Source organism: Tauraco erythrolophus, chromosome 10, assembly GCF_009769465.1.
Source record: "Tauraco erythrolophus isolate bTauEry1 chromosome 10, bTauEry1.pri, whole genome shotgun sequence".
Taxonomy (NCBI): domain Eukaryota; kingdom Metazoa; phylum Chordata; class Aves; order Musophagiformes; family Musophagidae; genus Tauraco; species Tauraco erythrolophus.
The window spans coordinates 13,505,834-13,794,191 of NC_141474.1; the positions used below are offsets into that span (position 1 = coordinate 13,505,834).

At 37.1% G+C, this 288,358-nt stretch overlaps 1 protein-coding gene across 1 annotated transcript; it reads left to right on the top strand.

Moving 5' to 3' along the window:
- The first annotated feature begins 53,378 nt into the window (after positions 1 to 53,378).
- Positions 53,379 to 213,736, top strand: COL11A1 (collagen type XI alpha 1 chain). Its single transcript, XM_086617862.1, is given in 69 exon segments — positions 53,379 to 53,493; positions 70,749 to 70,916; positions 75,354 to 75,567; positions 79,550 to 79,712; positions 91,223 to 91,351; positions 103,275 to 103,391; positions 103,657 to 103,803; positions 103,996 to 104,091; positions 106,308 to 106,553; positions 109,040 to 109,102; positions 112,165 to 112,206; positions 112,575 to 112,637; positions 115,405 to 115,479; positions 117,633 to 117,716; positions 117,964 to 118,020; positions 122,080 to 122,133; positions 123,519 to 123,572; positions 123,687 to 123,740; positions 124,331 to 124,384; positions 127,639 to 127,692; positions 127,806 to 127,850; positions 129,201 to 129,239; positions 129,241 to 129,255; positions 129,344 to 129,388; positions 129,828 to 129,881; positions 130,345 to 130,389; positions 131,767 to 131,820; positions 135,311 to 135,355; positions 136,899 to 136,952; positions 137,034 to 137,078; positions 140,443 to 140,496; positions 141,436 to 141,543; positions 142,482 to 142,535; positions 145,198 to 145,251; positions 147,328 to 147,372; positions 147,503 to 147,556; positions 147,652 to 147,696; positions 151,515 to 151,568; positions 152,565 to 152,618; positions 156,791 to 156,844; positions 157,768 to 157,875; positions 159,207 to 159,296; positions 159,570 to 159,623; positions 166,987 to 167,094; positions 167,585 to 167,692; positions 168,667 to 168,720; positions 174,285 to 174,338; positions 175,061 to 175,168; positions 178,094 to 178,147; positions 179,055 to 179,108; positions 179,194 to 179,247; positions 186,849 to 186,902; positions 187,395 to 187,502; positions 187,688 to 187,741; positions 188,036 to 188,089; positions 191,129 to 191,182; positions 198,381 to 198,434; positions 198,863 to 198,970; positions 199,056 to 199,109; positions 203,736 to 203,789; positions 204,648 to 204,755; positions 205,337 to 205,390; positions 205,480 to 205,515; positions 205,625 to 205,678; positions 206,480 to 206,729; positions 208,985 to 209,097; positions 209,908 to 209,976; positions 210,582 to 210,815; positions 213,590 to 213,736. Coding segments are annotated over 69 exon segments (5,571 nt in total).
- The last annotated feature ends 74,622 nt before the right edge of the window (positions 213,737 to 288,358 follow it).

The window sequence follows — 288,358 nt, forward strand, 5'->3', positions numbered from 1 at the left end:
ACTAATCAAAGCATAGGAATGTCAAGAAAAGTGTCTCAAACCAGTTAAAATTTCAGTATAATTTATATTTATTTTAGTCTTGACACTGTGTAATTTTGGGCTAGCAATATTATTGCCTTCTGTGAGTAAACTGTAAGGTGTCAACCTCCAGTGAGGCATAGTTGTTTGAACAAAAGCCAATGGGAAATCTGTTTCACACCCTGCTTTCACTTGAGATGAAATCCTGCCCTCTTCGGAAGTTAAGGGGAGCTTCACTCTTTACTTTAGTAGCAAGGATTAATCTCTGTTAATAAAGAAAACTTCTTTATTGAGCTCCTTTTATTTTGTATCCTGTTTGGCTAATACCTTTTTTAAAAGTAATAAGATCCGTTCAGTCACAGTCCTTAGTTTTGCAAAAGCTCAGGGGGTCCAATTAGAAGTAGAGAGAAATTTAAACAGCTGTATTTTGCCACTTAACCAGGGAAAACTATTTTGTACCAGACATATTAAAAAAAAGCACATTTAATTATTACAATGAATCTGCCAGCATGAAGGAAGTCAAAGTAGCATGCTTAAAAAGTAAAATTCTCTAAAACAGTACTGTTCAGTTTCACGGGCTTTTAAACTCCTATCTGAACTATTCACATTAGCTAACTGAACCATATAATAATTTATCATGATTTTCCCTTTCTTAGCAGGGAAAAAACACGATATTTATTTATACTTGTTCCACTCATTACCTGTGAGATTACTGCAATTGTGCAATCCAACAGAATTTCACTATTTAATGACTGACATCAAACAGCAAAAAGCATTTAACGATTCTTTCTGCTAGAGTCCTTCTAATTTACAAAAGGAACCAAGTTCAGTGCTGTTATTTAGTTACATCCTAAAATCTTTCTTGGACTCTCTACAATCACTTATTCTCATAGACTGGATGATGTCTCTAGCATGACTAGTCCAGACTCTGGATGCACGCTCTCCTGACTTTATAACAAACACTGATCATCTGCCAACTCAACTTGCTAGGGGTTCGTCTACACTGTAATTGGAATGGAAAAAAGCTAGGATCTCGGAGTGGAGAGTTTGCTACAGAAAACCAAACAGACCTCAGAAGTCAATAAAGACACTTAAAACACACCACAAGCTTTTAGGGGGAAAACTCAGCTGAGATGGAGTTTAGAATACCAGAAGTTAAAAATGAATCAAATATCTTGTTATCTCTTGTCAAGTGGCTCTACTTGTAACATGCTTGTACCTGAAAGATTGCTGTCCTCCCAGGATTAAAAAAGACAAGGCAACCAATGTTTGTATTTACATTAAACAGGAAAAAAATACAATGAACCACTTTGATGGACAGGAGAGAAAGACCAGAGACTGTGATGAGCAGAAGGACTAAGTGATGTAAGGTTTTGGAGATGATCACTAGCGTAGTTCACCTCTCTCAGATCATCCTGGTACTAGTGCTCTTTACTTCTAACCAGGTCAGTTTTGTGAAGTCAATTATCCAATGTGTGGAAATAATTGTGTGCAAAGTATCTTTCTGGCAGTTCACTTTTCCTCTCAATGATCCCTCCAGAGTTTTTGAACTCCATCACTCACCTCTTATCTACTTTTATTAGTTTCTTTCTCTCTGCTGTAAAAGCTTCTTCCACCATTTTGCCATAGTACCATTCAACAACGGTTATGGTGGTTCCTCCAGTATGTGACAATTTACATGAAATATTTCATGTTCATTAATTTGTGGTTGTGGGTTTTTTTTTTTATGAGAAAACTGGGGACTAGTGTGGGATGTTTGTTTACTGCCAAGAGGAGAATCTGACTCCTGGAGTAAATTTCATGAGAAAAATAGTGGCCAGCTCAGGCTCAGACATTTGATGAAAACAGATAACTTCTCAGGTAGAAAAATTTTGAAATCCTTCTATCACTTCCCTTATGAAACTTTAATTCAGACAAGTAAAAATATGTCAAAGCATGAGAGATGGAAATAAGCAGTGCTAAGTACAGCAGCCAAGTGTGTAATTTCAGTATAGGACTGTTGAACTGTTACTTTTGCACTTCTTTCAGCAGTCTGATCTGGGCAAAGCATAACAGCCAAGTGTGCAGTGTTGGGACAAAGCAGAAATAATGAAGTGTTATAGCCCAATAGGGAATGTAGGTTAAGGATTTAAACAGACAAAAAAGCAAAATGAGAAGGAGTGATGCAGAATAGTCTGTCTGCCAGAAAAGGAGTAGTCAAGAGGGAAAGGCACCTGCGGTAGTCATGTCAGAAGAGGCTAGCCAGGCCTCCAGTCAGGATGGTGGCCAATTGTTTATTAGTATTTTGAAATCTGATTTCAGTTTAAACTTCAGTAAAGCCAAGCTAACAAATCCTGTTCACTGGGTTGAACAGTGTATTAGGAAACTTCTGAAGCTATCTGGAAAAGAAAGGACAATGTGGAGCTGTGGATATCCCACAGGGAACTTTTAATGATGTCAGTACAATACTGAAAGAAGAATTAGCATACATGATTTATGCTCTATAAAACTGCAGAAGTTACTTATATCCTGAAAAAGCAATAATCTAAAATTATTCAAGCATCTATAATAATAATTACAAAGATTCAGTACATGATTGTTAAAAGAATTAAAACCTGTTACAATAACATCTATAAACATAGAACATGAGAGGTATGAAAATATTTTTCTTTGGATCATTTAATCTGTGGAATACTTCCTTTCTTCCTGTTAGAAATATAATACTGAACTGAATGAAGCCCTGATGTAGAACTGAAAGCAAAAGAAGCAGGAAGGAAATTAAGATCCCAAAGGTAAAAGAGTATAATATAGAGAGAAAAATATGAGATTTAGATCTACAATCTTACTCTTCAATCAACTAAAGAAAACGTAGCCATTTTTTTCTACCTTTGTTGCCTTTCCCCCAGCCCTAAGGTTTTGACTGGGTTCCTGATAAGCACAAAAACATTTGATGCATTTGAAGAATGCACTGAAGAATCTGAAGTTATTGAAACTAGGCATTAAAAAGACAGGGTGCTTCTGCCTGAGAGTCGCAGTTGTTAAGTATACTAAAAACCATCACACAGAAGTCTAGGAATAAACAGAGAGGATGGCATGGAGGACAGAGCAAGACTGCAAAATAAAGGAAGTGTGGAACTACAAAATTCTCTTTCTTCATTCATGAGTGTAACAATCCAAAGACAGAGACTAATGTCAGGTTTTGGGCACTAGAATGGCACTGGCTAAACACATCATAAAATGGCCATGGTCAGGCTTTAGACAGGTCAACTACTGTAAATGAGCATATTCTGCTGTGAAGTCCAGGAGGAAAAAAAATTATATCTGCTTCAGAGGTAGCAACAGGACAGCCTGCCAGATTAACTTACAGAAAAGCTGGGGAAAAATTAAACAAGGCAACAGAAAAGCTATATCTAATTGTATATGAAAGCTGGGATCTTATAATGATATAACTAAAGTGCTTGAGATCTGTGGCTCTAGCAGTGTGCTAGGAAAATACTCTCTCATGACACTAAAGCTAAGGATGGAGGTGGTTCAATTCACTACTGTAAGGGCATGTCAAAAGACAGTTTTTTGTTATGAGCATTATTTTCATTATTGTCTTACTGCATTTGTATCTCCCAAAATGAACAGGGTAGAATCATACAGGAGATAAATTACTCTAATTAGAAAGGCACCCTCTGATTAAAAGTTTAATAACAACAAAAACACAAATACCCAGCTGTTGAGAGCAGTCCAAGAGGTAGGTATTATTACAGGAGTAACTCAAAACATTTTGTTACTCTACTGAAACAGCAGAGGTGTGAGCCCTTTCTGTTCAACTTTCATCTTCCAAATAGCTCAGCATACAGAAATCGTCTGCTTTTAACATTGTTTCCAGATGTACTCTTGGCCAGCTTCTTCTATTTGGACTGATCTGAATGACCTGAACTTTGGGAACACAATTATACTCTGGGAAAAAAAATGTTATTCTCTGCTAATAAAGAACAAAAGGTTGCAAGGCAAAGATCATGGTGACTTAACATCTAAGCTGCATTCATCCCAGAATAAAGGCAGCAGGAATTTTGATCACTCCACCCATACTCAAATTTCTACACATGAACACGCTCCAAAATATTCAAGGAGTTATTTAGACAGCTTCGGATTCAGTCTTACAGCAAAGAGTGTCCACTGAATCACAGATTAGCAATTGTGTTATTATCATACTGTTTTGTTGTTTTGGTTTTTTTTTTTTTTTTTTAAATAGACTGATTGAAAAAAAAACAACTGTGGTAAATAATCAAATCAAAGCTATAGGCTCTGCATTTCAACAGTGGTAACCAATCTCTCTGGTAGGGCAGGCAGGACATGCTCATATTATTAGTATGTGGACTATAATCCTAGTATGACTAGTGCATGTGACACATGCTGTGGGGCAGCAGAATCACTATGCAGAAGATCTGTCCAGAATCTGCATTCAGGCCTACACCCAAAACTCTGGCCCAACAGTGACAGAGGCTGGAAATGGGCTGCAAGAGCCAGAGCAATTAGACATGGCCAGCTCCCAACAGCTGTCATTCCCCAGAGCCCCATGACTGCCTCCTGGCCAGACTGCCTCCTCCACAAAGCCAGACCTGCAGTCAGTACTTGACTGCTGGCTTCCCAGGAAAAAGCACCCCTATTAGTGTATCACAGATCCCAGGAATTATCCCACTGACCCACAAAGACTCCACAAGCTGTAGTTTAAGCAATTTTGCTTTTGACTTCAAATTTCAAGCAGCTGGATCTCATCTTCCAATGAACCACTAGGCTAAGAAATCTATTGTTATTTTGGTGGGAGAATAATTCTTTGGACAATGGACAAATGACTAGCCAGTTATAGTATGAGGAATTCTCTGCTGACCTCACATCGCATACTAGGTACATATCTTTCATCTAATAAAAAGGTATTTCATCACTATACAAGAAACCACATCAATAAAGAGAGCAGCACAATAGCAACTGCTAATCAGTTTTATGTCAGTGCAGTCCAATGAAGAAATGAAATCTAGACAAAACAACACTGCTCATTTAGCAGTGCTCCAAGCCTTACCAGTACCTACTTTCTTTATCGAGTTTGTACCATTCATATTTCAGCCACCACTGTACAACTACTTTACTTTACATCTTTTACTGTATTGATTATTTGGGCAATCTATTCCAAACAAAATTCATTCAAAATTCATTCAAGTTATCCTATCTATGAATTAACTTAATTTGAGCCACTTAGTGTATTAAGAGGAATAAAATGCTGAGAAAGAGCTTCAATCTTGCTGGGGGATACTAGGCTGTTTTTCAGAGTGAGCATTCACTGGGAAGAACCAGCACCTCTTTGCACTGGAACCAGCAATCTTGCAGCAAGGTGAGACAGTTTGACTTTCTTCTCTATAAGAATTGTTCTTATAAAACAAAATTTCTTCCTACTTTTGATTCTGGAGGTCTGTGGGTCTGTTCTTCACAGAGGAACCTTTCATGTGCAGCTCAGAAAATCATATCTATTTAGATCACTGACTGCAGTTTCCAGCTTCCCTTACATATGACTAAATATGAATTCAGTGTTACATAAACATTTAAAATGAATCCTCCTCAGCATTCAAAAGTGGCATATTAAAATCACTTGACATTTTAAATTTAAGGTGTGATACACTAGCTTTTTGCAAATTAACTTGAAATGCTACAGCATTTTTTACTGTAATATATTCAATTTGGTTATTGAAACAATTATCCTAGGTATCACCTGATTTTCATTTATGCAAACAAAAATGTTGTTCCTTACAGTAGAAGGCTACTATGAGGTCAAATGCATTTCATATCCCTTGTAACAATTGATGTGTTGTGTGTTTTTTTCCCTAAGGGCAAACATTAGCATTAGAACACAATAAAGTTAGTTTCCAAGCAGTGTTACTGTTTAGCTCATTAGGAAAACACACAGAATTTGTTTTTCCAAGCATTTGAAAAAAATAAATTCAGATGCTGAAAGTGAGCATCATTATTCAACTTTCTGTTACAAATACAGGTAGTGTTTCATTGCTCAGGTAGAATCTGAGAATAGCTTTTCCTCTTAATGTCTGATTTATGCATTGCAATTTTTTTGCTTCTTGAGAAGGTGAAGCTGAAAAAATATGAGCTCTCCTGCCAGTGGTAATTTCTGTCCCATCAAGAAAGAAGTCAGCAGTTTATAGATGTGGAATCAAGTATGGCTCTTTCAGAAATACTTCCTAAGTACCCTTTTTTTTTTTTGGTTGGTTGGCTGATTGATTGTTTTGCTTTTTTGGTTGTTTTGTTTGTGGTGTTTTTTTGGCATGACAACAATATTTTCAGAAGTCAAGAAAGAAACAGTTGCATCACCATAAGGAGTTGTACATACTAGGAACTATAGTCTTTGTCTCATTTTCTTGGTATCTACTAAAAAATCACACCCTGCCCCAAGAAAAGTTCAGAAACTGCTTGAGAGGGTATGAAGATCTGTGTTCTGGTTTAGCTGGCACAGAGTTAGCTCTTCTTTTAGCAGCTAGAAGAGCTCCATGTTTTGGTTTTACTCAGAGGCTCGCTCTGAGAGGAACGTTGATAGCAAGCTGATGTTTGTAGTTGGCACTGAGGTCTCAAGGACTTTTCAGCTTGCTGTGTTCTTGCCAGTGTGCAGGAGCACAACAGGATAGGGGGGAGCATATCCGGGGACAAGGGGGCCATGACTCCTCTTGTGATTTGTGGTGGAACTTAAGATTGAGGCCAAACTGGCCAATTAATATTCCATATCATGCAGTGTCATGCCCAGTATAAAAGTGAGGGTCAGCCGGAAAGAAGGCCTTTTGCCCTTCCGGGACTCTCACTTTCAGGACTCTCAGAGTGCTTTCTCTCTCTCTCACTCTCTATTTCAGGCCTCCCGTTCATCCAGGATTGCGGTATCAGGATTATCTATTTCGGGATTGCAGCTTTGGGGAAGAGATGGGCCTCGGTCAAGGGTTGGTGAGCAATTACACTGTACATCACTCGTTGTATATATTTATCCTTGTACATATCCGTACATACATATATATATTGGTAGCGGTAGTAGTAATTGTTCTTATCTCAACCCTCGGTCTCTTTCTTTTTTCTTCTTTGGATTCTCTCCCTCATCCCTGGGGGTGGGGGAGGGTGAGTGAGTGACTGTGTAGGGTTTGGTTGCCAGAGCAGCCTACCCATGACAATTGTCATAGCACTGCACTTCTGACCAAATACAGAGACTGATAACTGAGGTCATGCATCAGCCAGCTCCCATAGCATTTTACCTGGCTGTCTGAATTACTGTTGCCAAAAATAAAGCATAAAAGAGAAGCAGAGGGCAGCGCTTTAAGTTGATTATTTCCTGCCCATGCAGCTAGGGTGCCTTATTTTGGTTTGCCTTTAGAAATGAAATAGGCTGATATGTTTCAGTAGGCGGGGAATCAAACACACCAGACAAAAAGTCGAAGTGAGTTTTGGATAAGTAAACAAAATATGTCAAGGGAACTTAACTCCTTGGCAGTGGTACCACTGGATTCCAGTGGAGTTTGTGTCTGGAAAATTGGACCCCAGGGCCCAAAGGGATTAATTTTCATATTTATTTTACTTTCCTGTTGGCAGATTTGGAAGTTTGTGTTGGTTAGGTCTCTCACTCATTTTCTTTCTTGCCTCTAGTAACTGGATAGCACGTCAGCATAAAAAATTGAAAATACGTACTAACTACTAGTATCTTGGAAGACTTCCTGTCAACTTGCTACTATGAATAGGACAACAAACGGAGCTACTGACATTACTCAATATCAGAAAGGAAATTATTTTGTTGATTATTCCACATACACTGTTTTTCTAAAGTTGTATTTTAAATGCAGAAATTTACTACAATATATAATGAGTTAGTAATTCTGTCACATTACTGTTATGAAGTGTTATTTCACAGCATTGTAAGACTACTTACAAACACTCCTAAAAAGAGAATGTAAGGCTATTTACTAACAAGATCCTGATAACAACGTCCTTCTGGGACACAGCCCTTTGTTTTGGGAAACTAGTAATCTTAAATTCAAACTATAAATTACAATAACTGTTGGCATTCCATCAAAGTGAAGTCTTTGTTTGCAAACATAGCTATTTTAGTTTTGTCTATTGGATTATCAGAAAAAAACAAACTCTGGATCCTCTGTGCAAAAGCTAATCAGAAGAAACATGACAACAATCAGATTAACAACCTTTAGAGAAATATGAAATGCTTGCAGTACACTTTTTAATCATTTATTTGAAAGTCTGGGTTTCTTAGGGCTTATGCAAGTCTCATTTAAAGTGGAGTTTTACTGCTAAAAATCCTCTCTAGTCTTTTTATAAAATAATAGAATGGTTTGGGTTGGAAAGGACCTTAAACATCATCTAATTCCAACTCCCCTGCCATGGGCAGGGACATCTTCCACTAGATCAGGTTTCTAGTGGGTGCACAACCGGATAAAGGAGCTAGAACCCCCAAATGAATGTTTCTCTTTAAGGATTTCATTCAGCTCATCTAAAGCAAAGAGAAAAATCTTCATTTACTTCATGATATCCTGAATGCAGCTCTAAATTAATGTAAGCTAGCAGATAAAAGTCAAATACTACTACCTCACAGTAAAAGCAGTCCAAATAAAATCCTACAGATTCACATGCATATTTGTATTGGTTTAACTAAAGTATGATTTTTAAGCTCAGTGAAATTGGTCTTCTATTTGTAGACAGGTCTTTCATCATTAAGAGGTATTTTGAGGCAACACACATTATTACATTATGCCAATTCTCTGTAACAGACATGATTTGTTCTGATTTGACTGAAATTTTAATCAGCTACCAGGAGAGCAAGTCCTCCACTGATGGAATTCAAAACCAGCTTTAATACCCAGCCTGCCTTGGGAATTAAAACTGACATTATTGTTATAGCTCTGAGCACAAATGCAACGCATCTTAATCTTGCGCATCTGAAAATGCCAGTTTTCTATGCCTTGAAAATTAACATGGATTAATCTTAAGAAACAACTTCAAACTGTATTTACATTTAAATGTGTAAAGTGTTACATGTAGATACAGAGAAGCAACAACTTGAACTGAGCTGAGAGGCTTTCACAATTACGTTAAAATCACAGAACGAACCTAAATCAAAGGTTTTGAGAAAGTTTTATTTGAAGACAACATATCCTACCTGGAATAGACACATGGATGCTGAACATAACACAAAATGAAATCCTTCCATTCTACAGAACACAGGTAAAGACTTTGTCAGAAGGTCGTATCACACTCTAGGCATCCCATTTCATGTAAGATGTGTGGAGAAAATCCAGAAGGAAGAAAAAGTACAAGCTTTTCAGGCGTGCAGAAAACTTGAAAGAACTGGATTTATTTGCTAAAGAGAAGACTGAGGAAAAGGTGCAATAAAGCACTTACACTCTCTAAAACGTGCTGAAAAAGCAAGGAAGTAAGTTTCTCTTCATATCCACAATAAGACCAGAGAGCTCATTTTTAATCTGCAGCAAGGGAACTTTCTAGCTGTAAAGCCAATGACACCAACAAAAAGAAGATTGCATGGTACATTCAGAATTTGTAGATTTCCTTCCTTGGGACTAAGAAGCAAACTACAAACTTCTAGGTCCCTCAAGCCTTTCTCGTCCCAGACCTCGTAATAAAACAAGATTGGACTGAAACATTTGCAAGCCTTAGATAACATATATAAATACAGATGCATATATAGGTAGAGGAAGTATTGTCCTGAACAGAAATCAACAATCACAAAGCCAGTATATAGCTGCTTCTTCACAGAATGTGACTTGCAACTCACACCTAAATAGGGCTTCATCAATTTAAAACAAAGTAAAACGAGCTCGCAGTGCCTGAGCACACTACAACACTATAGTAGTAGTTGCTAATTTTCCTGCTGCTTGAAATGTTACTCATTAAGAGCGAATTATCCTGCTTCTAGGTCTGTACTCCCCTAAGTCTAGGATAATAGCATAATTTAGCTTGGAAGGCACCTCCAGAGATTATCTAGTCCAACTCCATGCTCAAAACAGTTCTAATTAGATGAGGTTGCTCAAGGCCTTGTACATTTGGGTCTTGACTATCTCAACCACCCTCCTAGATATTAAGCAAAAGGTATTTACTAACTGGAGCTCTCCATGTTCCCACTTGTGCTCATTGCCTCTCATTGTACCACTGTGCACCTCTGAAGAGAGTCTAGCTCCATCATTTCTATATGCAAACTTAACAACCACAAGCAAAACACATAAGCAGGAAAATAATGACCTCGAGTGCCAATCCAATCCACAGGGCATGGTAGCTTATTCCGGACTAAGAGACCACTAGAATTGCAGCATTTCGTTCTGGTAAGTGACAGAATATAACTAACTTTGCTGTTAAGTAAAGATATATCTCCTTTTATTCACACATTAACATTATACAGAGAGGGAATTTCACAGGACATAATTACTCTTATGAAAGCTTCTCCACTGACAGTCTTCTCCAATAGGTTCACTCTCTCTTATTATGACCAGTTTTTTTTCAAGTCTTCCTAACAGCTTGGGTCTAGACCTTTAACCTTTACACGGCTTTTTATGAATTTCACTTGCTTTCCCTACTCCGAGAGATGTTACAAAAAAAGTATATGTATATAGTCCCAAACTTATCTTCAGGGGAGTTAACGCTGTATATCAAGAGATGTGCAAAAAAAGCCATCACTATATTTAGCAACACTGCTAATGAGGTAGTTTTATTACCCATTATAACGTTATTACAATAAAAACTGCAGATGCTTGATAAATTATTCATAAATGGACGTTTCAATGAGTAACTATGACCAAGCTTGTTCTGCAATAAGAATCATATGTTAATCTTTCCTGGGTTTTGCAAGTTTAATTTCCTAAAAAATATTGCTTTTAATACATTTATTAGTCAATACTACTGAAGTGTTCTTAGAAGCAATTGGATATTCCCTCACATACTACATACATTTATTTTTTAAAGGATTTGTCAGGTCTATTTAGGTATGGTTGATTATGATTTATTAGATCATACAATTACCCCCAAACTGGATTATGGAATCCTTAAACACAATATGAAAGATGCAATCCAGCTTCCAGTCAGAGTCTGACATGAAATGGGTAAAGTCTGAGAATTGTAAATCTAAGATTTTTATACTGCACAACCAGAGAATTTGTGAAACAAAATTCAACTTCATTTCCAAATCTCACATCTGAAACTTCTGCTTGATTATTTAAGATGATGATAATAAGTTTCCTGTGTATGCATCTATGGATTATTATCAGAAGTAAGCAGGGCTGAGTTAGCACGACACAATACCCAATTTCTTTGCCTGCTTAACATACGTCACACCTCCTGCCCATGCATAGCCTGGATATTCCATAACTAGTGACATTCATGACTGCCACTTGCCTGTGTCCAGCCATACTCCTAACTATAGAAGTGTTTTCTGCTTTGTCTCTGAATTCTTATCTTTCTATAGTCTAAAAAAGTAGAATCCTGTAAAGGTAAAAATAAGCATTTTGTAGAATATACACTGTCTGCCAACTTTATGGACCATTATACTCATTAGTAAAGTAAAATAAAATCAGAAAAGTTAAGTCCTGATAAGATTTTGTCACTAACTTTATTCTGTACCAAACATGTTATAGTGCCTTTCTAAAAGGGAAAGTAGGAATTCTTCTGTGTTCTCACAGGTGGGAAATGACAGGGCATACATGAAGGAACTAAATAACCTTCAGTCCTTGAATTTTTAAATCTTTAATATGTTCTAAAGAGAAAAATGAACACCAATTAAGTCATAGGCTTTGTCTTCCTACAATGTCTAGCTCAGTGCTTGTTGCAATGCGGTACAACACACTCTTAGATGTACTTGAGATAGCCATGCGGCAAACTATGGAAATTGATTTTTAAGTACTAGATTTTGTTCATACATTTTCTTTCAGTGATTTATTTAAAGCAGTTGAAAGATACAGCAGTGGTTTTGCAGTAATGAAAATTCCACTTCTTGTAGCTCTTGTGTCTTGGCTCAATACTTGTTGATTTGCTCCAAAATATATTACATAATAAAATGGAATTTCCAGAGAGAAGTCAGTACTTTACAGCTAGATATATATCAGGGGAAACCTCTTCTACACTTTGGCTGCTAATTATGCACTATTGGTTCTTGACAGAAATACTTTCTGGGTTACATTTATTTTTTGTTCCTCCAAAGCCATTTAGAGAAGACGCTATAGCATACTTCCATTTTATTTTCCACACAATTGGCAATGCAAAAATCTATCCATCTTTTACTGGGACAAAGTAAGAATTTCTAATGAGCAAGTAAATTCAGACTCCAGATTTTATTTTATTTAATTTTTTTCCTAAAGTTGACAATTTGGGGTTTAAAGGGTGATTTCTGAGGAAGGCGTACATCAGAAATAGCAGAAGCAGCACATTTAGCAGCCAGAATAATGTGGAGCTAGGAAGAATCACCATTTCTGAGGAAAGGTGTTGCAGTGTTCAAACTTAAATATTGTGTCCATATGAAATTCAAGATTATAAACAAATGATCCGCAAAGAATTAGTGGAACTTAATTTAATCAAACTTTGTATATGGAATGCATCTAAGAAATTCAGGGGAGGACGCAGAAGGAAATCCTCATTTTAATTAACATGAAAAAAAAAGTTTTCAACAAACAGTTGTATTGATCATGGAAACTACTGCTCCATTTTCAAAATATATCCAGTGGATAATACAACAAGGAATATGGAAAAACTTGAGCAAACTAGAATAATGTCAGCATAAACTGTTATGTGATGATCTAATTAACAATATGAAGGTAAGAATTTAGTAGCATGAACATAGTCTAGTGAAATCACAGATGTTTCAAACCTAGAGGAAAACTTGGGTAATCAGACTGCCATAATATAAAATGCAAATAAATTCACTACAAAATGCTCAGGTTCAGTGCATGGCAAAATTTGTCCAAAAATGCAATCTATCGAATATCAAAGTCTATAGACCTAGAATATTACATAAAAGTAAATTAATCAGCAGCACTTGAATTTTCCACAGTAACCTTTAAACATTTTAAGTTACATCTTGCTTAAAGAAGTCTAAGCAAGCAGCAGATTTATTTGGAAGAAAACCCCTCTCAGACACCAAAGTTAGTAATAAAAATAAAGAAATTACTTTCAACTGAAATTGAAAATTTTCCACAGAAATTGTGACCCTATGTTTAAAAATCATAAACAAATATGAATCAGTTTTTGTCCAAAGTAGCATGATTTACTTTTCATTGAAAACCCTTCAAAAAATAAAAGTACTTTCTTCAATAGTAATATCACCAAAAGCTCTAATTTTTCCTTCCAAAGAAGAAAAATCCATGAAATGCAGATGTTTCTCAACAAATAGTTTGTGATTATTCACCAAAAAAGACAAAACAGCTGTTCCCCACAATGATCCTATCAGACAGCCAGTTAAATAAAAACTTAATAAAAGAATCAGAGCCAATTTTATTATATCATGAAATAAAAAAATAAAGGATATTTGTGAAAAGGTTTTAATAATAAATCGTTCACAAGTTTTCATCAAGTAGTTACCTCTGTACAAATATTAAATTAGTGAAAAATTTAAGTGATATGCACCTGGTAGAAAGGAAGCCAAGATAGCTACATCTCCAACAGAAACAAGGTAATGTTGAGTGGAAGAAAAACATGAATGCTGAAGTTTTAAGACATCTTGCTGTATGACAGAACTTCATAAATGCTTTTGCCTCATGAATATTTGTCAATTGTATGAAATTTAGTATTTCAACTTTTCTGGTATTCAAAAGCAATTACATTTTCATGAGTTCAGTATTTGTATCAGGGCTCTTTTTCTTTATTAGGTCTAAACTTAGAGGAAAAATAGAAAGGGAATTCTATCATCAGCAATTGATATCATTAAGATAATTGGTTTTCCTCACTTAAATTTTCTTCAAGAAAGGAATTTGTTCCTTCTCCTATGCTTTCAAGTTAAAAATAGATTGTCATAATCTTGCTTCTGTTTCTTCTCAGTAAATGCAGACAAATCAGACTATTTTAGTCAGGCCTTGTCTAACAGCTGAGTTAAAATACACTTTCAAAATCAATTTAGAAGGCAACTATGTATTGATCTATATGCATTCATCCATATTTTTGACCATTAGCTTAAATTGCATCTCCAGCTGTTCTAAATATAGAGAGATTGGATCAATTGCTATCTGTTGGACTGAAATATTTTATAAAGTGAAAGTAATCTCCCTCCTTTTACTTGCATTTGGCAAAGAAATAAGCTCCATCCTGTTTGTCTGAAATAATACCACTTGAAATGCCATATAAATCCAAGGCATAAGATGCAATATAAACACATTTAATGTAATAAATTTATCTCATCTTTAGGAGGAACTCTTAAATTACACTTAATTTTTGTGAAGAAAAAATAAAAATGCTTGTATTGCAATGCAGGGAGTAAAGTAATGGGGTAAAACTGGCAAAACATATTATTCAAGGGACCTCACACACTAACGATGCAGTTCTTGAATATTGCAGTGCTTTTTCTTCAGCCAGAACCATAGCATTTCCAGCACCACAGACAGCATGGGTGCTTTGTCACACCAGCAGGCAGGGTTGGGCTGTGGGAGACTTTGAGGACCAAAAGAGCACAGCCCTTCTGCAGCCCAGGGCCCTGCTCACACAGCTGCTGCCACAGCTGGCCCAGCCCCAAAGTGAGTCAGCCCAGGCTTATGCTGGTGCTCAGTCACAGCTCCAACGACACAGTTAATACCTCCAAAAGACTTGTGGTCTGCCAAGGAACTTTCACATTGGGCAGTTATTTCACTCTCTGTGAAAAGGTGAATCTTTTTGAAGAAATTTAAAAAGCTTGGAAAGGCTGTTTGTTTTGGTTTGTTTGTTTTTTTTTTTTTTCTGAAACAATCAAATTATTTCCTACAAATGCCAGAGAAGATCATTTGTCCTTCCCAGACTCCTTCAGTCTTCTCACTCTCTTCCACCTTTCAGTTAGTTCTTCAGATACTATCCCCACCACAGGCAAATCCTAGCTCTCCTGTCTTGCACTGTTATACTGATATCTACCATTTAATCAGGAGATCTAGCTACAGTTGGATGCTCATGGTGGCTTTGAAACAAATGAGGAGAATATTATTCTAACTATCATTTTTCACACACACTAAGTTTACTTTTGCAATCCTTTCTCTAGGATTTTCCATAAACACAGAGTACCTGGAGGTCTTTATGTATGAAACTAAGGCATGATACTCTGAAAAACTCAATTTTCACTAATAATTAAACTTAACAGATCTACTAGGACTCTGATTTTTTTTTGAAAAGCTTCCCTTTCTATAACCAGAATCCTGGATCCCCTTTCCCCAAAAGTGTAAAGCCAGCAGAAAGACTTTATTTTTAATCTATCCCAACTCCAATCCCTCCTCACATCTGAGAAAGCCATCAAGCAGTCCACATGGCATTCCCTGAAAAAAGTGAACTTTAAACGTCTTTATGGGACCCAAATGTTTCACTCAATGCAGTATTAAAAATGAAAAACACACAAACCTCAAGATTTTCCATACATGTTCCCAATCCCTCTTTTTCTTTCTTCCACCATAGAGCCCCAATGGAAGAGCAGTCATGCTAACAACAGTGCACAGAATAATAGAATTGCATATACTCAGTATTTGGTTACGAATTTAAAATCCTAATTGAGCAAGTGGCATCACATTTTCTGAAACCTCTGAACATCACAGAAGGAAGAAGAGCCACCACTCCCTCCTAGGCCTTTTCTATTTTTCTATCCTCTGGAGTCCACTTCTTAGACCTCCAATCTACAGCTGGCATAATGTTCCTTTTATGTCACAAGTACCTAAAGGCACTTCGCAGACTTAGTGAAAATCAAATTTTGCTCTGCAATTAAGGAAACAGAGGTGATCTTTCCAGTGAGTGAGGCAGAGGGAGCTGTTGCTGTAAGAAGAAACTTACTGCAACAGCTACTGCATTACACACCTTTACATTCTTTACCTGCAGCAGCCATGAGCATGGCTTTACAGGAATCTGGACTAGATGGGTGTTTTGTCTGAGGTAGGTATCTATTTAGACCTCACCTAAAGTCAATCCTCACCTCTGTTATTTCTGGCACTTAAATTAGCTGGACATTGCAAAGGGAGTCAACAGCCTGTATATGCTCTAATCACCAGGCAAAAATGCACAAACAAAAAGGAGAAAAAAATTAGTGCTTTAAGAATATTTTCAAGGCACTTACAAAATCATCACCAGGCAAACGTTTCCAACTGAAGTATTTCCTTGGGAAACAAGGAAATTTCCTTGGATCATACAAAACTTATAATAGTTTCTGATATTCCAGAGCCAGAAAGCCAAATGCAAAGCTCACCACAAAGCAAGCTACAAATATAAATGGGCAGACAAGGACAATTGATACATGGCAGAAAAGGAAGAAAATCTCCTGAATATTGAAGGAGAGGCAAAAATACAAACCCTTCTTCTTTTCTAATTTAAGAAACAATAAGATTGAGCATCCAAGAATGTGTAACAAGACATTTGCACATGACACCATAGTTTTTCCTCAACACTGGACAAAGCCCCCCTCTGAGTGAGTTGTAGGACATTTCTTGTACCTCAAGAGTAATTAACTTTTGATAGGTGTGATTTTAAAACAGAAGTAGAAATTCTTTATGATTCCAACAGTAAATATCTATTGATGTTTACACCTAAGCATTGTGGGCCTTGTCTAAATTCTGGGCAGAATCTGCTTCACTTGTTTCATTTTCTTGGTAGCACAGAATACTTTCTTATTTGCGGAGACATTTTTCTCTTTTCACTCAAGTAAGACGCTATATTTCTAGAGAACTTTCGGATTTCATAGATTGTAAATGACATGTCAGAGCCAAGGTTTTAGATAAACAGTTCACATTGGTATACATATGAGCAGTGCCCTACAAAAATTAAGAATGTTTTGTTTTCAAAGAATGATTCCTCATATGATATTAAAACTTATTTCTTTAAACTGCTGTGAATATAAAATCTCATTAACTTTCTGCTACTTCACAGCTTTTCTGCAGCAAAACAAGCTCAGTAGAAGGGTCCCATCCAGTCCACTCCTGCTTACCCATTAGGCAACGTTGGTGGCTGGGCTGGCGGGAATCAGGGAAGGACAAATGTCATGAGACTTGCCCTGATCATACCTAGAAGTTGGATGAGAGCCACTGTTACCTAGCTTGCAGGTCTCTGGCAACTCTGCTCATGTCTTATGCCTAACACTACCCATGGCTGTTTCCTATTAAGCCATTCCTATTTCCCATTCACCTTCTGAGGTCTCAGCTAAAGGAACAGAAACAGCTGTCAAACCACTTACTATTGTTCAAAAAAAATAATCAGCCAAAGCCTCCTGTGTAGGGTTTAGTTGCCAGAGCAGCCTAACCCACAACACCGTTCCAATAAATTAGCTAGATTTAGCATGGCCCATTGGGTTCATATCTCATTCTAAATTTCAAAATATGGACAAAGGTTTCTGAAGAAACAAAACCCCAAACTCAACACGCTAAATTCCCTGTTCACACTGCTTCTATAAGCAAGTGTCCCAAACTGCATCTCCTCACTTGGATTACATACATTTAATGGCAAGCTTTCAGCCTTCCAATGTAGACTGCTCTTTGCCCTATCAAGAAAGTGAGTAAATACTGCACTAGATGGCATTTCTAAGGTTAGAGTGTACATATCTGTAAGATCACCTCCACAAAAGGAACTAGTTTAAAAAATGATATGCCTCTGTGTTATTGTAATATTGAAATAGACAAAATCAATTTACCAGAAATACTAATCGAAATATTGAATTCTGGAATATTTCTGACTTGATTCTTTTCCCCATTTATCCCACCTACTTGAAAGGTCAACACTAATCCTAGGCAAGATGTTAAATATTTTTTAGATGGCCTGTAGTTTTTGCAAGCATATTTTATATTATACCTGCAACTTAAACATGCGCCTCACTTACATTTTGCAATATAGTCAAGTGGTTAAATATTTGCAGCACTGTGACTACTACAGTCATGAAGCACTTTGCTGCCAAAATTAAACGTCACTAGAAGATGAAAGAGTGGCTTTGGATTACCTTCAAAATCAGGGACTGAGAATTACGTGGCCCATACGCAACCCATTCAACATTTTTTCCTCTCAGCCAAGTAAGAAATAAGGCTAAGATCATTTCTTACTATAGTGTTACCTGCTTCTTTTTTAAGTACCAGTTGTTTAGTTTGTCTAAGTAGAGCAACAGATTCCACAGATTTTGTTTAGTCTACAGGTCATCTTCTGGACAACTATTTCAAGAACATATGCCAATAGTTAGCTGAATAACTACTGTATGCCAGAGGCTGTAAGAGGGCAAAAAAAAAATATCCTTCCATTTACTGTGATGAACAAAATAATAATATGAAACAGAAAAATACACAATAATATTCTCAATCAGGTATTTTATGGTTACAAATCAACATTTTTGGCATTCTGAATTCATCATGATCTCTGACAAATATTTCACAAATTGCCCCAGAGGCAAAAATATTCCAGGTGCCTAAGGAATGTAGGTGCCTTAATCAGGTTTGAAAATGTGACTCAAGTTAATTGGTTAGAATTCAGTTTTCAAAAGTTTTCAGCTATCCTATACATTTAAGGCACATCATGTTAGTGATTGTATTAACATCCTGTAATTCAAGTAAAAACACTTTCAGTAAGCAGCCAAATTCCCTCATGCTCTATAATGCCCAGAAGATATCTCAAATCTTTGTGCTTTCACGTGCTTCAAAGATGTGAGTGCATGCAAGAGAGTTCCACCAGTAGAAAATAAACTCTACAAAATGCAGAAACAATTTATTATGGGTACCCCTAAACTCCCGTTTGATATTAACGTCTGCTTAATGATCATATCCAAACTTCATGGGTCAGGTTTTGAGTCCTGTAAACGCTGTAACTTCTAGGAACTCAACTACAAAGCTCTCATTTCAGCTTTACTTAATACTCATGAATTATGTTATTCACAATAAGTCAAGCAAATGTGTGCATAAACTATATAATTTGCTGATTGTGCCTCCTATTTCCTGTTTTTCGCCCCCTTTTAGTTAACTCCAATGCAGCCTGTTCATCCTTTCGTCTTTTCGGAATTGCACTTACAAGCCACAATAAAAATCAACAATACCATCACCATCATCTTCCTCATGACATAATAGTAGCAATTATAACTTCAGTTCTTAGGTAGAAGTCCCTTTTCCAACATATGTAGTCTACTTAAGATATAAGTAGAAACATGAGGCAGTTTTTTCCCACATAATTTTGAAGCATCTGGCATTGACCACTATTTGCCTTCTGTATGTCAATGTATATGTTTGCAAAATTAAAACCAGACTAATATAATCTTCCACTAAGTAAAATGCCAAAAAATAATTCCAGAATCCGTAACAAATCTACATCCACGTAGCACCATAGGCATCCTCATCTCCTTACGAATCTTTGCCTCTATTGTAATACAAAGAAATGAAACCAAAGGCAACAGGCAATAAAAACAGTGGACAGATGCCCCTGCCCCAGCCCCACCACTGCTCGCCTCTGCTGCCAGCACCACACCACCGCCTCCCATCCTCCCCAGCAGCCTCATCTACTCTGCTGGGGCAACTCCAGTAGTTTTTCGGTTTCATTAAAGGAATTGAATCGCAAATACGCAAAAGGGCAGGAGAAATCACAGGCACTAGGTTTTGGGTTATATTTGGTTATAGGAGGAGTTTTGCTGAAATTTACTCCCAGACTTGGTTCTGTTCATCCTAATCATACAACAAAGAGAGAAACCAATTCTCATTGCCTGTCTCACTCGTTCCCTTCTCTGTTAATATCAACAAGCTCTGTTTAGCTCTCAGAAGGATTTTACTAGCAGGAATTAAAAACGTTCCTAAGCAAATTCCAAGTTCATGTTTGCACCCTGTGTCTGTGGTGGGGTGCCAGCTGCAGGGAGCTACAGCAGCCACATCTGAGAGGAGGGGCTGAGGCTGGACCCGGCCAGTTCCCATCGGTTCTGCCAGCCCCTTGGCCAAGCCTGGCTCAGCCCCTTGGGCGAGCTGGTAGCACCTCTGTGAAAGCATGTTTAAGAAAGGGCAAAACACCACAAAGGTGGTGAGGAGTGAGGAAAAAAAGTATGAATGAAACAGAGCCCTGTGACCCTCAAGGTCAGAGCAAGACAGGGAGGAGGAGCTGCTCAGCGGCCATAGTAGGACCCCGCACCAGTGCAGTTGAGTATTTGATTCTTTGCTTTTACCAGTGACTTTGCTAATATATTAGAAAGAAAACATCAGAGGGTCTTTGCAAGCATTCCTGCAAAGTGCTAAGGTGACAGTGTCAGAGAAAACCACCTGCCTCTTTACTACAGCACTGGCCTTTGGCAGGCTGCCCAGGAGCTCCGTTTCCACTTCCATCCATGGAAATCTCCGGCACAAAAGATTCCTGCACACCAGGCCCTGTCCCCTGCTTGCATTCCTCTCACAACCTGAACTTCAATCTCCCTCTCATGTGCCATCCATTTACTCATCACTTCTGTGGGTGGTGGTGTCAGCATTTTGAGATGTCTGGGAGAAATAATTTACAAGTTTAGTTTCAATTTTGCTTGCCTTGCAGATGTTACTGTATGCATGCATCTAAGTATGTGTGTGCTCACATGAACGCGTGAAGATTGGAGTTTGTGGTAGCTGATTATTCAGAAGAGGAACACATGAAAAAAAGAACCTGCAGCAAGCTTCCAGAAAAGAATCACACATAAACCTTTTCTCAGTATAAATTGTTAAATTCTTCATTAAAAAAAAAAACCACACCACAGAAAATTCATTTTCTCTCAGGAAGATCTATTATATCAAATATAGAGATTGAATTCAATCACTAAGAGTTAAAAAATAAAGCTGTAATATAAATAACATTATTGAACTGCAGATTAACTAATGATAGTTCCATAACCTGAACTATACATGCCATACAACTTCCCATTGCATAGAAACACTTAAGTTTTTCTAAATTAATGTTATCTTTTTTCCATGAGATAAAATGTTAACACCATCTTGATAAGCAAATTCTGTGATATAATGTTATGAGGTAAATCACTAGCCAGTCCAATTATGGTACATTTCTTAGCTCAACCACAAGTAAACTACAACCACCATTTTTTTCAGATCTTCCAAAGCGGATACCAAGTGTCCAAAATTATTAGTCTACTGTTGTGCAAACAGCAAAAATATCTGAACATCTGATGGGAACTAAAGGCCAATCTGCTGTAAAGAAGCTTGCTTGTGAGTACTTCAATATTTAGTTTCCATAGCTAATAATTAAATAATTATGTTAGTGGTTTATATGTTTATTTTTTAAAATATTAGGCACGCCTTCAGTTGAAGATTAGATTTTTAAAGAGTTTTCTTTTTCAGTACCATTTGAGAGTATAATTTACTGCGAAATACCAGCTTGCTACAAGTATATCCCAAATATATAATTTGATAACATTGTTTTTTGAACCCAAATTCTGACTGGCTGCACAGCTGTTTGTATACTAGCAAACTGTAACATTCACTGTTTAACAAGTTTATGTACCAAGCCATACAATTCACCACCTCACTAGGAATTATGCTGACAGGAGTTTTCACGTAGTATGCCTCTATCAGCTTTTTGCTGCTGTTCTCGTAGATAACTTTGACTGTACAATGACAGTGTCTTGATGCTAGTTATCTCACCTAGAACTGATGTTTAATTTTCATAGTACAGACTGGGATCAACTGCCATTTGTTTCTTTTTCCTACGTTCGACATCATATGGTGTTCAAAAAAAGATGTGACCTGTGTTTTGAAGGTTAAGAAACTCCCCATTATTTTTTTTTTTTAACAATAGCCAGCTAGGATTCCTGCTGAAACTGTTACATATAATTACATATAGCATTTTCAATTCATCCATTTTGAATGAAATTATTAGAAACTGTTTACTTCTAATGTTAATTCTTAATGAAGCAGAAAGTGGGCATGAAGTAGTTGGGTCCATATATAATACATCTTCTCTGCTGGAGACATAATCTTTCTATATGGTTCCATCATTCTATATGGTTCTAAATATAGGCTATTAATTTCAATGTAAAAGTAAAGAGTTTCATTAGGAATTAAACTGAGATCTCTGCCCTATGCTCTTTGCTTAAAAGTTATTACATTTTTATCTTCTGAATTCTATGTAATATGTGTTCACTGAAGAGTCAGCTTCATAGCAAGTAATAAAGAAATAGGCAAATGAGTATAGCATCCTTGTAGAAATGATTGGCATTAGTTCCCCTTCAACTTAAAGCTGGGTATCTTTATGTTTCTATGTTTGGCATTCTGTTTATCCATATGGGAGACATGGTATCTGCCATCTATGCCTGTCTGTCAAGTCCTCTCAGCTGCTACTTGTATGTGCTTGCCAGAGACATCTTATGGGCTGTGCCCTGGTGATGCTCACTCTTTTGCTCCAGGCAGGCTTCCAACTTTTGCCTCACTGTTCCAACTAGAGATCTGCCTATGCAGCCCTATTTTGTTACTCTCAGCGTTCATTAGTAATACCACTTCATGTCATCTCACTAATCCCAAAACCATCGTTACTTAAATAAAACACTATCAAAGCCTAATAGCATACCTAGATACCATACATACGCTGCTAGGCACAAAAAAAAAAAATAAATCAGGAAATGAAATCAAGAAAAGAAACAGCTACAAATAGAATCAACAAATGTTCTTATATAAGAAACATGAAAAAAACTTAGCAGGATAGGTATACAGTCCTTCGTAGTGAGGTTTCTAATGGCCAAATTTTAGTTTTATTCATGCAGACATGAATCTTCAGCAATTCTACTGTTTTCAAGGATAGCTGCTCTGGATTTGCCCTGCTGTAGCCAAGACCAGCATGTGGCCTTTGAACTCCATTCTCTTGCTTAAAAGCAGCTGATAGGAAGTATGTAGCTATTTTATTCTAAGCTTTCCAACCTTCTATTAACTGTTTTCTCTTTTAGGCCAATGTGTTCCTTGGATATCACTTAAGTTACTATTACCCCTTTCCTTGGCAATTAAGATTTATATCTAGCAAGGGAAATAAGCAGTATGCTGAAGCAACTCTGAACAATTCTGAAGGTATTTTCTTAAATATTTAATTTAAGGCTCAAGAGTACAAATGTTGCTCTTTCTAGTGTTTGCCTGACATTTCTATCGGGTGTAGCACAACACTACCCAGCCTTTTACCCTACAGAGAGATAGGTACTGAAGCTGACAGACAGCTCTACTACTGAAGAAGCCTCTATTAAAAAAAACCAAACCAACCTCCGCATGGGACACCTTTGCTATTTTCAGTTTTCCAGCTCTTCACTAGAATTAGAAAGACTCAGTTGCAAGAAAGAGTTTTCTTTCTCTTGTTGAAATTCAGAAATGTATAAGTCAGCACCACTGTGGTTCTAAACTCAGCTTTCTGCTTGAGGAGCTAAACTGTGGTCACTTGTTCTCTGTAACTACCAGAGAATTCAGGAAAACTGTTAAGATCAAATTATGCCTTTTCAAGGGCAGGCAACTCACATGGTAATGTGCTGAGCCACCACCAAGGAATGCTCTGGATTCTATTAATACAGGAGCAATTTTGTAGCATTTTCTCTAAATACATCGCCTTACAAAAAAAGCCTTATTTTCCTATAGCTAACACAGTGGAAAATGTGGCTAGAAACTTACTAGTTAAGCATAGTAACTTTGGCTTGAATAAAAAGAAAATTATTGTAAAGCTTATAATTTAAGAGTTAGCTGTTAGATCATAAAGTGGGCTACTGGTAAACACTAAGTATTAAGGATTACAGTAATACATATTTCTTTGTTACTGACACCAAGAGGGTAATTCTCTAACTGTAGTATGTATGTATAACATCATTAGACTAGGATTCAGTTTTGATGCATGTATTCATGAACTGGGTATTCAATTACATCTTCATTTTTTCTAAAAATTGGGTCTTTCTTACGTGAACGTGTGACAAATATGGAAAAAGGGATGTTATACAACTTTTAACATAGCAACACCTACCAAGTTCTTGAAAGCAAACTTTCTAAGCATATATCAGTTTGTATTAAATGTTTTGACAGAAAGCATCTGAACCGATTTCTCAACAGCTTTCTCTCACACAAAGGCATACAAAAATTGTTATATATACAGAAATATTTTAGATAACCTGGGAGGAGTATTAAATTTCTTAACTGCATGTTACACTAATACATATTTTCCATGGCTAATGGAAACTAGAAAGCAGTTGTAGTAAATCTGCAGTCAGTATGAGGGGTTTCAAACTGTTCATCTAGAAAAACGTAGTTCCTATTTGCAATCCAAATTCTGTAGTGCTCACAAGAACTGTGACCTGTGATATCTGCTCTGTGTGAAATACCAACCCTCCCCTGCTACACACAGATTTATGGTGTGATTTCACTGTGTAAAGGTGGCAGAACACTTAAGCCTTTATAAGAGACGTTTCTCAGACTAAATATACTGCTTTAAATATGCACATAGCATGTTGAGATCCCAACTATTACCAAACATTTAAGAGACCTTAGAATTAGTCTGGATAATTTTCTGAAAGCTCGAGTTCAGTACTCAGATGCTGACAAAAAGAAACCCTAAATTAAAAATTAACAGGAATGAGGTAACACAAACAAAAGAAAATCATTAAACACTGACTAGCGCCTGCATCTGAGCACTGCTACTAGTGATCACCTTTCACAAAAGGGTGTTTCAGTATCACACTAAGTAGATGCGAGGTAACCACTTTAAGCAGAATTATGGAATGGTTTCCAGACAAGGATAGATTTAAAAGATCAAGACTCTTCAGCTTGGACATGAGTTGCTCTAGATATAAAAAAAGAAACAATAATAGAGAAAGTGGTCAGGAATTAGTTCTTACTGTTTTTTATCATTCGAAAAACTGGCAGTCACCTGAAGAAGTTATCAGTCAGTAGACTTAAAGTTAAAAATAGGAAATACTTTTTCACAGGTTGCATCTCAAAATGACTGCATTCATAGCTACAATATTTTGAATATAAATGGATTCAAAAAACAATTAAGCAAATTGGAGTAAAATAGGGCTGTCAGTAGCTTTTGAACGTGGTGGTGAAGATGTTTCCGCTTTAGAAAATCTTTAACAGTAGAAGCCTAGAAGATGAGACAGTACAATGGGAGATGTTCTTACACCGCTGCAAGCTCCCACTCCTGGCCACTCTCTGGGACAGGATACTGGGTCAGATGGATCTTGGATCTGACACAATGTAGTTATGCTTATTTTTGTATAACTGCAGGTGAATGCCACAGAAGCATCCTAGTGCTTTCTAAAGATACTAGAAAAAGAATTTGCATGATCCAGTTGTTTTAATGATCATACAGTATTTAATTCTTTAGCTTAAGTTGTTCTGCCTCTGGCTACTGTATGCTTCCTCAATAGACAGAAAATCTTCTCTAGTTCCTGAGTAGACACAAGAAGGGTCCTGGGAGTAGATAGAGTTTCAGAATGGAAAAAACAGACAATTACCAATTCAAACAATCAGCTTCCTGTCTTTCAGGAGCCTCGTGCCTTGCTGTATAATACAACATAAACAAGAGCTCTGTTTTCTCTTCGCATTTGCATTTCAGTTCATAGCAAAATCAGTCTCGGTATTCATAAAAAATCCAATTAAAATGAAGCTAACACATTACTTTGGAAGTGACTTTTATGCCAGTGATATATATGGATCCAAACCACGTGCTATTCTTTTTTCATTCCATTACATTATTTAAAAGAGCTAGTAGCATGAATGGCGCATCATTTGTTTTAACCACAGAGTCCAGCACATAAAACTGACATTACAGAAACTGAGAGTAACTACAGTTATTTCTAAACTAGAGTTTCAGTCTATGGCCTGTTCTCTCCTATCTCACATGCTGTGCCTGCTGCTCCAGGAGACAACAAAATGCTGCAGGCACAGGAAGGAAGTGGTTCTTAGCAGCTCGCTGAAGGGATGACGTTTTCTATATTCTGAAATCTAAACTTATATTAAAAGAAAAAAAAAAGAAAGACTTGGACTTTCAGTAGTTGTAACTCCCATCAGTCCCCTCTGAGAAGCTTCTGTTAGTGAGGAGTTCAAACTCCTCCTTCTCATCTCTCTCCTATCCTGGGAGTGGGAGCTTCTCCTGCCTCATTCTTCATTCTTTCCTAACTTTGTCTGGAGAGACTATCCCGTCTCCACAGGGAGAATTCCAACTTAACAGCTTGCTCTCTGTCTATGAACTTCTTGTGTTTGTTTTAGTGACTTGTGGTCATCACTACCAGAGTCACATGAAGCATCTGTTTTCTCCAAAAAGTGAAAGTGGGACTGGAAAATGGGATAAGCCATCTCATGCTTTAAAATTTAAAAACTCTTTAGAGGAATTGTGTATTCAATGTATTTGCATTCCTTTGCAGATACAGTTAAATATCAGAAATAGATGACAGTTAGGAGACATCTATGCTTAGAGGTTCTTTTAGTAGGACTTACCCCTGCTAGTAAGCATTTCTCTTAAGTTGTACAGTTTACTTAGTATTCAGGGCTTTATATGCTTAAGATAGCATATTCTCTTTTCAATGTCTCTTTCACAATTTTTCCATTGTTTATCATGTGATATTTACACTGCAAATGCTGGTGTTGTGCCAAGGCAATTTCTTTTCTTTACAATGAATGCTTCTATCTTTGTTTTGGGGGGTGGGGGGTGGTTTGTTTGATTTTGTGTTTGTTTGGTTTTTTAAATCGAATTACTTCCACATATTCAGGTCATCACTTAGAGCTAAGCACCTCTAGGACTATAATGCTTGCCCAGACAAATGCACATTCCTGTCTGTAAAGACCTAGCTGGAATGTCTAGCGTCAGAATTTCACATTTTGTGCAGTCAATTCTATTTCACATACTAAGCCACAAACCCATTATAGTTGAAAACAGCAGAAAGTCTGTTTCAAATTAGGTGACGTAAATACAGTAGTAATAGAAACCACAGAAAAAGCACAGATGTATAGAATATGTACGTGCAAGGCAACCAAGTATGAAAGACAGGTATCAGTTAAAATGTTTTCTAAAGGATGAAGTCAGTTTTTAGCAAATAGTACTAATGAATACAGTAATTAAACAAAAAGGCAATGCAGTGTTTTACATTTGCCATTTACTGAAGTTCTATCAAATGACAGCAACAGTAACAGGTAACCCCAGAATGCCTTCTAAAAAGACATGCTATTTTAAAGCAAGGAGTGTCTTCCTTTGAATGTACAACTGGAAGAGACAATACAACAAAACCTACTAAGGACAACAAGCCTTGCAAAGTCATTTAGACTCACGAGAGACATGCTAATTTACCATTAATAAAGCAGGAAAAAAAATGAGGAACAAAATTAGACACTACTGAATTTTATACTGTAAATCTAACTCCTTAAGACAGTAAGATGACTGCCTGCATCAATATCATTTTTATGAACAGAAATACCCGAGATGGAGCTTTAATGTGCAAACAGAACCAAATGGCTGGTAATATTTTATTTTCTTTTTAATACGGAAGTGTTCTATTCTTTAAGTACAATTATGATTGATGTTGCGATTTGATGTAAAAAATAATTTTTATTTGCATGATGAGACTAAATCCATATCAGTAAATCAGTGGGTTAAAATAATTCAGTCACCTTTTAATACAGATGTGCATTAAATTATTAATAGAAATAATTAATTTATATAAAATCTATTATAAAATACTATAAAATAATGGAGTGATCTTATTGCAGCCTTCCAGCACTTAAAGGGGGCCTACAGGAAAGCTGGAGAGAGACTCTTTACAAGGGCATGTAGTGATAAGACAAGGGGTAATGGCTTTAAACTGAAACAGGGGAGATTAGATTAGATATAAGGAAAAAATTCTTCACTCTGAGGGTAGTGAGGCACTGCAACAGGTTGTCCAGAGAAGTTGTGGATGCCCCATCCCTGGAAGTGTTCAAGGCCAGGTTGGATGAGATGAGGCTTTGAGCAATCTGGTGTAGTGGAAGGTGTCCCTGCCCATGGCAAGGGGGTTGCAACTAGATGATCTTTGAGGTCCTTTCCAACCCAAACCATTCTATGATTCTATGATTTAATCTAATATTGGGAATATTTGAAGTGACTTGTTTGTCCAGCTTAGTGCTAGCCAGCTATGGTTCTAGCCATAGTACATTGTTCCAATTGTTCACAGACAAAGGAAGTAATTCATAATAGGTTAGTGTCTGCAGAATCTACATGCCTTCTGCGGTTTCAGATTTTTTTAGGCCAAGAAAATTGTGCTAATGAGGTGTTAAAGCCTTGATATATATTAAGGAAGTTCAGTAATTCAAGAGGAACTGGCACAAAGACTAAAGAAGCTGTAGCTATTCACAACAAAAAAATCTGAAGGAATATTGAAGAAAATAGTATTTGCAGTTATTAAACCAATTTTGAAAACCCTACAGAAATGCTCTACATTTAAGAATGAAATAAATTGAATCATGCACATTATGAAGTACTGAGTTAAATACTAATGATGCAGTAGTTATGCGAAATTACTATTGTACGATCACCAGTTGGCTCAGAAACAATTGAGAAACTAGAATCTTTTCTGTTGAAAAAGGTTGGTTACATGAAACAAGTCTCTCCTCCACTCCTTGAAAGGTGTCACAGGATATTTAACTTGCATTAGTACTGACACTACAGACAGATAGTACACTTCACTTTAATGTCTTTTTGCACCTCACTAAGGAACATAAGCAAAAGAATGTCCAAAACAGCTCATTTCTCGTTCTGTATCTATCTTCTAGCTATTTACTTTTTCCCTATGTCTATCTCGTCTAGAAATTTATTTTACTTGTATAAATTTATTTTCCCTTCCCTATCTTTCTATAGTATTTGCTTCTCCTTTATATAAAACACAACGTATATTTTAAAATCAATTCTTCTCATGAAAATCACTCTCGCAGATTCTTCAAATCCATGTGTCAATGTAGATGTATGCTTATTTTAAACTCATGTGACACTTTAAAGATAGCCTGTCTTACAATATTTGACTAGGATGAGGCAACATAGCAAAAGAGGCAATAACCTATTACTCTTAAAACTTACATACATTTTGAGAAGTCAAAAATATTTCCTCTTCAGATATCACTGTAGAATGTCCACTACATAGTTCATCCTTGCTCATTGTTCATTTTACCAAAATAAATATTAAAGAATAGAGTGGATGAAGGTAGAAGTTAAAAAGAACTAGTCTTCAATATTGAAAAGAACATTTCAGTAACAGATTTATCAGGCCTACCCTGACACAGTGAGCCCATGATGCAAAAAACGAGGTCTGTAGCATACAACAGGACTGACAGAAGAATTAAGAAAATTTTTACAGATAAATTTTTTTTACCTGTCTTTCCATTTGGTTTCTGTCAGTTGTCTCAAACTGTCAGCTGAGGTAGCTTGGGAATGACATGGATGAAGGGGTTTCCCCCTCCCCCCTTTAAAGTACCAACCATTCAGTGTTCTCATATTCAGACTTAATACATAGCTAGTAAATGTCCCCCTAGTTGCACCTGTAAATAATTCTTGAAAGTAGAACAGATCTGTATATTTTTTTTTCCTTAACACAGCAAAGCAAGTATTCTTATATCAGGAAATTTCCTAAAAACATCCTGAAGTTTTTAAGAACATACTTCCCAGTGAAAGGAATTAATAAGATTTAAGTCTAAAGCAAGGCCTTTAGCTCTAGTTTAGTATAAATTCCAGTGACATGTGGGTCTTTTGGAAGTTTGGTTCTATTTTTTGCAACTTTTTCTTCACATTATAATGAATTTCTGTATTTTAATGAAGCTGGAGTGTAAACCCAATGGGATTAAAGTTTTATCATCTACACATTTGTATAGTGCAAATTGAGAGAAAATCTTAGTAAATATGGACTAATACATACCTTGAGAACCTGTTGCATTGCTTCCTCCTTCACATCTGAAAGGTTCAGAAGAATAATATATCTGGGACTAATCTGTGGGCTCTGGTATACTTTGTCAACCCACAAAAAAAAAATCTGCTGAGGGCCACAAAAGTGTCCAAGAACTGCATTGCACCAGGAAATTTGGATCAAGACAATTCACTTCCTTTGAAACCAGATGCTACAGTAGGTTGTGAATTTTTTAATGCATTCTAAAGGATGTTTCATAACAAAAATAAGAAAAAACCCACAAGCAGTATATATTATCAAGCCATCTTTAAGGAACAAGCATTCCAGGTAAAGGCTTTCACCCAAAGATTCTAAGCATTTCTTTTATAAATGCATTCATAATAAAATGGATGCAAAGAAGAATCAGGGAAAATTAGAGCTCTTTTTACAAGAAGTGACTAAAAATACAATCTGTTTCAGTCTACCAACGCTGATGCTAACAGAGAATACAATAACTTTTTACCTATACACCAGGTGAATACATGGCTGGAGGCAAGAAGAGTAATAATGCATTCACATAAAAAAATAGGTATAAATTAGCCATGAATACATGCAGTCAGCAAGCTAGAAGACTTTTTTTACATCAGAGGAGGGACTTCTGGAACAATCTTTGAGTTACAGAAACAACTGAACCCATCTGAGATGAGTCTTGATAAATTGACAAAAGAGACTATAATTTAAGGATTGCCTGAAGTACCAGAGGAGTAGACTTCGGGAAGTCCCCTCTTGTAAACCTGTGGCTATATTTCCACATTATCCTGATCCGTATGCATTCAAAACATTCGGCTTGCTTTTTGATGCTGGCTGTACTTTGAGGAAAAGACTTGATGGTACTAGAGCTGGCTAATAACTGCGTGTACTTTTTAAAAAGAACAGAGAAAGAAGGCACTGTATAAGTTACTTTAACTCTACAAACCTAAATGCCAACACTTTCTCACATCTCAAACTACTAATGAGATGCCTATAGCAGCTGGAGGAAACAATTCTCTCCTGAAATGGAAGGACACTAAGGCCTATCCCGTAGTTGATTGTCCCAGATTTGTTGCAACCATGGCAATTAGATCCTTTCGTGGCACAGAGAGGGGAGATGAAAGAGTTTTTGCCCCCTCACGTTTCCACACACCAGTTTCCCTCATGCGAGACCAGCTCAAAACACAGTCTGAGTACAGCACCGCACCTCATTTGGTTCTTTTCACAAGAGAAAAGTTGCTATATTGAGTCTCTGTGGACAGTTGTCATACTCTTTCACTCACATTACACTTCTGTTTGACAAGGCTATATCAAAACACATAAAAGGAAGAAGGAATGGTAAATGGTCCTATTGTATGATTAAGAACACATGCCAGTCTGGGAGATTATCTAAGCCCTTCTCCTAGCACTGAGGTGTCATCTGCTCCGGCGTCCTCAGCTAGAATGAGAAATACAGGGAATCAGTAGTAACCAATCTTAGTTACGACTCTTGTGTAAAGTGGCTTTACTTTCATGCCAGGCATTATGTATATTTAAATTGGTATAGATTAATCTTGATTAATTCTTTATTTTTTCTTTCTTGCATTTTAAAGAAAAAAAATGTTAAAAATATCATGAGACTTAAAATTTTCTTAAGGTTTTAAAAATTTCTTAACCTCTCAAGCTTAGGAACACTCTCCTGATGTTTTAATGTTTTTCTTGGTTAATCTATGTTTTGTAGCATCTATTTTATGTTTCATGACAGTGTAAAGAAAATGCAGGAAGCAGTACATAATGACATGATTCTGGCACTATAATTTTGGTCTTGTGCATCTCAATGATCACATTCCTTTGATATGCCACAGTAAGTTTTGAAATGCTGCATTTAACGGTAAGTCTGGTAAGCCACAATTGTAGAGCTTGGTAATGCTTGTTTTGGCTTTGCAAAGTAAGATATCAAAGAGGTATAAGATCAACTTGCTATATTTGGCACCATCAAGTTTAAGTTAAACCTGTATCCTAGGTGAATGGATAGTCAAATAAAACCATCCCTCTGGAAATAGCAGGTACTGTATATAAACTAGAAGAATTATTGGTTGTAAAGCAGTCTGGACTGAATATAACAAACTCAGCTGGCTTGAGCTCAGGGAGCTGTTTCTTTTGCTTCATAACAGAGCTTTTGTTTCAGAAGCTGAAGAACCTATGTTTAGACCAGCAACAAATTCTTAAATGAATCAACTATATGTAGGTTTGGTAGTATGTTTACCAAGACTTCCGGATGTGTATTGTTTTGTTCACCTACCTTATACAGTATGGTGTAGCTGTCTATGTACTACTCTATAGTAAAAATTTAAAATAAACCTTCTCTTTAAAATCTCTAAAAGCTTTCCCTTTAAAATATCTAAAAAACAATTGTGACATAAAAACACATTTCTAGTCATCTAGAAAGCAGATCTACTATCATACTATCTCTCATAAAATGGCTGGTCTACCCCATTCTAAAGCAATTCATCACAAGTTTTCCTTCCTCCTTGTTGATAAATGGGTTGTATTCTCTATGACCAATTCTTAATTCCATACTTCAGTGACCAATGTTTTCCTTCTCCCATTGCCGTTTTAATCTTCTTTCGTGGTGTAAACTATCTTATACAATCCAAGCTTCCCATTTCAGGTCATTACTATCATTATAAGTCAATTTCCAATGTAAATACATATCCACCCTGGGCATAAATACAACTATTGAATGTGGAAGTACAAGTCAATGTTAAGAAAATTTATAGAACTAGTCCTTTGTACATTCAAATTTCAGCCAGTGTGTTCCACAAAAATAACATTTGTGAAATCATTACCCTGGAGATGAAATAGCACAATGCTTGAAGCATTCAGCTATTTCAGTCTTACAGCCTGAACTTATGATTTATAATAATTATTTAAGAACATTTCTCAGGAACAGAAGAAAGACACTAAGCAGCAAGCTGCATCTACTTTATTTAAAATGTTTTTAAATCAGCCATAACTTCAAGATCTTCGCAATACCAGGAAGGGCTGGGAAGCTTTACCTAGAGATACTGACAACTGTAACTGAGGTTTAAAAATACAGTTAGATGGATGCCTGCCTGACAACAAATAGAAGAAATTTTATTTGTACTGACAGACATGATTGTGACTTGTATTTGATACACTCCAATAGGAGATACGTGCTCTGCTTTCTAGAAAATCACATTGTGAGTCAGTCTTCAAATCTTGCCCAGGTGAATAGAAAGACTGGGCAAGAAGTCAAAAAGGGTTGCAGATCCTGACTTGATTTCCATGCAACGTGCTGGCTGAAATATGTTTCAGCCCTGAGCAGGAAATCAAGTTAAGATTTAGAAAAGGGAGTAAATAATTTGTTCAGTTTGTTAGGTAGGTTTTCCAACAATTCACAATGTTGATTTTATCCACTTATAAATTAGATTATTTGACTTTTTACTAACACACAAGTTTAGAATCCTTACTTTATTGCTTTGAATGAAAGCCTGGTGAGCTCCATTACCCAGTCTTACTTGCTTTCACCACTACTGAACAAGGCAAGAATCTACCACTTTACTCCTTATCATACTGCTGTAAATGCTTATAGGGAATAGCTCATCAAATACAGACTACTACCTCAGCTTAGAAAAATATTCAAAACCTCAGTCTATGTCTATATGGTTTGTTACAGTTTCACTTCATCTATATATTTCAAATCTCTTCTCAGCTTTCCCCATCCCTTTCTTTCCCACAAAGAACGACAGCAAAAACTTAAAGTTCTAAAATACTTGGAAAATGCCACTGGATTAGTTACTTTATGCATAATTATAACAGAGTACCACTGTTACAGCAAGCATTTGCTCATCTCTCTTCTGATATTATAACTTCACATAGATAAAGAACGTTGTGATAATGATGCCTTTGCTGATTGTTCATCAAACCCATACTACCAGCTAATATTATCAAACTGTACATTTGTTACTGTGAAATGATTTCCTAATGTTTCAAATTTTTATGATCTCATATTACATAGGATTAATAACACCACTGTCTTAGTTATTTTCAGACATGAAATTGAACCTTTTCTTTGCAGAATAAAAGAATCACAGATTCTACAATAGACAGTCCACAGAGAATGTCAACTTTCCATATTGCCCAAGTAATAGGAATAAACAAGTGATTAAGGACTACATCTAAGTCAATATTTACAGAGTCACAGGGAAAAAAAATTCAAGCTAAATTTCAAAATCACATTGCAAAAATCATATCAAAAGGCTAAGTAGACAATTTTATTCAGAATTAGTCTCCATAATGAGGTGTAATTTATCTCACTTTCCTTCTAAAACAAGTTATGCACACTGTTTAATTTTGAATGAGAGCATTTTCTAGGAATAAGGTTTTTGAAGTAATTTTTAACTTGTACCTTTAATAAACCTGAACTCATTTTTCCTCTGATTTTACAGATAAATTAAAAATACTCACGTAACATGCAATTCAGTGTTAGTAACTGAAGGGGGAAACTGATACTAGTAAACCTAAATGGATGTTCTACACTGAAAACATTTTGCAATAGAAATAGCATCTTTGCCTTAATATTATTATTTTTTTGTTTGTTTTCTTTTCCCTTCCTCCACCACAAACCATTTTTTGAGTGAGAAATAGGAAAAACAACACAACTGAAAATAGAAAAGAGCCCAGGAACAACTTCCATTTTCTCACCAAATCTTTTCTTTCTTCATAATTTTGGAAAAAAATGGTGATAAACTTAATATATCATTGGTATTTTTGTTTTCTCCTTATGAAAAAGTAGAATTGAAATGCTAGAAAATTATGAAGAGTTTTTCTGCCTCTTGCCACTACCCTAACCAATGTAAAATGGTAGTGTTTTATAGGAACTACAGAGCCAGTAAGTTTTAAGAAAATGCAACTGAAAACACAGAATATAAACATACAGAATTCGCTTACCTCACAATTGTGTTGTTGAATAATACAATACTGAAGCAGCAAGCAAGGATCCATTTTGTTCCTGTCAAAAAAAAAAAACAACAAATAGGCAAAGGACTCCTAGTAACACATTGGCAAGGAACACAAAATTTCGTAATACGGTTACAGTAATCCATCCTAATAAAGATATATGGAAAAAATTATACTTCTGATACATTGATTTTCTTAGATTTATGAGAAAATGAATAGCATAACCTCCATTAATGAATATCAAATCATGTGCTTCGGATACGACTTATTGATGATTTATACAGACCTAAGACTATTTAATCAACCATGTAAAACTGGTATAAGGATGAGATTATGCTCTGTATGGTCTGAATTAAAATTCTCTTAGAGATATTTGTGATCCAGAACTCAAGCTTGTCACTAGCTGTCGTTACCACCAACTTCTGAATACCTATTATACAGTATATATCTAGATACAAAGACTGGAAAGGAAATAAAACCTATGATTTATCACAGCAAGACTTACAGCCAAATTACACAAGTTATGGCCCACAGATGAGTGATGAAAGCTCATAGTAAATCCCACAGATACATATTCTTTTAGAGCAAGCATATAGCATTAAGTTATTTTCTTCAACTTAAAACATTTAAATTGAATAATATTTTAAGATTCCTGTGATTACGAAACAGACATTAATTTCACTGACTTTGGAACAGGAGAAAGAGTAAAACTGAGAAACTATTTATTTGTTGCTTTCAAAAGCAACCAAATCTGTTTTATTTTACATAGGAATATTAGGCTTTAAGTTCCAGCATCTCAGGACTCATTAACTCTAATTTCTGCTTTTTAATTATATCAGCCTCCTAGTTCTAGCTCTCACTACTTGTTTCTGGCTCTAACAAATCACCTCAAGGCCATTCAAGCATTGGTCAAAAGTAGAATATCGAGATACCACCAGCCACATGCTAACAAACAGGCAAAGAGACAATTCCAGCTTAGCTTCACCACAAGAATCTGCCTTAGAGGAGACTTTTTTTTACCATCTTGTGTGACAGGGCAGTAAGCAAGCCAGGACTTTAAGACAGAACTGTCTGCACCTTTTCCTTAGAATTAGCACTTCAAAAGTAATGAAAGGTTTTCCATTCCTACACTAGGTTTCAGTAGAACCCAAACTGGAACAAGGTAGCTTTTCAGATAGATGAAATGCAAATCTGCTGGAAGAGACAGGTTCAAATACAATATCTTGTAAGCAATCTTCTCCCTACCCTTGGTGCCTGTACATCCAAATCCTGCTCCCAGATCCAGCAGGTTTCAATTCTTGGACTGCTACAATCTCAGCATTCTTTTTCAAAGCTTCAGAAGACTTTCTTCATCCATCCATGTGTTGCCATACAGCTGTTCCCTGCCTCTTATAAGAATTTCCCAGGTCCTCTGTGAACTCCCCAGCTGCCTGCATTGAGCTGTGGAAGCTTTGCCAGGTGAGCACAGCCAATAACATTAAAAAAATAATTCCAGGGAAGCCCCACCATCACTTCCCTTTGGAAAAGTTCACCTGAACTGAATAAATCCCTCATCAGGCCTATTTTCACCTTTTTATAAAGTGTAGCACATAATAAGCTGTGATCAAACAGGTGACACAATACCCCTTCCCTCACACCATGGATGAAAGGCAGTGCTCAACTGTTAACTTTAAAATTGCGTGACTGCTGAATTTAGCTTGCTTACTTTCACAGTGCAGCAGGATGTTCTGCACTACTCAGCCCTCCCTGGTTGTGCTTCCTGGAAGTCCCACAACAGTAGGGAATCCTTAGAAGTTCTCATATGTGGAGCTCTACAAGGCTTTTCAACATGTGCTTAATAAGCAGAGCTCATTGATCTCTGTTCTTTTTCACTTAAAATGACACTTCTTAATTTCACGCTCAATTATTTGCTGGATGGGTATAAGAGCATATTTCTCTTGTGGGCAACAATGCTTTAACAGAGAAGGAACAGCAAGGCAGAGGGTTTTTTTTGAGATAGGGCATCCTTTCCCATGAAATGGCTTTTACTAGTATTAAGACAGTTTGCTGTTCTGTTGTGTGTTTTTTTTTTTCTAAACTCCCCAAACATAGGTTTGGTATAGACCTATGGAAGGCTGGTAACGGCTTTAATTTTTATTAACTCTTGACACTTAACAACTTTTCTCCAAACAAATTATTGGCCTTAGATCTGAGTTATCTACCAAATTATGACCCTCAGAATACACAGTTTTAATCGGATTAAATAAAAGCAGCATTTTTTTAATAAATGAGGACGAACATGTTTTTAAGCGAGAAACTAACAAATGAGAGGAAGTAAAGGACTCAATATTTATTTTTAAGGGGAATTTTTCAGAAACAAAGTAATGCATGCATTTCTTTCTGCTGTCTTCTGCATAGAAAGTCGCCACTGTTTTACAGGCTAGACCATTTTGCCTTTGGGGAGGGGAAGTCAGGAACAGGGAAACTCCCTGTTGAAGGGACAGCAGCAGCATTCCCATGCCTGCAGCCCATTCCTGTGGCTCTCACAGATGGAAATTAAACAGAAAAAGTGGGTAATGCAAACTTGTGGTCAGGTTTCAAAGTCAGTAGACTGTACTAGCTTGACACGTTTGAAATCAAGCTGTGCATTTTTTCATTCCATTTTTTATCGTCTGATCGATGTAGGTGTTTGAAATTTTACAAATATCTGCTGTGACAGTGTACTATTGCTCTCTCAGCCACCACAATTTTCAAAACATTATTTGTGTAACATTTCATCTTTCTCAATGTAGTATTATTAAATTTTACAATGTGACTATTATTGTAAGGGCAACTAATATTACATAAATTAGCAGCTTCATTTTGTAGGGTAATTTCATGAATCTCTCTAAATAATTTTTTTCTCAAAACCAGTAAGTTCAGTGAGTTACAGAAACATATCATAAAGATATGCTACCACAAATTACATTTCTAAACCAATATCAGGATGGCAAGCTACCATCTCTTTCCCATTACTTTTTACAACAAAGAAACAGCTTGAGTTTTCTTAGGAATTTAAGATATATTCAAAGTAGATAATGACACGTAAATTCCTTACAGGTTAAGGTAAGCTATCAGGAAATGACACCTTAGAGACAAAGTATTTCTGAAAAATCAGCCCTGACAGAGAGGAACAAAGTTGCAGACCCACAGGCAACTCCAAAGTCAGCAGCTCTACTGCTTGTGAAGTCTGCCAAGAAGCATAACACGCGCAGGTATTTCCAGCTGCCTGTTCATTATTCTCATTCCTGTCAAAATGAATCTTTCTTGCAACACTGTCATTCACACAACATTCACTTTAGGCTCCAAAGGCAAACAGGCCAAATTCGGAGCTCTAATAATCTGACATGAGTCCACTGAAGTCAATAGTTATACTTGTTTATATTAATGAAATTTGTCTCAGTATCTTAAAATGCGGGAAATTTTGATCCGATTCAGTTAGGTGCAATTTGCCATGGGTTTGCAGGAATTCAAGGGATTATTTCAAAAGTTAAAACCGCAAGACTGGAGCTTATATTAGACACTATCTGAGAGTGTTCTACTGGGTTTTAGCATCAATATTTCACCAATGTCTTTCCCTGGGCTTTAGCAGCACAGGTATGACTGAATAGTGGAGACAGAATGTCTATTTTCATTTAGTAGCTCTTCTCTCCCAAAGCAGAGCACTGCAAATAAGCCTTTCTCACCCCCTTCTTCCTATAGGTCTTTCCAGGTTTTTCACTACCACAATAATTTTGGGTCCAACAGAAAAGTATCTACAGTGAACTAATCATCCTTTTCTTTTTTTTTTTTTCTTTCTTTCATCCACCTCAAATTTCCTCCAACTGAAAAATCATATTAACATCATTCCAGTTTATGTCTTAGCCACCATTGAAGAAATATAGATTCTACTTTTCTTATATAAAAAACATGACTTACAATGATTTTAGAAATGTCTAGCTACCTTGTAAAAGTTAGAACTCATCCTGGGCAGAAAAAAAATAATATATATACACATATAGACATATACCCTAATGGGGTACACAAATATACTTATATACTTAAAAATTAAGCACCTGCCAAAATACTAGAAGGATCACAGTCATAACTGGCTTGCAGATGTGGGAACAAATAAAGAACAGAAACAGTATTTATGGCTAAGATAGGTTGGATGTTCTTACCTGGGGGAAAGTAAAAGACAAGATTGCTATATATCATCTGGATTGAATTTTGAGCTTTTTACACACCTAAAATTAAGAACAGATGTATAAAATCCTATTGGCATAGCAAAGCCTAATTTGCAAAAGGCTATTGTCCACAAATGTGATGATCCTTAATGCCTATCTTTAGGAGGACTGAAGAATTGTGAGCAATCTAGGGATGATGGCAAGGTAGCTAAATAATCAAGATTTGGAGTCAAATATTTTTTTCTTCTCTCCATTTCTCAGTCTTGCTCTCATATCTGATTATAATTTGGTAGAAAATTAGAAGGCCTAACCATATAATACATTCTGGAAAATTACTGCAGTCATCATCTGGAATCAGTATGGATACAATGAATTAAACCTTAGCATAAAACAGAGTAAACATTGCCTCCTGAACTTCAGAATCTGTAAACATAAACTGTAGATGCTATAAGTCTGTCTGAATCTTGATTTCTCCAGACATTGAGAATCTATACTAATACTGCACCTGGCACAGAGAATTGATCTCTGCTTTCAATGTCTGACAGCAGTACAAATAAACAGACATATTTCAACCTTCATTATTTTGCCCACTGTATTTCAGAAATTTTGCAACGTGTTTTTATAGTCTTTTGACAGTACTACATTTTGGAATGTTCAGATTTTACTCTGATTGATGTTTTGCTTTAGCAATCTAATCTCAAGGCATTATGTATAAATTCAGCATTGTTTTTTTTTATTATATCTATAGAACTTTCAGTATATAAATATATATATCTCATCAACTATGTGAAAATTACCAGAACAAATTTAATACTGAACTAATTGAATTCCGGACTCACTAGCACCTACTGAAGATTGCTATCTAGCATAAAATTTACTTACTGCTATGACAAATCATAATCTTGAGTACCAGGATCCCATAACTTATAAAATAATATAGTAGTGCAAGAAGCAACATAATGGAACTTGTATTTCTTTAACTAAGAATCTAAATGTGAAATTTCATATTCCAATCTTTTTATTATCTATTTTTTAGTATATCACGAAATTAATATTAATAAATCAAGCTGCATTTTCATCCAGAGTTTTACATTTTCTTTCTAAGAATCTATCATATCTTTTTCCAGTTTACTGTTCTCATCTTCCTCAACTATGACTACTCTAGCAGACATCATTACTTTTTGCATCAGTTCAGATTGGCTACAAATGAATCTAATTATTTTATAGTTTGGGCAACGTGCCTAGCAGACAGCAGGTCTTGGACACCCACTGTTGCTTTGAAGATACATGTTGAAAGGAAAACTTGACATTTCTCTGATATAATTTTTCATGGTATTGACTGAAAAATAATCACTTTCTGGGAAGAAATATCAAAATATGGGCAGTTGAGATTAATAAAGACTGCAGTAGAGTTATTGAAGCATTGTGAGCACCTGTTTGATACATTTTATCAAGTGTTAAGGGGAGATGAATATCACTAAGAGTGAATGAAGTAGCAATCAACATATTGGTCATTTAGTATAACACACATTATAGGCAAAAAAGGTGAATCATAATTTGAAGATATCATCAAACACAAATTGTAAGCAAAGATGTTCTGTTGATCCTCCATTTACTTATTCTTTTGTGATTCTCACAGAGCTGCTATATTCTCCTCTGTTTGTCCTAATACCAGGTGCAAATATTCACATATTATTACATTAAACAATGACTAAAATAGTATTTTCAAGAGACTTGCTTTTTCAATGTCCATACAAATGCACAAACAACATGTAAATACGCTGCCTTTGAGAGACGAATTACGCGCTCTGCAGAAATCTGTGCCCATGGACAGGAAGCTCAAGGCAATTTGGCAGTTTTAGTGCAATCCTTGTTTCATTATTCCCTGTCACATGAACTACTCAATGCCTTCTGGAAACTGCTATTAACACACACAGCCCACTGGCCTCCTGGGACTGGTCCCTAAGACTTTGATAGGGCTTATGTACTGAAGGCTGCCTCACATTTCAAAAGGACATGGTCAGCCCTAAACAGAGTTTTCAAATCTTAAACAATTAAAAGGCACCAAATTGAATTAAAAGCTTTGATATGACTTAATTTTAAAACTACTACACATAGCTCAACCACTTTCCTCAAAGGGTTTTCTTTTTTTTTCTTTGATAAATGTAGAATTATGTCTAACAAAGAATTATGACATGGCACGATAATACATGTGATTCAGTTTTCATCAGCTAGTATCATTAAAATGGCCATTGTTTTATGAACAGAGGTGGATAATGAGAAATATTTTAAACTTTCATATTCCAAGGCACTTGACATTTGACAACTCCTGTGACTCCGTTGACAGGATGTGTTATTTTGGAGGAATATGAGTTTAATGTAACAGGACTGAAATATTTATTGAATGATAAACTACTAATATATTTTTATTTGTATTTATTTATATGCACATTATGTTTTGGTCCTCCTTTTCTCAAATTTGGGCAAGTGAGAGGGCAGGCATGACACAGGGAGCTACCTGAGGCCAGCCTCCCCAAAACGTTACCTTTGTTTTCTCAGTGCTCTTTCTTACAGAACAGGATAAACACATTCTACTTCAAAGTACTTTTTCAAGTGATTCAGTTGCAAGGTGTCTATGCAAAGAAAGAGGAAGTACAGGACTGTCATAACTAGGCATAAACTAATTTGCTATTAGCTATTCACCTTCTTAGCGCTCTCCCTGTTTTAATTTCCCCCATTAAAAGGAAATGTGAAGGTGGTAGCATTATTGTTGCCAGAAACTAATAAACACGCTACAAGTGTGTAACACATGCAGACCATTAGTCTGTGCCTGCACTGCCTCCTTGTGTATTAGATAGGCCACCAGTACTCTCCCAATACAAAACAATGCCACAAAACAATGCATAACGGGGACTATAAGAGGCCTTTTATACTTAAACATCTCTGTTCTTAATTTGTCACAAGTCATAATTTAAAATGGACTGTGGTACGTAGACATTGGCCCAATGCTTCAAGAACAAAACTGATTAAAGTGGAACTGATCAGGGAGACTCTGTCTGATAATAAGATAAACAGTTGGCAATGAGAGTAACTGAGCCTGTCCAAACTGTCCCCTGTTAGTTCCTCCAGCCCACGTATCTGTTTCAACTGCACTGCAGCAAGAGGAAGTCTCAGATATATCGTAAAAACAAATGAATGAAGGAACCAGTTAGATAACAGCAATTAAAGGCAAATATTTGGAAGTGTTGGGTTGCAAAACGACAGACTTATAAAGGCAAGTTTTAGTTGGCCATTTAATAAATTCAGAAACAGCAATTAAAATGTAGATATTTGGCAGTTCTGATGTGTAATGGGAATATTTAGAAACTAGACAGAAATTGAAAAACTAATCCCTGCATCAAATATGTGTGTCTCATTTTCAGCTGTCTTAAACGAGGAAAATTCTGGTATCCTTAATATGTCATGTTTTAGAAGACGTATTACACATTACACTAAGTGCTCACATTTTTTTTCTCTTGAAGTAAGTATAATTATGATTACAACAGGTTATGATCCCAAGAAGAATCTATGCAAATGAATAAGGAATGGTGAGTTGCTGTATCAATTACACTGCACTGTGCTATAAGTATCAGGAGGTGAACGTTGAAAGATTAGGGAGTTTGGCTGAAATAAGCCCCAAAAACTTCAGCCGAATTACCAAGCTGAGCTGGAAATGCTGCATGATACTTGATACTTCCTGCTGCTTGCTGAACAGGATGGAAATGTGCTGTTTATATGCTGTAAAATGCTACTTCAGCAATATTTTTCTCTCTACCAAGGGAGGTGCAGGAAGATCAGACTATTCTACAAGACAGTCATGATTAAGATCCAACAAAGTCAATGAGACCAGGAAGGATAGTGATTGCTGCTTGTCTTCAATGAACTTCATAGGTTGAGAGAGTTAACATTCTCTTTTAACCCGAGGCCAAACACATATCACATTCCCAGAACAATCCTAGTCACAAAATCTCCCATTCACAAATGTGTGGTCCTATGGATCCACAATCCACAGAAAAACTAACATCCCTGTCATACCATATGCTGTAGCTCCTCAAATTGGTCATCTGTATTCAGCATCAGAACAGTGCCTATTTTTGTGTGTGTTAAGGCTACGTAAAACAAGAAAGGAGGAACTTCATAGAGAATTACAAATTTGTCAGACTACATCTATCAATGAAAAGAACAAAGTTAAGGAAAATATTGTGCTCTTTAATTGTGGCAAGATTTTATGTAAATGCAGTAAGTTACTTTTCCTCTCATATAACAATATAGAGGCATACTGATAAAAAAGAGGGTTGGGGAGTAGAAGACATGAAGGAAGATGACTGTGTGTCGTGGTTTTGGCCGCTCCAGCAGCTAAACTCCTCACAGCCGCTCACTCACCCTCCCCCACTCCCCAGGGATGAAGAAGAGAATTAAGGAAGAAAAAGAAAAGAGACCCGTGGGTTGAGATAAGAACAATTTAATACTACCGCTACCAATATATATATGTACGGATATGTACAAGGATAAATATATACGAATGAGTGATGTACGGTGTAATTGCTCACCAACCCTTGACCGAGGCCCATCTTGTCACGAACTAACAATCCCGAAACAGATAAATCCCAACCCCGCAATCCTGGATGAGCGAAAGGCCCGAAAATGGAGAGTGAGACAGAGAGAGCAGTCCAAAAGTGAGAGTCCCGGAAGAGCAAAGGCCCTTCTTTCCGGCTGACCCTCATTTTGTACTGGGCATGACGCTGCATGATATGGAATACTAATCGGCCAGTTTGGTCTCAGTCCTAAGTCTAAGTACAAATCATAAGGAGAGTCATGGCCCCCTTGTCCTGGCTATGCTCCCCCCTACCCTGTTGTGCTCCTGCACACTGGCAAGAACACAGCAAGCTGAAAAGTCCTTGAGACCTCAGTGCCAACTATAAACATCAGTGTGCTGTCAGCATTCCTCTCCGAGCAAGTCTCAGACTAAAACCAAAACACGGAGCTCTCCTGGCTGCTAAAAAGAAGAGCTAACTCTGTCCCAGCTGAAACCAGGACACTGTGTGACATGGAGGTGTGCATCAAAGTAGCAAGGGCGTAGGGAACTCAAGGAAAGAACACATGCCCTCATTCTTTTCTGCAGAGGCAGATCAGAATCAAGCAATAAACTATTTTTTTTTCCAGACAACCCTAATCTCCTTTACAACTAAGTAAACAAAACCAACAGAAAAACTGAAAATAATGCATTATCTTCTGATAACACCAGTTTCTTTTCTCTCTCTTTGATGCACAAAGAATACATATGGGGAGGATTCTTCATCCTCCTTTTCCAAAATCACAACCATAATCGAACCAATAACCACAGCAAACATGAAACTAAGAGACTGATCCCTATTATCTCTGTGACTCACACAAAATCAACTGATAATTCAGGGTCTCCAAGTGACTTCTTCTCAAGTCCAACCGTAATACATATGTAGGTAAGCAGCACTTGTAACAAAACAAAAGATGACACATTCTCATAACACAAGCAAGCCCTGCAGTGTCCAGGAAAAACAAGACTCTTGAATTTTTATTGCCTTAAGCACTAAATGTAACCACAGTCCTAAACATTACTTTCATTGCAGCAAGGTGATTGATCTGTACAAACTGTGCTAAGTTGCAAACCTAGGTGTAGGCTGTTCAGCAACACTTACACCATATCTGAACTAAGACCATGGACCATGAAAACATCAGAGCTGCTCTTATCAAAACAAGCTGTGCAGAATCCAACAATTACCCATCATGCTTAAGTTTTCATTCTCTAAATGGTACCTCCTAACTCCATTCCAACTCCTAATTTGATATGTATACACATGGTTATCAAAAATAATATAAACTCATGATGATTCCATACAATGTCCTATTACTGCAAGCTTTGCAGAATCTGGCTATATATGTGGGTCTTGAAAATGTTCTTTTTCTACCCTAATATTCAAGCCAATCTTATCCTTAACCTTCACTATACCCTGACCTGAAAACAAGGCATTGACCAGTGATAGCAATAAGCTGCTTTGTGTTCCCCAGTAATAACTCAGTCTCCTGAAGTCATCTTTTGTCACCTTAAGGACAACTGTCTATAGGCTTGGCAGATTAAAAAGATAGTAAACTGAAAATAAGATACTGGATCTTGATGATACCAGACCGCTTTGCATCTCTAGATCCAATCAACTGGGTTGTCTACGAATTATGTTGTTGAGTGCTCACTAAGACCTCTCCTACCTCTTCAGATCTGTAAAAATTGATGGTGAACTGGGTCTTGACACTTCCCTCATCTTAATCTGAAAGACAGTAAATCATTACTGAAAGAGAAGAAATGGCATCAGTTTGTAGCATCACCAGTCTCTTTCCTGCCCCTAAGAAGCTTCCAGAGACTAGCAATAAATTGGATTCTACACAGTAAATCTAATCTCAACCCTATCCAGAAGACCAGAAACCTCAGAACCACAGAACAGTCCCTGGTCCATTTTATTTACTAGATACAGTCTAAAGATTCCAAAACATTAATCCTAAATTCCTATACCTTCAGTTCTAATTCTTGCATTATTAATAACTACTTTATTACTAAATTAAATTACGTACTATTGATCCATACTATTACGGATCAATTACTAGAAGAAAAACCAATGGCTTCTATTCATATGAGCTGAGTCTTATTAATTCTTATTTCTGGGAACACTGTAGATTCTACCATAAGGTATGCTCTTTACACTTGTCATCCGTTTTCAAAACCCTACTCTTAACCTGTTTTAAACACTAACAACACTCTCCCAAGGCAATATCAGGTTTCTAGCAATATCTGCACAATTCTCACCTTGGTAGCCTTTGCAGCATCCAACACTAATTTGTAATTTATACATAGGAACCTACTGATGTAATATAAGACAATATCAGTCTCTGGTTTTCATTTGTACTGTTTCTATGCTTACTTGCAAAGGAACCTGTAGAATAGAACATTACTTAGAGATGCAGACACATTATATTAAAAAATCTAACCTCAAGTGTAACAAAGCCTTGCTCAATCTAGAGAACGAATTCCAACTGTACAACAAAACATAGACCCTTAGTTTATTTCTCCATCTGGTATAGAAACATTATTTTCTCTTGAGGAAGAAAACAACGAAAGACTTTGGCTGCGAACGTACATTAGCACAAAGCTTGCTGCCAAGATTTTTGAATTTATGAGAAAATGCATTTACCTGTTGATACTTTATTTTCCTAAGCATTAAACCCTCTGCTAACGCCAGATATTCTCAAACTACAGGAGTCTAAGGCATTGGTTTCTGTCAGTTGGTAAAAAGCAACTGGCTTCTGTCAATGCCTACCTCCTTCTCATCTCCTTGCTTCCCACAGGTTCAAAACGCAAGTGAAAATTATAACAATTTAGAATGCAAGTATCAGCATTAAATTAACTTCTAATAATAGTTTTATTTTTAGGAAAGGCATCAGTTTCCACAGGAAATCGCAAACACAGTACATCAGATGATTGTATTTATACCTCCTGCAAGTTGTCTTTGGCAGTCTTGCATAGTTGAGCATTACTCAGGGTTAGGACAGTTACAACTCTCAAACCCTAACACTATTTCTCAAACACTAATGTTGCTCACCAGCCTGGGCTGCGGCACCAAGGACGCTGTTGCATCTTCACAGCCAGGAGGAAATGGCCTGCCTCTTGTAGGCAGGGTCTGTACCTTGAGTTAATTAGTTCATTATCTTCAACTCAGTCCAGCTGGCTAATAATGATTGGATGCCATAATTCTCCCTTTTTGTTTTACAATTTTTGGTTTTTTTCAAGAAGGCTTTAAGGTGAGCAGAGACCCGGTCCATTCATCCAACTCCAGCACACTTCCCTCCCACGAATACCACGTCAGGGCTTGCGGCTTTACCTTCTTCACCGAAGGACTCTCGCTCGGTGCTCCCAGCTCCGGCTCTTTCGGCTCTGGCTCTCGGCTCCGGCAAGGGAGTCGGGGCTTCTCAGGGTCTCGCGGATGTATCGCATCAGGGTCACCAGTTGTTGCTCACCAGCCTGGGCTGCAGCACCAAGGACGCTGTTTCATCTTCCACAGCCAGGAGGAAATGGCCTGCCTCTAGTAGGCAGGGTCTGTACCTTGAGTTAATTAGTTCATTAGTTCATTATCTTCAACTCAGTCCAGCTGGCTAATAATGATTGGATGCCATACACTATCTATAACTTGAATTAACTAGCACATAAGGAGAAACCTCCATACTTAAAGACAATATTAGTCAATGGTTTCTACCAACACACTTTGGGTGAACTTGGAGAAAGGTGTCAAACCCTGAGCTCTTTGCTAAAACTTTCAGCCTAAACCTGTCATATCTACCTCCTAAGTAGATAGTCCACTAGTTCCTATAGGACTGACACGGCTCAAGGCACGGGTTTCTACCAACACAATTACTATCTCCAACAGTCAGCAGGGTCCAGAAAAGTCTGGTTTCTTAAAACTTCAAATCCTCAGCCCTAACTCTGTGCCAAATCTTTTCCTCTTTTCTTAACAGTGAATGTTAACATGAATTGTTACATGAATGTCTACAGCGAGAGACTTCAACAGGTATGGGTTTCTATCAACAGCAATCTCCACAGAGTCTGGCAAAATATGAATTCAAAACCAAATGCAAATTTCACAGACTGTGATCGAACTCTATACATAACATCTCATATATAAATCACGGAAAAACAAAGGCTAATCACTATAGTATGAAACTTTAGGGAGTAATGGGTTTTCTGACCCAGGCCCCTCCAAGCTTCTGGGGAGGACTGTCAGATCCGCTTAGAGTTCTTGACAATTTTATTTCCAAACCTTCTCCTATGTTAGCACCCTACAATAAACTAATATCTTATACTTCATATTCCAAAGCCCTGACTTAAGCCTATCCTAAGCCTAATTTTATGAAACCTGGCAGCTGAGTTCTAAAACTGAAGAAAAATGCCACACACCTTTATGTTCTCTCCCAGAGAACTCTAGATGGGAGCAGGAAGTGATGCCAAAGCAGAAAAGGAGGAGGACGTAGAGCAGACAGTGTGAAAAGGAAGGAATGGCTACTGGGAGCAGAGAGACAAACAGCTCCCAGAAAAGAAGCAGCTCCAAATGGGACCAGAATCTTGCATTCCAGAAAGAGTTTATAATCTTACATTGTAAATACATGTTACTGCAAAAGGAGGAAGCAATTAACTGGCCTAGGAATTTGCCTCAGTGGAGAAGACTTTGAAAAAGATTATAGTTAGAAATTTTCTATCACGTATTATTCTGTTTACCTTATTGTACCTATCCGCAATTCACTTTAAGAGCACAAAGAAATTTAATTCTCTTGGTTTTCTAGGTGAGGGCTTGAACCTTTGTTTTATTATCAAACTCCCTTAAACACAAAAATATCCTTTGTTTCTGTCAACCAAGTTTTGGCAGAAGGATTATAGTTATTTATTCATGAGGGATCATCCCTAAGGTAAAAAGACCACACAGGTTATTATCTTGCTTTTATCCAAATTTTTTTCTTATCTTCATGATCCTGAAGAACAGGATGCAATTTTGATGGTTTACATTTTTAACTCTCGACATTAACCGTATTAAGAAAAGGGGATAAACTCCTGTGGCAAAAGAGAGGTATAAGCTCCTACCAACTACAGCCCCCTTCCCAAATCAGCAGACCATCTGTTTCAAACAGCATACATGTCATTTAATCCTTTAAATCCCTAACTCTAACCTTAACATTATTCCTTACGCAGGCATAGAAGTTTTAATCTGTCACGTTGGTGTTTCTGGCAGTAACTCCAGCTAGTGCACATCTGGTTTTAAAATGTAATGAATTTTTCACCAGAAACTGTACAAATTCAACCTTCAATATACATACAGCAACAAATACACATCCAATTTGCAGCCACATCACAGCCCTGCTTTCAGAGCTATATAAGGTTGCACAGTGCAGCTGTATCCAGCCACTCCAGTTTGCCTGTGTCAACTGAAGAGCTTCTTTACTTTCTCAACAGAAAAAAAAATAGAAATGCTAATGTTTCTGTAGTCTTTTGGAACCTGAGCTAATGAGTATTGAACTATGCTGGTTTGTATCAAAATTATTTTATTATGTCTGTGCTCCCTAATTCTTGGGCATCTGAAAGAAAGAATTAATGAACACTGAGCCATTCCCTAGCCCAAAGAGTTTGGTGAGGCACAGAGAAAGCCTTGGCTTCATCCTTCAAAACCTAGATGAAGGAACCGGGGGAGCTCAGTGAAGCTGTATGCTATTACGGTTAGTAGCAAATGGTATATTACAATTCTTGAAGACAGAATCATGGAAAGAAATACTGTTGATTATTCTGTCTATATGCATGCATCAAGTATTTCTCTCCCTTTAAAACTAGCAAAAGAAGCCCATTAACATTCCACCTAGCAGAGATCATTCCACTAATATCCATTTGTAAGATATCTTTTTTACAAGGTTCACTTCCCTGAAGCAGTATAATTCACTGTTTCTTCCCAATATTAATCGTACAACAGAAAACTCTTAGAAAGCATCGATCTGCACCAGAAATGAGACAAGGATGAAATATCCACGTACATAAAATCAAAAGATTAAAGTCATAGAGAAGGCAGTGGGTGATGACTTTTAAGACAGCCATTTATTTTGCAACATTCATTTCTGAGCTGTAAATAGAATTTAAAAAGGAGTTCAAGTTTTAGAAGGCATCAACGTCTGTGTGAAGCAAGAACAAAGTGGGTTTAGCCAAGTCTATGTCCCTGAGAGACATGGAAAACAACAATGAAGCATACTCTTCCCTACAGAGCATTAGTTATTCCCAGTGAAATGACCTTTTATATACAGAGAGGTGTCTCTGCTTTTGATGATGTCAAGGAATATACTAGGAAAAACACAATATGATTGCAAGACAGCCAAAGAACATCACATTTACAGTTATATTTCATTATGGTGCCTACAGTCTGAAGAATATGAAAGCACTGCTGCTGTGAGTTTTGTGTAAGCTATAGTGGTCCAAGGAAACATATTCTCTTCTCCATAGTTCCTAACCCCTCCCCCTCTCTGCCCAAAATACAACAATGACCCGTCTGTGCACATACAAGAGAGCAATTCCTAATATTGAAACATGGACTAATCTGTTGATGTATCAGGGACAGAACATAATGAATGTCACAGTGCTTAGTCTTTCTTTTCACTAAACTGTCTTGAAGAGTAATGAGGAACAAGAAAGCTGACGGAAAGAACAAACCTCTGTGGATCACAGTTGATTTAAGAATCCATTATTCACTTCTTTCCTGTTTTTCTCTGAAAACCTTTCATGTTTTAACTCTCTTTCGGATTCAGAAAGAACATTTAAGTGCTGAAATTTTCTACCAAAAATATTTAAGAATATTTTATGGTTGCTCATAAATCTTACCTATGCTCTAAATCATTGTCTTATCTTTGACACATTTTCATGGCACCTAAGCTGCAACTACTTTCACCCTGGAACACCACATGGCAATTAAGAAGATTACAAACAATAACTAAGAAAAATCAGTTAAATAAAATAGTTGTTAAATACTGAATTTGAAGGGCTGCAAGATGTGGATTTCACCTAAATGGCATGTGACTTTTCTCTTGTAACCACAAAGTCTGACGTGGCTTGGTATGCCAGCACGCAAAATAACTGAGGATATCTAAAAAAATGTGGTTTCTGCTACTATAATTACTAAAGAATTATACAGAATTGTATGTTAATATAAGCATGCTACCTCACCTAGATTGATATCTTTCCTTCTAATGCCTTGTAGGATCTAAAATTCTGCTAAATACTCAGCATTTTGTCCTATTTGTTCTGCTTTGGATTGATGAAAGACCACAAAAATCAGTGGTATCTTTCCACTGACACTTTGGGCTGAATCCCATCTACTGGAATTTAAATAAACTGTTATGTGCACTGTGTAAATTATTATTCCCTACACTGTGAGAATACTTGTTCTTTTTCACCACCTATCTGAAATGCTTCCATTCCTTTCTTGACAGAGACAGAAATTTTCTTTTTACCAGGACACAGTTTAGCTGTATTCATCTAGGCTAACAGGAAGCCTCCTCCTCCCCAAAAAAAATCTTAAGAGAGGCAGCATGTGATAGAGACTGGAAGTAGCAAGAATGCTGGTGACAGAAAGATGGGTAAATTATAAGCATGAAGAAGAAACTTTAAACTTCATAGCATATGAGATTTCCCGATGACAAAGTATTAAGTAAAAGAATAAATTGCTATTGGTTAGTATCTACTGACATTGCAATGAAGGAAGTTGAACATCCAGGAATTAACTTGACTTGTTCTAAGCAGTATCTAGTAAACAGACTGAGAACGACACAGACCGGCCGGGCAACAGTAATAGTACTAATTATCGATTCCTGACTTTTGGGGATCTGTATGAGGTTAAGATTTGAGACAAACAATTGTAAAGGAGTAAGCTTTGATACAGAAAAGCAGATAGACATGGCATTTTGTTGCTCAGGAGCTATACTGTGGCTAACTACTTGAAGTGCCAGAACAGCCTTGTCATCTCTCCACAGAATGGCACCCCAATGCACAGCAGTTAAGGGAGCTTAGATGTACTGTGCTATGCACCTCAGTCCCCTCATTTGCAAATCTAATGACAATGACACCAATTATTTCAGAAAATCAAGGACAGAAAGAGCTATGTATATTAACACAGTGCAGTAAGATATTGTTGGAAAGGATGATATACTTTTGAAATTTAATTTGACATATAAAAGCAACGTGTATTTTGTGGACCAACGACGTTTATTCATTGTTGTAAAGCATTAAAGCAGAAAGATCCCAAGGAAAGTGAATTTTAAATATTTGATACACACTTCTGCTAAATTGTGACCATAGCTTTCTCTCATTTCCCAGGGAAGCCGGGGCAGAACCTGATCCCTCCAGAGGATCTCGACTCAGATCTGCTAGAGGTTTCCACTACCTACAGGTTGGTCCCCATCACTGCTTGCTGCACAACAGGGATGGCAGGACACGAGTGAGAACGGGAGCCTTCTCGGGGAGTTGTGAACGCTTGCTCCCCGATTTCCAGGGCGTGGTGAGGCGGGGAATGGGGACGGCTGTGGGGTGGCTGGCTTTCCCTTCATCGCCCTGCTCCCTCCTTTCTTACAACGTCCTTCAAGCGAAGCCCCCGGAGGCCCCGCAAGGGTGCGTGAGAACGAGTCGCGCCTGGGAGCGGGTGCGAGTGTGTGCGGGCCGCGAGGGTCGGCCCTGCCGCCGCACCGACGCCCGCGGGCAGAGTTTCGGGGTGCACGACGGGCCGCCCCGCAGCACGCCTTCCCCTCGGCGCCCCGGCTTCTCTCACGCACATTTCTCCCCTCAAACATCCACCACCCTCTCCCTCCTCTCCGTTTGTCCCCAGCGTCGCCCCCCTGCCCCACGCATCCCCCTTCCGCGCCGCCCGCCCCTCCGCTCCGAGGGGAGCCGCAGCCGGCGCGGCCGGCACCACGCATGCTCCGGGCGCGTCGGTGGGGCGGGCGGGGGGCGGCGGGACCGAGGGGGCAGCGGTGGCCCAGTGGCGGGACAGCCCAGCGGCATCCAGCGGCGTCCGCCGGCTCGCTCCCGGCCCGCCGTTCCGCGTCTCCCAAGCGCCTTCGGGAGGGCCGCTCCCTGCCGTCCGGCGGGCCGGCGGCTCAGCGGGCTGCTGGCGGGCGCGGAGCGGCCGGTGTGCCGCCGCCGAGGCGGAGGGCGGTGCTGTGGGCGGCCCGGGCAGCCGCGCGATTGGCCTCCGCCCGGCGGCTGGCTTGTCAGTTGAGCTCCAGGGGTGGCCCTGGGAGCCTCTCGCCCAGCCCTCTGACGGATGAAGCCTTTAGGGGGATGCGGCGCTCTCTGCGTTTTGATTAAAGCCCCTCATCTCCCGTCAGTCTGAAGGCAGGGCGCCGGGGAGAACGGGTCGGAGGGGCCTGCGCAAGGCCGGGCGGAGAGGGAGGGAGGGAGGGAGGGGGCTGAAGAGAGAGAAACCCCCTCTTGGTATGTCACGTATGGCTCTATAGGAGAAATCATCTCTGGGAATATAGTGGAAAGGACGGAGCTGGTATAAACTGAAGGTACCTGGGTTTAATTCAGACTTTTGTGGGTGTCCAGCATGGAGATGCAGAGATGGTCCACAAGGTGGAAAACGAAAAGGTGGCCCTGGGACTCGGCTGTAACCGTGCTCATCACCTTCGCTATCCTTGTCCGGGCTGCAGAGGTCAGAGGAGGTAAGAAAGCAAAGGGGAGCCGGGGAGTCCGTCCGCCTCTCTCCCCGCCTCGGGGAGAAGGAGCCAGGGCACGGCTGGAGCCGCGGTGCAGAGGAAACCTGTCAGAGCGCCTCCGGATGCTGGGGAGGCGAGAGGGCACGAAGGTGCCTGGGGCCGGCTCGGGGCGCGGGGACCCGCTGGGAGCCCCTGGCAGCGCGGGTAGGGACGGCCCTCCCAGACGCCGCGGAGGGATGGCTCCCGCTCAGCCCCAGGCTTTAACTTTGGATGTGGTTTTAATGCAGTAAAGGGGCACTGGCGGGGCGGGAAGATGAAAGAAATACTTGTTGAACAGTGATTTCTCCTCTTCCAGTACTAAACTCAGTTTTGTGAAGTTTGCATACGATTTTCAGTTTTGTTGAACTTACGGAGTTCAACTCTGCTGAAGTTCACCAAGTCGTGGCTGAAACGGAGAGACAAGTTATCTGCCTTCTCCTCGGAGGGGCGAGAAAGGGGAAAGTTGCGGGGTGGAGGCTCTCCGCTCTGATTTTCTCCATTCTCTGCTTTTTTTTATTATTATTATTATTTTTCCCTTTGCAAAGGGTTTCAGTGGGCAAAACGTTTTCCAGGTCGCGAGGGGAGGAGAAAATACATTCGAAGGGGCCCTTTGGCCGTCGCTGAGGAGAGCAGCTCCCGGCGGTAGCGGCGCCCCGCAGGTGGTGTGCGCAGCGCCGGGCCCGGAGATGCCCCGGCGGGGAGGGAGTGGCGGGGGGGCGACGGCTCGGGGGCTCAGCCTGACGGTCGCTGGGCTGCACACGGGCGGTGTCAGCGCCGAAGCGTCGTCCCCAGCCTCCTCCTCCCTTTGCAGCTTCCCCAGCGGGATCGAGTGGTCCCTTAGGTGTCCGTGGACCTGGTGGGCACGGTGCAGCCCGCGGGGGACTTGCAGTGGGAGCAAGAGCCAGGCAGCCACGCGGCGGTTTAGCAGAAAGGAATCGTGCTCCACCACGCCGGGCCACCCCTCTCGTGTCCTGCACTTCTCCCCTCCGCACTGCTCCCCGGCACGGCTCGGTCCTCGGCTGCCCGCCGCGCCCTCCCAGCTGGGCGCCGGCGAGGCGCTCCGGCTTCTGGAGGTGTGCTCGCACGTTCGCGGAGCTGCCGTGTATCATCTCCGGCGACGGGAGCGCTTTCCTCCTACCGGGGTGGAAATGCTGCCTCTTCCTCCCTCCCTTCATCCCACCCTCCCACTGGAGCCCGCAGGTGCATCTGGGGGCCGATCTGGCTGGAATTAAGGTTTTTATTTTTCTGTGGGTCTGATAATCATGAAGGGGCTTAACTCTCCCAAAAGAAAGGTTTAGTTTTTATGCATTTATTATTTTAACGAGGTGTTTCTCGATCCGAGTTCCCACTTTCTGAATCAACAGGCGTCCTAGAGGGAGCGCAGCCAGGGGATCAGTTTCCATTCAAGCCCTGTGTACCTGGGCACAACCTTGGCGGTGCCAGCTCGAGCGGGGCTTCTGCCCCCTGCTGGAGGGGCTCAGATTTCGTCCGCGTTGCAATTCCGCGGGCTCCGGTGGAGTTACACCCAGGGTAAATTAACGTCGCAGAGCTTGAAGGATTTGGCTCTTCATTACTATGTCGAAACTAAATTTCTTCAAGAAGCAATACTGTCTGCAAAGGCATGACAGATTTCTTATGCCACTTTCATGTGACTGTATACAGTAGAACTGACTTCATTAAGTAGGATTTATGTAGATTATCCTATAATGGGTTGGATGCAAATGAAAAATTAAAAGAAAATCTAAACCCAAGCAGCCTAGGAAAAATCAACAGAAGTTATCTGGTACTTACTGAAATATATTCTGCAACATTAGGCAGACTAATTTGATTTTGGTAACCTCTATTAAAAATTAAAAAGCTGTGTTAAAAATCTTTTCCTCCAGTCTTCTGTATAAAGGACGGTTTCAGAACCATCAAAACTACGTGCTTCGTGTGTTGTATAAACATTCTGAAAAGAACTTAGTTCTTGAGCTTTTCTGAAATACAGTATGCCATTTGCTTAGAAACTACAGGAGCTGTGTGTTTAGGGCTTGATCTGTTATGAAGTCAGCAAGAGTTTTTCCGTTAACTAAGAGGGAGTAGAATTTGACCTAATTTCCCTAACGGAGTACAAGTAAGATATTCTGAATCGTCTTTTATGTGTTCTAATCTTGTTTAAAGTAGTTAAAAGAGGACATAATGATTTGCATTTGAAAGTAGGAGAGGGAAAATACCGAGGAATAAAATAAAATCACATACTACAGCAGTTAACAAAATAACCAAATAAAAATGCTGGGTAGAATAAGAGCCACTGCCCTTATAAACTCTGTCAAATTAAATCCTATATTCCTTCAATTGTCTTTCATAAACTACCCCTATGTAATAAAATTACATGGTATATTCATATAAAGTGTTAATCATACTGCAGTGACTTCTTTTTAAGACAACAGAATCCATTCCATGTAGAGAAGAAACCTCAAAAGATTCCTAAAATTCCTGATTTTTTTCAAGTTTCTTTATTTAACACAAAAAAAAAGAGAAGTATGAGGTGTCTTTCATAGTACCAAGAAAGAAGGTGTGAAGATTGCGTTGGGCTCTTGAGTTGCTTCTTCTTTAGACAGAAAAAGTTACAGAAGCGAGAAGCAACTGAATGGGAAAACTAGTGACTCATACTTGGTCAGCTCAGTGCCCACCAGCTCTTAAGCAGCTCTTTTTAGAAAATATTTTTGCTTTACGACTTGGCTAAAGTAAACAAAATTCAGTATTTTAAAAGATATCCTTTGATTTCCTTTCCCCTTCCTCACCTTTAATACTAAATCTGTTGGTAATGTGTTTGGAATGAATAAACTCATTTAGTCGAAATGGCATGGCTTCAACACTATAAATTTTTTGTAAGGGCCTAGCATCAATGCACTATTGTGATGCTGATTTAAATTTAATGGGCGAGAAATGAAAAATCAGTCTTTTTATTATTTATAAGCTTTTTCAATCATATGAAAATCCAGCACTTAATCTGAGTGCAAAAAGATTTAAGAATCCTTACTGAAAACGAGGCTGTGAAGCTTTATATAGAAAATACACTTCAGACTTTCTGTGTAAGTGACACGCAGATTTGTTCCTAATATAGAATAGGTACTTTTACAGTCATCTTAGGAAATACAAAGGTTCCTTGTGCTTCCCCACACAGGCTGGAAACTAGTGGGAGTTCTAGGTGCAGAAGGAATGCAGAACTAGGCCCACTAGTGATAGCAAAAGGAGAGTTTCTTTGTGGATGTGCACTTAACACTGTTACTTAATTATAGTCCTTAGTAAGTTACATTGGGAAGATATGGATCTGTTTCTTCAATGAAAAGTGTTTTGTATATCTGTCTAGTCCAAACCTGTATAAAAGGTGTTTTAGGCTAGAAAAGTATGAATCTCTTCTCAGAACGGTTAGTGATGTAAAGCGCTTTTGATTTAACTGATCATTTCAGTTTTAAGGTTGAAAAATAATATAAATGTTTTCATTCTTTCTTTATTTTACAGTGAATAGTCTTGTGTGTGTGGTTTAACAAATGTCATTAACCTTTAGAAACAGAGGATGTACAAAGGTTTCTCAGATAAATATTTGCAAGTGAGCAAAAGTGATTAAATCAAAGGGTGATTTCACTAGATTCAGCTAGTGGTCCTAGCTGAAGTTTTTCTGAGTCCCAGGATCAGCAGGTGAAATGGTCCAGTCTTCCCAGTATAGTGCAAAGAGACCTGCATTTATATCTCTGTTTTGCTATAAAATTTAGGGTTTTTTTTAATGGTTTCTAAGGTAAAATAATTATTTCAACTTCTTCATCAGACATATGACACGGAAAAATGACTGGTATGTGTTTTAGATTCTCTAGAGCATGAATCTTTGCATTTAACTTAGAAGAAGACTTCACAGGGATCCCAGAGAGGACTCTTCAGGCTGCAGGAAACTATGTCTTTTTACTAGCTCTGCAGAAAAAAGCTTTTCACCTTCAGTTTTGTGTATATCTTAGCAAATGTAACTGTATGTAAGGACATATAGGATACCTACAAATATTCAGTGTTTTTGGCTTGAAATAATCTCTGTGCCTAGCACCTATTTTTGGAATGTCACTAGAAAAAATAATCTTTGCTATAAAACCTTTCCTGGTGCTACAGTGTTTTCTGATTGCTATGAAAAACATTGCTGGTAAATTTGGTGTCTGTAGCAGTTGTAAAATGTAGGAAAAGACTTGTCATACTCAGTTTTGAAATGTCTTGCCCAAACTTGTTTGGACTCCTCCAAATAGGACCCTTAATTCTAACAAGGTTGCAGCATAATAAAAGAGCCATGACATTACTACTGAAGTGAAGTTATACCTAAAACATGCTGGAGCAATTATGTCTCTCCTGGATTTGTTTTGTACAGTGGTGAACAGTAGGGTTTCCATCTGCCAGCAAGATTAAGAAGTTGCTTTTATTTTCTCTGTATAACACTCTGCTTCTTTTCAGAAGAAATCCTCCCAGCATTGGTTAATTTATTGTTGTTCTGAGTATTTGTTGATAATAGAGGGGAATAAATTAAGCAGAGCTTGGGAGAAATCTCTAATGTTCTAAGAATGTGAAGTCTCATGCAGTGATAAAGATTTGCCCTCTGGATGGACACAATAGAGAGCAGTGGCTTAAAAGGAATTAGGAGAACACACATGCCTGTTGCAAGGGCTTATAACTGTACCACTCAGTATTAAATACCAGGTTTACAGACTGTAAATGTAAGAATTAATTGTTTTCCCTGTTATTACAATAGTAGTAGAATCTGGCAGAACTTAAATTCTTTTTAGCACATTATCACACATAAGGGGTTGTAAAAACCTTTGTAAATTCTAGGTATGGGACTTCACTGTATGTCAAAGTGTTAATGCATACAGTATGTGAAATAGAAGCTATCTGGCAGAGCTGATATTATGGAAGCAAAGTGTTTGCTGCAAATTTGTCTTATAAAATGTGATTAAAACTCCAAAGTTCCTGATCCTGCTATGAATAATGTCACTGGCAGCTAAGCTTTGCCTATAATATGAATTAACTTAGTTATGAGTCAAATTATGGTCACATTGTTAAAGTATTACTGTAGTCTAAGCTGTACCTACTCCATCCCTCATCTGTGTATCTACTGATAGGTTATCAAACACTCAGAGTTTATAAAAAAATAAAATTCAAGAGTTTACAACCTTGCTGTCTGCTTAAGTAGAATTCCTGCTAATAACAATAGGATACAGAATTGAGTATGATTTCCTTGCATTGCTCTCAAAAGGGAGACAGTACCTTTGACATCAGCGAAAGTATGATAAAAGTTTTTAGTTGTATGATTTAAAAAAATTATTTCATTTTTTCTCTATCAAATTTGTCATAGGGTTACTTTAAATGACACCATTTGTAAATTTTTTCCTTAGCTGTGTTTTGCTTTTTTTTCTATGCTTATAGCTGAAAAATGTACAAATAGTCCACATTCGAAGACACATTTATTAGAAGATATTTTTGAAGTCTGTTAGGATTATTTCTGAAAAAATACCTTGATCGACAAAGCTTTTAAGTGGGGTCAATTTCTTTCATGTTTAGTTGCTGAGGGAACACCTTGTCCCTTCCTGTAGCAGTAACCATTTTTAGACTGTGTCTTTTTTTGATATGGTAATAGAAACAGGATACTCCAAGAATTTAACACTTGTTTTGCTGATTTTCGCTGTTGCAAGTACTATCTTCACTGTCTGTAGCTGAATCTTTAGCAGAGGCCTCAGTTAGACACTTGGATTGCAGTTCTGATATAATCTGCTGTGGTATAAAATAGGAATAACTCCAGTGAAGTATTGAGACAGATGTTAAAATATTGTAAACTGATGGATCAATACAGATCTGCACCAGATGATGAACTAGCGCTATCTCTTGTGGGTAACAAGTGAAACATTTTATGGAATCAGGATCAGGTCTTTAGTGCTTGATTGTAGTCAATGTTGCTGACCAAGTGATAAAAGTACAACCTCTCTAGTCTCAAAGAAGATTTTAAGTAATAAATAAGTCAGATTTTGTGGTGAAATATATAAAACAAACATGAAATGTCAGTCTCAATCTAGGTTATGCTCCAGAATTGTGCAAAATAACAAAAATCAGAAAGAGCTATTCTTATTTTTCACTGAATATTTCTGTTGAATAAATAAGCCTGCAAGATTATTAAAGATCTGCGTGTGTAGTTGTATATAGGCAAGTTTTCAATGTGAGATTTAAGTGGGGTTTTGGTGTTTGTTTTTCTTTTTTACTGTATTAGTGTTAGAGATTAGTCTTCAAAAGGACATATAGTTAGTAGTTGGTGAGTATCAAAAATGCGTCCCATATATGCATAGATGTCTTTATTATCTTTGAAGTACTGTTATGTATTTAGTAGATTTTGCAGCATAGGAAGTCAATGAAAAATTTCCAAATAACTGGTGTGGAAACAGAAGTAGCTAGTTCTGAGCAGTTTCACATAAGCCATCTCTTGGTGAAATAGTCAATCATAAGCCATTTAAAGCATTCCTGTACACATCTGGATAATCTCTAGTTCTTGTAATCATTAAATATAAAAGCACTACAATAACACCTTCTTCTAAAAATGTCTCCAGTCAAGATCCCAGTTACATAATTCAACTAAAAACTAATGTGTAGGAAAATTTTTAATAGGTAAAACAACCTTGAAGTATGTCTCTAGAGATATATACATGGGCAATAGATATTCAGTTAATCTCATAAATTTATATTTAAATACCTAGGAAAAAAAATTTCAGGAGCATTATGTAATTACTTTAGACAGCTTAATTGGTTTCATTTTTGTACCTGGAAGATGCTCTGCAACACAGTTTATTGCCCACCAAACAGAGAGCTCATAACCAGTTCTGTAAAGTCCTTTGGTTAATATCTATGAAAAGCATTGGAACCTTCATAAAGGACACTGCAGAACTGACTCTTTCGATGCTTGGTCCCGGAACAATATTCTGTTACATGTCCAGACTCTCAGTAGAGAGCTGGGAGGCAGGCAATTCTCAGACAGTCAATCCCAAAAGCCTCTGAAGAAGTGCAGATCTGCCCAGAGCTAACCAGTAGGAAATGCTAAGGACAGAAGAGTATCTGATCCTTTCCTGGTGCTTAGGCACCTATGGCAGAACTGCAGGGAGCCATGACTTGGGATGCAGAGACTAGAGCCTGCAGTGGGAAGGTAATAGAGTCCAGTGAAGCATTCTGGACATAACATGCTTTTGAATTCCTGCTCTTGGATGTTTACTCCTGTATTAATGCTTCACAGATGAAGAACACAGTACATTAGTAAGTATGGATAATAATAATAGTTACTTATGTGTATTTTTGTTTTTAAAAGATATCCGTCATACCTGCCCACAATAAGTAAAAGTGTATAAAGGTAAAAATAAGAACAAAAATACTCTGACCACGTTAGAAATAGCATAGATTTCTAGTAATAGATGGGTCTTGTACTGTATCCTAAGGGTCAACAAACTAACAGTTTAACAAATCCAGATTCTAACACTGCTAGTAGAACTTCCTTACTGATAATTTGGCAAAGTGGCAGCATTTATTAGTCTTTCTGCTCTAGCAAATTTTAGGTCTAGCTCATAAACTAAACTGCTTGCTAATTGTTGATAGAATCAGAACTGGACTAATAATCCAGGAGAAGGAATGCAAGGAGTTATCAGATTTCACAGTAGGAGCACTGCTGAAACAGCTTGACAAATGGTAGCTAAAATAAACTTATGTAGAACTTTGACAAAATCTGTATTTAAGAGTGTTTTTAAAATAAAAACATTTATTCCTTTTTCTGGCCTGACAGCACTGTTCTGAGAGGTCAACAGCAGAAACTGAAGACTAGCTATCCCTTCATATGAATTCCTCTAGTTCATGAAAATATTTTCACCTCTTACACTCGTAAAGCCTTGAACTGTCCTAATGAATGTCAGTTAGAAACCTTCATCATGGTAGTTTTTCTCTTTACTCACCTATAGAATACATGGAGAGTCCTTAGAATGAGCTCTTACAGTTACGAAGATTCAAGATTTTAAGAAAAGTAAACAAGTTAAATAACTGTAGGCTATTATGCCTTCAATAGGTAGCATAGTTTCATAAAACTGTGGAGCAGCCAGTACCTTCTATTTAAGTTCCTAAATATATACCTAGAAATCTAACCATGGGTCGCCTATTTTGAAAGTCTTGTCCACAAATATAAGGAGTCCTTCATCAGTACCCACCAAATATGCATATTTTAGCCTACCAGTCTATAATAGCTTCTACTCTTTAAATGGTCTGTCACAGTGAAATAAAACTGGACTGAACTTTAAAAAAACACTCCGTTTAGAATTTAAGATTAATGTTTCAACACTTAAGTTTTAGTTTTGTGGTGGTTCCATTGGAACAGATTACTGGCAGAATGAAACATATTTCCGTGGAAAAATATGAAGTAAAATAATAGTAATTTAGAAACATTAGTCTTCCTAAGTTTCTGAGATAATTCTTTTTACCGGGGAAAATTAAGCTCTTTTCTACTCCAAGGACGTATCTTACCAATTACGAGTTATTGACTGTAACCCTTACAGGCTATTTGTGGAGTCATCATTGATAAATTTTCTCTTTCACATTAATAAAAAGAAGAGAATTGCTGAAGAATTATGATAACTCAAGAAGTTATCTGTTTATTATGTCTGAAAAACATTTAAAACTGTTTTATTATAAAAGTAATTTTTATTATATCTGAAAAAGGAAAGGCCACAGTTAACAAACTTATTAATGAGTATAGCAAACTGTTGCACACTAAGTTTGTATGGTATATCTGTAAAGTAAAGAATATTGGCTCTTTTTTTTCCCCTTAGTTTTATTGTAATTTGCATTTAAAGTACGTCTCCCAGCATGCAATCTGGGAGCAACTTATAAATTACGTAGGTGAATATATCTTTTCAATAAGGAAGGATGATTGTGCCTGGGCTCTCTCATAAAATTAAGAGACTAAGAACTAGGAGCTCCCAGACCAAAATATAAATACAATAGGATTTCAACTTCTATGCTTTATTAGGCATTTGAACAGAAAGAAAAATATTTTAGTCTAAATGAGTCAATCCCTGAACAATTTCTTATGGGAATGAATTTGTATCCAGAAGTTGCCACATAGCCACTTTCCTGTCAGTCCTGGAAAGTTTCACTTTGAGGCCTGATAACAAAGTCCTCCTTCTGAAAATGCAGATGATTATTTCCTCTGTATACCTTATCTTCAATAAAAGTCTGTCTTGAACTCTTTAATTAGTTTAACTGCAGCTAAAAATGCTTTGCTGTACAGTTCATAGAAAGAGAACAGATGTCAAGTTTGGTGTAGCCTACCTAAAAAGGTCCAGGGCTATATGCATGTCTCACTGCAGCTTCTAAGTGGCTTGCAGCATGTTCTGTGCAGAACAGAAGAAAACTCAAGGTGTGGGACCTTCTAGATAAGAAGGACAGTTGTCCATTCTGAGCTTCCTTGGTTATCTCTTAAGGAATAATCAAATTCACTCAAAATAACTCTCAAGTCAATGAATAGTATCTTTTCAATCTGCATATATTCCAATCTGAGTACCACTGCATGCATCTGTGATACAATCACTTTAGATGTTTGACTTCTTAAGATCTGAGTAAGACATGAAATACTGAGCGAGATCTACAGTAGTTGGGAATTGTAGCCACTCATGGAATTGACTCATAAACTGCTTCTCAATACACCTTTATGTAGGGAAGGACGGTTAGAAATCTGTTTGATAATCAATTAGCCTATATAGATCAAAAAGAATTTCTGAGGAAGCATTCACAAGTATGCTGCATATTTTTTTCTCTGAAAATAAAAAAAATTCTAGTAATAACATGTCCAGTCCATTTTCTGTCAATGAAATGAATCTGACACAAAACTTGTCAATTTATTTGTGTCAGCAACAAACTTGAAATACTAGTAAGATACTGTGAGTGGAAGCTGATATGTATGCTAAGAAATAGGAGCTCAAGTGTTTTGTGTACTTAAGTGTAAACTTATTGATTGTACACATGAGCTGCTTAGAATGATACAGGACAGAGCATTTTACTTACGTGAAACAATATAGCTCTATTTTCAGTGTGTGTTACTGGCCTAATATTTACATACCTGGCATTTACATTAATGTCACTCACTAGATGGATTTGAGTAAACCCATGTGATTTGAGTAAGCCTATATGGAGAACTTCTTTTGGTTTTGGATCATCGCTGCAGTTGATCAGTAGCTAGAAAATTGTAAAAAAGAATCCGTTGTAAATCAAAACATTTGTAAATGCGAAGTCATTAAGATAAAAATAATTAACCTTACAATGTGATGGTAGCTTGAAAGATAGTATGTGTGAATTTTACCCTTTTATCCAAAATGGTTGCTGCTGGTGTAATTCCAAAGATGACATTGCTGCCATTAGATGCCCTGTTGATCCATCTTTTTTGTGTTCTGTACAGTTTGCCTTTGCAGGGTCAGATGGGTTTTATCACAACGCAGAATTTTAATGGTGGCTGCTGAAGCGCAAACAAGAAATTTTATTGCCTATTGCTAAAATATTAATTTTGCCGTGATCTCATTTACAGACAGGATACATATTTTACAAACTAAGAAGATATGATTAAACACTGTTCATTTAATTGCCATCTGCTCTTGCATTTAAATAAATCCAAATGTTATGAACCAGACCTGACCATTCCAACACAAATTTTCTTGCATCTGATACAACTTGTCCCTGTCTTGTGATGTATATCCTTATACCTAGGTCATCTACAATGTGGTCATCTACAAAGCTTTCCCATAGCGAGATGTAGAAATGCTAAGCATTCATACTGAAAACTGAGGTCATCCTCAAGACAAGGAGGCTTCATGTCACATATCAAGTAACTCATCAGCACAGACTGTGTGTCTAAAAGACTTCAGTCTCTGCATTGTTGTACAGTTTCTCAGTCCCTCGTTTCTCTGATGTCATAACTTGTATTGTTATGGTACCTGGGAACTTCCTCCGTGGACAGTTTCCACCAAGAGAAAAAGAGTGCCGTATTGCATAATAGATTCCAGCTCAAAAGTATCAGGAAGTCAAAGTGAAGGAAGCAAGTCCTCTGATCTTATATAATAAGTGCTGTTTATATTCATCGACATCACATATGGTCATTGAATTCGCTGTTTTCACCAGCTTCTACTTAACTCCAGAAGAAATGACATTGAACAATGGCACTAGTTCTTAGGTATAATGCAACACAAAGGCATCAGAATTTGATCCATATGTGTGATATCAATATCAGTATTAATAGAATCATATATCACAGATTTTTTTTTCAATTTAAGGATTGTGGGAATGAAATTAAACTATGATATTTTAACCATGAATATGATCAAAATGTAGTCTGAATTTTTAGGGTTTTTTCAATCTATAATTGCATTATATTTTTGAAAGGTGTGGTTATTAATTTATTGAATAGAATGCATTGTCCTAGCCTTAAAAAATTTATCTAGGCTTGAAAACTGGTAACCAGTATCGAAAGTCAGTTTTGATCTACATTTTCCTCCTCTTCAGACAAACAGAAAACACATGAAGTTTCCTTCACATAATTCACTTCTGATATTCTGTCCTGACCAGGCAGTGTAAACGCATGATCTAGCAGCCAGTTTACAACTACTTAACTCCACTGAATCCTTTTAATTTCCAGCAGAGATATGCTGACAGTACTTTTTTTTCTTCTTTTTAGTTAACATGTTTTACACATATTTTAGTACTATTTAAGGTAGCTTAGAAGATTTTACATTTCTGTCAATCTGTCTTTTTTTGCCTTAAGGGTCTTATTTAGTTCATGTGGAAGGAAGCTAAAGGAGAAGCAAAGAAATATTAAACATGGCTGAGGAGTTATATTTAATATGAAATGCTCTGGCCAAATGTCCTTATCCATACCGCTATAAATGTGGAAGCCCATTGAGTGAATGGATGTACTTCAGTAATACCACAGTAATGAAGACCAGAATTGGCCTATACAGTTTTAAGGTTTGCAAGTTACAAGTTGTTTCGGGTCTTGGGATGTTACACCACTAACTTGTTTGTTTGTTTTACCTTCTTTGGTTTTGAAAACCAGAAACTTAAGCTGGAGCTAAATGATAAACAGTTTGGTATCTTGAAAGATACTAGGACACTCAGGTTTCCATCTCACACACTTCTGTCTTCTAAAAATGGATTTTTGAAGAATTCTCCTTTGCCAGTCCAGAATTCCCATCACTTTTAAACACTTCTCCTCTGGCTACCAGCGTATAGTCTGTTAGTGGCAGTGAAAGTTGCACGTCACTCTGAACTTTTTTGAATCAAGGGCATATGCTGTTGAGCTTGCACTATAGTCTTTAGTAAGAAGAATGATCCCCTGCAGTTGGTTCTCTGTCAGTGGAAAAATAGCACAGTGGAAGCTTGCTTTTTGATTGCAGTCAGAAACTCAGGAGAGCTTCGTCCGAAAAACGCAGGCTTACCCTGATGAGCACAGGCTTCTCTTCAAAGGGTTATCTTGTGGCTTTGTCTGGCTTGCCTGCAGCAGATGCCCTTCCAGCAGCAGTGCAGTGTGGCCATAAACGTCTGCATGAAGGGACCCACCTTCAGGATCTGGATTTTGTCAAATTTTCCATGACAAAAAGAGTTGAGTTTTCAAAGCTGATGTCTAAATTTCATAAGGAGACTTAACTGCACTCCAAGAACTGGTGAACAGAGCCGTTTGCATGATGGTTATTTGTTGGTTATTTCCTTGGCATCTTAAATATTAGCACCAAATTGGAAGGATGCAAAAGCATTATATCATATATCATTTAACTGCAGTTTTCTTTCTCTTATAAGAAAACTATTCAAGGAAATTAGATTATAAGGTAAAATCATTTAGGTGAGCTGCTTTATGCACTGTAAGGAAGTGCTTGTGAGAGACTCTAGATCTGCCAATATGGATTACATTGATGTTGCTCTGTATTCATACAAGCTATAATCTTAATTTGTGGACCATGCAAACAGAAAGACTGCATAGCCTTAGCACTGGTGCTGTTTCTGGCTATTTGTTACCATTTCCAGAAATCACATGGGAGCAGAATGCTAAAAAAGAGGCAGTTTTCAGGAAAAGCTGAAGCTCCCAGAATGCCGTGACACTGGGCACTGCAAAACCTACAGAAGCTAGCAGAGGGAAGCCACAGTTTCAGCTGATAGTTTCCAGACTATGCTCTTCCCTGACTCTGTGAGTTGTCTTCCTACCTCTCTACCTTGGTCTTCTAAGCAGACCAGTGTTGGCTGTGCGAGGACTTCTCAACATCCTTTATACTTCAAACAGGTTATCTCTAACCAGTTAGAATCTAAGCGCTGCTGGTTTTTAAGAGCTATTTGGTTTTGGACTGGATTCCTACATGTTTGGTGCACTGGTGGCATACTGTGGCATATTGAGAGCAGCTGTGTGCAGTGCTTTTTGTAGTGTTACAGATGTAATATAGGCATTGAGCAGATAGATCATCTGAACATGCACAGTGAGCTCATCAAGAATGTTGGGATTACTGGCTTGGCAGCCTGGTCAGAGCTACTAAACACTTGCTCCACCTAGGTTGCCCTAGTTTCAAAAAATGTAAAAATTCCTGAAGTTCACCAAAACAAAATTTCCAGTAGCAAAAAGAGGATGTTTCGGCAGAAACCTCAAAATGTGGTAGTCCTATGCATGACACATAAGGAGTGTAGAGGAGAAATGCTTTACACATTGAGCCTTGTTTTCAGCTGGGAAGTGGCAATAACACCTGTGAGGAGACTTCCAGGCCCACTGCCTCCCAGCTGAAATACAGAATGGGTAGCATCATAATCTGAGCATTTGATGGAAGTCAACCCCAGGTTAAAAAATGACACCCACATGAATGTTGCAAAAACATTTATCAGGAAGAGACACAAACTCAGTCTGTTTATTTTGCAGACTGAATGATATGTAGGTTTCTATCAAAAGCAAATTTTTGTAAGGAAGCATGTTAATCTTATACATTCCGACTGGTTTGTCTAAAGAACTTCTTTATTTTTTAACTATTGGTTGAAGTGGCTATCTGAAATTTTTTATATAAATTAGGGAAGCAATTTCTGTTGCCTGTGATCTGTAAGTATTTAGTAAATCAGCCATGATATTTCTGGAAATAGACTAATTACTTTTTTTTTTTTGCATGAGTTACTTCATATAGCTTGCCATTTCTATGACAAGTTACATTTAAATCCTTGTTAACTGACTAGTGTTTTTGCTATTTATGTTTTGTGAATCACAATTTGAAAAAATAAATGTCATCTATGGACTATTAACAAAATGTTTTTTCTTATTATTTGGAATTTGTGGTTTGAAGATTGTTCTTTTCTATTATTACTCTGTTTCTTGTCTGGAAGGTTTTTAGCAGTGGAACTAGTGGGGAGTAATGAATAATCTTGTTTATGTGTGAATACCCTGCCAGTCAGGCAGGCAAAGAATAGCTATTATTCTAAAAAATAATGAAGAATCTGTTGCTCACCAGCCTAGGCTGCAGCTCCAAGGATATCATTGCATCTTCCACAGCCAGGAGGAAATGGCCCACCTTTTGTAGGCAGGGCCTAAACCTCAATTAGATAATTACAAGCCAGCTGGGTGATAGCCATAATTCCCTCTTTTTGTTTTACAGTTGTTTTTTTTGTTGTTGTTGTTGTTTTCAAGAAGGCTTTATAGTGAGCAGAGACCCAATTCATTCATTCCAACTCCAGCACACTTCCCTCTTTTGGGCTTGCAGCTTTACCTTCTTTATCAAAGGACTTCTCGCTCCGGCTCTGGCTCCGACTCTTGGCTCGGGCTCTGGCAAGGGAGTCAGGGTCAAGGTCTTCAGGGTCTCTCGTGAGGGTATCACATCAGGGTCACCAATTGTTGCTCACCAGCCTAAGCTGCAGCTCTAAGGATGTCATTGCACCTTCCACAGCCAGGAGGAAATGGCCTGCCTTTTGTAGGCAGGGCCTAAACCTCAATTAGATAATTACAAGCCAGCTGGATGATAGCCATAGAATCTGGTACAAATTGTAGAAAAGAACAAAGGAATGTTACAGTGGTTGACTTATACAGCGACTTGGATTTTTACTAATATTTTCAATGACTGGTTCTACATTACTTTACTGGTTCAAATTATTACAGGTGCTGCAAAAATAGCCATTAGTTATCAGAAAAAAAGTGCGGCAGTTCCTTCAATATGCTAGTAGCTTTAGAATTGTGTGAAATACCTATAGAAAATACATTATATCCATTCAAATTATTTAGTCAGTACTTAACAGAGAGGTAAGACTAATGTTTCAGATTTGTGCACTATTGAAACTTTTCTTTTGAGAATGTTTAAATGTATTTTCTTGAATCTGCAGCATATTTCACGTAAATTCAGGTGTATACTCAAGCATTCATTCAAAAAGTATTAGCTTGCAACAAACATTGGCTATTGGATTTACATTTGATAACATGATCTGATGGAAAAAAGAAATGACAAGTTGCATGATGTGAAAAAAAAGCTCGCAAGCATTTTCGTGTGAATGTATTTTAAGATGGAAGCTATGTGCTTTCTAGGCTGATTGAAAAAACCTCAGGTTTTGTTCTTAAAGAATATGTTTTTGGTGTTATTCAAAGATAGATTTAACCACAAAGTTAGTTACTTCCTATTTGGCAATGACAGGAGATGAATAGTATGAGCTGGTTAAACTCAACTTTTTTCACATCTGTTATTGATAATGAATATACTAAAATACTTCTGAGATACTACAGTAACAAAAAAAAAAAAAAAGGTAACACTGCCTGGAGCTGTACAAATAGTAAGAAAACAAGGTAGATATGTTTCCATTGGTGACTAATTAGAATGCCACTTCGCCTATGTTTAACATTCTTTTGCTTGTTGTTTGCAAACGGTTGTTAAAATAGTTGAATATTTGCACATGGTGAATTTTGGGCCTTAAGCTAATATTTGTTGACACATAAAATGAATAATAGCAGAGAATAAATAGCTATAGTTAATACCACAGTGCAGCTCAAAGACACGAAGAAGGGCCAGATTTACTGAACACGTTTCTCAGCTTTAACAGTGAAATTCATGTAAACTTTTTCTTTCCAGATAGTTATAAAAAGTAAATATATAAAAAGTAAGTTATAAATATATAAAAGTAAGTTATAAAGTAGTTATAAGCTTGCCAACATAAAAACTGCAGAATAGTCCCAGTGGAAAAATGATTTGCTGAAATTCTGTTTCCACTCAAAAAAATAAATTAGGGAAGCCATGATCTATAGGGAGTATGAGAATGAATACCTTATTTTTTTCTAAGAGAAAAGATATTCAGTAGGCAAACTACGTTCTCTCACTGCCTCTGTTGAAGTGCTTGTCCATTCACTACTTGGCCCTTTTGTCATGGTGAACTTTTACAGATTAAGGCTTTGTTGTTGGCTTTATATATATATATATGTACACACACACATATAGTTTTGTATGAATATCAGTGCAGTAGAAGCTCTGTATTTCAACTTTAAATTGTTAGACACTGAGCATAAATGCAACCTGATTTTACTGCGGCTCTAAAGTATGAAACAAGTCCATTTGAATTTTATCTTGGAAATAATGACAGACTGTGATTTCTTGCATTCACTCCTTGCAGGCAAAGCAGGTACATTTTTCTTTAACTGGATGAGAAATGAGGTTAGCTTCTTCCTTATCACTTTGTGTCTGAGAAAGCAGTCATCTGTAATCAGAATATATTTTAATGTTAGCAACAGAGTTTCTGATAGCAGATTATTAGTAACTGAATGCTTCTGAAACTTTTGTGCAAACTTTTAAAATCAGTTCCACTTATTAGAAATCGTTCATTAAAAGAATGTGTTGTAAGTTTCAATCACCAAGATTCTCTGCGTTTGTGAAACAGTGATTTTCAGTGTGTAGTCAAGTAGTTTGATAATCTGATCACAACAATTACATTGGATGGGATGAAATCTTACACATTTAAAAATGAATAATCCTTTTGGAGTAACACTCTGGTGGAGGAGTAATCTGCAATAAATCAAAATAGGATGCAGCTACTGCTATGATTACACATACGCTTCTGCAATGAAATTGATAGCTGTTTTGGAGGCTGCATACTGTAGAGATGCAAGATGAGTAATTATTTTTTGTTGTGTTTTGGTTTTTTTTTTTCTTTGTCAGCTGAAGCTGTTGATGTGCTAAAAGCATTAGAATTTCACAATTCACCAGAAGGAGTATCAAGAACAGCAGGATTTTGCACAAACAGAAGGGATTCAAAAGGATCAGATGTTGCCTACAGAGTTTCCAAAACTGCCCAGCTGAGTGCTCCAACAAAGCAGCTGTACCCAGGTGAGATTTTCAGAAAGCTATTACTTTGGTAAATTATCTTACTGCCTATGTTTTTCTGGTATCTAAGGCACAGCAGGTAGTCCATCATCAGTACCACAAACCACTTCTGTTATCCCTAGAGTTGAGCCTGCATATGAACGACAGGATGTGTTTATCCAGTGAATGAATCAGTTTTTATTGGCTTCAGTTTTAAAGGTCTTCATGAAATTCTGTGTCACTGGCAGAATTGGCCTGTAAGTCATATTACCTATTCTTTTATGATGCTATCTGATGGAAAGCTTATTTGGTGGCTTTGGCAAGTTTCTTCCAGTTTCAGTAGTCAATTTAAAAGCAATACTTTCTGGAATAATGCTGCCATGGTAGAAATGAGTTGTGGTTGGCCATTGGAAAGTCATTCCCAGAAGTACCATCTGTTAAGAATTACCTAAGAGTATCTGGGTATTTGAGGGATTAAACAAGGCTAGTTGTGGATAGCAGGTAATGTGATTCCGTCTTCTCTCAAATTGCTCTAAAATGAAATAATCACATTTTGGAAAAGATTCTTTGGATGTTGAGGATAGACTTTTATTCCATTATTTTTCTGTCACTTGTCACTTCACTTCCTCCTGTTGAGGAAAATGATAAAAACCAAAATTATGGAACATTTAATTTTTCTGTCTTGATACATCACACAGAGTTTGAACAAGTCTGTCTATAAACTTACAGATTAAATGTTGACAAAGAATAATAATTTCTTTTTTGTCTATTGAAGAGCAATCATATAGATATCATCCAAGATCTATAAAAGGGGGGAACATACATTATTTTGTAGTAATAATGTGTTCCCGAAGCAACATGGGAAACAGCTATACACAATTCAAGCATAACTTACATGTTCACTTAACTCATCAGTTTACTTTTTATTCATGGAAAAAGATCAAAGCAAAAGTCACTACAAATACTTACATTATTTTATAACAGTTCTTTAGTTGTTAATATATCCTCTCAACTAAGTTGTATGTAGTTTACACATCAATCCAGCTGAAAATATTAACTGAATGGCACATTACAGTCTACAATGTCTTGCTGATATTAGTGTGGCTGTGTATAATTAGTTATTACTTCACCTAAGTAAGGTTAACAGAATATGGACTGCTCTTTCTTTAAAAAATTCAAAAATGATCCATTTTATTTAAAAACTGCACAAATTGCACAGTGTAATAAATGGGCACCTTTATATTCTGAGTTTTACAGAGCATGTCATTTAAGCCAAGTAATAAAACAAAACACTTTATATAAGCATTCAAATACAACTGGACAGAAGATTAATCTGACTTGGAATCACTAATTTATTTTTTTTTTTTAAGACAGTACAAGCACCTTTTGCTAAATCAAAGCCTGAGAGTCCAGAGCTGGAAGCCTGACAGCTTGGCTTGACTTGCACTTATTAATTAATCAAATCATAACATAAAGAGGAGATCTGGCAGCTGCCATGATAACTGTTCATATGGTTCTTGAACGACAGAACAAATAAGTACCTCATGTTGTTGACTGACATCTAAATTTCTATAGCCTTTGACTGCCTTTAATTTAGGTACTCTTCTTAGTAATGCTTTCAGTTTCTGTCTTACAACTGGAATGAGTTTGCTTGATTTTACCAATCTGTTGCAAGACTTCTGTGTGCAGGAGACAAATAAAAAGCCTTGCTCACTCACAGTATAAAAAGAAGCCACCACAAAACTTTACTTAATACAGGAAAATGTCATGCTGTCCTCTACTTCAGAAAAGAACCTAGAAACAATTTTTTGGAGATGATTATGGTAATGACTTCCTTTTGAATCTTGCAGAACAGGCATCCTCTTCCCACCGCAAGAAATCCTCCTTTTTCAGAGATTATTATCAAAGACATTTGAGTGATCATTTTCTTAGTGCTCTATAGTAGTGGAAAGGCTACAGAAGATATAAGACAAAACTGAGTTATAAGACATCGTTTTAGCACAATGATACAAGTTGTAATGCATCTTATGCTTGCTTTCATCTGACTCCTATAACTCTCTAGGAAGTATAGGTATCTTTTAGCTACTGCAGCTCAAAGGGAGTTATGAAATGGCAAAAGCTGGGAGCATCAATATATTCATCTTTTGAAAACTGATATAATTATATTTATCAACGTCCCAGAATATAGTTTGCATTGATTTAACTGACTAAAAGGCATTATATAATTGTAAAGATAACTGCTTAGATTTTTGTTGTACTGTTTATATGCTTTTAGTTATCTTTTACAAAAGCATATAGGAATCACAGAAATGGCAAGCCAGATATATACAAAGATTTTTCTAGTGATTTTTCCTCCAATTATTATTATTTTTGGTTGGATTTGTGTCCAAGAATTATATATACATAGCAATATGTAAAATTTACATGTTAGATGACATTCATTTTTGAGGGTGGTAAGGTACAGGAACAGGTTTCCCAGGAAAGTGTTGATACCCCATCCCTGGAAGTGTTCAAGGCCAGGTTGGATGGGGCTTTGAGCAACCTGGTCTAGAGGAAGGTGTCCCTGCTCATGGCAGGGAGGTTGGAATGACATGGTCTTTAAGGTCCCTTCCAACCCTAACCATTCTGACTCTTTCAATCAAACTGAGTTTGGAGGAAATTTATTTATAATTACACCATGTAGGTGCAAGATAAAACATTTGGGAATATTTCGTCATAGCAGTGATAACAGAAACTACCAAACTGAGGCACATGAATAATTTTCAGTGACCTTTCTTAGAAAGCTCTCAGTTTTTTTTCATCGGATGTTATCTGCTTGAAGAGTACATGCCCAGACTAGCTGAATTTGTGTCACTTGCCTTAAGCATTTTCAATATATCTTTCAGATTAACAGTGCAGACAGGGTAAGGGTTCAGTGCTTTTCAACTAATTTCTTTGGCTTTTGTTGACAGTCATGTTTTCTCTTTCTTTTCTTATTTTGGTGATCTGTTTACTGTGACATTAAAAGATATAACATGCAGTTTAATATGTAAACTAGCAGTTTTGCTTTGCCTTTAAAAAGCTTGTTCTAAGGCTCATCAGGGTAAATGAAATGCTTCCTATTTATTGAGCTTTGATCCCTTCAAAATAAGATGTCAAAACAAGCCCTAAAGTGGTCTATATTGCTGCCATGTTTCAACAACCTTCTACAAAAAGGTTTAGAAATGGTAGAAAGCACATAAATCAACAGTGCAGCAGACAATTTACTAAGTGTAAGACTAGGGATTTTCTGTTTTAGGAGAGCAGTATGTCATTTAAAGAGCAATGAAGATTTTATGCATTTTGTTTTCAGACTGTAACTAAAGAGTTAATACCATCAATGGCTTGTCTTCATGGAACACTCTGTAGAATCCTGAAAGAGTTTTCCCACAAGATCTGTCTTGGAATAATCTTCTATATTCTCCATTAGAAGAAGCAATTCCTAAATCAGCTTTCCATGCTGAAGTCTTACGTGCTTTTATTCATTGAAAAAATGTAACATTTTTATTAAAACTTAGTGTATTATATTATTAGAATGTACACAAAGTTGCAGTTATATTCATTGCCAACATTATAATTAGATTCTAATCCCTCTATTTCTTGCATGTCAAATTGCGGGTGAAGCCACACATATCCAATACATATTTTGATTTCAGAATCTCAGTCTTACACTTAATTTATTATTAAGCTTAATAAACTTTCACATCAAGTGAAATGAGATTTATCACCAGGTTCAATAGGACTAGTACTGAGTACAAACCTCAGACCTTCCTTTATAAAAACGCTAATTAATTTTGTTTATTTTTAGTTGTAAAGGTTGAAACAGTGATTGATATGTAATCTCTACTTCAAAGAGAAAGCATCGGAGAATAAATGAAAATTAAATGTTCTTTAATTTTACCTAAAGCTCCTATTAAATAAAACTAATTATGTATTTTTTCAATGTTAAGCACAATATTATTCTAGAAAGACAAAAATATATGTTGTGAGACAGAAATTAAAACAAGTGGTTATCAAGGGAGTTGAAGTGCCTGGGAACATATTTGCTATAATAGGGATACTTATTTTGCTGAGTGAAATTGTAGTGCACGCTTTTAGATTAGAAGATTGCTAAAAAGGAGATAAATAGAAAAAAATAATGAATGTTAAACTATTATGGTTCTTGCATATATTGTATTATTACATAAACTCACAATAGATTTGCAAGTCATATTTTCAAGAACCATTGAAGTATATCTTTCAGGAATTAAAGTGAGACCAGAAAGAAAAAAAAGAGATAAAAAATTTTCTTAGTGTAATTTTTTATGCATTCATTTTGGAAAATTAAAAAAAAACTAGCAGTTTGTAGGCAGAATCCTCTGTCCTTATAGAAAAATGTAAACCTTTAAAAAAATGTTTCATCTTTTCTGAATTTCTAAACTGTATATATCACTTTGTTTACAGGTGGAGATTTTCCAGAGGATTTTTCAATATTAATGACAGTAAAACCTAAAAAGGGTATACAGTCCTTCCTTCTGTCTATCTACAATGAGCAAGGAATTCAGCAAGTAGGTGTTGAAGTTGGTAGATCCCCTGTCTTCCTCTTCGAAGACCAAAATGGAAAACCGGCCCCGGAAGACTACCCTCTTTTCAGAACAGTCAACATTGCTGATGGCAAGTAAGTATAAAATTTCATGATGAAAAATAATACCATGGACCACTGCATAGGTGATTATGGTCTTTAAAACAGTTATCTTAAATATTTAAATAAAGCAGTAGCACGATTTCCAGACAGTTGGACTGCTATGATACAAATCAGAGAACCTTTGCAGCAGAATACAGTTCCAGCTTCAAATGGTGTATACAGCTACAAATAAAGCCAAACCATCTTTCTTATTTGCCATTTCTATAAATCAAGAGTGAAAAAATAGTCATAGAAGTTAAAGTCACCGAAACTAAACCTATGAAGATTCTTCTTGTACAATAAAGAAACTGTTTTCAAAAAGACTCAAGGAATAGTCTTACCAGAAGGGCTGTCTTTTCTATTTGAAGGTTATAGACAGAGTGAAGACAAGTTGACAAGACAGGGTAGAATTTCTCCTATCCTGAACCAAAACAGCAGATAAATAACATGGTTTGAGATGTCTATATATAAGGAAATCAGGGAAGAATAAGCTGGACAATTAATCTGAAGTGCTGCAAGGACTTATACTGCACCCTCAGTAAAGGTGATTAATCTCAAACACCTATTGCATTATTAATGCACTTAATTTTTTGTACCCAACTTCCCTTTGTAGGCAAGCAATCATTCTCTGGGAATGTCATTCTGGTGCTTGCAAATGGACATTAATTCTTTCACAGGCTTTTATTTACTCTGTTGCTGTCCAAGAAGAGCAGCCACAGTCTTCAGAGATAAACAGAATGAAATTTTGTTAAAGCAAAGAAAAAAATCAGTAGAAAAGGAAGGGCAAAAATTCAACTATAATGAAATATATTTATAAAGCAATAAAGGATTAAAAAAAAAGAAAAAGTAGTTTTCTTCTAGACCTTATATTACCAAAGAAAGGAATTATACTGGGAAACCTAAACCTGATGCATTCCTCTAGCAGAATGAATGATTAAAAAAGCAGCGAACTTTTTGTTTGTTTGCTTATTTCCTCAAAATAATAAAGCTTTGACATGGATTTCAGAATTTCACTCAAATTGTTGAGAAACTGATAAAAATGAAGAAATCAAAGTGAATTGGTTTCGTACAGTTTCCTGCAGTGAGACTATACAACTTCTAAATCAACTGGAGTCAATCCTATCCACAGTGAGCTGTTTCATGCTTTCAGCTTCTACATGCTTTCAAAAGAGAGACCGACAATTTTCTTCTGACTCAGCTATTTTATGAAGGTTCTAGGACAACAATCTTCGTCTCAAAATGAGACATATTTAAAAAGTGTAAACAGTGTAATGTGCCTGAGGATGCATGGACAGTTTGCTTTTATAATGATAATGTTTAACCACATTCCAGAGAAAACATGGAATTAGAGTTCTGGCTCAGTGATACTGTTTAGCAGTCAGATTCCATTAGCTTCGGGGTGTTCTTTTTGATATACAGAAGCTCTTTGTAACAATGATCTAAGCTGTCTTTCTGATTTAGACAACCTTATTTCCACAAATGCCAACTAAAATAATTTGATTCCGTCCTTCCTCTTACCAGTCACTGGTATGACATACTTTGACACTTTTTGCCCTGGTCTATCAAAGATTCTTTGATGTTTTGCTCCATGTTAGATTGCAGAGTGGCCTGCTCTTGCTCTTAGATATTTAAGTTGTCATAGCAGAAAGGCTTACTAAATTAATGTGGTCTGTCATGATAATAAAGTCTCATGAAGAGCATAGTACAGTTGGGTAAATTGTACAAATCTTTATTCTCCAGTGTCTTTAAAATAAAGTCATTTATCAGTATTCTCAATCACTTAATTCACTTTCTGGTGAATATTTATGTAGGCAAAGCTATTGTTGCAGGAATATTGGCAAACATTTGTAAGTATATGTATCTGGAAAAGCATCTACGTTGGAACTGAAAAATCTCTATGGCTGTAGGATACATTCAAATAAGCAAAAGAACATTGTACAATTTTGGTGATTGATCACAGAACAAATAGGAAAATGTTAATTACAAAGAATAAATGCAAGTAATTCCTTAAGTAATTTGGAAAATCAAACAAATTTATAAAAATGAAATCTGCTGTCATAGATTCATAGATTCATAGATTTCTAGGTTGGAAAAGACCTTAGAGATCATCGAGTCCAACCATCCCTAATCCCCATTAAACCATATCCTCAAGTAGATCATCCACCCTATTCTTAAACACATCCAGGGATGGGGACTCAACCACCTCCCTGGGCAGCCTATTCCAGTGGCTGACAACCCTTTCAGAGAAGAAATACTTCCTAACATCCAACCTGAATCTCCCCTGACTAAGCTTATGCCCATTTCCTCTTGTTCTATCACCCATCACTAATGTAAAGAGTCCTTCCCCCTACCTCCCCACCATCTTTTCTCAAGTATTTGTAGGCTGTAATCAGGTCTCCCCTCAGCCTCCTCTTCTCCAGGCTAAACAGCCCCAACTCCCTCAGCCTCTCTTCATAAGTTTTATTTTCCAGCCCCTTGACCAGTTTAGTCGCCCTTCTTTGGACTCGCTCCAGGAGCTCAATATCTCTCTTAAAGCGAGGGGCCCAAAACTGGACACAATATTCCAGGTGCGGCCTCACCAGTGCCGAGTACAGGGGCAGGATCACTTCCCTGCTCCTGCTGGTCACACTATTCTTGATACACGCCAGTATCCCATTGGCCTTTTTGGCCACCTGGGCACACTGCTGGCTCATATCAAGCCGGTAGTCAACCAACACTCCCAGGTCCTTCTCCGCCAGGCAGCTCTCCAGCCACTCTTCCCCGAGCCTATAGCGATGCTTGGGGTTTTTATACCCCAAGTGAAGGACTCTGCACTTGGCCTTATTAAAGCTCATGCCATTGGCCTCAGCCCAACGATCCAGTCTGTTCAAATCCCTCTGAAGGGCCTCCCTACCCTCGAGCAGATCGACACAGCCTCCCAGCTTGGTGTCGTCCGCAAATTTACTGAGGGTACATTCAATCCCCTCATCCAGGTCATTGATAAAGATGTTAAACAGAACTGGACCCAGCACTGAGCCCTGGGGAACCCTACTGGTGACCGGCCTCCAGCCGGATTTAGCCCCATTTACCACCACTCTTTGGGCCCGGCCGTCCAGCCAGTTTTTAACCCAAAGGAGGGTGTGCCTATCCAGGCCAGCAGTTACCAGTTTCTCCACCAGAACACTATGAGAAACTGTATCGAAGGCTTTACTGAGGTCTAGGAAAACTACATCCACAGCTCTTCCCTCGTCACCTAGGCGGGTCACCCTGTCATAGAAGGTGATCAGGTTTGATTGGCAAGACCTGCCTTTCATAAACCCATGTTGACTGGGCCTGATCACCCGGTTAACCTGTATGTGCTCATTAATAGCACTCAAGATAACCTGTTCCATGACTTTGCCCGTCACCGAGGTCAGACTGACAGGCCTGTAGTTCCCCGGATCCTCCTTCTGCCCTTTTTTGTAAATGGGGGTAACATCCGCCAGCCTCCAGTCCAGCAGAACTTCCCCAGTGAGCCAAGACTGTCCAAAGATAATGGACAGGGGTTTGGCAATGACATCCGCCAGCTCTCTCAGGACTCTCGGGTGGATACCATCAGGCCCCATAGACTTGTGGGCATCCAGCCGGAGGATGGATGATCACATTGTCAGATCAATCAATCTAATAAAATGTAAACAGTGCACTCACTTCTAATTTGACTTTAATAATGTTTTCTGGGTAAAGCTTCAGAGAAGGTCAGCTTGAACTTCATCTTATATAAGACATTCACAATGAAGTATGGATCTGATTCCTTTGTACTAAGGGACAGGAGTTATATAATGAATAGATAAAATGTGTACATTTGTGTACGTATGAAAGAAGAAAATAAATGGAGACGTTTAAAATTTTATCTGTGACTTGATTGGTGCACAATCTGCAATGAACTGTCTTGATAAGAACACAATGACCTAGTTTTAAAAGCATAAATTAAGTAGAATTATGTGGGGTTTTTTAATAGGTGGCATCGAGTGGCTATCAGTGTGGAGAAAAAAAGTGTTACAATGATCGTCGACTGTAACAAAAAAACTACGAAACCACTTGAAAGAAGTGACAAAACAGTTGTGGACACCAATGGCATCACTGTCTTTGGAACTAGGATACTGGATGAAGAAGTTTTTGAGGTAAAAATCAATACTGAGTAAATGGAATTGACTGAGTTTGTATTTAATGAAGTGCTTAATGCAAATCAGAATAGATTTTTTAGGGCAAAAGCTGAATAATGTAGAAACTTCAATTTATAGAACCTGTTACGATAGGCTGAAATAAAAGAGAAGTGAAACAGGGAAGTGTCTCTATTGTTGGAAGATAGATGCATTTTTCTATCCTTTAGATTATATTGTATCTGGAAGGGACTTGCTTTTTTGGTGTTTCTGCCTGATATTGAGATATTTTTGACAATTAATATGGTAAAGTTGAGTAGTATGATACTGAATCATTTTATTTCTGTCTTGCAAATATTTATAGATATTTGTGTGTGCTAACAATATTTGAGAAAGGGAGAGAAGAGCCTGGAAAGTTTTCTGTATAATATGAATCCGTTATATTGTTTATCCCACTTATTACTCTTTCCAGTAACTGGAAGGACATATATGTTTCCATCATTTACTGGCCAAGAAGTACATATAGGAAGGGTAAAATGCCTCTAAGGAAGTATGCGAATGCCAATCATGGGGCCTTTCTAGGTAGAATCCTTACTTCAACAGTTATTTTTACAGGCTAATAATGAAGCTTCTCTAAATCTACATTATTGAGTTTCTGTTATAATATTGTTATAGAACAGTCAAAACTGTCTAAATTAAAACTGAAAAACAAGAAAATACAGATTGGTAGTTAACTTACTTCATATACAGAACATCTGTGCTGCATAAATGTCCACAGTTGTAATCCTAGGTTTAAGCAGAGCATATGCTTGAGAAGCTACATAGGTATCAAAAGAGGAAATATGAATTTTGAGTATAATACTGTGACATTTTTATCTTTCATTTCCATGGACGTGAGAATCATGAGCCTTTTGAATGGGTAAATTACTGGGATGATTTAATGGGTCAACTAATATGACATGTTTGCTATTCACAACCTAATTTGCCCGTAGTCCACAATACAGTTTGCACATCTGAGGGATATAATTTTTCATTTGAAGATGAATTTCAGAGATGCCTTATCTGGGGTGGGACAAGGAGTTTTGGTCTCCACATGGGACAATTACTTTCAATTTTCATTTGTGTTTCTTTCTTGGGTCAGAAACCAAGTCCCACAGTATGTGTATTTGGCAATAAGTTTTCAAAATATGTGCAATGTTAATATACATAAGTAAAAAGAATTCAGAAAAAAATGCAGTGAAAGTAGATAAACTGATATTTTATTAGTGTTTTACAAGGGATTTTAGATGCTAACAGAAACAAGGGCATCAGGCCGTGGCTTGTTCTTGCAAACTTTGTAACCACTTTAAAAGTTGTCGAGTGCACAATAACATTGGTGTTTGGTTTGTTTTCTTCAGTGCAATTGCTAAATAAAAAGACCTGTCTGAAGTTTCAGAGGTGCTGAAATGATTGTACGTAGCTGTTTGAAAATAAGTACAGTGCATAAAGGGAGATATTTGTTTTAATCATTGGCATTGCGTAACACGTTGAATGAAAGAGAAGCCTGCTAGGGGCCTTTCATCTCCAAAGGTGTTGACTATTATATCTGCACTCTATATTTTAAATAGCTATAAATACTGAATCCTCAAAAAAAAATGTTAAAGAGAGATTAAGACCATTCCCATGGGAATACAGAAGGAGCATAGGCTATCTAAGGGGTAAATCAAATGATAGTTCTGAAATTTTCCTGCTATGTTGTTCTTCTGTCACAAAGGTCTTTAGCCACTCTGAAAGGAAGATTGAACGTTGAATCATGACAAATACTATTTTAAGGCAAGATAATTCCTACTCTAGCATTTCCTCCTCAGTGATAGTTTCCTCCATGTGAACCTTTTGCAGTTGTATAATACAAATCCCTCCACTTTTTCAAGCCCTATAGAGGAGAAAGAGATGGGAAGGGTTGTTGTAGAATGCAATTATTTTTCGGTTAACAACTGTTGGAAGGGTCAGTAAGGTTGGATGAAGACATACTTAGCAAGTTGAAAATGGTACTTAAATATCAGAATTCAAGAATTAATTGAAGAAAACCATAAAATAACCCTACATTTCTCTTGAAGTCAAACTTATGTGAACACAGACATGAGGATATAACTTTAACAGAATTTGCTAGAATGACTTAAATAAAAATACTTTTCTCTGAGGGTTTTTGTCATGTGCTGAAGGATTAAAAGGGAAGCTAGTGATCCTGTCAAATTTTTTGCTGAAATCTCCTACATTGACGCGGAAAGTCAGTGCTTGAATTCCAGCTGAGACCCACTAAGAAGAAAGGTGGCTTTAGAATCACAGAAGAAATCCATGCAGCTGTCTGTAAAGTCAGTTTGCAGGCCAAATCTTAACATTCAGCACTGAGAACAGCAACATTTCTACCATTTGTAACATCACTGTGTATTTCTGTATTCCTTCAGTGATTGTTTCCTTACTTAACTGATTGCACCTCTTTTCTCTTGCTTTATTCAGAGAAATCAGTTACATTCTTGTAAGGCTTCTCTTGTAATCACTGGAGGTTTAAATTTAGTCTGAAGTCTCTTAACTTAGATTAGAAGCTTAGTCTTTTCTTTTGGGATGGGTTTCTGCTTTCGGGATAGGTTTCTGTATAGTGACCTGTTGGAAATCACAGTACAGGATTAATATTGTATCCATGCATCACAAAGGCTGTTTTATCTTGGGTAATAATCATGGTTTTAGTCTTAATAAGCCAATGGTTTGATCACAGGAATGGTAGAGCACTCTTCAGTCTCTTTAAACTGAATGGAAATTTAAAATGTAGAAATAATGAACCTGTAGATAAATACAATGAAATCTTAGGCTTCAGTGACCTACTAGTTGAAGATGCCAGGGTTTCTTCTGGTCCTGAACCCTTTCATACAGCATAACACAACTGCACAAGAACCAGTTGCATCATTAAGGTAATTCACTCCCATTGAAAACAGAGTTCAGCACTGTCAGAATCAGAGCTGTAAACAATTAGGTACATCAGCTGTTCCTGTTCACTTAGGGAGTACATCTAAATCTCAATCTCTATTACTTCTTGCATACACACGAGTCAGAAATAGATATTATTACATGTCATTATCCTGACCTCCTGACAACTTGATTGTATCTTTGGAGAAAATAATTACTTCTTCAGTCGTATTGCTGGAACATATTTGCATAAACTATTCATTTAGAATCCTCAGAATAAATATTGCTACTGTCATGATTATTTCACACTTGTAAAAAAACAGTGTTACATCACTTTGTTTCTAACTGTATTATTTTAAATTTGTAATGCAACAAAATTTAATGAAATTAAATTCTTGGCTATTTCCTTTTTTTTTTTTCTCTTCCTAATATTAACTTCAGTTTTCTAGGCAGTTCTTCCACCTTTATTCTGATTCTGGCAGTCTGACTATTACTAGCACAACAATATGATATAGTACACTGCGAAATATTAAATGCATACATTTTAATCTGTTTGACATGACTGTTTTAATGTGACTTCCCTATGCTGATGATCAATAATTTCTGAGTAAGCAAGCATACTGGGTGTCCAGAGATCAGGTAGATCACCACTGAAAGAAGGAAAGGGCTGATTAGTGTCCTAAGAGCATAGTAAATGATTGCTTAATTTTCTGCTTTTCTCTATTCAACAAACGTATTATTACTTGGTAAATTCACCTACTGGTGCTAAAGCTAAGAGATATTTTTTGGTAGTGCTCAGAAAGATCTTTTGGTTTAGCTTTAAAAGCAAGAAAAATTTATCTGAAGCATTTTCCAAATCTTGAGAAGTGTGTGGGGTGTGTGTTTTAAATGAGGAAATTCTAATTTGGAGTTGCCTGCTGCTCATTCCTGAATGTAACTGCTAATCTGAAATTTATGACATCATGCTCTATCAATATGGAAATCAATATGATGTGCATACAAATGCTTGAGAAGCAAATGATAAACTAGAAATGTGTCTTAAAATAATAAAATTATGCTGTCTAGAAACTGTTATTACTATCTGCCAAATTACACAACCTTCATTTACGCTTCTAAGCACTTGCTCACTGAAGTAGATCTATTGATGTCAGTGGGACTAATTTGTAAATGCTTGTATATGAAAGACTGACACAGTACACCTGAAACTTTTACATGTGTCATTTGAAATTAATCTCTTATGTGTTTTCAAATACATGGTGTATGAAGGGCTGGTTTGTAAGTGCTCGCTACTAAGAAGAGAATTCCTACAATAGCATACAAAAATTCAAAAAAAGAAGAAATTAGTCAAATGCTGGTACGTGGCACCTAGTAAAAGAATTTTGAATTGTATCCATTGAAATATGTTTGTAGCTTGAATGTTTGGTCAATAGCAGGGATCATTTTATTCTTTGCCAGCTTTAAGGATTTGTCACTCCTCATTTAGTACTGCTGGTGTGAACAATAGAACAGATTTTTATAATAAGTATTTTATATTAACTTAGTAGCTAACAGTCTTTATGCAGATATTTCCCTATAGAGTCTTTTTTCCCCTCAAAACTCCCCCATGTCAGACCAATACAACGATTTTTTAGGCACTGTGCTGTAAAAGAGTATAATAAGACAAAACGTAATGTATGTAAGACTTTCATTTAAACCCAATGAAAGCTTTAACTGCACAGAGTTTATGAGATTAAATCCTTGCAGTAATCATTGTTAATAAAGGGTTTAGATTTTGATACTAGGCATTAACCTGTTTTCATTTAAAAAGCATTTATACACTTACTTGCAACATAGGATCCTTTTAAACAGCCTGAGTGAGCAGTGGAAGATAGAGTGATAATATCTGGACAGCAATATGATTTAACCTACAGATCTCTTCAGATGAGTAGCCATCCTTCACATAAATGTAAGCATGGAAAGTCCAAGTGCGCAAGTGTAGAAAAACCATTTATCTGTGTGCATACTCTATGAAGATGTAGCAGTAGCAGAATGCATAGAGCTTTTACTGACTGACCAAAATTACTGTACAGCTAACGTAGAATAGGGAAGCTAGCCCGAAGTAAAATTCCCCCCAAAGACATGTAGTGTGAATGACGTGTCATCAGTGTCCTTCGTTTCATAGTCCTGTTGAGCTGCACTGCTAGCTCATGCAGACATAGCCAAAATGATTCCCATTATATGTCACCTTTAGTAGTTGCTAGTGACCTACTAAATGTTTACTATCAGTCAGACTAAAAAGTAATGTTTGACATAAGTGGGACAGAAAGCAAAAAATGCAATAGCTTCCAGGCAAAAATATTCAGAAGCTGGAGAAATGGCCAACTTCCAGCATTGGGAGGAAAAAAAAAACACAACAAAAAAAATACAAGCAAAGCAAAGAGTTTTTTCCATTTCATAGGCATCTGATAAACACCCAGCATTTTTTACAAAAGCTTCCTATTTGTCTTGTTTTGTTTTGCCTTTTTTTTTTCCCTGAAAGAATAGTGATTTGGTGTTTGTTATTTTTTATAATATTTCCAAACTTATGCTCGATGCGCAAAAGTAAATAATTCTGTTTTTCCTGTCGCCCTTCCTTACTTTTAAAAGCAGGAAGCAGGGAGAAAAGCAAAGCAAAGCTCTGGTAATTCATTGGAGTTCAAGTTCATTTTCAAGAAATTTTCCCAAGAAACAAAGGAATGGTCATTTAACTAAACTGTTTGCAATTACATTTAAAATTGACAACCTGGGCTCAAAATATGCTGCCTGTCACATCAACTCCAGCAAATTCTACAAATACGATTTATTATCATCTCATTTAATGTTTGTAATACACTTAAGTTTTAAAGAACAGCTGTAAATGAGGTTTCAAAGATAAATGGCAACGTATTCATCAAGAAAGTAGGATGTCCTTGGTCACACATGTATGTGCGTGCGTGTGTGTGTTATGCACACGTACTATATATACAGGCATTGTAATAAAATCTAATCTCTCAGCCAAGAATTGCAGCAGATTTTGGTCTGTAAACAGCTGTGTTTTGAAAGTTAAAAGTTAGAATTGGTATATCAACCGATATTTCTTAACTAAGCTGAATGTATGCTACTATAACCATGGAGTTTCAAAGAATCGAGAAGATATTGATTTCTATGGAAACTGCACAGAATTCTGCTTTCACAATTTATTGCTTTTACAGTGCTTCAGTCTGGCAGGCTCTAAATATCTTTCTCTAGCTATATTATGCAATGGGCCTGGGTTATGGAATATTATATTAAAGGCCCCTGGAATTCTTCAATCCCTCAAATCTTTGCAGGAAGATTAAATGAATTCTGCAGCAGGTTTTTCTAAATTCTATAGTAATAATATCCAGGCTGTCTAGACTTTTGTTCTTTGGCGTGTGTAGTTGTACTGTCACATAACTAATTAGAGAAGGTTGGCACATACACACAGGTTAGGGTTTCTGCTGATTTATTGAAGAGTCCTCTGTAATTTGATGGCCTTAGCCATCATATGAAAATGAAATATATTGATATTGTTCTCCTCAGTTGATATAGTGCCTAGCACTGCTTTTGTTATGCTTTTATCACCATTTAGGTAGTCATCTTCAAAATCTAATTATCCTTATAAGCACAAAACTCATTTTATCCAGAATATGAATTAAAAGAATGGTATTTTGCTAATACTAACCCTCCCAGTCTAGTTGTGGAAAGTATTTCTGAACCTCTAATATTTAAATTAGACATTTAAGTAATTGCTCCATTATTTTTCTTTTTTTTTTTTTAATCAAGCTGGAAAAAGAACAATAAGCTTTTTCCTCATGAAATCATTCTAGAAAATCTCACTATTTTACAATAAGAATCTACAACTTGATTTCTCAACTCTGATTTAGTCACATTGTTACATAGCATCCTAATTGTGCAACTATCAAGATCACTTTTTCTTAGAATTTTCTGGGGTTTTAAATGTTTTTTTTTAATAATTTGTGAAGGTTGCCTCTGTAGAGAGGGTCCTGTAGAACTTCTCAAGTAACGCTTACCTGCTATTCCCTGGACAAAAGTCACTTTCACCTGACAGAGTTATTATTAAGATTCTTGTGAAAGTGATATCCCCAAAATCTGTCTCTACAATTGAACTGTTTGAGGTTCTTATAGAATTGGGGAACTAGACCATAAAATTTTAAATACCAGTTCCTGCATATAGTGCCCTTACAGCCTTGTAAGAATTCATACTTTTGCCTTTTAAAAAATGCTGGCAGGTGATAGTAGAGATGATATCTATCAATGATAGAAACTTTTTGCTGAAAAATAGGCTATAAATGGACTACTTCGTGTCTGTACTTCTCTAATACACCATACTTAGAAAGCATTAGTAAGATTACATAGTTAAAAGGGAAGGAGAATATTTGAAGAAGAGAGATCATATCTAAGACTTTTTATGAAGTCACAATTAAGATAATAAGCAGCCATTAACATTTATTGCTTATAATGATAAAATAATTAATTCTGTACTTCTCAGGCCCCCAGTGATTTACATCATTGACAAAATCTGACACCATATCTAATTGGAGATTGTCTAATTTTAATTTCTGCTGTGGATTCTAAGAACGGCTCTAAAAAGGTGGAATCAAATATAGCGATTACTGCCATGAGGCTAACTAAAGCAATAATCACATCAAGAGAAAATGAGTGAAATTGGAAAGAGAATTTGGTAGTCTACTCCTTTCCTACGAATTTGGTCTCCATTTCCTTTTTTTTTGTTAGTCAACACTTTATTTTTTCAGTGTTGCAAACTGTTTTCATGTAAGAGGTTATGTTTTTAGTGCAGATACCCCACCTCGTGCATTATTGCTTAGTGAGGTGTGGTTTTCAACAAATCCTGGAAGCATAAATACACATAAACTTTCTTATTCTAGAATGTCACTGTGGAATGTCTGTGAGATTCACAGAGGAATTTTCAGTGACTGAATTCACCACACACTTCTCATTCCTAGCTGGGGTGTTCCTTGTCGTAGAACAGTTAATTTGAGGGAATGTCTGTGCAGCTGTTCCAGTAGACAGGCATTCAACTGATTTGAACATATTCTCCTTGTAGTTCTGTAGCCTGGTTCTCCACGTTTGCTGTGGCATGCCACAAAGAAGTGAATGTTTCCTCAGATCTCATTAACTCCTTTTAACAGTCTTCCATGATTCTGCAAAGAACAGCTTATTTGGTAGAGTACTTTTTAGGAGAGTGCTATGGAAGTAATCCTTCTGTACCATGTTTTCATGCTAGCCATAACTCATGAGCAAGATATTTTATTATTCTCTACAGCTTTTTTCATGCAACCACTAGGCTGATTCAAAAGCCTCTGATTTTAATTATGATCACATTCCCAAAATAGAGAGGAATTAAAATGTTCATAGACTTTAACTATTTTTATTCCATATTGAGATGAATTACTCAACTATGCATTGACTCTGTGAATTATATGTTGGCTTTGACAACAACTTAGTATGTATTTCAATAAAGTATTTATAACCCAAACTAAATATTAAGACTCCAAATTGATCTGTTTTACTTTTATCCTTAATGTTAGGTATACTTGAATACCTTGCTAGATGTTCCCCTTCACTTCTGGGCAACTAAGGCAGAGACCTATCTCTCAGCTTTCTCATCCCTAATATGCAAGTAATGTTAAATATCTGATAAACACTGTTTAAAATACATTGTATTAAGTGTTATCAAGGAAAAAAATATTATAAGGCAGGAGATTGCTTTTAGCAATTTTTGGGGTAAATTAAGCATGTGCATTGTTAACAAGTAATAAGATGAAAAAATGACTGTGTATATCTGTCTGATGCCTCACCACAAGTTCTCTGCCTCTGCCTTCTACCCTCTTCTCACTTACCTCTAACATCAAATCATGATGAAAGACTGGCTCAGCAGAGACAACAAACATTTGACTTGTATAACACACTATATATCGTCTATCAGCTTTGTGAAATTGCCTGAGCAGTCTTTTCCAACAAAGAAATTTCATAGGGAAGGAAATAGAACTAGTGTATATAGACAGCTGCCTTTCGTACTCTTTTTTTTTCTTTTTTTGTCTTTTAGAGTACTCCAAGGATGCTCAGGTGTATTTGTAAATTTTACTCTGTTCTCCTGTCTCCTTCTCCATCTTTATTCTCCCTCTCTTGCTCTCATCATTCTATCCTGTGAAACTTCCTTTTTCCTGCAGTTTTCATATGAGAATAACTTTATGCACATATGCATGTATGTTTAGATACCTCAGCATTGTTTTAGAGACCATTAGAATTTAGAGACTATTAGAATTGTTAATAACCCATGACTCCATGTATCCATATTTTCATTTAAAGTTCTTGAGACTTGTGAAGGTAGATCATTAAGTGCGTAATTTATGACTCCAGGTCGTGAAGTATGGTCAGATTAAGTATTTGTATTTTATTTGCAAAGAACTTTATAAAATTCTATTTTAGTCTCACAAAGTCGAGCAGCTAAAGAATGTATTTGTTAAGGCTGAAGTTGTTCTATGAAAACTTCTCAAAAGAGTGCAGATTTGTTCAACAAATACCTTGGAATGATAACTAATTAACTATAATGAAACCTGCAATAATGTATGTGGAATTTTATGTTCTTAGATGACTGACCTGATCTGAAATGAAAGCTCTTCACTGACTAGTGAAACAGCACTGCCAATACATCACATACAAATACTCAAAGAAGCCATTTAATTAGCAAAGACAGAAAAATAAAAACAAAAAATGGAAAAAGAAAAACAATAACGTACTGGCAATATTTTTATAGCAGATGTTGAAGGAAAACGAGGAGAATTAACATTTGAAATGTCAAATGTAAAATCAATCATTTCCTCAGCAAACTTCTCGCACATGAATAGCCAGTAGCAATTTATGTATACTGTGCAAAACATCTGAGGGCTTCTCTCTATGTGGACCCATGACATGCAGACAGACAAGGCTGGGAAGTACAGTCAATGGATCAGGAACAGCTGTAACCAATTTAGGGACATCTAAGCCGAGTGGTAACAGCATGCTGAGTGCTTCTTGCAAACACACAATCTGACAAAACCCAGTGCCAAAATTCCATGGCATTCAAGATCAGCACAAAGCAAGCTCCAGAATACTGGCTGTATTCCCCGATCTGGGTTCTCTTAGCATATGATACTCAAGAGCAGTAGTTTCGGGAGCAGTTCCGGCATTGCTCACACTAGCTGGCACACTGTACATGTGGGGATCTGTATGGGCAGCTCAGAAAGGCATGCATGTTCAGGGACATATAGCAAGACAATGACCTGAGCTCAACAGGGTGAGGACTTTTTTTTCAGTTTGAGTGATTTTTGCTTCCTTCTGTGATTTTTCTTTTTGAAAGGAAGGAGCGTTACAAATGATTCTTTACTATTTTAAAATACTCTCCAATTTTATTAATTTGTTAAAGGCCACTGTTCTGATAGATGTAAAGTGATTTTGGAAATACTGAGATAATTGTGAATTTTCACAGCTGTACTTTTCCATTAGTTATGATATTTTCTCTTTAAAGACAGAACATAATACTAACAAAGTTATTCCTTTGCCCCCGTTTTTGGTAAAAACAAAATACATTAGAAGTATATAAAAGCTTAAAAATCTCCCCTTCTGGGGAAATAGTGAGAGATTGAAATTTATGGGGTTTGGCCAAGAACGTACGCCAATTTTCAACAACCTTATATTTATGACAGCATAAGAAGCTCCTGAATGAGGAAATTTATAGTGGAAATGTTGGCAACAATTTGCCTAACGCTGTTTAAATGGTACCACTATGCTAAGAAATATACTGCATACCAGACAGCTTTCTGTGGAAAATGATAAACATACAAGGTCTCTGTAAGGGATCTCTGCAGAGCCATTATTTTATTATTTTTATTATCCAGAATAGTGGATCTCTTTACTGTGATGTTGTTTTTACACGATATATTGGAACAGAGATGAAAATAACATTTGTTAGCTGTTAAAATTTTCATTTCAACATATTCTACAGTGTGTATTTACATGGTGCTTACTTAATTGTTTTTTATTCCAATAACTATGTCTCTGGTACAGCCTTTTTAATTTTATTTTCTCCCTTCTTTGAGAGTACAGATGCGATGCAAACTCTCACAATCATACTGTTGATCACTTGCATGTTGAGTTGCATACTGTTAATAGGAAATGCCCTGAATTTAGTCTTAGGAATTCAGACTGATTCCCACTAAAGAAGTAAACAAACATAAAGAAAATGAGCAGGAGTTACACCTTCCCACCATCTCCTTTCCAAACCAGACAGCATTTTAAGCCAGAATTTTGCACCTAGTCTGTTCAGTATTAATTTGCATTGTTTTGTCCTGTGAACAATAGTTGTTTTCCAGAATAGCAGCAGAAATTAAGTAGATATATTATTTATAGCCACAAATGTTAATATAATATCTAATATATTATGTGCCTAGTTTTTTTTTCTGAATGAAAACTCTGTACTTCTGCTGAACTGTAGATAATCTTTGTTTTTTTTATTTAATCTGCATATGATTCTATGATATGCTTTCCTGCAGGGTGAGATCCAGCAGCTGTTGATTATAGCTGACCCCAGAGCTGCATATGACTATTGTGAGCATTATAGCCCAGACTGTGATTCCCCAGTGCCCAATGCTGCTCAGGCTCAAGATCCTCAAATTGATGAGGTGAGTAATCAGTCATGTATTACCAGATTTATTGCACATTAGTGGTTGTGCTGGATACAAGTTACCCAAGGAGCATTTACAGGTAAATGGCACGCATTGTTCTAGATATGAGGGAGGCAGGTTGCAGTTGGTTTTGCTATCCACTCATTTATGTCAAGCATTTGAAGGAATATATCGCACTCATGTTTGAATAACCAACATGATCAACAAAGTTAAACTGTGATTCCTTAAAATAATAGCAATATGAGTTTGTTCAGTTGTACCTGTTTGTTCTTCCTGTGTATGTTTATGATTTCACTGATGCTGAGTGCCATAAAATGCCACATTCGAAAGATATGGGAGCTATGAGTGTTCTGCAATTAGAAACAGCTTCCGCTAGAAATGTGATGTATTCTAATGAGCTGCGTGCAGGGTACAGTTATATGTACACACAAAATTATTTCAGCCAGCTCCACTTGTAGCAGGTAGATATCAACAGGGTCAAAACAGAGTTGGAATTTTTCCTGGAAACACACAAAATATTTACAGAGACCATTTGTCACTGTAGACAGTTCTCACAGCCATAAACTGAGTAATTCACTGAGGGCAAGACAGTTCCTCAGATTAGAACTCTGAGAGTCTTAATTGAACTTGGCTCTGGACAGTTAGTATGCACTCAACTGTCTATGATCTGATTGGTTATTGTTACTGGTTGCTCAAGATCTTGCTGAATTGTTCTCAGATGCCTGCTTTGAGCCAATTTTGAGACAGAGCTTTTCCTAAATACATGATAATTTCTTTTTGTTGTTTTGATAATTTCTTTTTGTTATATCTAAATAGAGTATTCTGTGGAGTCCAGAACTTAGTTCAAAGGGACTCCCACATATGTTGCATCAGAGGTACAGTTCAAGATGTGTCAAGTCAATTACACATAGGCAGAGGCCTTTACAGGCTGAAAGTATAGTGTTGATATTTTATGGGAAGAAAAAAAAAAAGCAAAATCAATTTAATTTTTTCCTCATTATTAAAATTCAAAGAAATTTGAAATTTTGCTTGAGAACTTTCCTGATTTGCGCTATGTGACTTAGCATTCTGATTCTTTTTCTGTGTGAAGATCTAGAAGGTTTGAATAGGCTAGTGCTTTTCTACTTTGAAATAAGACTGAAGAGTAGTCAAACTGATCTTTGTGGGAAAAGCTTGTTAAAAATCATCCCATGGTCTCTTTCTTGAAGAGAAATATATCTAAATACTTAAAATGCTTTGACTAAGTTGGGAGTACTGTCAACTCCAAAGCATGAGTTAATATGGCTTAGAGAGATTGCAAATTCTTGCTTGCTCTGGCCACTACTGATGGCAATGATGGCTCCTGTCTTTTAGTGCAATGCATGTGGACAAGGCTTGGTGTCCTCAGAAATTAGTTGGGATTAGACTGTAGATTCAAAATCTAATCAAGATGAAGAAGAATAAATACTTGTGCTTGACTATTAGCAATGACTACTGGTGAATTATAAGAATGAAATTCAATGTTTCTAGAGAATATAGAATATGAATAAAATAGCCCAGGGATTACATTCCCCCCATAAGGAAAGACCATATAAATTGTCAGCTGTTAAATATTATGTTTATAGTACATCAAAGCTATTTATCACTATAATCAATTGAGAGCACTCATTTATAGATCAAAAGAAAAATAAACCTCATCACATTTATAAAAACTATGTGCACATGTATTGTTATATACTCTTCATGTAGAATTCCCAGTTATATACTGCACATCTATTGAAAACAGTCTATGAGCACCAAACAAAGAAAGGAAACCATAAAATCAAAAAATTGGCACTGTTCTCTCACTGTTTTTCAATGTGTTTTTCTAAGTCCTATTTTATTTTTGCCTGCAATAATGCAGATGGTTTGTGGGAGCACCTACAGAAAAAAGTAAAATCAAAGATCTTTATTTGTAATGTAACATTTCCAAATAAATGTGAAAAAATTTTGAAAAGAGCTAGAAGTTTAAAAAAATGGAGAACTGCCATTTCTGGTTGTTTCCATGTGTTGCTCTGAGCAGTGGTCGAATTATTGTAGTTTCTGAACTAAGACACAATTTCTTTGCTGCTATCCATGAGGTTATATGTATAACTTTGTATGAATATTCCCAGTGAAGTCAATGGATCTCTAACATGTTGGGTAGTAGTAATCCAAAATAATCACATCAGCAATACTACCAATGTGAATATGCAACAGAATAAATGACTGACTGAACTGCCCAGAATTATAGAATTATCTGCTTAATGATAAAAAAACAGCTTGTTAAAGCAAGCTATTTTGTTATCTTTTAAGATGCAGCCTATCAAATCACATAGATAATTCATTTTAAGGAAATAAATAAAACAAGTCTTATTTAGGTACTGGAAGAAATTATAGAATGCTGACTTTTTTTTTAAACTGTTGATTGCGTTAAAAGTGTTAAAAGATGTGATTATAGCCAGTCTATATGGAAAACAATGATTTCGAAGTGCCTGATTGTATGTTTCAAGGAGATTACAAGTTTGATAGTGATGCCTGATAGAACTTATAGATTTAGACCTTTGTAAAGCTTCTGATTTGCCAACATGTATTTGAAAGAAAAAAAGGCATCGTATTGTAAAGTACCTGACAAAATCTGGCTGCCTTATTTCAGAAATTACTGTAAACAGAAGAGCTATCATTGAATTAACTTTTTAGTAGAGTTTCTTAGGAATTGTGCTAGCAACATAGAAATGAGTGTAAAATGGATGCTATTAAAATTTGTCAGAGTCATGATATTGCAGAGCAGTAAACAATTATGATAATATGACTAAAGGCAATGTTACAAATGAAGAAGAAAAAGAAAGAAATGCAGGGCAAACACAAAGAACTAGGAAATATACACTGCAATAACACATGCAAGCAGGCTGTAACAAAAGAACCTTTCACGTGCAACAGATTGTCCCTATCTGTGGGCTTCATCTCCTGCTATATCAGTGAAAGCAATTTTGGAGGTACATGATTTGGAAGACTGGGATACTAATCAAACTGAAAGCCAACATGAAAAGATTGCTGTTTAGATAGATTGATTTCCTGGTTTGATCTCCCATGTTTCCATACAAACTCTTGCAATCATAGAATGGTATAGGCTGGAAGGGACCTTGGAGATAATCTAATCCAACCTCCCTGTCATGGGCAGAGACGCCTCTCAACTAGATCAGGCTACTCAAGGCTCCGTCCAACCTGGCCTTGAACACCTCCAGGGAGGAGGCATCCACAACTTCTCTGGGCAATCTATTCCAAAGTCTCACCACCCTCGTACTGAAGAATTTCTTCCTAAAATCTAATCTAAATCTGTTCTCCTTCAACTTAAACCCATTTCTCCTTGTCCTATCAGTGGACAATCTTGTAAAGAGTCCCTCCCCAGCCTTCGTGTAGGTTCCTTTCAGGTATTAGAAGGCAGCTATTAGGTCCCCCCGAAGTCTTTTCTTTTCAAGGCTGAACAATCCCAGCTCCCACAACCTGTCCTCATAGCAGAGGTGCTCCAGCCCCTGGATCATCTTTGTGGCCCTCCTCTGAACACACTCCAACAGATCTATGTCTGTCTTATGATGGGGACGCCAGAACTGGACACAGTATTCAAGGTGGGGTCTCACAAGAGCATAGTAAAGGGGAGAATCACCTCTCTTGACCTGCTGACCACACTTCTCTTGATACATCCCAGGATGCAGCTGGCCTTCTGGGCTGCATGAGTGCACTGCCGGCTCATGTTGAGCTTCTCATCTATAAACACCCCCAAATCCTTCTCTTCAGGGCTACTCTCAACCCACTCTGTGCCCAGTTTGTGGGCAATAGGAAGAGGGAAGAGAGAACAATGGGCTAAAGGTTAGGCAGGATTGTGTCTTTCGGTGTCAGCTTTGGCTTAAACCAGCAGAAGCTGAAAATATTTGTTGGTTAGTAGCCTCAAAAGATTCTGGTTATTAAAGTAGAGAAACCATTTGTACATGACTACTCAAAGCAAAACTGACAAAAAATACAGTGCATGTCTGTTGCTCACCAGTCTAGACTGCAGCTCCAAGGATCCCATTGCATCTTCCACAGCCAGGAGAAAATGGCCCACCTTTTGTAGGCAGGGTCTAAACCTTAATTAGGAATCAATCAATTCAACCCAGCTGGGCAATCTGGGCAATAGCCACAGTTGCAATAGCCATATTTCCCTCTTTTTGTTTTACCAGTTTGTTTTTAAAGGAAGGTGAAGGCTTTACAGTGAGCAGAGACCCAGTCCATTCATTCCAAGTCCAGCACACTTCCCTCCTTTGGGCTTGCAGCTTTACCTTCTTTACCAAAGGACTCTCACACCAGCCCTGGCTACTCTGGCTTGGGCAAGGGAGTTGCAGTCCTCAGGGTCTCTCAGACATATCACATCAGAGTCACCAGTTGTTGCTCACCAACCTAGACTACACCTCCAAGGATGTTATTGCATCTTCCACAGCCAGGAGGAAATGGCCCACCTTTTGTAGGCAGGGTCTAAACCTTAATTAGGAAATCAATCAATTCAATCCAGCTGGGCAATCTGGGCAACAGCCACAGTTGCAATAGCCATACTGGGTAACCTTTAACTACCTTTCGTGTACAGGTGCTGCAAAATCTGTTGAATATTTGGCTGTTTGCCAGAACTGTGAGGCTTTCTGTGGGCAGTTCAGGCTAAGCCATTAGAATAAAGATGCATGAGTGACATTCCTGTACTCAATAATAGAGTCTTTAATTTCTCTGTGTTCTGTTTCAACTTCATCAGACCTAAGTGTCATTCAGTCTGAAATTTGAAAGCGGAAATGCAGTAGATTAATAGTAATATCCACACACTTTACGCTGTTGGTTATTATCATTTATTTCCACCTTCAAGACATGCTTTAAGGGAAATATGCATCAGTTGTCCTTGTTCTTGCTTGTGAATAGCTAGGTATGATTCTTCATAACTTGCCAAGTACAGAATGATGACTTCAGCAGTTGTCACTTCACCAAAAAGGTGTTGCCTAGAAGTTGCTTTAAAAATTGTGCTGAATCTGTAGTTCCTTCTGGAGGAAGAAGAAAGGGTATATGATTATAGAAAATGTTCAAATTTGAACACAGCAAGGGAGACAAAGTTCTTGCTGAATAGAAAAAACTAAATTATTACTTGATGAGCACAACTCAGTTCTCAGAAATTCCAAGTAAATTAAAATCACTGATTTTCATTTACAACAGGGAGGAGATGATTGCCAAATCTTTTAAGGAACATATTGTATCCTGAAATATATTCATTGTGTTGCATGTTACTGTGTTATGTCAGAAGGCTGCTAAAGAGTTCAGAAAGTTCGGTGCAATTAAATTTTGTATAAAGAGAATTAAGCAGAGAGCAAACTGGCCAAGAAGCTTAGAAAGTGATTAGTATAGTATAATAGCATGATTTCAGTCTAGTGTCTCAGTCATTTGACCATACAAAATCTTCATATGGCCTTTTGCTCTATTCTGCTGTTTTTTTCTGAGTTTTTTTTTATACTGAGCTTTAAGATTAATTCAGTAATTAAATTTCATTCATGATGAATGTATAATTAAGTTTTAGGGATCAAATGTGGGGCTGAAATTATATTTTTAAATTATCAGTATTACTTTTCCTAAGGAAGTTATGCACCTATGCTTTTCTTATAAATACCTTGTGAATAGTCTGGCCTCTTTTTCAAACCCCTTTCTACAATAAATGGAAAAGTATTAAATTCAATTCCAGTTCAATCAGATATGCTTGGCCAGCTCACAGAAACAGGAGAAGGGAATGACCTAGGCAGTCTTCATCTTCCTTGATGCTGGGAGTGTCATCAGGTCTGGTTTTCAATGGGCCCAGCTATCACGCTTTCAAATTCTTCTGCAGCCCAATAAATCACACTGTCTGATTTCTGCTGAAAAAATTCTCCCCAAAGGAACTCTGCTTCATTTATTTTGGATCTATCCCAAACTAATGGATTGCCTTTAGTGAAATGAACTTGGTAAAGGCGCAAATAGCCCCAAATATGTCAGTTTGGAAGCTTCAGGCATTCTTACAGACCGTGTTAATTTAGTGTCCTTTCAGGTGTTTGACTGATCAGAAAGACTAATTTTCTGAATAATACAGAAAGATAATTATTTTCATGTTTAACTTCATGTTTAATGTCATGTTTAGAACTGCAGTTAGCTAACTTAGCAGGTGTTAAAAATTGTGATCTTGCTAGCTCTCTTTTTCTTTGCATAGATGTATAGGCTTTTTTTAAAGCAATTTACGTAATAAAGAACCTTAAGTGTCTTGTTCTTCTTTTGACAGAGGATGTCTTTGGAAGTTGAAGATTTTGTTCTTATCTCCTTTTATCTCCTTGCTTTTATCACTTTTATAACAATAGAAAGACTATCTGGTAGAAGAGACCGTCTTTTAAATCTTTTAACTTTCCTTCTGCCCTAAGATTGCCATCTGCTACCATTTATTTATTTATGTTATCGCATCCAATTTTTAAAACTCTCATGTTGTTTGGCATCCTTTATTTTATCATGTTTTGTAAAGTGTTGCCTAGAATGTTTCAAAGTTATCTTTGCCTCTTCAGCTAGCTAAATGATTTAGCATAATCTTTTGGCAACAAAAAATTGAGTTTATGACAGTTCTCTGTTTTAGGATTTAGAGCGTTAATTACTTGTAATTTGCAAAGGTAAAGCAAAAATTACTAATATCGACATCTTGGAATGGGGGGTAGGTTTTTAGAGTATGGGTAGCAGAAGAATCCGTTTTTAAAGTAAGACTGTCTTCAAATATTTAAGTCATTCCACAGTTGAAATAGGCCTTGCACGCTGCTGGTCTTCTGCTTCTAAAATTCATCTGATGAAGAAAACAGTTCATCTCTTTAATTGGAATTGCATGATGATCTGGTACTGTAATATAATCACTCTGGTAAAGAAAGCATGAGGTCATAGTGGAAAGATTTTGTCCCATCAAGAAACAGCAGGTTTTATTCTTCCTTTTGATTTGTAAGAAAACAGTCATATGCAATATTCATTACAAGAAGGGCTGTTCTGTAACTATTGTTGGTCTTACAAGAGAAGAAAGAAAAACAACAGAAAATTGCATCACATTTGAAGTATGTGTTACCTGATGTCTCTTAGCTGAAATCCCTCACCAAGTTCCAGCTATTGTCCAAGTTGAAGATATAATTTTGAGTCAATCTTTTTGATTCCTGTGAAATCACTGGGAAAGTTAATATAGTTGTATATACCTTGCTATTACTTTCAGCACCTGATGAATCTCATCTCTGTTGTCTCGGATCTGTAACCATCTCATTATCTAGCAGTGTTAGGGTTTAGGTGAACTTTCAGAGACAGGTCCCTTGAGCAGGATTGAAGTAATGCTGCACAGCTGTGACAGGTATATTTTGCACTTGGCTAAGTCTGTATCCACGGAAGGAACAGAATGATTGACAAGCTGAATGCCCCTTTAAATACAATTCCAGCTTCTTGATTGTCTGGCTACATTCCTGGCCAGTGATATCTTCCTTTGGTATATAGATAACAAACCAAATGCTGTTCTCTTCAACTACACTCTTCCTCAATGTCATACTCACTTTCATTCCCAGCTTTGATTTCTTGCTAGAGTTAGTAGTCTTGACTAAATTTAGAAAGTGGCAGAAGGTACTTTTCCATTTGCATTAATTAATTTTGAAATTCTAGATGCTTTCTCCTGTATTTCGTCTACTTATTCTCTTTCCTTTGATTAGCAGTGCAACCATGACAGATTTCTGTGAGCTCCCCAACTTCTGTGAACTAATATCAAGGCCTGAGGTAGCATGGGTTTTGCACTCAGAAAGGTTAGCATCCAAAATGTGAAGGCAGTTTTCTCAAGGTTTGTTGAGGCCTCAAACTGAGTGAGTCATACTTGTGTCTCAGGTCATCTGATAAAGGTGACCTTGTAGTTTTGTAGCTCCAGAAGAAGAAGGGATATGTGCCACATATCCAATCTTGACTGTTAATGGCAGGGTAAGTATGAGTTGCCAGCTTCACAGCAGGTGCCTAAAGTCCCGTTATTCGCTCCATTAAATCTGTTCCTGGTGTTTGTAAATTTAGTCCTCATTTAACTGGCCAGTCCTTCACTAGTCCTGTTCTTTCATCTTAAAAATGAGGAATAGTCTTTGTCAGGTTGAGTTGATAAAATCATGCTCTGGAGTAAATCATATTTCTAAAGTACATCTTTATACCAGTTAGGGGTGTAGACCTGCGTTCCTCCATCTGGACAGATCATTCCTCAGGAAATGCACGTGGAAGATTTTGCATCTATCTTTCAATAGTTGCCACGGGACCTGTGCAGTACAGTACAAAACATGTTCTCTCCATTTATTGGCTGGTATAAAAGACTAGGGTTGCCGTTTTTCAGAAAGAAATGTCTGGAAAGGAAGAATAGATAAGAATAAGGTCTTTCTGTGTAGGAAGTTTAGAGCTACAGCATATTCCCACTTGTCCTGCTTGTACCAAGGGGATTACAAAGTGCTGCCAATTAGAAACTACTTGAATATACTTTCAGTGTGGTGGCCGCATATCCTAGCTTGTAGGTTCAAGAATTTCCATAATACCCATCTGATACTGTGCTCTTAAAAAGGAAGAAAAATAGTCCACAGAGAAGATCGTCACTTGCTTGGCAGTAATATGATTCCAGCATGGAAAGTGGCGTTCCCTACTTTTCATCCATTCCTGTTCTTTTTGTCGATGTGTCTGCGTATTGTTGCAACCTGAATGCACCACTGTATTTGTGATAACATTTTGCATACATCAAGACAGTTTCATTTTCTTTAATTGAAATGAGTGAAACACAATACCCAAAAGTAAAGTATTTTCTGTGTGATTGTGCATGATGCAATAGATTTCTCCATATACTCACGCTTTTTTGTATGAGTGTTTTCTAGTTCTCATTCATAAATGTCTGACTTTCCAAATTATGCCTCTGGCAGATCTTAGCATAAATATCAATTTATCCACCACTTTCTTTTTTAATATTAACATACTTGGCACGGATATTTTTCCTTTCTTTTTTTTTCCAGTTAACATTTCTGTTTAGTTTATGGCCTCTGGATAACTTTTTGTAACCCACTGTTGTAACTTTATTAGTTGCATAGTTGGCACAATTCAGCACAGTCATTCAGCTTACCTTGAGGGAAGCCATACTATTGAGATTTGAAAAACAATTATAATACTGAGCGACACAGAGTTATATTTTAATTGTTAACTGGTCAAAATCAATGCTGAAATGAATGCTTCCAGTTTCAGAATCAGTCTACAATGCTTACTAGAAAGGAATCTATGTGTCTGGAAGTTGTTAAAACAAACTCCTAACAGCATATTTAAATTTAAACTGAGCTAATGAAACAGTAATTCTCTCCAAAATACTTCTCCACTTATCCCTTAAGATATTGGATAATATTTAACATGGGTAATATCTATTGTTTTGGTACCAATAAAAATTACATAGCAGAGTGTTGATTCATGTTGTGTGGCTGAGGAAGCACTTGAAAGTATGTCATGGGTTGTCACTTGCAGGGCACAATGACTGAATTTGAAGCGGTATGTTCCACTAAAGACTTCTTTTTTTTCTTGTAGATCAACCGAATTGGATTTTACTCGTTTGCACACATTTTTATAATTTCCAAAGAAATACAACAATTTCAATGCTATTCTGTAACTATTTCAAAAGGGCTGGTTTTATCCATGTGGTTATTTCTCTTCTTTACTGCCTTTATGTGGCTGCTAATAATAAATAATAAATAATAAATAATAAATAATAAATAATAAATAATAAATAATAAATAATAAATAATAATAATGCTTTCTAATAAAGTAGAAACAAGTTGTATTGAGTTGCATTTCTAGTACTGCACAAGCCAGAAAACATGGTTTTATACATTTACATCTGTAAAAATCTATCATCACTGCCCATGAGGCCCTTGGACAATACCATTTGCAAGTCAAAGAGATTTCATCGACTTCACTGGGATTAGGAATGAATCTTAATCTACTGCGAGAGAATAATTACGTATTACTTACTAGATTTAAGTCTAAAATGTTGCTGGTTTTGAAAAGTATAAATAGAATGAACTTATTTCTGTAATGCAAATGATACCAGTGATGAAATCAAAGCATTGCTTGCATTATATAACAGGCAGATATAAAGCATCAATAGACTTCACAGAGAGGATGTTCTCCACCAAAAATGATTAAGTGTTTTGTTATTTAAATGCAGTTTGAAGTTCTCTTATTAATGTGCAATATAGTTTGGAACAATTTTCAAAAGTATGTTACATTCTTTCTATAGGTTTATCAAATCTCATGACTAAGTTATATGTGCATGGGTGTAGAAATAATCAGAAGGACAATCAAACAAAAGCATCTGACTGCTGAAAAAAGTCTGCATCTTCTTTTTAAGAAAAGCTGTTATTCATAGTAGGACTCTGAGGAGTCACAGGAGTCAAGTAACAGAAACCCATGTAAAGGGATTTTTAAATGATTACAGCCTTTCACTATTAGTCTCATACTTCCTGAGGAAATCAACTTCTCCATGTTTTCTGCACACTAAAATCATAAGTATATGAATTGTACCAAAAGCCTTTGTCAGAGAAAACAGTTAAACCAATAACTTGGTCACATGGTATAATATATTTTGGAATATGGAGATCTAGTTTAATCTTATTTATAGTTTCTTCTAAAATGTCAATCTCTTTCTGATGCTAATAGTATTTATGACTTCTATGAATCCTCAGAGTCATTTGGAAGTGTAATGTACTAATCCTCTCAGCAATCTGATGAAACAAACAGATATTGTCTTCATTTTACAGTCAATGATGCTGACTTGTAACAGGAGAGAGGAGATTTCAGAAGTGGCTAGCTCACTTGAGGCACATTAGAATATTTCTTCCTAAACGAAGGAAAGCAGACACTTGGCCAGATTCTGGCCACAATTCCACCTTCCTTTGGCTCCCTGGTGAGATAAAGAGAATTGGTAGCAGCTATGAGACTGCTTTAATTTACAGGACCAGCCAGTTCCTGTAGCTTCAAGCATGACAGGTGCGGTAAGATAGTTTAAAGCTGCCCTTTCTCCTCAGCTGTGATGCATAGTACTTGGTGCATATAGTATCTAGATCAGTATCTTCACGGCACAGCCAAGATTACAGCTCAGGAGTTCCTGGCTCCCTAGATTGTGTTCACAACGTTACACAAGCCAATCCTAAAGCCATTTTCTCTTGTAAAAGTTTTGCATGCCAAATCTTCATTTGATACTAGTTATTGTAGATACAGAGCTATGGAGCAATTTACAGCAGCTGAGGATCTGACCTTTAAATGAAATTATACCAATGAAGCATTTGCTGAGGCAATGTGTACCATGGAGCTGCCCTGGTTTTGGGAACTGTCCAGCAAACAAGAGGATAGCCACGGTTATTTGTGAGTTGTAGCCTCCTTCCTATATCTGAAATTATTTATCCTACTCATGTCAGATATTGGCATCTCTTCACTCTTCTGGTCACCTGAAAAAAACACAAGTAAAAAAGTATAGGTAAAAAGAGTCATTACTTGCAATTTAAAGAATAAATAAATATACGATTTCACAAAGATCAGTTAGTGCTTCTCAGTAATCCAAATTATAGTTGATTCTTCTGTGTAATCCAATAAAACAGTTTGGTTTTTTTTCCTGGCACTACTAGTTGTTTTTTTGTTAGTTTTGTATTGTGCTTTGAAAGAAATAAGAAATTGTATTTTTCCCCAAAATGCAAAACTATATTGAACTATTTGTACTACCTTAATTTTCTTAAGCTTTACTCCTAAGTAAAGGTTAAGATGCTTTCCAGTATTGCTAATCTAGTTTGCTACCACTAACATGGAAATGCCTGATATTTTTCCATTTGCAATGTAGTACACACCAGAAGATTTTATCGAATATGACTATGAGTATGGGGATGCAGATTATAAAGAAACTGATTCTGTAACAGAGGGACCCCCACTGTTCGAAGAGACAGTAGCACAAACAGAGGTAACGGAATCTGATCTGTTTGTTGTGTGGTGTCCAGCTGTCCCCTACCACATGGTTTGTCAATTTGTGTCTTCTGTGTATAAACTTAATGTTTTCCTTTCACTCATTTCTTTGTAGCTGTAACACTTGCTTTCAGTTAGAGATGGAAGGTCTCACGGTTGACAGCATTCATCTCACATTTGATTACCCTTCTTTCCTTCATGCTTTCTCAATTTCTTTTCATTTTATTTATGTTTTCCCATTCCATCTTTCATAACGTTTGCAGAAAAAGAAAGCCATGGGCAAAAAGAAGAAGAGGACAGTGGCCACTAGCTCAAAGGACAAACCTCAAAAGGCCACAACAAAAAAAAATGAAAAATATGCATCCAAGAAGAAGAAAAGTTATCAAGCAGCAACAAAAGGCAAACTAGGGGTAAAGGTAGCCAAGAAATAATCAAGATCTTTCCCAGGCCAATACTGGAAGATCTCTGATAATAAGAAAAAATATACCTAACCCCACTAGATGAATATGTCTGGTTAATACCATAACCTGAAAAAAAAGTGATACCTCTTGATTTTTTCCTACAGGATTTTTTTTAATAATGTACTTTTTCTTTAATACTAGGCAAACACTGTTGATGGATTTCAAGAGTATAGCATAGCTGAAAATTACTATGGGCCCCAGACAGAAGCTCCCTCCAGAACTACTGAAGCAAATGAGGTAAAAAGGACTTTTGAGAAAATGATAGGCAAAAATATTTGCCTACCAGGTGTCAATGATTAAAAAAGCACAAACCCATTTTAAACCATGAATGTCTGTGTAAATATACATATCTGTAACAGCAATTCACGTGATTTTATGCTTTCTCAGCCAATATCAGAACCTACTATTTTCCTGGGCAGATCTCTCATTAAATCTGTAGAGATCTGCTGAATCTTTAGACTGCAGAGTTCGTGATTCTGGAAATCATTCAGTGATATATGCTGTGGGAATGTGGGGTTGTTGCATTCAGTGTGGATGTGAATGGGGGTATGTTTAGTATAAACTAGGTTAATATTAAACATAGTCCTCCTAATCTAAGAGGAAGTGCAGTCTTCAATTTTTCCTGTAACTCTTAAGATCCAGCATAAAATGAGCCTAACAGAAAACAAAGAATGCCTGCAACCATAGCAGCATATAGAAGTTGAGTCAGAAGCCATCATTTCCTTTTACAGTTCTTCAGCTAACAAAATCAAATTACTTGCTTTTCACTGAAGTTCTATTCAAATGAAACGTATTTTGAACTGTCAAAAATAGATGGAATTATTATTTTTATTAATGTTAAAAACTACCTTTTTAGAAGGCACAATGACAAGCCTAAGCATTATTTGTTAAGATTACCACATCTACAACCAGTATTGATTAATATGTCCTCATATTAATTAATGCTAGTTTTAGAAAAATGATGACTGATTATAAGAAATATTGCTTTCATTTTTCTTTTACATTTTCCTTTCAAAATGAAGATATGTTGCTTAAAAGATGTACAAAACTGCTCCCCTCTCCCTGAACATTTGAAAAAAGTCCCCATTTTTCTTTTTGTTTTCCTCTTATGTATGTTGGAAGGTAAAGGTGAATTAAGATATATTTTACTCATTCTACTGTAAACAGTTCTTGTGTTAAATCTCATGTTTACTGCTAACAAGCTGATTGATAGAGGCATATTTAAATTATTCTATTTCTTGGGCAATTATAGGCAAATTGTACAGTAGTACGATTGTAATGAGATACACCCAAAGTGTTAAATGCTCTCCTTAGTGAGAGCAGTTCTGCATAAAGGCAAAGTTTGGCTTAAAATTGGTTCAGATCTGTGTTTACTCTAGCTTTAAGGCAAAAGTCATAGTCTTGTAGCTAATGGAATTCGGCAACTGTTAAATCTAAATCTAAATCTGGCCTTCTATTTTAATTGCAATATATTTCAATATTATGATTAGATCAAGATATTTTAAATTACTCCGGATGTTGATTAGCTTCTTAGTGTATTTTTTAAGATCATAACTAGTTCATCTTGTCTGACTATCTAGAATATCCATCTCATGTTAGCAATATCTGAACTTTGGTTTCTTTCAAAATTATGCTTTCAAGAGACCTCTGTTACAGAATTAAGCAATCCTCTTTTTTTTTTTTTTCACGAATGGTTTTGTACATCTCAAATATAGCGTTCTTTTACACTGCTTTGGTGCTTGTAAGTTGGTTGCTTGGTTTGGCAGTTTACATACTTGAAGATGAACACTTAGATTTCAGAAATTTAAATTAATCTGTTTTGCAGGTGGAATTTGTCTCAGCCAAAAATATATAAATTGCCATGACAGACATGGCCTTTGAATGAAAATGACTTTTTGAATGAAAAATAAACTGCAAAATCATTAACAAGAGAAAAGAAGTTGAAATATTTAGCTCAACATTGGTATTTATAGACACAAAATAATGAAGAAGACTGGGCTTAACTAAAGTGATGCTTGCAGTTCCTCTACATTGTTATTGTAAAAAGGTTTGAATTTATTCACTGCTCATTGCGGTGCATATGGTCATTCATGAATGCCTGTAAGCGTGAAACCAAGCAGGGAAATTCAGCTCTATTTGGCATTAAAGTAACATTAAGCAAGCAGTACACATAGCGTACTGGATATATTGAATTCAATGTTTTTGCAAATAAAAAGAAAAGTGTATGAAAGCGTTACTTCTTTGTACTACTTATACAAAGATCTTTTAATTACTCTGAAAGGCTGGACTTCCATTCCTTCAGACTCTAATTAAAAGACAATATGCTGTAGTTCTACTGTTCTTTTCTTCTTTTGACAAGTCATCATGGTGGATCAGCTTATGCTTATATTGCTTTACTAACAATAACCCACATATTCCTCCTGTTCCCAAATCTTTGCTACTGATACGAATAGCAAAATCCTGTTGAAGAAGTATTTGCTGAAGAATACATAACTGGAGAGGATTATGATAAAAAAACTGATGAAACTGAATATGGAAGCAGAGGAGTAGACCTCAGTGAATCTGATCTGCTGGTAGATGGAGATTTAGGCGAATATGATTTTTATGAATATAAAGAATATGAAGAGAAACCAACTGATTCCGCTAATGAGGAGTTTGGTCCAGGTGTTCCTGCCGAGACTGATATCACAGAAACAAGCGTAAGTTGATTGAAAGCATAATGAAGATTAATGTAATTTAGCAATTCTTTTATAGTTGTACAATCTCAGAACTGAACAGAGCCTGATCCACAGCTCCCGGTACATATTAGATATATTCTCACTTTTGATAGGTTTTGGATCAATCCCATCCTCTTGTTTTAGTAATCTTGAATTTTTTATTTTTATTAAATGCACAGTTTTTGTCTCTTTCGCTGAAGGGAGTAAGGGAGGGTTGAAGATGGGAGGGAAAGGAAAGAAGAGGTGGAATTCCAAAAATAAATGATAAAATGAACAGTTTTAAAAATCTTTCTAAACTAGAGCTGAAGCTGGAAAGAATGTAAGTTCTAGTGCAGGTGCAAGTACTGTAATTAATATTTCATATGATTACCCTAAGAAGTTGAAATGCATATAGGTATCTAGAATCCTATGGCTTCTGCTACTTTCCAAGGAGAAAATTCGTAAGTGGGAAGGTGAAGGCTTGAATCCCTTCATGAAAATAAGCTTAGTCAATGGTGACAGGTTTATGACCTTGCAGGAGTGATTTAACAGCTCAGTATATGTAAAGGAAGATAGGATGACATGGTGGATCCTGTGAATCATGCTCTTTTTTGTGTTTTATAGCACTCTCTTTCCCTCTGACTTAATCACAGGCTTTGCAGCAAGGCTTTAATTTTCCTTTACTTGTGCCAAGATCCTCGTTTACTAGTTTACTGGACTGTGGGAGCTGCAAAGAAAACTAATATGACTGAGACTGGAAGCAAAATTAATTCCCACTTAGATTTTTAATTGGGAAGGCCCTGAATACAGTAGGAAAGGAGAATTTTGTTTGCAGTATTTGCTCAGTCTTATCTTTATTTTCTCTTCACAAACTCAAAACTTCAGTTTGCAAAGGATCCAAGAAATAACAGCAAATGCTGTGAGGTTGCTTTTCTCTGCCAACCTTGAAACCCATACTTCTGTATTTCATTTATCGCTCCTTTCTAAACCCTGTTGGGGTCATTGTATTTTTTAATGATCCTTATCTATGCAATGTGATACAAGCTTGCTTTTTTCCTTCTAGCACAGATGGGGACACTGTGGCAGAATGACACAGAAAAGGTCAGATTATCTGCAAAGCAAAGAGCCCATAAGGCACCATTTGTGCCTGCATTAAGCAAATGACTGTGTAGACTCCATCCCCTGGTGTAAATTTCAACTTAAAATGCCGTGTTACAAAACCGAAGGAGTCAGGAAGCTTGAAGTAGAACCCAGGCTCTGACCTGTGCCAGTTTTATTACAAGTCTCATCTGCTGAACCAGAGATATTATATCATTTTCCTTTGACATATGGATATGTTTAGAAGTGAAGTTCTAACTTTGATAAGGACAAGATGAAAAGTACTCAGTATCTGGAAACTTTTAAAAAATGGAGACCTGATGTCATTTCTTAAAACCAACTCTAATTAATATAATAAACCATGATAATCTATACCTCTTGCTACTTGATTTTTATGAACTATTGCATCATTACTAGTAAGATCTGTGCCTTTATAAATCAATACAAAATGCACAAGCCATGAATCTGTATCTGTTTTTCTTTTCATATTGAAATACTGTAACATTATCCTTAACATTTTCAAATTCTCAGCTATTTCAGTGTAAATGTGGAATCACTCTACTGAAATTAAAAAACACATTTAAGATTTTCATCTGATCAGAGCTGAATTTAATTTCTAGATTGCAGTGGATTTGTTAGCCATCAAAATCTTTTCTTTGTTTGAAACTTGAATCTATGTTCTGCCATTAGCATGTGTTATTGACCTGTTGGTTTAGGTAGTTCTGTTATCTTAATCCTTAACCCAAAACTCCCTATAGAGATGATCCTAAAAGAATTTTGCAGTTTATGCTAATTCATGTAGTCAAGAGGCATAACTAGTTATCCATGAAATATTATTTAATGTTTACAATGCCGCTTAACTCCTTTCCCATTTATACCATGAAGTCACAGACTCTTATGACTAATTTACATGTTGCGAATGTCTAATGAATGAAATTAGGAACTTGAAAGGTACTGTCCATATGGGACTAAGATCTTTCTTTCCAGCTTTAGGCTTGTTGAACTCAGAAAGCCATGAAGCATCATTATTAATTGCCAAGAACATGTTCATTTAAATAAAAAAGAAACAACTTTGTGACCTGCACATAGAAGTTACAGATTCTTAATCCAAATCCTAATGCAAACCATGGGATGCAAACTATTGCATTTCATTGGAAAACTACAACTGGGCAATATCCAATAATTTGAAAAATATACATGCAGGTTTTGCAGTTTTCATTTCTCACATGTTAAATATTTTTGATTGATATGGTATATGCCTGTGACGTATTTGTCATAGCACAGATCAATTCCAGCTTTAGCTTTCAGTTACAGGTTGCTGCAGTTCTTATTGTACCAGGTCCTTAAACCTTCTACTTATTTTCATTTCTGGGGCTGTTTTTACTGGCCAGGTGACTGGACATGGGACTTATGGAGAAAAAGGCCAAAAGGGAGAACCAGCTGTGATTGAACCTGTAAGTACAGATGTGGATAAGTTTTTCTTTAGCACTATGTAACATATGCACACTGTTAATACATTGTTGCTCACTAACATAGGCTGCAGCTCCACAACAGGTTGTTGCATCTCCCACAGCCAGAAGGAAATGGTCCACCTTTTGTAGGAAGGGCCTAAACCTTAATTAATTACATAATTACAAATTCATACCAGCTGGATGCATATCCATAATCCCCCCTTTTTTGTTTACTAGTTTTTAGAACTTCATGGTGAGCAGAGACCCAGTTAAATAGTTTCAAAGATTTTATTCATTCTGTCTATAACATTCTGACTCCATAAATTGTCTCTTCCCTCTTTCTGCCAGGGTAGCAGCTTTACCTTCTTTGGCAAAGGAATTCTCGCTCTGGCTCCGGCAAGGAAGTCAGGGTCTCTTTATTCTATAAAAGATTCTTCAATCACATCAGGGTCACCAGATTTCACTCAGCAACAATGGCTGCAGCCCCACAGCAGGTTATTGCATCTCCCCACAACCAGGAGGAAATGGCCTGCCTTTTGTAGGAGGGGCCTAAACCTTAATAATTACATAATTACGTGGTTTGTCAGATGGTCAAGGCTATTGGTCACTTGACCATCCACCTCCCAGAGCGATTGGCCAAATGCTACAGCACCTGTTTCAAAACAACCTTCCCAGTGTAACAAGCTACAGGTGTTTCTCAGCCAGCCTGCATGGGGAAAGAACTTTCACAGGATGCTGCAGCAGCTGGAAAATTTCTCCACGATACATTATAGCTTCCAGCTCACACATAGGTAGCACTGTCACCACAGGTTTCAGCAAGAGCAAGGAGGTTCCTCTGAGAGGTTAAATAAATGCTTGTATGTTTAACCTGTGCTGGTGCAATCAAACTGCTAAAAGTTTAATTTAATACTTCTTTGGAGGTTACAACTTGGTTATAAGTACAGTAATGGATCAGTAGCTGAATTTTTCTGCCTTTAAATACTAGTATAGTAACTAAGTAGTTTTTACATTAGGACAAAGTTATACTGTAGCATCATGTTCGATGGGTAGAAATTAAAATGTAACTGAATTTAAAAAAATATATATATTATACAAAAATAATAATATCTAGCAGAAGTTGAATGCCAGTGTGGTTTGCTCATCTAGAATTTCCAAGGTCTGCTTCCAAATATGTATTTGACCCAAACAGAAAGTAAAGTTTAAACTGGCTTTTGTTTCATAGAAAATTAGGTACAGAAATATCAGGAAAAAATTAGCTTAAGTTGAAACCTGATAAAATACTGTGATCATAGAATCATAGAATGGTTAGGGTTGGAAGGGACTTCAAAGATAATCTAGTTCCAACCCCCCTGCCATGGGCAAGGAAACCCTCCACTACACCAGGTTGCCCAAAGCCTCATCCAACCTGGCCTTGAACACTTCCAGGGACCGGACATCCACAACCTCCCTGGGCAACCTGTTCCAATACCTCACCACGCTCAATGTAAAGAATTTCTTTCTTATATCTAACCTAAATCTGCCCTCTTTCAGTTTAAATCCATTGTCCCTTGTCCTATCACTACACGCCCTTGTAAAAAGTCCCTCTCCAGCTTTCCTGTAGGCCCCCTTTAGGTACTGGAAAGCTGCTATAAGATCACCCCAGAGCCTTCTCTTCTCCAGGCTGAACAGCCCCAACTCTCTCAGCCTGTCTTCATAGCAGAGGTGCTCCAGCCCTCTGATCATCTTCATGGCTCTCCTCTGGACTCGTTCCAGTAGCTCCATGTCCTTCTTGTATTGGGGACTCCAGAGCTGAACACAGTATTCCAGGTGGGGTCTCACGAGAGCAGAGTAGAGGGGCAGAATCACTTCCCTCGACCTGCTGGCCATGCTCCTTTTGATACAGCCATGTATCAATGATGTGTCATTGTTACTTGAATGTCAAAGATCTGGATTCTGTGATCCAAAAACTCCCTTTTAATTCTATATTCCTGTTCCAGGGTTAGCATTTCATTAAGCTACTGATCACCAAAGTTTAAGGACTACGATAACGAACAAGTTACAAGTCAAGATTGTGACTTCTCAGTCATGATCTGTGAAGAATCTCAGAGTGAGTTAGCTCAATAAATGCTTGGCTTTTTTAAACTGTTGCCAGATAAATTTAGTTTACATCTCTAAAACTGAAGAAGCATCCAGTGCCAAGCCCCATCATTGTTGGTGTTCACTACAGCTAGCCTCAAGCTTGCTTGTCCCATTGTTGCAGGATCCCTTCTGAGGACGGCCCAGAGTCATGAACATACACCAATATGGTTAGAAGATCATGCTCCGTTTATTACAAACAACACACAGGTTATATAGTGGAATGTGGTGTGACACGACTACATACTACAATTGGCTTGCTTAGCGTAAACACACTCTCGTGGGCTATAGTGATAGGGCAGCGCTAGCAGACCACAGGTAATAAGCTCATCCCTTTAGTCTCCTCATTGCGGTCATCAGAGAGGCATCCAGGAGGCGTGCATCTTGGCAGGCTCTCAGTCTACATTTCCTTTTAAGGCCATTGAGATAACTTGAAGGACAAAAGTAATCTAGTTGGTAACCTTGCGCTCTGGGGCCCAAACAGGGATTGTCCATACCCGAGAGAATATTATGGCCAGTCTCGGAAAGGAATTCCTCCACATCCCATCTTCCTTCCTGTGGAAAGCCAAGTACAAGTGGGAATAATATATTCATAGGTCTTACCATGACCTGGAATTTCGACCAGCATCTGCACTCAAAAAAAGTAACTGGGAGGTGCTGTATGACCCACAACACAGAAATAGCCAGTTATTCACATCAAATTCTTTAACAGCATTTAAAACAATATGTTACTTTGAATCAAGTACTGTGAGATCCTTCCAGCCTACAAGTCTTTCTTACTTTGAAGCCACATAACATTCAGGTTCCAATTCTAGTAACTATGGAGAGAAGATCTCCAGAAAAGTTATCAAAAGACTCACAACTGTTAACTTTACTACTTCAGCTAAAAGATGTTTTATATTTTTCTCCATGACATGACCAATCTAGTATCTTTTTTCATCCCCCTGTAGGGTATGCTCATTGAAGGACCACCAGGACCAAGAGGACCTGCTGTAAGTAGATTCATCACTATTTCCTTTTACTGCATTTGATTTGTCCACTGTGCTTTGGTATTCCTGAGTTAACACAATTAATAATGGTCTTATCATAGTTCCCAAATGGTATATTGGATTTAGCATTTTTAGAAGTGAGCAAAAAAAGGGTAATCTCCAGCATTTTCAGTAACAGCATGATACAAGCTGAGTGCATATGAAAACCAAACTTTTTGAAATTTGAGTATAAATCTTTGTAAGAAAAAAAAGTATGCCACCTTATAAATTAATTTAACCAAATACGTGTTCAACATAACTTTCCAGAGAAAAATAGTTCAAAAATGCTGCAAGTCATCATTCAGCATAATAATGTCATTAATTTTCCCTAGGGTCTTACAGGTCCCCCAGGTCTACAAGGTCCTGTTGGTCCTCCAGGTGACCCTGGTGAAAGGGTAAGTCAACATATAGATTATCCTGAGTATTCATGGTATGTCTTCCACTAATTGCTACAAGAGTAAGTGGGCTAGATCCTGATCTTAAATATATACACAGAGGTTAAGAAACTTCAGTGGAACTGAGGCTGATTTACTCAGCTGACCAAATCAGCTGAGAATCTGGACAAACATTTCCTTAGTGGTAGAAATACATACTGTAAACACAGGAAAAAGGTTAAGTTCATATTCATCTACATTTCTCTGTTTTGATGTGAATTATTTTAAAATATAATAAAGCAATAGGTACAAACATTTCATATGGATTTGAATGAGTTTTTAAAAAATTAATGTGACCACAGCTATGACATGTAGAGATACAAACAAGCTCTGCAGAATCAAAATATACATGGAATATTGAAAGCTATGGATAATATTTAGATGATCTAAGCAAAATTTATTTGCCATATTAAATAACATACTGCATGAGAACCCTATCCAGTCATGAATATAATTGAAATTTAAGCTATTATTTTAGTCTTACATGTTCTCACAAGCCTTTTCTTTCTGCCACAAGTAACACAATTTTAGAACAGACCGAATATATTTATTTGAGGTGCAAAGAAATCTTTCCTGAGTTTTATGAGTGATAGTTTACTGACAAGTCTAGCATGTTCATGCCATATTTGTGTATATGAGATGTTGCAAAGATGCTATTACTTCACTGAATAATGAGATACAATGCTTCACCTTGATAGTAAGTCAGCATCCACACTTCTTACATATTTCTTTCCTGTAGATTAACTAAACAACATATTTTGGAATTTAAACTTATAAAATTGGAATTGTAACACATTGTAGTGGAAGAACTACTGATAATACTCAGGTTTTTAACTAACTCTTACTGAATTCATCATAAGGAAATTTCTTGACTAAACACTGCATGTGCCTGTCATGGAACAGCCTTCATGTTTTGTTAAAAAAAGGACACAGTACATAAATAAATAATTGTAGAAATGAACTGTCAAACTCATGAGAACAATACAGATTTCTGCAAGAGGTTCTGCTGACAGATTCCATCGTAATGAAATAACATATCTTATGTTAAATTTTAAGCATATGTGGACAGGTTTGGTTTTTTACTTAAACAAAAATCAGTGTATATGAATAGAGGCTCTAGATCTTGCTATAACTATTCTGACTGCTTTTCACCTTAGGCAAAAAATTTAGAAAAGTAACATTCTGAGAAAATTACCACTCAAGAAAAGCACATTGCTTACTTTTAAAAAGCCTGCCTTAATACCTAGAATAATTGAGAGTGTTGTTTAAGCACAAAATTATAGAAAAATTAGTTAAGAAGTCCACCACTTTTTGTAGTTGCTATGGTGCTTCAGCTTTTGTACTAAATTATTATATCATTCTAATCCTAATAGTGGGTATGAGACAATTCAAAAGTGAATGAACATACCCTCCCGGAGAGGACCATAAGTGGTCCTACTTTTACTTACTGTAGGGATGAATTTCACTTATATAGAATGGTACAATGCAAGAAGAAAGGGAAAAACTAATCTAATCTTCTGTGTCATCTTCAGTAGTCGAATCTTCATCTTTTGATATAATCTTTCAGTTTTAATCTTCATAAAGACTCATAATCATATGGCATAAAGTCACTGCAGGCCAGAGTGAAGGTTCTTTCGGTGCCTTGCAAGTGCGTTTAATTATTTTTCTATTTTTTAAACTTAACTCAAAATTGCCTGGTTCTTTTTAACAACTACAACATTTTACTCAATGTTTTACATCTGAATTAGTAGTAAGTTTCAATTTAAGATTTATCTGTAGTGTGTTATTAGTAGGGAATTATTTTTTCATGCTTCAGGCTTTTTTTTAAAAAAAAAGAGTTCAAACAAACTACTGATCTTAGTTCTTGAAGAGGCAAAAAAAATCAAAATTTTTGGATCGGCTTTCCCGTTGTTTTATTCAACCCCCTGAGTAGCAGAAGGAACCAGTGAAGACAGTATGATGTTTGTTGGTCTGTCATTGCAACCCTGCAGAGAGTACTTTATTTGGCAGACATGCAGCAGGCAAATGAGCACATCCTGATGCAGGTCCTTCCTGCCCTGGAATGTTTCAGCTAGTAAAAATGCAGTATGCAAATTGCTGGGAGGAATGGTGCAATTATAAATCTAGATTGTCACAACAGCAATATTCATCTGGCAGCATATTGGATCAATAATCATGGGCATCATGTACGCACTTGGTACATTTCTTCAACTCCAGCTTGCACAGAAACGTTTAGGCTCTTTTTAAACTGTCAGGGAGAATTAGATTTCAGAAACAAATAGATGTCAACTCATAGCTGCAGGACTTATGTAGCTTTTGAAAATTAAGCCTTCTCAAAGAGTTTAAAGAGAATCAGCAGTGTTCGTTCTCTATATCAAATAAAGCATACACTGGAACACAATGCAAATCTCAGCTCAGCCCAACCTGTGAATTCATGATCAGAGCCTCCAAGATCAGGTAGTCCGTACTCATCGTTTAATACAATTTGTAAGTAAATTAATTGAAGATGACAGCTTTCTTCCCTGTTGCTGATGTCTTCCCCAAACTCTGTTGTTTAATTACCTCATTAATAATGAATAACATTCCCAAATCATTTGCAAAGAGATATTAAACCTCCAAGTGCGTCATTGTGAATACAAGTGTAAGTGTGTGGGAGTGACTCAAAAGGTTTGTCTTATATAACTATCTTTTTGTTTTCATCCCTTTTCTCGTCCCTTTGTTCTCTTAGGGTCCACCTGGTCGCCCTGGTCTCCCTGGTGCTGATGGTTTAGCAGGTCCCCCAGGTACCATGTTAATGTTGCCGGTAAGTTGGATTATGATTACAGGGTAGCCAGCCCTCAAAAAGAGGAAGTGTGTTTCAAGAAATGTGTAGGTGGTTTCTTTTTTCATCTGATTTGTCTTTGGAATGAGAGATGATAGAGTTTCTTGTATGGTGTAAGCATTTCAAGATCATACAGTATCTTTTCTCCTCAAACAAAATGTATGCTTGAGCTCCTGCATGGCTGCCAGATTGGAACCTGTGTGAATGTATTACACTCATTGATATCGTCCTTATATTTTCAACAGTAACTATTATTTGCTACTATATGTCCTAAACAAGGAGTTTGCTGTTGCACAAAGGGCATGTACTCCCAGCAGGCATGTGTGCTTTCAAGTTTCCTTCACGTGGAGAATGTTAAGCATTCTGTGCTTAAAACTGGACTTCAATGTCCTCTTGAAGAGTCAGTGCATCCTTTGAATAGAAACACATGCACATAGCCAGCTCTGCTCCCACTGGAGTCAAGCAAAACACCATCTGTTTTAAGCAGGGTGGAGGAACAAGCCCAAAGCTGTTAAAGTATCTCGCAGCTTTGTGATATGAAAAGTAGTATGTGCGTGGAATTCATTATTCCTAAGTGTATGTGTGAAATGTGAAAGATCTGATGAGTACTGCCATCCCACCAGAGAATTGGTAAACCAACTGCAAATGAAAGGGCAGAATTTTTGGTAGGTAAACCAAAGTAAGTAAAAAGTCTCGGAGCTCTAGTTGCTGCAGTTCTTATACAGGAGGCAAGACTCCATCCAGTATCAATGAGGAAAGGATGATTTTATAAAGTTTATTTTCTATTTTTGAAACAATCAGTGGAAATATGTTAAAATAAGCTAATGGTTTTGGCCTCATGCTTGCACCAAGTTCTGTTATCACAGCTAGCTGCGTAATAGAAATATTGTTTACCAATATTAGTTTATGGAAAAATGCCGCTACTCCTCAGGGGAATTATTCCCAAATCATTCTTCCATCTGCAATTGCTGTGCCAGCAGAGGAAATGTATCAGTTTGTTCCATTAAAGGTAGTAAGTGTGGACTAAGCTTATCAGTCACTTTGGAACATCTAACTAGCTTTATTTTTAGGTGTTAATGAGTGTCACCATAAGTGATTTACCAAGTCAAACCAGCATCTTCTCAGGAAGGAAGAAATTGGCTTCAGGTGTCCTGAATTCCAGCCTAGCAGTTCAACAACCATCCAGACTTCTTTTCCACATTTATAAACTCCATTGAGAAGCCACTATCTTTTTATAATAGATGACCTGCTCACTAGCTTGAGAGCATCCTGGTATAAAGAAGTCAACAGATGGAATTGAGTCTAGCAGTGGCAGACTCTCTTGTCACAGAGATACATTCAAACACCTAGTACACGTGGAAGACGCTTTTTGTTGGATGTGTGGCTCTTCATCATCATGTGCGGGGCTTGAATTCATCAAAACAGGTTCACCTTTTCAGTGGATGCAAGACAAGGAATTTAGGTATTTTTGCCAGGAAAAATATTTTGAAAAATGTGGTTGGTTCCACATTATGTGGATCCCTACTAACCACCTGGCTTCCTTTCAAGGAAGAAGAGAATAGAAGGCTTGGTAGTTCTATTCTCGTTTTAGAACAAGACAGGTGTTCATTGTGGAGGCTTAATGCAGTAAGTTTTCCATCGCTTTCCAAAATAATCTTTCCATTTTGATAAAAATATGACTGCAGGAGAAAGACCTCAGTTACTATGCCAGCTCTGGGCATAGGCAAACTGGGCAAACTGTTGTGGGCAGTGAAAGATTAAATTGAATTGTGGTTTTCTGTGGGTAGCTACCAATGTACAGAGAATTGATTAATTTTTATACATATTTTTAATGAAGTTATACAGACAATTAGAGTCTATCTTGGCCTCTTTTTGAAACAAAAAAAACCCCAAGCAAACAAAATCAAAGCCAAAATCCTATGAAATCAAGAGAATGTTTGCTCATAAGGGATTAGATCAGTTCTGAACTATACGAACGACTTAATATTCATGCAGAATCCAGTGGCCTCAACGCATGAATGAACTAAAAACTGAGGCTCTGTGTCTCTGAAGTGGTTTACACAGTTGCAATAAAATAACAAGTATGGTTTTAATTTCATAAATTCTGAATCCTTTTCTTGTTTTGATACTTGCAGTTCCGCTTTGGTGGAGATGGAGAGAAGGGCCCAACAATCTCAGCTCAGGAAGCTCAAGCACAAGCTATTCTTCAGCAAGCTAGGGTGAGCACAAGAAGCCTGCAAACAAAACTGCAACAAGGGTACAGCTCCAAAAAAAATTTCATTTTATATCATTCGGGACGTGAAGTAAAGAGCTCTAAGCATCATCTCATCACAGTAGTTATTGACAACTAAGTCAATAACGGGAGCTATTTTCTAATGCATTATAAAATTGTATTAATATAGAGTTTGTATGCTCGCTGGCAGCTTTTTCTTGATATCTGTTGTTTTCTTCTGTTTGTTTTCTCAGATTGCTATGAGAGGTCCGCCTGGTCCCATGGGACTCACTGGAAGACCAGGTCCTGTGGTATGTAAACAAAACAGGGGCACAGGTTTAAGAACACAGTAACACAAATCCGTGGATCTCATTCTGGCCTTGCTTACACCTCTGTATTTGTACTTATTTTATTTGAAAAGAAACTAAAATTATTAAAACCATAGTTTGTATTCTTCTTAAAGGTCTGCAATGCAACCTGAATATTTTATTTATAGTTTTTATTATAGATTTTGGGGTGTTTGGTTAGAGCATACTGTAGACTTACAAAGCTAGCGAATACTTTTACAGAAATAATTAAATATGCCTCTACAGTCAGTCATCTCTGTAATAATATTTACAAATTCTCTTGTGGTAAATACAAAACTCTACAGGAGAAGATACTAAAGCAAGAGTGTGCAGAATGACCTTGACTCACTGTTTAAGCTGAATCTGGAAAGTTTTGAAGAGCCATTCCTATAAGCAATTAAAAGCCATACAGATCTCTAAAAGAATTGTACTTCTTCACTTCGGTCCCAAATTTGGCTTGACTGCTAATACTGAATGATCTGGAAAGTGGCCCTGTGGATGTTAAAAGCTTAATATTTGTAAAAAGTCTATACATGGAACACAACAGTTTTTCTGATGACATGCAAAACAACTTTTGGATCACAAATAGGTTTGCCTCTGTAATCCCTACAAACACTTTAAAAGGACAGTACTCACAATGAAAGAATAAAAACAGGCAGGAGGCTCAGCAAGCCAAACCCACCTGATCAATCTTGTAATTGCAATTTCCTCGTTTAGGAAATGCGTACTTTTCAGACTCAATAGTCTATTAAATAGTGTAAATTAGTATTTACCATCTTTCAAAAAGCTAATATACAGCATCTGTACCATGTAAAATAACAAGTTCTGCAGCCAAGATCATAAGCTTTGTAGAAGACTAGTCTTTTCTAATTTTCTGACAGGTGATTGTATTTATTCTCTGATGTAGAGAGAAATTCTTTTCTACAGTTAGAACAGCATCCATATTTGAAAGATCCACTTAATTTTGAACTATTATTTTGGCTACTGTGATGGCATAGCCAGGTTGGCAAATATTTGGCCTCTTGAATCTTGATCTATGCTGTAATTTTTATTTATATTGTCATTATGGCGTTGGACGCAAGGAGTAATGTTAGTATTTTTCATTAGACCAGACAAGCATCTAGTTATAAAACACGGACAAGAATACAATTGTGCTATTGAGAAATGAAGCCGAGTGATCACTGGGTAGCCAAGAGAAAAGGATGAAGCAAGTTCCTATTGGTTTATTGTGTGAAGAATATGTGACTGCTGAGATATGCCAGTTACAACTATTGCAGCATACCTAGCAGACAGCAATAGAAGTTGCTGGAGGCCACCTGTTTTTTCTTTGCCTCAGAATGCAATAGCATTTTCCTCCAAAGTAGTTTCTTTCACTCATCCTAATTGTGGAGATTTGGTCATAACTTAGAAGTGGTAAGACTGTAGTATAAGAAATGTGACTCCTTTCCCTTCTTTTGCACTTCTTTCCTCTTAATGTGATGCTTCAGCAACAGCCCATAGCTGAACAGTAACAATCAAGTCCTCCCCTTCAAACCTCCTCTTTCCCCTCTCATCCTCACTGTTGTTAATGTACAGTGTCTGTTAGTTTGAAAGCAGGAGAAGCAGATGGACAAGCATGAGTATATCATCCTACTATTACCGCAGAAAATAGTGACCGTGTTATTGTCCATCTCATTGTGTGTAGTTATAGCAGCACAATGCAACCAAAAAGTTACTTCAGTGGCTCTTGCTGCTATTCCCTCCAGAGACCACTTATATTAACAAAGGAGACCCAAGGGATATAAGATAATTACCTACTGTTGAAGAAACACGTAGAGAGCCGAAGAAATTATCTGGATCATGTTCTTTCCCTGATCCTACCAGCTTAACATTCTCTTCAGTGACTCTTGAAAGATCCATAACACTAAAACTGTTTAAGTTGTATTCTCGGTTGGCTTGGTAGTGCTTTGCCTCATCTTCATATAGCATCAAAAAATCCATTCCAGATTATGCTGTGCTCCAAATTGGCCAGTCTCACGAACCTGGTCTGTTTATCTACCTGAAATTACTCTTTTCAGTTAAATTGTAGCTAAATATCCCACCAGAATCTCACCTGGTCCCCAGAAACTGAAATCACTGGACTTTACTTGCATTTTTAAGCAGACCTATTAAAGAGCAATTCTTTTCCAGAGTAATTTTTTCCAAAGTAAATATTTGCTACCAAGCAGAGAATTTGGCTCACAGACTCCTGATTGATCATGATTAGATATGGAATACTTACAAATAGTCAAACATGTTGGGTCTATTTAACAAACTAATACACTGTTTCCACCAGTTTATTAAATCAAGAGACCTGCAGGATAACATTCAGTCTATACAGACAAATAACTGTAGAACTACTGTAAGCAAGGAATTCTTTTGTAAAGATTGGTATGGTATTGACAGTAGGTTGTATACTTTTAGCTGAGGTATAACCTGGCCTCATAGTCATGCTTTCATGTTTTAAAAGCCTTCATGAATTTCTGTATGCAAAGTTCAACAAATGAGTAACAGTAATAGTTGTTTCTCTTCTAAGCCACTAGGAGTCTCTAGAAATCCAGCTCTTTGATCTGGCAATGTTTTTGGCCTACAGTTCCAAAGCAACTACGGATTCTTGGTCTGCCCATTGCTTCTGTGCCCAGCTTATTTTAAGAATGAAATAGTCAAAGCTTTTACTCTTAATATGAATTGTATTTTGTTAAATTAATTAGTAGCCAATAAGATATATTTAGAAACATATCAGTTATTAAAGTCTTTAACGTAGCAGTGTCAAAGACCCAGTCTAGCTTCAAGTAAGTCTAGAGTTCACATGCTTAATTAACAGAGAACACAAAATATATTTCTGCCTACAGATATTAAATGTAATCAATTATATTAATTAAAAACATAGCTTACATCAGGGAAACCCAACAGATGGTCACCACCTACCAAAGTCACTGTTCTCTCCGCTGCCAGTGCCAGCTCGGGATCTGATTTTTGGTTTGCTTAGGACTTGATTCAATACCTGCAAGGTCAGTTGGAATCTTTCCACTCCAGGATGCTAGACTCAGCACTAAGCCAAGCCATGAGACCACTTCTTTCTTCAAATGATCACTATGGTGAAGGATTATCAATTTTCCAAGGTCTGCAATATTCATTTCATATTAAATACATACATTTGATCATGATCTGTTTCAGAGGTCAGAAATGCAAAATTCTTTTACCCATAATAGTAAACTCCAGTATGTTTCCTTCCCTGAGCCTGTATTCTATGTGAGCATGTTGAGGTTTTTTGTTTCGTTTTGTCCATTTTTGCGAGACCGCTATTAAGAAAACACAAACTTTGACTAGTTCTGGCCCAGATTCCACGTACAGTATCTTACCCTGGATGAAGATCTGTTTTAGATCTGTTTGTGAGTAAACTTACTCTGAAAATCTGTATCATCATGTAACAATAGTAAAGAGATGCAGTTATATAGGTTTTCCACTTCTTCAGGGCCAGATGCACAAAGACCTTGATTAATACATCACTGAAGCTCATGACAAGATTAAATGGTATTTTTCATTGACTATAGTGATTTTTGGATTGAACTCCAAGACTGTTATTTTCTGTAGAACACAGAAATAGATAAACGTAAAAAGAACTGGCTTTCATTTTTTTCTGTTGCCTTCCCTATGGTGGATAGACTTCTGTTTGCATAATTTACATTCTTACTGTGCTCATATTTAGCTCTCAATATTAATATAGAGCAAAGGGTTACATTTGATCCATTGATTCAATTACATTGATTCAAATCAATGTGAGTTTTCTTTGGTAATAGATTTTTGGCCTGGTTAGGCCCAGTGTCCAGGCAATGATATATCAGGGTATATCTGCAGATTCAAACGGTGAATTCACATCTCCTAATGAATAAGGGATCATTTGTTTTTTTCTGCCCGTAATTAACGTATAGAAATAGAAAGTAACTTATTCATTTAAATAGTTTTTTGTATATTCAAACAATATATTTTGCTTTTTTCATCAAGGGTGGACCTGGAGCATCAGGTGCTAAGGGTGAAAGTGGTGAACCAGGTCCTCAGGTACAGTAATATTGCCTGTTATGTTTGAGCTTGTTTATCTTTAAGAAAGTGCATTCATATCACTTAGAAGAAATCAATGATATGCTTTCCACGTGCAATTGAATAAAAATGCTTTTACAATACTATCCTAATTAAATTCAATAGCTTGATTGTTCATTTTGAAATATGAAAGTTAACAACCTTTATTTAACAAAGATCAATTGTCACACGTACAGTTGAAAACCTGTTTTAATATTGTCACTTCAGGCTCTTTTCTCTTTTAAATAATCATATGTCAGTCTGCTATTGTATGACCTTGGACTCTGATTCTATCAGATCTCATAAGGCGAGAAAGGTTGAATTTAGTTGGTAATTAAACAGGGTATTTTCAAGAAAGATGTGACATAGCAAGAATAAGTCTTTAGGAATCAGTGCATGCTTTTCTTCTCAGCTTCCTGTTATATCCGCTCCTGTGCAGTGATGTTAAAGAGCAATGAAACACATTGAAACCTTTCAGTTTAAACCTAAAAGTAATAGAGAGTTCTTAAAGAAATCATGATAGGAGTTTCTGGAACAATGATTTTGACAGATTTCAAGTGGTAGCACGAACTTGCTACATTATTTAGTGCATGTCTTAAAACTTCACATGGATATTTGCAGAAGAAAAACAAAGCAGTTGAATGAGAAAGCACTCTGAACAGCTGGTTAGTCTTCTAGTTTACTTACTTACATTTTCAGTATTTTTTTCTCTTCCTACTCAGTATTTTTGGATGGCTAGTCCTTACCATTGCTATTTTCACCCGAAGAAGATGCATTTGAATGAGGGATAAGAAAGCTTCCACTGACACATATGGCTACACAGCCATCAGTGAAAGTTACATGTGTTTGCAAGGTAGAATTAGGTTTTTCAGTCTGGAGTAATTTGGCCTTCCTATAGTTGAAACTGTGCCGTGTAAAGCTAAGACAGCATGTGAGCTGTTTACCAGCACAACTCATGTTTGTGTATAAGTTAGGAATCTGAAATAAGCACTCTAGTTTTCATGAAATAATGATTATGTGACTGAAATAATTTTGGCAGGAGAGGAAGAAAGGTTAGAAAGGTTTTCAAACCACAGGACTGAGATCTTCAAAGCCATGAAAAGAATGTAAGAAGCTTGGATGTTAAAAGGACCAATTATGCCGTGTATAGTGCCATCTCATGAAAACTAGTGTTAAAATTGGTAGTGCTAAGGCCAGTTTGGATGCCAATGTTCTGTTAAAACTAATGGGAATTTAGAAACCAGAATCCTGGGAAAAAATGAAGATTTGTGTATTAAAAAAAATCTTATCTTTTTATTCAGGTTAGATGTTTAACTAGATTTTGCTGACATGAATGTGATTCTAAGAATTACACTTTTTAAATTCAGGGTCCTCGTGGTGTCCAAGGTGCCCCTGGTCCAAGTGGAAAAGCTGGCAAACGGGTAGGTAGCGTATGGATCAATCCTACTCTGGGTAAATAGTTTCTATTTAAAAATATTCAAATATTAACTGATTCCACTGCATTTTCAAATGTTTGCCCCTTTGGGTTTTTGCAGGGACGTCCTGGAGCTGATGGTGCCAGAGGAATGCCAGGAGAACCTGGTGCAAAGGTAAATAATAATGACTTGAGGCTTTATTTCAGTCTTGGAATGGGCTAGGCAAATTCTATGTAGGTACCACAGTTTTTTATACCAACCCAAAATTCTTCTCTCAAGTGAAAATACTGAGGTTTCAGATAGCTGGGTCAGATGCAAGAGCTGAGAATGAATCATCCATTTAAAATATGGTAATTAATGGTAATGGATAGTAGTCTGACCTTGAAGTAACTTGATTCTTGGGGCATGATTCCTATCCCTCTGAGTCAGTTTCTAGTTACAGAGTATCAGTAATAGTAAAGTGAGTTTTCCAACTGCAAATTGCAGCTAGAATCAAGCTTTTCATTTCAACGTGGACTTCTTTTTATAAGTAGTGTAATTACAGCACAGTTAAAAAGTTGGTGTGGCATCTTCTCTTGCTTTAATGCATAGAAGCAAATTTTGTGAGTTTGATCTATGTGCTCCCCTTCATGTGTTTGATTCAATAACAAAAGTGTACATGTAACCAATGGTAGAAATTAACTTTTAGAGGGAAGGCACAATTTATTCAGAATAATACAGAATGGAATAGTCATTCACTGAACCTGTGATTTCTTCTTTCCTAGGGTGACAGAGGATTTGATGGTCTTCCTGGCCTCCCTGGTGACAAAGGTAACAGGGTAAGAAAAACGTGTATATATTTATACAACAACAAATTTATACTGTCACAGAAATAATGCACTATTCATTAAGAATAACACTAAGGACTATGGGGAAAGTTAAAACAGAATGTCAGCTTTTCACACTATAGAATAATATTTATCTTGTCAAGTAATGTATTCCTTATGAAACATTTTAGTAATATTAATCAATAGACAACAATTCATATATATATAAATTATTTAAATATATGTTCAGAATTCACATCACATCTTCAGCTACGTTCTGCTCTAATTTCTTTTAGTTAAGGAATTTGCCTGTTGATTTAAAGTGATTGTTAAAGGAAATAGTAATAGGAAAAGGAAATGAGCATGAAGTTTCTGGATCAGGAGCATGACAGATTTTAGTCTGCTGAGAAGCTTACTCAAAAAATGCATTTGAATATTTGAATTACAAGCCAAATTGTTTAGCATGGCTTATTCCCACAACTATAACTTAAAGAAAGATCAGAGTCAGGTCAGATAAGTTAGGAAAACTTGAAATAATATTTAAAACAACTAATGTACTTGCTCCTTATTTCATACCAATCTGCAGGATGAGACTGTATCTTTCCCTGCAAAGTGTAGAAATAATCACAGCAGAGGATTTCTGCTTTAAATTATACACCTAATGTAAATGCTAGTAACAACATACTTACTGAATATACCTCCCTTCCTGTCTTCCTGGTAAGTGCATTGCACCATAAAAAGAAACAGTGAGTGAGAATGTCAACAGAACCATTTCCATATGCGTAAAGGTTGATGACCAAGGAATGATTATAGCTCTCAGCCTTTGATGGGTTAGTGCAGTTGCTGCACTGCTCAGAAAATCTCAACTGTGTTGGCCACTGGCCAGTAATGTAGTTCTTTGTAATACCATCTAAGGATACTCTTTTGAGTTCTGTTTGCAATGACAAAAGAACTTCTAGTGTCATACAGAAGTGTCTTGATCCTTTTTCATCATTCCCTTTTACTTTAAGAGTGTAAAGTAATTAGCGCATCACAAATTGAAATCCAACTTCGTCAGAGGTGACCAGCAGAGGGAGCAAGGCATTAAGCTCTTGCCACCACTGCACTCTGAAGGCTGAGCAGAAATTTGTTCAGAGTCAGTATGCGTCTGCTTTCCAACCTGGAATACTAGAATTGTCTGTCTGTGGGACCTTCCAAGTCATAAGGAAATGTGGTTTGTTTTTTTTTTCTAATATTCTATTTGTTTCATATTTCCTGAACAAATAAAAAAACTAAAATAGAAGAATAAGTTTGAGTTGAAATTAGCAAAATAGTAATGAAAATAATTACTTCTTTTCATCATTTCTTTCATCCTGCTATTTAAAAATCACTGCATTCTTGTGTTTGTGTGGAAATCTTCTGTAAAAGTACAAACTATGATCTTTCTGAAAGCAGCTCAGTTCAAAGCCAGATCAGATAGCTGTAGCTCTTTGGATTCATGTTTACTGACAGCATATAATGCAAATATTCAGTTCTCTTTGGCTTGCAATGAAAAGCACAGAAAGAAAAGAGCAACACTTTTTCTGTTGTAGTTATGTTTCAGCAGTAAGAGAATCGATGTTGAAAACCCTTAACTTTAGAGTGCAAGTTTTGAAACTACTTTTAAAATTAGTCACGTTTGAACTATGAGTTGCAAATTGGATGTCTCTCTGAGGTTATGCCTTTGTCAAACACAAATTGTCAGACAGAAGTTACTGGATGAGATTCTCTGACTTCCAATATAGGGGAGCTCAGACCGCATGGTTTAATGTTCTTTTTAGCATCAATATCTATGACTTTGAACTTTTCTTATTTCGATTACTAGATGAATAACCTTTCTCCAGCATAAAAGCAATACACTATATATTAGAAGAAAATGTCTAAGGAAAAAGAAAGTCAGACTTTAACAGAACATTTGAAGGAAAGAATTAGAGAATTGAAGAACTGAAAACGCTGATAATGATAGGAAGTTTTGTTCTTACTGCATGACAATACCAGGACACTGAATGCGAGCTCCTAAACTAACTCTAAGTGCCATGTGATTGCAAGACAAGAAAGGTAGCCCTTGAGAGGATGAACTATTTCAATATTTGAAAGTTTAATGCAGTCTTCACCCAGATATTGCTTGGAAGCCAGAGCACAGATCACGTGTCTTATGTGCCATCTTTCAGGAGTGTCATTTAGCATATAGAAAAACACATGCTCTACCAGCAGGTCATGTTGAGTAGTTCCAAAACTTAGCAAAATATAGAAGCTACTGTATTAATTCATCTTAAAGTATGAAAGTGCAGTTCATAAAATTTCATTCTCTCCCATGCTGACTCCAACTTACAGAGCACAGAAAGGCAGTAGAAGAAAATCTTGACATCCCTAATATTAGATAGCTCTAGGGTAAGAGAGCAAGTTACCTAAAATTCTCTAGGAAAGTTTAAAAGAGTAAAGAATGAAGCCACTGAAGAATGACTCCATATATCTCTGCTAGGATCCACAGTAGTGGTCAGGCTCCTTGGAGACACTGATAAAATTAAGGAAAACAGCATGAATACTTGGTTGTTGTTCAATGCCAAAAGGCAGTCACAGTTTAAAACCCCAGTGCTCAGAAAGGTCAGTCAGTGGTGTTTGAGCTACGCAGCACACTAGTTCTCTTTAGAAATGAAGAAAGAAAAATAAATCCTAAAAGTATGGTCCAGAATCCACTGAGTTTCTGCATGTATAGACGTGAAAAGCCCCAGCCTCTGAGGGGATGTGTGGAAGTCTGGCTGCCTTCCAAAGCCTCAGACAAATCGGTCCTAAGGCTCTCAGTGACTAGTGTCAGGGTGCATGGTTCTGAAAGGTGATCAGTGCACTTCACTATGTGTATTCCAGGGCCCAGCAATTGGTTTATTAACTTCTGACCCATGTACACATGCCTTATTTTACTGGCAGTAATACATTGTGTAGGGGAAGGGGGAAGGTGCTGATAAGACAAATTAAAATGTGGGTAACACTCACTTCTGGGGCCAAGATTAGTTACAGAGTGAAATTCTACAAACACAAATAGTTCATTGTTTCAATAATGTTCAGTTGTTTTTACACTAGTGTAATAAAAGACTTTACTGAGTACTATAACCTACAGATTTGTAACATTGTGTCAAGACATGTTTTGACACATCAGACTTCAGCTAGCACATTTGTTTTCATTTCCCTTCCCATCTATTATTGTTTCCAGCAACAGATGTATTATTTTAATGGCTTTCCTTGTTCTACAGGGAGACCGTGGCCCACAGGGACCTCCTGGCTTACCTGGTGAAGATGGATCAAGAGTAAGTTGCTATTTACACAGTAAAATTTAGAGTGAATCCTCATGTAGCAGGAATATGGCCATGATACATGTTCTTTTTTTCTAAAACTTCTATTCCCTTTGTACAAAAAACAGGGAGAAGACGGGGAAGTTGGACCAAGAGGTCTCCCAGGTGAAGCTGTAAGCAATGCTTTCTTATTCTTCTGTTTCTGTTATAAACAAAAGTCATTCTGAGGTTTTTTTTTCCTTCTATTGAACTGTTCTGAAATCCACGTATAAAAATTACTCTGTACGTGTGTATATAGAGAATATTTTTTCTGGCTGAGAAGCAAACAAATGAACAGTTTTGTTAGGAGTAAAATGCTGCTTACAGGATTAGAATTAAGTCAGGGATATATCCAGTCAAGTATACCCAACTTGCAGAATCGCAAAGGCTATTTTGTATTGTGTAAAATCAGTAACTGCAGTCTTTGATACATGAGAATATAACCAAGCCTCTGTTGCTTTCAAAATGTTTTCCAAACATCTATTTCTTAGAAAATAAGGCCTGACTTCTCTTTTTTCACACTACCGTGCTTCACTGTGTATTTTTACACTTGTTTCACGCATAGAATTTCCACTGCTATCAGTTGGAATTCTGCAGGTGCTGTCACTGCAGAGGAGAGCTCTGCATTGCAGGCAAGAAATCAAGCCTCAGAAAGGGGAATTTTACCCTAAATGTATGATATACTGCTACCTACTCACAAAGTAGGAAGAGGTCACTGCAGACTCAGAGTGTTAGTGATTTGTGACTATAACATACATGAGAAGACTAGAGACTCAGTCCTGCCTACTTGAGCAGCGTGACATGAATGATGACACAAATGATGAAAACTAATATTCATTTACATAATATAAAGCTAAAAGATTGTGTTATAGACAAAATCTTACTTACCTTATTTAGGAGAAAAGCTCCTGGCCTTTTGTGGAATTTTTTTGAGGTAAGGGGAACAAATCTGATTTTGGTTTCCAAATTGCCTTGCATTTATTATAATAAAATTGTTAGTAGTTTTTCATTATTTATTGGATCTTTACTACAGATAAAAGCACTGTTACACACTTAGAATAGTAGTATAGAGTATGACATATGATCATGTTTTCTAAAGACAGGAATACACACATGTATGCTACTATTCAGGTCAGACCTTCAGGCCAAGACACAGCTGAAACTTTAGTGGGAAATGCTGTGCCAATGTTCTGCACCAGGAAATATAAATGGCTATTTCCTACTGTTCTCTGAAATGACCATACAGCAGCTAAATCAAAGCTTGCCCCTCCAATGGCATCATGATCAGACATATGGTGGCCCTCAGGAGAATCTGTTATAAGTGGATTTTTTCCTTTATTCCTTTCTTTCTCCCTCAACCCCCATGCTGCCTTCCTCTCGTCCTTCCTACTCCTTATGACATTTCTTGCCCAGTCTTGCTCCTGGACCTCTCTTTGTTCAGAGAAAAATTGTAAAGGTGTTAGTAAGTGTTTCTTCTTTTATAGGGTCCGCGGGGATTACTGGGCCCCAGAGGTACACCTGGTCCCCCCCGGACAACCTGTACGTATGAACTGCTTTGCATTTGCAATTTCCAGAAGAAAAATAAAAGTTCACTGAAAGTTGCTCATGGTTATATTGTTTGTTGTAGGGCATTGCAGGTATTGATGGACCTTCCGGCCCAAAAGGAAACATGGTGAGTAAGCAACATGGGAATTTAAAAGGGAGCGAATTCTAAGAAACCATTCCACATTCTCTTGCCCTGTCATTATACCATCCCTTCCATTTAATTAAACTTTTCTGTCAAAATATTCAAACTCATTATGATCTTCCATAGAAAGAGAAGCATTTTATTACTTGGCCTTCATCCAAAAGGCCTAACCATGCTTTCTCTCAAGCTCCTTTAGCACCATGGACTCCAGTGCTGAGGTCGTATGTGTGGGCTGTTATTCTCTGTTAAAGAAAAGGCCATGATATTCTTAGCAAGAAAAAATATCAGACTGGATAGAAAGTTGGTGGTAGACCACGTAAAGAGCGAGGAACAAAGATGAATTTGTATTCCTTTTAGTCCTGACAATGAAGATCTGTAGTGCAGAAATGCAAACCTAATGCCCTGGTATTTTTTTGCATGGTAGGGTCCTCAAGGGGAACCAGGACCTCCTGGTCAGCAAGGAATTCCGGGCCCACAAGTAAGTGTAAAATAACTCTCAAGAAATACGATGTAATGTGCAGCAAATGTTTAATAAATGGAAATTACTAAAAGGTTAGCTTTTCATGTGCAAAACTGATAAAGCTTCAAGGATTTTATAAATAATGCTGCAAATGTGCCGAGGGCAGTGGGAGCAGAGTTTTCAAGTAAGCTTTCAGAGGGATTTTTCATTCAGGAGAAAAATGACTCATTCAGTGTTCCTGGAATGCAGCAGGAACGGCCACACCTGGAGGAGGGTTCTGAATAGGATCTTGTTACAGACCTACTGCCAGAATAGTGGCTTGTGCAAAAAGCTCACACAAAACTCTTGATCTAACTCGTAAGGGGGAAAAAAGCCACTTATATTTGCCAGTGTGTTTAAACAGATTAATGAGGGACCTTTAGTAGGGTGAATGTATGTATATTGTTCTCCCTGGTTTCTCACACTGGTTTCTTTTTAACAGGGCCTTCCTGGTCCGCAAGGTCCTATTGGACCTCCTGGTGAAAAAGTAAGTTACAGCATTACTCTGGTATTTCACAGTCAGTTCTGTGCAACAACCTTCCTTATGTGCATAAGGACTTTCTATGTTTTACAGAGGAGTATCTAAAATCTAAAAATTAGCAGATCTTCCTGAAATCATCAAGTAAATGAACAACCAATGGAGCCCTGGCTTTCCTCTCAAATACACTTTTCACAAGCATAATTTCCTCTCTTTATTTTGAATAAATTATCTGTTATTAGCTTCAGAATTCCGTCTACAATATTAAACAGTATGTACAGCAAGCTGTGAAAATTATTTTTATTAATCTCTTTTTTGTAACAAAGTTTTACATACTCAAGTCTGATTCTGTTCTCTTTTTTCAAGGCTTATATTTTGACATAACTCTGCAATGTAATTGGCATACAGTAGTGTTACTTGGTGGTTTTTTTCTTCATCTATCTGTTTGTACATGTTATGTGGTTTGAAACATGTCTTCTCTTAATTTCAAAATGTCACTTGAATTTTACGCTGATTTTACTTTTCTCTCCTTTTTGCTGAATTCCCTGTCTTTTGATTTATCTTTTATTTTTGCTCCTCTTCACTGTTAGGATATACTTTAGGATAAATTGAAGGAGATTTTAGGAAACAATATACATGCTTTTTACCTGCCTGTATGCCTGAGAAGTATTATTCTAGCAAAATGGGCTAGGTCTGCAACATACGCATTCCAGAGGCTTTCACAAAGACATACCATGCCTTTCAGCGATGAGCACTGGAGTTCTGTAGCTTATACTTTTTGTCTCTCGATCTCATTGGTATCTTTCATATGGTGAATCCTTTTATTCCTGAAATTCCAAATAAAGAGTTAATTTTGGGCACTGGAGAATTCTTCCTTACCTTGTGTTGTGTGTGTGCATGTTCATAGGATAATCCCTGAAGCCTGTTCTCAGGCAAGCATCTCGTTGAAAAATATGGATGATTTATATTGGCTAAAGATTGTAAGAACTGGCCTTGTGCTTATATATTGTATGATAGCATCTTTCTGGGTTTAGTCGTGTTATGTTTTTTGGTTATCCCTGATACCGATATCAAGGCATTTAGGTATAACTACGTTTTATGTCCTTAACTCTTAGAGTTAAGTGTATTGGATATGGGTGGGGGTTCTTTTCCTTTTTCTTTCCTGTTTTTTTTTTTTTAATTATTATTATTTTTCTGATATTATTCTTACTCTATACCTGCGGTAGTTTCAACAGTTGTTTTTAGAGATTAAGACACTAAAGATATATAAGGTAGTTTGCTGGTTTAGGGCATACCAGTCCTCAGCAAGGATGATCTTTCATCATCCTAGCAAATGATAGAATGTCTTCTATTGTTCTTAAGATGTGTCTCTGTTACTGCATTTAGGGACCTCAAGGCAAGCCTGGCCTTCCTGGCCTTCCTGGTTCTGATGGGCCTCCTGTAAGTAACCAAATATTTCATCTCTTGAATGTTTAAGTACTTTTACCAAGTAATAAATATTTCTGGATACCTGTGCTGCAAAGAGAAAATGAAGAGTAAAAGCACTGGTAGTCCTAGCTGGCGACAGCTTTATAAAATCCTTCTAAAACCCCTGTATCATTTGAACTGTTAAAACTAAAAGAATTACATTCTTGAAGCAGCTGCTAAAAATGGCTGTGGGCTTTTAAAATGTGGTCCCAGATGATGAAATGCGCATTTAAAACATCTGCGGGAATGTGTAAATAACCTAACTGACACACAAAGGGCAAGTTACTGTTTCACTGTAGTCTTACTATGTCAGTATGGCAAAGCAAATCATCTGTAAAAATGCTCAACACTTATTTTCTGAGGAAAGATAGAATAGACTAGATCTTTCTCTGCTTCCTGACCTAAGGCATGTATTACATGTTTGGGCTTCTTCTTTCATTGTCTACAGTGGAACAGACCTATGCCAAACTTCAGACTCTTGTGTCGCTAAGGAGTTCAGCTTAGCTCTGAGGATGCATTCACTCACGTGAACAGAGAGTGTAACCACCTGAGTAGCAATGCTTACAGTTGAGGCACTAAACTGAAATGGAATCATTGTTCATAGTGACATGCATATGCACTAGTTTTCTTGCATCACAAACATCATCTTTTTATACCACCAAGAGCCAGCTTTCCCCCTTATCCTTTTCTGCATGCTGAGAATAATATTAATTTCCAAACATAAGTGTTTTTTAAAATCTGCATCTTGTTAAACCTTAAAAGCAGGGGAGGGGGGAAACGGTGTAAGAGATAATCAGGTGTTAGCACAGGTCTGTACCTGATATATATACCTACTGTGGTGGGTTGCGCACAGTCAGCAGCTAAGCACCAACCCAGTCATTAAACTCACTCATTCTACAGCAGGATGGGGAAAAGAATCAGAATCTCAAAAGCAAGAAAAATGATGGGTTGAGGTAACAACAGCTTAATAAGTGGAGCAAAGCTATGCACACAAGCAAAGCAAAATAAGAAATCCCTTCACTACTTCCAGTCTGCAGGCAGATGGCTAGCCACTTGCTGGAAAGTTGGGCTTCAGTACACACAAGTGTTACTTGGGAAGACAAACATCGTAACTATGAATGTTCCCTCCTTCCTTCTCCTTTCGCTGAGCTTTTATTGCTGAGTATGACACCGTATGATATGAAATATCCCTCTGGTTAATGTGGGACAGTTGTGTCCCCTCCCAGTTTCTTGCCCACCCCAGCCTACTCACTGAGGGTGGGGACAAAGAGAATACCTCCACACTGTACAAACACTGCTCAGCAATAGCCAAAACACTGTTGTGTTATCAACACAGTTTTATTCACACATCCAAAATACAACACCATACGGCCTATGAAGACAATTAGCTCCATCCCAGCGAGGCCCAGTACACCTATCCAAAATTATCTTCCTCATGCACTAGCAGGGTTGTTCAGAGAAAGGGCAGGAGAGGCAGGTTAAACTAAGTCCATTCTAATTGACATGACCTATTTACAATCATAGAATTACACTAGTGATTGAAGGTAACAAGCAATACCTTCTGATTGTAATGAGCTTTTTAACTGCTCCCATGATATCTGTGTTAAGATCAGGTGGAAGCTCAAGAGCATTTTTTCGGGAGATCAGGAAAATTCTTGCTGGCAATTTCATTTCACTTCTATTTGAGGAAATATTCTTCTATCTAGAAAGCGACATATTGTTAAAAGTGGCATATTGTACTGGAATTAATAGAAATCTAAAGGGATGCAAATATGCTCATTAATAGCAGGAGTTTTAAAATCATTTAATCATAGAATCACAGAATGGTTAGGGTTGGAAGGGACCTTAAAGATCATCTAGTTCCAACTCTCTTGCCGTGGGCAGGGACACCTTCCACTAGATAGGTTGCCCAAAGCCCCATCCAACCTGGCCTTGAACACTTCCAGGGATGGGACATCCACAACTTCTTTGGGCAACTTGTTCCAGTGCCTCACCACTCTCAGAGAGAATTTCCTCCTTAGATCTAATCAAATCTGCCCTCTTTCAGTTTAAAGCCATTACCCCTTTTCCTATTACTACATGCCCTTGTAAAAAATCCCTCTCCAGCTTTCTTGTAGGCCCCCTTTAGGTACTGGAAGGCTGCTAGAAGGTCTCTCTGGAGCCTTCTCTTCTCCAGGCTGAACAACCCCAACTCCCTCAGCCTGTCTTCATAGCAGAGGTGCTCCAGCCCTCGGATCATCTTCGTGGCCCTCCTCTGGACCTGCTCCAACAGCTCCATGTCCTTTTTATGTTGGAGGCACCAGAGCTGAACGCCATACTCCAAGTGGTGTCTCACAAGAGCAGCGAAGAGGAGGAGAATGTTATAGAGACGTCTGATACTGGATGGAGATTTAAAATTTTGTGCACAAGAAAGTATATTCTGGGAGATTAGGATTAAACAACTGACGTAAATATATTTTAAAAAATAAATAACAAATATTCAACGTTACTAAGACAAACTCTTTAAAGGAAAACTGACAATCAGTGTAAGCAAGTATCAAATACTTCTCATTTTAATCATTCTTTTAATAAAAATCATATTCTAAACTGTTTCCCAAGGCCAGAAAAGTTAATATAAGCACTAAGGGTATGTCATATAAGATTAACAGCCACATCAAAGTCATATCAGCTTTGACACACTGAAAATATTTTGGCATGTCAATGACACCAAAACATGAATGGTTTTAGTAACTGGCTACATGTTATGTGGGAAAACATGCTTGGCAAAACTATACATTTACTATGCTCCTCCAATAAGACTGATGAAGATAAATAGAAAAATAATTCCTGATTGATTCTTATAAACAATAATCTTTTATCAAGCTTTAGTTTCATTAAATTGCCTTTAAATTTTGCAGCATTTTAGTGTAAATTTTGTAAGAAAGAAAAACAAGGGTTCGGTTATGTTTTGAGTGCTGCAATATTAATGTCATTGGTATAGAACAAAGACTAAGACATAAACATATTTTGTTTTAAAAGCAAGTCACAATTTAAAAAAAAACCCATAGAACATTAAAACTAGATCATCTTTCGATTGTCTTCTGCAATAAATTCCATAATCTTGTAAATAATTTTAGGAATGTCTTCATGCTGTAATATTAATCACCCTGCTTGTTTCAAAATGAAATTTTAGAGTTTCTTGCATTAACAACCTCTTACTGTGCAAATGTTAACTAAACAGGAGTGATTGGGATATTCCTGAAAAAAATCACATAACTATTGTCCAGTTTTTCCTTTGTTATGTAAATTAAATAAATATTGAAAGGAAAATCTTTCCTTAAAATTCTGTGCGTGTGTGTGTTCTAATGCAGAAGGGTGATTAGTGATCTGAAATTCAAATATTTAAATAATTGTGTTTTTATAATAAAATGTCACTACTAAAGAATGAGTATTTTCCAAATCAGATACATTTCTCTTAAATCAGGGTCATCCTGGCAAAGAGGGTCAGTCTGGAGATAAAGGTGCATTGGTGAGTTTTAAAACTTTTCCATTTATTTACATAGCTTTCAAGAAAACCTTTGGCAGCTTTTCAGCTTTATGGCACATTTTTTGCTCCAAGAACTATTTAGGAGCTTAATAGAAAATCCATGACACAATATAGAGATTACTCTTTTAAAGTAAAACTGATTGGGGAGATGACAGAATGGCAATCAATAAAAGTTGCATACATTTCATGTAGATAACTTGCAAATAGTTTCAGTTTACAATTCCATTGTTTAGAGTACCCACTAGGGTTCTTCAGAGCCTTGTTTTTTGAAGATTTACAAATGCATTCATATATATTGTAATTTTTAGGTCATCTTCAAGTCAGTGGCAGCGAAAAGTAATTTCTTTATTTCTTTATGAAGCACTGAAGAGTCTTGGGGCTCTTTAAAGAGTTCTGCTTGCACAATATTGACCCTTATTTATCCAGAGTAGCACCCTTCATAGCACCTGGAATCAATTTCAGTTGCAGTACTGATTCCAGTGGCAATACTAAGAGGTTGTATTCTGGATAAATAGGGTGAATGAATGAAAAGGACATTTCAGAAAGTACAATTCCACTGACACCAACATATTACTATTTGTCCCAGATGTTATCTGCTAGAGGATTGTAGTTTTTATCCTGATTTCTTAAGAAAATAAAGCTTACACTGAGCATTTGTGTTTTGGAAGTACAGGTGTGTGACCATCTGTCAGTTGTTTTGTAAGCCTTTTGAATTTACTGATCAATTCAGCCAAATTTGATAGAAAATTTTATTTCTTAGAGATGTTACCAGTCTAAAGGTTTTGTAAAAAGACACAGTTGGAAAGGGGAAAAAGACCTTATCAATGGCCTCATTAGGGGAAGATTTTGTTGTCTATCCATCTCAGACATCAGAGAATCAACAAAGCAGCTCAGCCTCAGAGAGAGATATGTATGTTTCCAGGCTTCCTTGTTTCCACCGTTTACAGAATTCTCTTTAGACACTGCTATTGGATTGCATATTATCAAAGTTAAGCATCTTTAAAATGCTCAGCAAACAGTAAATAACAGAATCTAGACACCATTCAATATTGATATCACCATGAGCCTTTCAGCTTTCAGGTTTGGAATCCCTTTTTTAAAGACCATGACTTTTATTATTATCATTATTTTGATCTCTATTTTTGACTTGTGTCATCATCATGATTAACGTACAAATTTTCTCCATTAAGACACCTCTGGTTTCTAATTGGTGGCTTTGGTTTTGTTTGCTTGTTTGTGACATTTTCCAATTACCATTGTTTCAGATAATTTATATTATGGATACATGTTTCTCAAATATACCAGCAGAACCAAGTTCATAATTCTATTAATAGTTTTATAGTGACATTGAAGGGTGCTTTTTTGATGCCATGACTTTTCTTAGTGGCAAGCAGCCCGGTGTTATTTTGATGTCTCACACAAGACTGCTGCATTATAGTGAAAGTACAAGGATTAGACTCTGAAGAGGACTGCTTGCTAACCAAGTACTGTACAAACAAAGGTTCTTTACTCCAATATATTCTAGGGGCCTCCAGGTCCTCAGGGTCCAATCGGCTATCCAGGTCCTCGTGGTGTAAAGGTAAGATTTAATTACTGGATTCCTCCCCCCACCCTTTTTTGAATACATGCATGTGGGTGATTCTTTATATTCTTTCTTTAGGGAGCTGATGGTGTCCGTGGTCTCAAGGGATCCAAAGGTGAAAAGGTAAATCTGACTGCATTAAATTCCTTTGCCTTTTCTTATGTTCCTTATTTCACTGCAATGTCTTCAGTCTCCTTCACTGCAGTGTTTTCTCTTGCAGCAGTGTGTTTATTTTTGCCTTACCCTAAGGACATACCAAGCCATACCAATTCATAAATCAGTGATCTCCATGGTTATTTACGCTGGTACAAAGTGAATATAAAACCTTTAATTAATAGATGGTTTTGGATCCTCTTTGCACCAGTTTAAATAACTTCTCTCTAAGGTGCTCTGAAGTAGAGAGTTAGACATTCCCTCTCTTGTTAGTAGATACTATAGTGGATACTGAGAAGCTTGTGCATCAGAGAGATTTGTGGTGACAATAGTGTTATTTTATCTGTTTTGATAGAGCTGTAGGCTAGATTTTGTATTTTGTATGTATTTTCCAATGGCTTTCTAGGTTCCAGGTATTTTTGTCCCAAATCTTTGACTTTGCCAATGTGCTGGACAGGCCCAGTCAGATGCATATATATAAACATGAAGAAAGCCTTTACATCCCCTGATACCAATAATTCTGTACATAGAGCTCTTACTAGAGCAAACACCAACTACTGCAATCACTATTGACTTCTGATGGTCTGCAGTGGCTGAAAGTACAACCAGTATTGGTTTAAATTCCCATTTTCCTCAGCACTCAGAATGAGAGACAGATAACAAACACCATTAGTCATACCTCCTGACCACACAGGCAAATTCAGCCTTGTGGCTCTGGTGGCTACTGTGTGTATATTTATAGCTGTTTCTAAAGCAGAAAGCACACTTCTGCCAAAAAGCCTTGATTTCAGCACTAGAGATCTGTTTTTCAGGCTCAGATGCCAAGAACTGCTGTACATTTTCAGGCTTCCCTAAACCACAGTTTGTGTAGTCTGCATACTCATTTTAGACTTGCTTGTTACATCTGAGCTGAAAAAGAGTGTGTTTAATACCGATGGAGACTGGAAAGTTCAAGAAAACAGCTTTCTCTTGTGTCTTATTGAGTGATTAATATCCAGCTAGGACAAAATACAGGACTTATATATAAATAGGCTTAATATGTGTGTGTATATATGTGTGTCTCAATGAATACTGATTAGTATAATATCCACAACATTTCTGTGTTCCTAAAAATTGATCTCTCAGTTGCAGTAAGACACTGAACTCTACTGAACACTTCAAAAGATCACACAAAGATATTTCATAGATTGTCCTCACAGTGTTTTAAAAGTATCTTACAGAGGCCTTTTTTACTGAAATTGTTTAGATGCTATTGCATTGGGGAAAGCACTGTAAGAGACAGAAATAAATAAACTGAGCATTCAGGAAAGCCTCTGTAGATCTGGAATGGTCCCAGGGATATCAGAGGAAGTCCATTTCTGTACTGACCAGTAAATGTGACTAGAACTCTTTAGCTATTTTAATTTTTGTTAACAGCAGAAGAGGAAATAGAGCATTCAGCTCTCTCCTCCCGCATGGAATAAAATCAACCTCTTGTAGATCTCAATAGCTGGAACCTCATTGTGAAAGCTAAAGAAGAGTTTTGGTTCATTTGGCAGCCATTTGGTCAGTCCTTGGCACAGGGTCAATCCTTGCTGATATGTTGCAAAGTGTTCTCATATAATTATTACTGTCCATGGCCATAACTGAGCAACTTTTACAACTAAAGTTTTTTTTCATATATTCTTCACTCTACCTTTTTCATCTCTCTCTAAATTTAAAGAAAGACCACCCTGAAATTTTAATTTGTGCAATATAAGATGACCATATAAAGCTTAGTTCCCCCATCTAGAAAGCATGGGAAACCTGCTTTTAGAATGGTTTTTAGTATATTTTTTTCAATGAATCGCAATGGGTTACCTCATCTTTTTCACATGAACACATACTATTGAGAAACTGTATTTCCTTGTTTATTTTTTTTTAATTTTAATTTTAATTTTAATATATCCTCACCTATTGATTTGAGCTGTTTAGCACTAGCACATCTGTTTCTATTACCCCTTCTAGGGTTATTTGTGCATGCAACATGACTACTTCTGAGCAGAGTTAAAATGGCTTTCACCTTGGGATCAGTCTCAATTGCTGATCAAGAAGATAAAGCTTTTGTGGGCCCAGGAATGCAAAATGCTAACTTCTTTTTCAAAGTGAGGATGACATAGAAAGCTTTTTCTTTTTTTTTTTCTTTCAGTAATGTGAAAGACAGTATCACTCTTTCCTGTCTATATTGACACTCCAATATTACTCAGGTTCTAAGTCAGCAATATTACTTCAGCATATAAAAAAACTAACACCATTATAGTAAAACATTGTACTATGTGCTCATCCATCACAAAGACCTTTGCTCCCAGGATATAACTAAGCATCAGATAAAAATGCAGTCAATAATCTTTGTTTTCTGGATATTAGAACAGTATTTGTATGATGAGTTAGATTAAGACAGAGGGAACCAAAAGCTGATCTGTTATGCTAGAACAAGTTGTGAACAAGCCCACTGAACAGCTCTGGAGATTTCTCTTTGTATCTGAACTAACTCATACAGGTATAAATGAAATTTGTCTGAGTACTGTATGCTTGTACTTCAGCATGGAGACTATTAAAATGCTTGGAGTAAATTCTCTGCCAGAATTTTCTAGGAGGTAAATCAGAAATTCTCACTAGGAATGACAATGACATGCACCTGTTTTGCCACTGTATATGGATTCAATCTTAACATCTATTGGTTTTCCTACTTTCTTTCAATCATGTCATCCAATGAGAGCAGGCAGGACTGAGTACTGCCAGACATTGAACTACTACATAGAGATGAATACTTCTTTTAGATGATGAACATTAATATGTCTTTTTTTTTAATTAAGATGTCACAACCAACAAATTTTTTTTTTCCTTTTATGATACTATTAAGACACTAGTTTAAAAGAAAAATAATCAAAAGGGAGGTTCTACTATCAAATAGAATAGCACTTAATAATTTGCCACCAATTTTTTAGTTAATTGAATGGATGACCTTATTAAAAAGAATGATAATCAAAAAAAGCTTAGGAGTTAAGAAAGGACTTTACAAGATCATTCATAACAAAACAGAAGAATTATATTGTCTCTATCATGAAATAGATTTTGAATAGCTTTAAACAGCTGTTATTAGGAACTTTTAAACTAAAAAGTCTTTTGTATAGTGCACTGATACACTTTCTCTAAAATAGCAATAGCCATATTAGATTTTCTGGTGTCTGAAGTTCACACTTTATCTACACAAATTATTTTAATCTGTAGTGAATGTATTTTCTTATTCTATTTGCAGAAAAAAAAATTCCTTTCTATTACTGAAAGTCATTACATGCATTTCTGCCTTTTTCAGGGTGAAGATGGTTTTCCAGGATTTAAAGGTGACATGGGCCTTAAAGGTGACCGGGTAAGCATTTATTCATAGCCTATATGCTCTTAAAAAGTCTAAGTGTTACTATTTTGAAAGGATCACTGAAGTGAGCAAATAAATTTAAACTAAAAATAAAGTGAAAGCCAGTAGCTTAAATTATTTCTGTCCCCTCTGCATGCACAAATTTGAACTAGAGATTTGGTTCTTGTGAGTCAACAATGGCACAGTTATAAAGAAGAAAAGAATGACAGTCTTGGATATCCTTTCACTAAGCTTCTTCCTAGAGAATCTCCTTTTCCAGATTCCAAGATCTCCAGTATTTGCCTGAGGAAAATTAATTTATCCATGATAAAGATGTTTCCATCCAACCTAGCATCTTGCAAATCTCAGCCAAAATGTTGTTTATTTAGCCTAATGGGCATTTTCTTCTTTTCATAGGAAGTGTTGTGGAAGTTCTAAAAACACTTCTCACAAGAGGCTCCTGGCCTGTATCTGTTGCCTGTATACATCAATAACTATGAATATGGTATCCACATAAGTACTCAGATACAGACGTTTTTCTTTCTATGGACTGTCAGAGGGCCTTAACAAGAATTTAGGGAAGGAAAAATAAGAATACGCCATTTCCGAATGCAGTTCTCTTCAGGCAAGGCATCTAGGCTCTTAACTTGCAAAAGGAATATTCCTTGCATAATTTATATGTATTTGTATTTGTATAATGAATATAAGCAGTGGTATTTTCCTAATTGGAAATTGGATGAGTCTTTCAGCAGCTTGATCTAGTTGAAGATGTCCCTGCACATTGCAGAAGCACTGGACCAGATGACCTCCCTTCCAACCCAAACCATTCTGTGATTCTATGATTCTAATCTCTATTTACATTTACTGACAACTTATTTTAATGTAAATGTAGGTGGTCTCTCTAATACATACATAAAGGAAATTGTTCCATATTTATAAGGTGGTGTATTTTAGGGAGAAATTGGACAGCCAGGTCCACGAGGAGAAGATGGTCCAGAAGGTCCAAAAGGTCGAGCAGGTCCATCTGGGGACCCGGGTGCTGCTGGTCCAGCTGGCGAAAAGGTCAGTAGCCAGATATCAACCTAAACATGTCATTGCCTCATAACATAGATGGAGCCCATGTTCTTCTTCCTTAAAAAAAGCCTCCAGATCTGCAAAGTCTTTACCTACCTAACAGTAGCTTTTATGAGACATACTACAGCAGACCACTGGAGTTCACATTTGAACTATTGGAAATCATTATTCTGTAAGTATACAAAAAGGCATTATATACTTCATCAGCACATAAGACAACATAATTCACATCCCAAATTACATACAGTGCGTGCCAGCTGAGGAAAACATGATGCAAAGAAAATAGCTGGGCACAAAGGAAAATAAAGGTGCTGCTGGGGAGTGAATTAATATTCACAGTCATATTATGCCAAATTGTGACATGAAGATTGTTTTAAACAGAAAATATATCCTGAATAAAAATCCAAAATAGAGCTGGCAAAAGTGAAAATGACTTAAAAAGGAGGACTGAAAAAAAGGATAGTGACATGAAATACAAGAGAGAACAAGCACAAAGAGAAGTACAAATCTTTGTAGAATCCTGACCTCAACAAAAAACACTTGATATAGAGGAGGAAAGGAGGCTGAACAATGTGTGTGCAGGTACCATATTTCACTGGGTGATAGCATCACAAAAGAAAGGTGATTTCAGCAGCAGCATTTTGGATAAATGGGAAAGAATGATAAAACAAAATAAAACAAAAATGATGGTTCAGAAATGTGTATACTATATTTCACTGAAGTGAGAAGATGCTGATGAACATGTTTATTGATGAACATGTTTATGCCCACTGGTGATTAATAGTAAAAATTATAAATTGATTTAATTGAATATTATATACCATGAAGTATCATCACTCTAAGTTGTGGAAAAAATATTTCCTATAGAAGTTTGCTGAACCACTAAGGAGGATAAAGTAAAATTTAACAATGCCTTCTTATTGCAGGGTAAACTTGGTGTACCCGGATTGCCAGGATATCCAGGAAGACAAGGTCCAAAGGTGAGCTGTAAATGAGCTGTGTAACTTCTGCTTTGGCATTAGTCACAATGGCAGTTACTTTATTTGCGTGTTTGGGGAAGCAGGGTGTGGGCATCAAAGCAAGGGCCATTTTTCACATTTTCTGTCTTGACAATCATGTTTTGAAGTAAAATCTTTTAAAATGTTGGATTCCTAAGGCAATCTTTTTAAGAAGCACTGTCTTTCCTCTTCTTAATTATACTGCCTTCAAACCTTTGCCATCCTCTCGTGAGTCGTTTTTTTGTGCAAGAAACATACTGGCATGCATTAAACATTTTGAAAATGAAGGAACTGATCATATGCTTGAAAGAGAATGAGCACTATATTGACCACTAAGTAAATGCTGATAGTGATGGGATTTTTTTTTTTTTGTGGTACAAGGATTCCATTTGTGTCATTACTGCTTCTTCCATAGAATAAGCCATATTTCTTCGACACATACAATCTCCAATTTTCATCATGTTTTCTTTTTGCTTCTGTTAAAGAAGCAGCATGTTAAAAGAGAACATGACACAAAACATGACAAAATTCAGCTCTTGGTTGATTTATGTGTCCCCAAGTAGCCTAGCTGATTTTAATGTTTTTAATGTTTTGATTGCAATAGAGAACCATATAGGTGGCTTCTGGTTTAAGTGAAGGCTTTTATTTTTAAAACATTTTTATGAAACAGATTTTTAGAAAGATCATCCTAAGACAGCTTTAGGAAATGGGCATGCTAAACTAATTGCAAGATCTCTGAGATCTGAGATTAGCAAGAAAGAAAACATGAAATAAAACCACAATTCTACAGGCATTTCCCAGTTTAGAGGAGGCCATTAGGGACACATTGCATCTCCAGACTGTCTCAGAGATAACTCATCTGGAGAAATATCACAAGTAAAAGAATCCCTTACCCCTTTTCCACAACTGAACATTCAACCTGCAGTAAAATCCTCAACTTTGCTCTACTTTGGGCTATTTTTTTTTTCAAATTTGAAATTACGATTTTTTTTTTGAGAAATACAGTTTCCTGGCTGGCTAAGCAAAGTGTTTTCCTGACTCTTGCCTATGCTTTGGCCCTTTTCAGTCAAGTGAATGAACTATCTGAAGAATGCTTATTCATTGAACACTCCGTGTTAGTGAAAAATACCAAAACAGTCTATGGAAAGTATTTGTGAAATCTATTCACCTTGAGAGACATGGCTTTTTGGTTCTGTTTCTTAACTCAAATGTCTGAGATTTCAATCTCTTTGTTCTCCTTTAGAACTGTTTTTTGAAAAGTCTAAGATCAAAGAGGTTTTCTGTTTTTTCAGTTCTAACGAAAATGATACAACACTTCAAATAGAAGTTGATTGATTCTTTTTTTCAGCAGACTTGATCAAGAATTGCATTACATTAAATTCTTATCACATTAGAATTGAAAATAGTTCTCAAGCTGTGTTCACTGTTTGCACTTCTGTCACTTAAACTTCCAGGAAAAGATAATGACAGCTACAATACATCAACTCACTAGAGACTTGATTTGAAACTTATTCACAGTCCAGTTCAAATTAACATAAGGTACAGAGAAAAAAAGAAGCAGGAAAATGTATTAGCTCTGTAAATCTAATAAGAAATCTTGTCCCAGTATTGTCAAGAAGGTTAATACCATTCTTTTTGTTGTTACTTACTTGCTTTTCATTCTTTTTCTTCTAAGAATTGTTCTTAGAGTACTGCCATTATCTAATAATTTTCACATTTTTTTCCGCCTGTCCAGTCCCTCTTGATCAACACTATTGCAAAAAATGCTGTATATATAAGATATTGTATGTATTGTCACATCAGAGAGTCTGGCCAGTAGTTTAGTGGCTGACCAAACAAACGCTGCTTTGATTTTCATCTCCAGTCACTTAAAAGTATATTTTATCAAGTCTATCACTTCTTTGACCCAAGGTCTTTATGGCAGATTAACATCTTGGCAGGTAACAAGTCTGCTGTCCCTCTGGACCTGTATACCAGAAATAAAGAAGAAAACAATACTGTTCAGATTAGACTGGGCAGTTAGCAGAAGGAAAGAGGAGAAAAAAGGAGAAGCAGGAGTAATGCCTGGAACCAGTTTCAAGTCAGATAATCTCCCCTTAAATTCTGCTTATGAGCTGAGCATGTATAAATTGCATGTATCAGTTAAATGAAACTGAATACTAGTCAGCTTACAGTGAATAAAGCACCTCAAGTAATTTACAGCTCAGTAAAGTGAACAGAGGACCACTGTTCAGATGTAGTGACACCTTACAATTATTTTGAATGAAGTTATTTGTAAAAGAATTATTATACTGTGAGGCAACAATGCCTTGTTTGTTCTTTTTTTTTTGAGATCCAGTTATTTCTAGTGGGCTCTTACTGATAATTTCTTTTCTATTTTTAAAAATTGTGCAGATTTAATGAACGTTTTATTGTCTGATAAAATGACAAATAATATCCATTCTATACTTGATTTTTTTAATGCATTCTGGACTTGAGGCATTATGGTAAGTTAATTTACAGACATCAGAGCTGTCACACTTGCAAGTTTAACACGTACAATGTACATGACTTTGCAGATATACTTTAAATATAAATTAAATGTTGGCTATGCTACTATTTTGCTATTGATATCCTCTGATATTTGTATTGATTTCTTACACAGGGCTCAACTGGTTTCCCAGGGTTTCCAGGTGCCAATGGAGAGAAAGGTGCAAGGGTATGATAATTTATGCTTGCATGACACTTAATTAACTTTTTGAATCAGTGCTATGGGAAGTCACTGAAACCTAAGGATATGAGCTACTGTCTAAAGAATTATAAAAGCAGGCTTTTCACACTTCAGATGAACCTCTACAGTTATGTAAAACAGGACATACTGAGGCGCTATTTCTCATTCTTTAAGGTATTAATCTAAATATACAGAAACTCAGACACTTTCTCACTGTGTATGGTACCATAGTTACATATTTGAAAAAGAGAAAAAAAATCACCTTCACTCAAGCATCTCTTTTGACAATATAGCTGAGTGAATTGGCGAGGACTATTTTCCTGTATCCCATGAATTATCCTGCTACCATGCAATTTGCCCTCAAGGAAATTCGACTTGTATTTCATAAGTATTCTGATTTGTCACAAGCTTTTTTTATAGCCTGAGCATCGAAAATGCTAAATATACCAGAAAGATGAGGAACATGTACTATTACATATATTAAAAAATAGATGTAAAATGACAGCTTTTGCTGCCTTGTTTACCTGAAGCAGGTGAGGGAAAATCTGTTATGCGTATTCTTCAGAGTGTAAAAATGAAATCTAGGTTAGAAAGAAGGTCACTGTGCTGTTGTCTCTATACTCAATTGAACATAGCAGAACATCTTGTTAAAAAGATGATGAAATTAAGAGGATGAGTCAGAATTCATAGATGATAGCAACTTAACGGCAAACTGAAGTCATGTATATCATTGTTCTTAAGAATCCATTTTAATTTGTAGCATGAAAACAAGCAGAAATTTATGATTTTAAGATGAAATATATGGAATCCCATTGCATTTGCATTGCTTATGTATGATTTAAATTGTTCTATTGTTTTAGCTAAGATAAAGATATGTTATTATGGACAGAAACAAGCAATAAACCCATGTTCAGTTCATCCTTGTTGGGGAAAATGAGACATGGCTGCTAATAGAGATATCAGATTTAAAAACAAGCAAAATGATAACATCAAAAAGCAGACTTAAAAATATGAAAATCTAATTATATTGATCTGTTATCAGATCTGCATAAAGCTTTCAATTCAGCTAGGGTACTAACCATGTAATTTATGCCATCGAACTTCATGTATACTGAAGTGTTATGCTGATCATCAATGAGACAATAACTGCAGGTTTTGCAATGTAAATCGGGTATTATTATTAATCTTGCCTAAAGGGAAGTTCACAAGCTGTGTAGCATTTTAAGAACAGCACATAATTTTTATTTTGATAAGTGAATTAAAAACTATATATAAAAAAGAAAACCCTCAAGAAAACAGATGTGTACATTTAATTAGTTTCCAATAAAAGCAAGTTTTCTGCTAAAATACCTCTGCTGATTTTCTGTTTCTGTTGTGTTTACCTCAGACATTAGAAAGTACCAGTCATCAGGTTCCTTTTTCTACCTGAATAATACTCTCTTGAATTTTAAGCTGCTTTGCATTAGAATGCACAGCAATACTCATGCCAAGCCTAAGGAAAGAAATCTTTTGAGCATGATTAGGAGATATATGGAAGCAAAAGGTTAAGGGCTAGTTTTCTGGCAAGTTCTGTATCTCTGTGCAAGTGTGCAGAATCCTGGTAGGTATTACAGTCCCTATTTCTGTTATTAAAAAAGAGAGACTTGTCCTTTCTTTTCTCTATTAGCCTGTGAAGCTGTCCATGGGAGCCTGGAAACTTTGTCTTCAAGGCTATTATTGCATTGGAAATGATGCCAAGTCCTTTAGACTACTGCAGAGAGACTCTGCTTGTTGTGTACCATCTTCACTACTGTTTTAATGTAGTTTAAAATGTTCTAATGCCTATGACAGAATCTGACTGTGAGGTAAATTTAGCACATTTAGCTACAAGTCCCAGTGAACTCAGAAAGATAATCAATTTTATCAAGGACCATGATTCTGTAAATTGAAATGCAAAATAGATACTTAAAGATAAAATAACATTTAAACCTAACAGAGTTACACTCTGCCCCTACGTCAGTAAAAAAACTTTATCTCACAAATGTAGTGTCTGCTAAAATGATTTCTGTGAACTTTTCTCTACAGGGATTACATGGCAAACCAGGCCCCAGAGGACAGCGAGGACCAACAGTATGTACTTTTGCTTTGCAGTTTAGAGAGTTTCCTATATTAATTGCCACCACTATACTGTGAAGAGTTATTTTGATTTGATTATAGTATCCAATAATTGTCATCAAGTGCATCTGTGTTAAATTGACAGGGTCCAAGAGGCTCAAGAGGTCCCAGAGGTCCCACTGGCAAACCAGGTGCAAAGGTAATTGTCAAGCACACGATATAGATATGCTACTGGCTGTTTCTTTAAAATGAAATAGAGCTCCAATCTTTGAACATATTGTCTTTCCTTTCTAGGGAACTGCAGGCAATGATGGTCCTCCTGGCCCACCCGGCGAGAGGGTATGTGAAAGCTGTTTATGTACATGTTGTTTTTCCCACTATGTAGGAGTGTGATTTCAGGGTGTGAGGGTTGTTTTATTTTTAGTTCTCCCTCTCATGTCTTTGCCCTTCTTTGACCAGAACAAAACCTCGATTCCAGTGATGCTTTTCACAAAGTTATGAATGAGGCAGCTCAGTTTTGTATATATAGGACGCAGAGAATACATACACACTGTGTATTATACCCATGCACTTCGTATATATCCATGCAAATTGTTGTACTTATCAGTCTATGCTTTTAAGAGTGTCCCATTTAGTGCAACATGCTTCTTGTTTATGGGATTTATAAATCACTCAAGCCACCTCCAGAAACTTCTTTGTTGAAATAGCTGATTTTTTTTGTTCTGATGAGCTAAAAATTCCCTTCAACCTACTTTCTGCATGCTTGAGAAATCCTATTGTGCTTGCTAAAATACAATTTTTCTCCTTGCTATTATATTACCAATCAATACAGAAATCCAATATACAGTCAGCCCATTACACAGCAGTATATAGAAAAACAATATTAATAGATCAGATTTGTAATAGCAGCACTTGAAAACCAACTCACATTAAGTGGACATGCTCTCTGCCAAAGTATTTTTGCAAAGCTTAAGAACAAACTTTTCTTTCGTAGTCATATTTCATTAAACTGCTAATCTTCTTCATCTAAAGAATCTGTAAATCCTTCCCGGTACCCACTCCCGGTACATGCACATTTGGTGTAACAATACTGGCACAACAACAGCAAACTGTTTTTGCTGTGACTAAGCAAACTGAAAAAGGAAAAAGGCCATAAGATCAGATCACATGATTTGATTGAGTCGATTACTGGAGATAAGGGTATCCATAAAACTAATGATAACAAGAGCATGGCATGAGTGTCTTCTAGATATCTCAAATTTTCAGTTTGGGTGTCTGCAGAAAGCAATTAAGGTTCCTTTGTTTGGTTTATCCTTAGCAGTTGCAAGTAGAATATTAATAAATATCTGTTTGCTATACACATGTAAGGGAATGCACATGCCTGTATATCTAATGTTGCATTTTTCCACTAAGGAAAAGGATTCCTTTCCTTTTGACTGAAAGGCTGTAAAGCATCTACCAAAAAAATTAATACTAAGTACACTGGAAACAAAAATTTTACTTTACTGAAAGCCTTTCATACTCATAATTTTAGCTTTTTAATTCCTGAAGCAGAATATTTCTTAACTGTCCCAGAGACTGGTTAGTGGAGCAGGACAGTGGTTCTTGCAATAAGGAGAAGTAGGATAGAACAGCAGAGAAGTTGAGAGCTGGAGGACTAGACTGTAGCCAGTACATATGGAAAGCAACACTCTAAGGCAGGCTGCAGTAAGAAGTTCAAAGTACCTCTATATCAAGCAAAAGACAATGTACCAATTGGAACATGGACAGAGGAAATAAGTGGAAATTTTGGGTAAAACAGGAATGATGTGGCAAGTAAGAGAGAGACACGGGGGCAGGAAGCTGGGATTCAAGAGAAGAATGAGTTAACCATGATGTTGGATGTAGAGAACTAGGCATAGTCCAAAAAATGAACTGTAGGTGGTTTTGCACTGAGGAGGAACATCAGAGGCAGACTACCAGAAGAGGAATCGCAGAGCCTCATGAAGGAGGAGTTTGCTGACAACTCCAAGAGGTTATGAGAAAGAGAACCTGTGGGTGAACTGGAAACAATGAGCAGATCAATCCAAGATGAAGGCATCCCTGGAGAGAAATTGATTAGAGCAAAGAGATGAAGAATCACAGAGCACTACATCTCACATCACTTGTGTAATATAAGTGTGAGGTATCTATTTGCTTCCCAATAGGGGGGAACGTCAGCCAAAAAATAAAACTGTCATTTCTACTCTGGTGAGACTGTTTCAGGTGCCAGACATGTAAACATTAAATAATCTGTCCTGTGTAGCTACTGTTAAAATGAAATTTAATGACAAAAATGAAAATGTAATTTTGATAACATGCTGTTAGTATTCTAGTGCTTTTTCTCACACATTCCTTCAGTCCAGTGACTTGAAATCTGCAAGCCATATTGTGAATAAAAAAAATGCAAATCTTCTTTCCTTAAAAAGCCTCAAGATGTGAGGATCAAAGTACAACAGGAATTTATGAGAAAGAAGGTGCAACTAACAGTAAAACTTTGAGTTGTGCTCTTATAACCCAGTTCCTAAGAAGGATCACTTTGTTTCATGTATTTTGTACAGTGGCTGAGTCAATTTTAATAGTTTTCTGCTATAAAACTCCTCCATGTTTTTGGAAACTTTATGTTTTACCCACATGCAAATAAGGAAAAGTCATTTGTTCAGAGACAGCAGAATGAAAAAAAAACCCAAAACCCTCATACGAAACATATTTGTGTGTTACGGAGGTTTCAGAAACACCTGTTTTGGAAGAGAAAACGACAGATAGTGAAGTAAGATGACAAAGATTTCTTCCTTTGCCTAGGATTTTTGTTCACTCAGATTTAGTATTACAGTATAATCAGGGTCTACCCTGGAATAAGATTCATTTAAGGGCAAATTCTCCCAGGTTGGGCAGAAAGAATCCTCTCCCACAGCTACATTCACACAGTGCTTCACCTACTGCGGGAGGCAGCCGTGCTCTGGACGTGAGCCTGGGCTCTAATGAATGAGGCTCATGGAACTCAGAAACAGTTGGTGCTTTATCAGAGGAGCAAAAAGGTAGCATAATTTGAAAGACATGGCCTCCTGCTTTAAGTCTTTCACATCAAACTAACATTTCTAACATGTTTTGACAGCTGATGTTTTAGCAAAACCAGACATCATATACCAAGTAGAACAGGATAAAGTCTTGCACTATATGGCTAAGGTACAAGGCTCTGCTATGGGACCATGTAGAATAAATAAGGTTCTTCAGGCTGCTACTCTTTGACTTAGCACACTAAAAATTAAACAGGAAAAAATATTTTAATAAGCTGATGCAGTCCCTTTGAGCATATCAGCAATAAATTTTGAAAACTGGCCTCTGTTTTGTTTGACGACAACTTTAGAAACAGTCAAGTATGCCAGTACTTTATGTAAATAGCTATATGTATAGATGTATGTGGACATAGAGGTATGTACACATGTATATGTATGTACTTGTACATATAGATACACAATGCACTAACTCACACAATCATCTTTAACAAGATTTGTAAAAGCATGCTCCATGAAAATTTTGTCCATATATATGTGTATATACAAAACTATATAAATAAAATGTTCATGCATCATGGGTTTTTTTCAGCTCTCAACTATTTTTCATGATAGCGAGAATGTTTTATTTAGTCTCTGATAACTACGGAAAGTCTATTCTATTTGGAAGTTTGTACTGCTGTACTGGCTTGAAATATTGTCTGAGTGTAAGAACTGCTAAAGATGAATGTTGGATTGAAAGTTAAAAAGACCACCAGACTATTAATTAATCTCATGTTTTATGCAACACAGAAAACAGTGTTTCTTACTCACAGTTGATTCCTGCTTTATTATGCACAGTTTCAGGGATCACAGACAGACATACTCTATATAAGTAGCTTTTCTTTTTTCTTACTGCATTCTTACACAGGCTTTTTTGCTTTCAGGACATCTCCTCCAATGTCTATGCATGTGAACTGTTGCTATCAGTGGGGCTGAGGCTTTATACTTATAACCAGACATTAACTACAGAGTTCATGTATTTTATAATTGAAGTTCATATATTTTATAATTGATGCAAACTTTTTAATTCAGTGTCATGGCAGCTAAAGTAAAACTTAATGTGTTTGCTTGCCTTTATGCTAGGGACCGCAAGGGCCTCAGGGACCTGTTGGATTCCCCGGACCAAAGGGACCTCCAGTAAGTATCTTTTTAATTAAGTATATGCAACAACAGTAAAGTTATTTTTCATGCAATGTTTCTGAAGCTAGTATTTGAAGATTTATTTAAGGCATGGTTTATGCATAGATTACAAATATGCTTACTGAGCTTTAAGGCTGAGACAAGAACTCACACATTCAAAATGATCATTGGTGCAGCTCATATGACATTCAGCATTATATACTAAACTGCAAATCTTCTAGTGTGTTGTTGCCAATGTCCAGATGACAGACTGAGTTTAGGCAAAATATTACTTTGTTGGTGTATATTCTCTTTTAACAACTGATGCATTGAGGAAAAGATGAAGAGGAAGGAGACATTCATTAGTAGCAGAAATGTATAGAAGTAATAGCACATTTGAGCTGCAGCCTGAACTAGTTATACTGCTCTTCCAATATGTTTGTGCTCGTATAGAGTAAGTAGAAAAGCATCAAAACCGCCTGTGATTTTATTCACACATGCATTTGTTGGTTTTATTTCCAATGCTAAAAATTGAAATTTCATCAAATACTCCTGTAATGCTTAGTTTTATATTAACTGAGTCATTTAGCAAAGAAAAATGGAAGGGAAGCATAAGGACTTCCCATGATTTCTGAATTTACAGAAATCCATTTTGAACATGCATTCATTTGACAACCTAGCAGTCACTCTCCAACTAATTGCTAACACCTATCAGGGAGGACACAAGGATTGTAATTATTAAAAGAATTTAATTTTATTATTATATGTATTAATATGTATTTATTGTTGTTAATCCTATTAATTGTTATATATAAATGTGTATTAATTAATAATATTTATTATTTCAATCATAACTGATAAAGGAGCAGTTAAGCTGTACCGAAGACTAGTCTAGAAAAAACAAAGACATCAGAGGTTCTTACTGCAATTTTGAAGAACTTTTTTTTGCGCGCTTTTTTTTCAGAATTAAGGATGGCTAAGAAAGGCTTTGATTTATGTATTTTACAATTTCAGGGGCCACCTGGAAAAGACGGCTTGCCTGGACACCCAGGACAGCGGGGTGAGACTGTAAGTAAATTTACTGTACTGTGTCAGCGTTGTAAACCTCCAAAGGCCATGATTGTGTTCAAAACTAAAGAAATAGAGACAACAGAGAAAAGGAGAAGAGGCTGAGACTAAGAGGTTATATAACTGTAGCTTTCTTACAGTAGGTAGGTTAGGTGTGAGAAAAGTTTATTTTGTTTCCATGCTACAAGAGTGAGGTTATTCTTTGATATGCCTAGTTAGTAATATCACAATGAGCTTAAATAGTTAATAGAAATAAAAGAAATTAATACTCAGATCTCAATTTTAATAAAGGTTTGTCAAGCAATTACTGTATGGTTCTTTTCTCACTGAATGTCGTGTAACAAATAATAACATAATAAAAAATCTTATTAATGGTATGCAACTAGGAACCTCGAAAGCTAACACCTTTGGAAAATAGGGTCAGAATGATTAAACCTATGGAAAAAATCTTAAATTTTGAAAACTATATCCTATGTAATCCCCCTAAGAATCACAATGAGTAAATTCTGGCAGCAAAGTGAAAATAGTGGAATTATTTTTAAAAACTCTCTACTTCTGTAGTGTCAAAACGTTACTGACATCCCATGGAATAAAATAAAATTCTTACTCGAGTTTTTCAGAGCTAGAGAAAGCCACAAATGAATTTAGAGAGAAATTTTCTCAGCATGTAGAATGTGTTTTGGGTTCCAACTTCCCTGGAAATCCATTAGTGACAGGTGAGTCACTTCCACTGCTGGAAGGGGAGCACAGATCTTGGAGTGAGGCATCATTCTGAAAAACTGTATTTTCTTCTGTTAATACTGTAGCACTGTAATGCTTTGCAAAAATAGCAGCTTTTTTGTGTGTAAGAGAAACATTATTGACTACTTCTTTGTTCTTTTTCTTTGCAATGATGTAAAGATTTATCTTGTGTACCATAAAAATTAATTTAAATCGTTGTTTAGAATGCAGGAAGCTCAAAATTGTTCTTTAGTCTGATAAGGAAAAGCAGAGTTACTATTTTCCTTTATTCTTATTTATTTCAACATAAGCCACTAACATTCCATTACAGCAAAGAATGCTAATAGTATCCTGGGCTGCAGTAGAGTGATATCTCCCATCTGTTCAGCCCTGGTGAGGCCAGGAGTATTATGTCCAGTTCTGGGCTCCTCAGTACAAGAGAGCTACTGGAGAAAGACCAATAAGGCCCACTAAGATGATTAAGGGACTAGAGCATCTCTTCTGTGAGTAAAGACTGAGAGTGCTGAGACTGTTTAGCCTAGGGAAGAGAAGGCCCAGGTTGAATCTTATCAAAGCATATAAATACCTGAACGGAGGGTGTAAAGGAGATGGAGCCAGGCTCTTTTCAGTGTTGCACAGTGACAGGACACAAGGCAATGGGCATAAACTGAAACTCAGGAGCTCCCATGTGAACATCAGCAAACACTTTTTCACTGTGAAGGTGACCAAGAACTGGAACAGATTACCCAGAAAGTTTGCAGAGTCTCCATCATTGAAGCTGTCTGGACATATTCCTGGGCAACTAGCTCCCAGTGGCCCTGCTTGAGCGGGGCAGTTGGAACAAATGACTTCCAGAGGTCCCTTCCAACCTCAACCACTCTCTGATTCTATGATTTCTTGATCTCAGTCATGACTAGAAATGAGATGCAAAATACAATGAAACTGTGGACTCTGCTACTGTGTGATGTTTGGACCAGGTCCCTCTGAGTTAAATCAATACTATGGTTCTCTAATTTTTTAATCTCCTTTGGGTTTAGTAGGGTTGGAGTAATATAAAACTTGAGTAACTTAGGAGCAAATGCAGCTTTTCATTAGCATTATTTTCTGCCCTGTATATATCGTATACTAGGGACAGAATTATTTTTAAATATTTTCCCTCATGGGTTCTCATGTATATGTTTTTGTAGAGAAAGATATTTTTAAAAACAAAAAGTAGGCTTGTTGACTTTTTTTTTTTTTAATGAATATTTTCATTTCAGATTTCTTAAAAATTTATAAATCAGAAAACTTTCATTGCACTCACTGGTAAATCTGGGTCTTAAGAATTCTGTTTCTTATTAAGGTGTATATCTCATTAAAGTTCAGTGGTGCGTGTGGGCATTACAGCAATTAGGGAATTAGGCTGAGACATACTCATGCTTAACAAATTAGAGAGCCGTATTCCCAGATTGCACTCTGCAGCTTACGTATGGAATAATAAGCATATGCTGACAGCAACTGAGATAAGTACTAGTAGAGAAAAGGCTACAGCTTTTTCTCAGTCAGTCATAAGCACTTTGAAGAACTGTCATTGTTTGCTGAAATTCTAGACTTAGGAACAGTAATATCATGAGAAATAATTTAGAATATAAATGTAGGAATAAACTAGATACTGAAAACCAGTATTAAGCTAGTTCCTCCTTAGAAGTGATTGTCAATTTCAGTGATAGCAATCTCAGATTGTCAGGAAGCATCAGCTGCAGAGATTTAGATTGTTTGGTGTTATGCAAGAATTTATTGTTTCACGCCTGTGAAAAGATAAAGTAGAAATATACTAGCTGTTTCATCTATTAGAATTAATCAAGGATCTTCTTACTATGATAAACTTGGTTTTATTAAACTGTCTTTCACAGAAAATTAAAAAAAAATGGAGGCTAATTAGGCATTTGCAAATATATGCATGAGACATTAGTGTAAATTTTTTAATACTGAATATATTAGATGAGCCCATGGGATGTTCAGGTCAGCTTGACTATTTGCTGCTGAAATCTCTGCTTATTACTTTTTTTACAAATTTGAATCTGTAGGAATAGATAAGCTGATGACATAAGAGAGAAAGCAGAGTAGTAAAACCATCATTAGCATCAAGAATCATTGAATACGTTGCAAAGTATCAATATATTCTGCAAAATAGCAAGTCTTCTCAAGGTACTTTCAGGAAATGGATAATATTCAACATTCCTTTGTCTTTCCTACGATAGGCTTCAGAAGAAGCTTTGACTGTGTAAAGGAAGGGACACATGAATGCTTTCATCTGTGCCAGTTCTGATTTTCAGTTGTTAGAGCTAAAGGGTACTTTTGTATTTGTTTTTAATCTGGATCATTTCAGAGATCTTAGAGAGAATGCCTAAACAGTTATGGGCCAAACTGAACCATGGTAACATCTGGTTGGTAGCAAGAAGAGAATCAGATTGCGGAAGGTAAAAAAAGCTTAAACCAGATCTAATAGAATGGGGCAACTGTCAGTGAGACTATGCCTAGAGGAATGCTGAGCAGGGCCTGACATTTGTAAGAAATATGGCCCAGGTGACACCTTTGTTTTTACACAGGTGAGCGGAGTAGAAGGCAGATATAGGCAGTTATGCAGGGGATACTACGTGAAACCTTAGGATACAACAGTGAATGCACTCCCCTAACTTAATGCATCAACACAATTCCAATATTTGAAGAAATAGTTAGCACATTTCAAGGATACATTAAACAATGCTACTATTCAGTGAGGTTGTCATTCAGCTTATTGGCTAATTTTGCACGGAATTCTGGGGCCACTGATTAGAAAATGAAAATTCTGTAAAGTTTTTCAGTGTTCTGAAAAACTGTCCCAAATCCGTTTATTTTCTATTCTCTGCTTCCCAGTTTTTGCCATCTTATCAATTTCTCATTAACTTAATTCTTTTTGTGGCAGTCATGCTGCCTTTTTTATCTTATTTATCTTATCTTATTTTAACCTTCATCTTCCCTGAATCTCTATTTCTTTTCATTCTATTTGTGTCTAACCTCTCCTTTATCTTTAATGCCCCTCCAACTTAATCCACCATCTGTCTCTTTCTTTAAAAAGCATTTGTATGTCTGGATTTATGATTCATAATGTATATATGTAAAAAATGTAGTTTCATCTGTCTTTTAGCTGCATCACTTATGCATTGAGACTCACTTAATCAAGTTCACCTAGAAAGATCTGTAAAATTGACTGGTGCTGTACCACCTCAGAGAGATTGGAACTGACAGAGATAAGAAAGAAGAATCAGTATTTCACTTTTAAGTATACACAGGAAAAAAGAATTTCTCATTTTTATTTCCTGAAGAGAAGGAATGTGTGACAAGGAATTTCTCTTCAATCTTCAACAGAGATACAAATTTTACTCTTCTATATCTTGTCCTGTGTAACATAGTATTTTATAATTACTTCACAGGGTTTTCAAGGAAAAACTGGTCCTCCTGGTCCTGGTGGTGTTGTTGGCCCTCAGGTACATCATTTCGTTTCATAGTTAACTTCTTAAGACTAATGTTTAATGATTATATTATGGCTAAGGTAGTTGCTTTTGTTTTATTAAAAGGACTCTATTGATGGTTGTATTAACTTTTTTAACAAATTATGTGTAACAATTTTAGAAAGGTGTACTTAGTAATTATCAGAGATTTCACAACATATGCAAATGTTTGGGTTACTTTTCCATTTCCTTTTTGTGTATTATCTTCATGTGATTATAAAGTTGATGGTTTACAGAATTCAAGAAGGCAGAGTTCTCTACCCTGAACTAGTTTAAGAAGAACAATGTAACATGTGAGTTCCTTGTGAGAGGCCAAATTTCAGTCACTTTTAGATTGCGGAGAGATTCACTATCAAAATTTCATTTCATCTAATCTTACATATTTGCAACAAAATCAAACATCTGGATTGCATGAGCTTTTTTAGGTAATTCCCCAAGTGAGAGTTTTCTGCTAGTGAATCTGAAGAGATATCTTTTAACACTCCTACCTTCCAATTCATATTATTCAAAAAAAACAACTGTACAGACAGTGTTTCAAAACAAGCATAGTACATGGATTTCCCTCCCATGTCCTTTTTGTAACCTCCTCCCATATATGGATACACAAACTGTTTTAAAGCTTCATTACTTAAGGAGCAAGGTCGGGATTTCACTCTCTGGAAGCTGTACATACGTGTCTGCAGGCAGAATGCAATGCAAGATTTCTTTTATAGGACAAAGATATTTCGTAAGTCAGCTTTGCCTGGGGGGAAGGTGAGGAATGTATGCTAACCAATGGTAATGTTTTGTAACAGATACTCGTAACAGCTGGATATTAAGAATCTGCTCCTCCCCACCTCCCTCACCCCTCCAAGACATTAAATACCTTGAGGTGACTGAAGTTTTACTTTTGTGCTTAGGGTCCTACTGGTGAGACTGGCCCAATTGGTGAAAGAGGTCATCCAGGTCCTCCTGGCCCACCAGGTGAACAAGGCCTCCCAGGTGCTGCAGGAAAAGAAGGTGCTAAGGTATGATGTGGCTTTGCAGAACAAATTGGAAGGGACAGATAAATTGCTGACAGTCTCACGTTTCAAATCATCATGCAGAACATGCAGAATAAAAGCAGAACATACAATATAAAATCATGATTGGCACATTCACCCAGAAGGTTTTTGAGGATTGGAAGATTCCAATTTTAGATCTGTGTCTGCTTCCATTGAAATAATGAGAATTCTCTTGAGCCAACAATTAGTACTTTTGTAATAAAAAATAAAAAAACAGTTTACATATACCATACATTCACTGTGGAAATAAGTAGCAATGGCATGTTTTTCTGGTTTAACCCTAGCCAGCAACTAAGCACCACGCAGCTGCTCGCTCACTCCTCCCTGCCCCAGTGGGATGGGGAGGAGAAACAAAAAAAAATCCCACCGAACTTGTGGGTTGAGATAAAGACAGTTTAATAGGACAGCAATGGAAGAGGAAAAAAAAATAAATAGAATATACAAAATGAGTGATGCACAGTGCAATTGCTCACCACCCACCAACCGATGCCCAGCCAGTCCCCAACTGGTGATCCCAACCCCCTGGCAAACTCCCCCCAGTTTATATACTGAGCATGACATCATATGCTATGGAATATCCCTTTGGCCAGTTTGGGTCAGCTGTTCTCGCTATGCTCCCTCCCAGCTTCTTGTGCACCTCTTGGCTAGCAGAGCATGGGAAGTAGAAAAGTCTTTGACTTAGTGCAAGCACTACTTACCAACAACTAAAACATCAGTGTGTTATCAACATTATTCTCATACTAAATCGAAACACAGCACTATACCAGCTACTAGGAAGCAAATTAACTCTATCTCAGCCAAAACCAGGACGCATGTTCATACCAAGGTATAGGATTGTGCATTGGCATTTAAAGTAGGATGTGTAGTACTGCCTACCAGGCAGAATTTCACTGACCAAATTTAACTCTTTGCTTACTTTTTGTCCAGCACTGGGGCAAAAGAAAAATATAGCTTATCTAATTACTATGTAATACTATTCAATCTTCCATTCTAAATGAACGTTGTAAATTTTTAATGAATGTATCTTTAAACATATTTTTATGGCTTGCTGTGTTTTTCACTATTTATATTCTGTAACTGATACTATAATTTGTCAAAGTTTTTTATAAATTTAACCATATTGCTAGACTGTTGTGCTGAAAATCTTAAAATAATTAGGGGGTGAATAGGTGAGGACAAAATCTTTTTTGTCATTACTATAACTAGGATCTGGTATTTCATTTTCATCATTCATTTAGTGACTAACATAAGCACTTTAAACATTTTTTTTAATCAAAATGTAATGTGTTTCCAAGGGTGACCCAGGCCCTCAAGGCATTCCTGGGAAAGATGGACCAGCAGGTCTTCGCGGTTTCCCTGGAGAGAGAGGCCTTCCAGGCGCTCAGGTATGATATAAGCACTAGAACTGACATGATGTTTTTAAATACTAGAAACAATGGATTAACTCTATTATTTCACAGAAGCTTCTACTGTGCTTAAAAATGAATGCGATAGGAGAACAGACATCGAGCATCCAACATTGTTAAATAGCATTGGCTGTATAAGCAATAAAGGAATTTATTCAGTTTTTTGTCTTTGGATTTTTACATTCTTCCTATTATCTGTGTCTTGATCTTTCTGCTGTAAGAGTTAAGTTGTTTCTTTTTTTTATTTTTTAGGGTCCATCTGGTCTGAAAGGAGGGGAAGGCCCACAAGGCCCACCTGGCCCAGTTGTAAGTAAACATAGTAATTTTATGGAAATATAAACAGTATTATATAGTAACCTTTTTTCTTTTTTACAGTCTGTGATGTTTTCATCAACACAGTCTGTAAAACAGCAAAGAGATGTATGTCATTCAAAGTGATAAACAATTATTTTCTACTAATTATCCACAGTAATAAACATTCAAGGAATGTGAAGGTTGTGGATGTCTGAAGCCTTCTGCTATCAGTACAAGATTTACTTGTGGCTCAATACTTGCCACTTATACAAGTCATTGCTGAGATAAAGAGGTTTTCCTTAGCGGAAAATCTATGGATAGTCGATAGTGGGCTGAGGCTGTTGTGGTGGGTTGACCTTGGCTGGATGCCAGGCGCGCAGCAAACTGCTCTATGACTCCCCGTCCTCGACTGGACAGAGGGAGGAAAAAATACAATGAAAGGCTCATGGGTTGAGATCAGGACAGGGAAGTTACTCATCAGTTACCATCATAGACAAAACAGAGTTGACCTGGGGAAATTAACTCATTACTAATTGGATCCGAGTTGTATAATGAAAAATAAAAATAAATCTTAAAAAGCCTTCACTTCACCCCTCCCTTCCTCCTGGGCACAACTTCATGCCCGAATTCTCTACCTCCTCCCCCCGAGCTGCACAGGGGTACAAGGAATGGGAGTTACAGTCTGTTCATCACATGTTGCTGCTCCTTCCTCCTCCCAATGTTCCCCTGCTTCAGAATGGGGTACCACCCACAGGAGCCAGTCCTCCACAAACTTTTTCAACATAAGTCCTTCCCACAGGATGCAGTTCTTCATGAACTGCTCCAGCATAGGTCCTTTCCACAGGGTTCGGTCCTTCAGGAATGGACTGCACCAGCGTGTGCTCCTCTCCAGGGAGTCACAGGTCCTGCCAGGAACTGCTCCAGCCTGATTCATTTTAACTCACTGTGAAACAGGTTCTTGTTTAGATTGGGATAGCAGAATGTTTCATACATAAAGAATAAAACTGATAAATATTCTACTCATCTTCAGTAATTTCTGTATAGTTAGGAAATGTCACATAGCCTATTTCTTTCCACTACCATTTTACAATTTTTTTATTTTTTTTACTATCTTAAAAAAAGTTTGAAGACAGTCTTCTCAGAATCTATTGAGATTTTTCACTCAGAGTTTGGAGATGTATAGAAATGATGCATTATAAAATTACTTCTGAATTTTAGAATATAAGATGACCAAAAATGATCTATTGCTTTGAAGAATTTATCTTTACTGTACTTCTTGTGTGGAACATGCCTATAGACAGGATCAGTAAAACTGTTACAAACTATGTTTGCTTTGCTAATAACAGCTATGTAAAATCATGTCATACAGTAATATTCCTTCTCAACATTTTAAGCTCAACATAGGCTTAAAAAGGTATTTGCCAACTTTTTCTGTTGTAGTTGGTTGTTTCTTTTATGATTATGATAGAGAGAAAAGCATTGATATGTACTCATTCCTCAAAAACAGTAAATTATTCTCCCTTGAGTAGTGTGATTAGACTTTTTCTAGATGGTCCCGTGCTCAACAGTTGTTTACATTTAGATTTTTGTTTCATGTTTGACTTCTACTATTTATACCTCTACTACCTCTTTCACTTTAGTTTCTGGTAGCTATCCACTGAAAGGTATTTGAAGTAGGATATGCTTAAAGTTACTTATTCTCTGTTGTAATTTTTTTTCAAGGAAGTTCTACAAGGGCGCACTGGTGTTCAAAACATGGTACAGTTATTCCCAAATGTGAATTGTGTAGGTTTTGACAGTCACCTTGTCAACTTATTTTTTTTATTCTGTGCAACTGAAGTAAAAAATAAATCAGCACAGTTATTCCTGTTAGACAAAAAAAGTAATGGAGAAGGTGAAATTCTGTATGTTTCAACAATAAAGCTTTCTTATGACCTTGCAATTCGTATTGAGATTAGAATGCATTAAACAAGGAAGAAAAAAAACAACCAAAACAAAACGTAGTATAAGGATTCTTGCTTTTGGATTATTTTTACATTGCTGGAAAAGATCTGCTGTAGCACACTTTTAAGCTTTACTTCTTGATTTCTTAATATTGGTACTTGAATTCTCAACATTAATTATTTAATTCTTACTGCTTTTAAGGTTCTGCTCTATAAATCGAGAACTTGCGTTACTGATTTACAGTTCTTAACACCGTGCAGTACATGTACATTCCCCAAAAGCACCAAAACAAGATAGCTGGAAATAGAATGGAATGAAAAGAATTAAAATGAAGAAAGCAGAGACCAGAATAGTCTCTTCAATCTAAAGGTCATGTCTTCATTTTTTGTTAAAGGAGGCCCTAAGGCTGGACTAACCTCTCAAGTAGATAGTTCAGGTGCAATGAACCAGAACTCTTCTTAGCATGCACAAACCAAACAGCACAAGCATACCTGACATTTAACACCCCCCACTTTCCCAGTCAGGATGCCCACATAGTAACTGTGCCACTACTATCATAGTTTCTCATAAATATGTATCGTGTAAGGTTGCGAGACAAAAGCAAATATCTTGTTTAGTGATGGTTGTCCATATTCTGAAATACACGTTTGTGAATATAAGTTCAGATAACCTATGTTTCTCTAATTCTTACAGGTTGTGTATACGTTAGTGTTTTAGTTCAAAACTTCAGAGCCTTTTTAGGTGAATGTCTCAGTTGTCCCCATTTACCATCCTTTGGTTCAAATCATGGATCTTTTTTGCAGCTCATGAATGGTATTCCTTTCACGTGAAACTAAATTGGACGAGAAATTCCAGGAGTGCCTCTAAGACATGCCAGCTAATGGGAGTTCACTGACAGACTAGAATTATCAGGAAGTGTGGTCCAGAAACACAGAGTATGGGTGTCAGGAGCACAGAACCAACTGCTTCTTCATTTTATAACTCCATTCTTGGGAGTTGGTGCCACACTTCCTAAGAAGGTGAACATAATTGTAGAAAGAATCACTTAGGAAGCTCAGAATTTTTTGCATATTGTTTTTCTGATCTTTGAGAAATAGATCTCGTAGTAGCAGGAATTGTGGGCAGAGTGGAAACAGAGTTTGAAGGGTAAGTATTTTTTGGTTTTCAAATATACGTTGAGTTCACCCTGGTCCAAGCAGGCCACCTGAGGCACAAACAGCACAAAGCTGCCTTGAGAGCATTCCAGAAGTCTTCAGTGGGATTTTCTTTCTATTTCATCTTTAATTACCGATTCGTTATCTTAAAAGTGTTTTTCAGTGAAAAAAAGATGCATAGGTGCCTTTAATACTGGATTCTGTGCATCTGCAAGGACCACAAGTATACCACAATAGCTTGCTTTTTTTCATAGTAGCTCATTGCAGACCATGAGCGCCAAATAGTCCTAAAATATTTTCCCGTCTATTTTTAGCCAACAGAGGGTACACACAGAAGTGTAATTATAATGGAGTCTTCATTTGCCATTTATAATAGGAAGAGAATTTATGCCACTGGATGATTTTCCTCTAGTTCCCTGCCAATACCAAGTGCTTCTAACTAGCATATATAGTCAATTATAAGCTTTATTTGGCTAGCGCACACATCCGCAAACATACCAAACAAATGACTGCTCCAAATACTGTGCATGCCAATTACTGTGCTTAGAAGGATTTGGACAAAAGAAAGAGATGCATGAATGCACTCCAGAGCAAGGTTTCTTCCTGTTGTGGTTTTTTTTTTTCTGTTGTGGGTTTTTTGTTTGGTTTTGTGGGTTTTTTTTAAACAGTTCTCTTTTATCTGCTATCTTTGTCTTCTGTTTGTTTTCTTCCCTTCTCGTACTACTGTGTGGAATGCTGAATGCTGATGAGAGAAAGCTCTTTAGAATGTCAATCAGTCATTTTTCATTAGCTTATTTAGGAATAGGATGCCCAAATTGGACTCAGAATAAGCCAGCTGTAGGCTACCCAATTGTCAGTACTGAGCTATCTAGAGGTATCTTCCTCTATCTTCTAAAATTTTTCAGTCATGACGATATTCACTTGTTGAGTATTTTAACCATCACTACAAAGTATTGCTACTACTATATAGTGTATACGGTAGCTATAATTACATCTCTCTTCACAGAAAGTGAGATAAAAACAAGGATACTAATGTCTTTATAGTCTGTGTAAGAGAAATACAAGACAAAACATGACACTTCAATTCTACAAAAAAGTTTAAAAAAAACCCCACAAATCAATAAAAATATTAAAGGATGTGAGTATCACTGCAAGGCCACAGGTTAACAAGGAGTTTAGTAATATATGGGGATTGTTTCATAGTGAGACAGAGTACTGAAAAAATAATAAACATAGAAAGAAAGGACAAGCTTAAGAAGCTGCCTAAATTGCTTTTCTGAGTTGTGACTATAATTTATCGTGTTCTGTTTTGATCAGAGGCCATTCTGACAGTGAAATGAGAGAATTCTTGAAAAGAGAAGGCATACTTCCTGTTCAAAGCTCATGTGAAATTTAAGTATAAGAAATAAAAATGATAAATGGGTAAAGTAAAGATAAACGGGAAAAGTTGGCTGAGTAAAAAGACCTACTACAAATTATGGCCCCTGTTAGTGTCTGCTGTCTGAATTAGGAAAGATCTATGATTTATTTGGGTTTTTTTCCTCGCTATTCTTGGATCCTACTGATGAGACGACCTAAAGTTGTTTAGCTTATGAGAGCTGACAAGATCAGAGACCATGGTAGTATGGCTGCAGGGTAGTGAATTTTTCTCTTTGAATTCATGGAAGTCTTAGGAAGTAAAACAACAGAAATAGGACTGAAACTTAGGCATCCACTGAGACTTAAAAAAAGACCCAGCACCTAGAAGGATAAAGTCATCTATGATTCCTGCACAAATACTTTTTTTGAACATTCATGCAAAATTAGATCTCATGGAGATAATTTGCAAAAATATTTGGAACAACCATTCAGCATTCTCTTCTGCCACAGTTAGCTGGAGAGAAAAACAACTTATTATGGAATTAGTACCAGTTATGCTAACGGGGTCAGTCCAAGAAAAGTATGTCATGAATAAAAGCAAAAAATTGGTCCCTCACAGGTGAAAGCATCTTAAAATTTCAGTGTTCCAGGAGCCAGCAAATTTGATCTTGTTTAAACATGGAAAAAAAACTGGCTATTCAGAGCCTTAGGCTACAACACCTATTACTTATCCATTCCATGATGTATCACCCCACTTCCAGTATATCAGTTGGAAAAATGAAATTATCAATAACTTTAAAGTGTTACAAACTATCTCGTAGATGTTGAGCTGAAAAGCTGCAGAAATATTACTATACAGCAAACAAACCTTTAACAGTGCTCTATTGATGCAAAAATTATAAATTATTTAAAACAGGAAACAAAGATGCTACTGAAGTGTGAAAATGTAGAAATTTAGAGGGAAAGGACAGCTCTCTGCTTCTCAGTTTCCAGTAAGTCCACAGATTTCAAGGTTAACTGTGTTACTGCTAGTGAAGTTCTTCCCATTGGACTCATAAGCATAAGACTAGTTCATATGTAGAATATAATGGAAGAGAATATTCTGTTGTCTTTGTTCCCATGATGCCGTATCTGCAAGACACACTAGGGATGTACAGCATCTCGAATCCTCAGGAAATATCAAGCAAAGCTGGATTTCCTATCAGTGTTCTCAGTCAGTGATGGTGCAAAAAAGCACAATGCAGCTCCGTCACTCTCCACACTCTGCCTGTACCCAGGAGAGCATCATGCTTCTGTCTCCCTGCACATGATGACTCTTGCAGAGAGACAGGAAGAAGCAGGTTAGATAGCAGTTACCCTCTGTATCAAGACACAGGAAGTTTTTCCCCTGTGCTACCATGAATCGATTTCGAAAATACAGACTACTTGGTCAGAATCTGCCTGTGTGATCAAGGAGATACTAGGAATTCTAGTGTAAATGTCTTTTGCTGCCTGTCATTTTCTTGCTGTGATGTGTCTCCAAACAGGTGTCTGTTTCTCTGGTTATGAATTACAGAGAACTTTGGTTATGGATCACTGTTTGGAAATTAACCCAGCTTGCAAAAAGGATTTAAAATCAGTACTATACATTATGGCTTTTGACTAGATGATAAATAAGTACAGATAGACCAAAATTTAACATTTTGATTCTGAAATTCTATTTATTTGAGCAGAAATTCTAATCTATACTGTTATCTGTTCCCTTGTATCCTTTTAGGAAGGTTTTTTAGTACTAGAACACTTTGTTTCCTTTCCTTTTTCCCCTTCAACACTACCTACAAGTATATTCCATCTGTATTCTTAGAAAACGCAATAAATAAATACAAGAAAAAATTAGTCCACCCTAGGTACCTCTTTGTTTTTAGAGCACTGCAGATTTTTACATACCTAGTCATTCTCTCCATTTTGTCTAGTTAGCTCAATCCAGCGGGAACTATAAAGGCACAGCTCAAATTATGAAAGGTTATGGAGCTTGGGTCTGTGGCAGATTGACATATTTAAAAGATTTACTCTTTATGAAACAGCCATAAGCCCTACACTGCTTCAAAAGAAAGAACTGACAGGGAAGGTAGAAATTAAATTTTCACTTGTGGATGCTTTGGTAGTTTTAGATAGAAGAAAAACCAAACACTTATTTAGACAATTAAAGGAATACAGTAATGACAATTATATGACTCGTTTAAAAGTGAGGCTTATTGATATTAGAGTAAAAATTATTCCTCTCTGCTATTGTTCTCTGGAAAAATATATTCTAGAATACAGAATTCTGGTGTTGTTTCCACCTACAGCACCTGCCTTTTCCCCTTTAATATGCACTAATAGATTTTCAACTTTTTCTGTGCTTATCTAAAGATACCTGCACATCCAAGCCTCCTCTGTATGACACATCAAATTAGTCATTATACTTCAATAGATTTTTACACAGGTGAATTGAAATGCAGAAACATATTGATCAACATAACAATATACAGCACAAAACTTGACCCAAAAATTTGGGTTGTGGTGTGAGTTACTTCTGTATTTTAATATGCTGAATATTCTTTCATCAAAAAGTACGTTAATGTATTTTGGAAACACAAAGGGAAAAAAGTTCTTGAAAATAGGCTGAGGCACACTCATATTACAATGAACAAATACAGGAAAGAGTATTTATGAAAAAAAGTTCAAATTAGTATGGAATATGAACTATTGAGTGTGAACTTCAGGTTAGTTCTTTCAGCCTTTTTCTTTACTTGTACATATGCTGAGTGTGTACCCTTCTACTAGCTGGAATCTCACTGAGCAACAGGTATCTTCTCTGTTGACCTGGGTCATGAAAACCACCAACAATTATCAGGGCTATATCAGAATTCTCTTATAATTTTTTTATTTCTTTCCAGGGTTCACCAGGGGAACGTGGAGCAGCAGGCACTGCTGGCCCAATTGGTCTACCAGGTCGTCCTGGACCTCAGGGTCCTCCAGGCCCTGCAGGGGAGAAGGGTGCTCCTGTGAGTAATCAGAGTCATATAAAACTATCACAGCACAGACTTTTCATTCCAGAATTCAATTTTTCTCACTCTAGTATTTGCCTATTAAATGTGTCCTCAGAATACCTAAGCTACTCCTTTTATATTTACAATTAAGTAAATATAAACAGTAAAACATTTATGTCATACCCTCTAACACCCAAGAAGGGTTAAACCTGTTATTATCACAGCAGGGAGTGAATATAATAAAAATAAAAAAGTTTGTGAAATCAGTCTTTCATTAAAACTTTGTACCCAGCCACTGTGCATTAGAGTACAACTGTATTTGTTATTGGCTTCCATTAGTACTTAGTATAATTTTCTGATACATTCTCTTCCCTCTATAGTTTCCTTTCTGTTGCTTTGGGTTGTTTTTTTTTTTAAATTTTCTATTGGCAATGTGACTCCTTGTACTGAAATCGTCATTAGTCTCCTGTGATAATGCAGATCGCTTCTTTTTCTTCAAAACCAGGGTGAAAAAGGTCCTCAAGGTCCAGCTGGACGTGATGGAGTACAGGGTCCTGTAGGACTTCCTGGTCCTGCTGGTCCTAGTGGTTCTCCTGGAGAAGATGGTGACAAGGTGAGTCATTATAATTGGTATAGTGCATCTGCGAGAAGGTCTGTCAGTACAGTTCTCCGGTTGTAGCTTTCCTCACAATAAATATGGTGACGAAGCAGCTCTTATCCCTGCACCCCCCAAAGTCCCTCCACCCACTGCAAAAAAAAAAAAAAAAACCCTTCTGTAATCAGATATCTGAGGGACAGATGTCATGGGACATTGGGATTTGTGTTCAAGAACTAGTTGACTAACATTTATCCTGGTGGAGAAACAAGGACGAAAGTATGGCAAAATAAATCAAGGCAGATGATGTCAAAATTGATTTTTGCCTATTTTAGAAACTTGGTTTGCTGAATAAGATAAAATTTTCTCAGTAGTGTCTAGTGATTTGAAACCACTGTTGATAGGTTGAGGGTGTCAAAATAATATGTTCACAGCAGAGATGTTCTGTTGACTTCCTACAGAATTTTGGACGCAGTACCTTTCAGAATCATCTTGTATGTTTGCTTGAGTCAGCACTGTTCTGTTAGTTAGCATAATTTCTTCTATTATTGTATAAAGAAAACAATTTTTTTCTGACATAGTTTCCTGTTGATTTGAATAATTTTAAATTTTTGAAATACTGTACACTACAGTAAGAAGCAGTTGTTCAGTCACATACAGTTAGGTGAGTCTGTAAATCAGGATGCTTTCATTATAAGTTCATATTGAAGGTCACATGAGGAACACAATTGCCTCTATTTAGAGCTCAGTTGCACTATACTTCAAAGCCAGGTCTTGTTCTTTGCAGTATAGCAATCAATATCTGGATTAATGATACGCTATTGATCGATGCAGAATTGCCCCCTGTAGGCCGTCACACTTGAAGCAGCAGCATAAAATACTGAATAATCACATCAAAGGGAACATTTAAAGACACTGTGATACTGACTTCAGCTAAGTGTGAAGGAGACCACTTTAAACAAGAAGTTTAACTTTTCAACTTTCAATTACAGGGTGAAATTGGTGAACCGGGTCAGAAAGGTAGTAAAGGTGACAAGGGAGAAAACGTAAGTAGCAAAATCCTTTGTCTATTACATTCTTCATAAATAAAAAGTATTCATGCATGAAGTATGCAGGTAGTGTTGCTACCTCAATGAACAGAAACAAAGACACACTTTAAAAATGTTTCTTCAAAATAATGTTGAGTTTTAATGAAACACTAGAGGTTTGTACTTGTAGAGCCATGCCTATGTTTTGTATTTCACATATTTCTTGAGCTTTTGGAATCATTAAAAAATAGATAGCTAAATTACATTCTTAAGCACCCTTCCTATATAATTTTAATTCATCCATTCTACATTTGAACTGAGAGAGATCAAGAATATACATACATTCTCTTACTGTGTTTAAGTTACTTCACTGACTGGATCCCAGGTTTAGCTTCTTAGCCATAACGAGGAAGAATATGAAGACTCAGCAGAAAAATCTACTAATATATTTTTAAAATTTTTAAAGAATATCTAATTTTTGGAGAGAACACTTAACTGATTGCAACATTTCAGAACAGTGAAAACCTCAAATGAAATGCCTTATATGAGTTTTCAAATATTATCACTAGACCTATTAGTGATCTTAGGACTAATCAGCATTCTACTGATTTAATTTGAAATGTTTTTGTCTTAAAAATTATTTCTAAAGTTCAAACATGTCCTCTTTTGATTGAGGCCAGAAATATAAAAATAATCTTTTTCCACTGTAAAATTTGAAGATAGAAAGACTAAAACTAGCTTTTTTTTTTCTGTTTGATTTTGGTTTCTTTCTCAAAAATTCAGAAAAGTTTTGGTTTTCCTTTTTGTTCAATTTCAAGATAAACTGGCATTTTATTTGAATAATTTTCCTTAAGAGAAAATGGAGAAGTAATTGTAGAAATATTTTTTTATTATTATATTTCATCAATATTCACAGTTAGCAAAGTTCAGAACTCACCATAGGAGTATTCATAACTAAGCATATTTACTATCTTGAAAACATCGTGTGCTTATTATGATTAACAACTTATAGAGCATCATAAAAGTAGATTGCTTCTAAAAATTGGACCAAATTTACGGCTTACACATAATCAGATGATGTTTTATAGGCAGATACATACAATTCAAGTAAATCACAGTTTTATGATAATTTCATATTAAAAATATGTGGAGACAAAATGTGCAAAAAAACGACAAGGGTTTTTTTTTTGGTTTTAAGGATAATCTTGTCCTTTTCAATTAGTTATGTGAGAAAGATTTCTGCAGTTTCCAGTGCAGAAAACATATACTTTTCACAATTTTACTAGATCAAATCATGAGTGCTGTAATAAACTATTTTTAATGCCTCGTTAACATAAGGAATGTAATGTTATACATATGGATGAGAGAGCACTTCTATTATAAACCCTAGTTTTCCAAGAAACATACATATAACCAAGTTGTAAACAAATCCTCTCAGACTAAAATTACTTTTGCATAATCTGAGCTGAATGCTTTAGTTAACTTAGTAAAATTAATTTATCAAATTAAAACTTGTTTAAAAGTCAGTTTTAAAACTTGTTCCCAGTTAACTGAAAAATCAATCTTAATCTATTTGCTGTTGTAGTTGTACACCAGCTGTGGGATACACAGAGATATATGCAGCTCCTCTTTGTCCACCTAAAGAGGTTCATTACAGTACAGGCCCTGTGTACACAGGAAAACCAGGCATTTAAAGGAAAGGGCAGAGTAAGCCTACTTCGGGCTTTGCATGTGATCACATGCATATCCTTCTGTTTTCCCCTTAGACATGCGTCTTCATTAGAGATGATTCTGCATCCGAGAAATTCAGAGAAAAACACATGCTACACTTTCCTGCTTCAGACCATTTTAGCATAGCTAGTTATGCTGAGCATTAGACTGTGACCACAGTTCGCATAGTGACTACTAATGTATTTGGGCATGTTCCCCCAGAACTGCTGTACAAATAAAGTGCCTTCAACATAATCATTTGAGAACGTATCCTGTACTCTCAGTCTCAAGGTTTAAGGCTTTTGGAGGTTTAAGGTTTGGGAATGTAATATGCTTTCCTTGAAATACAGGAATCAGTGTTCAGGCCTGCTCATTTGAAATGAATGTTACTCCATTTGAAGTCATGTGTATTGAATTCTGTTTGCCCTCAGTTACAGTCATTCATCCCTGACAATTTAAGAATGTATTTATTTCAAATCTGCTTTCCTTTCAACATGCTGACCGTTGTGTATTGGGGCAGGGAGGAAAGGCCTTGGTTGCTTTTGAAAGATTCTGAAGAGGAAGTAAGTACCTATTTCTGAAATCACAGGACATAAAGAATAGATACTCACAATACCTAGACATCCATAAGAGCCTTGGTGGGCATTTAAAGTCTAATCACAGCAAGGACCCCGAGCAAAGAAGAATTGGTCCATCTTTCTTGTTTAAGAAGAGCTGGAAACATCTTCAATTCCCAGTTGAAACTAACAAGGATTTGTGTTTGGGGGTTTAACTCTACAATGGGTAACACAAAATACTACGTTGCCATATCCTAGCTAGGGACAGCATAATTTTATTGCTGATGTACATCGTCCTGAGTTTCAAAACCTCCACCGTTATCACAGCTGCTTTTATTAACTGAAGATTCTCTCCTGATGATTCTAACCAGTCTCTCTCCATTTACCCTCCAGAGCAATGGGAAAAAGAGTCTGGCCATGTGCCCAAATAACTTCTCATTAATCAATCGCAAAGTACCTTCCAACAATAATTTATATTGAAATGAGTATTTAAATGAGATTAAAAATGTATAGATATCATTCTGGACCCTATAAAATGAAGGAGCAGGTAGCAGCATCCTGCAGAGTGTAGAAGTAATCTGTTCCAATATGATTTTTTTTTAAATTTCTCCATACTAATTCCATTTCTCATGGTAACCCTTCCAGTTAATAGGAGCATTCCTAGCAGTCCTTTAATTTAGATATGTCATCATAGAGGCTAAAAAGCTTTGCTTTACCTATTGCCATCAGGTATGCGATGAAAAGAAAACTATAAAAGAGAAGAAATACATAGCTTGACACTTCAAACACTCTAGAAAATAAGATACTCTAAAATATACATAAAACCCAAAGAAAGAAATAGACTACTAAGATTTAAGAAGTCCCTTTTCCTAATCTCCCTATAAAGGGCAGAATAATCTAATTTTAGCCCTAGCAAGGTCTTTAAATCCAAGCATTGTTCTGCACTAAATTAGAATTCCCAGCCTAGAAACTGCAGACAACTTCTTTGACATCTGAAATAGCAGATTAGAGTTCAGCCATTGTCAGGTGGAAGGTGTTACAGTTTCTTAGCTTCACTCTTTATCAGTCTAATCTCTCTAGCTGGTGCAAAAAATAGATTCAACCTAGCACATAATTTTAACTGCGTGATAAATTAATGTCTTGCATTCCCATACTCTCAGTGTTAGGTATCTTCGTTACATCACATCTGCATAACTGACTTCTAAATTAGGCGTTATATAACTGTGAAAATTGTTATTCTGTAAGGAGACTGAGAAAATTAAGCTTTCAGAGAAATATTTTTTGCTATTCTGTTGAAAAGAGACTTAATATCAAAGAGACTGTGACTCCCAGTGCTCAACAAGAATTTAGATTTTTTTCATGTCTCCTGGAGGTCAAAATAAGCTTTGTGCTATTGCAAAAACGATTTGCAATTTCATAAACACTAATCCAAATAATAAGCATTTCATTTAAAGATACATTGTTAGATGATGCTTTAAAGGTTGACTTTTTCAGCATAAATCTCATTGAAAGGTCTGATATTTTTAATTGTGAAAAAAATATTTTTCATTTTGATTCATGTTTGCATGGAAACCTATGTTAAATATTCTGAAACATTACAACTATGCTTTGAATCAATGCCAGTATTAAGTCTATTATAGATGTGCAAATCTCAGTTTTTGAGAGATAAACAAATAATGATTGTTTGTACTGACTGGAAAGGTCCTGAGGGAACTGGCAGATGAAGTTGCTAAGCCACTATCCATCATATTTGAGAAGTTGTGGCAGTCCAGCAAAGTTCCCACCAAATGGAAAATGGGAAACATATCCCCCATCTTTAAAAAGGAAAAAAAGAAGACCCAGGGAAATACAGGCCAGTCAGTCTTACCTCTGTGCCCACAAGATCATGAAGCAGATCCTCCTGGAAACTATGCCAAGGCACATGGAAAACAAGGAGTTGATTGGTAACAGTCAACATGGCTTCACTAGGGGCAAATTACACCTGAAAAATTTAGTTGCCTTCTACGACAGGGTTACAGCGTTGATGGATAAGTGAAGAGCAACTGTCATCATCTACCTGGACTTGTGCAAAGAATTTGACACTGTCCCACATGACATCCTCGTCTCTAAGTTGGAGAGACATGGATTTGACAGATGGACCACTCGGTGGATAAGGAATTGGCTGGATGGTTGCACTCAAGGTATTGCGGTCAACAGCTCGATATCCAAGTGGAAACCAGTGATGAGTGGTGTTCCTCAGGGGTCAGTATTGGATCTGGTGCTGTTTAACATCTTTGTCAGTGACATGGACAGTGTGATTGTGTGCACCCTCAGCAAGTTTGCAGATGACACCAAGCTGTGTGGTGTGGTGTGGTCAACGCACTGGAGGGTAGGGATGCCATCAAGAGGTACCTTGACAGGCTGGAGAGGTGGGCCTGTGAGAACCTAATGAAGTTCAGCAAGGCCAAGTGCAAGGTCCTGCATGTGAGTCGGGGCAATCCCAAGCACAAGTACAGCCTGAGTGGAGAACGGATTGAGAACAGCCCTGAGGAGAAGGACTTGGGATCGTTGGTTGATGAAAAGCTCAACATGAACCGGCAATGCGCGCTTGCAGTCCAGAAAGCCAGCTGTATCCTGGGCTGCACCAAAAGAAGCATGGCCCAGCAGGTCCAGGGAGATGCTTCTGCCCCTCTACTCTGCTCTCGTGAGACCCAACCTGGAATACTGCATTCAGCTCTGAGTCCCCCAACACAAGAAGGACATGGAACTGATGGAGTGGGTTCAGAGGAGGGCCACAAAGATGATCCGAGGGGGGCTGTTGGGGTTGTTCAGCCTGGAAAAGAGAAGGCTCCAGGGAGACTTTCTACCAGCCTTCCGGTACCTAAAGGAGACCTACAAGAAAGCTAGACAGGGACTTTTTACAAGAGCATGAAGTGGCAGGTCAAGGGGTAATGGCTTTAAATTGAAAGAGGGTAGATTTAGGGCAGATCTAAGGAAGAAATTCTTCACTGTGAGGGTGGTGAGGCACTGAAACAGGTTGCCTGGATAAGCCTGAAGTGTTCAAGGCCAGGTAGGATGAGGCTTTGAGCAACCTGATCTAGTGGAAGGTGTCCCTGCCCATGGCAGGGGGGTTGGAACTAGATGATCTTTAAGGTCCTTTCCAACCCAAACCATTCTATGATTCTATGACTTGTGAATAATGCTGCATTCTCTATGGAGAAATGTAGAAATGCTTAATAGACCTCGATTGTGCAAATAGCATTGTCTCTATATTTGTTTTTAATCTCATTCCAGATGCCAAAATCAATAACTTTTCCTTTTGGATGTTTGTTGCAGGGTCCACCTGGTCCACCAGGTCTTCAGGGTCCTGTTGGTGCCCCTGGTATAGCTGTAAGTAGTTTATTCAGAGCAAACCCCAATCTTGCCATAACTCATCTGATACTCACAAGTTCTTTGAACTGCATGCTCATTACTCAGCGTATGTTTCAAATCACTATTAACAGTTCTATCATTGTCCCCTCACAGCAGCTATTTATTGTAGACAAGCCTGCATGTGTGTTATTTCATTTCAGATTTACAGCAGGGCAATTATTTGAAAGAATTATTAAGAATGAAATAGAGTGAATAGTGAATGGGGCCCATCCTTTCAGTGAACTTGTTTGATGGTTTGTGTGACAGTCAGTAGTAAAATCGGCTGGGTACCAGATGCATTTAAGAGAGAGTATCTCTTTTTAAAATTCACCTGACACTAGGTGGATTGATTTTTATTTTTGATCTTGAATTCTTCTACCATGAAGACTGGCAGAACTATATGCTACTCATATTTATTAATATGTAGGTATTCAACATCTAGAATGTTTATGCAGATGTGAAACAGAAGAGGTATTCAGGGAAATTTTTGTGAGACATGCAGCGTCATTTCACTTACATTAAACCAGGGCGTATGCTGGTATTCTATTTGTATAACATTTCCTTCCATCAAGGTGGTAAATGCATTTATGAAGACATTGTGATTCTGAGCCCTCTTCTAGTTGTTTTCCAGTGATTTCAGTGGAGCTTTATCTATTATTATCAAACCTGTAATAGGTTTACTTTTTACTGTTTCCAAATAGGGAGGTGACGGGGAGCCAGGCCCAAGAGGTCAGCAAGGGATGTTTGGGCAAAAAGGTGATGAAGGTCCTCGAGGCTTCCCTGGCCCTCCAGGCCCTATTGGCTTACAGGTAAATTTCTTTATTATTTTACCCTCCACCCGTAAGAACCCTGATTTCTGTGTCATAAACCGAATGAGTGTTGTCTTCTATTAAATAAACGATAGCATCATTAATAACTGAAAGATCCCATATTCACAGAGTTCATGCATAAATAGCAGATCTAGTGCTGAAGGAGATTGGTAAAATGCTCTGGAACTGAACTCCTGGCTACCATAGGCTTCAGAATTTCATACAGTAACTCATTCATTTCTAGAGTCCAAAAATTTCTGTTTTAACGAGAGCATTTCTTTTTACTGGAGATACACATTTTAAAGAAAAGATTCAACATGGAGGAGTATTTAACATGTCGATCATTTACTGTATTTTCATAATAGGTTTTGGCAACATGGTGTGTTCCTCAGTGGTACCATCATCACAGACACTACTTGTATTCTGAAAGATTAGCAGAACTCCATGATGCTTATACACTGCTGCCATCACTGGCAGGTTCCTATAGTTTCATGTTTCTTCCTCTTAAAATTGTTATTTTATAAGTCAAAAAAAACACAAAGCAAGCCTACAGTAAAATGTAGGCTTTTCGCTGCTGCATCCCGAGAATTACAGCTGAAAAATCCTGCTTTTTCAAAAATTTAATTTACTTAAGTATAGCAAAATAAAGAAGACAACATTTAGGACTTTTAATTTATTTTAATGTAATTAAAACACTGCACAGAGCACTTCCATTTCTAATTCATGCATTAAGCATGAATCATATATATGATATATACTCTCTTTTAAAAACAGAAAATTATAGCAATAGTATTTGAATATATTAAGCAGTATGTCTCCTTTCTATGCACCATGCGTGACCTGACTCATTTCTTTCACTAAGCCAAATCTTAACCTATACCTATCGGTTTTTAAATTCTATTACACAGTAGTTCACAAAATTTACAATGAAGTTCATAAAATATTCCAAACCTCTGTGGAAGATAAACAGTTCATTAGTGCACCAACATATATGTCTTATGTAGATTCATATTGCATTTGAAATTGAAAACATCTTTATTTTCAGAAATAATAACTCAGAAAAAAGTATTCCTAACTTTTATTATGAATTGTTACGTTTTTTACTGTTTTAAAGAGAGTGAAGTAAAATTATCCCTGTTATTTTTCTCAGACCTAGGATACAGTTTCAATTGAGATTTTTAAATAAAGTCCACCTTCACATTTTAAATTGAATGAGCACTGAGCTACCTAAATATAAAAATCAATTAGGTTGAGACTTACGGAAATGAAATATTTCAAATGAGGAATTTTATTTCTCTGATTAAGATTTTAATTTGAATATGTTGTTCTATGGACCAAAATTCCACATATGCTAATGGTATTGAAGTACCATTGAGAAATCGGGAGTTTCTTTTACTCGGTAATGCAATTCTCATGGTAATTATGAACTGCTGGGGAGTAACAACTTTCTCTGTCTTATATATAATATTCCATGGGAACTATATAACACTTACTTCAGTTAAATTCTACTTATATTACTTACATTGGACATTAAGTAAAAAGTATTTTTGTTCATAAAAGTGAACATTAGTAATTTTGAGTATTTATTACCTTAATTGTGAGCTCCCTTGCTATTTAATTTTGATATTATTTTTAAAAATAATGATGTTTCTAACAAAAGAAGTTGAATTAAAGAAAATCAGAAAAACTCTATGGGCTTATCTGGATTACCTTGTATTCAATTTATGGCAATTTTACTTTAATTTTGAAATATTAAATGACAAACATCTCAATTACTTCTTGCAGAAAGGAACAGAAAGGACTCCCAAAATACCATGTCCAATAATGCATGAAATACTGATTCAGTGAAATCAGTTGGAGTTTTTCACTGTTGAAATAGGAGTTCACCAAATAGCTTTGGAAAGTCTTTTTGAAGACAGAAATATCAAGTAAATATTTAATTGCCTTCAAAGTTTCACAAATACCTCCTCTGCAAGCAGTTGAATGAGCTGTTTAGATTTATCATGACCATGAATCATAATGGATAAGGCATTCAATTTTTTAAGCTAAATGTCTTTTTATGTTGACGGGATAGAACTTAGTAGACTGTTGGCAACTGGAAGATCTAGTTTATTTGAGATGGGATTCATCTCTCTAAAGACTATAGTTTGAACATACTTTAAAAGTAGCAGAACCCAGGAGGTGACACTTAGAACCAGATCTTAATGTAATGTAAATCAGTATAATGCTATTAACTCCAGATCCAGGGGATCTGCTTTTATAGAAGCCATGCTTTGATCCTACATTTAGGAATACCCAGCTTAGTGGTGACAGAGCTTCTAACAGGGGTAACATTATACCAGGTATCAGTATTAACATCAGCTGCAGTATCCTTCTCATGGTGTTTGTTACTAATCAAACTTGGACGCTGCTTCTAAGGAAATGTTTGCATAATCCAATGCAGTGCCTCTCAGCAAGATTTATTACCTCCACTGGACACCTTATTAAAGCAGTTAGGCAGCTTCCACTACTTAGGTAGCCTAGACATCTTTGCATGCCACTTCACTGTGCTGCATTGATCATGTTTTCTTCACATATATATGTATCATAGCACAAATCAAACCCCCACCTGGGGTCTGGATAATGATGGCAGTGTTTTTAAAGTCAGCCACCCTAGCATTTGTGTGTCCTTTTTTTTTCAAAAATTTTCTTCCTCACCTACTTTAAATACCCTATGATTATAATTACATTACCAAAATTATACATTTGCTGTAATATAAAACACTTTTTTTTTTGAATGTAAACAGGTTTTGTTTTCTTGTCGTCCCCCACACTCTGTTTCCAAGTTTCACGTGTAGATCTGTTTTATATTGTTTCATATTGATTTAGAACTCATCATTCCAGGTACCCTACTAATAGTTTTCTTTTCTCTTCCATGTATTTTAGGGTCTGCCTGGCCCACCAGGTGAAAAGGGTGAAAATGGTGATGTGGGCCCAATGGTAAGACTTCTTCCCCATTGGTCACTCTGGGGGCCATAATTATCATCTGTGTACTGTTGTCTTTTCTCTGTAGCTCAAAATTTGATAAGCTACTCTTGAATTTGTTGCCTGGTTATGAAACATCTCATGTAACATAAACTCTCCCTGGGATTTACTTTGCTTTCCCTCATCTATCTCATCTTTAATATAAAGATTTATGTAACTTAAGAAAATACTCTGAAGAGTAGGTAGCAAAGCAAATGCTATACATGTCTGAGACAGGACAGTGGCAAGCAAGTTCAGGAAAGAAAGAGAAAAAGGAGAGACCACTACACCAGAGAGCTTGGAGCTGCTTTTCTGAAATTCTGGGCATTGTGCCTTAGCTTCAGGTAATGGCAGGCCAGAAGATGGCAAACATGACTTGGCCACGTTTACTCTGTTTCTCTGAGTGATCTTGAGACTGTTTATACTGCTGACAGAATGCCCTCTGGCCTGGTCCTGACTGAAATGCAAGCTATTTGCAGTATACATTTGCCTCTAACACCCTATGCCAAGCCTGGATGCTTTATTATTGCCCATCTGTAGGCACCATGGTGCAATACTGTCCAATGGCTGTTACTACACAGGGTCTTTGCACAGTGGAAGAGGTATGCAGGTAACCTGCAGGGAAAATTCAGTGCAGGAAACTAATCCTCAGGAGTCCTAAGCATCAGATCATTTCCAGCTCAGGTACCGTATAAAATAGCCCAGATCCCTCACCACCTTGTGAACCCATGCAATGGGCAGCAATCTGGCCCTGCTGTTTCTATAGCACTGCGAAGGTGAAAAGTCCTCTACAGATTGAGTATATTATTTCTCATGGCCAAAAAAGCCCCACTGGACTTATTCTTTATGATTATAACTGTATCGAATTGTTTCTTTGATACAGGGTCCACCTGGCCCTCCAGGTCCAAGAGGTCCCCAGGGTCCTAATGGAGCTGATGTAAGAATTAACTTTTTTTTTTTTCTCTCAGTAAGTCAGTAATAAGCACTATATTTGGGATAACTAACATCTTTTATCATTGTAGGGTCCTCAAGGTCCCCCAGGTTCAATTGGCTCTGTTGGAGGTGTTGGTGAAAAGGTGAGTGTTGACAATCTCCTCTTAGAAAGAGAAAACATTGAAACAGGAATATGAATATATATTTTGATTTTCCTTCGGAGCTATATAGATATATTACAGTTCCCAAATATGCTTCAATGACCTAGTAATTGTTAATAGTGATCTAGCTATACTCCTAATGGCTGACTTACCCTGGTTGATCTTTTTATTTCATGTTTTACATCACAAATATATTTAACAATCAGAGGAAAGAGCTTTGGAGCGGAAGACAGTTTTCAGGTGAAGGATTAAAGTAAGGTTATGGTGATTTCCTTAACTACATGGTTTGATGCCTACAGTAACATTATTGGCTTCGAGTATTTTTCATTTTATGCTGGTGTAGCTTAGAATATTGTATAGCCCCGTATCTGGAAGCTATTATCTAATGCATCAGTGGTAAAAATATCTGTGAGGTGAAGCAGACCTGAAGCATCAATACGAATCTGTTTCTCATACAGATAGATACAGTTCCAATAAAGTCAGAAGTTTGAGAATGAATTGCGCTAGTTGAAAACCTGACTTAAGAGTGATGCTATATGACATTCATTCAGCAAAATTATTTTCATTGCCATTTTCAGTTCTCTATTCAGAAAACTTCCTAATAATATATGGGGTGGTTTGAGTGGGTTTTTTTTAATTTCCTATCTTACCCAAAGAATATGTCAGATAGTATCTTGTTTTTCTTAAAGGAAAAATATTGTATGCAATGGCCTTTTTTGTATGATTTATTTGAATAATCAGTGTAATCTATTATAAAATGCAGAGCAAACACAAAATTCAAGAGAGATTCTCTTGAAATTCCTATTTTTGTTTATTTTAACAAGTTAGGTGACCTCAGCCATATCATGCCCGTAAGCCTAAAAGCATTTTGTTGTAATGTTACAGATGTAATATGAATTTTTTCTTTAACTTTGGGTTTGGAAAGAAGATACTGAAAGGAGTATATGGTGAAGGAAACAAAATAGACATGTATTCCAGGCCACTGTATAAATAACTTATTGAGAAACTATGTAGATTGCTCTTAAGTATTTAAATATTTGCCACAGAGCATCACATGTATTCAGTGAAACACTGATGTCAATGAATCCTAGAGAAGACATCGTCAGGAATGTCAGAAAGCTCACAGTATTGATAACTTTTCAGAATATGAAGCAAGTTTTCTTTTTTTCTTGCGGTCCCATCAGATAATAATTCCCTCATCTTTCTCATACACCATTACTAAACTTCAGCACTTCAGAAGTCTTAATTTCTGCTCCCTTTCCTTTATGCACATGACAGAGTGTACCAGTATTGTACCTTTAGGTACAAATCCATCAGATCTATGAATTTACAAATAATGACTCAAGTACTAGGTCAATCAAAATCACTTACATTTGTCATGATCCTCTTCTTGATCACTGTCCAAAAGCATGTCACTCTGCTTCATGGAGCTTTTAGATATTCTTTCTTTTCACAAGATAAGGAAGTTGCCATTATTTTCCCAGGATTGTTTGTATGACTAAAAATAATGAAAAATAAAAAGAAATAAATCTGCAGTTCATCCTGCAGTACCTCACAAGCTTGTTGTTCCTCTGTAATACCAAAAGATCTTTCTTATGATGCTCTTCAATATTTTTGACGTCTACTATAAAATTTTGGTTATGTGTCTGTTTTTTTCACTAAAAGCTCTTTTATTTAAAAAACCCTTCAGTTATATTAGGACACTATGTCAAAAGGAATCACCAACTTCTTATCAGTATGACCAAAATTTTGTTTTAATAGCATCTTCAGATGTTTCATGAATTATTCGACATGCCCATCAAATAAATCATTTCCTAGCGCTATGGAATGTGATTAAGAGAGTACTAGAATAATGAAGTATAATATATGGCTTGATGGAAAAATATCCTACTTTGTCTCCCTTTGTCTTTTGAGATCAAAGGGTACTAAGCCCAAGCAGATGAAAATATTAACTTTATCGTGTAGTTTTTTCATGGTAGCACTGTCATGTCTTAGGCTGACAGTACTTCATTGCATTCCCTGTTTCTTACGATGTGGCTCTGAGCATCAACCCACCTCTTGGTAGCAGTGGCATTCTTGTATCTTCAATTTTCTTTACTCATAATTGCTTCAGACATACAAAACATGATGCTTTCCTGCTTGACTGCATTATTAACAAGGCATTTCCCTCTAATCTCCCAGTTTTGTGACGTTGTTCCTCCAGCTTAGCTTAAAGAGCTTGGCCTTGTGACGAGCTGCAGGATTTCTCTCTTCTCTGTGGGAAGAGTACCAAAACCATGTCTGAGTATAAAAGCTAGTAGAGATGGCAAAAAAGGTTACTGGGAAAAGAGAGTCTGTACATCAGTGGAATACAGAAAAAAAATGGGCACTGTGACCACTAGAGTACTGAGAAATATCTTTATTATAAGAACGCTACATCCAGGGTGGCACCCATTATATTCGCTGCTTTAAAAAAAATACACCTTATACAATATTGTGGCCAATCGAAATCAATAGGAATTTTGCCAGTGGTTTCAATCACCTCTTTAATTGTTACTGTTTCATGATCAAATTATATTCCAGTCATTTTGTAGAAATATTAACTTATATTGAATTCCTTAATCCTTTGTTTCTCCTCATGACTTTTCTGTGATTTAGAATCACTATTTGTGATAATCAGCCCACCAAATTTAATTTCAGAACGTGAAATTCAGACTGTTCGTCACTGGTTGTCTTTTTTATCTGCTCCTGCTTATTTCCCATATTCTCTGCATTCACACAGAGACTCTTCCAAGTATATTATTTTGAAATTGTTATTTCTTCTAATTACTTTCCTCCTCCTTCTCAAGTATTAGTACATGCCAGGTTAATTCCTAGTTAGGACATCTTCCATCTTCATTTCAGTTCCATTTAATCGGTTCTGCAAGCTTAGAAATTGTGAAGAGTTGTTTTGTCACGAGGAGTTCCCACAATGGGAGGACAGTTCAGGCTTTTAAACAAAACATGCATTTTGTCTTTTTCTTTTCTTCCCACATTTTTCCTCAATGTTTTTCTTATTACATCAGCATGCTTTGGCCTCTGCATCCCTTTCCTGAAAGACATATCATACTACAGATGATGCAATGCAAAGCTGATTGCAGAGTGTGGAAAATATTTTGGTGTTGTCACTGTTGGTCAGTGAAATAGAATTGCTCCCTTTCATATTTGAATGGTTAAACTGGGAGATATTTTGTCATTGATACTGGGGTTTCAAAGCCCCCTTGTCTTCTGGCAAATTATAAACAACTTTTGTCACAGTGCCATGTATTTTTAACTAGCTTGTTTCATCTGCTGTACACACAAAGGTTTAAATGTTCAAAGACATCTGCAGTACAAATGTGCATGTAGCCTTGCATTATTAATGCCATAGCCTCCACGGAGCAGTCTAGAAGTCTTGAGACTTGCACTCAAGTAGATGCACTTAAATCCATCTTCAACACAGAGATTATTCTCTTTGTTGTGCTTATAATTAAGGAAAAGCAGAAAACCAAAATGTACCAACACATGCTTATCTCTAATTTGATATCAAAAGCCTAACATGCAGATACTCTACACACCTAGTAAGTTGCTCATGACTTCTCAAAACTGGGCCTTAGATGTTTTACAACATCTAAGAATTTATAACAGAGAGAGGAAACAGAACAAGTAACATTAACCTCACACTCCTCTTCCACAAATCCTGATAAAATAAATTTGCCTTTCTAATTTTTGCCAATCTGTGATAACTGCACTGAGTACTGTGCCATTCTTCCACCCTTTCTCCCTTCCACAGCATGTGTTAAACCAGCAGAGTCAATGAGTAATGCAAGATGAACGTCTGCAGAACCTAAGCACTCTTTCTGTAGCCTCTCAGAGTTTAAATTTGTTTTACTATATGAAAAAGTCTGATGTTAGAAAACCACTACACTCATCTGGTTTTATACTCCTTCCTACTATATAATTCTAAATTAATTTTTTTAATAGTACACTAATAAGGAGTCCAACACAGTAAACAAGTGAAATCAATAGTTTACATGCTTAATCAGTCATTGATTTATACGGCAGATGGAAGTGAGAGGACAAAATCAATTGAGTATTCTCGTCCTAAGTTTAAAAACATGTCTGATAAGTTTGCACAGACATCTTTATGTGTGCATATAATTCTTCCACGCACCTGTGTGCAGACAATTGCTAAGGTTCTTAATCGAGATGTGTCTATGGCAGTTTATACTACCTGAATATCTGTCATAACAAATTACTTTTAATAACTTTACATGACTCACTGACTGTGATCTCATATCCTTCTCCATTTCTCCAACATGCTTGTAAATAAGCCCTTCCAGAAAATACAGCACAGCTTTAGAATTTCTCTCTTGATTAAATTTACCTTCCCGCAGAGCCATAATATACATAACACAGTCACGTATGCGTAGCTGTATGAAAAGGGATTGTCTTCTAGGTAACATTTTTTCTCTTTTTTTCTATTTTATAAGAATGGCAAAAAAGGAGCAAAAGTGTAACTGAACCCTTTCACAACCCAGTCAATTGCAAAGTTGCCTCTCATTCTCATAAAATAAATCGCCATGTCCCAGAATTTAACCAAAAGCTGGCAGCCTTCCATCCACTCTCTCTCTGTCTCTGTGCTTTGTATGGACAGTTCTCTAGAACTGGTCATAATAAGGAAAACAAAGGACTTGTAAACTACTATCCTTAGCCTGATACAAATCATTCTGCTTGCTTAATCCAAGGAGGATTTCAGAATTAAACATGTCCGTGAAATGACATTAATCTTTGTGGTTTAGAATTTCTATTTTTGCTTGTTGAAATTCTGTCAGAGGAAGGCTTTGCCTAAGAAAGACCACACTAACTTTTAAAAGATCTGACTTGATAACAGAAGAGGCAAATATTCCAGAGGTGAAATAAATACATTATTAGATCATAAAATCTATTTTCCAAAAGAACATGAGGTGTTTCCCATGGAGAAGGTGCATCGGATTCTGAATTAATACCATCCTTACCAAAAATGCAAAAAAGGACAAGGGCAAACAATAACCTACAGATTGCACAGTTTTTAGTAGCTATAAATATGTGCTCTGTAAATACATATCAGCTACAGTCTTCTATATCAAAACATTGTTTAACTCCGTTAGCAACTGTCTAAAACAAGTAGTACCTTTCATAGTACCTAATACTTGGAAGATTAAAATCAGTGTCAGAAAAAACAAAGACTGCATACAGAGAAGAGTCACACTTGTTTTAGTAGAGCAATGATTTAAAAGTATCAATGTAAGACAAAACTTTAACTGGTCTCATCTTTCACAGATGCTCTTTAAGAGAACATCTTGGCATTTTCTAGCCCTTCCAATTTTTCTGTCTTCCACACTGTTGCTTATTGGGGAGTTACTATGCACAGAGCTCATATAGGCTGCCTACATCTGCCAATTTCAACATGCATGGACCCCTGAGATCCCAGGAGCACAGTGTTCCCCTGCTGTCCCCAAGTATAGGTCACTAGGTCAAAGAAAGCCCATCTTTTCTCTTCTTGCATGATATCATAAAATAAAGATGTGTTTATCAATGGGAAGGGTAAAGAGTGGATTACAAATCAAATGTGAATCATCATAAATCAGGTTTGGCAGAAAGGCAGAAAAAGAACTTACTCTCTGAGAAGCTTAGAAGGGGATTATACTGGCACAGGTGCTTGTCAGGCAAGACTTGGCACAATTAGCACTCTTACATCACTCAGTTAGTTAGTCCTGCAATGGGGACAGCTGTTGAAGGAGTCTTATTGTGGACTCTATTAAATATAACATATCTACTAACTTCAATAACATGAATGTGTTTGCTAATTCCAGACTTCATTCTCTGTTGCTACATAAATCTAATTTGATTGATGGTAGGCATGGGGAAAAAAGAAACAAACCACCCAGTACTAATGATGCTGCAGATTCAGTAAACTTTGTGCAGAGGATAAGGAAATGAAGATGATGAATTTTCCTTGAAAACTTACTTAATGCTTATTGACCTGAAGTATCCACTAGACTTGACTTTTTTTTTTAAATAATGAATGCTATATCACAGAAGCAAATGCATATTAAGTACTGAGAGGGATCATTAATTTTTAAGATTACTGCAAATTTAAGTATGTCTAATAAAACATACCACAGTTTCTAAAGGCAAATTCACCCTTTAAAAGTGCCCTTTCTAAAGGACATTTTAATATTGCTTCTAAATTGTGGTAATCTGTTAAATATCCTATTCTGGAAATCAGTTGGGTACTCAAATCTTCTTCCCTTCATCTATTGTAATATTTACTTCAGGCCAAATTCTGGTCCCAGTGAGGTCATCGTGCTGCTATTAGCTTCTACGAAAAAAAGTTCAGTATCTACACCATAAGATTTGGTTAAAATTAAAATTTTATAATTTATACTTGTATACTGTCTGTGTGGAAATGACAGACATGCATGTTGTATTAATTAAATTGTCACAGAATGATGAGGGGTGTACAGGTCATAGAGGATATGAAGGATACACAAATTTATTCCAAATCTGTGTTTTGGGAATTGGGTGAAATACATTTTCAACACTGAAGTACTCTTGTTTATAGGCATTAATTACTGACAAGGTTCATTGGGTTTGGAAAAAGAATATATATGGAGGCAAAAAATCCCCCTAGCAGCAGTTACATTGAGAAATCCTGTGGAATAAAAATACATAGTTCTTGTCTCAGCACTCCATAACAATCACAAAGCAGATTCTGTTATCCTTTCACAGATTTGTGTGTCTGTGATGCTTATAGCTAAATATTCTACTAACAGAGTAGTTTCCTATAAAGGTTTATTTATCAGACCACTGAGCTGGAAAATAATCAGTCATAATAAACTTTAAAATGAACAACTGCAAAGACAGTCTTTGAACTAATACTGTATACAAGCTCAAAAAGAGACTGAATTAACTTAAGCATTCACTTAATAGTGTATAATCTTTGACTGGCACAGATTTTCGTCATATGGTGGCATCCTTAAAGCCATCTGCTTTACTAAACAATTTCCATCACCAGGAAATATGTAGTGTACATCTTTGTGGCCTGTGCTGAAAATTTTACTAACTGTTAAGCTATTATTTTATCCTTATGTTTTTCTTTATGTAATTTTTTATTCTAACAGTAGCTATAGCAATAACATCCTTGCTCCATTGACATTCATTTCCAATTAGCATTATCTTATTTGCAGAAACTTCCTTCCAGGCAAAATGTATTTTCTAGAGAAAAAATAATATACAAGAAAGATGACAAACAGGAAATTTGCAATATATGTAATAATAAAGGGGAAGATCTTCCAAAGCCCAAAGGGAAAGTTACTCTCCCCAGCTCACTAAAAGCTTAGTTTGATATATTCTCTCTAAAATTTCAGATTCCAGTTCTGCAAAACCATATGTAACTCAACCGCCTTTAGGCAGACCCAATAAAAGACAGTTCCTGTAAGCTGTTCGCATGAATAAGCATGAGAACAACATGTAATAACAGAAGTAAATTCACAGAAATATTCTTCCTAATGACTCATCAATTTATCCTCACACATTTACAGGGTGAACCTGGAGAAGCTGGTAATCCTGGACCTCCTGGAGAATCTGGAACATCTGTGAGTATTTTGGTTTTGTCTTATTACTAACCGTTATTATGTAAACTAAGGTATTTGGTAGTGCTTACTTTAGAAAACATTTAATCAGATTGAGTACTTGTGTACATTTTCTTTAAATTTTTAATTAAGAACTCATGCCTTTAAAATGCAATTTGTTTCCTTATAATTATAGCCACATCTTGTACTAACAGCTAGAGGACAAAGCTGAAGACTTTCTAAAGTACCTATTTTTAGTTCAAAAAGTATTAACTTTGACATGCATGTTTTTTCTCTGAAGATAATTCCTTGATGCAAACTGGGTGCAGATGTTGGCACTCGACATGAGATTCACAGTTTTTCCAATCTGATACTGAGGTCTTAAATTCCCATTCGCAGGCCAACATTTATTGATGAGTAACATTGCCCAGGTCCGAGAAACAGTTTTGCCATTCTAATCTTTTTTTAGCCATTCAATTTCCAGATGACATTTTTGTGTTCATGTGTTTTCTACAGGGTCCAAAAGGTGAAAGGGGAGAAAAAGGTGAGGCTGGTCCGCCTGGAGCAGCTGGACCACCAGGTGCTAAAGGACCTCCAGGTGATGATGGGCCTAAGGGTAACCCAGTAAGTGACTTTAATAATTTTAACACAAAGCACGATGAAGCACTGATGAAGTTGTCCTACATATAGAACTGTATATAATCTTCTACATTTGAACTGAATTCATTATATGCTTCACAAAATATTTGCACTTGCTACCTGCTTGTCAATGGATGACCAATTCCTTGATATTCTCCTGGTTTATCTAGGGCCCAGTTGGTTTTCCTGGAGATCCTGGTCCCCCTGGGGAACCTGGTCCAGCTGTAAGTATGCTTAAAATAATTGTTTTAGGTCCTAGTCTGGGTTTGCACTAAATTCTAGTTAACTCTGCCTCTTCCTTGTCTGAGCATGAGGTCTTGCCTGTAAGATCTGTTTTTCTGTTCATCTATTTCTTAAGGCTTAAAAAAGGTATAGGAATCTTTATATTAAAGTTTTGAAGCTAGTATCCCAAGGAAAATGTTCTGTAGAAAAATAGTGCTCTTACATTCATAAATGAAACGAAATTACTTAATTTAGCTGAATTTTGTATTTTGTTTATTTTTTTATGAATTCTGTAGGGTCAAGATGGTGTTGGTGGAGAGAAGGGTGAAGATGGTGATCCTGGTCAACCTGTGAGTTGTTTCTGTTCTTTTATTTCAGCTGCATGTTCTTTCCTATGCTAAGAAAGTATATTTTGTTGAATCAGTGGTTTCCATATATTCATAACTCTATATTTTCTAAATGGATGCTTTTTCTATTTCACTGTAAAACATATATTTCTTTCCTTGCAGTGATAGAACTGCCCATATTATAGTCAAAATCAGAAGCAAGAGCTCAATTTCTTTTAGAAGTAGAAACAAATTATGTGTTAAAGATCTGTGCTGAAGTTGCTGAGAAGCACTAAAAATAGAGCAACTCTGAGCATAAGAAAGGAATGCTGCAGCCAAATAATTTTCGTTAGCTTCCCTGATGAAATGAAGCAATACCTTGATGTTTCTACTTCATGAAAGTTAAAAAGTATCTGAGCAATACCCATATTAAGCATCAAAGTTCTTATATTTCTGTAATTCCCATATTAAAACATAATTATTTTTTTTTTTTTTTGCAAAAAGATAGTGTTTTCATTTTGGAAAGTTTCCTTCTAGTTCTGGAAGTTCTAATTATCAGAGAATTATGCTATACAATACAGTTTGAAAATAAAAAAATGCTAGTACATTGAATGCATCGTGTCATAGAACTGTTTAAATTGGAAAATACCTTTAAGATCAAGTCCAACCATTAACCTAGCACTGCCAAGTCCATCACTAAACCATGTCTCTATGCACCACATCTACAGTTCTCTTCAGTATCTCCAGGGATGGTGACTCAACCACTTCCCTCAGCAGCCTGTTCCAATGCTTGACAACCCTTTCGGTGAAGAAATTTTTCTTAATATCCAGTCTAAACCTCCCCTCTTGCAACTTGAGGCCATCTCCTCATGTCCTATCACTTGTTACTTGAGAGAAGAGATGACACCCACCTTGCTACAACCTCCTTTCAGGTAGTTGTAGAAAGTGATATGGTCTCCCCTCAGCCTCCTCTTCTCCAGGCTAAATAACCTCAGTTCCCTCAGCTGCTCCTCATAAGACTTGTGGTCTAGACCCTTCATCAGCTTCATTGCCCTTTGGACACACTCCAGCACCTCAATGTCTCTCTTGCAGTGAGGGACCCAAAACAGAACACAGTAGTTGAGGTTCAGCCTCACCAGTGCTGAGTACAGGCAGACAGTCCCTTCCCTAGTGCTGCTGGCCACACTACTTCTGACACAAGCCAGGATGCTATTGGGCGTGTTGGCCACCTGGGTGCACTGCTGGCTCATATTCAGCCAGCTGTCAACTAACTCCCCCAGGTCCTTTTCCATCAGGCAGCTTTCCAGCCACTCTTCCCCAAGCCTGTAGCATTGCATGGGGGTTGTTGTGACCCCAGTGCAGGACCCAGCAATTGGCCTTGTTGAACCTCACACAATTGGCCTTGGCCCATTGAGCCAGCCTGTGCAGATCCCTCTGTAGAGCCTTCCCACCCTCAAGCTGATCAACACTCCTGCCCAACTTGGTGTCGTCTGCAAACTTACTGAGGGTGCACTCGATCCCCTCGTACAAATCATTGATAAAGATATTAAACAGAACTGGCCTCAATACTGCACCCTGGGGAACGCCACTTGTGACTGGCTGCCAATGAGATTTAACTCCATTCACCACAACTCTTCGGGCTCGACCATCCAGCCAGTTTTTCACTCAGTGAAGAGTACACCTGTTCAAGCCATGAGCAGCCAGTTTCTCCAAGAGAACGCTGTGAGAAATGGTGTCAGAGGCTTTACTAAAGTCTAGGTAGACAACATCCACTGCCTTTCTCTCATCCACTAAGGAGTCACCTTGTCATAGAAGGAGATCAGGTTAATCAAGCAGGACTCGCCTTTCACAAACCTATGCTGATTGGGCCTGATCACCTGGTTGTCCTGTATGTGCCACATGATGGCATTCATCATGATCTGCTCCCTAACCTTCCCCACCACCGAGGTCAGACTGACAGGCCTGTAGTTCCCTGGATCCTCCTTCCAGCCCTTTTTGTAGATGGGCGTCACATTTGCTAAGCTCCAGTCAACTGAGACATCCCCAGTTAGTCAGGACTGCTGATAAATGATGGAAAGTGTCTTGGTGAGCACTTCCACCAGCTCCCTCAGTACCCTTGGGTGGATCCCATCTGGCTTCATAGACTTGTGTGTGTCTAAGCGGTGTTGCAGGTTGCTAACAATTTCCCCTTGGATTACGGGAGCTTCATTCTGCTCTCCTTCCCTCCAGCTCAGGGGGCTACATACTCCAAGAAAACTGGTCTTACTATTAAAGACTGAGGCAAAGGCGGCATTAAGGACTTCAGCCTTTTCCTCATCCTTTGTCACTATGTTTCCCCCCACATTCAATAAAAGATACAGATTCTCCTTAATCCTCCTTTTGTTACTAACTTATTTATAGAAACAATTTTTGTTGTCTTTTACAGCAGTAGCCAGATTAGGTGGTTGGAAGTAAGTTATAAACTGGGATTTACCTGCAAACTTCAGGGAATTAGTATCTGTGTGTTTTACTTAACAGTAAGTACTTTTAGAATGTTTTTTTCCTGAAGAAAAGCTTATGAAACCATTCAGCAGCTCTGAAATATTTAAGAGTATCACATCTTACCAAGATGGAGTAGCCAAATGGCTATCAGTGCACAAAAGCTTTTTTCAAAAGAAAGCCACCCATGGGGTAGCTACCTCACAGATGTAAGAGAAAAATTTTAGCAGAAGTAACAACTTCAGCACCTGAGAAGGCAAGAAACTTCTTAATGGAGTTAGGCAGTAGGCTAAGACTGTGTAATACTTCTGGGCAGCCACTTTCTGGTCTGAAACGTTTTGTTGTGAACAGGAAGAGAAAAAAAGAATGGTTGCATTTTGTACAGTCCCAAAAGCTGTTAAAATTTTCAAAAGACCACCCTAAGAAAGGATTAGTTGGATAAGCAGGTATACTGCTCTGTGTGTATTTATGATACTTACTTTCTGTCCATTGAAAGGGGCCAACATCTTGCAGATGTTTGTTGCATTTAATAAAGATAATAACTTTATCCTTTTTTACCGCTGAGCTTATCATTTTCCATTGCAGGGTCCACCAGGTCCTTCAGGTGAAGCTGGTCCACCCGGTCCACCTGGAAAAAGAGTAATTTATTTCTCATTTTCTCTTATCTCTTTTTGAGACACTGTGTTCTAGAGAATTTCAGCTACTTGTTTTCCAATGTTGTGACACTCATATGTGATGTCTGAAGATTCTTTTAATTAATGGGAGAAATGAAAAAATAGAAACAGCAGAGAAAACCGTTTAACAGGAGTTACATGGAACATGAGAATGAAAATACACAGAGAAGAATATATTCCTTATCTATAAATGCGCCTTTTCTTTTCACCCAAGCGACTTCAGTCTCCACTAGGGTAAGAATTCAGTGTCTGCTGAATTAGCCCACTAATAGGAGTGAGTGATTATGAGAGTAAAACAAGACATCATCCTTAGACACATGACTGCTGACAGGGAGCTGGAAGAATGTATCAGTTTGGTGTCTTTAGCCTCTGAAATAAAATAATTTCAGTGCAGCTTTTGTGCAAACCTATGTCATCCCCTCTGCATACAAAATTAACAAGCAGACATTTCTGTAACTTATAAAGCCATTCCATTATTTCTGAAGTCTTTGAAGCTTCAAAGGCTTTACAAATGTAGCTAATCAAAAACACTAAATAATGTTACATTTACAGAGCTGTAGTAGATGCATCAACCTTTAGGTCTGCTTCAAAGAGCAATCAGATGCAGTTTTTACACTTTGAAAAACAAGGGAGGGGGCATCATTAAATGTAAGCTGAGACCTATTTAACAAAATGTGTTAAATTGCTCTATTTAATAGGCTTGAGTGAACCGACATGCCTAATTAGTTTTATCTGTTTTACACAATAATCTATTTGCTCCACCAACTTGCAAAACATTTATAATACTGTAAATGATTAGGGTAGCATTAGCAACCTTATCACCAGAACTGAAATACAGCTCGATTGAATATTAGCAATTAGTATGTTTTTTTGACATCAAATTAGAACTTCCTACTACATTATACAAAAAGGCAGTAGCTCATTCCCAACAGATTGGATATATTGCATTTGATTGTACCTAGACAAAAAACACTTTGGAAACACAAACCACGTCGCCTGTGGTTTGACGCATTTCCAGTGTAGGGAAAATGTACGGCTAAATATTGCCAGGTAATCACATTCCTGAATTCGGAAGAAAACATATTGTAGAACTCAGATTCTACATTACCTGAGTACCTGAATGTTTCCAGCTTGTAGACAGTCTGTATTGTATTGATATTATACCACAGAGAAACAGTGAAGGATTGAAAGCTTCATACTTTGCTGGCAGAATGAACACAAAAATGCTCTTCATTAGTTTTTGTCAGTTGTATGGTAGAAACGATTTCAACAAAAAGCCCTAACAATTGTCCTTTCCTTTGGATTAAGAAGGACATACCATTTCAACAGTAATACCACTGTCTATGGAGGTACAGCTCTTGCTATACTACTAGAAAGCAAAATTCCACCCCATTTTTTGTTTTTCTGTCTCTGAAGTGACAAGCTGGCAGAGCTCCGGATTCATATTAAAAAAATATTTCCACCACTGCCTTTCAGAAGTCCTAATACCACAGATACTTTCAATTTTATAAGGGAAAGACCAGTGTATCTTCAGAACAAAGCCCTCTATTCAAATGAATACTAGATTAAAAATATATATATATCTATAGGCCAAAAACATAATCTACAAAGAGTAAACCTTGTGACATAGTCATTGATAGAGTTTCTCAAAGTGATTACATATATTCTTGATTTTTAAAAAAATTTTCAGTAAATCATAATTGATATTTTACAGATCTTGACTTCTGAAATGATCCATGCTTGTACCAGATCAGATAAATACATGCTTAGGCAGCTTTATACATCTAGGTAGTTATGGTGCAAGTAATGATAGTAATTGTGCATGCAATTCTAGCACGGCTTTGTGCACATATTGTTGAGAGGATTAGAGCTATGAAATCTATCACAGGAAACATAGCTGAAGTAATTTTATCATTAACAAACGGAAGGAAAGATTCTCTAGTTCAGTGCAAGAGAGGATCAATGCCCAAAACTCCAACTGATTTAAAAATACATATTCACTGGATCAGATTTTCAGGGACTAGTTTAATATTGACTAAACTCTATTTTTTAATTCAATTATAAAATGCCTTGTAATGAATTCAAAAAGTAGTAATTCTTTTAAAGTGTATCTCATCAATTAAGTAAAAGATTATGCTCAGTATTTCCAATATACAAGAATATACATATAATTGTATATTTGTTTACTTGCATAGTCAAGACAGGTTTTCTATCTTGGTTTATAACTTTCAATAAGAGAAGATAATAACAATAAAAATACAGGAGTAAATGTTGGAAGTATTTGGGGAAAACATATTTCCCTTGGTTTAAAAATGTTTTCTTATAATTGATAACCCCTAAAAAGGATGTAGTTCTAAAATAAAAGTAATGTACTCAGAAGCATTTGCTACTCTTTCTTAAGCAGAAATAGTCAGCTAATGCAATACTGATTGCAGAATGTGAATGAGAGTAGTGTAGAAGTAAAAGCATGTCGTATTCGTTACTGAAGTTAAACAGAAAAGAAAGTTATCAGTTGCATAATATACATATTATATATATCTATGCTCTTTCATAACTATAGATGGGAAAACTTGAGCAATTAAAGTACAATATTTTAGTGCTAAATTCAGCATTCTAGCCAGTGAATACAGTTTTGTATCGTCTTTCGGAAGAATGCTCAGCAGCAGTTCAACATAGTGTTTTTGAAAAATTATATTTTTATATTAAGTTATCAAAGCCTTATGACTCAAATGAAGTTACTTTTAAAATATACTGTTTAAAGAAACCTGTTATAGCTACTTGAAAAATTGATCAACATTCCTAGTATTCCTGATTCCACATAGCATACAAGCTTGCTAGGACATACGCATTTGTTTCAGTATGCAGATTTCAGTGCCCTTTTAAGCCTCTTGCCAAATCAAGACCTCAGCGGCTAGACACAATAGCTACCACTTCATCGGCTGTCATATTTACTTTATATTTATAAAAATATCCAGCACAATAGGCTTTTTGGTAGAGGTAACCCACAGCAGATCACTGACTTAACTTCTCAGCTATCCAGGACCCAACTCTAGCCTTACCAGTTCTATCTGATTTGAGAATGGCTGCTCTTCATCAGCACATCTTCCTCTCCCTGTGGGCTTTCTGTCATCAAATCCCTTGACAAGTTCTCCACTGAGAACTCCGCCTAGATTCTCTAGAAAACTCAATGTGTTACATGTATGTATATTCCAAGCTGAAGAGACAAATAGTCTAGTACAGCTTTGGGACTAGGAACCCCTTTTCTAATCCTTTTCCCAATGTATGCGTGTCAAACATTTTTAATATTGCCATCTGAATTTCTCTATCTGCAAAAAGAGAAGAAAGAAACTTGCCAATCTCACAGAATTATGTGGCTTCCAAAGTGTTCTTAAATGTTCTGAAGACAAAAACTGTGTTATAAACTTAACTTTATTGCTGGAGCAATCTAAGACAACCAAGGAGTTCACAAATTGCTATGGGCTCGTCAGTGAAAGTTCTCAGCTGCACAGCTTTCCTGTTGCTCATAATAGCATCAGCCTTGACCAACAGCATACTGTGTGATGACTGTGTTTCTGAACAGGTATAATGTTTTCCAGCTTCTCCTTCCAGTGTAGGAAATAAGTGAGTTGTGATCAAATAGAAGTGGAACATCTCAAAAGGCCTTCTGAACCAATGCCTGCTTATCTAGAAGTGTACATACAAAGACTGAATCACACTCAATTATGTTGTTAGTATTTTTTTCCGAAACTTAATTCTTTACACATATATTTTGGACTTTTTTTTTTTGTTTCCATAGAGTAGTTTTAACTCACTAATTTCTATCTGCAAATGTTTAAAATAGCATGAGGAAAAGACATCAAACAACATTCATTCTTAAAACAGAAAACATATACAATCAATAAAAATCAACACAGATCATGTTCTTGGTTATGTTCCTCTCAACCTTTCAGAGTGCTAGGCACTTTAACTGTGTTTTCTGCTGTTTGGCTGTTTTCTTTATTAGAGTCAATTAGATATCTGGATCACATACACATAAGGCTCCATTTATCAATCTAAAAATGCTGGAATTTAAAGTGCAAGACTAAGGTGCATTTTTATTCTAAACTGGAGGGCATACTGCCTGCTTTCAATAAAAGAACAGATGTCAATACTGCAGCAAAGCCAGCTTCTAAATTTTGAGAAGCAGAAGTTCATTTGGTTAGTTGCCCTTATATACAATGTTGAATAACTTAGAAAGAAAGGAAGTGTTTCTATGAAGTGGAGTGCTTCAATTTTGGATACAGCATCATGCTGCCTCAGCAGGGTGCACACACCACTTAAAAATTAAGCTGATCTTCTGTCTTGATTGAAAATGCACAGAACACCTAACAATACAGCAAGTTACTATCTTAAGAGACTGATAAAATGTAGTAATGGTTTTCTGCATTAGAAATCCTGTTTTTAGTCAGATGACAGAGCTATAAACAGTTTAAATTATTTTAATTAAATTATGAAATATGGAAGAGCAGACAAAAATGTCCAAACTTGAGGACAAGTTTGCTTCTGTATAATTAATTTTGTCTTCTCAGTTCTGCAAAAAATGTATCAGGCTATATGTCCAAACTTGAAGTGCAATATCGTAAAATTCACCATGATAGCTGGGGTGGTGAGGGTGGGGAGCCATGCATTAATTTAAGATTATTGTTATTGAGATCTTTTCTGTCAGTTAAAATTTACCAGACACTCCAACAACTCAAGTGCAGGAAGGTAAGATAAATAATAATTAGCAGTCTTTCTCTGTGGAAGCACTATCTGTGCCACGCCAGCAATCACAGCCTGCTAGAAAGAGCAGTTCATTTAGCTGCTTCGTGCTTGATGCAGCACTAGCACTGTTTGATAACGAATGCACCCCCTTTGTTTAGCAATCATGGTTAATTGTATTTGTAGTTTAGCGATCACAATGTTTTTAGCCTTGCTAATTCATGTTGCAGCTGCATTTCTAGATTATGTAGAGACCATGTTTCTCAAATACAAACTACCATACTCAACCCTTTTCAGATTCTTAGGTTGCCTAGACCATAATCCATAAGGGAACTTGAGTGAAAGGAATTTTCAAGCAGTAAAGACAATGGGCATGTAAATTAAATCAAGTAAGAAAAAAAATCGTGTTTCTAAAATGATCTTGAGTTTATTTATGTACCTGCTAATCATTTTTCTTGTTATCGCTGCGAACTACAATCCACCCAACTGAATACAACCTACACAAAGGGATATATGCATTGGAGATTAATATTGGAACAGTAGTGATTTAAATTATTCTTCCTATTTTAGAGTCAGCAATTGGACCACACTGCCAGGGCTTTTTAGCTTCTCTGTATTTTGAAGAGGTAAAACTAAGTCCTTTACCACTTACAACTCTTAAAAAATACCAAAGAGAACAGCCTATTCATAGCCACAACAAATGACCAAAGTCCACTGTAGGTAACTTAATTCATTTTGCATTACTTTTGATGGAAAGCCTGAACTATCTCTGTTGGCCAGAAGGTTCATACAGTACTGCAGATGTTTATTTCCACCCTGGAAAAAGTTTAATTTCAGAAGCAAATGAATGATCTTAATATACTTCTATGTAAATAGTTATAAAATGAATGTGAATTTCCAGGAATTAAATTAAAACTGGTTTAGTTGCTCAAGGTATGTGCCAATAGTAGTGGATGGTGAAATATATAAGGCTATAAAAAGTTGGGCTAAATTCGGCTCTAGTATAAAAAATTGCTATTAGGTCAAACTCTGGTGTAAAGCCCTGAGCTCACAAAGCATACAGGTAGATGCTTGACTGGAGCAACAGTTCTCATCTGTAAAATTAAGAATGCGGTTTAGTGCTTTACTTTTAGGGGCCTGCATTTTTCTGTCTATTGTTATGAAGTAAAAAGCAGTAAATAAATTGAAGTGATTGAATTTTTCTTGTTGCTGATCCTTAGAACATTTTTTTTTTTTTTGATTTCTACATAACAAACTGCTTGTTGCATTAATGAACAGATGAGTCTTAGGGAGTACTTCTATAGATTCAGAAAATCACCTTCTATTTGATCGTGGTCACCTTTCTTTCCTTTTGCTTTAAGCTGCTCATTGGTTGGCAAGAAACAGCGACTTGTAATAAAGACATTTCCCAAGCTAAAAATTAACCTTGTAGGAAAACAATTGGTCCGTTATCTTGAGTGCATCTTTTCTAAGCTAAGTATATATGAGAAGCATTTTCAGAAGAGTACATTAGATCTACATAGTGCTTCTGTTCATAACTGAAGCTATGAATATTAATTCCTTGACCTGAAAATCAGCCCTTGATATTTTGGAGGAGAAAAATGTCTTTTCATTTTTCACTGAAACCTTAAGAAAAGGAAAGATGGGTGACATCAGCAATAGGTAGTCAGTGCAGCCAGGCAACTGCAACTCCTGTTTTGTGGCCTTCAGCTGAACCTTATGCCATCTTTACATCCTCCTGCAGTACCGAGTTCTATCTTCTTAGTCAAACAGAGCTTTTGTAAAGCAATAGCAGGAAAGCTGATACCAGGAGCTATTTGTAGGCAGTGTCTTTATTTCATTCCTTACAACCTTTAGTCATGTGATTTTTTTTTCGTTTCATATTTAGTGGATAATATTAAGGCACGTATCAATTTTTGGCTGTCCAAATGTAATCAAAAGGCTTACTGAGCCCATCCCTGACTTAGAGAATAAAGAAGTATATGCTATTCTGTGCTCTGCAGAATGACAGGCCCTTTTGGAATCAGTAGATAAACTACAGTGAATAGATAGAAGCCAATGCAAAGCAAGTTTAAAACTGTTATTGTATATGTAAATTAGTATTGTTCTTTTCCTTTTATATCCTGTTTCTTTTTTTTTTTTCCCCAAGCTATTTCTTTGCTTTTAACCTCATCATATCAGAGCTGTTAGGTGATACATATTTTTTAGATATTCTAAAACACCAGAAAATTTTATGAAGGGAAAAAGAGCTGATGTGACAGACTGGGATTTTTATCCCATGAATAATACATCAAGAAAAGAATTTAATGTTCTTTTGTTAGCATTTACTACATATTAATACAGTGGAAATTGCACCCTCAGAATTTTTCACTGGTAATATTTTAGAAAACTGAGATTATGAGCTCAGTCTTCATCTTTTACAGGGACCTCCTGGAGCAACTGGTGCTGAAGGCAGACAAGGTGAAAAAGGTGCAAAGGTAATACACGCTAGATATCTTTTTGGAGCATGGCAATGTAAATTATATATCAATGAAAAGTAAATTGCTTGTTATGCACTGAATGTGAAACTTATCAAAGTAATAATAGATAAACCATAAAATCCACATTAAGACCCAGAATTAGTAGCAATACATAATGGAGTACATGTAGACTCTTACCAGTGCTGGCCCAACTTAGCTCACCCCTGTGGAAAAGCAAGACAGGCATGCTTTGCTGGCACCGCATCTATATATGAAGCTATCAAAATTTTGTTCAGAAAACCATCCTGTGCAGAACACTGTTTCAGAATAGCTTTTAAAAAAAACAGAGTAAGGAAACTTGGCTCTAATTTTGCAGCTTGTATATCCCTACAGTGCCAAGCTTGGTCAGCTCTTCCTCTCTGACCTGTTCCTAATGTTCTTTCTAGGGTGAACCTGGTGCAGAAGGGGCTCCTGGAAAAACAGGTCCAGTTGGTCCACAGGGACCCGCAGGAAAACCTGGCCCAGAGGGTCTCCGGGGCATTCCTGGCCCTGTGGTAAGCAAGCAGAGTGTATAATAATATTTTAAATATTGCATTTCTTGTATATCCTCTGGTAAAGCAAACTTTATGTTTTTTCTAGGGAGAACAAGGTCTACCTGGAGCCCCAGGTCAGGATGGTCCTCCTGGGCCTCTGGTGAGTACCCTCCTTAAAATATACCCTTAATGTGCCTGTTCATTTACAGAAAATGAATGTACAAGTCCGTTTTTAGCACAAAGACACTATTCTTCTGTGCTGGTAAAATCTGATACATGACTGCCTCCGTTTTACTGCTCTACTTTAGCAGGCAGCTGTGCTGAATGCTGCTGAGTTACATCAGGTAAAAAGTGGAATAAGGCAATGTAAAACCAAATTCTTGAAATCCCCTGAATAGAATTAAAAATAAAAATAAAATGAATGACACTTACAATTGAAAAATCTACATCTGTCCCCACATCAGCAAAGCTTAATACCTTAAATCATTTTGTTTCCTTAGCACTGGTAAATTTTGTACATCCACTGGTTTTAATGACTGCTAGTTTAGGAAAACATTATTCATAGGGTAAAATTTTAGATCATACTTATTCCTTAGAGAGAGAAAAAATTAAATCAGAAGTAGGGCCAAAAAGGGACTTCTACCAAAGAAGAAAACGTGCTTGTTTTATAAAAATGAACAGCAGCATCATGTCTGTTGTTCAATGTGGGAGTCACAGGAATTATAATCCATGACCAAAGTGCCTAAAAGAGTCCGAATGAACCAAGCTCCCAGTTTCTACAGCATCTAGGGTATACCACAGTTCTGCTACACGTTAATAATATGGTTAAAGCAAGGGAAGCTTATAGATGACATATTGTAAAATAATGTCATTGCTTCTATTTACACTTGCTATTTTAGTGCATTTTTTATAACAAGTTGAAAAAACAACACCATGAGCACAAATTACACAATATCGGTGTTCTTATTGAGCATTATATACAGAAATTCAAATCTAAACTATATGGCTAGCAGGTTAATTCTTCACATGTGAAGCAAAGGTGATCCAATGTAGTGGAAAGATCTCATACCCACCTCTATTATCACAGCTGAGTGACACATTGGGAACAAAAAGCTTCAAAACAAAACATGGACTGTTATAGTTTGGCAGAAAAAATATAAACAAGTGTTACACTCTCAAGGCATTTTACAGTGTGCAAGCAGTGTTATCACACACCAAGTAAAATCCACTCGTTATTTTGGCCAGAAGATTAACTATGCCAACATATACAATCAGATTACTGAATGAGATTAGGCAGTAAAGGGCTATCCTCTACTTCAGAAATGACATGGTTCTTAAAGGGGAAGAGGAAGGCTGTGAGCAGGAAGTGTGAAGGAAATCCTCTGTTACTTTTCCTGTATGCACTTAGAGAGTAAAAAAGATATAGGTCCTTGAGTAGCCTTAATACTGGAAGGTTTTGCGCTTAAGCAATATACTTGAACTCAAAATCTTTCCAAAGAGCATTCCTGTCTCCCCAGTGAGAACTCAGGATGTGAACATCTGCTATAAAATTTCCATATCAGACTTTTCCAGTATATAAAAATGAAAGTGGAAAAAATGGGGAATTTAAACTGAAATGCTGCATAAATTAAGACTTTTAGCCTAAACCAGATTCTCACTTTCATGTGCATATATGAACATTGAGGAATTGCCTTTTCTTTCATTGACTGAAACACTTTTGTGGGTGAAAGTATTTGGGTAAATATTTATATTTCCAAAAATGTTCTAAACATGCAAATTCTTAATCTATAAGCAAAGAGTTTCAGGACATTTATTTTTATGCCCCACACACTAGAAAGATTTTTTTTCCAATGAACAGTGATTTGGTATATAGGTGTATCTATCAATCACTTCTGTGTATATAATTATAGATGGTATTACAATGGCAGCTACATGTAATTTCATTTTTCTCTATCCCTTAGAAAACAATAATGAAGCAAATAGTGTGCTGAGGAAACCTTGCACTATAGCTCTTTGTTGCCCTTCCTTTTAACATTCCAATTTTGTCTGAAGTCTCATGGATAACATACTGCTTGTAAGTCAGAGGTTGGGAAGAATGAATGAGATGCTGCAAGGAAAAGGACTCTCCTGTGCTAAGCCCATAATAAAACCCTCTTCTCTCCCTGGTCTCTCCAGGACCACCACTGTAGTTTTTAAATGATGTGCCCAATTAACAAACAAAATGCATGGGGGACAAATCAGAGAACTGAAAACTGATCTTCTCAGTTACAACTCTGTGCTGAAATCCAAAAGCCAATGAACAATTATTCAGGAATAATAACCATCCCTTTCCCACATGTCAGTCACCAGAAGCCTCCAAATACCATCATCAAAAGATCTCTCTTCCAACAGTTGAGAGCTTGAATATTCAATTCAAATCTGAAGCTGAGTGTATTAATGAGCTATATACTCCCAAATGCACAGGCTTCCTGTCAGCTCAACAAGAATGTTTTTTAGATGCATTGCTGCAACCTGAACTTTATTTTGGATTTTAAGGAAGTAAAGTTTATATGTAAAAGTTGCTGAGGTTAGGTCTCCCTCCTTCCCTCCCTCCCTCCACAGTAGACTGCTATCAGGATAAGAATATGAAAGCAGATTTGCAGTAGAGCACAACACACTGCAGGTGAAAACATCTGATTCCGTATTCCAAAAGCTTAAAAATTTCACTTTTCCTTCATGAATTATGTATTTTTCTAGGCTTTTGCATCTAATGATATCCTGAAGTAAAGATGGAAAGGACATGCACTGAATAATATTCATACACGAAGTGTTATGGCACTTTTGAATCTGTGCCAGGTTGAAAAGATCACTTATTACTGCTATCCATATCATAACTTCACAGATGCCCACTGCCAGCAGGAGACTAGTAGCGATGAGATACTGACTTAGTCTAGCTGTTCTGCACCTAATGCATATATGTTCAATGTGAGATTAATAGCCTGAGAGATGAATGCCTTTTCTGTGCTTGCATATGCACTGCATGGCCTGAGTTTTTCACCTCATTCTGTACAAATCACACAAAAAACATCATTGTCATTCTTATGAACCTCAAAAGATTTCTCAAATCCCTCAAAATTTTTCTAAAACTATAAACAAGGATTAAAATAATTTTTTTAAAAGGCTAGAGGGAAAAAAAAAAAAACATGAGATTTTTACAAGCTTAATGTATAATCTTTTTCTGCATCATCTATCCAGCTATATTTTCGACTACTGATGAAATAGTATCTTTAATGGATTGCTCTTTTGACCCCAATAAAGGTGAAAAAAGCACCGTCAGGGAAAAGAAGCTTGTGTCAAGTTATAACAAGATTATTCAGTGGTATTTGCAAGGGTTGTGCAGAAAGTAAGACCCGTCTACATGAATGGGTTTATCCTTTGCAGTACTTTCCCAGGTAGCAAGACTGCAGTAAAGTTTTCCAATAGATTTTCTAAGCATCAGCTTACACTGGAACGACCTTAAAAAAAAAAAAAATCAGTGTTTTGGGTTGTCCCCTCCCCATATCTACCCCCAAAATATGGAAGAGCTTGTAGAATGGTTCTCTTGACCCTATATTGGCTTTTCACAGCTCTGTCTCCTGCCCCAGCGTATTTCTTTTTACAGAAATCTAGCTGCATGGAGTAACGTTTAGGGACAACTGCAGATAAAACTTTGAATAAAGAGGATTTCTTATGCAGTTTCATAAAGTCACATATGTCTTTACCATACTGCAGAAAGGATAGCTTGTAAATATAAATTAAAGATTGTTAAGCTGCTTATGTGATGTGAACCATGTAAGTAGCTAAAAAAGTATCAGTTTAACACCTCTGTAAGGTAAGGGTATTATCCTTATCCAACTAATCAGGAGTGGAACCCAAAGAGACTAAGGTGGTTCCTAAAAGCATTTAGGATTGCCTAGACTAGTATTGCAAAACCTAAGTAATTTGTGTACCCAATCACATTTACAAAAGTGACAAAAGACCATAAGCTTGTACATGTCAGTGGAGCTACCACACCTAGATAACATTAAGTGAGCTTGCAAAGTTGAGTAGAAAGGACTTGAATAGTTAGAAAATACAGATTTAAATGCATTATTCATGGTCATACAAGAATTTCAAGTGGCAAGTCAAGGAAACCATAATTCCAAGACAACACCCTGAGCACTGAAAAAAAAAAAAAAAAAATGAGGTAGTTCTCCAACAAAACAATACTGAAGAGCCATTATTATAAGCAGCCTGATTTATATTCTGAAAAAATTTTACTGAGCTGTAGTAAAATGGGAGAAAACAAATTAAGAGGATACTTTCTACGGTCTTGTGAAAGAAAAGGCTAAAATAAGCAACTAAAATAAGGTACAGCAATTAAGGTGGAAGTAATAATTGAAAGCATGTAATGTAACCACAAGCATAATTAGGCCGACCAACAAAACATTATTTGAATACTTTTTTTTTAATATTACTTGCTTCAATAGATGCTTTCAGTGCTCTTTAAAAACTTCAGTGACCCTCTGCTTCAGATTTCTAATCATGCAACCCTTTATAGACTTCTAACTATAAAATAAATTAAATGCTACAGTATCATCTTTATGCCTTTTTAAAGATACATTTCAACTTTATCTTGGACCCTAAATCACATGCCATCAATCACAACCATCAACCACTGAACGACTCTGTACTTTGACTTACACTGCCTTCAATAATATTTCAAGAAAACATGATCTGTGCAGTATGTTAAAACTTATTTTAACATTACTTCCTTTGATTTATTTAGGGTCCACCTGGCTTGCCTGGCCTCAAAGGAGATCCAGGTTCCAAAGGAGAGAAGGTATACTTTATTCATTGTTTGTGCCTTTGTAATTTTGACCCAATCTAAAAGTCTGTACAAAATTAGCAGAAAGAAACACTAAGGGTTTCGTACGAAAAAAGCACGACAACTTACCAAGCCTGTCAATCAGCTTCCCATAGCCTTAATAGTAATCGTGAAGTTTTAATCCACATCTGATATCCTGGAGTTATACAGAAAGAAGATTACTGCCTGTGTGGTAATCTATTGACCATGTAAGTCTTCCTTGCAATGAAAATCTCAAAGACGTTGATGTAAAGAGACCTGTTGGTTTTACAAAAACAAAGTAGAAATAAAAAGCATTTGAGATTTGTATTTAGAACAACAAAATGTAAATAGTTAACAGCTATAATACTTTCTTTTGAAATAATGAATTGAGACATCCAGGATAGCATTTTCTAATGGAGTCCCAACAATTTATTGATTGGTTGTGTATCAGAGAAAAAGTGTATAAAGAAAGGGATATGAATATGATTATATCTTGTGAATTTCAGGTTTTGTTTATGGCTTGGATAAGCTGTTCATACAGGTATATCACACATGGGAAAAAATGTGCAACTCTAATATTTTATAGCATCTAAATGTGAAAGTTAATATGAAATTTGTAGCCACATGTCTTGCTATTTCTGTATCAGTTTCAGTTAGGGCTCTTGCATGGAAAAAGTGGTCACAGGCTGCAAATAATCTCCAAGTCACTAACTAGGATGGAATAATTTATTTTCAGGTTAATTGTTGACTACCAAAAGTGGTGACATTTGAAAGCTCTACTTTGTGTGTTTGCAAAGCACATTTACTTTATATATATTGAGTTTTAACTATATTTTCTTCTATCTTGTTTAGGGACATCCTGGTTTGATTGGCCTTATTGGACCTCCAGGAGAACAGGGTGAAAAGGGTGATAGAGGTCTTCCTGGCCCACAGGGATCTCCCGGAGCCAAGGGTGATGCAGTAAGTAAAACATACTTATGTTCTCATTCAACTTCCATACAAGCAGAAAGTACATATTCCAGTCTTTCTTTTGAGACACAAAGTTGCTTTTAACATTGAACATCCAGAGCCTCGTGCTAGAGGTTAAAACTGTCCAAGGCATTGTACAAACACAGTGAAGTTAAACAGCTTAAAATGAGATCATAGTTTCAGAGGATGAAGGAAACACATACACCTAAGTTAGGGAAGAGATAAAACCAGCAGCACCAATCTCATCATGTTTGTTAACTGCACTACCCAAAGTAGCTTCCTTTCTCCTTGTTAGTAAGCCATGCTTTAAGACATTTTGTGAAAAGTGAGATTTCCAAGCCCATCTGAGGCAGAAACACAGTCATGACTAAGTATTGCAGTGTACATCTACAAACAACTCAAACTGTCAGATAATATTTTAAATTTACAAATTATTTTGGACCCTAGCAAATGGCCTAAATCAAAACTCATCAGGGCTGGACACTTAGTAGGACTACCTTTTTCATAGATACACATTTTTTAATCCAGTCCAGTATGTAGAATACTTCAGTTCTGTATTTATTCTTTCCTAGGGAATTTCTGGTCCTGCTGGTCCACTCGGACCCCCTGGTCCTCCTGGTTTACCTGTAAGTAAACTCATTCAGTCCTCCTGTTCAAAACACTCCCATGTCGTGTGGAATATACTCTAACTATGCTTTTATATTCTTGCTCATAGGGTCCCCAAGGTCCAAAAGGTTCCAAAGGATCCAGCGTGAGTAATTCTCCTCCATACTTTTTGGTTTTTTACTTAACCTTTGCGTGTGTTATTTTTTAACATTTTGTGGCATAGTCAGCACTGCATTTCTTTCATTGCTTTATAGGGTCCTGCTGGTCAAAAGGGTGACAGTGGGTTACCTGGTCCACCTGGTCCTCCAGTAAGTAAGAACTCTTATTTGACATGCATGCACATTACACTGACATGTTGGCCCTATTTTGACAAGGGTAGAAAACAGCATTTGTGAATTTGCAGATAAAGAAAATATTAATGATTGCTTGAAAATTCATTTTTCAGGAAACACAGATCCACCAGGCACAGAAATTGTCTGCCGTGAAAACCCATTTGAAACTTAAAAAAAAACAAAACAAAACAACAAAAAAACTCCTACAAACTAACAAACTCCTAACAGTAATCATTGAATGTGTTTTACTGAAGCACAGGAAATTGAAAGATTTTAGTTTCCCCTGTTAACTTTTCTGTTTCTACTACTTTTCATATCATAACAATCTAAAGTGAAAACAGTCCAAATCTCAATGAAGTGTTTCAATTTCTTGAAATGAAACACTGCTTTATAGACCCCAAGTGGAATTTTAAAGTTTTATCATAGGAAACATCCACCATTTTCATGTTGTAGACTATGCCTGTGGCTTGAGAGAATTGCCAGGGATAAGAGGCAATTGCAAGTCACTTCTGCACCCTTAACTTATGTGAGGGCAGCACACTCTTCCCCAAACACCAATGTTCAGAGCACAACAATGGTTTGGCCTTCTACAATCATCTTTTTCTGGAAGTAAATCAAAGCACATAGGCATATATCTGAAGGACATAAATGAAATAAAGAATTTGAGGAAAGCCTATTCAAAGCATCTCAAAGCCACATTCTGTGGTCTTCCTCTGAGTATTTATGCAGTTGAAAAACAAACCAAAAAGGTAACCAGACATGCTGTTTTCCACTCAGGGTCCTCCGGGTGAGGTAATTCAGCCACTGCCAATCCAGTCACCCAAAAAGACAAGAAGATCTCCTGACTACATGTTATCTGATGCTGGTGATAATATCCTGGATTATTCTGATGGCATGGAAGAGATCTTTGGTTCATTGAATTCACTGAAGCAAGACATTGAGCATATGAAGTATCCAATGGGCACTCAGAACAACCCAGCCCGAACTTGCAAAGACTTGCAACTCTGCCACCCAGACTTCCCAGATGGTACGTTAACATTGCATGACAAAGGCAAACAAGGCCGAAGTTATGATCTGCTAAGATACTTTGGCAGAATAGTTAATTATTGGTAGACGGTTAGTATAGTTGCTCAATAAATACAGTCTCATTAAATCCATTTTTGCAGGTATAAAAGTTTATTAAATATAAGTAAGAGATGTTCACTTGGTAAAAGCCAAAATTCTTTGAATACATGACTTGATGTCGTTTTAGATTTTCAAGTGCTTAATAAAAACAGTTATTGTTTTGAAAGATGGGCCAGCCTTGCCTTTCCACAACTATCCAAACAGGAGAGGAATGAAAGATTGATGCTATTTAGATCAATGGAAAGTAAAATCACAAATGTCAGAATGCTGAGATAGCTAATAGCTTCTTTTAAAAGAAACAAGAATTATTTTAGTAGTGGTATACTTTGGCTTAGCATAATAATATAAAATAGCACTGGAGATATATTTAAATATGAGATTTACTATTGATTATGACTCTCAAAAAATTTACTGTTATTTTACCCTTGGAAACAATAATTTGTTCTACTGCATGACCACTGTTTGTTCTATATCACTCAGCAAACAGACATGCAAGTTTCTTTGATACTGTTTAATGCTAAGTACTAGCTTAATAAAATGCAGAGTAGTATGAACAAGACACTGAGTTCTGAAGAACTATCTTGATTTAATTATTCTTTGTTGTTTTCTTCTTTTTTTTCTGAGTTTACCCCTCTAGAAAAGTTTAAATGAAAGCCAACCTTCACAGAGTTTTCATCCTTTCATTTTTTTTTTGATTGCAATGGATATTTTTCCCAGTTCAAAGCAATATTTTTCTGTTTTTAAATTGGAGGAAAAATAGATTTTGACAGTTTAATAATATTTTATTGCTTTCACTCTAGATAGATAAAAACAGATGGTTGCCTTGAGGAGTAGTTAAGCAGTGTATGTGCTATATGAAAGGTACATATTTTACAATTCAGTACCTCCATAATAATGAATGCTTTTTATAGAACAGATTCACCTTCTTTATTTACCAATATTTGCTTATTATTTGGAGCTTTCTTCATATAAAAGTAATCTTATTTTGGTTAAAATAGAAGTAAATGCATTTGTTAAAATACAAAATTCTCCACGGACAAGACTTACAGATAGGAAAGACTGTTTTCAATAAATACAGCCTGAATCGATAGGATTTTAAAATACCATAAAGGCTTTGTCCATGTCATGTACTTAGAAGACAGAACTGGTGAAAGGATTTGTCATGCCTCTTTGAAACCGCCACTATTTGCTTGAAACTGGATTAGAACAGTAGTGTCAGAAAATCCTTTGCTGTCTTGCTGTGAAAGTAGCTGGAGATAAGGACTCACATCACAGAAATCATCGTTATAATTACAATGGTACATTTTTAAAAGCACTGATTTTTAATGGACCTGGATTGACTGTGGCTCTCTTTCATGCACAACCTTCATTCACCCTGTCATTGTAGGGCCTGAATTCTCAATCATGCCAGCCTGGTAGGACTGCTGAAACTATGGGAAGCCTCATGCAAGTTTTAACTGTCTTTCCCACTGTGTCACCTAACCATTAGTTAAGGTGTTTTTATTAATTCAAGCAGCCTGAAGTTTCACTAGTGTTGCAGCTTCATAACCCAGTAGTAAAAAACATCTTTGCTTGAGGTCTATCTGTCTCAATGGAAACTTTAGGTACTCATGCCAGCTATAACCTCACAAAGTCCTGTGTGGCCACCTTTTTATGTAGGCAGGTATGCAAATGACTCCAGATTTTGCTCTCTGACCTAAGCCATGGCTTATTTCTGCCTAATGCTGCCTCTGCTTTTGTTTTGAAAGTGCTGTCACCACCAGTACAAATTATCCTTGTAGCTGAAATACTGAAATGGCCAAATTGTTAAGACCTGCAATGTATGTTTCACACAATGTCCTTCGTCCTCTTGACTGAGGTCTCTGTAGTTCCTCCAAAACCTCAGCAGTATCCTGTAACAGAGTCATCTTTGGAAGTAAAATTAGACAAAAACAAAAGGACGCAGATAAAAATAGTCTTTGATCCTGGTGTTATCTGCCATAAACAACAACAAAAGCAACAAATCACAAGGCAGAAAAGAACAGGTTGCTTTCTCGTAATTCAGATAAAATAACTTTGCTACAAACTTTGGAGGATCATTAGGTAGCAGTAGAAGCTGGATCTTCCAAATACCACTTTCACTATATAAAGCAAATATTTCCTCTTTTTTTTTTTCAGGGGAATATTGGATTGATCCTAACCAGGGCTGCTCTGGAGACTCCTTCAAAGTATACTGCAATTTCACAGCAGGTGGAGAAACTTGCATCTACCCAGATAAGAAATCTGAAGGAGTAAGTACCAATCTGTGTTTTCAGTTGGCTGTTGACAAATCCTACTATGCTGTTGCAATGCTGAACTAAACAGGATAATTACATTGTCACATTTTCATATATCTGCCTTTCTGAGTACATTGAAATTTGCATAAATCTGAATGAAGTGATAAAAGGTACATAGGGTTAACAAACAGCACTTTCACTCTTTTGCTTAGATAGGGCATCTATGCATCTGCTTGCTAACCTTTCATTGCATTTCAGAATGCAACGTAGCCAGTTAAAGTGCATTATCTAGCATTTGACACCTAAAAGCTAAACCCTTACTGTGTTTCTCTTGTGGGTTCATTTACATCTGTTCATTTATGCTTATGCAAAGTAGGTGTAAAACACTATATATTAAGTGTCCTCACTCATTGTTGCAAATTACCTCTGATGGGACATATGGCACAGAGGAAGGCTTTCTAAAAGCTTGCTTAAATGAGAGAGATCTGCCAGCATCAACACCAGTGAAAACTCTAATTTAGACACTCTTCACGGGAACAATGTATACCAGCAGTTTACCTGAAACTTAACAGATGACAACAGTCTCTCTTAAATAGAACTAGCTCTCTATATAAGCTATCACCTTGGATTCCATTTAAAGTCACTAATTTGAAGGCATTCTATACAAGAAAAATATCCTATTTTAGAGCTTTAAAGAGGCTGAGATCTCAGAAGGAAGAACCATTCTTTACTGTCTGATGCGACATTTGTCCCAGTTAATGTGAAACCTTCATATCTATTAATATATGTTTTAAATACTTCTATCTCTTTTGTTTTACCACACAGGTAAGAATTTCATCATGGCCAAAAGAGAATCCAGGATCTTGGTTTAGTGAATTTAAGCGAGGCAAACTTGTAAGTTGTCACTGCAACATAACAGTTACTCACAAATCAAGTACATGTTATCAGTGATCAGATCCCAAGGAATTTTATAAACATTTAGATAACGAAAAGACTTTTCAGCCTCAGCCTTTTTGCCCTAAATATTAGGGCAGCTATATGGTCTCTTGCACAGCTGATGGTGAGGATCTGGCTTCTGGCAGACCACACATCACCACTGAACCTTAGTAAAGCAGCTGGAGCACACAACCCCTGCCCCGTTCCAGGTAACTGGAAATATACTGAGTATTGAAAGATGAGACTGCAGGCTGACATAACTTTATAATTAATTAAAAACAGATTCCCAAAGAGCTTCTGCTGTCTTACACTATATGGTAGGAGTAATTCTCTGTCTTTCCCATTAGAATAAAGCTAAACTATGGAGTTCTTCATCCTAAATATATTGCTACAACGTTTACTGAGTCATAGCTTTATTGAACTTTAAAACTCCATAAAATGTTATGTGTTAGCTGATTATTTTATTAGGGGCAGTTATATGGTTCTTTTGTCAACAGCAATTTTAGTCTGCATTTTAACAAACTAAATAGATAAATATTAATGTAACTTCTTATATTTTCCAGCTTTCCTATTTGGATGTTGAAGGCAATTCCATTAATATGGTTCAAATGACATTCCTTAAACTACTGAGTGCCTCTGCCAGACAAAATTTTACTTACAACTGTCATCAATCCGTAGCTTGGCATGATGCATCATCTGACAGCTATGACAAAGCACTAAGGTTCTTAGGATCCAATGATGAAGAAATGTCTTATGACAACAATCCTTACATCAAAGCTCTTCATGATGGCTGTGCAGTAAGTAGAGGTTCAGAAGAGTCTTTACAAAAACAACCTGCCAATTAAAATAGAAATCAAATTCATTTTTTCACAGCTTTCTTCTGAGAAAAGCTTTCTAAACGCTATTTTTAATAGACTGCCTTGTAGTATATTTTTAACTACAATACACTAGTCTCTTATTTACTTTTCAGATATGTACCAAAAAAATGCAAGCCATAAGCCAAGCAACAAAAATGAAACAAACCTGGCATGGATACAGCCTGTCAGCACCAATGTGCTGAAACTAGACTATCTGCTAGTATAAGCACAGTAGAAGAGAAGAACAGAAGGAAAAAAAAAAAAATCATTATCAGAGGAAGCAGCCTACTAGCAGAATATATTTATACTCAAAACCAAGGCATATGCAGACAACTTAGTGAATACAGTAAAAACATGTATAAACTAGACCATATGTATGTACCCAAAAACAGTGAATTAATTGCATAGTTTGATATAAAACATTGTATGCCTTTTTCTCATTTTTCGGTAGTCAAAGCCAGGCAAAGGTAGTCAATTGTTCCTTTCGGAGTCCTCTCAGCTCAGCTAAAATCCCTGGAGCTGTCCAAACACGCATCAGCTCTCTGACCACCTCTCCAGCAGGGTCTTCGTTGGCATAGCAACAGTTACCTCTTCTCAGAAACAGAATGGTTTGTACTGAATACTTTGAAACACAGACATCAAAGGAGCAAGTGACAGTTGAAGCCTCATTTATTATTTTGGGATTTGATATGGAAGCATTTTGAAGGCAGTTCCTGAGGACTCAGTAATAGAGAATCAGAGATCTTTAAGTGCCAGGATACACACCTGGCTCTGATAGAGATGCAGCTCAGGTAGATGCAGAGTCTCCTCCCCTCAGTAATGAGATTCTAATACACAATTCCTTCCTGTCAGCCTTTCTCTATGTCCTGTATATTTATTTTGCTTTTGTTATCCACAATGGGTGAGTGTAGAGCTCCAGGGAGAGCTGGAAGTGATTTAGGGTATAACTCCATCACAAAGCTGAGAACACTCAGATCTACCAACTTGGATGCTCATCTAAACTCCAAGACCCTGGCACAGCTGAAAGGGGTCTCAGCAAGATATGAGAGACCATCTGAACTTTCCAGTACCTAAAGGGGGCCTACAGGAAAGCTGGAAAGGGACTTTTTACAAGGGCGTGTAGCGATAGGACAAGGGGTAATGGATTTAAACTGAAACAGGGGAGATTTCAATTAGATATAAAGAAAAAGTTTTTTACATTGAGGGTGGAGAGGCACTGGAACAGGTTGCCCAGAGAAGTTGTGGATGCCCCATCCCTGGAAGTGTTCAAGACCACATTAGATGAGACTTTGGGCAACCTGGTGTAGTGGAGGATTTCTCTGCCCATGGCAGGGGGATTGGAACTAGATGATCTTTAAGGTCCCTTCCAACCCTAACCATTCTATGATTCTATAACTAAGTGCAGTCCTGATAACTAACATGATGACTTGGCTGGATGACATTTAGAAGAGGGAGAGAGCCTGTGTTAGGAAGTAAGGATGTGCATTCAAACCTGGTTGCTAAGTGCATCAGTTGGAAGCTCTGTCAGACTACTTTCTTTCATGTCCAAACACCTGCTGTAATATTTTTGTGAGACGGTTACAGTCATTCTTAGAAGTGGGTATTTCTTCTGTGTCATGGTTTAGCCTGGCTGGCAACTAAACACTATGCAGCCGCTCACTTACCCTCCCCCACCCTGGGGAATGGGGAAGAGGATTAAAGAGGAAAAGGGAAGGAGACTCGTGTGTTGAGACAAGAACAATTTAATAATAAGAATATAAAATTGAAAGTAACAGTGATTAAACAATTATATATATAAAATATGATAATAATATGTAAAAACAAATGATGAGCAATGTAATTGCTCACCACCTGGTGACCAACGCCTGTCCCATCCTGGCAAGTGATCCCAAAACTCCTAAGTCCCGACACCACAATCCCAGACGAGTGAGAGGCCCAAAAAGAGAGAGAGAGAACTCAGAGAGACCAAGAGAGTCCAGAGTCTCACAGAAGAGAATCCCACACTTCCCAGCCAAGCCTTATCTCTGTACTGGGCATGATGTTGCATGATATGGAATACTCTATTGGCCAATTTGGCCCTCAATCCTAAATCTAAGTTCAAATCCTAAGGGGAGTTCTGGGCCCTTTGTCCCGGCTGTGCTCCCCGCCAGCCTGTTGTGCTGCTGCACACCGGCAAAAACATGAGAAGCTGAAAGGTCCTTGCTCTCTCAGTACCAACAATAAACATCAGTGAGCTATCAACATTCTTCTCATAACGAATCCCAGACGAAATCCAAAATACAGAGCTCTTGTAGCTGCTAAAAAGAATAACTCTGTCTCAGTCAAAACCAGGACATTCTGTCTTTCAGAACTAATTAGTGATTTCTGCACCAGGAAGATATGCCCACTGCTATGAGAATATTATTATTATTCATTAAATAGTATAGATGCGGATTCAGAATTCTCTAAGAAACATTAAATGGCTTAGATAATTTTCATTTGTAGGCCTATTTAGTAAGTCAAAAAGCTATGGGCCAATCTATTTCTAAAATCAAAAACATTCCATATAACATTTTTAAAATAAAATCCTAAGAAAACATAAGCTTCAGAATTTTAATATCTGGTGCATGAAGAGGCAATAATTTATAAATTCCACAGTTCAGAGATAACCTATGGAGATCTACAGCACTGTTCTGATATATAACCATGTTTGCTTTTTTGCTTCTTTTTAACAGTCAAGAAAGGGCTATGCCAAGACGGTGATCGAAATCAACACACCCAAAATAGACCAAGTGCCTATAGTTGATGTGATGATCAATGACTTTGGTGATCAGAACCAGAAGTTTGGATTTGAGGTCGGTCCTGTTTGCTTCCTTGGTTAAGCTTAAGAAAAAGTCAGATCAAAAAAATGTTGCACTTTGGTGCTACCAACCCACTTCATGCCACATGCAAGTTTTGAACAAGGATGGCATAGAAAATATGTCTTGCTGCGTATGTATGTCTTCTCTAGAAAGTAATTGTTGCCCTTGTAGGGCCAGAATCACATGACTTAAACTTATTTTGCAAAGATGCTGTGGCACAGACAACATAGGGCTCACTTTAGGAACACCCCCCTTTGGATTCCTTTGGTGCTGTAAAAAAAAAAAATAAATAAATAAACGACTTGGTGCTCCTTCCATTACAACAAAGAGGTGTTAAGAAAGTGTTTGATAAACTGTAATTATTCTATGTACAGTACTATACTGTTATTTCTCTGTCCACTTCCAAAACTTGCATGTGTCTCTGAATTACATCTGGCTCTTATTTTATACCTGCAAAACTACATTGTCAATACTGTGTGTGTATTCTGAAAAAATAAAGCTGTAATTGCGAGTGAAGGCAATTCCATTTCTAATTAATAATAAAATCCCTTTGTATATATTGTTGTTGAAGAGCTTTGTTATTTGAAGTCGCCAACAAAATTTAAAGTGGCAAAACTGGAAGATCTTGAGCAGCACACTCAAACAACTCTTTACTGCTGATATCACTCTGTGATGATGAATTTCAATAATGAAACCACCTTCCAAGGTGCTGTGTTCCATGGTGCTATACCTCAGACTTTTTACTTTCTTTTCTAATTCCAGAGTTTCATAAGATACCTGTATATACCTAAAATAAACACGTTTATATTTTTGGGTGGGGAAAATATGTAAGAAAAAAAACAAACTTCTGTGTTAAAAATCTGTGTGAAATAAATTAGTCATATAGCTTTACTTTTTTTTTTATTCTCATCTGAATTTGCTTCCATTGTGCTTATTTGGTCTGCATAAATATTAAAACTGGATTCTAAACAGTTATTTATGGATTTTTGCAGTGTTTACTTAGATTTTTATGTAAGCAATGATGGATGTTTGCTTCCTGAACTGGATACTAAAAGTTTCACAGAATAGTCCTATACAATATTCGCCCATCCCATTAATATGAATTATTTTTTCTTGTTATTTCAACTGAAGGCCAGGGATGCAATATGTCTAGGTCATGTGATTCTACATAGTTGCTAAGCAACATACAAGGGGACTGCTTCCTACAGAGCCGTCTTTGACCCAAACTGTTACAACTTGCTATTCAAATCTCATGAAAAAAAGTTGGTTTGGCCTTCCCTCGGAACATTTTATTCAGGTAGTTGGAAGTAGAAATTACATTTTAGCTTTACGACACAAATTCTTTTGTAATTATTTTTCATAATATATGTAAGACTTGAAAAGAAATGTTTGTTTCTATTTCTTATAAATTGTTAAATTAAATAGTACTAGCTTCTGCTGGCTCATTTCCAACTGGTATTTTCTTATGCACATTTATACATGTAAAAGTGAGATTTCAAAAGTCAACTTCTTGCTGTTCATATTTTCTTTTATTTTTGAACCAAAGTTTGTAACTGTCACCTCAAAGAGGAAAATACAAATTTTATTAATAAAATCAAGTCTTGTCTACCTGGATTGGTCATTCTCTTTTTTCAATGTCTGAAACTCAGCCACTGTCATTACGGTAACTTTACTCTGCTTCCTGACCATCCAGACTCAAAAAAAAAAGTAATGTTACTACATGTCCTGGCAAGCACTGGGCAACAACACTGGGAAGAGAATTGTTAATAGAAACAATGCTGATGTGGCCATTGGCAGTATGCAGCAAGGCTGATAATTTCACCTTTAGTTTGTATGGATTTGTAGCTGCAGCAGTCCACATACTATCGAACACAAAATAGGAACCCAATATTCTTTCCCCAGCCACTCTCTTACAACCTACAAGGTCTAAGTGCTTCACAGTCTAGTGCTTATCCTTGTAGGACCCATAAGGTAGGCAAAAGATGCTATTTATTGATGGGAAATGGAAGACAAGAACTAGACCAAGACCTAGAAACTACTGGAAAACAAAATTTTCAGTACCTTCTTTTAGATAGTGGAACCAGAACTGATGATGTCCAAGCTAGAGACATGCCATATGTTATGCAGAACAAGTAATACCAAGATTCCGGGGCCTCCTCCAAAACACTTTGTATTTTTTTAATCTGCTAACTGTTCTTTATGAACTCTGGTTATGTCCATGATAGCTGTGAAACCAGCTCAAATAAATTTGACAGAGGAGCAGTTACTTTCTGTTGCTCAAGTGTGCTAGGTTAAGTTAGTGATAAGCTAACTAAAAAACACCACTTCTGGGTCAGGTGCTTCAGGGTAATTTGGGTAAAAAGATATAGATGGTTGTGATTTGGTGGAGTCAGGATTAGGCTGCAGCAAAATGGTGTTTAAGAGTGCAATGGTGTATGCAAGAAGCTAAACAAACCCAGATCTTTTCCAGAATTAGTCTTGTATCAGAATTAGTCACATATCTTGTCACAGTTCATGCTGACAACATCTCAAAGAAGAAAACGAACTTGAGTCTTTTACATCTCTCAGGCAAGGACTTGTCAGGTTTATTCTTTCGCCTTTAAGGCCTTACTATTATTTAATCCTTGTCATGAAAGCAACTCACCACTGCTAGTTATCCTAACTCTTCTTTGTCCATTCTGTTTCAGTGCACTGTTCTTGTCCTCTCAAAGTTTCTGATTAAAGGGGAAAAATTGCCATTATATATTTTTGGCCTCCACGCAAAAAATTATGCTATTTATTTTTCCCTTCACAGAAGTGTCATATTAGCAGTGCTTAAAAAAAAAAAGGCAGTGCAAAAAGAGCACTCTTCACAACAGAAAGAAATGTCACATCAAAACTCACACATTAGTCTTTCTATGAAATAAAATTCAGATTCTGTAGTCAAATGCTACTGGCCATAAAAAACATAAAACCTCAGATTCATCATATGCTATTATGAAAAAGAAACACTCCAAGACTATGCAAACTAAATTCCTTACTCAGTCAAGCCCACAAAAAAAAACAAGGATCAATATTTTTCACACCACAAATTAAAAATGTGTGTAAGCACAAAAAGATTGAAATTGCTGTATGACATCTGGATTTTACCTCTAGAAACTGACAAAAAGAACTTGAATGTTCTGTGATCTTGAGGTTTCACCCTACTTCAGAGCAGGCTGGATAGCTTCTCTTGAAAGTTTGCTTTGAGCCTCTCTCTCAATAGAGAAAAGCCATACTGGAGACGTACATGGTTTCTTCACTGCAAACACAAACGCTGCTGTAACGTTGCATGGAAACGGAGTAAGTAAGCGCGCAGCAAACACTAGCCACACAAATGTTACAGACTGAGGCAATGTTCTATTCAGAACAACATGGACCTACAACAGACTTAAATGACAAGATACAACTATAAAGGTATAAACTGCCCTGTATGTGTAAGTGCAGAGCTTCCTCTCTCTCTCCTTTCCTCTTTCTAACCCAGGACAGGGCAACAGCGATTCATCACGATGGGCACACCTCTTGGAAAACTTCATAAAATGTAATGAAGGTATTTTTTTCAGTCTAAGTGGGCAGTCATTATGGCTAACATCAACAGTCACCTTGTGACACAAAAAGCTACCACCTGTTTCAAAAAATAAGCACAGTTATTTGCTTAAGATTCTTCCCCTTGGGAACAGCTTTGTTAATTTCAAAATGAAGCTTCACAGGCTAATGGCTATTAGGAGATGCCTTAATAGCAATTGATTTTCTAATACAAGCACACTCATTTTTCTATGAATTAACATCTTCTATTTATTGTACAAGCACCAAAAATATCTTGAAAAAGACAAAGACAGGATATTAAGGGTCACGTCTACTATATTTACCTGGAAAGGCGTCTTATTTATGTTCCTTTTCTAGGCACATAAATTATCAAAGAGGCTCACTGTTAATTCAGTAAAAAGTAATGCCAAGATTCTTGCAAAGGAGTAGACTGCTCTACAGCTATTTATTTGTTTTGTTTTCAACAAGGACATCAAAGATTATTACGGTGAAGGCGGCTAAATGCATATAGATATTGAGATACGTTGCTCTAGCCAAAACTGGGCTTGTTTTTTTCTCAGCTATGTGAATGAAGGCTCTGTTCTACTGACAGAGGATGGAGCCAAAGCCTACAATGCTACCATGGACATGTTTTGTCTAGGTTCTCTCAAGAGCTTTGCCAGACCTTAACTTTGATTCCAGTTTCTCAAGGGTGGAGAAGTGATCTCCGTCAAAACACATCTAACTTCAGTAAGACAGACAGGAGTTGTTACGAATTCAGCAGCGGGACTGGGATCTAAGAGTCTTCTCTGTTCCCTGGTATGATCTAAGAAATTAATTTTTTTAACATCAAAAAGACATTGTAGCTAAATCTTGCTGAAGCATAGAAGAACTCCAGCTCGCACAGTGATTAAAATGCAGATGAAAATTAAAATTCAGTCCATGCAATGTGCTGCCATTACATTATACACTACTAAAACATAATTTGTAAAAATAGGAGATGACCAAGGGCCCAGTCAGTGGGTTGTGCTAAAAATCACAAATAATGAGTCAATGCATCTGTTTTCTCTTCCTTTTCTTGATGGTGCCAGTTGTTCTGTTCGAGTCCAGAGTTTACTCTCCAAGAAAAATCTTCAGTCTGTTACTTGATTTCCTTTCATCATCATTTGGTAATTTGCATTTTGGTGGATGATCCTGCCTACTTGATCACCTTTCAATGTCTAGTATACATTTCATGAACTATTACAATCTAACAGTAGCAGTAGTTTTCAATTTCCTGATTGCCAGCCATTCTACACCCAAGTGACTAACATTATTGGTTTTACTCATACTCAGCTGGTATTTTCAATGCAACATAAGGCTCGGAAAGGATAATCGCTCAACCTCCTTCATAATTTTAAACCAAAAACATCTGCCACAGTGTCAATAAGCCCTCAACAGATAACAAGTGAAATTAATCAATTTCCAAACAATACAGTAAGCAGAATAGCTGATGGAGCATTTATCATAATTTCTTCTTCTATGTACATTAAAGAAGATTGGATGTAAGTACACGTCAGAGTTCAACAGCTTGCAAAGCCATTTTCTAATTTTGTGCTCTGGCCTTCACTTTATGTCTGAAATCATGGTGAGTAAAATTATTTGCAAGAAGAAAACCAAATTAATTCTTCTCTAGCCCCCAAAGTTCTCTAAACTGGATCTTCTGCTGTGTTTTTACTATAGGAAGGACGTAATGGGTAATTAAAGGAACCTTTCCGAGTCCACACGGCTAGGACGACAATGCTGCCCAGTATCCCAAGGTCATCCTAATGATCAGGAATGAATGCACAAGCCTCTCACTCAGTTCCCATCTCACTCTGAAATGTCTCTTACCAGAGATCTTGAAAATAGCCACAGCACACCACATGCTTGCAGCAATGCAAGGCCATAGTGTTCTGTGGCCTGCAAGCTCTGTAGTTCCCTAACATGAGTAAAAAGTAAAAAAAAAAAAAGCTAGAGCAGAGCTATAAACGTGAGTTTTTAAATGGAAAGTATTACCTAAATGTTGAAATTGTGAACTGAACTCAGGATGCAACTAACAAATAACAGTAACATTCCAATACAATTAGTGTTTCTGAAATGGAGATACTAATTTGTTATTTGTTAGTTTACCCAGAATCTACACAGAAAGCCCAGTGAAGTCAGCTAGGATATCACCAACCTGAACTACTTCTAGAGCAGGTGATGTTCATTACAGTGTGCAAAGTATGTTAAGTGAAAGAGAAGTGAAGAGATTTAGAACAAGATTATTTTTATTTACATAAAAGCCTCTTTCTGTCAAATATTAACAAAAAAATAAGTAAGGTTTTATATTCTATTTATAGAGTCTCTCAAGCCTATGCTATTTTTATTAGAATATCATCCCCATGGCAGTTTAGGTGAGAAAGTAGCTCTGCTTTGTGGTCCTGCTGCCCAAATTGGCTCACAAGATAACATAATGCAAAGGCAAAGGCTCTGGAGAATGCATAAATACATAATCTTCATAACATTTACTATTGAGTGACTTTCTGACTTGGATGTATAGGGATCACTTATCTCTTTGTTATTCCTCAGAAGGATTTTAGAAGTAACCACTTTGTTCTAGGCCTGCAGACTTGCTCAATGCACAGATATTAAGATCAAAGCTGTTTACTGTCAGAGAGTGCCAAAAATGGAATTTTAGTTTGTAAAAAAATCTCCACAGCACTCCCATTTCCGAACAGAACAAAGTATGTTTCACCTCCCTGCCACTCTCCTTTTCGAAACGGTGATGTTTCCATTTGAAATTGTAAGATATTTTTCTTCAAACTGGCTGAAAATATTTGACTGGTAGGAGGAAGTCCACTGGTATGGACACTGACATCATTTCCCTGTGTGCTGGGGGACAGGAATTGAGGACCATAAGGACAGCTGAATAAAGGCATCTCTATAAAAGAAAGGCACAATAAAACCAAGCAGAAATAGTTCTCAGCACACAACAGAAAGGACAAAACGTAAGGGGAAAAAGGAAATAAGGAAGCAGTGGGGAAATACATGGGAAAAGGTTGATGGGTGCAGAACTTGCCTCCCTGCTGTACTCAACCCAGGGCAGGAGGCTGAGAAACCTGCATGGCCCAGCCTAGCAGCACCCCGTGTGATTGCTGGTATCACAGCAGTCAAGGTTTGTTTCTCAGTGACTGTGAAGTGGGGGGTGTGCACCAGCACCCTAGTTAGGGGGCAGCAGCAAAACTGGTTTACAAAAAACAAACCTAAAAAGAGTAGCAAAGTGTAGGCTTCTGCAAGAAATACGGTGCCACTAGTACCTGGCACGGGCTGCAGCCACTTGCTAGTTCCTTGCTCTCCCTCCCCTCCTTTCCCAAGCACACCTCTGCCTTAAACAAACATTCCTGAAGTTGCTTCCTCTGCAGGAGCTCTATTCTCATGGAGCAGCCACATTTTACTGTGGCACTGAAAAGTACAGGACATCTGAAAAGGAGAATGAAAGGCTTAACTTTTAAGGTCAGGAACTTAAAGGAGGGAGAAAGGACAATGGGGGAGAGTGAGCAGGCTGGGAATCCAATATAGAGCCACACTAACACGCTGCCAGACTAACAAAACATAAAGCCTCTCTGGACCATCCAGGCATCCAGATTAGGAAAAGCCAATGAAAAGGGCTGCGTTTCTGTGTCCTTTTCCTACCACAGAGATGCATTGGGTCAGGTAGCACTATAGTCCTCCTGAGGACTGCCTGTGCAGTGAAAGTCAGCTGAAAAGGGAGATCAGTTCACTTTGATGACCCTGTGAAACATCCCTCAGCACATTAAAGTTGGTCTATTTCATTTTCTACACATATTAACCGCAAAAAAAAGACCATAATATCTTGAGGAACCATTTGAATTAGTGTTGTGTCTCTCCATAACAATTTTCCTGGAGAAAGCAGTAAAAAAAAAAAACAAATAAGGACAGTACATATGAACTGATGATACCTGAAAAGTTTCCTGATTAAATGATTCTTGACTATTTCGAGGCATTATGCAGTTTTGCATGTGTGCATTCATTTCTCATGTTTTGCATAATCTTCCTGATGAGTGTATGCACAAGTGTACCACGTAGAAACAGCAGCTAGCCAGTGTGATTGCTCATTAAATTTAATGAGCAGGTTAGAATTAACTACTATAAAACTAAAATGAAAGCAGAACCACAAATTTGAAAGCCAACTAAGGCCTGAAACATATGCAAGCACAGTTAGTTAATACCCTCTTAATATGCACAACGATAAATATTCCATATAGATATACAGCAAATTTGGATGCACGTTACCCAAGTGGAACTCAGCTGTGATGGGGTATGAAACGATACATTTAACTCTAATGAGACGCATAGCTCAGAGGAAGCAAAACCACCAGAGTTTGTTAGGGGTCTCTTGCAACACTGGAATATTTTCACGCGAGAGCGTATAGCCAGAGAGCACTCAGCCCTGTCCTGTTTAAACCCGGCGAAGGAACACAGAACTTGATGCACGCGTTTGAATCTGCAAATAAAGACGGGCTAACTCCCGCGCACGGCGGACGGGGCTGCACCAAGGCAAAAAGCGGAAAAGGGTAAAGCCCCGGGTGTGCAAGCACTACGTACCGGACGAGAGGATTACGAAGGAGGAGGAAGATGCTCGAGCACAGCTGAAGGGGTGTTTATACCAAAGCCCTGCTAACAGGTGGTCGTACTGGTACTCACTGGGATGGTTTTCTGTGCAAAACTCCCGGCTCTAGCAAGGAGCGAGTTTGGGCTGAGTTGGCTCGTCGCGGCTCCGGCGGGAGCGGGGGCACCGCCGAGGCGGGCGGCCCCGGCCATGGCTCGCGGCCGCCTGCAACGGGCTGTGCGCGGGACGGGGCGCGCGGCGCCCCCGGCACGGGACGCTCCCCGCGCGCACCGCCGGGCCGGAGCGCGGCACCGCGGAGCGGCCCGACGAGCCCGCAGCTGAGAAAATGGCCAGCCCGGAACGCCGGGCGGGAAACGGCTGCAGAGTTCTGTGCGCACAGAGAAAAAAAACCCCGAGCCCCGCCACTGGCGGTTTCCAGCCAGCAGGCAGGCGCCCGCGGGCAGCCGAGCGGAGCGCGGCGCCAGAGCGACCCTTTGTCCCTCAGCGACGGCCCAGCCGCGCGGGGCCGCCTCGCGACGGTTATCGGCGACCGCTAGGGCCGTTAGCCGCAGCTCCTGACTGAGCAGAGCCTGAGAGCCCGTCGCGTTTCCCGACGCTTCATGGATGGAAGCTTGTAAGGTAACTTTTGAGTCCACGCGTGCGTGTGTAAAGCGGAGGTGCAGCCCTCTCTCTCTAGCCAAAAAATCCTGCTATTTTCGGTCAGTTTTGTTCTCAATTCTCATCTCTCCTAAAAAGACGCATTAAGAACGTACCAGTCGCAGAGCCCCAGATATTTATATCTTTGCATGTAGAAGAGGTGGATTCGAGTTGTTATTACCTCTGCAGGGGCATAAGTAAGGTAAAAAAAAAAAAAAAAAACCAAAACAACCTAACAAACAAATAACAAACCTTGCCTTCCTGTGCTTCAGGAACATGAACCTTTTTGCACGTGCTCTGACTCCCTGTCCATGGTGTACAGAGTTCTGTGCTACCTCCCACTCACTTGTGTTTTCTCCTGTCATGCTACACAAATGCTCCCAGTAAGTTAGCACTGATAGGAGGATTATTCTCTGAAGAGCTGGATGTACACAACTTAAGGCAAGAAGCTTTTTTAAAGAGCAAAGGGAATAACAGAGGTCATTTGTTTTCTTTACCTAGGTGTTTCTGTGGTAGAAAGGGCTGCACAGTCTGCAAAACCTGAGTAGCTGTGGGACTTCTGACAGCAGGTATGCAAACACTAACAACATTTAAACAACTCTATAAACTAACTAGGGATTTGTGCAATTAACAGTTTTGAAAACTGCTTTGAAACACCATTTAAAGAGTTTTTACACTGCAGGAGAATCTGAGCTCCAGCACACCTCCTCCCACTCCATCTCCACTGACCTTGGTGTCCGCGTAGCCATTTCTCTCAGATCTCAGTCCTCTCTCTGCTGCAGCCACACCGGCCCAACGGGTCAAACGAACCTCAGCAGTCCTGGCAGGATGAACTCCACCCAGCAGGCATTCCGGGAGCAGGGTGCTTCTGAGCACTCCAAGCCGTGCCATAGCAGCCATCTCCAGTCAAATGGTGGTAGCCCAGCATAGGCTACAGCCTACCCAGGAGGCCAGGGATAGGAAGGAGGCCAGCTCCTCCCTGCCTCCTCTTCTCTTCGCTGCAGGTCCTGCCTGGCTTAGGTTCCTTTGTCCCCTTCTTAAATAGGGCATTCACGGAGGCACTGATTGGCTCAGCTCTGGCCGGAGAGGAAGGGGAGTCCTACCTGGCCAGAGACAGGTCTGATGGGTTATGAAGGGTTATGAAGCCTGAGAACCTTCTCCCATCTCCTTACAGGAGCTATCTCTGAAGCCCCTTCCCTGCTACCAAAACCCCACCACATTAACCCAGCACATCCTCAGTTCTCCTTACCTATGAATTGTGTTCTAGGCAAAGAAATTGAATGATAATTCTTGCTGAAAGTATTCAGCTGCCAGACAGGCAGGTGGAGATTCTAAGTTAAAACATTCCTCAGCAGCAAAGAACTCCAGACCATGGTAATGCTTAAATTAACACAGCTGTAAACCATGCATTCTCCTTGTTACCATTATTCCTATCTGGATTGCAAAAAAAAAAAAAGTCTTACCCTTAGCGAACTAGGATTCAGTTATGCACGAAATACAAGGACACATTTGAAACACCTAGGGATGAAAGGAGAGAAAGGTTAAGATAGTTTTGAGCTGTATCACTCCTGAAAATAAATGCGAATTCTCCATCAGTTAGATGCTTTCCGAACATCTGAAAAAAAAATACACAAAAAGGAAAAAAAACCCTTAATTTTCTGCATATGCTTTCATGAAAACACTATTGAATTGAAAAACATTCCTTGTGCAGTAAATATAAAGCTTGATGTATCTTACAGGTCTCCAAAAGTTTTAAAGTAAATCCAAAGACACTGTTTCAGTAGGCTTAGGTTTCCTGCACACAGGCGCAATACATTTCATTTTTCAGCTTATTAAACACTTTTAGCTGATGCTTGGAAAAAATATCCCTTCAGTCAATAACTCATCATAAACATATGCCAGTATAAAACGTATAAAAGACACTGTTATAGAAGTGACTCACATTAATATAAGTTCATATGAAGATAAAAATACATTCACTCTTCACTGCGGTGATATGAACTACTTGCAAAGACTTTTGGTCTAACTTCACATCATTTCCATGTTTTGTGATGGCATCAATCCAAGACTGCAGAGAGGTACTGAAGGCTGATACCAGGGTAAGTGAAAGGGGAATCGGAGCCATTCCGCTCATTCTCACTGTTGTTACGATAATGCAATCAGTACCTTGACAGATGTAAGAATCATCATTTTGCTGTTTGACTTTTCTTCAAACCTAAGGCTGTGGGCAATCAAAGAGATGTGAACATCTGGCTGAGCTTTTGATTGCCATGCTCACTGATATAGTGCACCTAAATAAGCAACAATTAGTCAGTATAGCTTGTATCAAAAGATCCATCACGTTAATTCAGATTAACTCAGGATAAATTGAATCCACTTGGCATGCATGCTTATTTGTATGTATAGTCTAAATAAGCTTCTTTTGCACCACACTATCCTTTATTTACAAGCAAAACATATGCAAAGTTTTGTGTTTTAAGTAAATATTTTCACAAATGTTTTGACTTCCTAAAATGAAACTTCTGGGGAAAAATCTGTATTCTTCGGAATGGCATTTCTGGACTCACAAAGATAAAAATCTGTTGGCTTTCTCAAGTTCATATTTCTCACTTGCTAATAAATTTCATGACTTTGGAAGCTATTCATAAACATTTTGTCAGTTACAATTAAAATACTTGACTGGCATTAGGGTGAACTTGAAAGCTAAGAAGGTGGTCAAGATAGTTACTAGATTGTAGCAAGAAAGGAAAGTCCTAAAACTGAAGACAAATTTCCTCATGTTTTCACTTGATTCTGAGTGTAGAACCCTGGGAATATGTATTTTCTTTTCAACATTCCTGTTTAGATTCTATTTATTGCAACAGTAGGTTAGATTGCATGAGGACCTGAGATTAAAACTAATCAAAGACAAAAGAAAAAGCTGAACGTGTGTACATGTTTTTTTAAAAAGAGAAATTTGGAAAAAAAAATAATTTTTTAAATTCCAGCTCCTTGCAGTAAATAAATTTTAGTCTTTGCTTGGCAGATACAGATACCATTGTTTCCAAGTTAACCTTTTAAAATTTTATTTGTAACGTGGAGGTGGAAATCTGTTCTTGCTAGCAAAATAGTGATAGACTGTCTGGCTGAGGTGCTATCAGTGCTCAACTAACTAGACATGAAATTTACTGTAATCTCACCTAAAGCTCAGTTAGCTCAATCTGACCTGATTCTAAAATCCTATTACAAAATCCCAGGAATTTTTCACCTAAAGCCTAATGCAAAACAGTGTTTCTCACACTACCTGATGGGAAAGGGCCACACCCAGAGCCTCAGCTGCAGCAATGCTTGTGGAGTGGGTACCTCACTCTGCCTGTGGCCCTGAGCTCCCAGTGTCACCAGAGCCAGGGTGCTTCAGAGCTGTGCTGGAAATATTTAAAATGCAGACACAACAGAGGAGGGACCATGTCAGAGGAGAAGGTTGGGTGAGTCAGTCCGTGAGCATGGGACTCAACATTCTGCATTACCGGCTGCCACAGGTGCAAGGAGTGTGGCCAAGCTGTTACATTCTTTTTTCTGAGAGTCCATTTTGGTTTGGAGCCAAGAAATAGGTTTTTGCTATTCATTGACTCTTGTGAATATCATGAATCCAACACCCTTGAGAACAATCAGGTCAATTAATTAGAAAACTGTTACTGTGCTGCCTTCATAAATCAGAGGATTAGCTTGTGATCCATAACTTCAAACAGCCTTTTAGCAGCTGTTTTCTTGAATTTCATGCGTTTAAAATACTAACTCCTCTTATATATCCAACTTCTGATTCAGAGGTTAAAGGTTCATCTATTAGCATTACCTTTAGAAATATATTTGATGAAAAATCCCTTAGATACTCTAATGACGTGGTCCAGTTGCTGTCAAGTGCACAGGCCCTTTACAAATGCTACTGAAAAATCAATACCATGCCTTCAAAGGATGTGGAGTCAGGGCCATAATAATAGTGATTGTCTCCAGTAAATGACTGTTCAGTGATTGTTCTGCAGTGGCCTGGAAGTCCATATCCCCCTCAATAACTTTCAGAATTGATGCACACTGGGAAACGTAAAATCAACCCTGCAAACAGGGTTTGATCCAGTAGCTGCACTTTCTGGCTAGTCAAGTATCTACCTATTTACTTCATTGCTTGGGCATTATTGGCCTAAGATCTTGGAGAAGAAAATCTGCTAAAAAAGGAAGTTCCAAAACAGTAGGTCAGCATTTCAGATGTGTTCAGCACACAAAGGAATACTGTGCACCACAGGAGAATCAGCTGTCAGCTCCTCACCTTGCCTGTTTTATTTAGAGATCTGAAAACAGACTAAGAAGAATACATTTTCAAAGACTGTGGTCATAGGGAAAAAAATATAATTCCAAATCATAAACAACGAAGCAGCATTCGTAGTTATGGTTTGTGGTATTTATTCTCTGGATAAAGCAGCCTGCTTGCTTGGCATCAGTAGCAGCAACAGGGGAATATTTTGCAAAGCTTCAAGTAGTGTGGCAATCGCTTTATCGATAAGACTCTGACCATAATATGTTACCTGGATCATTTTTTTAATGCATTTGCAGCAGCATGTTATGAATAAACACAATAAAAATATCAAAATCTATTTGAAAATTCTTTTTTTCAAAGTTCACTCTTATTTTTACTGTGACACAAACCAGTAATGCTTGTGCAAATGAGATTTTCAACTCTCAAATCTACATCAGTGAGAAAATAAACTGAATGTCTTCCATTTATTGACATATATGCAAACCCTTCATTAAATTTTATGTCCCTATCTATCTACTATTGATTTTCTTTTGCATCAGTTTACCAATAATTTGCAGTATATAAAGTGTTAGCCATGAAATATACCAGGTGATTACTTCTGATTAAAAGCAACAAGAATTTCATATGAAAATTTCCTCATTGGTGGCTTAAACTTTTCTAATACACTTTTATAAATAAGGGTCAATTAAAATTAGAACACAACTCTACAGAAATGGTGAACGTATTTTTCAAAAATTGTTGCTACAATAAATTAGTTTATGATCTGAGTTATCATCTGTCAGAGAATCAAACTTGTAAAGGTTTCCAGAGATTCTGATTTTCTGATTAGCGTTGTGATTAATTTTACAGCCAAAAAATGCACGGTTTATTATTCTTTCTCAAGAAATTTCATCTATGCAAGCTTACTTCTCTCATTTTTATGGAGAGCTTGGAAAAGAAAGTAGGCTATACATCAAAATACATGGAAAAATATCTGAAGAAATTTAACTACAGAGAAGGTCAGAAATAAAGATGGATGAAGTCTAAAATCTCAGGTCTCAAGAGGCAGATGGGACTCCACTTTGGGGCATAGCAACGCTGGTTTTATAGCGATTTCTGTCTCCTTTAGCAGGTCCATTTTGGCATGCAGGGGCCTTTCTCCTCTTTTCTCTCTGTCCATTTAGTTTGTTCTCTTGCCTGGTAGCGAAGGGGACATATGAGGGTGTGAGCAAAGGGTGTTAATGGGGATATAGTTGAGAGGGAAGACAGAGGTTCTCTAAATACCTTCTTAATAGCAATTTGCAGGGTAGGAATTTATGTCATTGTATTGCAGGCCTATGCTGAGAGAATGGACAGAGAATGGCCTGCTTGCCTGCATCTCTGTGTTTAACCAGAGATTTTCCTTCTCCTCCTAGGGCGGGGGCTGACACACTGCCAGCGTGAGCGCTGCCACAGCCTGTGCTACAGCAGTGAAAACCTTGTAGGTGTGGGGACATGAGCTCTTTTCCTATTGCCTCTGTGAAGTTTGTTGTCCATGTTGTGCAGCCCAGTGACAATTACTGTGAAGTCCTCAGTGGCCTAAAGCTTATCATGCTCATTTGTTCTTCACAGTCTGACCAGAGCGTTCACTCATTAGAACAGGCTGTATCTGTGGTCGCTGTTCTGTCAACATGTCAGATCCAGCTGCTTTCTACTAGGATTAGACTGCATATATATTTTTTGTCTCTCTACAGTGGAAGCTAATGTAATAATTTCATTTATTAAGTCTTTTTTTTAAAGTTTTGCTTGGACCATGTTTGTCCTTTGTAGATGCAGAATGTTGCTGTCTAATCTTTGACAGTAAGAACAGAACAATTAAAAGGCATTCTTGGGGCTAGAATGTTTAATCTGTGTGCGTGTTGTACATGCATGGGCAGATTTTCTCTGTAATACTGATTGCATATAAGCATTATTGTAACTTTCAGCAAGTTCCCAATTTTCAAAAATACTTGTGTCTATTACCTAGTGATGCTTTCTTTCCTCTGAGGTTTGAACATCTACTAATGTCAAAGAGGATATTTCTTTCAGTCTCAGTGGATGCTATCTAACCACAGCAAGTACGGCTTAAACTTGGTGTTATCTTAAGCAATATCTAGAAATGTCATTTCCCTGAAACAATTTAAAGCCTTGAAATCACTTCAGCGTTTCCTCACAGGAAGTGTTCCTAATCTTGTTACAGGTCTCATTGTTCTCTTCTGAATTCTCTTTAGTTAGTCCACATCTCTTTTTTAAAAATAATGTGGTGCCAGAATTAGCTAGCTGAGACCTCACCTGTACTGAACAGAGAGGAAAAATTACTTCCTAGACTTCATATGTGACAGTCACTTTCTTGCAAGAGCCTCACATTCTAACCCTCTATTCAGTCTGTGACTCATTACAAGCTCCAATCCTTTTCTACCTTGCTGATGCATGGATGGTGAGACAACCTCTATTGCACATTTAATTTCTTTTTCCACAAGTAGGATTTTTCCACTTATTGCTGTTTCTGTCTTACAGCCTTCAGACCAAATCCACCCCTCTGTCTACATGATTTTGTACCTCCAGATGCTTTCTGTCTTCCTTCTTACTTCTCCCAACTCAGTGCCACACACAGAGTAAGTCTAGCTCTAAGCAGTATTTTCTTTTAACAATGTAGGAGATGGCACTAGGAATTTGCCTAGAAATTCTAAGGCCTGGCTAGCCTTCACCTCAGCGTCTTGCCCCTTGGAGAAAGAACCACTGAAAGCTGTTTCATATAGGACCTTTCAGCTACTGTACACCCGCTTACAGCATTTTCCTGGAGTTCAAGGTTCCATGGTTTGCATATGAGAAAGTCGTAGTGGACAGTACCAAAAGCCTCCACACAGTCAAGAAGTAACAGCCATTGCTTTGACCATCCAGTAAGGTAGCTGCACTGCTGAAGTAAAAGATCGGCTAGTCCTGTCAAGAGCAAGTCATGTAAAGCCAATGTTGCCTGTTCCTTAGTATCTTATTTTCTTCTGCACGCTGATAAGTATCAAAACCAAACAAACTGGTTCTTTCCACTTCTGGTGTGCTTTTCTCGTGTTAAATAAAATGAATAACCAATCTCTTATAATTAACCTTTATGAAGAATGATATTAAAATGGATTGAGTGCATGAGCCTACTCCCTGTTATCTGCTATTCCTCTCTTTATCCATTCAGCATCAGATTTATATTTTCTGTTTTCATTTTTCCTTTTGAATGGAGTTATTAAAAAAAATCTCATTGTCCTTAAGTTCTAAATTAACCAGTTGCAATTAACTTTGTGACTTAATATTTACAGGGTCTGTTGCCACATATGCATGCTATTCCTCTCTGCTCCTTCTCAAGTGTGCTTCTACTTTTTATACAGTATCTTTATTTTCAGAACAGGCAAGAGTTCCTTGTTCTGTACTATTGATCCGTTACTGCCCTTCTCTCTTAATAATGTGCTGTATCTTTGCATAAAACATAGCGCACACAAGCTGCTTTGGATCAACAGGGCCTTAAGACTGCCCTTTACTGATCACATGAATTCTAGGAGTGTGTATCCACTTCCCTGGGCTTCACTACCATAGCAATCCTAGAAGGTAACATTTGTGACTGGATGAAAGGGAGTTCGTGTTACATCTTCAATGACATTTGTTTTAAATGATTGACACTCTCAGGATTTCAATAATGTTCCATTTTCACTGCCAAACTGACAGAAAGTTCCAGTCATGGTTACAAGTCTTATCACTTCTAATATTTGCACTTTATACACAATACAAGAAGCCATTTAAAACGAATAGCAAGTACAGAAAATGAATATGTGCCACAGAAAGAACCTGTTCTAGAACACTGGAACAGGTTGCCCAGAGAGGTGGTGGATGCTCCATCCCTGGAGACGTTCAAGGCCAGGTTGGACGAGGCCCTGAGCAACCTGATCTAGTTGGAGATATCCCTGTTCCTTGCAGGGGGGTTGGACTAGATGACCTTTGAAGGTCCCTTCCAGCCCTAACCATTCTATAATTCTATGATTCTATGAAAGTGGTCCAATCTATTTCCTATAGACTTGTTGCCTTGAGTTATTTGCCTGTCTTCAAACATACACAAAGGAGTGGTTTTCAGTATCTCTTCTGTTTGCAAAAAGATCAGGCTTTTCTTAAAGCCAGCTACTTGCTTGAGTCAATGTTTGGCCAACACATACAATTCACTGTCAAAATGAAAGTCACCACAAAGTCCTGTCTCTCCACAGAAGTCTTGGAAAACAAGTGTCCCAACTTTCATAACATAGAAAGTTCTTACGATACGGAATAGACATCCTTGCTACATTTATGCTTCACCTTTATCAAGACTTTTGAGTAAAAATATTGGAAAAAATTGTCCATATACATATATAGATTTACTCCCAGTGATGTCACTTGCAAGAAGACACAACAAATTAATATAATACGAAAAATGTCTTTGGAAATATAAAGTCAGTGATGGTTTTGTATGATAGTAGTAGAAGTACAAAATAAAGATCAGAGAACTCCCAACTGTTTTTTTAATGCTGCCTTGGATTTAAAGTGGCTTTGCTTCAACCATCTCTCAAGCATTAAAGTTTATTTCCTACTAGTATTCCTTCCAAATTAACTCTCTTAGCAAGTTTAAAAAAACAAAAACCTTTGCGCAGACATGCTGTACCACCATGTAGAACTCTGTTGCTCTATTAACTGTAAAATCATTATCATGATTTTTTTCTTTATGCATAATATAGTGTTTGTATGAATGCTTGTTGCAACTGGAAATCTATTGTGCCATCTAGCAGCTGACAGTTTAAGTTATGCAATGCATAAATATTAGACTAGAGAAAAATCTTACTGTGATTTCACAGCTAGTTTGATTGAAAACAATTCTCTGAACTGGTGACTCTTTGTGACATCTGTTCTCATAGGACATCCTGGTAGCTTTGTGGTTTTTTTATTTCGAAGTACTTAATGAACAAATGTTATGCCCAAATATATTCTCTGCAATAAGCATATGTTAGTGAAATAAATTAGACTAAGTACCTACCCAGGAGTAAAATTAGGTTTTACAGACATGAGTGCTACCAGAGTTGTTAGACTCAGGGAACTCTTTACCATGTAGGTCTTCATGATATGGTAATAATATTATACCTTAAGCAAGCTGTTGGCTGAATCAGTCAAGTCCATCTCAACTGTATGTCAGTGAAGTCGTTTTATCCTCATAAGCTGATTTCAGGCCCTTAAGGCAGCCTTTTTACTTCACAGTATGTATAGCCATTACATTTCCCTGCATTCATTTGTCTTCATCCAAAGCAGCACTCAGCCACCTTGGTGTTTATTACTGTTAACAAGAATGTGGTCTACCTTAATACAGTGTCAAATGAAATCAGAAAGAATCATGTGAATGAGAGCAAGAGAAACTGCGTCAGCGTGTGCAACGTTATCATGTAGATGGGAAATATAAATGAGGGATGAAATGTAATTTCGGCAAACACTCGGAAAACAAATGTGCCATTGTAGACAAACAATTCTGAAGCAGCTGCGTAGGAATCATGACAGAAAAAAAAAATCTATGTTTTCATAAGAAAAACCTCCTTCACTTGTAATTCTTGTTATGGGATTGAAAATCAGAAGAAATCAGGAAATAGATATTTTCACTAAAAGTGGTTCTCTTATAATGAAATCCTTATCTTTCACTGACAAGACAAGCATTATAAAACATGCTGGGTTAACTGCATGAGCATCCTAAAAGCTTGAATATTAAAGCTGTTCATTTGGCAGAGAGACTAATAGGCCTAAAAGCTTTCTAGCTTATTTTGACACCTTCTGTTTTTTCTCGTTAATGCTGGCACTGATGTTCAGGGAGCTGATCATATTTACAAAACCTTTCTATTTTTCCTCTTTAGAGACCACATCTGAATCACCTTTGAATATAGAATCATAGAATCATAGAATCGTTAGGGCTGGAAGGGACCTTCAAAGGTCATCTAGTCCAACCCCCCTGCAAGGAACAGGGATATCTCCAACTAGATCAGGTTGCTCAGGGCCTCATCCAACCGGGCCTTGAACGTCTCCAGGGATGGAGCATCCACCACCTCTCTGGGCAACCTGTTCCAGTGTTCTACAACTCTCATGGTAAAAAATTTTTTCCTAATATCCAACCTGAATCTACCTCCCTCTATTTTAAAACCATTACCCCTTGTCCTATCACAACTGGCCCTCCTGAACAGCCTCTCCCCATCTTTCTTGTAGATGTTCAAGATACTCAGTTCTTGGAAAGATTCAACAGAGCCTTTAAACACAAGGCCATTTGAAACACCTCTACAATCTCTAGATACTGTGCCTAAAAAGGAAAGCTTTTCTTGAAGATGCTGTCTCATATAAGTAGCAGCTGCTGGCTTTATCGTCTGAATCAGCTTGTGCTGATCATTGAGGAGTCAGGATCCTAGACTAGAGTAATCCTATACAGTGTTACAAAGTCTATATGTTAAATTTGTCCCCAGTACTTATCATGTTCCACATTTCCAGTGCTGCTTTTGATGTTACTGTCTTCTTTTACTACCAGTTCTTGCCCTCCAACCTTTGGTAATAGAAGAAATGTAACTACTGAGGCCTAAGAGTATGAATGAGAGAGGATAGTTTTGCCTTTTACAGCACTGAGCTTAATAAGTTTAAGAACGCACACTCAAGCAAATATGTTAATTTGACTGAATAATCCTTACTTCAGTAAAAATCAACATTTATCAGCATCTCAGGTTTGCTCCTCAGCTCTCGTATACAGTGAATTCATGGGGTCTGTGCATAGCTAACAAGGTTAATGCTCTTTTGTAAGCTAAGTGGTTTGTCACCATGCAGCAGCTGAGGAATTGCTGAGATCAGGTCAGATGCAGGTGTGTTTTAGAAACACCTGTCATTTTCATTTTCTGTGAAATTCATTTAAGAGTAAAAATGTCTGCAGGATAAGAAACATGTTCATTAAGGATGCATGCCTATATGCACTCCTTTCCTTTCTGTATGCCTTACTCTCCTGCATTAGCCACAGGGGAGCTAAAAAGGTGCTGGAAGTGAACTCCATAAGAACACACGTAAGCAGCCAGTAGGCTAGAAGAAATTTCTCATCTCTCACTGGCGTAGCAGTCACATGTCTGTACATGGAGATGATTGCAGATACAGAGCAGAGAGTAACAAGAGTGATGCTACCCAAACTCAGAATGCCTCAATCCGTCATCTGGGTCAAATCACAACTAGTTCCTAACCAGTAAGAGAGACTAGTTCTGGCTACAACAACCACAAATTGTGATTTTGTGAGTAAGCAACATCGTCCAGTAGATGATGTCCCTGGGTCCTTGTATGGTAACTTAGCTCTTATAGTCTATGTTTCTGATGCTAACAGACCTCTTTCCTAACTTTTTTAATATGGCCAGCCTTGGAACCAGCTCTCTCTTTGGAGAGCTTCTCAACTCTCTTCCCTGCCTGCCCCTCCACACCTCTTTTGCAGAAATATATTCCCAAGTATTCATATTTGGTGTTTTGAGCCCAAACTGGGACTACATAAATCAAATCTACTCTGCTAAACTGCTAACTGGTAAATTAATCTGGTTTTTTTTCCTATGTGTATTTATATATAGCTGCTGGTTTAGATTCCCTGACCAATGAACATTGCTGATGGCTTACCCCAGTACTGGCACTGGAGCTACATCTCTTGCGTATCTTGGCCTGTTTTGCTCTTTGAGGAAAGAGGAAAAGCATCAACCTGACATCCCACTACCCTTGTAATCTCACCAAATCAGGAACAAGTTCATGCAGGACAGCATGTTCTGATTCTGTCAGCATTTACACTTAAGGCAAAAATAGAGCTGGCTCTGATGACTAATGGTACAAGGACACTAATGTATAAAACTTTGTTTCAATTAAAAAAACCAAACCACATTTATTTTAAAACTTCAAACAGAATTATCATCAGAAATCTGACACCCCTTTTTGTTCTTCCCAAATTAAATTACACACATATTTTTACAGTCATCATTTTATAGATACATGGAAAAAGGACATATGACTGACCTTCAAATCAGCCCTCAGCTTGACAGACTGGATCAATGTATTATCCAGGCCTGTATTGCTCATTCTGTTCAACAGTCAAATAGAATTATTTGTTATGATAAATAAGATCTCTGATAACAACAGAAAATAAGATACATGCAGGCAGCTTACAATGTACCTGTTCTCAAAATGCTCTTTGTTTTTTTAAGAACTGCAAGTTTCCAAGCTGTTGCATGAATAATATCTTCATTTTTCAAAGACAGACTAAAGTATTCACAATTAAGGAAAATCATAGAATCATTTAGGTTGGAAAGGACCTTTAAGGTCATTGAGTTCAACTATTAACCTAGCACTGCCAAGTCCACCACTAAACTATGTCCCTGAGCGCCACATCTACACATCTTTTAAATACATCAGAGATAGATAACATCTCAACCACTTCCCTCAGCAGCCTGTTCCAATGCTTGACAACCTTTTCGGTGAAGAAACTCTTCCTAATATCCAACCCAAACTTCCCCCAGTGCAACTTGGGGCCATTTCCTCTTGTCCTATTGCTTGTTACTTGGTAGAAGAGACTGACATCCACCTTGCTACAACCTTCTTTCAGGTAGTTGTAGAGAGCAATAAGGTCTCCCCTCAGCCCCCTCTTCTCCAGGCTAAATAACCTCAGTTCCCTCAGCTGCTCCTCATAAGACTTGTGGTCTAGACCCTTCATCAGCTTCATTGCCCTTTGGACACACTCCAGCACCTCAATGTCTCTCTTGCAGTGAGGGACCCAAAACAGAACACAGTAGTTGAAGTGCAGCCCCACCAGTGCCGAGTACAGAGGAACGGTCCCTTCCCCAATGCTGCTGGCGACACTATTTCTGACACAAGCCAGGATGCTATTGGGCGTGTTGGCCACCTGGGCACACTGCTGGCTCATATTCAGCCAGCTGTCAACCAACTCCCCCAGGTCCTTTTCTGCCAGGCAGCTTTCCAGCCTGTAGCATTGCACGGGTTTGTTGTGACCCCAGTGCAGGACCCAACACTTGGCCTTGTTGAACCTCATCCAGATCCCTCTGTAGAGCCTTCCAACCTCAAGCTGATCAACACTCCTGCCCAACTTGGTGTCATCTGCAAACTTACTGAGGGTGCACTCAATCCCCTCATACAAATCATTGATAAAGATATTAAACAGAACTAGAAGTAAGACTGCTTATTAGATGGGGACCCAATTTGTTTTAATATACGTCATTCAATTATGTAAATAGCTACTAGGATTTTACAGCCTTCACATACCAAAATCAACTGGTTACAGTGTTTCCTGGAGGACAAAGAGTTTACATTAGTTACAGATTAATGACCATTCGGTTCTCTGTGTTGCAAGATCATACAAGATCTCAGATCATAGGGGTCTCAACTTCAACTAAAGACAGAAACTTCTGGACGCAGATTCTATTACTGAACTGCAAAAGAAGCACTCAAATGGTTTGCCACCACTTGGTGAACCCCATTTTGGTTCTAATGATCTGTTAAAAAAAAGAGTCTTGACTGGAAGTTTCCACTAATTTGTATTATGGATATAGCATGATTGAGAAACTGTAAAAAAAAATATCTCAAACTACATGTTCAGGTGGTCAGGATTCTAACAAATGAAATTGTTTTAAATCCACAGTACCTTTCAAAGCCATAAATGTCATTGAGATTACCTTGTTTTGAAGACAAGTGAGGAGTGGGTTTCTGAAGTAATTTGTATACCTTAATAGACTTGCATTCATCATCATGAAATAAGTCAGCCAGATACACTCCTTTGTTGAAGTACTTAAGTAAGTTTTGGGAAAGAACACATGCTGTCAGGAGTTGTCCTCAGGCCACCGATAATTATTTCCCATAAGAACAGTCTACCCATGAGATACAGTTAGGATTAGTTAATGTACTGGGCTTTGAAGATGTAAAAAGATTTCAAAGAGCTAATTGGTACTAGATTATCCACTACACTGGGATTTCTGTATTGCTGTTTTCAACTACCTTACTTTAAATATGAAGTCATAATTAGATACTCAGAGCAATTTGTAAGTTATTTTGGCAACTATTTAGTTATTTCATCTATTACTTGAAAATACAAAATATAAATTTTCTCTATGAATGTCCTTTGCATGTAAGGAAAGAAAAGCTTGTGGGTTTGTGTTTTTTTTCTTTTTTCAGAAAAGAGCCTGAAAATCTATTCGTTTTCCTTTTTCTGCTTGTTTACTCCCTAAAAAAGTTTATGGTCTGCATAGAACCACAGAATTCTTAGAAGTAATTAATTTTTTCTTTCCTGATTATACTGCGTGATTCACTGGAAAAAAAAAAAACACCACCAAAAAAACCCCACAACAGGATTTTGCCAGCTTTTTGGTTACAAAGCAACAGAAGTGAAATGTAAGCAGCAAGAGGCATTTTTTCTCTCCAAAAGCTCAAGATTAATATGAAAGTAATAATAGAAAAACAAGTTGAAGGAGAGTCACATAGACATCAGCAAAAGTCTTTTTCTAAAGGAAAGTAATGCCGCACAGGGACAGGTTGCTCAGAGAGAACACCTTGGAGGTGTTCAAGACAGCAAAACAGGGCCAGGGCTGCCTGGACCAAGTCCCAGTACTAGTACCACCTCAAGCAGGGGCCTGGAGTTGATGACTGCCAGAAGTCCTTCCTAAGCAATAGCTCTGTGATTGGTGACCTCCTACTGCAATTACTGAAATTACCCAAGAATCATCCTAGAAAAAAGATTATGGTCTTAGGAAGTAAGTTAAAAGTGGTAAAACTCCCAAAAATAGAAATAAACCCAAATACTGAAATGCTAATGAAAAAAAAAAAAAAGATAAAAACAAGATAAAACCAAAACAAAACCCAGAAGATTCAAATAAGGAAACATGCAATTCTCAAAGGTACATTATAATTTCAGTATTTCCATTGAATTGTACATACTTAATGGAACCAAAGAAGGGACCCACACCCTTTCTTCCTTACAAGTCATCTTAACAGAAATCAGATACATTTACTTTATCATAGCAAAAGTCTGTGCAAACATTAAGTATTTAATAAAAGGTACCCACGTCAACTGTCATCTGCATTTTGAAAATAATCATGTAATTTTATATAAAAGATACTTTAAAGATAAGTATTATCACTTTAACATACTTTTCTCCGTTTAGGATTTTCCTGTCCAAAATTTCACCCTCAAGTCTTTAAGCTATGAGAAGAAATTTTCTTTTATTTCCTCTATTCCAGCACCCTTTATATTAAGACATTCAACTCAGCTCTTTAAGCTGACAGGGTTTGTAACTGGTTGGATAGGCTGGCTGTTCTGTAGGTAAAATTTTAAAATATATTAAATTCTTCTCTAATACTTCAGACAGTGTACTCCCAAGAGACCTAGAAACTGATCTTTTACTCTGTTAGTCTGAGAGGACACCTTAATGTAGACAAGCTAAAGAGAGAACCCAACATGAAACCCAGGTTTCCTCCCTCATAAACACACGTACAACCAGCTTATAAGCATGTTCTACTTCTTTAATGAATGAATAGATCATGAGGCCCCTACAGTTTTAGCTACAGCCATTGCAAGTGACTTAGTTTTGGTGTAGGAGGAAGAATTGGCTCAGGCTGCAACTGTTCATATTTTTAAATCTGGAGATCTGTGGTTCAACTTGTGTACTGGCCAATATTGAAGGCATTGCATAGGTAGCAATAATTTTGTTCTTGCACAGGGATTTTCCCATGTTTTGGACTGGAGCCTCAAAGAAAGTCATGTTGGAACCATGGTGATTTCACTATGAAACAAGAAAATGGGAGCTATATTAACCAGACTCAGAATTATCAATTCCCTACATGAAACAAGTGACCATCTGCTCCACTTGTCCATAAGCAATACTAACATCTTCTTTTGCTCCTCTCTACTTCCTCCCCTTTAGCTTTAAATCCTTCTCCTTCATATACCACTATCCAAATATTTTTAATTTGTGTCTTCTAAATTACTGCTTGGCTACTCATCGCATCAACATATGGTAGCTCTGCTGGCTTGTGGCACAGACCTCATATCTGGGGACCGATTATGTACCACCTTGTAGCTGGCATGGTTATTTACATGTATTAAAGGCAATTACAAAATATTGCCGCCTCAGAATATCCTCATCAATGAAAAAGGTTTATCTAGATCTACTTAAAGCACTTGATCTTAAATTTGTTCACTCTGTAGTGGGTCATAATTTCAAAAGTTAAAGCTCAATGCTAAGTCTGGCATTATCATTCTAATCCTCCCAATCTGATCTTGAAGCTTCCATCTGATCTGGAAATTTCTTTTATATTCAAAAGTAGGGATTTGTGAGATAAAAACTATTAAATACTTATTTTTTTTTCTCCATAAAGAAGAGGAAAGATACATTTCTACTCTTACTTTGTTTGGAATACTAGTTTGCTTATTTCAGATGCTCAGTGAGAAAAGTGCACAGAATGAGTATTCTCTTGAGAAAATCTAAGGATGTTTCAGAACTTGGAGGATCTTTCTTGCTGAAGTTTGAGTCTCTAGTGATCATCTCACAGCTGTTCAATAATGATGCTGGGTTTTGTATAAATGTGTAAAGTCCTTTATGTACATAAGCCAAGACAAAATGCAGAGCTGCTCATCAGAGCTTTTCTAATTGTTCTTATATCAGCAGCTTAGGAATACTTGCAGATGGGTTTGTCATAATACTTTGTTGGCATTTTTTATAACAATTACCTCTTCAAGCTAAGCAAACCCTGGAGGAAAATAACGCTGTGGTGAATACAGATGCAATGTTAATTAACATGCACTCTAAATGTGAATGTTTTAGTAAATATTTTTTTTAAAAAAATAGTGTATTGACATGTCAAGCAACCAGGAAATATTTTGAAAATCAGGTTTTATTTCCCTGAAAAATTGACTATCTGCATTGGAATATATTGAGCTGAAATGTTAGGCAGCAAATTAAAGGCAAGGGCTTTGTGTGTGCACCTAAGCGTTATTTCTCTGGTGATGACGTTTACCTCAGCTGCCCTTTGGGTAGACTGCAGAATTTGGACAACTTTATAATCTTACTGGTGATTTCCAGGCTCTAAAGTACTAAAAGGCAAAGTATTAGCAGTAGTCTGGGAGAGATTTCCTAATTAGGCAGCCCAAGTTAATTATTAAAGATATAGTAGTTTTTATGCTGCCGCCTGTCTCATGTCTGTAAGCAAAACAAAGGAAACAGCATCAGCAATGGATATACTTTGCTATGTTCTACTATGAAGAATGCTGTACCATCTGTATATAAGAACTGGTTAGAGAAACTCATGTGACTTCCTCTGCAGAAAAAAAAAAACAACAGTTAATCAAATCAAAAGATAAATGAAAACGACTGGTTCCAATACGTATTTGTCTCTGGAGACATCTGATATTGTTGTCCTCAAGTAACTAGCAGTGCTAATATGTAACGTTTAAACTAATCCTGTCTCAGAGGTGAGCTCTGAGGTAGATACAGAGTAGATACAGTAGATATCTGAGGTAGATACAGGTATTTTACTAATCCTGCACTAGAATCTATTTTACTATGCTAATATTAGTTCTTTTCTCCATCTTGTGCTATCCTTAGGGTAAGGCTGTACCTAAACCAAATACCACCTAAAAAGGAAGCAATAATATAGATGATTGGTTTGGTTTGTCTTCATCTAGTTAATTACTTCAGCCTACACATGCTTTCCCCTTTCCTTTTTCAATTTCCTGAACCAAGAGAATGAATTGTTATTGCCAAAGGAAAAGGAGAAAGAGAAAGGGAGAGGTGGAGACAGTCTTAACTTTGCTTTGCATTCATATCGTTTCAATGCTAAAAATTCCTAATTAATAAATAAAAGCAATCTCTATATTGCCTTTGGTCCCAAAGAAAATCAAAAGATCATGCAAAGCTAAAATAAAATGCCATTATTTATCAAGCTCTGGGGATCATTTCACCAAAGCAATTGATTCCATTTCACCACTGCAGCCACCTCGCATTGGAAACATATTAGCTGTTAAACAGCACACTCATAAAACAAGATAATAAATTACCTCAACATTTCCTAGGGAATAACGGTTCAGTCTTTCACTAGAAGATGAAAGGTCAAAAATAATCTTTTTCCTCTTTTTTTAACTTCAGTTCATATAATCTCTAGTATACCTACAAGAAATGTATTCTAAAAAGAAGGGAATCTAGCTGAAGATTTCATAGACTAGAATGCATGGTCTAAGTTTCAGTAAATATATAATGAGATCTTCAATGACTGCAGACAACAAGGATTTGGAGTTGTCACATCAAATTGCATTTCTACTTACCAGCATGCTAGGAAGTACATTTCAGTAAGATACAGGACTTGATCTCTAGTCTTGCCATACATTTTTTGTTCTCTCTTTAACAAAGCTTTGAGTTTCTCTTTGCTCCATTTCTCCATGTGTTGAACAGGAAAGTGATTCCTTTTCTTCGTCCCTCCCCTTCTCTTGGTCTAAGGCCACACCTTAGTTTCACTATGTGCCTAAAGAGACAAATTTCTGTTGATGTCCTTCAGACACTTCCCATATTAGTAATTAGCAAATCATTTTAGCTTTTTTCCAAAAATCCTGAAAAATCTGGAATTGGCCATTACCACTCAGCGAGCAACTTGGTGATGTTTTCCCATTGTGTCACTGGTTTTGGAAAGTTATGTAACATCATACAGAAATGGAATAATTAATTTTTCATTTTAACCACTTATTCCTTCTTTTTAGCATGATTCAGTATGTGGATCATCTGCCTTGTATTCCCATGATCAGATATTCAGACTTAGCTTTAAAACTTAACTTCTCTGAGAAACCACAATACCTGGGACTAGAACCTTTGTCATGGCACATGAGTTCTGGCAGGGAAGTCCAGCAAGGTGAATTCATTCAAGCAAACATAATAGATAGAGGAGCATAAAAAAAGCATAATATACCCAGCTGGACAATACAGGAGCTCCAACTGCTGAGTAGCAGCTGCCATTCTGATTGGAGTGCTCATTCAATGCTGCCAGCTTTCATGTAATAAGCCAGAAATGCCTGACTCTTGGAACATAATAGGCCAGAAATTGCCAAGTGTTAAGGACACAAAACGCGGACCACTGCCAATGCTTTAAAGCTCCTATAATTCACAAAGATCTGTTTTGAACGGTACTCCACTTGAAGTCTTCTAGCCCATGGGCCCCCCGACCTCCCTTGCTGCATGCGTGGAGACAGTTCTAATAGCACACAGGTGTGAAACATAGAATATCCCTTGCTTGTAACCAATCAGTCAGAATTAAAAAAAGGGTTATAAATATTGAAATAGAATCCCACATCCCAGTGTCTCAGGACAGGTAGGTACATGACAGCGCACACGTCTGTCTAAAAGCGCACAAGGACTGTACAGGTGACAGCACTTTTCTGAACATCAATTGTCACTGGCCTTGGGGCAACAATGACCCACTGAGGGGCCATTTTATCCCTCTCAAATCAGGGCTAATCTCAAATCAGCACTGTTCTAAAGAGTACAATTTAAAATTTAAAATGTAATTAAATCTTTATCTGATATGTATTAGCACATGCAAACAAAGAAATATCTTTGATAAGAAAAAGGTACCTCGCACAGACAGTGTAATCTGAAATAACATTTGAAAGTGTGAGCATCTTTAAGAAAGTCCACCTTTTTTTCAGTTATTGTGATGCAGTTGTGTTTCAAAGACAGGAAAATTTTTGAAGGATAGTTTATTGCCTTTTTCAGCCAACCCTGTAATACACTACCGGTATTTAATCATCTTCAGAGATGAAAAATTTTTCATCCTCGTTCTTGAAAAATCAAAAAATGATACTGATGTCATGGCTAGATACCTCATGCTTTAAAGAAGGAATTTAGCATTCATGACTGATATTTTTTACTTTTCTGGTGATATCATGTTTTCATATAGCGGCTGATGCCTTGTAAATATGTAGGACACACGCAAGCACTTAAAAATCAAAAATAAGATAGTCTATATTGTAAGTAGAAATCATGATTTATTAAAAAGTGGGACAAACTAGTGACAGAGTCACTGAAGGACATTTGGCAGCATTGGTTTTGTCTGTGAAAATCATTTCAACTACCATCTTATTTTAGACAGTCACAGGAGTCCAACTGACTTTGATCTAAGAAGTTCTCATCAAACAGATCTAAAAGCTTGATAAAGTACACAGAAATCAATTTTTGAAACCTGGCCAAACTTCAACTTGAGTACTTGGGACACACAGCAAGATAATTGATTGGCATAAAGGAACTAAAAAAGTTAAATTATCTTAATCTCTCTAGATATGACTGGATTTTTCTATTTGTTCTGTTACCCAGTTTGCACACTTGAATATTTTGCTTATTGTACTGTTATTCAGTTCTTTCCAGTTAGCAGATAAACGGGCTCAGCACTTCCACCTTTAGAATATCACTTTTCTTCATTGAAGACATTGTACTTACAAAATAATCACTTCCTTATGATGCTGTACTTTCTCGTTATTCCTCACTTCATGCATTGTTTTCCCCATGAAAGAAGTTGCCTGGTACCCTGTATGTATTTGAGGAACAGATTATAAGGAAATATTCAAATGCACTGAAATATCCTTAGGTCCAAGTTGCTTTCAAAAATAGAATGATATCTTTCCAAGAAAAAAAAAAAGAAGCAATTAGGTGCCACCTTTCAAAAGAGACCAAAATGTTGTGAAATTTCCATTTTTGCTGTTCAACATCTCCACCTCCCAGTACCATTTATCTTTAAATGCATTCAAGTGTCTAAATTCTGCTGGAGGTCAATAGACTCTTCAAAAAAATTTACATCTCTTTTATGGAAAACCCTTCTGAATATACAGTCCAAAAGGCTTAAATCACTTCTGGGACTGAGAGACAACATTGTTGTCTCATGTTTTCTATATGGCTCTTTCCTAGTTATTGATGTTGTGGTGGCAATGTCTCTGAGTCATTTGTATAGCTTTGAAAATGTAACCTGAGATCTATCCATCACTGAGCTCCAAAGAATGCTCTACCTTCTCATGTAACATTTTCTTTATTCTGTGACCTTCAACTATTACTACTAAACAAGTTTACAAAACATACAATTGCTTTGAAATTACTGGATTTCTCTTTTTGCTTCACGCCCCCACAAAGAATGTTTTAAAGGGTGTACTTCAATATCTTGCAATTTTGGGTTTTAAAAGTGATCAGATTTCAATCACCGATAATAGTCTTGCAGGACCTCAATAATTGCCACAATGCTCACAGAGTGCTTACTAAATCTTTAGTGGTTTTTCCTTGTTTTTAAAAACTTTATTCCTTTTGCAAACAACGATAAAAAAACCTTGCTAGATTATTTTAAGATGACAACATTTATGCCTCGAGCTATTTACTGATGATGAAAAAGAGTAGTACTGTTTGCTTATATGTTATTTTTCCGTATTTGCAGCTATTTAATATTCTGCCCTACCCTGCCATGTACTAAATACTTTGCAGCTTTTAGATTCTTCATTTTATCACTTTTAACAGTTCTTATATTCCTTTCTAGCTACATGAGATTTAATTTCTATCCTTATTTTTATTGAAATAAATGTGATTTCTTTTCCTCCTTATATCATAATCACCTCTAACATCCCACAGTAAACAGCAGGTCGTTCTAAATCAATCTCTTTCCATTCATGATTTATTCCTTCAAAGTTTGTCTTTTAAAAGTTCAATATTTTTGGTGTTATGTATTTTATAATACCCTCACGTAATTTTCATATCTGATGATACGATTATCACAAGATACCAGATGTTCAGTACTTCTCTCTTAATTATCATACTTGGGACTTATATCGTAAAACCAATTGAGGTAATCTTTGATCTGGGTATTTGCTTCCAACACTGAGGACACAATACTACATTACCTCAAGATATGCTCATGTGGTATTTAGTAATTGCTCATAGGAACAGCAGTCTGAATGTTTGAGCCCCCAAAAGAAGTCTGCTATAGCTGCTTTTCCCATACATTCCTCAACCTCTTTCCGTCTATAGGACTACCCAACTGCTATGCATGTTGGAGGACTACTTTCTTAAACTGGAGAAAACAAGTTTTTGTCAGGTAGGAAAAATATACATACAAGAAAATGTATTACTTAACAGTCCTGAGTGATATCTTCTTTTAAATATTGATTCTTCTCTCCTAGCACCTCACACCTGTTAGCAGAAATTGCAGAATTTGTGAGCTGAAATTTCAGTGATAACCTGTCTGCTGTCCAAAAAATATTTCTTTTTTAAAAAATAATAAAAATGACAATAATTTAAAAAAAAAACACCAAACAAATTTACCTTTTCTTCCAAAAAACATTTCTCAAAAGTAAATAGAGAGGAAATGGGGAAATTAAACCAATACCAGATGTTTGTAACCAGCATGTTGCTTATAGCCTGATTTGCTAAGCCCATGCTGCCCTTATCTCAATACAGAAAGCCTTTTTTCCAGAAGATATTGATATCTATCTTGACAGCCTGGGAAAGAGGTGCTTAACAAGACCCCAGTGGATTCTACAGCTCACGGGTCATTAAGTCCAAAGTCTCTCACAATGATCATTTTCTCTTCCAAGAGTTGCAGTGAATTTTGAGAATAGCACTCCACAGCAGTGTTAATGTTACGGATTAAAAAATTTACAGTTTGAAGCAGATTTAAGGAGTTAAAAGCAGATTCAGCAGTGCTATTTTTGTATTGCCAAGTAAGCATAAAACTGTTCTAACTTCTGAGCAAAAGCAGTAGAGAGAAGAGTGTATCTTCAATGGAAGAGAGAATGTCTGTCTCTAGAGACATTGCTGCTTCATCTAAAGCCATCCAGAAAACAGCATGTGCCAATCAGTTCACTTCCACTGAGTGCTAAAAAAAGATGAATAAGCAGATTTATATTACAAACTAGTACTGAACCTGGGAGTTTGGAATCCTGGCTTCCCTTCCTTGCCAAGCTCTCTTTAACTTCAGCTAGCTGTGAGCTGAGTTACTAGTCCTTAGGCTTTCTTCTCTTCTATTATTATTTGGAATGGCATTAATGCAGCACTGCACAGAGAGGAAGCTTCCAATAAAATGTTTTAAATATTTAAACAGTAAAAATAATAAAGACTTCATTGTTTGCTTTAACATTTGACTCACCGCAAAAAAAACCATACCTTTGTTTTCTGCAGGAATGTTACGTGAGCTGTGAACTCAGTTGTCTGTGACATGGGGACTTACCCTAGGGTTTGCTTTTGTCATCGTTATGTTCTATGCAACTTTTATAATAGGGCATTTAAATTATAGTTAGAAAAGTTAAAGGGACTGTATTTGACTGATACTAAAAAGGGTGGGATAGAAAGCATTTCAAGAGGCAAGACTTAAATTTTCAAAGCTGTTTCAAAGGAAATAAGATGAGGAGAAACCATGTGACCAAGACACAAGACAGAACAGCTGCTTAGGTAACATATTTCAGAAAATATAGGAGATAGTGAATCACAAGCTGAAAGTAAGTCAACAATGACACCCTCCTAAAAAGGTGTGGAAGAATCAATGTTTTAAAGGTGTCTGGAAGGAAGTAAATAAGCTGTCTTACAGTGTGTAATATATAATTATTCCTATGGACATACTGTTGTGGTAAGGTCTCAGCTAGCACATTGTATCCTTACTAACAAAGACATGAACAAGAGCAGGTAAGAGCATGGCGCCCAGAGTGTTGCAAGCTAACAGAGCCACAATTGCTGTGCAACAGCAGGTCAAAAAAACCTCAAGAGTTTCTCCTATACAGTGATGGGGTGTATTGCATGGTGTTCAGTACAGGCAAGATAGGTGATTCCAGAGTCTTTGCAGAGACGTTACAGAGCCAAGACTTCAAACCCTGAATTGCAAAGGAGGTAAATCTAGAGAACACCCTCAAAGGAGCAGTGGATGGAAAATGTAAGGAAGATGATGATCAGTTACTGTATTTTCTACTGGAACAGCCCAAGAAAAAATTCAATTTCGTTTCAGCAGATAAAATATGACTTAGATATTAGAAACAACTGTGCCACTTTGAAGATAAGCACTAAAAAGCTGTAAGAGTAAGCTATGGAATCCCTTCACTAATAGGTTATAAGAATAGGAGTTCTTGTTCCAGCCTCAGTATAAGGATATGAATCGGATGATCTCAGGAAGTCACTTCCAATCAAGCAGATCTAAGATTCTATGAACTATTTATACTATAAAAGAAGCCTGTGTTAAATGCTTGGTGTTACTGTGAATTCAGTGATTGAGGAAAATCTATCAAGAAGCTGTACTCTTGAGCAACTGGCAGATAGGTCTTAAAGGCTAGAAGTTCTGAAGTTCTCAATAAGAAGTCAGAAATATGTTTGCAAGAATTCAGGCGAACAGTAGAAAATTATCTAGAAGTAAAAGTTTGAGAATAACTAGCATATAAAACATTTTTTTAATATTTTTTCTTCCAAAAGTCACCTATTCAAATAGCTTTTCCTTTAGTAGAAATAAAATATTCTTGTCCATGAGCCACTCTTTTGTTGGGTTATTATACAACTAAAGCTTCAGCCAATTACTTAGAAAGATGTATCTGTTCCTTAATTTTGGTTCTATATGTAAACAATGCTACATTCCTGGGGAAAACTAACTCTATCTAAAAGCATAAACAGCTCCAGTAGAATTTAGCTGAAATCAAAGACATTAACACATCTGCCTTCTGATTGCTTTCTAACAGGCTACTGTTTGGACCATTCGTATTAATGACATTCGGTATGGCTATGCTTCTCATGTTTTTATGTTTCTACAGTTGTCAAGATGATTGTCCTTATTTTCTTAGACTGGCACTAGTTTAAAAGGGGCGATTTATTTGGTCTGAAACGACTGTTTCACTTTGGCCATAAAAGATGAACACAGGCTTGAATTCAGTGATCTTCATATGCCATAGCTACTTTAAAAAAAAATAAAAGGCAGCTCATTTCCAAAATAAAGTATCAATGGCTAGATTTTTTCCATGATTTCAGGATTGTGCATTTCTAACAGTATGCTAAACATTAAGTTCTCTGGTGTAGATTTATTGCTGGTATCTGAGACAGTATCAACAATTACTTAGAAATTTATAAGATACTATCACAGCTGTCTGAATTCTTTAAGGCATTGTTATTGAAGATGTCTTTTGCATGCTTAAAAAATCATTATTTTCTTTTCTCAGGTATTTGCTATGAGACTGTTTCTCAAGTGTTAAGCATCTATCTTGATGACAATGTACTTGTAATCTATTGCTGGTGTTTCTACATAGCTTAGCTTCTATTCAACATACTTAAAGCACATTTGTCAGGTGGTGTAAATGGACATGGCTTCCCTGAAACTAGTATGCTTTGCAAGTCTACAAACTGAAGATCTACTCCTTCGTGATCTGAATGACTTTTCAGTACTATTTTACACTCTTTGTATGGTTCTGAATCATTATTTTCCATGTATTCAGTCAGAGACTCACAGTTCAATGGCTTCTAGCCATTCTAATAGCTCTAATTTCATGATAGTTCTTCAAAATTTGATCCTAAATTACTCAAGCATTCACAAAACTATCATGTGTTTACATTTTAAAATCTGCACACCAAGTTCCATCCTGATTTACATACTTCTTAACATTACTGCAGATATCTGAGACCTAAACCTGCTGCAGTTTGTGCTAATATGTATGATCTCACCAGATCATTCACGTACAGATTCTTCACAGCTTAAACAGGCATTGTCATGGTTTCTAGTCTTGCAACATGAACCATTCTGCTGTCCTCATCTTTATGCTACACAACTGTTTTCTAAGTATTTATACCTTATGGGATGGATTATTCAGAATCAATTCTTTGCAGTAATAATATATCAGTATCATTCAATGACACAGATAGTTCTATCCTGTATATCTGAAGCCATCCATACCATTCCCCTGGGATGAGTTTTTTGTTCATCACTTTCAGCTAAGTAAAATGATTGGTTTGACATAAAGTACAGATAAATCACAAGCGAGCCACTAAAGAGTGCTTCACAAACCCTGCATAAAGGGACACGGCTGAGACACGCCTGAGAATGGGACAGGTTTTTCAAAAATAGGACTGTACCAGGTAGAGCTGCAGAGAACTGAGCAGTGTTGCTGGCCTGTAGGCAGAGACAGATTGCACTAATTTAGATAGATCCTTGGGGCTTTCAGAATTATTCCATGAGCTGCTCCATAGGTGTGAGTTATGAGCTGCAGCCCTTTGAAGAACAGCATTGAATTTCACCTCGATGTATAGGCTCTGCAGCCTGATATATATCATGTTGATGGGGTCACTTCTTTCATGTCAGCACTCTGTTGTTCAAGTCAGTGAATTCAGAAATTTTTCAGGTTAGCATCTGGGGCTAGTTGCTAATTTTCTGAATTCAGTAGGCGTATCTAATATACTTCTGATCAAGCTCTTATTCCGATTTCTAGTCTTCCATGTCTTACACTTTCTTCTTATATGTTTCAACCAATTGGTAAATTACCTATTTTAAAGAAAAATCTTACTGATGGGTTTATTACTTAGCTTGCACAAATGACACTCAATTCTGGCAGGTGAATGAATATTCAGGAAGAAATTCTTCAGTACGAGGGTGGTAAGACTTTGGAATAAATTGCCCAGAGAAGTTGTGGATGCCCCCTCCCTGAAGGTGTTGGACAGAGCGTTGAGTAGCCTGATCTAGTTGAGAGGCGTCCCTGCCCATGACAGGGAGGTTGGATTAGATGATCTCTAAGGTCCCTTCCAGCCTATGCAATTCTGTGATTCTATGATAGTTAATATCAGAAAACATTAAATAATCATAGAATCATAGAATGGTTAGGGTTGGAAGGGACTTCAAAGATCATCTAGTTCCAACCCCCCTGCCATGGGCAGGGAAACCCTCCACTACACCAGGTTGCCCAAAGCCTCATCCAACCTGGCCTTGACCACTTCCAGGGATGGGGCATCCACAACTTCTCTGGGCAAGCTGTTCCACTGCCTCACCACTCTCAGAGTGAAAAATTTCTTTCTTATATCTAACCTAAATCTGCCCTCTTTCAGTTTAAATCCATTGCCCCTTGTCCTATCACTACATGCCCTTGTAAAAAGTCCCTCTCCAGCTTTCCTGTAGGCCTCCTTTAGGTACTGGAAAGCTGCTATAAGATCACCCCGGAGCCTCCTCTTCTCCAGGCTGAACAGCCCCAACTCTCTCAGCCTGTCTTCATAGCAGAGGTGCTCCAGCCCTCGGATCATCTTCGTGGCCCTCCTCTGGACTCGTTCCAGTAGCTCTATGTCCTTCTTGTGTTGGGGACTCCAGAGCTGAACACAGTATTCCAGGTGGGGTCTCACGAGAGCAGAGTAGAGGGGCAGAATCACTTCCCTCGACCTGCTGGCCACGCTCCTTTTGATACAGCCCAGGACGCGGTTGGCTTTCTGGGCTGCCAGCGCACATTGCTGGCTCATGTTGAGCTTCTCATCCACCAGCACTCCCAAGTTCTTTTCCTCAGGGCTGCTCTCAATCCATTCTCTGCCCAGCCTGTACTTGTGCATGGGATTGCCCCGACCCACGTGCAGGACCTTGCACTGGGCCTTGTTGAACTTCATGAGGTTCTCACAGGCCCATCTCTCCAGCCTGTCAAGGTCCCTGTGGATGGCATCCCTTCCCTCCAGCATGTCCACAACACCACACAACTTGGTGTCATCTGCAAACTTGCTGAGGGTGCACTCAATCCCACTGTCCATGTCTCCAACAAAGATGTTAAATAGCACTGGTCCCAGTACCGACCCCTGAGAAACACCACTCGTCACTGGCCTCCACATGGACATTGAATCATTGACCACAACTCTTTGAGTGCGACCATCCAGCCAATTCCTTATCCACCGAGTGGTCCATCCATCAAAACCACGTCTTTCCAGTTTAGAGATAAGGATGTCGTGTGGGACAGTATCAAATGCTTTGGATAAGTCCAGGTAGACAATGTTACTTGCTCTTCCCCTATCCATCAATGCTGTAACCTCATCATAGAAGGCCACCAAATTAGTCAGGCAGGATTTGCCCTTAGTGAAGCCATGTTGGCTGTCACCAATCACCTCCTTGTTTTCTATGTGCCTTAGCATAGTCGCCAGGAGGATCTGCTCCATGATCTTGCCAGGCACAGAGGTGAGACTGACTGGCCTGTAGTTCCCTGGGTCTTCTTTTTTCCCCTTTTTAAAGATGGGGGTTATGTTTCCCTTTTTCCAGTCATTGGGAACTTCACCAGATTGCCACGACTTCTGAAATATGATGGAGAGTGGCTTAGCAACTTCATCTGCCAGTTCCCTCAGGACCCGCGGATGCACCTCATCTGGTCCCATGGACTTGTCCACCTTCAGGTTCTTTAGATGGTCTTGAACCTGGTCTTCTCCTACAGTGGGCAGTTCTTCATTCTCCCAGTCCCTGCCTTTGCCTCTGTGACTTGGGCCATTCCACTAGAGCTCTTGTCAGTGAAGACTGAGGCAAAGAAGTCATTGAGAACCTCAGCCTTCTCCATATCCTGCGTGGCCAGGTCTCCCGTTTCCTTCCAGAAAGGGCCTACATTTTGCCTAGATCTCTTTTTATCACTAACATATCTATAGAAGCCTTTCTTGTTGCCCTTGATGTCCCTAGCCAGATTTAACTCTATCAGGGCTTTGGCTTTCCTAACCTGATCTCTGGTTACTCGGACAATTGCTCTGTATTCTTCCCAGGCTACCTGTCCTTGCTTCCACCCCCTATAGGCTTTCTTTTTGTGCCCAAGTTGATCCAGGAGCTCCTTGTTCATCCATGCGGACCTCCTGGTGTTCCTACCTGACTTTCTCTTTGTTGGGATGCACCACTCCTGAGCTTGGAGGAGGTGATCCTTGAATATTAACCAGCTTTCTTGGGCCCCTCTTCCCTCCAGGGCCTCATCCCATTGTACTCTAGTGAGGAGATCCTTGAAGAGGCCAAAGTCTGCTTTCCTGAAATCCAGGGTAGTGAGCCTGCTATGCACCCTCCTTGCTTCCCTAAGTATCTTGAATTCTACCATTTCATGATCGCTGCAGCCAAGGCTGTCCTTGAACATCACGTTCCCCACCTGCCCTTCACTGTTAGTGAGAACAAGGTCCAGCGTAGCACCTCTCCTCGTTGGTTCCTCTATCACTTGGAGAAGGAAGTTATCATCCATTGTTGGGGAAGTCCTCTGGCTGCTACATGGGCTAAATAGAAAGCACCTGTGCCTCATCAAGACAGGTGCTGTGAGTCACATTGGTCAGCCAGAGACCACGTGACCTATGGGTGGCTTAAAGGCAGGGCACTCCCCTCAGGGAGGGGGGCAGTTCCCTCCTGGGTACTGGAGAGGTAGGAGCCCCTAGAGAGGGGTGAGTTGGAGCTCTCCGTTGGATAGATTTCTGATTGAGATTAGAACAGCCTTCTGATTGTGGAATACGTCGTGATCGCAACAACCATTTGGTTGCGATTCACTGTGAGAGGATACAGGCAGTCAGCGACATCTGGTGACCCCGACGTGATTCGTCGGGACAGGAACTGCCTGGACCGCAGACTGAAGTGCGGTAGATACAAGATACAGAGCCCTCAGAGAGCAGCGACTCGGAGCTCTCGGTTGAATTGCTTTCTAATTGAGATAGCAGTGAGATTGGAACAGCCTTCTGATTGTAAGATACATTGTGATCGCAACAGCCATTTGGTTGCGATTCACTGTGAGAGGATACAGGCAGTTCGCGACAATCCATGCATTCCAGGAACCTCCTGGATTGCCTGTGCCTTGCTGTGTTGTCCTTCCAACAGATATCAGGGTGGTTGAAGTCCCCCATGAGGACCAGGGCTCGTGAACGTGAGGCAGTTCCTATCTGTCTGTAGAGGGCCTCATCCACCCAGTCCTCCTGATCAGGTGGTCTGTAGCAGACCCCTACTACTACATTCCCTGTCCCTGCTCTGCCTTTAATCCTAACCCATAAGCTCTCAGTCGGGACCTCATTCGTCCCCAGGTGCAGCTCCATGCACTCTAGCTGGTCCTTGACATAGAGAGCAACTCCTCCTCCTCTTCTTCCTTGCCTATCCTTCCTAAAGAGCCTATACCCTTCTATTCTGACACTCCAGTCATAGGCGTCATCCCACCACGTCTCCGTGATGCCAATAAGATCATATGTACCCGGGACATAGAGAAGGCTGAGGTACTCAATGAATTTTTTGCCTCAGTCTTCACTGATAAAGCCTCTTGTCTTACCACCCAAGCTGTGGAAAGAACTAGCAGGGACTGTGAGGATGAACCACCGCCCACTGTATTTGAAGAGCAGGTTCGGGAACATCTGAGGAACTTGAAGGTGCACAAGTCCATGGGACCTGATGAGATCCACCGCGGGTCCTGAAGGAACTGGCGGATGAAGTTGCCAAGCCACTGGCCATTGTATTTGAGAAGTTGTGGAGGTCTGGCGAGGTCCCCGATGACTGGAAGAGAGGGAATATAACCCCCATTTTTAAAAAGGGGAACAAGGAGGACCCGGGCAACAACAGGCCGGTCAGCCTCACCTCTGTGCCTGGCAAGGTCGTGGAGCAGATTCTCCTGGGAACCATGCTAAGGCACATGAAGAGCAAGGAGGTGGTGGGTGACAGCCAACATGGCTTCACCAAAGGCAGATCGTGCCTGACCAACTTGGTGGCCTTTTACGATGGGGTGACAGCATCGGTGGACAAGGGTCGACCAATGGATATCATCTACCTGGACTTGTGCAAAGCTTTTGACACTGTCCCGCACGACATTCTTCTCTCTAAACTAGAGAGGCATGGGTTTGATGGATGGACCACTCGATGGATAAGGAATTGGCTCAATGGCCGCACTCAGAGAGTAGTGGTCAACAGCTCGATGTCCAAGTGGAGACCGGTCACGAGTGGCGTCCCTCAGGGGTCCGTGTTGGGCCCGGCCCTCTTCAACATCTTTGTCGGTGACGTGGACAGTGGCATGGAGTGCACCTTCAGCAAGTTTGCAGATGACACCAAGCTGTGTGGTGCCGTCGACACGCTGGAAGGGAGGGATGCCATCCAGAGGGACCTCGACAGGCTGGAGAGGTGGGCCCGTACCAACCTCATGAAGTTTAACCAGGCCAAGTGCAAGGTCCTACATCTGGGTCGGGGCAATCCCAGGCACAAATACAGACTGGGCGGAGAGTGGATCGAGAGCAGCCCTGAGGAGAAGGACTTGGGAGTACTGGTGGACGAGAAGCTCAATATGAGCCGGCAATGTGCTCTTGCGACCCAGAAGGCCACCCACATCCTGGGCTGCATCAAGAGGAGCGTGGCCAGCAGGTCGAGGGAGGTGATTCTCCCCCTCTACTCTGCCCTCGTGAGACCTCACTTGGAGTATTGCGTCCAGTTCTGGAGTCTCCAACATAAGAAGGACATGGACCAGTTGGAGAGGGTCCAGAGGAGGGCCACAAAGATGATAAGAGGGCTGGAGCACCTTTCCTATGAGGACAGGCTGAAAGAGTTGGGGCTGTTCAGCCTGGAGAAGAGGAGGCTCCGGGGTGACCTTAAAGCGGTCTTCCAGTACCTCAAGGGGGCCTACAAGAAAGATGGGGAGAGGCTGTTCAGGTGGGCCAGTTGTGATAGGACAAAGGGTAATGGTTTTAAAATAGAGGGAGGTAGATTCAGGTTGGATATTAGGAAAAAATTTTTTACCATGAGAGTTGTAGAACACTGGAACAGGTTGCCCAGAGAGGTGGTGGATGCTCCATCCCTGGAGATGTTCAAGGCCCGGTTGGATGAGGCCCTGAGCAACCTGATCTAGTTGGAGATATCCCTGTTCCTTGCAGGGGGGTTGGACTAGATGACCTTTGAAGGTCCCTTCCAGCCCTAACGATTCTATGATTCTATATCCCAACAGGCACGCACACACTTCTAACTCCTCTTGCTTATTCCCCATGCTGTGTGCATTGGCATAAAGGCATTTAAGTTGGGCCCCAGATGAACCTGACTTCCTGGCTGGGGCGGCTGGAATTCCCTCCTTCTGTTCTACAGGTACTTCCAGCATATCTTTATCATTCTTGATATTCCTCCTCTCCCCCTTTGAATCTAGTTTAAAGCCCTGTCAATGAGCCCTGCTAGCTTTTGCGCTAAGACCCTGGTTCCCCTCTGAGAAAGGCAAGTCCCATCCGTTGCCATCAGACCTGGTTCAGCGAAAGCCTTCCCATGATCAAAGAAACCAAGGAACATAATGAACCAAAGGAACAAACAAGTTACCATCAGATTAGATTTCTGTATAAAACATTGTTTTCTGGTCCAGAATATTCCTTCAAGTTGTATTTGAGATGTTTAAAGATTTCTTTAGGTGACCTTCAAATCAAATAAATAAACAAATATAAAATCAATCAAATATTTCTTCTACCAACCAACTTTCATTAAGGATAGAAGACATTATAGTTTGATACAAATGCAGTAGTCAAAGAACCAAGGAGAGAGACTGCAAGGCATTCTGGACAACAGTCACAATTCCATAATTTCTTGCTAATTATGGCCTTGGCACCAAGTTTCCCCAAAGAGAAAAACAAAGGAGCTGCATCCTTGTCTAGCTTGGCCTGCAGAGTGAGAAGTCATAAGAGGAAGATAAGAGGCTCAAAGGCACTTAGCAGCTTGGCTAATTCTTTAGGGGCATCAGTAGAACTGAGGCTACACAGAGTACATTGCCATCTTCCCAACCACCTCCCAAGAAAGCTTCCAGGAAAAGCGTGGAAGTGAATGTTTTTGCACAGTCATCACTAATATTTTGCAGAATTTTTCACATCCTGTAGCTTACTCTAATTCCTTAACAAATCTGAATCTGCAGCTATCCACTCTCGGATCACAAAAAAGTCCACATTTGCATTCCTGGTGTTATGCAGCCTAAACACTTTGTGCATCCAGGAAACCAAAAAACAAGACTTGGACCGTGCAAAGAGAAGATCTTTTGCACCTTTCACCATTTCAAATCAGCCACACCCAGCAAAAAAATGAAGTCTCTAATTTGTAGTTGTTCTTCAAAGAGGTTTGTTTCCCCTCCCAATTTTTCAAGTTTCACAGGGCTTTGAAAAAGAAGAGCCATATTTTGAGTCAGATGTCCTCCACAGAAATTGAAAATTAGGCCTGAAACACACTACCAGACACTTAATATTCTAAGATATTGTCTTGTGGAATGTATTCTATGCTAGATGCACTATTTCTCAATATATTTTACTTCATTTCACATAGTACTTCACTAGACTAAGTCAGCATTTTTCCCTTTTCTTCTTTTGCATTTTGGGAAACTGGGATAAAGTTAATTAAGAACATGCTCAGCTACCAGGATTGATTTTTCTTAAGGTTTATGTAGACAATTTGCTACTACTGCTATTGTTATGAATTATTTCTTCTGCTTTACCTCTTACTGAAGCATTGTAATTACTTTAGTGTACAAATACGCCACTAGATTAATATACCAGAGTAAGACTACAGCAACTATTACAAAATTAATAATTTCTGGACTTGGTTTAGTATTATATATTACTCGGCTGCTATGGAATTTTGTTAGCTGTTATATTTTTGCTACCGGGACCGTAGACTGATAAATGTCCCGTCCACCATCCCTCCTCAAGAAATGAGTTTATGTTCCAATTAATGTAACTGGTTGTTACTAGCACAAAAAAAGCTTTCCAAAAAGAATAATCATTCATTGAAGCAAAAAGTTTACTAATACCTGCAAAAGTCCATCCTTTCTAAGTTCAAAATAGTAAAAATACATGTTCCAATTAATGTAACTGGTTGTTACTAGCACAAAAAAAGCTTTCCAAAAAGAATAATCATTCATTGAAGCTAAAAGTTTACTAATACCTGCAAAAGTCCATCCTTTCTAAGTTCAAAATAGTAAAAATACAGTTCAATATGCAAAGTCTACTCAAACACACATTTTCCTGGAAAACTTCTCTTTTATTCCCTTTATTTTTCCAATTACTGTGTATAAAAACTAAAATCTGAGGTAGGACTGGAGCAAAACCACTTTGACTGTACTTTAATACTCCTCAAATAAATTTTTTCAGATAAAACTCATTGTTCAGTTTCCTCTTCTTCCCTTACAAATCAATATTAGACTTGGCAGCATTCAAAGCACAGGATTGAAAATTGGCTTTCTTGGCAAAAATACGCTTCTGAATCAGCTCTCAACATCTCTTTTCAGGATAATGCTCTTTTGCTTCAACTACTGTATTCTGCCACTTCCAGAGCAGTGGCTTCCTGCTCAGTCCATCTCCTGCCCTAGCATGGCAACACCTACATCTTTATTTGAACAAGATTCCTGTTTATTCATGTTACATAATGGCTAAATTCCTTCTTCTGGATTTAGAACTAACTTTTATGACAATTACTAATTTGTAGACTGCATGCTGAGCCTAATGGTTTAGATTTCTTCATTTTCACATTAGAGTCTGATTATCAGTTTCTGGAATAAGCTGGCTGTGTAAACCTTACGGAAGAAACTCTGAAAAGGCAAGCAAGCTGAGCTGAACCCTTCACCCTTCATTCATTACTAATTCACCCTAGGAAGTTGTTAAATAGCTGGATGAATTGTGTTATTTATTCAAATAATTAGAATTATAAACTTTATTTAGACATAAATGAATCTTTGCATTTATAATTTATAATTAGAAAGCATTCTCTGTTCTTTTACCCTTCAAAGACATTTGTCATTATTTTGAAGTTTGTCATACTTCTGCATATAATCTCTTTCTTTATTATTTCATTGGTTTGAATCTACTAGCTTGTTGTTCAGCTGCAGCAAGTAAACGTAACAGTTTTGCATACTAATGCTTGCAAAATCTGCTATTATTTCTTTTCCCTGTTTATTAGAAATGCAATTAGATAGCTCTCACCATTTTTTTTCCTGCATTACTAGATTAAATGCCTTATTTCTTCTGTCAGAAAGGGCGATTTTTTATGCTTGTCTCAATCAGCTACCTAGAGGTACTTTTCTCTCTCACCTGAAGAGTATTTATCTCATTCTTATTCTTATCTTTTATCCACTCATTCATGTTTGGTTAGTAGGATTTATAAGATATCATCTCTGAGAAAAAAAAGGAACTTACATCCTTGTTCCTTCATCCATTTTTCTTCCCAGTCTATACAAATTAAAAATAGGTGTTTAAAGTTAACTGAAAGTATGGCACAAAAAATAGAACTTTCAGAAGAAATAATATAATACATTAAAAGTAAATCTGTGAAGACTCCGAAGAGAAAAAGCAGATGATTTATATGCCCAGCACCAGAAATAAGCTTGCTGTACATCCCCCTAAATTGTCGAGTTTCTCTGTAGCATTTTGTTGCCCTATTTATGGGGTATGTCTTGTAACATTCTGACTGCAAAACAAGTTCCAAATCTACATAAACACAATTCCTTCACAAGAAGAGAATAGGCATCAGAAATCCTGTTGTTCTTTCTTGCTCTATACAAACTACTAGCAGTACAGGATGATGTTTAGACAGAAGAGAATAATTTAAAATGCACAGAAGGGGTGAGCCGAATCAAACAAGAATGACTCTACCCCACTTATACAAAAAACTACTCAAACAAAAATGAATAAATGAATAAATAAATAAATACTCTCTAGCACTTTACTCTGGAGAAATTAATTAATTCTTCACAGCTAGCCTAAAAATCTGTGCCTCAAGAGCAGACAGCTGTGGGTATTGCTTCTTATCACAAAGAGGTAGCTAACCCGTCTTCTGCCAGCTTCCAAAGATAACTGATACACCTGTAACTTGAAAGGCAAAAGTATAGTTAAAGCAGAGGTGAATCTTTGATTATATTACTCTGTAACTGGGTCAAACTAAGCTCATAGAAATCTCATCCTTTATCATGAGCCAAGGGAGAAGTTCACCTTTAAGTCATATTTTTTAGCCTTCACAAACCACCCAAGTTCACAGATCCAGGAACTTAATGCACTGTCCAGGAGACATCAAATTTGAGTCTTCTCAGAAACAAACAAACCTTCAGGATATGCTTGCTTGCTTCCTCCCTCCTTCTCTTTTCCTTTTTAATTCCTTTCCACCTTTTCTGACCCAGGTTAAGCAGCCTAATTCTTACTTACATCTGCTGAGATTTAAGCAAGTAATTGAAAGAAGTGTATTTGTGATAGTGGATTCCCCCTGTTTCTTCCTCTTGTAGACATGGTCTTCTATTTCTCACTCATTCTCCTCTTCCTGTGCCACCAAAGCTGAGAAAGGTTGTGGTGAAGCTGTAGAGGGAACTTGGCAGAGAATAGCAGGAGGTGGCCTGGCATTGATCAGGTACACAAACCATCTCCAGGCTTGTCAAACCACTGTGAAAGCTCTGTGCACCTTTGCAAGATGCAATTCACTTCTGACTTGCATTTCTAAGCATGTCTGTTGCTTAGGTTAAAAATACTACCTTCCTTTCCTTTGCAAGGTCTGAGTATTTTAAGCAGCTGTGATTTAGGTCTAGAAGCTGTAATAACTTCTTCTTGCAGAGAGTTCAGAGACACACAGGCAGATAATTTGTGTGACAAATTCAGTGCAGATTTCAGATTCTATACATCTTGTCTGCAGTCGTTCTGGTTCAATAGCAGTTCGCATGTGATTTTGGGCTTACCACAATTTGTGTTTCACTGCATTTCTCCTATGGACCCTGCGAGCTCTGCTAACCCCAAGAATTTCTGCTAATGAGACAGACAATTCATCTGCCATCCCATCCTCCTCAGTTCTTTAGCTTCTTAGCTAAAAAAAAAAAAAGTGAAAATTATTCTGAACAATTCTCCTTGACAGAGAGTGGGGTTTTTGAGAGAAATGAGAACTAACATACCAAGGGTTTTTTTGAGCAAACAACAAACATTTTCATCTACCATTATGATAGATTTTCTCTTGTTCTCTCCCCTCACCTCTACAAAAGGGTCAGGATTTCCAAAGAACCTAGTAAGTAAAAATTATTTTTTGCTGAATCCTTGTGTCCTCAAAGAAAGACCAGTCTTCAGATGTAGTTTTAATTGCTATCCTTCTTCACAACTCGTTATACAGAAGAAACCAAGGACTAAATTTTCTGTGTCCTTGAAAGGAACTACTAAATTCCTATTAGTGTCAGTAACAGAAGATCAAGATTCGAAGCCTTACACTCAACAATGCTTATAAATTCAGCTGTCTAATGGAATCCACATCTAATACACAAGATAGCTGCTAAGCTATCAGGGTTCTCTTCTGAGAAAGGAACAGTATTCCTAAAAATAGAGACACATCTTACCTTGCAGCTACGCGTTCAATACCGGCGAAAGGGCAGGGAGTACTGTAGCTTGCAGCTAGGTGCTATATCCAGGTTTCTGCTGTAAAAAAACATGAGAGACAATGCCACCAAAGTGTGATCAATAGGTTAACAGCCTGACCATCACGTGGGCCCTCATGTTCAATCGTAGGAGTACTTAATTCCAAACAGGGTCTTCAGCTCAGTAGGAACTTAATTTCCCAGAAAGCAAATCTAGGCATCCCTGAGTTTAGAAACAGGTTAACTGGTGTTCTTAACACCTGGTTGCACCAAAATACCAGGTTTGCTGCACGCATAGGCACTTGAGTAACTGTATGATCTAAGCCTTGATGATTCTGGGGCTAACAGTTTTGATGCACTAAATCAGTTGCCTCTTCCCACCTTGACTTATAACCAGCCCAAATATCCCACTTTTTTGAGCTGCTTGTGCCAGCTTGCGTGAGATTGAGCCATTTCTTTCCACTTTAGTCTCCCTACCCAGATGCCGGTTTTTAAGTGGTAAAGTAAATCTCTCTCATAATAAACCTATAGATTTACAGGAATAATTACTCATTCTGACATACCTTTAATCAGTGGGTATTAATTCTTTCATTAACTGGCATTGCTAAAAAATTATGTACTGAATATGCACCATTAACAAGGTGGAAAAACCTCCCCTTCATGTCATTTTGGAAGCACATCAGCTGGTTACAAATTATTGTTTTTTCCCATTCAACCTTGACTAGAGTTAGAACTTGTTAGTTGTCATGGCAATAAAACATTCAGGTGGTAGAAAAGAGAAATTAGCAGGTTCCATTTGAAACCATTCTGTTAGGGTACGTTCCTAGTAAGATTAATATACCAGACCAAGATTGATACTACTTAGTTTTGGTGTAGTTGCATGTTTTGAAAAATCAGTCAGTATGATAAATGTGAGTTTCTTATTATCTGATATCATTTTATCTAGCTGTCTGTTTGCCAGAATACACCAGTGAATGATTGACTAAATGTCTTTTTTACAGTTACTCTGGTAAAATAAATATGAAGGAAACTAAGTATGATTACTATACCAACAAGAAAATAGTAATCTATGGCTAGTTTTGCAGGAGGTTCTTTGGCATTGCTCTGTATGTATCAGAGAGTAAAAGCAAAATGGAACAATACTGTTATTGCACAAAGTCCTTGATGCTTTTAACAAAGCCAGCTTTAAGCTTTAAAAGTTGCGGTAGCTCGTGTCACTAGGTATGTAACTGTCTTGCTTTTATTGTCAGTGCATTTAATTTAAGAATTAAAAGAATTCATGTGTGATCAGATACTAGCAGCCATTTTCTGGCTTAGAATATATATATATGAAATTTTATTGTAGAAATCTTACTGTTCAGGTTTTAATTTTCACTGATCTATAACAATTAAATTAAGTGAGGGGTTTTTGTGTGACAAACAGGCAGACAAGAAACATGTAGCTCTTTCTAGTGTAGACTTTCTCTGGCAGATTTGATCCCACAGCTCCTTGCAAACAAAACCACAATAATGGAAACATTATAGAAAAAAGCCCTTGTGGCAAGATCAGCTACACCTAAACAACTATTGACAGATATTTCCCTGTGTGCTCTTAACAATTCCCTCTGATTGGGATTATACAGCCTTCCTAGGAAATCCACTGCAGTGCTTAACAGTCCTTACAGTTGGGAAGGAATTCTTTTCTTAACATCTAACCTACATTTTTCATGCTGTAATTGATGCCCTTTCATTTTTCTCTTATACACAATGAATATGGAGATTAATGTATTCTCTTCCTCTTTGCAGTAATCTTCATCATGTGAAAGCTGTTACTATGTCTCTTCTCAAGGTGCATCCACTGGAAAAAAAAACTAGTAAATTTATCCCAGGTCATATGTTTGTCCCACTCATCAACTCACCTTAGATAACTTCCTTACTCTTTGCCTGCCACAGGTGTAAAGGAAAGTACATAAAACCAGTTTAGTCCAAAAGCAGGGACTTTTGCAAGTGGGGTAGGATAAGAGCAATCTCATGGCTTTCATGAGTCAGCTGACAGGAAATAGTTCTGCTTGTTTTAATAGAACAGCTATAAATTAACTTGTCTAAATGAAACAACCTAAGGTTTGTAATCGTTTTTCAAAGATCTTGTTTTCTAACCTATTCATTCCTGTTTTCCTTCTACAAACTAAAAGTTTCATCTCTATATTGCAGCCTGGCACACACACCTGAAGATAATACTGAAACTTCTGTTACACTTATATTTAAAAGAGTATAAACTATACTATATCCATTACAGTTTGTTAATTTTCATCTTCCTCTTTACAACAGAATGACAGATTCAATGAAACTACTGCCAAGTTAGGCATACCCCGTCTTCTACTTTGCAGTTGATTATTCCTATCATAAAAAGCATGATACTTTGCACTTCACAGAACTGCCTTCACTTTTTTTTTTCCTACTTGTCCAGATAATTTCAATTCTTCTCGTCTTCTAATTTGCTTGCCGCCCCTCCCAGTTTGCAGTCAAGCAGTGAATGCTCAATAGATTGTAGATTGCTCAGCAATTACACTGAGGGGTGCCACACACAAAACATACCACACATGAGAAGGGTACTAAACACATTATAAAAATTCTAACATTTCCTGGGAATGGAAAAAACAGAGGAAAAGCCACAGGGAAGACTCCCAAGACAAATATTGAAAGTGATAAAAATGTTCATCACTACCAAGTCATCTTTCTCATTCATGTTTTACAGAAGAAAAAAAAAAAGAAGAGTATTGGTAAATATTTCTGTGTATTTTGAACAGAATGGTTTTGAAGCACTGGAGAAAAATAACGAAAGGTGACTCCTCAGTTCCCTGTCTGTGATAGCTCAAGGCCAAAACTGAAGTTCTGTAAAAAGGCTGAAATGAAGGCATTGAAATTGACATTAAAACGCAGATACCAGAATACCCTCACGAATTTTACCACACTTCACTCAAATTGTGTGTGTCTTTCCCTCTGGAAATGGAATTCCAACACTGTAAAACTCTATGGCCATAGGAAACTCAGGAAAATTGCCTTGTTTCATTTGGCTGGTATCCTATTATTTTAACTCAGAGAGCAGGCAGGCTGAAACTCTGGGACCGTCATCAAAGTTGAACCATTTTAAAGAAATACGTAGTTTTAAAATTGGAGAAATAAAATGTAATTATTTTCCACTTCGTTTGATATTGAGTCATAGTTCCCAAGGATATTAAAAAAAAAAAAACCCTGAACAAACCAAGTAAGACACCTTTGTGATACATGTCCAATGGCAGTAATATGAGCTAAACTTAGGATCACATACCAATTACAAAACATAAGCATTTTATGGGTATTAGTTAACCATTAGCACTTCATATAGTTCGATCCATGAACGGGAAGGACACCACCAACCTTCTTCTGTTCTTTATTTGTCATATGCATTTGCACTTCCTTTCTTGATCATTCTTCCTGTGGCTCCTGCTTATCACCATTCATTGGATAATTTTACTGCTTTGCTTAACTATAAGCAGTAACTAATATACCTCCTAGGTATACCTGCTAATAGTGTTATAGAGAACACTTTATTTTCATTTTTCTCACGATTAACACTGAAAATACATTTCTTTTTAACAACAATATTGTGGTCTTGGAATGCAGAGGAATATGGAACAAGGTCTTGAAATTCCAGTTCTACATTCGTTTACAATTCCTTAACATAAGTTCATTTTTTCATTTACTTTTTTACAATGGTAAGTTCTCAATACAGGCAAGCTCATTTCTCTTTTACTGCAGGAACATATTAATGAAGTTAATACTTCATTTGGCTTAAAAAAATAATAACTAACACTCACTCTTAAGCATTTTTTAGTCAGCTTATGCTGTCTACTGCAATGTCTTTTTCCTAAGGACTCATTAGAATGATTAATTGCTGAATATAACATTTTTTCCAACACTGAAAAAAGTATGGGTCATTGTATTCATGTTAAGCAGATAATGCATGAATATGTCACTTGAAGTATCCACTATCCTCATTTACTATTTCAAGGATCTAATCTACATGCATTTCCTTGCCAACACCTGACCTGTTAAGATTGGCAAGGCTAAAAGATTTATTGTTGGCCTATTCTAGAACAGCTTCATTTAGAGATGAATCTACAACAGTGACTGAAGAATTAACTAGAATGATTGTGCAACTTATCTAACATTCTTCAAGACAGTTAGGACAAAATATTCAGAAGACATTTCTTATTTTTCAAAATTAATGCAGCTAGAACACAATCGCTAATGACACATCCTCTTGACTAGATTATGCATGCAACAAACACATTTGATGCACAACATAAGCAAAGTCTGCCAAGTGTTTTAAGTCATGTCCGTGTGTCAGAATATACATTTCATTGATTGGAATTACTTGCAGAAGTGACACAGTAACACTTGGATAACAAGAGGTAAATTGGAGAAATTTAATTTCAGCTACCTATATAATAGAACTTCCATTATTGTGCTTCTCCTCTTCGTCTTCCTGAGATACCTACCAGTACAATACATACACTAGTATAATTTAGCCTTACGAGGAGACAGTGGATGGTCTCCCAAAGACCGGTAGGCTTGTCGCTCTTGAAAACAACCGGCATTCTTTACCTTCCTTCATTCTTACCTTATTCACAAAGAAATTACCTCTGCATTTCTGTTGCTGATGGTCCTCATATTTTTTTACCCTATTTTGTACTCTTTCTGTCTCAACAATAATACATTCATAAAGATCTACATTCTGCATGACATTTACTTTGAGTGCCCAATATTATAATTAATTTTTCCACAAAAAACTCCCATTAATCCCAGAAATTTAGAACGATACTTTGCAATGTAAAGGAAATGCGGACAGAATATTCAATCCAGGAGGCAGGGCTTTGATCTTCATTATGAGACTTTGCAATAAAGAGATGAAGGTTTATGGAGAAGGCAACAATCTAGGTCATCTAGCTCTTCTGAGGTAAGGGGTGTCTTGAATCAAACTAAGATGACAAATTCTGCATCCGTCAAACTATTTACTATTCAGAGTCTGACGTCATAATAGAAAAATTGTGGTTTTCTTTGTTTCCATTCTGCTCCTGCTTTTCAAATCCCTTCATAAATTCCAGTTATTTTTTTAACTGCCCTATGATTTAAAGTACTTAGCCTCTGGTTTGTGGAACAAATAGTCTTATAGGCTTGTCCTGCTTTATGCTCTGAATATTGTCTGTATTGTTGAGTACAGTAGTCATCTTCTAGGAAAATATGCCCTTTAAAGTAAGTAGCATAAGAAAAATGTACAATTGTATCCACAACTTAGGGAAACACAAAATGTTTGTTTTGTTTTGAAAAAAAAAAAAAAAATTACCAGAATCTATTTTCTTGCCATTGCAGTGGTCACAGCTCTTGTTCATATTCCAGTATTCTCACAAATGGAAGCCTGACACCTTGTTCTCTTTCAGTGCCTGATGACTTCTATCACATCTGTTTGAAGTGCTATTATTCTATTTTTATCTCCTCATTCCTTAAATTCTTCCTCTATTTTACAGCATTACTCCACTTCTTGCAGACATATCTGTCTACAGTTTTCGTTCAGTAACACTGGCTTAAAGAACAAAAGTCTTAGGATGCTATTGTTCACATCAACCCTGTACACACTGAGATGTGAACTGTGTAAAATAAAGAGTTAAATATACTTTAGTTTTGTGCTTTTGACATGGCACTTGCAGTTTTTATGGACTTTTTAGTTCTAGTAAGTAATTCTGTTTGACTGGTATGAACATGTTTCTTTACTTATTGCAACTAGACATGGACAGTGTATATGAGAGATTTTCACTAGCATAAACGTCAGCCCAAGGGCTAATTCCTATTGAATGTCAAAATAAGATAGATGTTCAAATGCCATTTTGTGCCACTGAAAATATCTTCATTTGTTCATACCCATATTTTAAGTGGAAAATCTCCCTCTGCTTAGACCAGTGTGCCTGTAAGCATAATTATATAGATATTAGATTAAATTCAGGGTCGTAATAGGTTGAACTAGACACAGAAAGTGAGTTGTGAGTGGCATGAGTTAAGTCTCTCTGGCCACTGGGTGTCAATGTTGATGCATATTACATCAAGAAAGAAGCATTTTATAGGCAACAGAAAACAAATGTTTCTAAGTAGATAGTATAAATGGATTATCTAGGTTGACTGAGAAAATTTGCTTATTCCTTCACTCCTACAGAATTGTTCTCTTATAGTTTGTTTTGTTTTTTTAAATTGCCTAATACATACATACATATCAGTTTTTCCTGTACTCATTCAATATGTTTGTCACGATTTCATTATGGAGGTTGTTTCTTACCCAAATTCATTGTGTTTCAGCTATGTTAAAAACTGCATTTAATTCACAGAAGTTTGATTACAAGGACAAAAATGCTTTTTGAAAAAGCAAAATTTAGCAACTATTCAGAGGAAGTGTTTGAAGACTTTGAAAAATACACATATTTTATTGATATTCCTCCACAGATTTTGCTAAGTTCTTTAGCATTCATGTTCCCAGTTTCTTCAAAAAGATCTGTCTATGCCTGCTGATTTCTAGGACAACAAGGAATCTTTGCTTACTGTGGTGCACATTGCTATGCTGAATTTTATGTATCTTTGCGCACATACTTCTGCGGTCATCAAAATGGTAGTTTTACCTTGAAATTGCTTAAGTAAAAACAGTAACTGCTGCTATGGTCTTCAGAAAGAAGTTTGCAAGAACTAAATCAATATCTTTCTAAATAATTCCTCAAGTCCTTTTTTAAGACTGAAATGACAGAGATGTTACTGACTGTTGTCTTTAAATATTGAAGCATTACAACATACTTTAAAATTCTTGAGTATCAAAATTCACAAATAGGATTATTTTTTTACTCTTCTACCACTTTTGGGACACATTTGTAACCACCTCTATCCACACTCAAAATTCAGAGGAAATTGCATCTTGCTGTTAAACAAGCATTTATGATTAAAAAGATCTGCTGATAAAGCACAATAGCCTTTTGATAAAATTATAGTTTATAAGTGCTGAAGGTCCAGATGACAAATTGGCAGCCTGAAACACTTGTAAACTTTTGTTTTCCTCCTCTTTTTATCTTCTTTTTCTTTATTGCTGTAGTTGCCTACTATAACAACTGTATTTAAATCCAGTCAGGGTCATGTCCATGCAGATTCATGGTTATTATCACATAATCACATTGTTCCTGACAGGAACTTATAATTCAATTAAAATGAGCACTCTCTGTTCAACGTGGAATACAAATAGACACCCCACATCCCAATTATAAATACCCACCTGGAGATCATCAAGAACAAGAAGGATCTGTTAAGAATAGCACTTTTTGGCTTCCATCAAGAAATTGCTTTCCTCTTCCATTATCAAAGACATTACAGCAAAACTTTAGAGTAGACACATGATGATCAAAAGCAATGGTCCATCACTAGTTTCAAATATTTGGATCCTCCTCCCCATCAATATCCAGTCGATACTGAGAAACTTACAATTCAACCATCTGACAGAATCACAGTGTCATACGTGTATGTTAATTGCAGAGAGAGCTAAGCTCATTTTTTGTGTATGTATTTATACCATCTGAGTATATGGAAGAACAGAACTGTGTACCTTTGGGCTTCTGGTATATTCGCCATGAATTTAAGAAAGTGCCCAGTGGAGAAGAAGAGCTGCACTGAGATACTATTGGCTAGATGTATGGAGCTGGCATAGCAAAGAGTGAGGGACAGCAAAGCGTAGAAAGAGACAGCAGACTCGAGAGCGGAACATAGAGATTTCATCTGGCTGTGGGCTAGTGAAGAAACAGGAACTCTGAAAAGACCAAGCAGATTAAATTCCCATCCCATCACAGGTGCACTATTATTGATCCCAGGTGGAGGCCCACAGTTGTGTATCATTGCATTTTGACAGTCTGGTTATGCTATATGAGTACTGCTCAACAAAACTCCCATATGATATCACCAAATTTATCCATTGCTAGGTCAGGCAAACATCTCACAGGAATCGTTAACTACAGATGATTCTGCCTGAGGGCAGTGGAGTGGATTAAGTGATATTTCAGGTCTCCCTTCCACTCTGCCTTTTGTTGTGAGAAGACTAGATGACACCCCACTAATGCAGGTGGCTCATCCTGTCATTGTGAGGGTCATACCAAGGTGGTTAGCTCTGATACTCAAGAGTTAGATTATATCAGTGTTTCTCCCACTAAAGACAATATCCCATAACACACAGCTCTGTTGAATTCAGTGACATTAGGGAACTACTAATGCTAAATCTCTGAAGCATACATTATCACATAAAGATATTTGGCCTACAGAAACTAACAGTAATGTTTCTTAGTTTGACAGTTACAATTTCATGCATAATGTTGGATTTATGACTGGAACAGTTTTTCAGATGGGAAATGCAAATGTTTACATCCAGTGAAAGGCATAAGCACCCACAAACCATAAGAGCTTTCATCCAAATGGCATCCTAAATTAGGCGCTCAAGCCACCTTTACAGTGCACTGGGAAGGCTGATGAGGTGCTACAGGACAGCAATCCTTCCCCCAAAACCTTTAAATTAAACTTCAACAGAAGCCATCTTCTCTGGCTTTACATTACAGTGCAGAAGACCTGATGCCACTTTGTTAGTTCATCTGTCACAAGCAGAGAACCATCTCCCAGCAACCTCCTACTGGGACTTGGCCATGATAGCCTGACTTCAATACTCTTCATTACAATTAAAAGTTGATCTTGTTAATATGCTTGGGAACTACTCTAGTTGTTTTCCTTTATAAATACAAAGGAGGTAGGAAATGCAAAATTTCATAATACTGTTGAACAATTCTATTTTATCAGAGGAAATTAAGACTTTTACTCAAAATTAATTTAAATCCATTAAGGAACTGCTTGTTTATGTCATCTGTTTATTCTGGGATCTTCTTAGATTTCTAAGGGCAATAGGCACCTAAGTGTCCCTAAAAGTCAAACCCTCTAATGCCTTTAAAATAACAGATCTAAATGTGTCTCATTTATGTTGTTTAACAAGACACTGCTTTTGCAAAGTTAAGAGCTTATTCTTGCAACAGTAGTTAGATTGATCTCAATGGGAGTATGTGTATGAGTAAGTGCTAAACAGAATGCACTGGAGTTGTTTAATTTGCCCTTAATTAAAGTATTAGGAGGAAAAAAAAAAAGAGGTCCAGTATAGATAAGGCAAAATTGCTGTGCAATCTGCATTTTTGGAATTTGCCAATTCTAGCTGTGCATTTTTCTCATTTTTTTGACATCTAATTAAGCTATTCCACTATTTTATTTAAAAACTAAGTAGCTTAGTAACTTCTTTGAAATGTATTTAAAAATAATTCATTCAATTTTACCTGATTTTTAAGAAACTGAGAGATAGTTACGGAAGAAACTTCTTTGATAAAAACACATTCAAAGTAAGGTATCATTACTGGAGTTCCTGCTTGAATCAAAATGTCTCCTGTCAAATCATTCTTAAGCACAGTGTACTATACAGAAGGGTATTTTCCAGAGGTTTATAGTGAGTTATATAAAAAAATAATTTAAAGTGAAGATTTAGCATATTTAGTATTCCATTCCACAACGGAAAAATAAAGTATAAAGAAGCTGATTTAGATGTTAGGAGACTAATTCATATAATAACACTAAAGTTGGCTTCAGATCTGGGGTCGAGTGGCATTTTTATCCAGACAGCATGTCTTTTCTAAAGGAAAGAAAGGAAAAAGAGCTAACTAAATATACAGGCTGCAAACTTCATAGGGACTTCTCCAAAACATTCTGCCTTTATTATTGCTTTTCAATATACAATCTTTCACTTGTTTAAAGCTACTCATTCCATTGCAGTAAAGATGATTATTTTCAGCTCTGTCACCTTATCTCTCTTACTTATTCCTCATACTGTTCTGGCACCATTTAGTTAAGGCCTGTTCTTATGTGAATTAATTTAGGTCAGACTCCTCCCAGTGCTGCCTCTAAGTAACTTGCACAGCAGTTGGGTAATCCTAGAATAGAAGGATAAACTGGCAGATACTCTACTCCTTTCAGTAATTAGAATTAATTAGGTTTTCAATCTAAGACACAGTAGTTGGGACTGTATGTATGAGAAAAAGAATCAGAAATAAAATAATACCGAGACCCACGCTATGTCCTTTTCATCCTCCAACTGCTCATTACAACAGGGGTCCTTTGGAAAGGTCTTTATGGCTCCAAAATTAATGGTGCCCAGAATTCTGGGCTGGACACTTTGATAAAGTTAGCGTCAGACAACATGCCTAGTGATACAGACCTCCAGTTAAAAATGGCACCTGGGAAAACTCCTCTCTCTTATAACAATTCATCTTTCATGTATGTCCTCTGAAATTCCTACATTGCCATTAAAAATCTGGGTAGCAATGACTGGGCCATGCTCAGCACGCAGCTCATAGAGTGGAACAGACCTGTGATTTAGGATCTGGTACATCCTTGTATGAGTAAGGGAGTTTTCAAGGCAGTCATAACGTAGTTGTTTATTTGAGTTTGAGTGAAAACTGAATGACAGGGTTAGTTTGAGACTCTGATCTCAGAGCATGTTAAATGTTTGCTCATTACAAAAACCATTATATTATGTGCCATAGGCATAGGATTTTGTTCAAAAAAGATTTAAGGCTGTAAATATCCACTGATTACACTCATACTCACAAGAACTAGCCAGAAGGAAGTAGACTGGGGACATGATCAAAAAGGTAACAAAGTGAATGGAAATAGAAAAACTGACAGTAAAACCTTAGATAAGTCTTGTAAACAGACATAAAAATACATTTGTACAAGTATTTTCAAACATGCATTTCTTTAAAATTAGGCATCTGTAAGTAAAGACCTAATCAGCCACTTTGATTTGGAATCACAGTTCCTGATGATCCTACTCAAACTGATGTCAGACCTGTGGATGCACAGCACCTCTCAAAACCAGGTCATCCAGTTGACAAGCTAAAATATAGATCTGAGTCACTAAAAGTGGACTCCCGTATTTGCAAATGTTGCCTTAGGCTATTTGCATAGGTATCTTCTACAATATGCTTTCAGACTCCAACTTCTGAGTTGTAACAGCTTTCTATTCTTCTTCTTTGGATAAAATCAGTTACCACAGGGCACCAAGTGTGAATGTTTGGTACTTGACTGCAGTACTCATTGTTGATTGTTCAAATGTGCTTGAAATACCAGGAGAGTTCTGTGACTGCTTCATATTTCTAAGCGTTTCCTGTACATAGCTGTGTTCTTAGACAGGCCTTTCTATTTTATTGAAGGCTTAGTGGGTTATAGATATTGCTCGTACTGCTTTTATTCTTGCTGCACTATGGAAAAATTGGCCATATCTGTCAGATTGTACATCTAAACCATTCAAGTATTAATGTCCTGGAAAATAAAATCTTTCAAAATTCATTAACATTTTAAAAACCATCAAGAAAATATCAATGTATTAATTATCCCAACATGGCCAGTGATGTAACTGCCACAGTTGCTCAAATGTTGCTATTAAATGTATTTCAGTTCAAGATAAATTTCCCTTTAAACACAAATTCTGAAGAGTATTGTATTACTAAGGTAATAAGGAGTCATTTCTCTTGATCTGACACAATCAAATAATTATCAAAACAACAGATGTATACTGCTGTAGAAACCCTTATATTGAAAGAAAACTTCAGATGTGAAAACATATTAGGGCAAGGAGAAATGCTCATCAAATTATGGCTTTTGTAGGCTTTGCTAGATCTCAAGTCAAATTACTTATTTTATGGAAAGTAGAGTAATACCTTGTGCAAATTCCTGATATCATTCAGGTCTCTCTTTTTCAGGAGCAAAATTATAATTGTGTCATCATGACTCAGTGGAAATTCATTTTCTCTAACATTGCCTTCAGTCCCTTGAAATAAATCCTTGGGAAAACTTCCAAGGACAATGTTTCCGTAATGTAAAAGTTCATCAGGTCTTGATTTTCTTCTTTCTATAACCCGGTGGACCTAGTGTCTAAAAGGTTCTGCAGGATCTTGAATACATGATATGAAGCTGTTGTATGTAGATATGCAGCTTACCACTTTCATTCAGAGTTCCCTAAGTAATTAAATCTGTAAAGTAACCAAGACAAATAATTCTGTTATTTTATTTTTCTGTACTTTTCTATAGCCTTTTTTCTTCATAGTAACTAGATATTCTTGCCGGCTGTGGGTAGTCTCAGATATCTCCCCATGTAAAAGTGCAGTACGTAATTAGTCAAAATACCTATACACCTCAGCAGGAGTTCTTGCTGAAAAGACCCCAGGTCTAGACTTCAGTAGTCTTTTTTTCAGAAAGAGCATAGTCACTGTGATTTAGATTCTCCACCGACTCTCATGAAAGACAATAATAGACCAAAAGCTGCAGTTTACTGCTCTGTCCCTGTTTGATGAGGTGCAGCTCAGGCAGTTTATTCAAGGATCTACATGAATGGGGAAGAGGTAGCAAGATTTGAGAGACTGCTCATATTACAGACTCTAAGGATGAGATTCAGCTCACCTAACTGCATTTTGGCAACAGAGGAGTCTAGGCTCCCGTCAGTGGAGTTTAGAGGGTGATTCATCATCCTCTGAAAATGAGCTTGTACCTCTGGATTGCTTGGAAACTGTCTTAATGCCACTGAGTGAACTGATTCAATTTTTACTGACTGTTACAGGAACCTAGACACATAAATCAGATAAAACTTTCTACATTTTAGGCACCAAAATTTGGGAAAGGTGAATCCCTGTAATACAGAGTTAGCTGAATCCTATTGCAGATGCCAAAACCAGTATTTACACCATATTCCTAGCTGTGCTGCTTTGTTTTGCTCAGTAGACTATAGATCATCACAATTACCCATACATGGATAGGCAAAATATAGCATGCAACAGTTTCAGTGATGAAATCTTCAGTATTCAAGTATACTGCAAACCTTCATGTGAAATCCATCTTCCATCCACTGCTGCGTGTCCCAAACACAGCTGCTCTTCAATGCCATGCTTCCACTCTAAGGACCTTAGCGTAGTAAGAGCAGGAAAGATAGCTACATTTTCCTTCTGTCCCGATTCCTATACAATTAACTCACATTTAAGCTGTAGTATAATCCCCTGGACGGGTGACTGCCCTGTTAAGTGAATCCAGGCAAACCATTTTGTGTGCAGTCCTTCCTACTCCGTGACTTCTTATGGCTCCATAGACCGCAAACTTTGTGTTATTGCACAAGTACAACAATGTGTCCTCTTCTAATATGAAGATTCAAGTACTATAATAGTAAAGTATTAATTTGCTTCTTTGTCTTCAGGAAAGTGCAGAAGCCTGTAGATCTTTAATTTTCTCTTAAGTCTCAGGTTTTCTGCTGCATTATACAACAAGTAACTGGTAAATAATTGCATTTGACCTTTCTCTGCATCTCACACTTTTGTATTAAATATTCTCTTCTTGATTGAACTTTCTTTAATCCAAATGCTTCAAAAATATTGAAAGGCAAGAGGGAGATTATTGTAATACACCATAAACCTCATTGCTACTTTAATTCATATTATGAAAAGAGAACTTTCTTATCATTAAACTGGCTTTTCCCATATGTAAAGAGATTACTTCAGAATATTCCAGTTAGAATACTGAATCTTACTGAAAAATATTAAAACTCACGTAGTCAAGTCAGCAGGAATAAAAATATATGATCTTACTTTATTGGGAACCAATTTTGTAATTGTCTTGTCTTTTCAAATAAGAACACTAGTCTAGTAATTGTTCTACAGGTCCACAAGAAAGCCTGTGCATTTTGAAAAAACTCTACCTTTCTTTGCAGTGTGCTACATTAAAATTTTCTGCTTTAGAGACACTTAATGAGGGATAGACTCAGGTTTGAATGCATTTTGGACCAGCAATTCACCTGGATATTTGACTAAGCACCCCATTTTACATCATTTTAATAGAGGTTTTACACCTTAGAGTTTGAGGCTACAGTTTGCAAAGAGAGCAATCTTAAAACTAGAATCGCTGTTTGTCATATAAATAAGCGAGTAGAGAGTCCAGCAACTACTATTAACTATAGCGGGGTTGAGATGAAAATTTCAATTAAGAAATTTATTCATGGCCAGATGGCATTATTTGCATTAGATTAATAGCAGTGAGTACCTATCTATTAAAACTGAGTGACCACTCACATAGCTTTACAAAAGGGTAAAGGCAATTTTAAATAAGTTTCTGTTAGTCATCCACAGCATTAAACAGAAAGAACAATGCAGATACCTGTCTGCCTTGCTGTCTCTCCTGTGCAATAAAAACAGCGGCTGAACGTTCCAAGAAACTTTGAACAGTGATTTTAAAATTCATCCCAAGCCTCATAGCTTCATGTTGTCCATTCAGCACCAAGATCTCACAGGCTATTACAATACACACGTACACCTATGATTCATGAACCTGAAAGAACAATATAATCAGAGGGATATGAGAAAATACTTGCTATGAAAATAGGATAAATTTAAGTGACTTACCGAAACAGAGACCATAACAAAAATCAGAACACACTTACTCTTCTTATAATAGAATGGTTTCCTCCTAAGCAATATGGGAAACTCAGATGAATGCTGCGTAACTATTTAGGTAAAAAAAAATACAGACAAGCGTGTAAGAGGGAGTGACCCTATGTTGGTGCGGTGGTGCACAAGATGAACTCATGGTCTTTCCTATCACCATAATTCTCCGATTCCTTAATTTTTATAATAGGATTTTTTATGTTATTTTTATACTATAGTATGAGCAAAAAGTGGTAATAAACAAGTCCCACATCATCACTATAACACTGTGCTTGTAGGACATCTGTCCACTTGTCATCTAAGCAATAACTTACATGTTCTTCTCATATTTGCATGTGGTACTGTTTGACAGATTTCTCCCCAATACATGCTGCCAGTTATTTTCTCCAGTTCCCTTCTCATCTTTCTCCAGACTATGGTTGGTTAGTTTTCAGAGTATCATTTCTAAGAATCAGGTCATACACAGACATAAGATTATTTGATGTTCAAGTGCAGCAGTAGCTTAGGTTAATGATGGCCAGAACAGAATAACTGGAACATAATGATATTTTGTTTAGCACTTTCTCCCAGTCTTTCTCGATCTGTTCTCATGCATGGAGAGCCCTGATACTTCTGGTGGGAGATTTAAGAAAATGCCTTGTGCTAATGGATTTCTAGTCTACCTGTGATATGGTAGATGTTAGTTGTGGATGCCCCATCCCTGGAATTGTTCAAAGCCAGGCTGGATGAGGCTTTGAACAACCTGATCTAGTGGAAGGTGTCCCTGCCCATGGCAGAGGGGTTGGAACTAGATGATCTTTAAGGTCCTTTCCAACCCAAACCATTCTATGATATTCTATCTACACAACATCTGAAATATCAAGTTCAAACACCACTATAGATACATAAAATTCTTTGCACAATTTATTCACTTGAGGCACTACCTTGATAAATTCTTGTGCTTCTTCTTGCAACTCTTTAATTATATCTATTCTATTATACTATTCTGGAAACTGTACCTGCCCCACCATCTAGACAGCAGAAAGCCTGTTCTAGACAGCTACTGGAAATTTTAAAATGTCGTATCTGGTATTTTTCATTTCTTTCAAATAGTTATCAATAAGTATTTTCCTTCAATAGGACTGAACAGTATTATTAGCCTTTTCACAGAGAGGGAAGATGGATTCAGGGAAAATTGTTCACTGCCGTCAACCTTGAATACTAAATAATGTCAGTTAAAAAAACTTTAGGGATTAAACAGAGTCAGATTCTGACGTGGAAGGAAATGGCTAGATTTAGTATGATTTCTTCTAGTTCTTCCAGATAGCAGGTATGTTAAGACTGAAAAATAATTTTGTAAGCGCCTACATTTTAAAAATTACTATCTTAAAATATGAGAATAATGAGAAAAGGTATCTCGCACCAGTTGTCATTACCTTAAAAGTTTTGCTCGTTCATTATCACTACCCAAAACTGTGGTTTTATTTTAGAATTCTGAAATTCCGTTGAAAATGTTCTTTTGTCAAAAAAAAAAACCCAGGCATTTTATTCACAAGTGTTTTAGTTAATACATTTTATGGGCTTTTACTACCGAGTAACACTTCTTTTCTAGGCCAAAGCATTTTATTATAGCAGTTTAAAATTTACCTTGATACCAACTTTCATCTCTCCAGAGAGAATATTTCTCATATTTTCAAAATATCTTTATTTGTTAGCCAAAAAAACACCAGAACAAATAATATATTTCTGACTAATAGTATGACTCTAAAACTTTCAAGCATTCCTGATATTTTTTCTAACAACAAAAGGTTTAGGAAGAAAACAATGTGACTTCATTATTAGTAGTATCATTGTTAGTGATAAATATGCAGGATGATTTGCTAGAAAGAAAAAAATAGCCAGACTATCCCAGATCTAGCTAATAGGAACAGGATTGAGTGTACAGACTTTCAGCAGCAACTAGAAGCCCCAGTCACAGACCAAAACTCTGTTATGTACCTTGCTGCAAGAAGAGAAAACAACAGCTTCTACTGTAGGGAGTTAGTAGGAAACAAAAAGGGAAAATGCAGATCTTTCTGCAGAGAGCTTCATAAGCTAAGGTATTCAGCTTTAGTCAGGCTAAAAAGATAACGCAAGAACAAAAGAATCAAGCAAAATGGTGATATTTAAGAAATGACACAGCCAGGGCCAGTGACAAGACATGGTCAGACTGTTTTATGTAACCGTAGAATATAAACAAGGTTAAAGAGTAGATGCCTCTCCTTAGTAACAGGATTGTAAATTAAGTGCATGCACTTAACATATTTCTAAATGACAGCTTTATGCTAGTGACTACATAATAAATAACAGGAACACTCATATTTTTGCTGAAGGACCTACCTTAAGAAAGTTAGACATGCATTCGCTCTCAATCAAGCATCTAAAGCATAAGGATAATTTAGCCCTAATAGTCTATGCCACATTTTAGTATTTCTTCACATTGTAAGGTTTACTAGCATTTCAGCAGTATCTTTTCTCTCCTAATGGAACATAGAATTATACTACTTATGTATATCTTTCATGAAATATTTATAGTGCACCATTTGGTTTGTGATTCATTGTTGAGAAAATTCCTTTAAAATCAAGTCCTTTGCTTTTTTTCTGGAACTGGCTCCTCTAGTTCCCAGCTCAGGTCTGCAAGTCAATAAGTGTCTGGTTCCAGCTGGCTTTGTACTAGGTCTTTGCATAGCTTGGCACTTGGTTTGTATGAAGATGAAGGCTAATGCTTCAAACCTTCTGACTCAGGCTCAGAAGTAGGCACTGCTCTTTCCTTTCTGATCGCGTGGGAATTTCAGAGCACACAGCCATTTTGAAATAAATGATAAAGTAGATTTTTTGTACGATGATGTCAGCATAAACTTTGCCTTATTCTGGTGCGATTGAGTTATATTACTGGAAACCAAGCAGTGTTGCCCATTCATTTTGTTCAACGTTTATTATAAGCTAAGATAACTACACAAACAAGTTCTTTCAGCAAACAAAACTTCATTAAGAAACCACTGCTTCTGCTCTCTAGGTTTAACACCTATCATGGAAAGAATGCAAGTCAAAAACTCCAGAAACCTCAAGCTTTCCATTACTTTTCCAGCAAGATCCAAGAATATTCTTTTGCCACAAATGCCTGTCACACATTAGATTTTTCCATCTGCAGGCTGAAGTTATTTGTGGCCAGGTAATAGCTGTTTGTTCTTGTGCCAATATCATCCTCAAGTTCTTATGTTTAAAGCTGAGCCTTTATAGAAGGCACTTGCATTCCTGGAAATGCCTTAACTCTATCCATTCTTGTATCATATTTGACTTTATCAGTTATCTTTTTGACTAATTATTCTCCTAACATTTAGTATTCTACATCTTTCTCTTCTTCTATTTTTTGTAACATTATCAATTCAAGTTAAAGTGTGTTTCCTTCGCCATTTCCGGAGAGCTAAGAGCATGTATATGGACAGCTTCCACAGTTAGGGTGTTGAAATGGCTTATCATGATCATTTGTCTATGCCTTGAGATATTAGGTAACAATTTGGAAACATGGCTTCCAATCATATTCTTTAGTTTTGTTTAAAAGTAAACGGAATGTTATCTTCCCCTTCTATACACAAGTTTGAAAATTGATTGTATTCATCTGGTGCCTTGACTAACACCATGCTCTGATTACAATGCAACATGAACATTAACTCACTGCTATATGGATAAACTCTTACTTTTCTTTGATTTGGTAACTGTAGTTTAATCTCTCTTTGGCAAGAAGCACCATAAGTAGTTTCCTTTTATACTATGCTTGCTTTAGCTTATTTTTATTTATTAAACTTTAATAAAATCTATAAAAGGATACCCTGAGTTATAGTGCTTTCAAAGAGCAATATAGGCCAGAGCTCTTAGTCAATGTCAGCATGTTTAATCAGGAACCTATTTGATCTCCTCTAACATTAGTCTTATGGGTCTCACAAAATCTTACACTGCAGCTGTCCATATTGTACCTGTTCCTGTGAAAAAACCCAGAGCTTTTACTCTCCAGCAATTTGAGGGGGTTTGAATAATAAGGGGCAAATATTTAACAAAAGAAATTATTTATGTTTGTTTTTCCTCCTCAGGGGGAAAGAAAGTATTAATGACTTGTGTGAGGAACCTTTCCAGGAAGCGATCAGCTCATTTCCTTGGATTTGATGAAAACTAGATGCCCACCTGAGTCTTGCAATTGCCCTTGAGAAGATAAAATTTTAATAGTAAATATCTCAGTTGCTATTCTGAGGCACTGTCCTACAGGTGCCTTTCTATTCCTTTAGCACACATGTAAGAACCTGTTTTTCATGCTTAGTGCATAGTCATTCACTTGCTTAGTTGTAATTACTGAGGCTCAGGAATAGTTGTTAGGCATTAAGACCACATCTAGTGTAACTGATGCGTATGCATGTAGAAGCATTTCAAAGTACTTCAGATCCAGGTTTTTCTTTTTATATTGCCTAAAAGTGTCAAGTAAATACAATCTGATTTTTTCAGTGCATATATATTCTTACACTTTGAGACTATGAATCCTCTAAAAATGAAGCAAGCTATATCTGAAACAAAATCAAAAGATTCAATTATGTTTTAGAACAGCAAGGAACAAATTTTCATAACTATGAGCCATGATATCAAAATCCCAAGAATAAACTGAATAAATACAAAAGAGCTAACTGAGGGAAAAGCAAATGCTGATGTTAATTGAGAAAATTATTATGAGACTTGAACTTTGACTTTCTTGTTTTCCCCTTCTGATAATATTTCTAAGACTCATTTACTAAGTTACGATGCCTAGATAAAAAATGTAATTATATACATAATTTAAGTATGATTTTCCATTGCTGGGGCATATTTCAAGGAAACGTATGGAGCTTACTGTGTCTTTTAAAGAAGCACTGTCATGCAGTGTAGTTTTTGGAAGATTCTGTCCTAAGAATGTGTTGGTTTGGATGCTGTTTGACCTAGTGAAAGCTATAATCCTAAACATATCACTACTTCATCTAAAAAGCAAAAGCAATGTGCAAATGCTTTTTTTATACTTGTGATTGTTTATTCTCTGATTTCAGTAACTTTTTACTTCTGCAGATACCTTTGCATTTTTTTCAAATTTTCTCCAATTCTTGTATTTTCCAGACTTCAATAAAAGGAGGAAAAGTAATTTGAAATTTTCATCAGACAATCAGTTTTAGTTCAAGATTTTAGTTTCTTTTTGCAATTAAAAATAAGTTTGAACTCAGGAAATAAGACTCTAAAAATAAGTACATAAATTCCACTTAATTCCAAATTAAGATTCAGGTTCTACGCTTATCCACAAACCTTTCCATCCTACATGAGAGTACATAATTGCCAGCATTTCATATCTTTATAGGGTAAACTCCCAGTTTTTTCATAATGAACACCAGGAGGGCAGATATTCATTCTATGTCTACTGAAGTCTGTGGTGGCCACAACACATCTCATTTCAGAGGAAAAACTGAGTATCTACAAAAATACCTGAAAGACTTCTCTCAAGAGCTCTCTTTCACTGTTTTTCCAGTGCAGAGGCCCTCCCTCTCATGTTCCTGCTGCCTATCCTTGCTATCTACCCAGCTTCAAGCCATGAATCACTCATTCCATTCTGCTGGGTGCAAAACCTGCAGGCAGCACACCTATTGCATTTGTCTTTGATTTTTGTGCCTTTTTTCTCAGTACTCTCCCCAAACACATCTCATCCTACATTGCAGCTGAGCTTACTTTCCCTGTCGTTAGATCTTGCTTTGTTTCTTAGTTATAATCCCGCTCTTCCAAGTCAGGCAATTACATTAAATATGCAGTGTTATTATGGATTGAGCAGCTATTTCAGCTTTGCTTGTGTTCCTGCTTCTTGCTGCCATTGACTTTTTTATTTAGGACTTCCCAGTGTATTCTCTTTTGATAGCAGAAGATCAATCTCACAAGTATCAGAGACTGCAGTCATTCCAAGACTGCATTTGCTTAGCTTTATAGCCTGTTCCTTTGTGACAATGTGCTTAGTGTCAGAGTCTGATTTAGCTCTTTCCCACAGATTACTGGAATATTTTTCTTTAATAGATCTTTTTACTCATAATATTACTAAGTATCCTAAACCAAACCAAAATCAAAATGAGATTAAACTTTGTTCTTCATTGTTTGACAAGGGATGTTATAATCTGGGAAAAAATATTGCACCCTAAAATGTTTTGAGCATACTAGATCCATGCAAAAGATTCAACAGAACCATGCAAAACCAGGACAAGTAGAGCATCTACCCTAAGCGTCTCCTTAAGGAACATAGGCTAAGAAAAACAAAATCCCTCTGGATTTTACAGATGGTTCCTCTGGTTCTATAGAGTCATAAATCTATTTTCATGGGAAATACTCTTTGCAGTATATACTCTTTCAAATACATAGCATATCTAAAGTGCAAGATTGCCTGTACTCTGTGAAATGCAGCTATGCTAAACCAATAAGACAAAAATTCAGCTAAGCAGAAGGACAAAAGAATTAGTGGTTTCACAAAATACACAAAAATGAAGAATAGAAGTGGCAGCTATTCCAGACAGTAACTGTGGTTGATATCCTATGTTACAGCATCTCGTTGAAAGATAAATAGTAACTCTGACAAGAGCAGTGCAGAATTCATCCTACAATCATAACTTTGGCCATCTACTTGAGATCATAATACATCATAATTTTACAAATACAGAACCACTAGAACAAATGACCTTGTTCGGATGTCACCTTCCTACTCAGCTCTTCCTCTTTACTTGAATGGTAAAACAATGTATTTTTTAATTGCATTAGCTTTAAGAGCCCATGAGAAAGTGAGCCAAGTTTTCTTTCCTCTGAACAAGTATTGGCAGGCTTATGAACTCTATGGCAGGTACTAAGAATAATTAAGAACAGCACCACTGAAGTTGGTAACATCCGATGATTTATATCCACTGACGTGAACTGGATTACAAATTACAGAGTCGGTTCTGTCCTTAATTACAGTTATGCCACCTCGCTGCAGAATTAATTTCTACAGGTGGAGCTTAGGGTCGAACTCAGCTTACAGAATATTTATGGGTGGTGATGATGCATGAAAAGGAAAGGATTTTGCTTGACTTTCACTTAGAATATGAATGCTTGTTTTCTAACTTTAACTCTGGTAGTGGAATTTTTAGGAGTCTTCCACTGAAACAAGGAACTTCAGTATTGGAAACCTAACCCTGCAGGTGTTTAAGATGCAGCTGTGCCTTTCACTTGTTTTCAAATATATTTGTAAGCAACTATCTCAAAACAGTTTTAAGAAATTCCAATTACATTCTGCTTCTGTAGGCAATCATTCCAATAAGAAGTTCCCTGACAGTGAAGACTGAAAAGATGTTTTCTATTTTAGACTTTTAGATGTCATCTAAAAGATGTTTCCATTGTACAGAACAACTGGAATTGTCAGGGAAAACAAACATACCTGCTACATCTTGAGTAAGTGCAGTGATTAAGTGTACTATCACTATTATGTTCGTCCATGTTCAATTTGAACTCATCCTGAAACAAGTGAAGTGGAAGGCTGCTGGCATTATCAGAAATGAAGTTTGTAGAATAGGTGAAGAGGACAGAGAGCTTGCTCAAAGAGAGACTAGCAAAGAACAAAAAAATCCTAGGTGTCTGCTGGAAGGCTTAGCATGTAGGAGGAAGACAGCTATGTGAGCTAAAAAAAAAAAAAAGTGGGAATAATAACAAATGTATATTAACTAGAATAAATTTAGCCTGGAAACCTGGAAGATGTTTTAACACAGAAGTTCTAGAAGCACATTCTCATAGACTGGTTAAGGAGAAAGAGCTTTGCTCTCTTTAAAATTTGTAACAGGATTATATGATGTTATGTCTGTGAAAGTAGAGGATTGCCTTAGATGCACAGAAACCCCCATTAGCTTAATGCTTCTAATTAATTAAAAATTCTAAAGTTTTCTGAATTTTTAAAGTGAAACAAGTGGAGAATTAATGGCATGGGTATCAAGTCCAAGAGGCGGATTAGTTTATTTTTTTTTTATGATGTGGACTAGATAGACTAAAATTTGTACTTTTTAAAATACTGTTTAAAAAGATTAAATGAGACTGTATTTGTACTTACAAATAATGACAGAAATATCTACTGATTCAAAATTAATACCTCATTACAGAACTTCAGAAAATAATCTGATTTAAATGTATAACAGCTTGGCCTCTCTATGATCTAGGACTCTAGAAAACCAGGAGGAAGATACCTTGTTGTGGCAATTCTGGTATGTCTCTTCACAACACATCGTTCATGGATACCACAGAAACAATTATACTTCTAACAGGAAAAGCTAAAGTTATTTCTTTTCTCATTATAGCCACATATGGGAAGGACAGGCATAAGCAACAAGAACACATGAAAAAAGATATGAAAACATCACAATTTGAATCATTTGGCACAAAATTTTGGCTTCCTTTTATCAACTGAACCCTTTATTCATTATTCATTCATTTTACGGACCTAATTATGATGGGTTTAACCAGACAGAAAATAGCATACTTTAGTGATGTAGGGTCTCAGCTTTAAGTCAGAAAACCATAAGGTTTCTCCTGGCTGTGCTGCGTGACGCTGAGCAAATTACTTTATCTTTTTATTCTCTGAAATACCCAACTGCAAGATGGAGATGAGAGCACTCAAATACAAACTGTAAGATTAACAGATACAGAGCACTTCCTAAGAGCAAAATGTTTTTACTTGCTTATGTTCATGGAGCTTTTCTCTTGTATTTGAATCTTCCATAGTTCTTCAGATCCAAACAGACCTAGCCTTTGCTGTTAGAGTGTACTAATCAGTAGCAAACTATATTAGGAGATGACGGCTTAATAACCCAGTTTGAGACACTGAAAATGCATCTTGACTGAGGAGAAACGTATAGCAGTCCATCTACTATAGAGCCACTGACATTATAAAGATTATTCGCAGCAGGAGGCTTCACCCAACAGGAAACACTTTCAACATAGAGGACTGCAGCTGCAATGACTTTATTGGAGCAAACTTCCAAGTGATGACTCGAAGGTTCCCATGCCATGCATGACCCAAAAGGGCACCTCTGCCTTCCGTATTGTTCTAGACAATGTTTTTCTAGCATGCAAGATGATTCTTTTGAAGAGTCAGTTAGTTAAGAACTGCATTCTTCATTCATGTCGGCCTTACTGCTTAATTCTTACGCAGAATGTTTTCTGCATACACTTTTGCTTGTGCTTCTTTTTCTTATTGATTTTGCAGTATCACTGTGCTTTACTTCTGTTGCTCTTAAGTCATAGTTTGTAAGCCAACAGCTGAAACCACTTTCAGATTGTTTGGCATAGCTCTGACCAGGAACACTTAGGACTATAGTTTGGTAAGGGAGATGCCTTGAGAACCAGACAGCGGAAACACTGTAGAAATACAAAATTCACAGAGAAAGCTTATATCAAAAAAATACCTAAAACACACCATTGACTGCCCTAATTTTACATGGCTGAAATACTGAAATATACTTTGTCTGTAGTCCTTTTACAAGCAAATAAACGTATGTTTGCCTATTTGATTACCAGTTGGTTGGATAAGTGTTTGAAAACAGATTTTATGTTTTGAAAATATGAACATAATTTGAGTTAAAATTTTCTGCACATATATACAGTGCATAACACTTGAAAAACATATTGTCTGCATTGTGATTCAAATTCCATTCCTGATCCTTCCTAAAATGCTCTGATGCAGCGAAGTCAATTTTTAATTTGCTTTAGCAAAAGAAAAAAATTAGAAAGCTTTACCGGAGCCAATGGACTGGAAAGGAATAACAGAAATCATTTAAAAAAAAAAAAAAAATCCTAAATTTTTTGTTTAATACTTCAAAGAAAACCTATTTTATGACCAACTGAAATTTAAGTAGAACCTACAGCAAAGCAAACTTACTACAGTATTTGCTCTGCAATATTAAAACTTTGAACTGATTGTGCATATAGTTCCTCCTGATAATAACTAGGCTAAATGAGGCAACGATAAAGATTTCTGCACATTAGCTAAATGTAAAACAACATCCCAAGGCTGAAAGCTTCATATCATTAAAAATAATGGTAAAACCCTTGAAGACTTCAATATAGATGATATTTCACTGTCCAGAACATGTATGCTATCATATAGGATACGTACAAAATGGACAACGGTTTTTGTTTCATCCACTCTTCCTTAGTATATGTATTTGAATATCAGTCCTTCAAATACAGGAAAGAAACTGAGATTAATACAGTACCCCTCATCATAAAAAGCAGTTGCTATGCACTGTAAAATAAGCATCTGCTAACAGGTCTAGGTTAGATAAAAAAAAAAAAGGAAGTCAAACTTATCAGCAAATTCCAGGGGTTTGTGGGAGTTTTATGATGGAATATCTTTTCAATGGGCTACAAAAGGAAAAAGTTTGGTAGGATATGTTAATTTCAGTGGTGCTTCATTTTCAGAAAAGGAACTGGGCAAGAAGCACGGGAAGATCCTTGCACTAAAGCCCGAAGCTTGAAAGCTCTAAATTCTCCGACATGGAAAAAGTAATTTTCAGTATAAATATACAGAATACAAAAATGATATTATTTTGAAAATATACATATTTATAAAGATGAATATCAGATTGAATATAAAAAAATCAATATAATTGGAAAAATCAAGAAAGTAAAAAACAAAGTAGAATTCTTTTTGTGTATTGAGCTGAAAGATTTTGAGCAATTCTGGGTTTTATTTCATTCTGTAAAATGTATTGGTTTATTCAGTTTCAGAAAACTGCAGAAAATACAGATATTCCAAAACATAAAATTCCATTCTTGACTAGCTCTAGTAATTAGCAATAATTACCTCCATATTAATTTGTGCATACTGCCTTTAAAATGTGCTGCCCAAATGTTTACTTGTGATTCATATCTGATCAGTTAAAATACCCATATGGTTTCCTTTGGAAAGACCGACTGAACTTGTTTTCGAAAACAACATGGGCCAGCAGATATTCAGTCAATTTTCAGAAAACTTGATGAATCAGAAACACTGGCATTTCCTAAATTACTGGGTACCTGACTTAGCACAATCTGTCATTGGTTAAAAAACAGAAAGGTGGTGAAATCCCCTTGGTGTTCTTTGGAATAGGGGCAGATGGCTCCCATCTCTCTCAAGTTTTGTTTTCCTCCTCTCAAAAGAGAAACTTGGTAACACTGTGACAAAAACATACTACACAGAATAACAAGTTCAGGCACTTTATGAGAAACAGACATACTGTTTTGAAGTAGAATAGTACTTTCTTGGGAACTGAAGTGTTTATAGGATTATAAATGCCTGGGATGACACTAGGATATATATATCCAAAACACATACAAACAAAATTGCTTTCAAACTTTTCTTTTAGGGGGTGAGTGAGGGAAACTAAACAAATTCCATTATGCAGCTTGATCTAAGTCACTGATAGAAGTAATAAGCAGTGCTGAAATCTTTGAATCCCTCACAGTTTTCCACAACTAAGGAATGATCTCTCGTACTTTCACTAACATAGATGAAAACCAGAGTTCTATGGGACAATCACTGGAATTCCTAGAAATTTGCTAACAAGCACAGTCATAGAGAAATCTGAGAATCTTTGGTTATGTTCTGGGCTCAGTAAAATCAAATTTTATCGTGCGTATAGGCCCAGTTCTATTTCCTTATAAAAAAACAGCTTTGTATCATTGCTTTTCTGTTCCTGTTCTATGTGTTTCTGCACTTTCAAACTTCCTTAGCCACTCAGTTCATCACCTCTTCAACTATTGCTTACAGCTGGGCTTGCCTCTCTACTGGGACCTAATCTCTTTCCTCAAAATTTCTCCTTCTAAACTCAGTCTTCCTGGCCCCAGCAGGTTTTGCTCATCTTGCTTCTGTATAAAATCAGGGATGATCTTCTGCATGGCACAACTGAAAACAGAGGAAAGCAAGCATCTCTGTTTCAGTTTCAACTGCAGACAGGTAACAAAAATAATAGTACCATTTAGGGTGAGATGGACAGGAGACTGCCCAGTAAGAGAATGAAGAGAAGTCTTGATTTTCAACTACAATGTAACAGAAAAATCTTTCCTTTTAATGGAAGGTGTATGTTTGTGAATCATTTTGGCATGAAAAGAGCAGGAATGCATACAGTTCTTCAGATCACAACATGGATTTCCTAGAGTAGAACTGACTGTAAGAAGGAGCTAGTTTCAATCTGCATAATCTCAGACATGCAACTATATTAGCAACAACTAAACCAACGCTGCATTAGGACCGAGGTTTAAGCATCTCCTCCTTATATTGTGGTTAATTTTAGCTTGGCATGATCTAATCAACACTAAAGTTAATAATCAGAACTCAGGACTGTTCATGCATAAGGGTACTCTAGTCATTTAGTAGCTTTGGATGATAAAACTCATTTGTTTATCTGGTAATAACTTTTCTCAAGTTATTATCAAGACTGATAATCTGGGGCCTATGGATAATCTGAGTCATTATTGTACAATGAAGCCTCTCAGAGAACATAAATTATCTAATACAGGACATTATTGAATTATTCATGAACAAGTTGGAGGGAGGAGGGGAGAGAGAGTGAACAGAAAATTTGGAAATCGTTTCCAAAAAAAAAAAGCTGTGAACGTATATAGATCATAAAATAAGAACTACCTTTTGTACATGAAGGAATCTCAGTTAACAACTCAGGACCTGTCATTTGTACACAACGCTGACCAATCTTTAAAAATATTTTTCCAAATCCCTTCTTTTTTCTTTTTTTGCTGTCCAAATTTCTCAACAGAAAGCACAGTTTAAGCTATGCTCTTCCTTCTGCAGTTACAGTACCATCTCAGAACACACATGCAATTAGCAATGTAAAATGTTACACTACAAGATTTTCACCGAAGCTCCAGGTATTTTTTTTAGTTTATGCTACAGCTTGATTGTAATACTTCACCTTTTGTCCTCTAGACAAGTCATTAGCTGTTGGGAGTTTCTTTTGGAGGGTTTCATTTGGGTTCCCCTCTCTGCCTTCTCACAGAAGCTTCTAGAATCATTTGCCCTTCAAACTGTTACAGCCCATCTTAAAGGAAAACTTTAAAAACCTGATCATAGCTGCAGCTGAAGTGATGCAGAAATCCCCTCGAGCTATCTGCAGGGTTCTTCTGTCAGCTACCTGAGTGTCAGTCCTCTCCAGAGAGATCTGCAACAAAGCTTTAGTCAACTCATACAAGTTCAAAGGGAAAAGCTCTCTGCATGGGATGATGTTTATTTAGGGAATAAGCACTCTTTTGTCACACTGGAACCTAAAATTTCAGAAGCAGATACATTCCATTAGGAGAGTTTTGTTCTGCTATAATTTCTCTGAGAATAGACAGCACAACTACAGTTGTTCATTTCCATGTGGCTGAATTACATAGAGGCCACTGAAAAAAAGAAAGATAGATAGATAGATAGATAAATAGAAAGAAAAAAACAAAACAAATAAAAAAACAAGTACATGCTGTTGAAATATTTTATGATATAATCTGTTTATTTAACCATGATTCATTGAGATATCTA